Genomic DNA, 288,358 nt, shown 5'->3' with positions numbered 1-288,358 from the left:
GAGTGATAAGATAATATGAAAATAAAGATCACTAACAGTTCAGAGTAAAAAGAAAGAGGCAAAATGCCTCAAGGGTATGTCCATATTTAAGCAGCCAAGGGAAAGGTGACATTGAAGAAGGGAGTAGAACAGAGCTGTTTGGAAACAAGAGAAAAGCCCTGTCAGTGCTGCAAATAGTTCAGGAAGAGCAAGAATAGAGTCAGTGATACTAAACGCGGCACAAAGTAGATCAAACATTGGTGACCTTGGGAAGAAAAGTTTCCGTTGATTGAAAATAGTCCTAGGTAACAAAGGTTTAAGGAGTAAGAGGCAGGGAGTTGGCCAATGTGGGGTAATAATTAACAATTTTGATTTTTGAAAGGAAAGACCTTGAAAGGGCTCTCGTTCAAATTTGGGAAGCTTGTTGGTAATCGGAGAAGAAAAGTCAGTACAAAGAAAGGAACTCTGAAAGAAAGGGAATTGTTCATTGAGAAAAATGCCAAATAAGGTGATAGAGTATTAGGCAAGGAACACAAATAAGTGCAGGTTGGAACCTTGGATAGAAGGTAATACCATTCTAAAAAATACATATCTGTAGTCGGGTAGGGAGCGAAGTTATTCTGTGAGGAATTTTTATTTTAGTTCCAGAAAATATTAAGTAGATATGACATTTATTAAGCATGTATTTTGTTCCAGAAACTATGTTAAGTGCTTTATGCATGAAATCTAATTCTCACAGCAATTTTATGGAATAATGTTGTTAATCGCAATTGACAGATGATAAAACTGAGGTTTAATGTTCAGGAGACTTTAAAGATCACAGAAAAATGAGGGTATGATTTAAAACCCAGGCTTGTATCATTTTGCTTTTAATCAGCATCTTAGTCTTTTTGCTATGTCGACCTCAATCTATAAATTAGATTTCAGTTGCTGACGTTTGGAGTAGGATATATGGCTGACTGGATCTGTGACTGTTTTAATGTGTAGGAATATAAATCTAGAGTAGATTGGAATATGAGAGCTGAAGCTGTTCCTGATTTCTAAATGTCTTATCTTTTACCAGTCCACGTGAAGACAATGATGTGAAGTCTTGCAGCAATGTCCTGCTCATAAAAACCTAGCTTTGCCCTTCTCCAGTAGGGGGCAGCACACACCAGCACACACCAACACACACCAACACCCCCCCCCCCACACACACCCATTCACTGTGCCTCCGACCAACGCAAATAATGCAAAGAAAGATCTTTGAAGAGTCCACTGTATAAAGGTAGTAAAAAAAAAAAAAAAACCTTGAACCTATGATAATAGGGTCTTGCTTTGAGGAAGCATTTTGTGAAATACATAGATTAGTTTTGGTTCTCCCATTATATGGTTTATTCATTAGTTAGAAGAGCTATGTTGTCAACCCTGCTTGAGAGTCATAATGGAGATACTAAGAAATTGAACTGAAAATAATTTGCATCAAATAAATTGAATATAAAAACACAGTTCTTCAAATTCAGAATAAGGAATTTCACAACATCAGGGCTTGGAAATTGTTGCTTTTAAGATCTTCCAGCATTTAAAACTTTGGGGTATAAATAAGAATATAATATTAGTTATTGGCTATATGAAAGACAACACAATAATACTATAAGATGGAATTTCTTTTGTATTTCAAAGGCCACTCAACTATTTTAGGTTTTTGTTAATATGACACATCCTATGTTTGCTATGTTATTAGTTGGGTTCAAATTGCCATTATTTCATCATATACTTTGTTTTAAAAAATAATTTTAGTTTGGTATAATTAATGCATATATATATATATGTATATATATATACATATATATATTAGAAATTTTAGAAATAAAAGGAAAATAGGACCCACCTAGTGATAGCTTTTGTTTAAATGTCAAATTTCAAGGCAACTTTGGATATTTTCCTAAACACAAAATTTAAAAAATACATTAATTCTAGTTCTAGACTGTTCCATTACCCTCAGAAAATAAGCCTAGATTTGCTGAGTGGCCTTAATTGTGTGTTATTTAATGGATAATATTTTATAGCAGAAAAAAAGGGGGGCAGCTTACACAGAATAGGTACTTCACCCAGTGTCCATAGCTGGTGAAGCTAGGATTCCCATGATCTTTCTGAAAAGCATACCACATCATTCCCACGATCCTTATAGAATGCTCTCTCATGAGGTAAGAATCCTAAAGATTGAGGCCAAGATGGCTCAGAATAGCCAGTAACAAAGTAGATGGCCTTCCCAAAGTTTCCCTTCTTACCCCTCTGTCAGGATACTTCAGAAGCCATTCCCTAAGTCTAAAAGCAAGGATGGAGTAGGGAAAGGACTCTCGATACAGACAGTGTCTATCATCCCCAAAAGCAGTGAAGGAGCCATGTCTACAAAGAACAACCTTCTCCTTTGATTCCTATGCCTCTGTTGCTGGAACACTGTCCTACTCAGGAAGTCAGTTTCCTTCCATCTTCTTCTCTTGGATCACTCCCTTTCCTACGCTGTGCTGGGCTCCCTTCTCTGACTTGCAGTCCATTCCAACGTTTTAGACAAACCCCATACCAAAAAAATTCCAGGCTTTGCCACATGGACTAATAACCAATCTGTGAGGTACATTTAATAATGGCTGCACCTTGTAATAAAGCTACTGCATATTTTGTAAATTAACAGGCATAATTGAAATATAGTCAACTGTACAGATTTAAAGTGTGCAATTGAGTTATTTTTGACATTTACATATATCTGTAACACCAACACCTTAATGAGGGTAACACATACTTCCATGACCCAAAGAAAGTTTCCTTGTGCCCCTTTGTGATATTATAAATTATAATTTAAAAAATTGGTTTTTGTACCCATCTCTGATACAGAGCTCCTAAAACCCTTGAAATTTTCAAAGTGATAAGATCAACAAACTCATGTCTTTTGTTAGTCATAACAAGCCCTTTCAACCACCTGAGTTCAGGTCATTGAGGTGACTTTTGGAAAGCCCCTAGATAACGACAGGATAGGGTTTGGTTGCCAAAGGAACCGACAGTGTAATTACAGGGTGGAAACTTTCAGTCCTGTTGCACACTGTGTGGTTGCAGAGAGGCTCTGGAGGTTGAATTAATCCTCTGTAGTCAATTATTTAATCAGTTATGCCTGTGTAACGAAGTCTTCGTGAAAACCCAAAAGGATGAGCTCCTGGGTGGCTCAGTCAGTTAAGCATCTGCCTTTGTTCAGGTCATGATCCCAGAGTCCCAGATTTCAGCCCACAGTGGGCTCCCTGCTCAGCGGGAAACCTGCTTCTCCCTCTTTCTGTGGCTCCTTCCCCACCCTTCCCACCTGTTTGTGAGCTCTGTCTCAAATAAATAGATAAAATCTTAAAAAAAAAAAATTCAGAAGGGTGGGTTGGGAGAACTTTGGGGTGGTGAGCATGAAGTGTTGCCAGAGTGATGTGCTTGGAGAGGTTCTGGAAGCTCTGCGCCCTTTTCCACCTTTGTGGCCGATGCATCTCTTCCGTGCAGCTGTTTCTGAGTTGGATCCTTTAAAATAGGTTGATATTCTTGATCCATTCATCTGTTGATGGACATCTAGGTTCTTTCCATAGTTTGGCTATTGTGGACATTGCTGCTATAAAGAAGATGTGGTATATATACACAATGGAATACTATGCAGCCATCAAAAGAAATGAAATCTTGCCATTTGCGACAATATGGATGGAACTAGAGCGTATCATGCTTAGCGAAATAAGTCAAGCAGAGAAAGACAGCTATCATATGATCTCCCTGATATGAGGAAGTGGTGATGCAACATGGAGGCTTAAGTGGGTAGGAGAAGAATAAATGAAACAAGATGGGATTGGGAGGGAGACAAACCATAAGTGACTCTTAATCTCACAAAACAAACTGAGGGTTGCTGGGGGGAGGGGGTTTGGGAGAAGGGGGTGGGATTATGGACATTGGGGAGGGTATGTGCTTTGGTGAGTGCTGTGAAGTGTGTAAAACTGGTGATTCACAGACCTGTACCCCTGGGGATAAAAATATATGTTTATAAAAAATAAAAAGTTAAAAAAAAATAGGTTGATATTCTAATAAGTAAACAGATTTCCTGAGTTCCGTGAGCCATCCTAGCTAATGATGAAGCTGAAGGAGGGGATGTGGAACTTCTCATTTATAACGGGTTGGTCAGAAGCATGGATGACAACCTAGACTTTTTCTGGTCATCTGAAGTTTGAGGAAGTTCTGTGGGAATGAGCCCTTAACCTGTGGAACCTGATGCTATCTCTGGAGAGAGATTGTCAGAACTGAGCTAAAGGACACTCAGCAGGTGTCTGGAGAATCCGAGAATTGCTTGGTATGGCAAAACAATGAAAATAAGAAAAGAAAAGAAGAGAAGAGAAGAGAAAAAGAAAAGAAAAGAAAAGAAAAACCCGAACTCCTATATCTGGTGTCAAAAGTAAAATGCTGAAAGTATTAATGAAATAGTGAGAAGAAAGAAAACAGGAGTTTTTCTTTGTACCCTTGCAACCCAGATGTCCACAGGCAACTACTGATCTGTTTTTGGTTATCATCGATTTTGAGTTTTACATAAGATCTTGAGTTTATTTGAATAGAATCATGTAATATGGTGTATGAATAGTTAAAAATGAGATACTGATGCATGATTATTTAATTACCTGAAAATACAAAGCTGGACTTTTTCCAGGTGTTGGCCATGATGTAAAGCAATCGAACCTCTCCTATGTACACTTCTATGGGGATGTCAAATGGTACATCCAGCTGAATAAAACAGTTGAAATGGTACCTACTTACTTCCAGGAATTCATCTGAGAGAAAGGAAAGCGTTAAGTCCACACCAAGACTTGTACGTGGGTATTCAAAGCAGCTTCTTTTGTCACAGCCCCAAACTTGAAAAACGAATGTCCATCCACACGTAAATGGATAAACAAATTACGGTGTCTTGATACAAAGGAATATTCCTCAGCAACAATAAGAATTCAACAACATGGTTGAATCTTAAGGGGTTTATATTCTTAAAGCTATTGTCTGCCTTGAAGGGGTTTCTAGTGAGAGGGAGGAGGGAGAAAAGGAGAAGGGAGATCTAGCTCTACTGTAATAATTTAGAGATTTTTACCCAAGTAATACACACAAGATAGCTTCCCTGGTGTGTATCAGTGTAGGGAATGGGACACAGAGATAATCTGAAATGTTAGCCACCCTTTCCATTCTTCTTGTCTCCCTTCCTCCTGGGCAATTTCAAACATGAAAGGAGTATGGAGCCTTCTTAGCATGGCTTGAGTCAAACTGCACAGCCTCAGATCTTCTCAGGCAGAGCTAACTCTAGGCAGTAACAACGTGAAAGTATCATTTTAAAGTCTTTGCCCAAAAAAAGCATAGCTCTGTGAGGAGTGACAGACAGCTAAGGAAACTCAAAAGCATATAGATCTACTTGGGTTCCCAAGACCCAAGAAAAGATCCAGCAACATCCTGAGAGCCAGGCCAGGGTGCATTTTGGGTAATGTTAATTCTGATTTATTCTACTTTGAAGAATCCCATCTTGAGTTGAAGCAAAATCATTCTATTCCTTTAATTAAGAGTCTCTCCCCTGATGTAATTTTTTTCTATAATTTCTCACCTTTTTCATAATGTTCTTTTAATTGGATGACCTCTTGCTATATATTCAGCCATCATCTCTTTTTGTGTTACTCATACTGAATCCAATGATCTTTCTCTTATGAAAAATTCTTGATGCTGCATTTTGATATGGTCTGTTTGTCTGGAGGCTTCCAGGTGTTACATGAGTCCTGTGCCCTTTATTTTTCTCATTAAGAGCAAACCCCACTCTTCTCTAAGGTTTTTAATTAGAGCGATTACAAAAAACAACAGAAGCTTTGCTTTACCCTTTCACGGTTTTCCTGTTAAAATTCATCTTACTTTGTTGCGATAAACAAACCAAATGCTTAGCTCTCAAGCTGGCCGCCCGGCACGTGTGCAGTGACTCCCACATCTCTCTATGTGACCCAAGCCAGGGTCACTTCCCCTTAAGCCTGTCCTCCACATCTGCATGCAGCCTAGATGTTCCTCCATTTTTGTTTTGTCCAGATGTTTTGTAATTGCTCTCATTCTCTGTCCTACAAAAGAAGACCCCATAATATTAATAATAAGCAATCTTCTGCTAGGATCAGCTAGGCCAGCCTATGAGAGGCAACACCTCCTGGACGAGAACAGGACCAGAATCTTCATCCAAGTTCGGAGAAGGCAGATGATTTGGAAAGGCTTGAGCACTTAACACAAACTAAAAGGCATACTTTTTTTTTTTTTTTAAAGATGTATTAATTTATTTGACAGACAGAGATCACAAGTAGGCAGAGAGGCAGACAGAGAGAGAGGAGGAAGCAGGCTCCCTGCTGAGCAGAGAGCCCGATGTGGGGCTCGATCCCAGGACCCTGGGATCATGACCTGAGCTGAAAGCAGAGGCTTTAACCCACTGAGCCACCCAGGCGCCCCAAGGCATACTTTTGATTGTAAAAATTTCAGTAAAAGTAGAGGGAAAATAAACAGCTCCATATATGTTACAGCTAATGAGAAGAGCATTACATTTTCATTCTTTTTAATATGATAGACATTTTAATCCAATTGAGATCATTCACTTCTGTTTATTTATTTGTATTTTTTTTAAACATTTATTTATCTGAGAGCAGCATAAGCAGGGGAGGGGCAGCGGGTAGGAAATAAGCAGACTGCGCACTGAGCAGGAGCCAGACACAGGACTCGATCCCATAACCCTGAGATATGACCTGAGAAGTCAGATGCTTAACTGACTGAGCCACGCAGGTGCCCTGAGACTATTCACTTCTGCTTAAACATGTTATCACAAGGTGTAATTTAAAGCTTAAAAACATAATCATTAGGTTTTTAAATATCTTCAAATATACTAAAAACTGAGAAACGTAAATATGTTTTATATAGATAGGTTTTTTAAAGATTTTACTTTATTTTAGAGTAAGACAAAGAGAGTGAGCATGAGGGGCAGAGGGAGGGAGAATCTTAATAGATCCCCCACTGAGCATGGAGCCCAGTGTGGGGCCCAGTCCCACAACCTTGAGATCATGACTGGAGCTGAAATAAAAAATCAGACGCTTCACTGTTTGAGCCACACAGGCACCCCTCTTTTGCATGTATTTTATCCCAACCTGAGTTTTCCAGAGAGCAAACTTGAAGGGGAAAAAATTCCTTAGGAATCATTTATTTGGGGAATAGAGATAAAGAACACGAGAAGTGAGAATGTGCATGAGAAAAAGCCAAGGTAAGGATGTACTGTGGAGTTGGCTGTTACCCTACCTGGTGCTTCATCCTCAGGGATTTCTAAGGAGCCTAGAAACGGCCTCCTACAACTGACTATCCAGAGAGGATAAAAGAGGAAAGCATTATGGATAAGCTTCTGATATCCTTTGATGATGGCTGGCGCCACTAGTGTTGACCACCCTTACTTCCCACCTGCACGTCTCTGAATGCCCAGCGGGCTCCCGAGGGTGTCCCACCCCCCAGGATTAGAGTTGTCCCCAGTCAGGAAGCATAGGGACGCTGCATGGCCCAGACAAAGCCCACTGTATAGTTTCATGAGAATAAAGCTGGTGAAGCACTGGCTGAAGTAAGAAGAGAGAAGGCCAAGAGGATGTGAGGAGGTTCTGATCCATAGCCACTGATGTATATGTCAATACCGGTGGCAGTAAATAGGAGAGTTTATGAGCCACCTGCCTAAAATGCTAATATTACAAGGTAAAAGTGCATCTCCACCTCTGGGTAGAAATGCAGATCCATAGCGATCTCAGCATTGGGAGTATACATACGTGACAAAATGCAGTGATAACAAAAATAGTGATTACAATATAAACAGGTTTAGAAACACAGTCTGTAGAAAGTTCCTAAGTTTGATTAGTCGAATCCCAGCAAGTGAAAGACCACCAGACTGTCTCTGCCATTTTGTGCTTTCTCAAAATGTGAACCAAATGTCCGATGGTTCAAAAAAATTATTTCCTTAAACATTTTATTTATTATACTGTAATGACATCAGTCAGATGATTCAGAAATTGAACCACAGTAACCTATCTCTTAAATGGTTCTATATATCCTTCTGGCATTTAATCCTATGCTTGCGATGTTGACAAAACTGCAATCAGACTGAGTCTTCACTTTATATTCTGTTATAACATTTTCTTGTTATTCTGCAGTATTTGTTACTATGATTTTTAATCTGAACATTTTATTGTATGAAATTGAACTCTCATTTATCTGGCTATTCTTCTACCATACTTAGTATGCTTCAGAATATAACCCATATTTAGGCCCCAAATATGTTGTAGTAAATACATTTATAGCCATAATCTTTTCCCTCTTTTGCATTACTTCTGTGGATAAATGTCTGCATTTTAGACAAATGCATTTAAAAAGAGGACATATTTATTCTTAAGATATATTGTCTAAAAGACCTGTATAAATTTTTATGTGCACATTCTCATGAGCATTATGAATTATGTTATCATAGTCATTAGCATTAGGAGTTTTTTTTAAATTACTGTCAAAATAATAGTTGATAATAATTCTTGACATAACTTGTGGTATTACAGGTCAGGACCACCCAGTGTATCCCTTTTGATTATCTCAAAATCGACTGATAACCAGCTAATCACAGGAGTGACATCTTATCATATTACTAGTCCTGCCCACACTCAAAGAAGAGGGTATTCTATAAGCTGTGTACACCAGAGGGTGGAAATCTTGGAGCCATCTTAGATTTCTGCCTACTACATTGAGCTAAACTTAAGATTCCATATTGAACAGATAGAAAGTTATATGTTGAGCAGGTCAGGAGATTAAGATGAAATGGAAGACAAACATAATCATATAAGAAATAAGTAAACATTTTAACCTAAGTTACATGATGAGTAAGGATAATTGCCTTATTTTTCATATGGATTTGAAATGTCCTAATGTTAAAAGTTGTCAAAGAACTATCCATTTTCATGTCATGGAAAAACCATATTGACTATAGACTTGTTGGTCCAGGTAATTACTTTAAAATACAATTTAAGTTATAGGTGTAATAACAACATTTTAAAAATTGGAGAGAAATGAGAAAAGAAAAAAAAAAAAAGAATTCCTCATTATGTCAAACGCAGGCCTCTCCACCATATCTCACTGACGTCCCTACTTCTTGTATGGATGGCTTGCTGGTGATGTTCCTCCTTACTGTCTTCCCCTTTTCCTCTGATGTTCTCTGTCATACCCCAGACAGAACATTCACTCGCTTTTTCTCTAATTGTACCACTTTGTCTCCAGCTCATCATCCATATCGATTCCTGCCATCTATTATCATGCTGAATGCGTACAGAGTCCCACCGGACTTCTTCCGATTACCTTGTACCATTTCACAGGGTTTTCAGTATGGCCTTATGTATGCATACGTTTAGGTCATGTCCACTGAGCTTCCATCTTGATAATGAAAAAAAAAAAAAAAAACCTGCATATCACTTTTCCCTTGAGAATTAGCCAAAGCAGACACAGGTCTTGGTAGTCTCTGGTACAACTTGGAGATTTTCTGTTGGTTATCAAGGTCCAGTTTCTATATTGTTATTTCTGTATTTCTTGAAAGGCTGAAATCATAAATGCTGACAGCATTTTTCTGATGTTTAATATGTCTCAAGCACTGTGCAATATGCTTTGTATATGTTACCTCTTGGATCAGCTCAATAAATGAGAAACCCATGATCACCACTGTCATAGATGGAATGATTGTGTCTCCCTAAAATCCATGTGTTAAAATAAAACTCCCAATATGATGGTATTAATTGGTGAGGTATTTGGTAGGTGATGAGGGTATGAGGGTGGAACACTCATGAATGGGCTCGTGCCCCACTCCCTTTTGATAAGTGAGGATGTGGTGAAGAGTGAACCAGGAAGTAAGCTGTCCTCAGACACCGAATCTTCCAGAGTGCTGGCCTCCAGAATTGAGAAGAAAATTTCTGTTGTTTTAAACTACCCAGTCTTGGGTATTCGGCGATAGCAGCTCCAATAGAATAAGACATACACATTAAGGATGAAGAAAGCAAAGCTCAGAGCTGAGGTCACACATTTAGCAAGAGGTAGGGCCGGGGTTTGAACCCAAGGAGACTGCATCCTACCTTGGCGTTCTAGATCTGACATGGCTTGGCAGTGAGCTGAGTTGACTGATCCCAGGGTATCATTTTCTTCAAAGACAGCAGTCTAGGAGAGCTAGGAGGGAGTGGATAATAGGATTTCTCTCACTGAATAGTCTATGATTCCTGGCCAGGGTTCCACGGATGCGTCTCCTCCAGAAAGTTACAATTTATTGTCTAAGTTACAAGCCCATAAATGTTTTCTGTTTGTTTATGTCCTGTTCAGTTAATCAACAATGTATTAAAATCACCTACCTCTATTACTGCTGCCTCAGTTTTTTTTTCCTAGAATGATTGCTCCGATCTTGGAAATTTTCCAACTTTATACTAAAATTTAATGAGAGTATAAGAGACATTCTTTTTATTCTTTTTCACTTTATTAGATCACCTTTTTCTAGTTTAGTTCTGTTGGAGATCTCAAAGATGTATCATTCACACAAAGGAAAATATATACACTTAAAAAAATTAATTTATGATTTTTCCACCATTCTTTGGTAAAATTGCTCTTGATTTTTCTCTTCTGCTGTTCTTTTACTTTTTCATAGATAGGCTTGTTTTTCCTTCCTAATTTGCAAATCCACATGAGTGAGTGGGAATTATGTCTTCGTTTCTCTGAATAGAATACTTTTGTCCATCCTTAATATCAAAAATAAGAGATAAACTCTAAATTTAATTTTTGTCACATCACTGTTTGCAAATGTATTTTTTAAAATTCTCCTTAAGTGAAAAAGATTATAAATCATCAAACTATTTTAAAGTTAACCTCTTAATCTTTCAGTAAATAATGATAGAGATAATGTACATGACTTAAACTAATCTACCCTCAGTTTACTTTTTTGTTTTAAGAATAGTTGGGTTGAATTACTTGAGTCTAGGAAATTGACCTTGCTTCACTTTCTATCCTAAGGATTTACAGTTCTTACAGATTAATGTGATAAGATGGGAGTTGAAAAGACAGAAATAACCTCATTCTCCAATGTTACCATTAAAGTATTCCTTAAAATAGAATTGAGATCTACATAGCAAGCGGATAAAATATTTATTCTCCCCCCAAAAATACTTAGATTGAAATAGCATACTACATATCTATTTTAAAGTAATGTGATTATTATAAAATTTAGAGGAATATTTTGTGATTCAACTTAATTTGAATTACTATTTAAAGGTTAATTTTCTCACCTGCATTTTAGATGATTCCTACTCATTTATACATGTAGTTAGTGGAAACTGAATAAATACATGAATAATTAAATGAATTAATAAACACAAGATTGGAGATAATACTTTTATTATAGAACTCCTCTCGAGATACCTGGCTTATCTCCCTTACTAGAATAGTTGGTTTTGAAAGTAGAACCTAATCTAATCCACTCACATTTCCCTCAGTGGTCTAGGTTGGAACATAGTTTAAGTGCTTTGTTAACATTTTTTTTTTAAATTTTATGTATTTATTTGACACAGAGAGAGAGATCACAAGTAGAGAGGAGGAGGAAGCAGACTCCCCGCTGAGCAGAAAGCCTGATGTGGGGCTCGATCCTAGGACCCTGAGATCATGACCTGAGCCTAAGGCAGAGGCTTAACCCACTGAGCCACCCAGGCACACTTGTTAGCATTTGTTAAGTGCTGTGTTCAGTGACTTAGGAATCAGACAGCATCGAATCTAATAGATGGAAAGCAGCTCCAAGGAGAAGTACAAGATGAAAGACTTCTATGGACAGAAAGGAATAGGAACAAGGAAGTCCCAATGGGAAAAAAAGGAAGTTGGTTATTGTGAAGTTATTTTCCTTTAGGGGATGGCAGGGTCTATCAGGCAGATTACCTAATTAGTGTCAATCAGGTGATTCCTGACTGACTGGTTTAAGATTCCATTTCTTGGAGAGGCCAATACCGTAATTAAGTCTTAAAAATCTGCCTGGTGACATAGAACTTACCATAATCAACTCCATTTGGGAACTATTGTTTCATTTTAACACTGGATAAAAGACATCAGGCATAGATGACTTGAATTCAAATTCAACTGATGATCATTGAAATCTACAGTGATCAAGAAATGTAATGAGCCCTGAGGATTCATTATCTCGTTCAAATTGCATAGAAATCTATGCAATAAGCACAGCTCATAGTTGAGCAAGCTATTCAAGAGATGTTACATAGTGAAAGTTAAGCTGTTAGCTAAATGGTGATACTAGGGTGGAATGTCTACTGAAACAAAGTCACATGCCCATTTGGGTAGAGGGGAAAGAGAGCTCAAGGTTCTAGAGACCATTTTGCACCTATCTCAGGGAGGTATGGGACCACTGAAGTCCTGGTAGAGAGGATGAGTTAAAGCAAGATTATTAGCTTCTGTGACAGAGAGGCTCAAGGTACATTTAATAGAAAAGAAACATGAAAGGAAATTAAGAGGATGAGTAAAACAGTAAAGATGATGTTTTGGGAAATAATGTGTTTGAGATGTTGACTGGCATTTGAGATCAGTACTACCTCTTCTCTCTTCTTTATAGTCAGACTTAAAACAAACAAACAGGGCGCCTGGGTGGCTCAGTGGGTTAAGCCACTGCCTTCGGCTCAGGTCATGATCTCAGGGTCCTGGGATCGAGTCCCGCATCGGGCTCTCTGCTCAGCGGGGAGCCTGCTTCCTCCTCTCTCTCTCTGCCTGCCTCTCTGCCTACTTGTGATCTCTCTCTGTCAAATAAATAAATAAAAATCTTAAAAAAAAAATAAAAATAAAAATAAAAATAAAACAAACAAACAAACAAAACCACTGTCAGGGCTCATCATCACCATTATCCTATTATTATTTCTGGGTTATCTGACTTCCAGTCACAGCACTTTGCCAAAGTGTCATCAGTAACATCAGTATCCCTAAATCCAGTAGATTTTTTTCCAGGCTTCATCTTTGTTGAACTTTTTTAGTGTATAGAACCATTTTTTTAAAGATTTTATTTATTTGTGGGGAAAGGCATGAGTCAGCAGAGGGGCAGAAGGGAGCCCAACACAGGGCTTAATCCCCGGACCCTGGGATCACAATCCGAGCCAAAAGCAGATGCTAAACTGGCTGAGCCACCTAGGCATCCTTCCTGTATAGAACAACTGATAACTCTTCTCTAGTTTTGAAAAATTCTTCCATGTTATCTTGTCCCTGCACTCTCTCTGATCTGAATCCTACCTGTATTTTTCTTGACTTTTGGCTCTCTTCTGCAATCTCCTCCTCTTGGTCACATAACTGTTTACAGTGTCCTGAGCTTTTTTAAATTTCTGCTGTATCCTCAGACAATCTCATTTGCATCCAAAGTTTCTATTACTCTCTATTTCTTGATGTTTCATAAAAATACCTATCTTTGGTCCCGACTGCTCCTCAAATTCATCATGTGCAACACTATTTTCATAACCCCCTTTTTCCTCCCCACACATGGTGCTCTTGACCATTCCCTACCTTGGTAATTTACCACCATCCCTAATATTTTCTCTCCCTAGCTGTCCACTAGCCCTACCATATCTCTTAGCAATGAATTAATCACAAGGTCTATTGCATTGGCCTCCAGAATACATTGTAAGTCTGTCTGCCATTTTACTCTCCATCTCTGTAGTCCTAGGTTAGGTCATTATCTCCTCTTGGAGCATTTTGAATAGCTTCCCACAGATCTGTGCAAATCCAGTTTTCTTTTAGTCATTTTCCACAGCACAGCCAAGGTGAACCTTTCTAATTGTTAATCTTATCACGCCTTCTCATTTCTGAACACTCATCTTAAAAATAAAGACAAAAATCCTTAATGTATATTAAGAAGACTCTGACTAGTCTAATCTTTTCAACCTTACTTCTCTGTCTCCTTTCCTCTCCAGTGACCATGGTAACTTATCTGTCCCATGATTTCTCTGACCACAGGGTATTGGCACAGCATTTCCTTGCCCGAGAATTTTTCCCTTCTTCCCTTCATCTCCTTACTGCATCCTTATCCCTGGGTCAAGTTTATTTACTAAGAAAAAATTTGCTGGCCCCTCAGAGTAGATCACTGTTTGCATGTTATGTGCTCGTAAGATCACATTCACTGTTTTCATAGCATACCTTGCTTTTTATACTTACTATGTTACTAATTTATGTAATGGCTTTCTCCTTCCTAGAGTAGGAATTTGATGAAGAATGAGTCCTTATTTTTGCTATTATAGACCCCTAATTTGACATAATGCCTGTGCTGTAGCAAGTAAGTGATACATATTTACTGAGTAAATAAATGAATAAGGAAATGATTTAATAAATGCAAGATTGGAGATAATACCTTTATTATAAAATTCTTCTTGAGACATCTGACTTATTTCCCTTACTAGAGTAGTTGGTTTTGAAAGCAGACACTAATCTAATCCACTCACATTTCCCTCAGAGATCTTAGTAGGAACACAGTCTAAGTGCTTCATTAACATTTAAACTAAAAGAAAATATATAAGTGGAAACAAAAATTTAAGACAGTGTTTCCTTTTTGATGTTTTAAACAATGTTTCCCCTATACCTGATCATAACAATCACAAATTCATGGATGTTCTTCAACAGAATTGGAGTGGGAACCTCCAAATATACATTTTTAAATGGCCCTCTCTGTTTTTAGCAAGGCGAGTTCAAGAAGTACCAGTTTAATTTATTTATATCTAATTTAATTTATTATATTTAATTTAATGTATTTATAGTTATAATAGATACGGTAATGAGCAAAAAACAATACCATTCACACATGTCTTAAAAAAATACATTCTTCCATCTTTCCTACCTTCTTTTTGTCCATCCATACATTCATACTGATGTATTCCAAAATCAAAATCATGTTTAATTACAATAGACTTGCCAATTGTGTCTTCCTTTTCCTGAATCATAAGTACACTTGGGATTTCCCGTATCGATTTTTTGCTAAAGGCAGAAACATATTTGTCTTCTGCAGTGATAAAGAAATTGTTACTCATGTCTTCAGGTTGGGGACATTGCTACTTAAGATTGGATGCTGATAGTGTGGTTGTACTTAATGTGTAACTTATTGTAATCCACAGTGGTACAATTATGTCTTATACATCTTACTGTATATTCTTTTGGGAAATCTCAACCTAAGTGCTAACATTTTTCTAGGTTCAACTCTGTGGGTTAAATTGTCTGGAAAATAGCTAAGCTGAGAAAGCCATGTTTAGATTATTACAACAGCATTTTAGTGAAAAATCTGAGTGTCAAGGAAGAGTTGCACTCAGATGAATGACCTCATATTGATTTTTTACAAAGGGGCAAGTGGTTTTCTAGGGAAAGAGAGAAAGGATCTTGTCTCTGGCTCAGCATTTTAAAATGGTAATAAATCAGGTCAATGACATTCTAATGGTTTCACTTTTAGAACAATTAAGATTTCTGCTAGAGTTGGATCAGGGTTTCTGAATTAGGATTTCATAACTTACAGATGGCTGTTCAATGTAGTTCAAAGAGTCAGGATGAAAATCAAAGCCCTGGAGAACCCCAAGGGCCTCCTCTTATTCACAGCTTTTTGTCTTCTCTTTTAAAGAAAATTGTGCACAAAATAGTATCTATGATCCATTCTGGCTGGGGGGTTGGGGGTGGGGGAGAAGGTAGTCCTCCCAGTACAAAGGCATTACCTACAATGTGGACACACTATGCCCAGGACATGGCTCCCTGTCTTGCTACTTGGACTTGATCAGTTATCAAAACTGCTTTTTACTGCACATACAAATAGTGCCCTTTTTTCATTGAAATTTAGTTTGTGGCCATGTCACTTTATGCTGACCAAAACTGAAAACCAGGAAGTAAGCAGAAAAGGCCTCTGCCCAAGAAACCTGTCACAAAATCCATGCAATGGTGTTATTGCTGCGAATTTATTATTTTATTACCCAGACTTTATTTCTCAAAACCACCTGCAACAACAGGGGTTCCAAAAAGAAATCTTTACAGTGTGTCTCCTCAAAAATACACAGCATTAAAGAAAGGTTTAACTTTATTTAACCTACTATGTTAAAAATTTATCTGGCAAAGCTTACCCCTCAATCCTTACTTTTACTAATGTTGTCCTATGTGGGAAAATGTTCTATTAATTTGAAAGTATCTTGGTAACAGAGAGCTCATATTAAACATAATGATTTCACAAAATCTTTCAAAGAGCCAATTTGCAGTAGTTCTTTGAAAATTTTAATAAATGATTGGGTTAGTGGATGGATGGATAGATAAAAGGATAAGCAAGTAAATAATAAAACTCTTAAGCCTAATATAATGAATGTAACATTGATATAGTAAAAATGAAATAAAGTTTGCCAAACTCTGATGCTACTGGTAAGATGAACCAATATTTATGGTAAATGTGTTCTATCTATATCTATATCTATATCTATATCTATATCTATATATATCTCGTAAAATCCTTTTTAATTAATGTATTAACCTTTTAGAGGACATTTTCCCCCCAAATCTCCCTTCCTTTCTTTCTTTCTTTCTTTCTTTCTTTCTTTCTTTCTTTCTTTCTTTCTTTCTTCCTCCACTTCCTTCAATTCCTTCCTCCTCTCCCAGCCAGGTTCTCCGTGACACCTAGAACTCTCTTCACATTTCTGTATACATTACAATTGGATGTTAATTTTTCTGCTCCCTCCCTTAATAACCAATAATCTCTAAACAGATCAGTCATTCTTCTAAACACGACACATGTAATACCTCTTTTAATCCCGGACTCTGACCTGTAGCTGTTGTTACTCTAATTTTATGGATGTGGATACTGAAGAGTTAAGGACCTTGCTCCAGGACACGCAGCTAATCCATGAGAGGGAGAGTTGAGTTTCCAGCCCAGATGTCCAACTGAAGGACCTTTACTTGGCCCTGTTCTTTTCTATTTATATTCTCCCCACACTAAAGAGGAGGTTTCTCTTGCTTGTTTGTCTCTACAGCTCAGAGCCCTTTTGCCAATTACTCATATGGGCTCCTCACATGTATGAGTTCTTATGACCATGAATAAAATCAAACCCACATGCCTAAAACGAACCTAAAGGTCATTGTTGCATTATGATGTAGTAGTTATTGTTCATCATAATGATGATGGGACATTAAAGAAAGAATAAACTGTGTTGAATATATTCTATCTCAGAAAACAGAATAGTCTATAATACAGTTGAATAATTCATTATGGTTTAAGATACCAGGGTTTGAAAGGAGCAAATACTCTAGTAGTTTGAAAACACCCTATTTAGTAAGAAATCTCCCAGATAGACAGATGATAATGTCCTTTGAGTTCCAGATGGCACAGTTCTATCATATTCTGCTTATACAACTTGTGTATCAAAACAGAGCTTTTTTTGTTTAAAATTCATACTCAGCTATACTATTCTTGATCTCCTTGTTGGAATAGTAATAAAATATGGCACTAGATGAGTTACTTGATGAAGCAATTTAAAACTGCAGCATGTTTCGGATACAGTGGTAACACTCTTAGTCAGCTGATGGTTGCAGATTAATGTCACAATTAGTGTGTGGGTGTTTGATATGCCAATCTCCTGGGTTTGGAGCACTTGTAAAATGCCCTGGGCTCAGCTGGCCTTTGTGTTGCCATCGCTCACAAAGGTAATCTAAACAGACATCTTCTGGCCCTCTTCCAGACCGGCCTCTCCTGAAGTAAGACTTGATTTGACTTCAAAGAGAAAAAAGACTTCCAGAGTGAAAATATTTTTTTCAGAAGGCAGATATCACAACACCTTTTATAGACAATTATATAAAATTCTGATCATCAGAAAGTCAAATTGTGCACATTCACCATTCACACTGTGGGAGTTTAATAGATTACACAGCTATTGTCGTTTGGTCATTATGCATGAAGGAAAACCTGCCCCTTCCATTGTTTTTAAAAATTGAAATTTATGCTGGCTGTATTTTTAGAATTGAAACACAACTGAGAGAGAGCACAGAGTACATGCACAGTAAATTCACTGAATCTTTCTGAAAAGGTTTTTACTGAATTTTTTTTAGATTCAATTTTTTACTTCTTTAAAATTCAATTTTTTTCTTAAGATTTTTTTATTTATTTGACAGAGATCACAAGTAGGCAGACAGGCAGGCAGAGGTAGGGAGGAAGGGAAGCAGCCTCCCTGCTAAGCGGAGAGCCTGATGTGGGTCTCCATGCCAGGACCCTGGGATCATGACCTAAGCTAAAGGCAGAGGTTTTAAACCATTGAGCCACCCAGGCACCCCTAATTCATTTTTTTTTTTAAAGCCCTGTGAATTGAATAAAAAATTCACAACCCCTAACTGATTGGACTTTAGCTTCTGCTTTAAAGCAAGACTAAGTAACTGGCAGGTTTTATTAGTTTAAAGGACACTTTTTAAACCTTGTTCAGCAAAGGTAGTTTAGGTCTTCTTGAAGCATGAGATGATTTACGCCATTATATTTAGCAACTTGCCTGCATACTTTATATTAAGAAGATAAAATTACGGAAACTTTCTAGATTTGATGAGTTTATAAATTTATAAGAGGGCAATAAAAGAAATCTAAAAATCTCATGATTAAACACCTCCTACACACAAGATTAATGGAAATGATGAAATTCCTAAATCTGTATCAAATCTGTATCAAAGATCATGATCGCTAAACTTCATTGAAAAAAAGTACTGATTTTCAAGTGAAATCTCTCCTGAGCAACGAAATATATCCATGTACATCTTAGTGAAGGAAATATTTTCTACATAAAGATAGGTTAAAATGTGAGAAACTTAAAAGAAGAAATATATTCAGATTATAGAAAATATAGAAATAAGCATTTCACTATTCCTTACTCGTGTGTATAGGCATTGAGTAATTTATTAATTAACTTTACAAATTTTATTGTAAATTTTGAGATGTAGGCATTTTCTAAAGCTCTGTGATAGAACTTTGCACATATGACTTACATTCTTTTAGAATGTTACAGATGGAGTCATTTCTACTACATTTGGTATTAGCTTTAAAAGTGACTAATACTTTGGTAAAGATCTGATTTATAAAGCAGTTGTGTACCTATCCAGTTCAAAGTGTGTCCTGTTCTTAAGGACAGAATTGCTTTTGCAAGGCTTAAAGACAGTTGTTTTTCTTTTCTTTTCTTTTCTTTTTTTTTAAAAGATTTTATTTATTTATTGGAAAGAGAGAGAGATCACAAGCAGGCAGAGAGGCAGGCAGAGAGAGAAGGAAGCAGGAGCCCCACTGAGCAGAGAGTCCAATGTGGGGCTCGATCCCAGCACCCTGGGATCATGACCTGAGCCGAAGGCAGAGACTTAACCCACTGAGCCACAAAGGTGCCCTTGTTTTTCTTTTTTTTAAAGAACATAAATATTAGTAAATCTAAACAGGTTGCCCTCTATTATAAAGACAGCATGCAAAGCTATGAAATAAAATGTCTAAAGATTCTAAGGTTGGTTCCTTTATTCCTGTGTTTTGCTGTACTAAGGACAGTGCTTCATGTGACTATTCTATCTGTGTAAGCTGGGAGCCAAGAGATATGTTCACATTTTAAGGTTTGTTTCTCACGCAGTAGACTAATTGTTAACAGGCTTTTGTGATAGGCTGCTATTCATTATTCACAGCCTCAAAAAACTCTGTTTGACGTACATGTCTGCTTGGGATCAGCTGTCTCATTTCAAGCCTTGTGAGATATCCTAGACAGGCTTCTTTTTACGAAGGCATCAGTGTGGCGGCAAAGGCAAGAGTAGTGTTGCTTTCTTTTCAATTGTCTTTAGGATGATACTATGGTTTTGTAAAATAATGATGGGTTTGCCTTCCTCTCTAGAAGCTTATGTAATTCATATTGAAACTAAGAAGACATGGTAAATAACTGAGAAAATAGAGATGGCTAATGTATTCATGTAGCTCCCTTTGGAATATAAAATAAATAGGTAAAGCATGACTGATTGGAAACTTTACCAAATGCATTCAAGATTTTTTTTTTTTTTTTTTGTCATGATACTTGACTCTTTTAAGATACTTTTATTATCTTTTTTATTATCTTATTAATTTTTTTATTGGTTGCTACTGCACCAAGAACGCTAACAGAGCTGTGGATTTTAAAACACAAGGACATCTCTCACATGCTGTAAACAGAGGGAGGTACAACCCTGTTTATCTTTAAGTGAATTATGTATTCTTCTGGGACTGATAGGGATTTGCTTGACTTCATTATCATGAGAAGGCTTACAAGACACAAGGGGGGTCAGGGAGCACAAAGGACAGACAGATAGCCAAGACCTAGACCGATAAGGAGAGAATGTTTGAAAACAAAGTAAAAACTTAAACATTGAGTTTATTAGTCAACGAATGGGGAGAAGGGGACTATTTTAGGAAGAAGCACACTTGCCAGTGGATTAGATTGAAGAATGGTAAAAGACTGAGCTAGAGGGGTGAAAAGGTATCAAGGCAGAGGGGACATTTAAATATCACGGCAGTTGGATTTGATTATGTAATAGTAGAGAGCCAGAGAAACATTTGAAGCCCTATATGAAGTTGTTTTGCAGTTTAAAACAAGCACCATCATCTTGTCATTTGGATGGAAAATAGACTGGAAGTGGTGATAACAGATGCAGTGTAGACAGTTTAAGGAGCTGTCCCAGAAATCTCCGCAAGAGAGAGACTTTGAATTCAACACAGAATAATGATGATGGAAAACGCAGGCAATTAAAGAAATACTTAGCATTCAGAATCACTAGAACTTGTGAGTAATTTGAGTTGGGTATCAGATGAGAGGGGGAAAATGGCTAAACCTAAAGCTGGCATTGAACAACTGAGAGACATCATAGGAAGAGTGATAGATTCCATGAGTTTAAATTTAATTAAACTCATTAAATCAGGATTCAATTTTGAAAGTGTTGAATTTTATTTCTATATGTCTCAGGGAGCAGTTAATATATACATCTAGAGATCAGAAGATTGATCTTTCCTACAAAAGAATGAAGTCATAAAAGTACTTAAGATTCCCAATAATCTGTAGAGTAGTAAAATATGGTCTAGATACATATTTTTAGTAATACTAATATTTATGGGATGGTAAGAGGAGTTGGAGAAGAAACTAGATGGGAAGAAAATCGGGAAAGTATTGTATCCAAAGGCAAAGAGAATAGAAGCTTTCCAGGAGGAACTGGTAAAAAAAAAAAAAAATTGATTTATCCATAATTCACGAATAATAAATTTCTACTTTGCATCAAGCACAATTGCTCCCAGGAAACTTCCAGAAAGGTGGGAAAATACATGTAAATTAAAAAATTACAGGGGTGCCTGGGTGGCTCAATGGCTTAAGCCTCTGCCTTTGGCTTAGGTCATGATCCCAGGATCCTGGGATCGAGTCCTGCATCAAGCTCTCCACTCAGTGGGGAGAGTGCTCTCTGCTCCCCACTGCCTGCCTCTCTGCCTACTTGTGATCTGTCTGTCAAATAAATAAATAAAATCTTTAAATTAAATAATTATAAACACTACATTATAAATTTCAATTAGTCAAAAAGAGTAAAATTACCATAAAGAACTATAAAAATATAAACCAGTTTATCTTGTGTGAGTTTTGGGAACTCCTGTCTGAAGAGGTAAACTCTGACTGAAGATTTAAGGAAGAAGTAGGTGCTGACAAGGCATAAAGTGGGAACGGACCCTGCAAACATTATGCACTGACTATGTGAAGGGACTTGGCCATGTACCCTGAAGCTCTAGGAGTTAACCTGAAACTTTTAGCATGAGAATGATCTCCTCTTCAAGGAGTTTTTAAAAAAAAATAATTTATTACTTTTAGGCAACCAGCCATGCAGAGAGGATGGTCTTATATTGGCAGGGTTGTTGGAGTTTAGTACATTTCCATTTTAGGCTGAGAGGTAATTAATTATGGGAAATATGAACTTGATAATTTATTAAATATTTATTCTATTACATGTAATGTGTGTGAGGTACTATAGGGAAGAAAGAGTTTATTATGATTTCAGGGACAACTTATATATTCACCCATTTTCAAGTGCACAATTCAAAAATTAGTCATTTTATGAAGTTGTCATATTTTCTTAAAAGAAACTTTTATACCTCAATTGATGTGTTTTCCTCCCTTGGATGGCAAAAGGACTCTACCAGGCTTAACAATGAAATCTTGCTCTTTGAAGCCTTTACTAGGGCCAGTTAGATGCTTGATTCTTCTACCCAGCAATAAAAAACATTTCTAAGCCCTCAACTTAAAACTGAAAAGTAAAGGAAATGACAAATTTTAAACATTAAATCTCACATTTTAAGTGTTAATTAAAAAATAAAAATCCATTTGTCTTCCCATTTCTATTTTCTTTAAATAACTGACTTCAAACAAGAAAGAAAAGAATAGCCACTTTGTAAAATTAGGAACTGTTCAAGTTTCCACAGGGATATAGTTCATTCTAGAACTGATACATGAGTTCAAGTTCTCAAGTACAATGCAGAGTTCCCTTAGAGTTACCATGTTACCTCCTGTTCCGGAGACAAGATCCAGTTCAGTTCAGGAGAACTTTTTACCAGAGATTCATAATGAAACACCTGATGAGTAATTTGCTATTGGAATCTCTGAGTTTAACGGAGCCTTCGAAGCATGGTGGTCCAGAATACAAAGTGCCCAGATGCTTACATTACTGTTTCAGAGCATAACAGTACTTGTTTTTATACTTAGAAAAGGAATAGACATCTGTGTTTGTTTTGGGGTAAGGATAGACATGTAGAGACAGTTCATCACATGAACTGAGGAGTCGGAGGCTCAACTGACTGAGTCACCCAGGTGCTCTGCATTGTATATATATTTTTACTAATAAAAATCTCTGCCTTTTGTTTCAAAAGGAGGGGATGATAATGGTCCACCACTGCAGCTCTCATTGAGAGCACAAAATATATATGTGAATAAAAATGCAAAGTGGTTATTTCTTGAATGTCCTAGAAACCAACTAAAGATTTTTAGACTCACTATGATGAATTAACTTAACTGAAACTACAAGGGAAATAAAATTGTTTCTTTCATTGGAAAACTATCTCACATAATCTGCACTTTTGCAGGCATATCTCAGAGAGATTGCAGGGTTGGTTACAGACCAGCACAATAAAGTGACTATCATAATAAAGGGAGTCCAGTGAACTTTTTGGTTTCCCAGTGCATATGTCTTAGGCTTACACTACTCTGCAGTTTATTAAACATGCAATAGCATTATGTCTAGAAACAATGTATAAACCTTAATTAAAAAATACTTTATTGCTTAAAAATGCTAGCCATCATCTGCGCTTTCAGCAAGTTGTGATCTTTTCATTGGTAGAGGGTCTTGGCTTGATGTTTGTTGATGGCTGCTGACTGATCAGGGTGGTGGTTGCTGAAGGTTGGAGTGGCTGTGGTAATTTCTTAAAATAAGACAACAATAATTTTTTTCTCATCTGTTGATTCTTCCTTTCACAAATAATTTCTCTGTAGCATGCAGTAATGTTTGATAGCATTTGACCCAGGTAGAACTTCTTTCAAATTTGGGTTCAATTCTCTCAAGCCCTGCTGCTGCTTTATCAGCTAAATTCCTGGAATATTCTAACTCCTTTGTGGTCATTTCAACAATCTTCACAGCATCTTCACCAGGATTAATTTTCATCTCGAGAAACCATTTTCTTTGCTCATACAGAAGCAGACTTCTCATTCATTCAAGACTTCTCATGGATTATAGCCATTCAATCCCATCTCTAGGCTCCACCTCTAATTCTAGTTCTTATGCTGTTTCTACCCCATCTGTAGTTACTTTCTCCATTGAATTCTTGAACCCCTCTAACTCCTCCATGAGAATTGCAATTAACTTTTCCAAACTCCTATTCAGGTTGATATTTGACCTCTTCCCTTGAATCACAAATGTTCTTTATGGTATCTAAAATGGTGAAACCTTTCCAGAAGGTTTTCAGTTGATTTTGTTGAACTCCATCAGAGGAATCACTGTCTGTGGCAGCTATAGCCTTACAAAATGTATCTCTTCAACAATAAGGCCTGGACGTAGAAGTTACTCTTTGATCCACGGACTATAGAAAGACTGTTGTGTTAGCAGGCATGGAAACATTAATCTTGCTCTACTTCTCCATCAGAGCTCTTAGATGACCAGATGCATTGTCAATGAGCAATGTTATTTTGAAAGGAACTTCTTTTTTCTCTCTGAGCAGTGGTTCTCAACAGTGAGCTTCAAATAGAGTAAACCGCATTGTAGACAGACGTGCTGTCTGTTGTCCAGGCTTTGTTGTTCCATTGATAGAGCACAAGCAGAGTAGATTTAGCATCTAAGATTTTTCAGAATGGTCATGAGCACAGGCCTCAAATTAAAGTCATCAGTAGCTCCAGCATCTGTTAAGATAATCAACCAGGCATTGACCTCTCCTCTCCAGTTATGAAAGTCCTAGATGGCATCTCCTCCAAAATAAAGCTGTTTTCTCTACATCAAAAATCTGTTGTTTAGGGGCGCCTGGGTGGCTCAGTGGGTTAAAGCCTCTGCCTTCGGCTCAGGTCATGATCCCAGGGTCCTGGGATGGAGCCCCGCATCGGGCTGTCTGCTCCGCGGAGAGCCTGCTTTCTCCTCTCTCACTCTCTGCCTGCCTCTCTGCCTACTTGTGATCTCTGTCTGTCAAATAAATAAATAAAATCTTTAAAAAAAAAATCTGTTGTTTAGTTTAACCACTTTCCTGAATTAGGTCTTCTGGTAAACTTGGTGTAGCTTCTAGAATGTACCTGGTGCTTTGGTTTGTACTTTCCTGTTGAGGAGATAGCTTCTTTCTCTAAATCTTAATAAAGAATCTCTGCTATCTTCAAATTTTTGTTATGCAGCTTCCTTCCCTCCTTCAGCCCACATTAAATTAAAGAGAGTCAGGGTCTTGCTCTGGATTAGGCTTTGATTTAAGAGAATATTGTGGCTGGTTTGACCTCCTATCCAGACCACTATAATTTTCCCAACATGAGCAATAAGGTTGTTTCGCTTTCTTGTCATTCATGTGTTTACTGGAATAGGACCTCTGATTTCCTTCAAGAACTTATCGTTTGCTTTCACAACTTGGCTAACTATTTGGTGCAAAAGGCCCAGCTTTCCTCCTGTCTCCACTTTGGACATGCCTTCCTCACTAAGCTTAATCATTTCTAGCTTTTGATTTAATGTGAGAAGTGTACGACTCTTTAACTTGAACATTTAGAAGTCATCGTGAGGTGGGAAACAAAGGCAGAAGAATAATTATTAAATTTCCTTACAACTTAACAGCCCATTGACGAGTCCTTGAAACAAGCAGAGTGACATTCCCCTAGGGACTCTGCTGCCTGATATTAACACTGTGCCAAGGGCAAAAGGCAATCTCATCCCAACCCTCCAGGCTCCTGTAAGTCTCCTTTAACATATAAAAATTCCTTTGGAAACTTTCTTTATCTCTACTGCCCAAGATACATGTTGGCAATCATCCCCCAAGCATATGACTCACCGATACATATCTGGAGGGTCTCATGACTAAAGTTTTATTTGATGGTAATAAATGATCTTTTCCTAACAATAGCTAGCCCCATCAAGGACCTGGAATCCTTGCTTCCAAAATTCCTTCGAGACTTACCGTATCCCTAACCCCCTCCCAACTTGAAAGTAGATCATCAGCCACTCCTCATGACCCCAGGGAATATTTTTCTGCCCACAGGTCCTGTCCCCATGCTTTAAAAAAAGCAGTTTTTTTTTTTTGGTTTTTTTTTTTTTTTTTTTTTTTTTTTTGCACCAAAGACATCTCATCTTGGCTGTGGGCTTCCAACCCTAAAGTCTTTCCTGCATCTGTGGTAGGGTGGATACCTTGCCTAAGATCAGTATTACTGTGTCTCAGACAATAGGGAGGTCCAAGGAGAAAGAGAGAGCTGGAGGAATGGCTGATGGGCAGAGTCCTGAGAACATATCATTTATTGGTTCATCTTGCTGTGTCATATGGTTCCAATTCATGACACCCAAAATGATTACAATAGTAACATCAAAGATTACAGATCACAGATCATCACAATAAATATAATAATGAGAAAGTTTGAAATGTTGTCAGAATTACCAAAATGTAACAGAGACACAAAGGGGGCAAATGCTGTCAGAAAGGTGGCCTTGACAGACTGGCTCAAGACAGGGTCAAAGCTGGAGACGCCTACTAACTATAAGCAAAATACACTGCAAGCACAGTAAAGCAAAGTGCAATAAAACAAGATATGCCTGCATATACATACACTTCTTCAACAGTATTTTTTTTTTACTATTTTATTTATTTATTTGACAGACAGAGATCACAAGCTGGCAGAGAAGCAGGCAGAGAGAGGAGGAAGCAGGCTCCCGGCTGAGCAGAGAGCCTGACGCAGGGCTCGATCTCAGGAACCTGAGATCATGACCTGAGCCGAAGTCAGAGGCTTTAACCACCGAGACACCCAGGCACCCTTGGGATTATTTTTAAACAGAATAAAACATTCAGATCTTCCTTACAGAGGATAAATAATCTTAGCATAGAATACCTTTGTCTTTGGCATTCCACATGTGGGGCTTTTTATGTCAAACCTTCTTCCACTAACTCTAAGCATAATCACCTATTGTTTTCTCCATTGTAAGGCTTTTAATATGTTAAAGTAGAAAAAGGCACCACTTTTTTGACATCATAATAGCATGTCTTACTTGGCCATTTTTCTTTTTCAAAAAAAGAAAACACCACAATCTACACTGAAAAATATTTTCAATCACATATATGTACTAGCTTCTGTTCCAATCTGATGAATTTAGAAAACATGAATGTCTTTCAAATAATCCCTTGGCTTCTGTGTCTCATATATTATTTGCTTTCTGAAGGGTGTTAAAATTAGAGGGCCATGACCGCCCATCTGAAGTAAATAAGGGCCTTTTTATTTCTTTCTTTCGTATGACTCTATTTTCTTCTTAATGAGAGTGACAAATGTGGTTTAAAGTAAAAATTGTGCCATTACTAATGAAAAATGTGCTGGCAGCCACAGAACTGGGAATTGCAAAATGTCACAGAGCACTTATTTTCCTGTCGATTTGGTGGAGTGGTGGTTAAGGAAAAAGTTGTAATCAACATAATAACGGGATGGTTAATGTTTTGGCAGAGTGGAATTTTACTTTGATTTACTGAAAAGAAACACATCGATCAGCAGCCATTTAATTATTATTCATGAAACATAGTTGTTAAACATCAAATTATTTTTCTCCCATATTTCACTGTAAACTAATGAAGATTTTAGAAACAATGTAGATGAATGGAAAAACACACTGTACAAAATGAATGGTAACTAAGATTTAAATAAGAACTTGGAAATGGCAAAAAAAAAAATTAGAGCATGATTAAATATCTGTATTAACACTGAACAAATTTGGAGCTGTTTCAATAGCTTTGTTATTCACAGATTTGACTAAAGCAGCGCTGACTATGATCGGAAGATTATCGTATGCTTCTGAGCTGGAAGCACAAAATGAGCTGTATTTCTTAATAGGATTTTATTATCTGTCTCATTAAAGCTATTGATAATCTAAATTTATTATGTTTGCAACATTTGGGTAGAAAAACACACGATGTTAGTGTGCCCTCGTGTGGCTATAGACTGGTCAGTGAGAATGTCAGAAAAGACCCACAAAGAAAGGAGGCCATAACTGGTTAGATTATCCATTGAATACTTGCTGCATCTAGGCAGAGGGTAGTGGCTCCTGTTTTTAAAGTTACTCTGAGAGGGTTCACAATTGCTTCTATAGTTCCTATGAATATTTTACTTTTAGTTGTTACTCCTGCTAAACAGCAAATCTGTCTCCGCTTCTGAAGTTGGGATAGGAAAAACACGTTATCTCAACACAGAAGATTTCTTTTCTCTCATGTTTTTATTTTTATTTTTTTAAAGAGATTTTCTTTATTTTCTTTGACAGGGAGAGACAAAGTAAGAGAGGGAACACAAGCAAGGGGAGTGGGAGAGGGAGAAGCAGGCTTCCTGATGAGCAGGGAGCTGGGCTTGATCCCAGAACCCTGGGATCATAACCTGAGCCGAAGGCAGATGCTTAATGACTGAGCCACCCAGGCGCCCCCCATCATGTTTTTAGTGTGATTAAGTCGAGCCTGAATGATTCTGTGCAAGTATTTAGAAGTGCAGTTCATAAGTCAGTAGAATAGTGGATCAAGTAAGAAAACTTGTCTTTGGAGAGGCCCGTGACTGGAAAAAACCTAGTTTGCCAGTTTGTATGATGTGCGTGAAGACTGGTATTTGTTTATAAATTTTGTGAATCAATAGGATATAGGATATCTATGAAGTATGTGGTAGATTTCGCAGAATTTGAAACCCCTTCTGTAGAACTGCATTTTAGAGTCACCAGCTTTAATATTTTGACTCCAGGGTACCAGGTTACCAGTAAATACTCTTCTTCATTTAATTCTCTAGTCACTAGTCCCAAGATGCAAAGACAACTGTGGACAAGTTCATGCTTCTGGAAATACTCGCAAGGACCAGTTGTTAGTGACTCTGTTAGCTATAAAAGGCTGCACCAGATCTTTGAGGTCCTGCAGTGTATCTGGACACATTTTAGAAATGAATGAGTTGGGAGTGTTAAAAATCTGAGGCAAAAGCATTTACAGACATTCTGAGTGAGGAAGAGAAACCTCAAATAACAGAAAAGGGAAGTCACAGTATAATAACACTTGATTTGACAAAGACTAAGACTACTTTGAGATAAATCAAAGCAAGAAGACCAACTGTATGGTTGGAAGGCTGAATTTTCCATTGAAACAGGTGTTTGAATTCTAACCAACTTTAATATTGCTGGTCTCAACACAGGTTTCTTCTGACTCAAGCGTGGTTTTCCAGACTTTCCATCTTGTAACTTTCTTTAGTTCAAAATACTATGCATCTAGACCCACCACTTTTTATTAAAAATTTAAAAAGTGAAATCAGAAATAAACTCAATTTAAGGAGGCAGATCATTAAAGAAATAAAGCAAACATCTATTTTCTCTACCAAAAATTTCTTTTTAATTAAAATGAATTGTTTACCATAACAACTGTTTGTGAAGAATTTTTAAAATTCCAATCATCGAATAGGAATAGGAATAGGTAGGAATAGGTTTGAAGGAATAGGTTTTGTTTCCTTCTGTTTTCCTCTAATCCAAAGTGACCTCTAATTTTTTTTTTAAGATTTTATTTATTTATTTGATGGAAAGATTGAGAGAGAGAGAGAGAACAAGCAGGCAGAGCAGAAGGCAGGGGAGGAGAGGGGAGAAGAAGGCCTCCCTGCTGAGCAGGGAGCCCGACCACGCTGGGCTTGATCCCAGGACCCCGGGATCATGACCAGAGACAAAGGCAGCAGCCCAACCAACTAAGCCACCCAGGTGCCCCAGGTGACCTCTAGGTTTCATTTGATCATTTAACATAGTTTAATTTCTCAGAGAACAGTATTTTGTAAATATTGATACTTGTCAATTTTCTGCACATATTGAAATGAGTTACGTATTTTTAAAAGACAAATCGAACCATTTCTAACCCCACCATTTACACCAAAAAGAGAAACCTTAAGGGTAGGGCAAAGTCAAAATCCAAATAATAATAGTAATACTTCACAAACTATTTTACTTCTTTATGGAAAATTCTCTTCACACTGTTAGAGAAAAGCAGGTTAGAGTAGAATGGGAAAAAATGAAAAGGCAAAGCAAAAGTTGAAATGATAGTGTTTGTGATCTTAATTTAGTATCTCTTAGCATTGAATATCTCCTGCCAAAATGTTGGGGTTTTGTCATATAGATTATTGGTTCTTAGCCAGAAAATTTTATTCAATTCTTGAACTCAGTGTTTTGCCTTTTTTGGTCCTTGCTATCTTAGGCTCCTTAATGATTTATATTCTGCAAAAATTTCCAATTAATTTTTCTTACTATGACATTTTTATTGGATTGTATTTGTTGATAACTCCTTTGTGTTTTTTAAAGTAAAGCCAGAAAAGCTCCAGTCAAGGCTATTTATTGAATCGTGATCATTCCTAAGTGTTTAGAAAGGAAATGTTACACAAACAGAAAGAAGTGTCCCTGAGACAGAACTATTGAAATCCATCTGAGCTACAGATTGGCAAATTGCTTAATTTCTGTTTTCCTAATTTAGTTGGTAAAACACCAATTAGCTCTCTTTTCAGGGTAGTTCTAAGTCTCATGTACTGACCTACTATTCTAATCTATGTACCCCTTCTACCAGGATAGAGAGTGAACAATATTGAGACCTACTTGAAAAGGATAAATTGTTAAGTGGTACATATATTTTAAAAAAGAAAGGTCATCTTTTTTGTTTGCAAATGACATGATTTGGTTTGTAAAACACCAAATTAACTTTTAAAAAGTAGGCTTGCCCATTAGCATGCAGTCAGACATTTAGAATGGACCATACAGTACTAACATAGAAGCTCAATGTTTCTTTCCTACAAAATCTCCTAATTACTCTTAACTTCCTACTTCTTATTCACAAAACCAAAACGTACTAAATGCCAAGAAACTGAGTTATTTTTCTCTCTTGCAGTCTAAAGTAGTTGCCCCTCAACCATCAGTTGTAGTAATGTTCCATGTCACTGTGGAGCAAGATGTGGGACTGTTGTTTGCAGACGGTCCCATTTTTCCACTAGGCTGGTATAAAAAGGTAAATTGTTAAGATCTCCAATTCTAAGGGTAAATTCAGCACGAATGACTTTTTCTCTCAGAAAAATGTAGCAGGTAAAATTGCATGTGTTTCTTTTGCATATGGAATTTCCCATCAACAAGTACATGTTTAGTGAACATTTCATTAGCAACTTACTCATTAGGAGGAATTGACCAATAATGAATAGTCTTTATAGTACAGGCACAGTTACATATCAGTAAAAATGCCTCTCAAAATGTGGCCAATGAAATAATACAGAATACCTTGCATTTGTCATTGTTCTATGATTCGAAATGGATCGCAATACAGAAATTTTCTACCAAGCAAACTCACTGTCATTGATATGTACTGCTACATATTACAATCTGAAAACAATCTGAAAATGTACATTTTCAGATCCAAGGACATGAAAATCAGTGTCCCAGAGAAACTGAAACCTACCCAGATATAGCTAAGAATATGTAATTTTTTTGTATGAAAAGTTTTTGCTTTAGAACACTAAACTGTTAAAACTAAGCACATCACACAGCACCTTTCCTTTTGTATCTTGAAAAGTGTACATGAGTGGAAGAAAGAACAGATTGATTAGAAAAGCCCACAGTCTTTTAGATTCTCTTTGATTATTATATCTGTAACTGCATCAAACACGAACTTGACATTTTGGGTATCTGTAGCACAGGTCATGTGGGAATAAATTTCCTTATCTTCTTTCTTTAAATTCAGGTCTAGAAACTGGTTTTTGATGTAGTTCCCTGCATCTTCAAATGTATTTGGTCCTTATTAAAAAAAGAAAAGAAAGAAATGTTAATTGCATTTTAAAAGCAATAATATTAGAAATGTCATTAAGTTTTAGGATTTTACTTTGTGTGCTGCTGTTTGATATACTCAGTGTTAAAAAAGTCAAGAAAGCAAAGATCAGTTATCCAGGATTTATGCGATATTAAATTTGTGCTGGGAACTATGCTTGTCTCAGTGGGGGCCTTTACTTGATTAAAATACAATAAAAATACTAACATATATACATAAATGAGCAATGAAGTCTATATATATGACAAAGGCCGTGCATGTATCTGTGTACATGGGGGTGTGTGAGTTTTCATATGAACTAAAAGAATAGAAATTGTAGATGAGTGGAGCGAGGTGATGTTTGAGCTGGATCTTGAGGGGTAGCTAAAAGAGAGAAGGAAGTAGTTTGACTGAATGCCAAAAAGTGGGAGTGAGAATGGTCTGAGTCACTAGACTTGAGGGTCAGGTTCAAGATCAAATGTGCACCTTGGAGTGTTGAGTTGGATGGAAAGGACAGATTTTTGCAGAAGAATTACAGCAGATCAAGTAGAATGGATGGTATAGGTCAGATTATGGACTATGTTGCTGATCGAACAGAGGAGTTGAGATGGCATGTGTAGAACTAGAGAGAGCTGCTCCTGACTGATGCTTTAGTAGAGCTAGATGGAGAGTTCTGGGGAAGGGGTGGGGGAGGGGGACAGTTGGGAATGGTTACCATTGTCACCGGAATCACATGGATCAACTGAGAAAGGAAGAAATAAAATACAAATGCTAGAAACACAAGGCAGCTAAAAATGACTTGTGTTGATGGTTTTACAACAGAATATACTTTGAGGGAACCTAACATAGGAGAGGGAAGCAGCATGAAGATTTTCCATGGAGATAAGATTATTGTTCCTCACTTCATTGTAACTAGGAGAAAAATTCCACGAGGGACTGTCTTTAAAACCGTGTAGAGTGGCTAAAATCCAAAACATTAACAGAACACCAAATGCTGCCAAAGATGTGGAGCCACAGGAACTCCAAATGGTATAGCCACTTTGGAAGGCAGTTGGGCAGTTTCTTACAAAGCTAAACAGAGTCTTACCATACACTTTATAGCACAGTGTATACTATATTTATAGCAGCCTTATTCATAATTGTCAAAAATTGGAAGTAACTGAGATGTCTTTCGATAGATGAAAGAGGAAAAAAATGCTTTATGGAATGAAATACTATTCAATAGTAAATAGAAATGGACTATCAACCCATGAAAAGACATGAAGGAAATTTAAATGCATATAGCATTTTATAATGAAAAGAGTCTGTCAGAAAATGCCATATATTGTACGATTACAGCTCTATGACATTCTGGAAAGAGTACAACTATAGATGGAGTAAAATGATCAGAGGTTGCCACAATTTGGAGTGGAGGGGTAAAGCACTGATTTATAGTGGAACACAGTTGATTTTTATGGCAGTGAGGCTATATGTTACTGTAATGATGGGGACATGACATGAATTTGCAAAACACACAGAACTGCATGACACAGAGTGCCCCTAATAAACTATGGACTTTAGTTATAATGTATCAATAACTGTTAGTCAATTGTAACAAATACACCACCTCAATGCAAAATGTTAATGATAAGAGAAATGGGAAGCTGACTAGAGAGGGAATAGAACTCTCATTTTCCATTCATTTGTCCTGAAAACCAAAAACTGCTCTAAGAAATAAGCCTATTAGTTAAAAGAAAACATACAGAGCTTTACTGAGTCTATATGTAGTTTGTATTATTCAAAATGGAATCATGATTATATTTAATCACATGATAAATGTGTTAACATATAATTAATATTTACAAAGCTAGAAGGAAGATAGAAGCACTAGTTTTAGATTAGCATAAATAGCTACTATGACAGACTGCCATGCTTCTAGAAACATCTGGGCTACCCATAAAGCAAAGTAGTAGAATTAGCTTCTATTTGTGTTTTTTAAAATTTATTTTTATTTTTTTAGAAGATTTTATTTATTTGAGAGAGTGAGCATGCACATGAATGGGGGGAGGGGCAGCGGGAGAGGGAGAAGCAGGCTCCCCACTCAGCTGGGAGCTGATGTGGGGCTCCATCCAGGACCCGGAGATCATAACCTGTGCCAAAGGCAGACACTTAACCAAATGAGCCACCCAGGCATCCTATTTGTCATTTAAATCATAAGTATTTCCATCTTACACACAATTTCATTAACAGAGATGTAACTATATACAAAACAACAACAACAACAAACCTATCTCTGAAGAAAAAAAAAAAAAACTACTGACAGAACCTGATATTTATAGTCATTAATAGGATTAGCACTAAAATTCTAGGCCCTAGGAAAACTGGAAAATGAAAGCTGGAAAGAGAAAATGTCACTATTCTCAAAAATCATTGAGACCATCCCTCAGGAAACTTAATTCAGACTTTGAAAAACAACTGCATTTTAAAGTTTCATTAGGAAGTACATAAAAAAATGTCATTTTGGTGGGGGCATCTGGGTGGCACAGTCAGCTGGGTGTCTGACTCTTGGTTTCAGCTCAGGTCATGATCTCAGAGTCTTGAGACGAGGCCTCGCGTCAGGCTCCCCACTCAGTGCAGAGTTTGCTTAAGACTCCACCTCTCCAGCACTTGACTCTTTCTCTCTCTCTCTCTCGAATAAAATAAATCTTAAAAAAAAAATGCCAATTTGAAATATATTATTTATAATGTTTAAGTTAATATAGTTTGCAGTGTTTAATACATAGAGCAGCAGCGCTGGCCCACCTAATCTCCCATTTATTCCTTAGAGCTTTGCTTTAATGCCAACAGTGTTGAGAGGGTTTCCTATTTCACTGTAAGATTTCTTCCAGTTTGGATCATACACATGACTCAAGCAATTATCATAAGCCTCAACTTGATAAATGTTACCTGTCAAGATGAAGATAGGAAAATATAGGTGTATATAAGAATTTATATGGAATTAAAGTATCTTACCAGTGTATTCTGGAAAGCAGACACTAAGATGCACTTTGGTTACTTTTTCTTGAAAGAGATCTTTTTTATTGAGAAACAGGACAATGGAGGTGGTTGCAAAGTACTTGTGATTACAGATACTGTTGAACAGGTGAAGGCTTTCATGCATTCTGTTCTATTAGGTATAAAGGTGAGAATGTGTAGCATTATTATTTGCAAAATATTAACATCGAGCATTAAAAAGCAAGACTTGAGAAGTAACATCTATGTTTGGAAGATCTTCCCCTAGCTGGGGAATATGGTAGTAACATTGAGAAGCACATATGCTTGGGGTTTGTTTGTTTGTTTGTTTGTTTTACCCTGACTGTATTTTCCTTTGAGACTCACCACTTCCCCGTCTTCCACTAGGACCATGTCGTAGGCACTGAGAGCAGCACAAAATATAATACATGTAACGCCTTCAAAGCAGTGAATCCATTTCTTTCTCTCAGATCTCTGTCCTCCTACATCAAACATTCTTTAAAAAAAATGAAAATAGGATAACAAGTCTTAGACATACCCACCAAAAGTCACATTAATGTTAACTTTTAGAACTATAAATGAACACTCTTAAATCTTCAAAAGATAATCTTTTGATTTTTATTGATTATAAAATATTTTCTTTGGCCAATTTACAGCTCAAGGACTACAGAAAAAGAGTTTGTCTTTTTTTTTTTTCTTTTCTTTTTTTTCTTTTTTTGGTATTCATGCAAGTTAGAGAAAATCACATACTGACTTTGAGGGACTGGGCAATTTTTAGCGATTGGTATTTTTAGTAAGAAATTTACTAGACTCAAGAGATTTTTGGCCCAAGTCTATGCATAGTGTGGATGTGTTGTGTCACTATGTTGTACACCTAAAGCTAATAGAACACTGGATATTAACTGTACCAGAACTAAAATTTAAAAAAAGTCTATGCATAGTCTTAAATGAACAGAACCTACAAAAAGATTGGAAGCTAACAGAGTTCTGATACTCTGATTCTTGCTTCTTCTCTTAGTTCTTCCTACATTCATTCATTCATTCATTCAATTACATTTTCATTTTCTGTGTGGGGCACTGTGTTAGGCCTACCAACAGAAAGATGAAAAGATATGGTCACTACCTTCAAAGAGCCTGCTGTCTTGGAGAGAGAAATACAATATGTTATAGGATTATATGATAAATAATCTTTTATCTTAATAGATTATATTTATTTGAGAGAAAGAGAGAAAGTGAGGGGAGGGGCAGAGGGAGAGGGAATCTCAAGCAGACTCCTTGCCAAGCATAGAGCCCAACAGGGGTTTAATCCCATGACCCTGAGTTCATGACCCCAGCTGAAATCATCTGTTGGACACTTCACTGACTGGCCCACCCAGATGTTTGGTACTATATAATAAATAGAGTAATCCACAAGGTAAAATGTGAGCTCAGAGGAAAACCCAAGTCAGCCTGAGTCATCTTAGAACTGAATCAGAAGAGGTGTTTGAAAATGTGTTAGTATTTTGGTAAAAGTGTTAGTATTTTGGTTAAAGTCACCCTCATGGACCTAGGAACTCAGTAAAGAAACTAGGAGTTATTCTTAACACCTTCCTTTCCCTTAACCTCCACATAATACCCATGCAAAATGCAGTTCCCAATTCATGCACTTCTCTCTAAGCCCCTTCTCTTGTACAAGCCACCGACATTTCTCAGCACAGCCATGGCCAGAGTTCTGTGACTTTCCTTGGGCTTGTCAGCCATCAAACCACACACAGGCTGGTCTGATGACCCTTGAGGCTCTGGCAATTTTGGTTCCTGCTTACTTTTCCCACCTTAGTTCATACTACTTTCCTCTTTCATATAATCTGATCATAAGGCTACTCTTCAAGCTCTTAATCCTAACTTTTTGCAGCTTCAGGACTTTGGCACAACCCATCTCCTTCCCAGGTGACACGACTCCTTTATTCATGACGTGACCCTGCCTCATTCTCACCTCACAGGTCTTACAGTCAGCGTCTGTCACAGTGTTCACAAGGAAGGTGCCTTGAACTGATGTGAATTGTGTCTCTCCCCATCTCCATTTACTTTCTCTCACATCACTTTCTTTCTGAGAAAGGATTGCGTTATACGATGGTGTTAATAGGACGGGGTCGGGGTGGGGGGGCTAGTTATCAAGTGCATGTGCCAGTCATCAAGAAATGAAGAACATGGCATGTCTGGGGTAAGCACATAATGTATATTTTTGGGAACGTGAAAACTTAAGTAAAACCATTGCGATAAATGGCTTAATTATTCATTTATTCAAAGAATATTTATTGATCATGCCAAGCATTAGAGATTCAACCTCAAGAAGCTTCTAGTCTACGTGGTGGCAGTGTTGGTGGTGGGGCTTGTTGTGTGGTGTTTGTGAACAGACTTAGGATAGAGACATGCAAGGAGTGTAAGGATAGGTCATAATTTGAACTAAACTAACTGGAAACTGCTAATTAAAAGCTTAAGGTGTTGAGGGACTAAGCCAAGTGAATGTCTAGGAAAACGTTTCAGGGAGAGACAGCAGAAGAAACAGCAAGAGCAAAGGATTTGAGCAGGTGGGAGCAAACCTGGCATATTAGCCCTGAAATAGATTAACTAAGTCTTTTGTATTACACGAGAAGATGACATTTATATAGCCATCAGTGGGGGAATTATGGGAGATTTGGGGGCAGAGAATTAACATTGTTTGTTTGCTTGTTGTTATGTTAGGTCACTTTGATCTGAGTCCAGAAGATAGATTTGATAAGAGACTAGAAGCAGAAAAAGAAATTATGGGGCTTTCATAATAGTTTAACCACAACATGTTAATTACCGAGAAACATCCAGACTGTACAGAGATTTCAAAGGCATTAACTGTACCTGGGATAATAAATTCCAATTAGTTGACTTGGTGAAGATAATCAAAAGTAGAATACATCATAGAGTCCATTCAACTACTTTCCACTTGATGTGTGAACCAGGTAGAGAACAGACATATAGAAGTGAATTCCTCAATTTGTATGTGTATACACACACACACACACACACACAAATGCACCCCGATGCAAAATTGAAAAAGGAGATGCTAACAATACTCAAGATAATGTTGAAGAGTTCAGTAGTTAGGTGCTTTGGAAATTTAAATCCAGTATCAACAAACACTATTATAGGTACTGCTAATGCCAAATCCTTTGCAGTTTCAGACTTGTAATATAAATGGAGAAGAAAACAGAATTTTGAATTTAAGGTTATATTATTATATAAACCATTTAATTTTTGAAAATGAGTTAAGACTCTTATGGAAACAAAGATAATTAATATGCAGTCAGGCCTTTAAATTTTAGTCAAATATTTTGTTGATCTATAAAAGTAATCTTAGTATTTTAGTATTTTTAGTATTTTTTTCAGACTTTGAAAAATCATTTTATCTATAGCTTAGTTGAAATTATAAAATGTAATCCAAATGGAAATAGTTTAGATTATGACTTTTAACTCCATGAGTTCCCACCAATTATAATGTCTTAATCTTAATTTAACACACCGAGTGAGAGTTTATTTGCCAAGCATGTGAGTAAGCTACAACAATTGACTCAAATTTTAAACTATAAACTCATAAGGCAAGACAATTGTGATTTTTATTTTTAATAAAGCCACTTGCCCAAGGTGTATTAATTCAAGTAATAATTGTGGAGGCTGTTATGCACCAAGCGGCATGATAGGTGCTGTGGGTATAATCATGAAGCTTTGTTATGAGCTCATCAAGTGTAACTTCATTTACTTGGGCCAGAGGTCCTCAGTTAATACCTAGTGTCCACAGTTAGCTTGAAAACTCTTAAACTCTCATCAGTGGGCTGGAATTACCTTTGCTGTAGAGTCTGTCCTTCTTCTAGTTCAGACAGTAGTTCTATGTGTTGTCAAACTGGGCAAAAATGTAAAACTCCCCTTCCCAGGTATTTTGTTCCATGATTTTAATGGTGATAGTATAGACTGTCAGAATTCTAGGTGTTGTGTATATTCCCCATTTGGTCATAGACAGATACATGATGGATCATTTGTTGGCAAAGGAATGTGATACTGTGATCAAACAAAGATATATTAACTTGTGGATTTTGGTGTGTTGAAGATTGAATATGCATCCTTAGGTTTAAACTCCTGGTAAGCTTTTGAACTAAAACCACCCATTGTATCTCCACCCACTAGATTTGATCATGTATCTCCTTAATTCTTGTTTCCTCTTTCATCCTAGTCCTCTCTTCAAGGTCTGCTTCCATCGTGGGCATCCCACAATGGAGAACTAACTAATCACAAATGAGGACACAAGTTGCTGGATGAATAGAATGAGTGCTAAGAGAACTCAAAATTCAATTTCCACAGTAGAAATGCTATTGCTATAGGAACCAAACTCCAGAACACCTTGGTTAAGTTTTCTCCACCAGATAGATAGGACTTGGGCTTGTCTAACTAGCTTTTCTTTTTGAGCCTCTTTTCCTCTGCTCTTATGGCTTACTAAGTAAGCTATCTCCATCCATCTGATGATTTCTCTTTTTAATTACTTTTATATTTTCAATTAGATTATATTCAAAATTTATAAATCTGAAGATGTTCTATTAGTAGAATATTCCTTTCTCATATTCCTGGCACAGTGATCAAATATTTTATCTCAAAGAAGATAACCTTATTGTGCTCATGTCAATAGTGTTAAATCAGAAAAAAAAAAATTGCAGGGAGTCCCTTGCAATGAAAACAATAATAATTATCAAGATATGGGTATTACCAATTTATGAACTCTGAGGGGAATTTAAACTCACCAGGAAAAGGGAAGAACAGAAACTTCATGTGGTTTCCATGTTTTTCTTTTCTACAATGTAATCTCAAATGGCTTTCCCAAGAAAGAGAATGTTTGGAAAATCTTTGAGATGAAATTCAGAGCAAGCCTAGCAATCTCGCTGGCTCTCTCCTGGCTTTCTCTGATCATTCAGCTTCTTCACAGCCTACTGTTGACATTAACATCCTTGCGTAAGGGTATCTATTCTCCTCTTCAGGTAAATATATACATTAAGTGAGGGGCATAATGTGTAATATAACCCTTAGCCCACTGTTCTTTTAATTTATCATGCAGCCTTCAGTAAACATGTTTCAATAGGCATAGCTTTCTCCTGAGGAAGGAAAGACAAAGATTTGTTCTCTGAGGGTCTTGTCATATTGATAAAATGGCTTTTCAAAGTCTTAGATAGCATGTTAGTTAGCTTCTCATTTTATGACTCACTTAATAAACAGTGATGTGTATCTATGTGCATGTGCTCAGGTTGAAGTTAGAGACAAAGGGCCAAGGAGCATAGAATATTGCTCTAATGCCATTTGCCATAACAGAATTGAAATGTCCATTAGCAAATCAGACCAACACCTTATTGTGTAAGTTCTGCTCTTATACTCAGTCTACTGGATATTATGTTAGCTCTAAGAAGTTACGTGTTGTTTTGCTGCTATTGTAGTAATTTCTTTTCACACATCCCTCTTCACTTTGACCTCTTCCTCTAAATTTTAATTTTGGGTTTATTTTAGAGGTATAAAGCATTAAAACCTAGAAACATTTTAGAGATTTCCGAAGTAGAAGTCTTTTCTAACATATTTCATTGAATCGATGTTCTCTGATCTAAAAAATATATGTAAGAATGTATATGAATAAACATGAATATGAATACATGTATATTCCATCATGACCAATTTGTGAAAAACAAATGGAGAAATCAGAGAAAAACATGCTTTTTCACTAACTGACATTTGGATTGGTCAGATCTACAGGGACAATTAATCAAGTAAACATATGCGTGATATAGATTGAATACCCTTGATTCCTTGAGTAGTAAAAGTAACCAGAGCATTAATGATATTGAATGAAATGTGCAATTCTCGTTTGGGTGAAGAAGTTTTATTTTACTTATTTGTTTGGTTATACATATTTCCTTATTAAGTCTGATAGTTCAGTTAGAATTGTTTAAAAAAAAAAAACTTTTTAAATGCCCAAGTTGTACTATACAGCTAAAAATCCACAGGCAAGGCTTTCAAGTGACAGCTGAACATTGATTATTTGTTAAACTATCCATGGCATTAATAGAGGGCAAGGTATCAGAGTTTTATGGCTTTATAGTCAGCATTTGAGTTGTGTAGTCTATTTTAAACAATTGGGAAAGTTGTTGAGTTCTATGGTTTTATGTCAAACAGTCTAGCACTTGGGTAGACAATCAGACTTACTCCTAAGCTGACTTATACACCCACAATAAAGGAAACCAATGCACATGATCAATTTAGAATTCAAGAAAATTATAATTCATGTTATATCATAGATCTACTCGAACATTGTTGGAAATAGTTATGTTGAACTTACAAAACCTAAAGCTTCACATTATAATAGTTGCTGACTTCTCTTCTTTGACTTCCTCATAGCTTTATGTCTTTATAATTCTCTTGTGTAATTGTGGAACAATTAGGAAGTGACTTTTCTATAATTGTTTGATAAAGCCTTATAAATCTTTAAGTTCTTTGTCCTAAGGAATTATTTTATGACAAATAAAAGAGCTCACACTTGTATTTTCCATTTACTAGTACTTTAACATGTATGAAGATAATTTCTTTTATGTTTGGCAGTTGGAGTTCTGGTTTGATAAGAACACTAAGGTAATTTCCATTAAATTAGGTGATACAGGAAGATGATATAGTATATTGGCAGAGAGAATTTTTTATTTTGATGTTCCTATTTAAAATTCTAGAGTTCTCTAATTTAATATGCAAATTAAATCTTTAGTTTTAAATAATCATAGGATGATGTATGCTATGTGAATACAAATCAATGCTAATGCAATATATTTTAATATCTTAGGCACTTACTGAAATGAAGTAGGAAGGTATCTTATTTTTGTACTTTCTATTTTGAAATACTACCAAATTTTATACTACAAAATTCTGTGCACTTATAGATAATCCTATTCAGCCCTTCAAAAAAAAAGTGATTTAACTGTAGGAATTTATTAAGGGATTAATATATCTCAGTTGCTGTGACTAAACTTAAAAATGTAAGTAAGTGGTTTTAAATAGTTCCTTAAGAAAGAAGAGTTGCCTTTTTTATATTTTGTAGCAAAATTTAAATATTTTCCAAATTCCATTGTTTAAATATTTGTGTTTAGAGGAAATCTCTGCATTTGAGTGAGTAATTAATATTCTCCATTCCTTATAGAAGATGCCTTTTAAATAACAAATCCTTTTGAGCAGGAGGAAAAACAATACCTATTCAAACAAAAGAGCTAAAAACCTATCTTGGTTTTTTTTTTAAAGATTTTATTCATTTATATGAGAGAGAGAGCACAAGTAGAATATGGGGCAAAGGGAGGGGCAGGTTCCCCACTGAGCAGGGAGCCTGATGTGGGGCTAGATCCTGAGATCCAGGATCATGACCTGAGCCAAAGGCAGATGCTTAACCAACTCAGCCACCCAGGTGCCCCAAGAGTTAAAAACCTGTCTTAAGAATGGCAAAGAGGGGCGCCTGGGTGGCTCAGTGGGTTAGGCCACTGCCTTCGGCTCAGGTCATGATCTCAGGGTCCTGGGATCGAGTCCCGCATCGGCTCTCTGCTCAGCAGAGAGCCTGCTTCCCTCTCTTTCTCTCTGCCTGCCTCTCCATCTACTTGTGATTTCTCTCTGTCAAATAAATAAATAAAATCTTTAAAAAAAAATAAATAAAAGAATGGCAAAGAGGTCACCATTGGGTAGCATAGAAAATGTTATGGCAAAAGAAGTCCTAACTTGACTTTACAATCCAGTTCCCAAACACCTTCTATTTCAGCCTTGATGCTGTCAATAGAGAATTAGAAGACCTTTCCTATTCCTTCGTAAGGGCCAGTGGGATATGAAAGTAGCATAGGCAATCCCCTGCCTATAGGACTCAGTGCCTCACAAACCACAGAAGGACAGAAAAATGATGATGGACCAATGGGGGTTTAGAAGTATAATCTGATGAGATGTATTATGAGGATACATATCTTTAAAATAAGGTTTTATTTTTTTTAAAAAAACTAATGCAAATGCAGTTATGCTCAGAATATAATTTTTTAAATTTTATTAATATTATTTGGTACTGAGAGAAATAGATGTTCCAGAAAATGAACGTGACTATCTGAGGTTTGGGATGCTCACTGGCAGTCATCATGTCCCTTGGTTTCAGAAGCACAGATATCCGAAGGTACCAGAGCCTGCCAACTCCTAGACAGCTACCCAACAGGCTGTTTTATTCCCTGTTCCCTCTTCTCTCTCAAGGGAATTACGAAGGACCAAAAACATTGGAAGGAACACTTATTCTACGGAAGAAAGAATGGTTTCTGCCAGTTTACCTCGTGGCCCACAGAGATACTCAGTGTAAGAAGTGTGGTCTTGGAAGTTAGAAAGATGTGTTCTAACCTACATAGTGCCTCTATGTATGATCTTGGGGAAATCTTTCACCTCATTTGAGCCTCCATTTTGGGGCTCTTTGTCTAACATAGGAGCAGCAATGCTCGGTTCAAAGAATGTGTACAACTAGGGCCCATACAGTGATTGGCCTAGCACGTTTATTCATCTGGCAAAAATCAACTGTAAGCCTACTCTGTGCTAGCCACCATGATAATCACAGGAGATGGTACTGTAGAGACATGGCTCCTACCCTCCGGGAGCTCGGAGCATTTAAGACAGAAACAGAAACAAACAAAGAAGTCAATTTCATACATTAGTAAGGGTTTTGTTTTTGTTTTTGGAGCAAAATAGCATGATATTTCAATCTTGTAAAGGCACTGCCTCACGTTGGTATGGGAAGTGAGAGCTCTTTGTGTTTCTTCCCAGTATTACATTTAGTGACTTCTCATTGCTAGGTTGCAGTTAGCCATTGTTACAGTATTTTTATACCAAGGGGATCTTCAGGGACTGCATGTCAGGCCTTCCTTCTCCCCCTGTCCCAGAAAGCCAACTGATAGGCTTACCAGGACACTATTGTTTAGTAGTGACAAGTATACACAGGGATGGTAGACAGAATGATCAAGGTTCCATGAGGAGATGGCAACTCATTTTGGAACTTAATGATAAGGAGACAGTCTTTGCAGAGATCTAGTATCAGAGAGAGCAATTTAGGCAAAAAGAACAGCAAGTGCAAAGGCCCTAAGGTTTAGAACGTTCAAGGAAGAGATATATACAGCAGGTAATTTATGATAGTGACTATTTCTGAGAAGATACCAAATTGGTGTTGCATAGGCTGACTGGAGTTGTCAACTTCTAGGTATTCAGTACGTGATATTAATTTTCATAACTGGTCCATGATCCTGTTTAAACTCCAGAAAATTCTATTAGTTTGTGTAATGCTTTGACAGGCTTAGGAGGGGCAGAGGAGCTAAGCAATTGGACTTGGATTCCCATAGGAAAACCTTAGAAACTGGATAAAAAACCAGGAGTGTGGAGAAGGTTGTTGCCAAAGAGGAATTGCACTATGGCCATGACAGGACCGAAGACAAACTGCTTACATTTGCCAAGAGTATATGTTGATCCAAATCTTAGCAGTCCCTTTATCCTGGTTTGATCTTTGTCTCATCTGTCAGAAAATTAACTATTTGTGGACTTGAAATTCAGGTGTAAATTTTGAAGAGCTTTCTGTGATATTAACTTGAAAATACCCTGGCTATCTATGTAACATCAAGTCTAAGCAGATAATCTGATTCGGCAATGTTAATAAAAAAAAAAAATTTTTTTTTAAAGCTTTTATCCCACTGAAGTAAGTTTTGCTTCACAAATGGATGCAGATAATCCATGTCACTTTTGTTTCATTTTTCTACTTTAAAAAAAATTCCCCGTTTGCATACATGAATGAGTTTATTGCATTTTTAATTATTTTTTTCATTTTATTAAGTGGTACATCTGGAGCCTGGTTTTAATGTTTAATAGTCCATCTTATCCACAATCCACAGGGAGAGGTACTTAAGTCTCATGACATTTTATAATATTACAGTTTGGATTTCCATTTCTTGGTATAGTAAGTGAGTGGTTTTGCATTTCTAGAAAGGTCTTGGTAATGTGACAGCAATAAAATTAGTGGACTCATTTTCATACCCAAACCATACTTATAAAATAGGTCTTGTTACTTCAGTAAATAGCATCACATTCAAATAGTTCTCTCAGTTATTTGCATTTTTTAAATTAAGGATATGAATAAGAATATTTCAGGCAAATGGGAGATTGGAGGGCAAAGGACATCGTATCTGTGGCACCTGTTACTTAAATTTTATTAAAATATAATTTCTTTCTCTCCTTCTCTCTCTCTCTCTCTCATTTTCAAAGTAGGATATCAGTTTCAAGAGGAAAATGAAATCGAGCTCCCACCTAGTCAAGACAAGGCATTTTTCTTTGAGGAGGATATGGGGCTTAGGATGAGGGATAGGGTGTAAGGGCATAGGAAAGCAGTAAGAGAAAGTGGTACTGAGAGTGAACAAAGCTTGGGAAGAATACCCAAGCATTCTTCCTAAGCCCAAGCTCAGAAACAGGTTAGACCTTTCTCTGTGAAAAAATATTGACTACTTTTGTAGATGGTTAGAAAAGACATAGTGCATACCTGAAATGCAAATCTTTAAAGGAGAATTGAGTTTCAATGATTCCAGTTGTTTTGACTCGCGAATGTAGCACATCTTGCTCATTCGGGACATATTCAGGAGCTGTGATTCTGTCGACGTCATTAAGATAGCTAATAAAACAACAAAAATAGCATATATTTTTTAAATTTATGTTTGAAGAGACCAGGGTTCGGTACCAATAAAATTTTACTTCAGGGTCCATTAAAATTATGAAGCTCCAGGCTGGTGCTTTTAAAATTGTGCTCCTCAGAGCTTGGTGGCCGGATGTGGCAGGGCTAAGAGTGGCGCACAGCTGACCCATGGAGGTCTCTATAATTATAAAGTCTGCTAGACCAGTGCTGCCTTAGCCTGTGTTTTATGATGTATTAGTAACAGAACTGGCGGTGTATGGATATATTTCAGAGAGAAGTTCTATGTTCAGGTTTTGATCATCCTCCCCCAAAATGCTATCTTGTCACGCTAGGCACTAGATTATCTTAAAAATGCTATGGTTTGAATTTAGGTACTTTGAATTTTAAGACAGTAATTGGTTGCAATAGTGTTGTTCTCCACAGATTGTCTAGCTTAGGACTCTGGACTATTTGTTTTAAGTGCCATGATTATATACAGTTAGTGCAATTAAAAAAAAAACACATAAAACAAAATAAAACAAAAACAACTTTGACTTTCTTACTGGTTCACAGTGGAACTAACTCATGACATTGGTGACCCACCCAAGGGACAGAAGGCTGAACTTAGACATTGCATTCACTCCTTCTTCCACCTGTGTGTCAGTGGCCTTACTCTTTCCTAGAGGACATATTTAAAAATTCTGCCATTCCCAAGCCTAATACTGCCCTTCTTTGGGCCACAGAATCTAGGGGCGCTGAAAAGGAGGAACAGGTCTGAGTACACCCTGTGCTCTCTTAGAGTCTGTTAGATGAGAGGGGAGGAATTGCTCTTTGGCTCTGTTTTGAAACTAGATCACGTCTTTAAAAGCATTTAATTGCTTTCAAAACAGTTGACAACCACTATTCTAGACTTTCAATACCAGGGCTTTAGTAGCTTAGCAATATGGCTATTTCTGTGAATATGCTAAATAGAGACAGCCAAAGTCTGGTAAGGTTTTTATGACAAAACTGGCCATTCTATTAAACGAAGTTTACATATGCAGCTTAACAGGAAGGTCATGATGGGCAAACATCCATCCAGACAGAATTCGAGGGGTAGAATCCAGCTAAATATTACTTATTATTCAGAAGTTGAATTTTTCAGGGGCTCAGTTGAAGAGTTGGTATGCATTAGCACCTCACACAATGCCTTAAACAGCACAACATGTTATCATTTTTTAAAAAAGTAAATTCAACAGCAATATGGATAATTTATTCTCTGAGGATCTTTCTGCTTTTGAGCAGAAACAAATGGACTGAATGCCCCAAAGGGGTTTTGGCCAGATGACAAAAAGGCAATCACAGTTCAGAAACATATGTATGTGTGATGTGAAAATTTCTCACCATGCTTTATTCCAAAAAAGCTGAATTTTTCTTAAAAGCAAGAGACATATCAAGATACAGATATATCAGAAGAAAATACTGGAAGATTTTTCCAGTTTATCTCTTTTCTATTTTGTGAAGCCCCATCCTTTGTGAATTCCGTATTGACTAAGTCTGCACGTAAGGTAAAGTCTACTGTTAGTCGGTTCATGAAGGAACAACAACATCAAAAGCAAACATGTCAACATAGCAGTTAAATTCATTTTAATGATAGCTAAATGAATACTTTGGTAAAGACACATTTAATGTACTTTCATTTGCATGTACAAATGATTTCAAGCAAAGCAGAAGCATTAGCAGAGTGACAAATTCGCATTTAAGATGACTTGCTTTTAATAAATAAAAGATTTGAGTGGTCAGGCCTGTGGTCTAGAACTGAAACCGGAAGACCAACATACATATGGCTCAAATCACCTTAAAAAAAAAAATCTTTTTCTAATTATGCAAAAACAGTATTTTTTTTTTCTGGTAAAATCTTTGCTAAATCTTAACGCTGATAGAATTTAAATAGCACACTAGATGGCCTCAATCAGTAAACCATGAAGTATTAATAAGAATCTTTCCCTGTTTGTCACTGTCCTGCCTTCTTCCTTTCAGTTTGCTAGTGCTGATAGGGGCAGGTTGGTGGGGTGTTGTCAAGGACATGGCATTCCCTGCTCTGATTAGGACTCACCTCTTTGTGAGCTTAAACTTGAAGGGAGATAGGTTCTTTGTTTGTTTTAAATATTTATTTAATTGAGAGAGAGAAAGAGAGAGCAAGAGAGCAGTGCAGGCACACACGTGAGGGGGGGTAGGAGTAGGGTAAGGGATGGGGAGGGGCTGGGGGAGGGGGAGAGTCAGAGGGAGAGAGAGTCTTAAGCAGTCTTCTCGTGAGCACAGAGCCTGACGGACCTGGGCTGGTCTCCCCACCCTGAGATCTTGACCTGACTCTGAGATCCCGACCTGAGTCGAGACAGAGAATCAGAAGCTCAACCGACTGCACCACTCAGGCGCCCTGAAGGAGCTCTAGGTTTGAAAAAATAATATCCTATTTTGACTGAAAACAGAAAAAAATGGAAATGGGGGAAAGGGAAAGAGAGGGAAAAGAGAAAGAGAAAGAGAGGAAGGGAGATGGGAAGGAGGCCATTGCCCTGTACAGTACATGCAAAATAGAAATGGGTTTGGTACCTATCTGATAATATATTTACTTGTAAAATGTAAATATAAGGCAGTATTGGGGAAAAAAATGTTAATTTTTGGAAGAAATCAGTGGCCATTCAACTATTTTTCTTTGTGTTTTACATAATCTTTTAAGGACTTCTAAGGGCAGAAAATGTTAATATTTAAATTTGGAGGTTTTTTAATAAAAATTTTCTTAGACGTGGAGGTGGGAGTGAAGGTGGAGGGGTGGATCAGATTTCTTGTTCTACTGCTCTGTACATCAGTCAGGGTATTTAAAACCATTATAATATGGGCAACATTCACAAAGTTGGTACAAATGTGTAATTGTGTTTAACTTAACAGATAATTGCTTTTAATACGATTCTATAATGTGATAGTTTCACAGTAAATTATGCATTTTGTATGTCAGAAAAACTGAAACTAAAGGTTAGAAATACTAGAATATACTAGAAAAGGTCATTTCATCTGCCCATTTTAATAATAAAATGCATAAAGTTTTTGCGGTTAAAGAGCAAAGTGTTTGGTAAGCATAATGATAATATATAATCGCAAACACGTGTCTTAGACTATCTGAATGAAAAAATAATGCTTAATTGCTAATGAATATCCAAAATTAAATTTATTAAGTACAGCTATTGAAGTGGTTCAGGACATCACCCTCTCCCTGCCCCGGTGAACCCCAGAGGGTACCCCTTTGGCATGCAGATTATTTTGAGCTGAAGGTGCCATGAGATCTGCAAGCCTAAGAGAACTTTTGCCCCTCCCTCAACTACATAGAAGAATCTAAATTGAGAGTCTTTGCCCTTGATTTGGCAGAGATACATTTTATCTGAGTGACCCATCAGTATGGCAGGGCAAACATCTGATTCCCGAACATCTGCTCTTATCGCTCTGTGAAACACATTCCTTTCCTCTCAAGTCTCTGACCACTACGCCCTTCTCTTTAGTTCAGAATAACATATATATCTCATTTCGCCTGACTTTGAAATTTCCATGGTCATGTAGATTCCCTGTATGTATGCCTATTACATTTGATTTTCTCCTGTTTATCTGTTTCATGTCAAGATGATTCTTAGGCCAGCTAGAAGGATCTTGGAGGGGACAGGAATTTGTGGTTCCCAACAGGGTCTTGTGCTCACTTTGGCAGCACTTACACCAACACCCTTAATCTCTCCCTTCTTCCCTAGAATTTTGTTATGCAACATTTTAGGAAAATATTCCACCGTTCAGTTTCTTAATTGTGACTGCCCTAATCAATGATTTATATAGAAAAGCCAGGCTCTCTATACTACTGAGAATTCTGTTAGTATTAAAATGTGGCTAGGTACCTGGACATAGAAAACAGTTTTTTGAGTTTATGTAATCATATGATGATAGACATTCTCTCCTCCACCAAAGAGATAAGAGCAGGGCTTTCCTCCAAGGGCTTTGGACTTTATACTACTAACATATTCTATTGGGAGTTCATCAAAAGGACTTTATTTATACCTTTTTAGACATGGTATGCATGGACAGATATATAGAGTAAGTAAATTATATTTGTATATATGTGCACATATGCAGGCATATAGCCACAGCATAGCTTAAAATTTGCTTACTAAAGTAGAAATTTAAAATAATTTTGGTAATGAAATTATACATGTTGTCATAACCTCCAAATTTCCTTGTGGCTCGTAATTGCCAGCTGGGTGATACTAGCTGTGAAAATTGAATAATCTTTCTTGAGACTCAAACAAAATCCCACAGTACACAAATGTGTTGGAAATCATTATTTTCTTCTATAATTCTGTATGCTAATCATCGAACCAAAGGAGCCAAAGAATGTGTCATTAATAAATTTATTTTAGAAGATGATTTCAGTATTAGGACCAGAAAAGAAATGAATAGCCAGAAACCTTAGTATGCATGTCCTCGGACTGTGTTGATGTTGAGCACAGTGCACAGTGATTAATTCTTTCATTTGAGAGAAAATGTTTGCAAAACAGGGGTCTCGGGCAAATAGTTTCAAAATCAGTTATTTTAAACGCTCCTTTGCTTAGATTTTTAAGTCTCATGATGTCACTTTGATCTTTATTTCTCTTCAATTACTCTTTCAGTCTAAAAAATATAAAGCTCTTTGCATTCCTCAATGGTGATTACAAACACAGAGTTTATAATCTTTGACATTGAGAATTCTTAGCATAAAATGTTTCAACTGTAATTGCTGTCAATCCCATTCACTTACTAAGCTGCTGAGTCATTGAGGTGATACTCAGATGCCCTTTCAAAGCAGGCCTGAACTCCGGGGTCCCTCCAGAGTCGCTTTATTACCTCAGCCAGTTCAGGTGTCATGCCGCCATCTTGCAGAGTGTTGGCCATCGCACAGAGTTGTTGCTGGTCTTCCTAGAGCAATGTTTTTGTGACAGTGATAAAAATGTATTATTATTTGGAATCACATACCTTTTTTTTTTTTAAATAGAGCATTTCAGTTTTATTATTTTTATCTTATTCTTTTAGGTAATAATTTTGTTGACCATTTATTGAATGTATCTTAAGGTCAGTTTCCTTCTAATGGCTGGGTGAAAGAGTTGTCCATTGCAGAAACTATGTAACATTATATGGTAAAATGAGGATATTTTGGTATATATCATTAACTTCTGAATATGATGTTAAAGGGATTAATAATACTTCAAATCCATTGAGATCTCAATCAAAATGCAAGGAGAAAATGCAGTGTCTTTTACAAATGAATCCAAAAGTAGGAGGTTAAGTTGTCAAACCAAGAAAGACAATGAGCATCAGAAGAAGAGTCCAGCTCAAACTATTTTGTGCAGTGTCAGGTGGCTCCCAGTGAAGAACGGCCAATGAGAACTTGCTGCTTTTCTGATACAATTCAATTTATTATTTTAAAGAAGTAATAATGGTTATTTCACCATCTTACTAAAAATCTGTTCTTTGCATTAAAAATGGAAAGGTGGTCTCATTGTCAAAGAGAGGCTCTGTTAAGACTACAGATCTTATTACATCTGTCTTCACATTCAGATTTTATTGCTAACCCAAATTGATCAATGACTATTAAGCCAAAAATTATAAATGGCTCAAATCTAAGCATTTTCATATACTGGCACAGTACATTTTTAAGTCCTTCTTCCCGACAAATTGGTTGTGAGAGAGGGCTGCAAATCCAGCAAAGAATGACCCAGCCAGCTTAGCTGGGATTATCCCATTTGCCCCCTCTCACTGTTAGGGTGCCATTTAGGATAAAGGATGCAATGAAACAGCTGCTTGAACTAGGTTGTCCCTGTTAGCATACCTTTACAGACCAGCTAATTTCTAATATACACTTTATATTAAAATTTTTTTTTCCAATTTCAGTTTATACTTTATTTGAATAGATACTATGAAAACATTCTCATCTTGAACATGTGTCGAAGTATTCTTCTACCACCACTTCAGTCCTAGTACTTCCCCGAAAGGGCCAGTCATCCTATCAGCTTGGTTTTTGTCTTTTAGGACCTTTTATTTTTTAGCTTACTACTTGCATAGGTAAAGTCAATGGTGAGGGTTTTCAAAATAGGCTGTGGCTTACAAGCATATGGGGCACTTTTTAAAAAAATATTGACACCAGGACCTCAACCGAAACAAAATGAGGCAGAACCTCTGGGGTTCAGATTCTGCAAAGGTATTTTTGAAAATCTTCCGGTGACTCAAATGTGAAGCCTGAGCTGAGAATCTTGGCAATACAGAGTTTCTTTAACCATAAGTAATATCTTACTGGACATACTGTATGTTAATTCATAAAGTTCTTCTATAGTTATTAAAGGATTGACATGGTAATTTAAAGAATCAAAATTCATGTATTTTAAGAAATTGGGCTCCCCAATCACATTTGAATTTTTAAAGTATATAATACCCAAATTAACCAGTATTACAAAAAGTTGTCTTCTATATAAACAGCCAAATGATAGAAAACTGACTCCTACTGATAATCTTACTCATGTTTTAAAAGCTCCAGTAATTTCCCATCACACTCAAAACCCAAAATCCCATGCCATGGCTCACAAGGTTCTACATGTTTTAACCCATGTATTCCTTTTCAGCTTTCTTTCTCAGTCTCTGTCTCTCAGTCTCTCCCTCTCCATCTCCCCCCCCCCCCCCCAATTTGTCTCTTCTTTCCTCAAGGTGCATTAGACTTCTTGCTGTTCCTTCAAGTCACAAAACCCCCATTTGAGAACATTCGAATGGCTGTTCCTCCATGTCTTCCCTGTGGCCCATTTCCAACATCATTAGGTTTCTCCCAAAATATCACTCACTCAAGAATTCCTTCCAGGGCCACCCTTACTTCCATTTTTTCCTTACTCTCTAGCCCCCTGCCTTCCTTGATTTTTCTTCATGACACTTACTACTACCTATGTAGTGCATATGTCTTTTTTTTGTATCTTTTAAATTCGATTATAAGCACATGAAGGCAGTGATTTTTTTTTCTGTTTATTTTTACATCCTTAAGACTGAGAGCAGAACCTAACACATTGTATGTCTCAGAAATATTGTAGAACAAATGAGTCAACAAAGTGAACACACTGATTAGATCAGACCTCAGTTTCTAAAGAAACTTAAAAGGTTCTCCAGTAACTTCTCACATTTTTCAAATAGCTCCAAAGAAGTTTGAATGGCACTGTGAAGAGATTTTAGTTCCTTGTGATATATTTAGGAAAGCTTGGGAATTATGGTGGCTCTGGAATAGTTCATGCTCTCAAGGTTGTGTAGATCTGGAACAGTGTTGTATAGAAAGCAAAATACATGTTCTCCTACAAGTTACCCAGGCTTTCCTCATCAATATTAGGTGGTGGTGATCCTAGAACCCTGTGGAACTCATTTTAAACCTTTAAGTCATATTTCCAAAAATTGCAGAAACAATACATCAAGGAAGGAAAAGGATATCACAACCTTGTAATCTTGGGAAATATCAGGTTAAGAAATGCGCGGTTTTGTTACTACAGGACTTTCTCAGGGCCTTTGAGCCCTGCAATTTGCCAATTTCCAAGAAGTTGTTATAATATATGCTTTCAAACTTACTTGATCACAGACCTTTTATCCTAGAACATCTTGTGAAATCAGTGTTCATTGGTTCATATTATAGGGTTCACTTTGTAGAACACTGTCTCAAGGATGGTCACAACAACACTCAAATCATGTGATAAAGTGTTAAAACTTTCAACATTTTTTAAAGTTGGTAGTGGATGTTTTAGATGCTCTAAGATAGAATAATATCCAGAGAGGATAAGTCGAAATTTACTAAATGCCTATATTATGTCCGCCTCTAGTTTCTTTAACTTTCCCCTTTACAAGTTTTGTACTTATGAAAGTAGTCTGTCAAGTATTAAACCAAAACAAGAACATGTTCTGTTAGCTTCATTCTTCTTTCAGCTATAAGTTTGCTTTCTCTCTCTCCTACTCCTCAGCTATAGTTGCTAAAAATGTCTTTATACTCTGTTCCCATGTTTTCTTCTCATTTCTCAACATACTTTATTGGATTCTGCATCCACAACTCTTCTAAAACCCATCTCATGATACCCCAGTGATCTCTGTATTATTAAATCCAGTAGACTTTAAATATACTTCTTTCCTGACCTCTTACGACTTTTCATCTTAGATAACTTCCCTCTGGAACCCTTGCATTGAATTCTGTGATTCGATAAAAACTTGGTTTTCCTCTTACTTTCCCATCATCTCCTCCAAACGTCCCTGTTCCTCCCAAATGACCAGAAAATGTTACTTTCTTTTGTGAAGCTTTTATTTATTTATTTGAGAGTGAGCAAGAGAGAAAAGGAGCAGGGGAAGGGGAGAGGGAGAGGCAGGTTCCCCACTGAGCAGAGAGCCTGAAGGGGACTTGATGCCCGTGACTGAGCCACCCAGGTGTCCCGAAAATGTTACTTTTTCAGCACAGGCGCCTAACTTGCCACTCTCCTTCATACCTGTATCTTCTCTTTGTAAATATTTGACCTCCTTGTTCCCATCCATATCCTAATACACATTATACACCATAGTGTAATGCCAATACTACTGAGATTTCGATCTCTTATCAAATTATCTCGTTTGGACTTGAAATGTACATTTTCAACCACTTATACATGTGGACATGTTACAGAGCTTACAGACGCATTTCTTAAATGTACTAGTTGTGCCCCCCCACTCCCCACTGACAGACTTTCTTTTTCAGTAATTCTTTTCATAAATGAGAATTTGGCTCTCCATCCAGCAGTGCTGCACTTTTGAAATAGCTGATGCTTTGTAATTACTTGTTCAGTGACAGATTTCCTTCTCTTGAGGGAAGATACTTCTCCTGTTTCATTCATTGCTGATTCCTCAGTACATCCCATGTCAAGTGTCTGCCATATAAATCATAGTTTAATGAAATACAGTTTTTTCAGGGGCACCTGGTGGCTCAGTGGGTTAAGCATCTGCCTTCAGGTCAGGTCATGATCCTGGAGTCCCAGGATCCAGCGCTGTGTTAAGCTTCTGGTCAGTGGGGAGTCTGCTTCTCCCTCTGCCCCTTACCTCCCTGGTATTCTCCCTCTCTTTATCTCTCTCATTCTGTCTCTCTCTCAAATAAATCAAATCTTAAAAAAATATATAATTTTTTCAAATGATGTTTGATGTGTAGACTTTAATATATAAATTTTAATGAGCTTACACTTAGAGTGATTACTGGAAAATAAATACTCAGTATTTACTAGGATCTTAAAGTATTTTGTTTTTAAGTGGATTTCCTATATTTCTGTTTGCTTCTGTAATAGTCCTTGAACCTCAGTGAAAAAAGCGCTAACGTTTTGTGGATAAAGAGACCCAAATGTAGAGAGATTAAGTAATTCGTCCAAATTTACAGAACCAGTAACCAATAAAGCTTATGGACATTCTCCTTTAGGACTGTAATATAAAGATACATAAATTGTATAAATAGCTAAATTGAAAGCTGTAGAATAGAACTCTGAAAGCCACACACTACACATAGATGTTTAGCAGGGTTATAGTTCAAGCCAGGGTTAAGAGTGTATTAATCTTAAAATCAAATACTAAAGAAGGTCACTGAAACTACTATAGTTTACAACAACTGGAATCAAAATTGGGGGGTATGTAGTACCTGACAGCTGATGTTCGACCCTTGAGGGTATATGTCCTTCTGAGAAGTTGTATCAGTCTTTCAGTGCTGCATAAATTGCTCTGTTTTTCCCATTTAACGTACAGTTTCATAAATTGCATTTACTTAAAGTTTCATTCAGCATAGTGGCAGCAATCTACAGAGTCTGTATTATTACCACTCTGCCTGCGTGCCAGATCATTAAGATGTTAACCAGTGGAGGATTAGCGAACATTTTGGATTGTTAATATTTTTACGAACGTCCTTGCATCAGGAGAAGCACTCTAATGGAAGCCAGAAGAGGTGGGTTTTGCCCAAAACACTCGCTGTGCAGGCTACCTTGCTAATAGTCTTTGGCCTTTATTTTTCACATCTTTAAATACGGGGCTTATACCAGGTTGCTTCTGAAGGGCCAATTTAAAGTCTCAGATCCTTAGGAACAGCCAAAGTCAGAGGGATAACCAAACTATGCTTAAATAAAAAAGGAGATCACCAAGTCTAGGAATGGTAAAGAATACAAGGATATTGGAGTTGGGTTCTGGCAAATTCCCCTCTTACATGTGAGAGGGGAACTGTAACCTAAAGAAGGTGGTGACTTACTGGAGCCAGGTTTGGGGAAAACTAAAAATGGAAGAGAAACCTAACCCAATTCCCGACTGTGCTTTACAAAGCATCTGCCCTAAAGACATACTTAGAATTGCTGTGCTCTTTGTTGGAAAATCACAGAACAAGATGAGGGTTCACCATTAAAAATTTATTTTCATTAACAGCATAGAAAAGGTATTTTTTTTTTCATCCTAATGGCATCCAATGGTAATTTACATAGTCAAACCCTAAACTTCTGGAAGGGTAGGTAGAGTAAAGTACAAAGGTCATATTCTTCTCTATAATTAACATGTTCTTCCTCTCTTTCTTACTGTTAGCGGACAGGGTATCTAAGTTTACACTGGGAGCAGCTCAGTGGATACCATCTGGAAGCAACCAGCTGCTCCAGGACAGAACAAATGGAAATGAGTGTTTTCCTGTTGATCAGGCACTCTTATTCCTTTTTTGCATGTGGTTAACTATTGTTCTTTGGAGAATGCTCTGTGTTTCATTTGTCAACTAAAATAGTTCTGTATATTTGCACATAAACGGTTTGAAACGAAGTGGGTTTTTAATGTATTTTAACATAAAATTATTATTAGAAAATATAAAATAGAATGAAATGAAACTGTTTAGAAGCTACCTTATAAACATGACTCTGACTACTTGAGTGTATCTATTATACAGACATCTTAATCACACAATTTTGAATTCTTTTTAAAAAAATTAGCACTCTAAAATAGTCATTTCCCTGCCCAGCATTGTCTTTATAGTTATTGTTGAACAGTAATAATTATGTTATTACTATTATTATAATGTTATAATGTTCACTCCATGAAATGACTCACAATTAAACTAAGAAAATAAAAATGGAGTTACTGCAGTTTGATTTTATAGAATAAACTCTTTCGTATTTAGTAAATACCATTATTTTTCTTTAATACAGTATATTATTTGATATTATTTGATATTAGGTTTGATTCCTAGGAAAATAGTTAATGCCAAATAAGATTATGGCACACAGAAAGTTTCATTTAAAGAAAAAATCTTACACCAAACAGAATTAAAGTTTCCAAAATTCATATTTTATGTTCTTAAATTTTTGGTGTAGATTAGTACTACAAATTTAGGTCTACTGTTTTATGGCTCAAACTCCATTGTAGGACTACAACTGTCATTATTTGTATACTTACTGCACTTGTGGGATTTACATAATCAATCCCAAGGGTAGTCATGGCTTTCACAATAGCTAGGATGGATTGCAGTGTATTACTGTAAATTACTGCTTTGAACTCCATGCATTCTTCCTCACTGTAACCATTCTTATGGATGATCCTGTAATTTAAACATGAAAAGCTTTTGTGAGTTGAGCAATTGGTTTTTTAATAATATTAAAACACATCAACAGTAATTTGCTTGAATAAAATTACAGTATATATTTGCTACAAAAAATATTACCCATATGTATATGTTAAATCTGAACAATTTTATGGCATTGGATTTTATTATTATCCTTGAGATTTAATACAATATTTTCTTTCTGGGCTCCTTATGCTAAATATAAAGAGGACTTAAAAATTGCCCTAGTAAACCAGTATTTAAAATGAGTAAATCATGAGGAATTTTACTTAGAAAGCTTATTTATTTCAGAAGAAAAATTTCCAGATTCGTAGGACAAAGAAATATACAGAGTTCTGTAACTAGTCTTTGTAACATGATGTTGATGTCTAGAGGAAGCAAAGTAATTTACTAGAACATTCATTTCTTTTCCTATCACTTAAGACACACTGGAAAATAGAAGTGCCTGCTTTCTATTTATAGTATTAACAAAGGCATCTTTCTCTCTCTCTTTTTTTTTTAATGTAGGTAGTTACCTGCTGTTAAATCCCTTGTTACTTTTCCATCTGTGTACGTGCCACTAGTTCTCAAAGTTGAAAGGCTTATGTTACTTGGTTGAACTCTCTTCCTTCCACTCACTCAATCAGAACTCAGCGTTTTAGTTTTAGAATAATAGATTAAAATAGATTTACCTTCAAAAGCTAAAATCTCTGCATATTCTAGTTATTTTATTGTGTCTTTATTGTATAATATGTTCTTGCTCCTTTTTGTTGCTGTTTTTGAAGTGCTATCTGTAGGCATCATTTTGGAAGTCATACTCCTGTGTTTTACAACTATTCACAGAGAGGCTTTAGCATAGGGAAAAGAATACAAATGCCCCCCAAGATATTAAAACTTTTAAATACAAGAATTTTTACAGCCAAAGGAGAGGTAGCCCTTATATCCATTATTGACTGTTTTTGATATTTGCTTGCCAGTAATTGCTGTATTTCTATTTTAAGCATGGCCATGTTTATCTTGTTGGATTAAACAAATAACTTTAATGAGTAAATAAAGCAGACAACTAAAGTTTGTAGAAAAATGCAGTTAAAGTATCTTTGTGGATAGGGGCGCCTGGGTGGCTCAGTGGGTTAAGCCGCTGCCTTCGGCTCAGGTCATGATCTCAGGGTCCTGGGATGGAGCCCCGCATCGGGCTCTCTGCTCAGCGGGGAGGCTGCTTCCTCCCCTCTCTCTCTCTCTCTGCCTACTTGTGATCTCTCTCTGTCAAATAAATAAATAAAACCTTTAAAAATAATCTTTGTGGATAGATCAAGAATAAGTTCATTAAAGAAATCTCAGTTTTTTTTCAAAAACTGAAATTGGGAAGTTATTTTAGTTACTAAATTAAAACGGCAGTTAACAGTAAACTTGGGGCATTTAGGATTTCTTTCTGGAACAAGTTCTGATTCCTATCCTTTCATCGTAGGATAATGAAACATCACAAGGCAAAATGGCAAAAGCATACTTTAAAAAAATCCAGCTGTAGTAGGACTTTAAGCAACCTTGTTTTTCTGGGGACTGCATAAATACATTTTGGTGAGATAGAGCTTTGTACTTGCGGTTGATTCCTAAATCTGTGCCAACTAATGAGCTTTTAATGAGCATTTTCTGCAACATGGGGTATTATGTGCTGAAAAGAATGAATGAGTTTTACTTTCTCTCTTTCCCAAAAACCTATAGGCTAGAGCTCTATTGTCCAATATAGTAGCCACCAGCTGTTATTTAAAATTAAATTCCTCATTCACACCAGCCACATTTCAAATGCTTAATGGCCTCATATGACTCGGAGCTGCCATATTGGAGAGCACAGAAAGAGAATCTCCCTGTCACCATAGAATGTTCTATTGGACAGTAGTAGATTTTGGAAGGGTAGAGCATAAAATCCATTTCTGTGCAATGTGATAGTATTTAGCAACAGTGTCTGCATGTGGTCCAATAAACTAGAAAAGAAAAAGTGATAAACTTTATTGGGAGTAGTTATAAGGGATCACGATAGACTGCCTGAGAGCAGTGATGATCAGTTGAGTTTTCAAGGAGAAGTCATTATTTCCAGATAGTGAAAAGGAAGAACATTCTAGGCAGAACGATCAGTTATGACCAAATAGATGGTTACAGTGATTAAGCTTTCAGTGTATGCCAAGAACTGTGTTAAGTGCTTATATATCTTCTCATTTCTTGCAGTAAGTCCTTTAAAGAAGGTAAAATTATTACCTACATTTTACCGGGAAGAAATGGAGGCACAGATAAATGAAGGAACGACCCCTAACTTATTCAGTATGTGGTACATATTCAGTATGTGGTACATATTCAGTATGTGGTACGCACTCTGATTTGGGAGCCTGTGATTTTAGCCGCTAAGCTGTCCTGTCTTCTGTAGTCAGCAGAAATATGTGAGTTCAGGATTTCTGGGTGTAGAAAGCAGGAAGGGGGAAGTCAGGGGACCTGAGAATGAAGAGAGATAAGAGCTGGATTCTAAAGTGCCTTGTGCTTCCTTCAAGGAGTCTGTTCTTGACAGTTCATGAAGAGTACAGTTCAGGAAAGAGATAAGTTTTCTTTTTAAAGAAATCCGTTGGTGTTGGTGTGGATACTGCAGTGGAAGAAAGAAGAGGGAGGGAAAGAGTGTTTTGCAGGATATTGTATTAATCCAGTTCAGAAATTCGAGGTGGTTTTTTTTTTTTTAAGATTTTATTTATTTATTTGACACAGAGAGATCACAAGTAGGCAGAGAGGCAGGCAGAGAGAGAGAGAGAGGAAGAAGCAGACTCCCTGCTGAGCAGAGAGCCTGATGCGGGACTCGATCTCAGGACCCTGAGATCATGACCTGAGCCGAAGGCAGTGGCTTAACCCACTGAGCCACCCAGGCACCCCAGAAATTCGAGGTTTTTAAGCTAAGGCAGCGACAATAGGGATAAGGGACACTCTCAAAGACGGAAGTTGTTTAGATGTGGCAAAACTGAGAAAGTGAATGTCAGCATATCTACACCCGGATTAATTGCTTTAGAGGCTGCAGCTGCTGTAATTCATTGTAGGGGCATGGAGGCCCGCTGGGGAGATAACTTAGCATTGTTTATTCTGATTTGGACCTATCCATAGAATATGGAGGTAGATGTACCTGCTTCCCTAATTTAGACAGAGTGAATGTGAAAGAAATAATCTGGGAAGTCTGCTTGAAGATGAGAGGGAAAATCATTGTACCTTAGCAGTTTTCATTTGAACCTATAGAGTAAGCGAAGAAGGGGGCCAAGTGCATTAGAGACACCAGCAGTTAGGTGGAATCTGAGAATCAAACAGGCAATTAGGACATAAACTAGGAGTTATTCCAAAAGTCAGGGTGATGTTTTAGAAGAGAAAAGTCCAGTGGAGTCGAATGGAATTAAAATAGGAACTCATGAGCATTTCAGACAAAATGGCAATTGGAGATAATATTAATGCTATTAAGGGCAGTTGATGTGGCAAGCCAAAGGCAGCAGTGATGAGAATGGTTTAAGGGTAAATGGAAGGTGGAAGGAAGAGTGAAGAGAGTTAAGGCAGACTAGTCTTCACAGAGTCAACTGAAGAAAGTTAGGAAGGAGGTAACGAGGAGACTCCCTTAATAACAGAAGCAGTGCTTGCTCCTTGCAGAAAATGGGAAAAGCCCAGCAGTATTCAAGATGAAGGTGCAATGTAACTTTAAATCCAAATATTGAGAAATAACTATCATTGAATATTGGCCTATATTATTCCTTTTAAAAAACTGTATTTTGTCATAGTTGGGGTAAAATGTTCATGCAGTTTTGGGTCTTAGTTTTTCAGCTAGTTTAAGTATTTTTCTATTACAACTTTCTCATGTACATGAAACTTGTAATGGATGCAAAATATTGCAATTGAAAACTGGTCCTACACTTTTGCAAACTGTTTCCTTGTGTTTTATTTTAATTTAGGGTACTTTAATCTCTCTCTTATTTCTCTATTTTAAATAAGACTAATTTAAACCTCTTGGTGTATAAACGTTCATATTTTCATGTTTATGTCATTTTACTTTTGTGCTTTTGAAATTTAGATTATTTTACTAGAATTCTCAGAGACCTATTTATATCAGAAGTTATTATTTTCCTAGGTTTTTAGTTTGATTGAAAAATTATTTCTACAGATTTGCTATAACAAATAATTTTATTAGTAGTAATGAGAAATATTAAGTTCTCAAAACCTCACCCTTATTGGGTAATATTATTTAAAATTGTTTGCTAATATGGTTTCACTTATTTGTGTAGCATAATAAATAACATGGAGGACATAGGGAGATGGAGAGGAGAAGGGAGTTGAGGGAAATTGGAAGGGGAAGTGAACCAAGAGAGACTATGGACTCTGAAAAACAACCTGAGGGTTTTGAAGGGGGGGGGGAGGTTGGGGGAGCCAGGTGGTGGGTATTAAGGAGGACACATATTGTATGGAGCACTGGGTGTGGTGCAAAAACAATGAATTCTGTTACGCCGAGAAGAAATTTTTAAAAAATTAAAATAAAAAAAAATGTTTGCTAATTTACTAAGATGAAGAATAGCTCATTATTGCTTTATTTATTTGTTTATTTGACAGAAAGAGAGAGAGAGAATACAAGTAGGCAGAGAGGCAGGCAGAGAGAGAGGGAGAAGCGGACTCCCCACTGAGCAGAGAGCCTGATGTGGGGCTCGATCCCAGGACCCTGAGATCATGACCAGGGCCTAAGGCAGAATCTTAACCACTGAGCCACCCAGGTGGCCCTCATTATATTGCTTTAAATAGATATTTGAATTTTGTCTTGTGTGAACTGTCTGTTCATAATCTTTTCCCATTTATATGTATTGGGCAGCTTATGTTTCTTAGCAGTCTACATGACTCTTTTTATATTATGACAGTCAGTTAGTTATCATATTTATTATAGTTTTCTTTCCTAGTTCTCTTTTTAAATTTTATTATGGTTTGATATATTTAAAGGGTTTAATTTTTAGATAGTCAAATAACTGTTTATTTTTTGCTTTACTGCATTTAACTTCATAGAGAATGGAGAGGTAAATAGGATAGGAGGAACTCTAGCATGATTAGAACTGAAAGAAAAGAACAGGTGAACACAGTGGGAGTGTGATGGGGGTGTGAGATGATTTGCATGAATGGATGGAGCAGTCTGAACAATGATCAGGAGAGACCAGTGTCCTGTTCTTTAAAGACAGAAGAAAAGGTAAAAAATTTGGTTGCAAGTACATGTGTCAGGAAATTCCAAAAGTGAGACTTAAATAATTGTTGGTATGGAACTTACATGACCTTATTACCTGAAAGGAAAGAAAAAAAAACTAGTGATTTAGATTCTAAATAGACAATCATATCATTGACTGGGATGGAACCCTCGTGTGACATATTCCAAAGGACAAGATCCTCCAACATGGAACGAAAAATAAGCCAAAAAAAGGACTATTTTCTTCTCCTAAGGCAAGAGTTGTTCTTCAAAATTCTCCAGCAGTGATGGAGCCATCACTTAAAAGGCTTTACATCACTTAAAGGGCTTTACATAATCCCTTCCACTTACCAATGTAAATTTTATTCGTTTAGACATTATATTCTTGAATTTTAGAGTTTTTGCGTTTGTTGTCTCATTAAGAAATCCACATCTATTTATTTCATTATACAAAGAAAAAAAAATAGAGAAAAGAAATACAAAGATAAATTGAAATCCATGTTAGTAGTAACTTTAAATAAGCACTTTAGTCCCAGGCAGGCAAAAATGTCAATTTAGGTTTAAAATACCATTTCCTCCTAAATTCAAATGGGTCATTGATGGACGTATTTTGAAATGTTGATGGCTTATACCCACAATACCGAAGTTCTAGATTATGCCCAGATGAATATATTTAAAACATGACTGCTTTGAGTGTGCATCTTGTTGAGAGGCAAAATTTAAAAGAAAAAATGGAAATTGCAATATCACACATCAGTTATGCTCCCTGCGAAAGGATAGGAGAGAGGCTCGCCAGGCAAATGAGACAGCTCTGCCAGTAACTACATGTACAGACCATCTGTCAGAGTTTCCCAAAGTATTTCTTTTCAGACTGGTCAAGTACACAGACAGCCTTCAAATACCAAACATATAAAGTAGTGTATACCTACTTCATTTGTTTAACGATTGTACTTTTTCCAGATTCTCCCGCACCTGAAATGAAAAGAGAGGAGTGTTATCAATTGCTACACTAAATTCATATAGATACTAAAACCTGGGGTTGTCATTTTCTCATGGGTAAATCTGGACCGGATAGCTTTCCTATATAAAGAAGGAAAATAATCTCCGTCAAGTCTTGAAAGCTATTAGCTGCCTACTTTTCAGGACAGCAGAAGAAAATAAAACCCTTCTATATTGATGTTAAATCCAGCTATAGGTCTGGCTTCAAGGTAAAGAGTATCTTCTAAAACAAGAAATGTATATTCTCAGGGAAATAAAATTATTGCATTGAACATAATTTGGAAAGCTCTATCCCCTGGGTTTGCACCCCAAGGACAGTGATCCCAACTTTGCAGTCTCTAGAAAATGTCTCCCAGGATGTCTCCTCATATATCATGTTTGATTAAATAGCAGTAAAGAAAGAACACCAGATGATTGTCTTTTATTTCCAGAACTGTTTGAAGCCTATCTTAATTGAAGAATGGACTCTCGTCTTTATTATTGTGTTTATCTTCAAACATAGGTGTATTCTGCTTAAAGGAAAGTTAATAACACAACACTAAGCAAACCTAAAGAGCCTGCAGATAACAATGATGCAGGAGTATCTGAAAATCCATTACACACTCCATGGGAAGGAACAGGGGTGGCAGTGATAACATAGAGAACCAGTCGCATTTACCTGGAACATTTATTTTAGTTGATGATATACAATATACAACTTTATTTTGGTATGTTTGGCAAACATTGTATAAAGAGATGGCAAAGTCACGTGATTTTTTAACAAGATTTTATTTATTAGCGTATGAGCAGAGGGAAGGGGCAGAGGGGGAAGGAGAAGCAAACTTCCTGCTGAGCAGGGAGCCTGATGCAGGGGTAGATCCCAGGAACCCAGAATCATGACCTGAGCCAAAGGCAGCTGCTTAACCAAATGAACGACCTAGGTACCCCAAAATTCACATGATTTTTAAAATATAAAGGGAAACTTTGATGAAAAAATTTGATTATTTCCAGCTATGTCTCAAGGCCTTTCAAGTATATTTCTGGAATGTCCTTTGCCATTAATATGAGTGTTGACTTGGGAAATGGAACCCAAGAAGTACTGAAATGAAGTGACCTAATCTAAGTTTGAGGGTTTGGCTCTGTCCCCATGTGTGTTTGTGTGTAGCTGCAATATCTTTGGTAAATTCGTTAGGCCCTTAATTCCCTTACCTATAAGCTAAGAAATTTACCTCACAAGATTATTAGAAGACTGTAATGACACAATAAGCATGAACTTATCTGCCAACTACCATGCAAAATAAAACAGAGCAATGTACTTAAGAAACCAAGAATGAAAGAAAATCTGTGGTGTTTTGTAAAGAGAAGAGTGTCAAAATGCCCTACATTTACCAGATGAATCATGCTGGAGCAACTGCATGTCCATGTGGCAAAACAACACTGACTTATATGACAATAGGCCAAAATTAATTGAATTGATTCATAAACATGTATGTGTTTTTGTATATAATGATACTCTTTAAAAGTTCTAGAGCAATATGTAGATGAAAAAAATCTTTTCAAACTTGAAGTAGTCAAAATGTCCTTAGATAAGACATTTAAAAAAAACCCAAAATAGCAAAAATTTGAAAATTGATAAATTGGACTTGATCATTGTTAAAAATATTTGCTCTCCAAAAGACAGTATCAAGAAAATGAGATGACAAACCACTGACTAGGAGGAAACATTCACAGCATGTATGTCAGGTGAAGAACAGGTGTCTAGTTTTATAAAAATTATTGTCAATTCATAATGAAAAGACCTAAAAATCCAATAAAAATTAGGAAAAAACCTGAACCGACATTTCTCAAAAAAAGATATGTGACGAATAATCTTATGAAAAGATGCCCAACATTGCTAGTAATCAAGGAAGTACAAATGGCACCATAAAGAGATGGCATTACATATCCAGTAAATTGGGGTAAAATTTAAAAGATCTACAATATCAAGTACTGACAAGGATGTGGAGCAACTGGAAGGCTCTTAACACTGCTGATAGAAAACCACATAGTATAGCCACTTTGGAATATGGCCGGCAACTCCTAAGATGTTAACACATAAATCTGTCATATGATCCAGTCATTGCACTCAGGCATTTACTCCAAATAAATGAAAATATACATCCTCACAGGGATTTAGACATGAATGTCCATAACAGCTTTGTTTCTTAACCCTAGAGCAGTAATACCCAAATGTCCGTTAACGGGGATGATGAACAAAATGTAGCCCATCTTTAGAATGAAATGCTACAAGCAGTAAAAAGGAACACACTATTGGCTCATGCAACAACATAAATAAACTTAAAATATTTATGCTGAGGGACAGAAGACAAAAAGTTTATTTACCCCATATAGTCCCTAGTATATTTGTTTCACTTACATAAAACTCTAGAAAGTAAAACCAAAGCATAGTGAGAATGCAGACTAGTTCTTCCTGATCATGGGAGAGGAGAAAGGCAAGTTGTAAAGGCATGTGAGGAAAATTTGAGGGTGATGAAAATTTTCGGCATCTTTAATTATGGTAACACTGATGTCATGGGTGTGTATGTCTATAAAAACTCTACAAGTTGTACCCTTTCTGTATTTGTAATTTATTATATGTAGATTTTATCTCAATAATCTTGTTTAAAAAACAAACACCATCACCAACTTAGAACATTAACATTGTAGGTACTTATCCATTTCACCAATTTTTAAGGTCTAATAGTACCATAATATCACTAATATATGTGTGCTTTATAAAGTAGGATATTATGTTTTTATGGCTATATTTTAAACAGTAGGGTGAATGCAGGCAGTGGGACTCAAGACTGTTTATATAAGAGTGTTGATTAAAATGATGACTAATGTGAGGATGGCTGCCATATGAAGAGTCTAAAAATGGATATGACTCCTGAGAGAAAATGATGGGAGAATTTAGTTAAAATTACTGCAATATGTAGGGCATATTGTATGGAGTATAAATGGGATATAAAGACATGCTTTTTAGTGCACTTATGTGATAAATATCTATTTATCTTTAGTGCATTTATCTACGGGATAAATATCTATGTATTTATCTCTCTGTGAAGGAGGAGGTAGGGAAGGAGCAACCACTTGAACTTTGAATGTTCTGATTTTATAGATGGGAGGATTTTATAGATAGGAGAAAACCAGAGTCATCATGAGTTGGCAAAGCCTGATAATACAGATTTGTTCATAAAATTAAGATACAATCACCTATAAATCTGGAAAGTATTGGGGGAAATTCAGTATTTTGTAATTGATATGAAATTGTATTTTTTTAGAATGTATCCTTGGGTTACAACTAACCCTTATCCATGCAAATATGATGTTAAAATATGGTATTGACCAAAGACCTGAACTAAAATACCAAAGAGTCAAATATTTTGGTCTTCTTATCCTAATTGCTGTATCTTTAAGAGAAGCAAGGGGTGTGATAGGTTACTGGCAGCTCCAAAAACTGGGTCATGGGACATCTTCGAAGTCTCAACGTGCCTGTTAACTTTGAACAGATTTCAAAGTAGCACAGCTAAGGCAGTTTTAAAATTTCCCAGGAAAAATCAAAATGCAGGAAAACTAATAAACGTATATCCCTTACCAGCATGGCAGTCAATTGCCTTGTTTTACCTCTGTTTTTATGTAAGCAAAAGTAGTATGACTTTTTGTAACCCTCAATCTCAGAATTTTATTTAAATTTATATCAAGATATGTATTAAATTGGAGGATCCTGACTACCCTGTTTCACTTTTTAACTTCTACTATCACCCACTTTATTCTGTTTTCCCTACTCTGCTTTTTCCTATCACTCACCTTATTCTACAAACTTACAAATTACTCATATGCTGTTTTTAATTTTTCTTATCTGTCTTCCAATGCTGTGAGGTCAACTGCACTAGGGCGGGGGTCTTTGTTTTGTTCCCTGATGGATCTAAAGCACGTAGAAGTGTGCCCAATCGTAGAATTTCAATGGAATAAATGAATTCTGTAAATTCATACTTTGGAAATAAAATTTTGCCCTCTGTCTTGTATATTTTTCACATTGCAACATTTCTGCCTGAGTGGCACTATTTTCTTAAGCTGTAGTGACACCTAAATTTAATTCTACTTCACAGCGAATTTGTATTGTCTCAGCCTATCTAACTGTATCTAGTTTTATCTGAAACAGCTGCTCACCCTATATAGTAAGGGTATCAGTGGCAAAGTTATGGGAAATGAAATTTTACTGCCTGGTGGGGATAAATGAGGACCCCTTGGGTAAGCCTCCAGCATACTTTTCCTTATGGCTTTATATTGGTGTGGTTCACACCACACAGTGTAAAATTTGATAAATGCAAAATCAGCGACATGAATTTGCTAATATTTCTTTGTAGACTTTCTAAGATGTAATCAAACATGAACTGACAGATGGGGCAAAACCATCTCATTTACTAGAAACTGCTATGTCCAAGGGTAGAATTTTTGAGGGGCAAATAAAAATCACATTAAAATATCACCTCTTGGGGGCACCCGGGTGGCTTAGTGGGTTAAAACCTCTGCCTTCAGCTCAGGTCATGATCCCAGGGTCCTGGGATCCAGCCCCACATCGGGCTCTCTGCTTAGCAGGAAGCCTGCTGCCCCTCCCCCCCCCCAACCTGCCTCTCTGCCTACTTGCGATTTCTGTCAAATAAATAAGTAAAATCTTAAAAAAAAAAGTCACCTCTTGGGGGCGCCTGGGTGGTTTAGTAGGTTAAAGCCTCTGCCTTCAGCTCAGGTCATGATCCCAGGGTCCTGGGATCAAGCCCTGCATCCCGCTCTCTGCTTGGTGGGGAGCCTGCTCCCCCACCCCCCACCCTGCCTGCCTCTCTGCCTACTTGTGATCCCTCTCTCTCTGTCACATAAATAAATAAAATCTTTTTTAAAAATTAAAAAATACCACCTCACCTATCTTCAGAAGACAACTGGCTATATTATTTTGCATGGCTGAGCATTGCTTGTTTGCGATAGTGGTAAGAGAAAATCAATGAGCTTTGTACCCTATCTTGGTTTGCCAGCTTTAGAAAATTTGTTATTTTGCTTCAGGCTGTGTATCACTTTGGAAAAATAAAAAAGTTATCTGGCAAGATTATAAAACTGTTCTTGGTAGTTTTGTTTTATGTTCTCTAATGGTAGATGTAGACATAAGAAATTATAGCATCATCCTCTGTAGGTGATGGATTTGGAGAATATCTCTCCATTTTATATGTATAGTTATATTTATATTTATAAATAATTTGCTATATAGTCTTTTTGCTATATGGAAAACTACAGGGTCATAGGGATGTGGGCCGAAAGCCAATGGGCCCAATAGGGACTCTCTTGCTTATTCATGCCATGTGTATTTAGTGTTACATTTTGTTCAATCAGAATGGAAATACTGGGAAAAAAAAAAAAAAACCTTTGGAGAAAATATGAGACTGAGAAAAGGAACTCATTTCTGACTATTATATTTAATTGGTAATCATACAGCACTAAGATCTGGCATGTTTCCAAAATTATTTCTGAGTCTAGAGGGTATCTTATAATAAAATGATCATTGATGACCTTTCTTGGGTAAGCAGAATAATCAGTCATGTTTAAAAAACAGTATGTGGGTTTTTTTTTAATGGACCTATATATGAAATATGAGTATTTTCTTTGGAAGACTTTACAAAGGATATCTAGACTGTTGCTTGCTCCGTGTAGTGACCCTAGTCTTCTATATGAACATCCACTACAGTCAGCTATAGCATTAATGGGAAAATTCCTGAAGAAAAGTCAATCTCTCTAAAATCTCATTTATTATCTGAAACTCTATAAAGTTACCTCTGAAATAAATGATCAAGTCTCATTCTCACAATCGTTCTGGGTCATAGTTCACAATAACCATTCCATTCTTGTACGATGAGATCATGTTACAGAGTCAAATATAGACCTCAAAACAGCATGTTCACATAGGCTGAGGGTGTCCCGAAATAATCTCTGCCTTCCAAACTGGTAATTACTAAAATTATTTTCTGGGTCAAGGGGTACTAAGGGAATTTTATTTCTTGGAAGTGGATGATGTTTCAAATAATTAAATATTTAGGTTTATGCCTCATGCTTTAATACTCATAAATTATTCCTAAGAATTAGAGATTTTATTCCATATTTTTATTGAAAATATTAAAAATAATGTTAAAGCTACATGGTATCTATCCTTGTAACTGAACTTCAGCTGAACATACTCTAGGCTTGATTGTTCATTTGCTAAAAGAGGCAAAATAAGAATAAACACTTCAGCTTGTTATCCTGCATAAGATTTCTTGTAGGTGGTTTTAAAAATCACACAGTTGTGCAGTAGAATAAAACCGTAGAAATCAACCAACTATGCTATCTCTTCATTCTGTGCATGAGAAAAATGGGTCTAGTAGAAATTGTGATTCTCACCCAAAGTCCCAAACCTACCTTAAAACAGAGAAGCTGTATCTTCTGACTCCTATGTTAATGCTATAACGTTGTTGCTTTTTCAAATATGTTCTGGTAATGTCAATATCAATATGATTTGAACACGTAAGGTATTTTAAATTCCTTCATTTTGAATTAATATGAAAGCAGTGTACTTGTCATAGATACTGGGATGCAGTCTATGCTTTTCATCCATTTATAGCCTGCAGGCATGGAAGGTTTTTAGGGTCACCCTTTGGAACCAACTTAATTTTGTTGCACTGACTCTTCCTCTTTCTTACAGAGCAACAACAAAATTATCTGTCTCTTCCACATGACAACCCTTCAAATCGTCTAGACTGAGGGTAGGAAAATGTGATCAGCACTTTGGATTAAATACAGGCTCACAGTTATTTCTGACTTCGGGTATCTTGATCAAATTTAATCGAGGGTCAGTTTTTTCTTTTACAAAATGGGGCTATTAATGTCTACCTCTTAAAATCTGGGCAGGTTAACTTAGAGACAGGAAATACACAGGACATATTTAAACTTACAGTGAGTTCTCAACACTTTCTTTTAATTAAAGCATGCTCTCTCTCTTTCCTAAGAGACTTCCAGTTTAATATGTCCTGTTCCTTTAATCCTCTCTTGTAGAACATATATTTCAACCCCTTCCACTCAAAGCTGGGTGAAAAACAGTGTTTGAAATACTGGTACTGAAAATTGTGCCGTAGATATCAGGAGATTTATCAACAGCACTGAAAACTCTGATGTAGCAGGATAGGAATGCAACCTAGGCTGCCCTTGCCCTTGGTGCTTGTTTTTAAATAGAACACTTAATTCGGACCATGATTCATTTGCCGCCTCTTTTTTTTTTTTTTTCTTCTCTAACTGTATCACATTCTTTACCTATATTAAGTTTGGAGTAAGTTAAGATTTTCCTACTTTTACTCCACACCACCCCTTTCACATACTACACACACATCATCTGTTTTAAACTTCAGTTGGAGATCTCGGTTAAATTCCATTTCTTTTTGGACCAGTCATTTCTGGTAGTTGAATTCTGGTAGTTAGAATTTTGACTTTGTCACTCTATGTCACCAAACTCTGAATCTTATTTGAGTGTGAAATGCTGAAAATCCTCCTTCACCCAAATCCCTGGTAAGAGCATTGAATAGGAAAGGGTGAGGGGCAGGAAACTGCGTCAAGTCCCTGAATCATCATTAGTGTAGCTAACAATACAAGCCTTGTAGTACACAGAGCTGACGGTAGTTACCTGTGGCAACCACTGAAAGTTTTTGTACATATTGCTTGTCTGGTTAAGGGATTGCCTTTATAGCTTATTTGATAAGCGTTTTTATCAGGAATGGATGAAAGAAGTTTATTGTGTTTAGTTCAGCTTCTATCATAACTATAACGATTTTTCTCTTTTAATGTGGTAAGTTAGTGAACGATATTTATGTGCTAATACTATTTTAACCATGCAGTCTTGGGATAACAAACCCCCCATACACATTTTTTTTTTTTTAACACTTTATGCATTGTTAGAGTTAGCTTGCTAGTATTGGCTTTGGTCTTTGTATTTATGTTTCTGAGGAGGAAGATTGGCCTGTAACTGTCGGTTAAATTTTGTTGTTAAGTTGTCAAAGAATGCATTAACAAGTACTCTTTCTTTATGTAATTTTAAGTGATTTGTTCATGAGCTAATTGATAGGAATTACTTACAAAGCCATACTGGATTTTCAGATAAATCTGTACATTTTCTTTTGCCAGATAATAAACAATAGTTCAGTGTACACTTATTTTTCCATTTTATTCTAATAATCTTAAAACCTGCAGAAGTTTGAGAAAACAGTTCATTGAAAACCTCTATTTTATTTTTTAAATTGAAGTATAATTAACATACAATGTTATATTAGTTTCAGGTATACAACATATTGATTCAACAATTCTGTACATTACTCAATTGTATATATTGAGTATATAATAAATGCTCACCAAAATAGGTATAATCATCATCTGTCACCATACAATGTTATTGCAATAGTATTGACTATATTCCCTATGCTGTACTTTTCTTCTCTGTGACTTACTTAGTTTATAACTGGAAGTCTGTAATTCTCTTTATCTCTTTCGCCCATCCACTGGCAACCACCACTTCTTTGTATTTAAGAGTCTGTTTGGTTTTTGTTTGTTCATTTGTTTTGTTTTTTAGATTCCACGTATGAGTGAAATCATACGGTATGCATCTTTCTCTGACTTGTTTCACTTAGCATGATATCTCTAGGTCCACTCATGTTGCAGATGGCAAGATTTCATTCTTTTTCATGGCTAAGAGTGCATTGTATTTACCACATCTTCTTTATCCATTTATCTATTAGACACTTGCGTCTATTAGACACTATATATTGCTTCTTGTAAATGATGTTGCAGTAAATAGACAGAGGCATATGTCTTTTCAAATTACTGTTTTCATTTTCTTTGGATAAATATCCAGCAGTGAAATTACTGGATCATACAACATTGCTACTTTTAATTTTGGGGGAAAACTCTAAGCTGTCTTCCATAGTGGCTACACCAATTTCCATTCTCACCAATACGGCATGAGGGTTCCCTTTTCCACATCCTTGCCAACAATGGTTATTTCTTATCTTTTTTTTTTTTTTTTAAGATTTTGTTTATCCATTTGACAGAGATCAGAAGTAGAGAGGCAGGCAGAGAGAGAGAGAGAGAGGAGGAAATAGGCTCCCTGCTGAGCAGAGAGCCTGATGTAGGGCTCGATCCCAGAACCCTGGGATCATGACCCGAGCCAAAGGCAGAGGCTTTAGCCCACCAAGCCACCCAGGCACCCCTTATCTTTTTTTGATACTAATGTTTCTGACTGGTGTGAGGTGATAGGTTACCATGGTTTTTGGTTTGCATTTCCCTACATCTTATGGTTTTGATTTGCATCGTGAATGATGATTACTGATGTTGAGCATCTTTTAACATGTCTGTTAGCCATCTGTAGGTCTTTGGAAAAATGTTCAGGTTCTCTGTGTATTTTTTAATTGGATGACGATTTGTGTTGTTATATAAGATCTTTATACATTTGGGATATTAATTTTCATATAGGTGTACATTTATTTCTTGGCTGTCTGTCCCGTACCATTGACCTATTTGTTCATTTTTATGCCAGTGCCATACTATTTGAATACTAAAGCTCAATAGCATATCATGAAATCTGTGATTGTGATGCCTCCAGCTTTGTTCTTTCTTAAAATTACTTTCGCTATTCAGGGTCTTTGCGGTTTCATACAAATTTTAGATAATTTATTCTAGTTCTGTGAAAAATACTATTGGTGTTCTTCTAGAAATTCGTTTGACTCTGTAGATTGCTTTGTGCAGTATGGGCGTTTTTAATGGCATTCATTCTTTCAGTGCATTAGCATGGTACAGCTTTCTATAGGTTTGTGTTGTCTTCAAATTTTTCATCAATATTGTATAGTTTTCAGAGTATAGGTCTTTCACCTCCTTGGTAAAATTTATTCCTAGGTATTTTATTCTTTTTGGTGCATTTGTAAATGGTATTTTTTAAAAAAAGTCTCTCTTTCTGCTACTTCATTGTTAGTGTATAAAAATGAAACTGATTATGCATATTAATCTTCTATCCTGCAAATTTACTGAATTCATTTATCAGTTCTGGTAATATTTTTGGTGGAATCTTTGGGGGTTTATACACAGAGTAACATGTCATCTGCAAATAGTGAGTCTTACTTCTTCCTTACCAGTTGAATGCCTTTTATTTCTTTTTCTTGTCTGATTACTGTACCTAGAACTTCTAGTACTGTGTTGAATAAAAGTAGTGAAATGGATATCTTTATCTTGTTCATGATCTTAGAGGAAAAGTTTTTAGTTATTCACCACTGAGTATATTCCCTGTTTGTTGAAAGTTCTTATCATGGATGGATATTATTTTGTCAAAAGCTTTTTCAGATGATCATATTTTTTATCCTTTCTCTTATTAATGTGATGGATCACATTGATTTTGTGAATATTGAACCACCCTTGCATCCCTGAAATAAATTCCACTTGATTGTGGTGAATGACTCTTTTAATGGATTGTTGAATTTAACTTAATATTTTTTTTAGAACTTTTGCTTGTAAAGTTCATTAGAGCTATGGGCCTGTAGTTCTTTTTCTTTTTTCTCTTTCTTCCCCCTCCCCTTTTGTTTTTTGTGTGGTGTCTTTGGTTTTGATATTAGAGTATACTGGTCTCATAGAAGGCGTTTGAAAGTTTTCCTTCCTCTTGTATTTTTTGGACGATGTTGAGAAGAATAAATATTAACTCTAAATGTTTGGTAGAATTTACCTTGAAGGCATCTGGTCCCAGACTTTTGTTGTTTTTTAATTCTCTTTGGTCACCCATATCTTTTGATTGGAACATTTAGTCCATTTATATTTAAAGTAATTATTGTTAGATATGTACTTATTGCCATTTTGTTCATCATTTTCCTGTTGTTTCTATAGTTCTTTTTGGTTCCTTTCTTGTCTTGTCCTCATCCCTCATGATTTAATGGCTTTCTTTAAATGTTATCCCTCAATTCTTTTTTTTTTTTAATTTTCTGTGTATCTGTTACAGGCTTTTGATTTGTGATTTCCTTTAGGCTCATATATAGCATCTTACGTGTAGAGCAGTCTATATTAAGTTAATAATCATTAAGTCCAACCACATTCTAAAAACATGCAATTTTCTCTCCCCCTTTGATGTTTTATGTATATAAAGTCTTACTTAATATCTTTTATTTTCTGTATCCTTTGACTGCCTTTTTTATAGACATAATTGATTTTACTGCTTTTGTGTTTTAACCTTAACACAGGATTTGTAAGTTATTTATCCATTACCTCTCCTCTATGTTTACTTTTACCTGTGAAATCTTTTCCTTTCATAATTTTCATCGAGTTATGACCTTTCATTTCCACTCAAAAATTTCCTTTAGCATTACTTGTAAGGTTGATTTAGTGGCAATGAACTCCTCTGACTTTGTTCTTCTGGGAAGCTCTGTATCTCTCCTCCTATCCCAAATGATAACTTTACTGGGTATAGTGTTGTTGGTTGCAGGTTTTTGCCTTTCAGTACTTTGAGTATATCATACCACTCTCTTCTGGTCTCCAGTGTGTTTGCTGAAAAACAGCAAATAGCCTAATGAGGTTGCCCTTGTATGTAACAGTTTTCTTTTTTTCCTAACTGCTTTTAAAATGCTCTCTTTATCATTATTTTTTGCTATTTTAATTACTAAATGTCTTGTCGTGGACCTCCTTGGGTTAATTGTTAAGGACTTTCTGTGATTCTTGGTCCCAAATGTCTGTTTCCTCTCCCAGAGTTTGTCACTCTTGATGATGTCACTGAGTTCCCTTAACTGATTTCCATTTTTTACTCTTTGCTATTCAGCTTCCTTGCTTTCCATTACTCTTTTCCACATTGCTGATTTGTTCTTCTGCAACTTCCAATCTGCTATTGATTCCCTCTGGAGTATTTTGTTTTTGTTTTTGTTTTTTTCATTTTTGTTACTGAATGGTTCATCTCTGACTGGTTCTTTTTTATATTTTGTATCTTTGTGAAAGACCTCAATGAATTTATCCAGTCATCTGAGTATCTTCATGACAATTACTTTGAATTGTCTACCAGACATATTGTTTATCTTTGTTTCATTTAGCTTTTTTTTTTTTCTGTGATTTTTGTCTTATTCTTTCATTTTGTCTAACTCTGTGTTTGCTTCTATGCAATAGGGTGATCAACAATATTTCCTGGTCTTCAAAAATAGTGGCCTTGTGTGAAAGAGTTCCTCTGGTGCCCTGTATCACAATGTCCCGCTGGTCACCAGAACCAGATGGTCCAGAGGTTTGTGGCTCTTGTGTCGCTGCATGTACCCGACTATTGTCACTCAGTTGCACCTGTTTTCTTCCCAGCCATCTGCAATGCATTGGGTGCAGACACACCAGTGGCAGGGCTTGCTCCCTGTGTAGCCAGCAATGAAGCTTGGATGCAGGAATTGTGGATATGCTGGTGTAGGGGGTTATCTTCCCTTTTCTCCAAGACAGGAATCATTTTGGAATGGTGCCAGTTCCTGCTGGGGCTGCTTGCACTGTGTGGCAGGTAGGCTCTTTAAGGGCAGGGACTCAGTTTCCTATTGTTTTTGGACTCTCCTGGAGTTAAGCCCACTTATTTTTAAAGTAGTCAGGGTTAAACCCCATGAATTGTAAAACCTCTCAAATTTAAGCCCCACTAGTTTTGAAAGCCAGACCTTATGGAAACTTGTCCTCCCAGTGTGAGTCCCCAGTTCCCGGGGTTCCAGGATGGAATTTAATCCTCTTGCTTTGCTGCACTTGTGGTGTTCCTCCTGTTTATGGTAGTCTCACTTGGGGTGGTTGGTTCACAGCTGTGTCTCCACCTTTTCCAGTGTGGACTCCGCTCTACAATTAACTATGGAAGGTCTGTTTGGCCCGTCTGCAGGTGGTTGCCAGAGTTAGTTGCATATGTGTACATGTTATCTCAGTGTGTCCAAGGAAGGAGATAAGCTGAGCATTCTCCTACTCTACCATCTTCCTGTCCTTCCTTAAGAATCTATATTTTACACCATTCACCAGTTTTTGTTTTGTCATGTTTCCTTTCTTTCGTACATCTATGAAATAGTTATGTATATATATATATAATTCTTATGCCTTCTAAAGTGTTTATGGGTAAAGTGTCTACTGTCAGAGGTTCAGCAAAACAAAGTATATTATATATATAATGTTATATATATATATATTGAAGTTATATATATATATATATTGGAACAAACAATATATAATGTTATATATATATATATATTGGAACAAACATATATATTCAACATATATATTGAAGTTATATATATATTGTTATATATATATTGTTTGTTCCAATATATATATATATATAACATTATATATTGTTTGTTCCAATATATATATATATAACATTATATATATATATATATATATATATATATATATATAATATACTTTGTTTTGCTGAACCTCTGACAGTAGACACTTTACCCATAAACACTTTAGAAGGCATAAGAATAAGGTAATTTTTTCCTATAAAATCATGATACAAGATTTCATGCTTGAGAAAATTGATATTAATCCAAAATGTGAGCTAATATATATTCTATATTTAAGTTTGTCTGTTTGTTCCAAAAAATCTTTTTCATGCCTTTTATATTTCTTGGATCCAAAATCCAGTTAATGTTTATATATTCCCTCTGGTTATTATGCTATTTAAATTTGTTTAATTTCAGAATATTTCCATTTTCATATTGTTTTTAATTTGTTTTCATGACATTTGCATTTTTGTAAAGTGTAGGGTAACTTCTTATATAATATCCAGTATTCTGTACTTATCTGGTTAGATTCAACATAAATATTTTAGCATAAATATGATATAATACTGTGTTTTTTTGGTGCATCACATCAGTACGCTTATGGTGTCAGATACATTTCTGTGACTGATAGTATGCTAAGTTCCTATTTCTGTGATAGAATACTATAAACATCACAAATCTGTAAAACACCTTATCAGGCAAACTAAGCATGTTTCATTTGTGAGAAATATTGTGGTTATATACTATCTTTTCTAATGAAATTTAAATACTTTCAATTTTATACTTGTTTTAAAAATATAATATTTAAAAGATTATATGAGCCTTTTTGGATTTTGACAAGTATTTTAAAAAATTTCTTCTTTCTTATCTTATTACTATACATTGTAGGCTGAAAAGGGAAAGTGTTTTCCCCAAAGAGGCCTATTTTAACTGAAACATAGATGATAGATTTGTCTAAGTGTTCATTAATTGTGGAACAGGTACACACACCTTTCTGTATACTAAAGTTTTTTAAAAAAAAAGGCCTTGGTTAATTACATGGTTATTTTATACACATTTGAGAATTGGGTAAGAGAAAAGAGAGGATTGAATATATCAAATCTCTAGTGCTCACTAGCGTTGTCCCTCCTAATTTCCAGACCCAAATATTCATCTGTTTAATAGATATCTCCACTTCATTATGCTATAAACATGACCCATTTGAATGTCCTAAATCATTTCTCCTTTCATATCTCCCCCAACCTAAACTTTGTTTTGCCTTTCATATATCAATGAATAAAATGATCTCCATTTTCAATTCTACCTTTAATCATATGCAGTCAGCTACCAAGTTTTGTTGACCTTGTCTCTGGATGTCCTTCAAATCTTAACTTTGAAACTTGTACTTTCCACTTTAATTTATAATCTTAGCAAGTATTTGTGAAATAGTGACAGTTTCCTAGTTGACCCACCTACCTCAATCATTCTCATAAAATCTTTGTCTCATAGCATAGCAGGGATGGTTTCGGACCTCTCCCCCGCCCCGCCCAAAAAAAAAAAAGAGTATAATCATTTTCACTTACATTCTGAAAACCTATCAATATATCCCAGTTGAATTAAATAAGCTCTTTATGGGATGCCATAATGGCTTTTCTCTAGCTCTCTTTCCACATTCCAAACATATGTCCATGCGTTAGACACTATAAACAGCTTACAGGAATATTTTAGATTCTGATTCTGTCATTCTTCCATACGTACATCATGCATGCATTCTTGTGCTAAGTCATAGGAATAAAATGAAGAACAAAACCTGACATGTTTTCATAGACCCTAGAATGCGAATCAAAATTTGATACTAATAGGGATTTTAAAAAAAGGCTTTGTTTTCTTGTCAACTATGTTGTAATCTTAGAAACTGAATTATCTTAATTTCTTAAGATTCCCCTCTGTAAAATGAAGATAATATCTATTTCGTAGGGGTGTTTTCGTAGATAGAAAACAATAGCAAGTGGTGGAGAAATATGAGATCCATTCTATCAGAGATAGAAGTAAAACTCAACTTTGCCACAAGCTTGCCCTCTGGCAGTGGGCAGAGAATGATCACAAAAGAGATAAGGAAGATTGAAATACAGAGTTAATATAATGGGAAAGAATATAATGGGGAGCCTCATAAAATACAAAGCTTAAGGATAAGTAGGCAGCGAGATAAATCTGAACAATAATTTTGAGGTCTCCTAAGGTACAGTGAGTTCACAGTTCACAGAAATTTGCAAATATGGATCAAGACGTGGGCAAAAGGAAGGATATTAGTGTCATTCTTCCAGAAGAGATTGTTAACTTTGATCTGCAAGAGACAGGACAGATTGCAAAACCAAGATCCAAGGACAAACCTTGATAGGTGAAACCATTTAAGACTGGGGAGAAGAACCAAACTTCAATAAAGGGAGGCATGAGGGGATAAAACACTAGAGGGTATTGCAGCGTTACAGGATGACTAAAGAAGAGAGACACAGTTACTAAGGTCTGAATTTTGTGAATTGGGGGTTATCAGGGCTCTGTGAGAGAGAACATTTTAGTAGAGCGGAAGATACACAGGTGGATTGCAGTTAACTAAAGACAATGTAGAGGATAAGAAAACAGAAGCAGTGAGCAAACACTAGAAGTATTTCAATATAAAAGTGTGTTTAAAAAGGTACCTATGCAAGGTCAATTCAAGGAGATTATGGAGTCAAAGAATGTTTTTTAGGCTCATGGAGAGAAATATATCTATGTTCCAAAAGGAAGGAGCCAGTAGAGAATTCTGAAAATTCACTTAATAAACTTCTATCACTTAGAAAAAAAGAGAGAGAGAGAGAGAGAGAGAGAGAGAAAAGAGAATAATTCATAAAGCAAAATTCTTAAGATATGGAAGAGGGTGAAATTTATAACACAGTGGTTGAAATTAGCTTTAAACTGAAAGTGGAATAGTTCAGTGAGATTTGGAGATGATGACTGATCCCTATCTGGTACACTGTTGTTCATCTTGGGTGAGGCGGAGGGGAGGAGTTCTAGATGAAAATGATATTGGGAATACAGAAACAGTTGCCCCAAAGGGGTAAAATAATTATTGGCCCAGCTAAAGTTAAAAAAAAGTTAGTCAGCCAGGAAACAGAAAATGATGCCATTTTATTCTACAACACCTGGGAATGAAAGAAATTAGGAGAATGCGTGGGGGTCAGGGTTGGATCAGCACTCAGGGCTGAAAAGATGTTGAATAGCATCGCTTTGGTGGAGATTGGTTGGTTTCAGTGTATCAGAACAATGGTGGATGGGGAATTTTGAGGAATTATCTAGGGTGCAGAGTATTAATCTCAATTAAGGCAGCAGATTCAAGGGACAGGATGGTTCAGACCTGTCAGACGAATACAGCTAAAATTAGGCTGATTCCAATTGAAGGGGTCGGGAAGGTATATGAAATCGAAGAACTAACTCACATGTGTCAAAGAGTAAGAGAATATAAAATGCTGGTCAGAGATCGAAGCTTTAAGATACCTTAAAAAAGGAACAGTTCTAAGTAGCACATTTATTCTATTTGAATATAAAATAGCAAGGCAGGAATGACAGCTGTGATTTCTGCTTTAAAGCATCAGGATCTAATCAACAGAATGGTGGTTTTTCCAATCTTGATAGGTCTTAGCCTCAGTTTCACCTTGAATCAATCCTACTTCTATAGGTTCAAGGCTACACTGATGTATTTATACATCAATACTTGGAGAAAACTTAGATAAGCAGATGGATTCTGGGTTTGAGTCTAAAATCTTAACTGGAAGTATATTTGATGTGCAATCTATCATGGAGTCATTATGCTCTCAAATGTTCACTACCCTCCTATCTCTCTAACAGTTTGGAGGAGTGAATAGCTTTTTGTTGGCTGCTCATCATGCTTCTATAAATGTTTTTAAAGGTATGGTATCGCTTGCTCTCGAATCAAGAATTCAGAGTCTGAATGAAAAAAGGGGAATACAGAAAAGTTCTGTAGTATTATTAGAGAGGTTCTGTTATAAGTCAGTGTTAACAAGAGTCTTTTCCAGAGGATTTAATCTCATTAGCAAATATCGTCGTTTGGCTAAATATGGAATACCTTAATACATGGTTTGCATGTTTTATGTGAGAGACTTGAGTCTATTTATAAGATTAACTGCATATTTAAGATAAATTAACTTAAAACAAACAACCAAATATATGCAAAACATTTGTCTAAGCACTTTTTGCATGTTGGAAAAGAAACATTATAGAGAGCTATTTGGTACTGCCATCTGCCATTCTTGGTAAATAAATACAATATTATAAATATTTGGGTTTGCTTTTGGAACTTTCATACTGTTATAATGTAAACAGTTCATTGCATTTTTGATAAAATTTGAAACTCTCCAAGTAGACTTTTCTGCCTGTTTTCTCTCTCCTGAAAATCAATTTTGAACATTTGCATTAAATATATTTGTGCATCCACAAGATCGGCTATCTTTAGAAACATAAAATTATTTTATAATATTTTAAAACAAAAATACATTATTAGAGCAAGGAAAGGGTAGCTTTAATTTGAATAAATAAAACAAAAAAGTTGAAAACATATAGGAATATGTCTTACATGCTGTTCACTTATCACTAGTGATCAGAAAGAAATTGATTGGTTAATCCTGAAGTAATTATTCCAGAGGAATCTCATTGTCTGATCACATCCATTGTCAGGCATTGATTCTTGGTATAATGGAAATTCAAAATAGAATTTCTTACATTTGATGAATTCATAATCTAGCCAGTGACAGAAACACATCCAGTTTCCTGCATACTTTCCCACTCATATTTAAAGATATTTTTTAAAAATAAAAATAAAGACCTACTTTTAAAAAAGAATAAAAGTAAGAACTTTGATTTAACCTGAGTTTCTCTCTTCTATTCTCTTAGATATACATAACAGGAAAACAAAGGAAGAAAAATTGTATATGTTTATTGACATTTAATTTATTTCAGTTTTGCAAATCTATTATACTACAAAATATATCATATTTGTCTGGATTTTTGCAGTTTATAAAATACTTTGACATCCACCATTTCTCTGATTTTATGTGGCTAGCCTGAGGTAACTCAGAGATGTGAAAAAAGCATATCATAATGAAAGCATTAAATCAATTAGTTTTATCTCAAATGGCTTAAAAATACATTGTACTCTACATGTGTTGAATTATAGTCTCTACTCTTCCAGGTGGATAAACCTATTTAGTCAATTCTGCTGTGCAGATTTTGTTTCACCATTTTGTAATAAACTTTTAAACAGTGTCAAAATTATCATAATTCTCCCACTATCATACTGGAAAAATGACATACTTTCCAAAATATCCATTTGTTGAATAATTGGGACCATTTGAAAAAATTGAAAATGTTGATTACCTAAGTAAATACAAACACATTTAAAGTAGATATTCTTTTAAATTTGGATGTTCAAGTTTACATTCCTAAGAGTCAGATGATTGCAATAATATATTTTTTTTAATTTATTTTTATTTTTATTTTTTTAAAGATTTTATTTATTTATTTGACAGAGAAAGATCACGAGTAGGCAGAGAGGCAGGCAGAGAGAGAGAGAGGAGGAAGCAGGCTCCTGATGAGCAGAGAGCCTGATGCGGGACTCGATCCCAGGACCCCGAGATCATGACCCAAGCTGAAGGCAGCGGCTTAACCCACTGAGCCACCCAGGCGCCCTGCAATAATATTTTAAAACAGAGCTTAAATGGCACCATTAAGTTTCGTGGTATTAAATAAAAAAAGAAGGGTTTAGATCTAAAAGAAAATTAATGATAAACAGTACAGGATAGTGCTGGAAATCACTGGCTAAAAGCTAATTATAATATCATAACTGAAAATTATAGAGTAAATGTGACAGTGTTCCAAATATGAAAACGAAGTTAATTTTTCCTTATACTTCCCATTAAGCTTTGAATCTACAAAAGTACAAAAGAAATTAATGTAAAATATGAAGAGAAGGGACATGGAAAGTATGGAAATGATCCACTCTGATTCTGCAATTTAATGACAGGTGTTTCTTTTGGACAGTAAAAAAATTTAATCAAACATTTATAAGTTAAGTCTTCAAGAAATAACTTACTTAAGAATTCTCCAAAAGGAAAAAAAAAAAAAAAGAATTCTCCAAAAGAGAACATGTTATTCATTAGAATTTGTTTTTCTTATTAAAATGTACTCTTTCTGGGTAATCTTTACAGGCTTTTCTTTTTTTTTTTTTTAAGGCACATGGCATTATTATTCTTACAGCAATTTTCAAATGTGCTAGGAATGTCTGAGTCATCTCCAGTGTTTCCTAGAAGCCTGCTTTTTGCAAAGGAGAAAGATTTGGCATCTCTTCTGTAATTTTACTAAATGTCTAAAAGGCATAATAAAGAGGGAACCTGTCTGCAAGGTATTCCTTTATTTGTAAAATAGCAATTAGATAGCTCTTTAATTTCAGTGAAGCCTTATGTCCCATAATAATACAAAATGGTACATCTGCTTTACAGCACATGTTAAATTTGTAACTTGTGTTAATGTGTTTAAGCACCTACAGTTGATTAGATAAGAGGATCAGCATAAAGAATGAATTCTGTCAAAAATATTTTTCAATCTGAATCTTTACAGAAATTGAATTAGAATCAGAATCTGATCACTACCAAGGCCTAACTAGTCTGTCCCACGTGACCTACACACATTAGTAATCACTGTTTCAATGATAGGAGAGGTGAAATAGATTTCATTTGTGAGGGGATTTGAGAGTTGGAGGATGGGAAGGTTTAGGTTAGTTCCATTGAAAGCTTGTATGTCTTTTTTTTTTTAAGATTTTTTTTTTTTAAATTTATTTGTTTGACAGACAGAGATCACAAGTAGGCAGAGAGGCAGACAGAGAGGGAGGAGGAAGCAGGCTCCCCGCTGAGCGGAGAGCCCGATGCGGGGCTCGATCCCAGGACCCCGGGATCATAGACTTGAGCTGAAGGCAGAGGCTTTAACCCACTGAGCCACCCAGGTGCCCCAAAAGCTTGTATGTCTTAATGAGGCCATATTGCATATAAAAAGATACTGTTTAGAGAATTTGAGTTAAAGTAAAAAAAGGAGGATTGAAGCAAAGTTTTTTTTTTTTTTTAAAGATTTTATCTATTTATTTGACAGAGAGAAATCACAAGTAGGCAGAGAGGCAGGCAGAGAGAGAGAGAGGAGGAAGCAGGCTCCCTGCCGAGCAGAGAGCCCGATGCGGGACTCGATCCCAGGACCCTGAGATCATGACCTGAGCCGAAGGCAGCGGCTTAACCCACTGAGCCACCCAGGCGCCCCTGAAGCAAAGTTTTTACAAGACTTTATTGTTTTGAACTTGACAATTGAAAGATCATGCATAGAATAGTCCAGAAGGGAAAACTTAGACAAACTTTTGGAATAACTAGGAGAGGAAGACTTGAGAATTTGATTCACTTGTGTAAATAAGTTCAGTACACATATTTTCAGAATCAAATAAATCCAAGCATATTGTGTGGTATCTTTGGGACTGAATTTATGAAATTGTCTGGGGAAAGTAAAAGATAAAATAATGCAACTAATGATCCTTTTTTTAATATCTGGTACTAGAAGTTACCCTCATTTCTTGATCTAACCCAACCACTTTAATCTAAAAAGAACTGGCATATTGAGAATAGGTCTAGTCTTTTGAAACTTTATTCAAAAATAGGGATTTTAGGGGTGCCTGGTTGGCTCAGTGGGTTAGATAGAGCCTCTGCCTTTGGCTCAGGTCATGATCCCAGGGTCCTGGAATCGAGCCCCGCATCGGGCTCTCTGCTCAGCGGGGAGCCTGCTTCCCCTTCTCTCTCTCTGCCTGCCTCTCTGCCTACTTGTGATCTCTGTCTGTCAAATAAATAAATAAAATCTTAAAAAAATTATAAAAATAGGGACTTTTAAATCTGTTTTACCATTACTCTTATTCCACTGTTCTTAGTACAAGTGGGACACTGAATGCACTTGTAGGAATGTTTGGCTTTCCTTCTCATCTTTTATTTGCTTTTTCTTTGTCCACATTACTTCTATTCTTGATCCAAAAAAGCCTCAGAGAATGCTCTGGAGTGAGAGGGAAAATATTTCCAGTTGCAAGAGATGGCTTCAACATCTTTCTAAGTTACTCACCCCTAGGTGGTTCCTTGCAAGTGCTGTGGGCAGGTGTGAGCCACAGAACTTGTGCATAAAAGGAGAGAACGTTTTCTTTTCTTTGCGGAACAAGTGCTGGGAATCCCACAGTTGATCTCTGAGACACTTTTGCCACTGAGAGCAAACTAGACACAGGAAAGGAGGCACTTAAAAAATGAGGGTATTTTGTGTGAACAATACACAATTCTGAAATAAAATGAAGTCTTTTTGTGGGCTCCTGGGTGGTTCAGTTGATTAAGCCTCTGCCTTTAGCTCAGGTCAAGATCCCAGCGTCCTGGGATCCAGCCGCACATCGGGCTCTCTGCTCAGCAGGGAGCCTGCTTCCCTCTCCCACTCTGCCTGCCTCTCTGCCTACTTGTGATCTCTCTCTCTGTCAAATAAATAAGTAAAATCTTAAAAAAAAAATAAAAGGGTAAAAAGATAGAAGGAACATAATCCTGACCTGAATCAATATATAAATATCCTAAAAAAGTTTCAGTGGACTATTTTATAAGTATACAAACGGTGGCACAGGCAATATTCAAAAGCCTGAACAATGTTATTAATCTAAGGTAACTTATCATTCATTACTCGCTAAATAACTTGATAGTAATTGGTTTTGACAGCACAGTAATTAAATAACATGTTAAATTTGATATCAAACAACTCAACGGTTATTTCTGTTCAAACAAAATAATGTAACTCTATATAACTTGTAATTAAAGGATTGTTTTCACTACTAAATAACTGATGTTCAGAAAAGGATTAGTGTAGGAGAAAATAATAAATGGATATGAGTTTCCCTTTAATTGTAGTAAATTGTATTATTGACAAAGAGGAATTGAATCATCTCATAAATATTTGTCTCTCTGCTTAAGCAAAATAAAATAAAATACTAAATAAGAAAAGTAAACATTTATAGAGGGCATATAAAATCTTTCTAAGTTTCCAAGCACATATTCATAATAAATTCTCCATATGGTAATTTACCTGAAATTAAAATTTGAGAAAAGAAATACATCCTAATTGCAAAGAAAAATGGGGGTTTTGAAAGCAAGAGGGAAAAAAATATTACCTAATAACAGCAACTTGACAGTTCTTGCATCTCGTTCAGCATCTTCCTGAAGCTTTTTCTCCAGTTCTTTGGATCTTTTGGCTGACTCCTTGCTCTCTGAGCTAATTCCACTCCCCATCTCGTGGTGGTAGATACTTGTTTGTTTCTGTGCCTGAGCTTTCTCCAATGTGGAGCACAGCTCTGGCTTGGAGGGAAGATGCAGAAGCAGTGCTCTGTGGAGCTTCCTAACCGCCCATTCCCACACTCTCTGAGACCCTGCTTTGCCTAAGGAGATGCTTTCAGAGCTGTCACCTGATCACAGGGCAAAATCACACAACCCCATGGTTGCATGGCTAGAGGCAAAAGAGGAAATTCATTATGCTTTCAAATTAATGACCATTTATGGCACATCTTCAGAAACTTGCCCATCTTTCCTAAAGAACAGTGTATAATAATGTAGAACGTGGTGTAAATCTATACACTAAAGATAATCTGCAAGGAACAGTTCAATTGGAACATACCATTGTTACTGTGATTTAAAGTTATTACTAATCAACAAGCTTGTATCTTCAGATATTTGAGTCTTCAAATTCTTCATAATCATTCCAGTATCACTATCAGAATATTTATATTGAATCATCCAAATTTATAGTCCTGTATATTCAGATTATCACTCAAAATTATTGGAAATTCTTAGTATTAATTAGAAAACAGGTTTTTTTTAAAAAATGGAAACAAATGAATGCAGTTCTTATATTTATACATATTTTTGTATTGCCACAAACCTAGAATTCAACACACATTGCTTTTTATTTTTTTAAGATTTTATTTATTTATTTGACAGAGATCACAAGTAGACAGAGAGGCAGGTGGAGAGAGATAGGGAAGCAGGCTCCCTGCTGAGCAGAGAGCCCAATAGGGGCTCAATTCCACGAACCTGAGACCATGACCTGAGCCGAAGGCAGAAGCCAAACATACTGAGGTACCCAGACGCCCCCATACTGCTTTTAAATTATTGATTTTAGTCTCCTAGGATCTGTCTCTAAAATTTGAGCTTTTACTGCTTGTGAGAAAACCAGTCTATCAACATTACTTGAGGGCCCACTTGGTGTAGACACTGAACAGTGTTCAATTTAGGCAGTGCATTCACTCTTTGGGGCCATTAAGCAACAGCTGCTGAGCTGGAAGGACTTTCATTGATTTGGTACCAAAGAAATCAAAAACAGTGTTCTTTGAAATGGTCGGTAATTTGGCTCTTCCTGAAAAGTAAGAACAGTAAATATGCCTGAATATGTTCCCTGCCTTTCACCTATCCCAACAGATACCATGCACTTGAAGATCTGCAAGGTTGGGGGCCAAAATTATGTTATACGACTTTTTGTTTATCTGAGGCTTAGAAAAACACTTGTAAGGTAGTTGAGATATATTTATATATTCTATATAATAATTACATAATTGACATATATCTCTCAGTTGAGATATATATAATAATTGAAATATATAATCTTATAGAATTGATATATAATATAATCTTAAGAGATACATATATATTCATATATATTATATATATGAGATATATATAACTACATGACAATTGAAATATGTAGAATTATATATAATTGATACATAATCTCAACTGATATATATCTCAATTATGTAATTAATATATAGGCTGTATATTATATGTAGATATATAATATATAATTTTATAAACAGGGTTGGCTACCTGTGGCAGCAGGCAGATCTTTCAATGAATATTTTGGGATGTGTGAATGTGCCCTAGCCAGGAAATGATAGAATACAGTCAGCCCATCAATGTATCAGTGCTGTTCTTCTTTTGAGAACTTATGTAAAGTTTGAACAGGTGGGGTTTTGCATATTCACAAAAGAAGGAAATTTTAGGCTTCCAAATTAAATACATATTCCTGATTTGTTTACTTTTTCACACACAATATTAGGCTGCAGATATATAAGCATAGTCAAAACTCCTGGATTTCACCTCTCCACAGCCATGTTGTGATAGCACGGAGATGCGGAGAGGTGGGTACACAAGGCTTCGTGCAAATCGTGTGGTATTGTTTTTACAATGCAAAAGCCCTGCCCCAAAGGAACAAGATGTGCACTGCTTCGTTTATTTATCCCCATCCCTGAACACAGAGTTCACTCTGACAGCAATGCAAAATAACAAAAATTAAAATATATTTGTTTTTGTCTACTGTTTCATGTCAAAATCAAATATACCTAGTACCTTGACTATACAAGATTCTTGTTTCATAACAATTATAAACTAAGACACTTCATCTAATTTGCATTCAAGTAAATATGTCCCATAGCTTTTTGGTGGAAACATAACCTGGCCTTTGAAAAAGTATGCATTTTACTCAGCCTTCCTAAGTAGGTTATTAACTTTTTTTTTTCATTTTGTTTTATTTTATTTCTTTTCAGTGTTCCAAAATTCATTGTTTATGCACCTTACCCAGTGCTCCATGCAACACATACTCTCCGTAATACCCACTACCAGGCTCACCCAACATCCCACCCTCCTCCTGTCCAAAACCCTCAGTTGATTCTCAGACCAACCATGAGAGACTGTGGACTCTGAGTAGGTTATTAAACTGACCAACATTTTCAGGGCTATATACAATTTTCTGCATTGTGTAAAACTATAAACTTCTACTTTGCTGTGCAACCCAGAAGGTTTAGTCATCAATTTGGAGTTGATTATGTGATTTTTTTTTCATCAGCGATTAAAATAAGCTTGATATAAAATTCAAGAAGTTTCTATATTTAGAGGAGGCAGGCTGGGGAGAGCCAGGGAGAAGAGAATGGTTCCTTTTTCAGCTGTCTCCCCTGGGTACCTGAGCCACAGCTTTACTAATGAGCTACGGTTGTTAATACAGCTCTTAGCCTTGTGGCTGCACTTAGGATTATAGTTTTCTGGACTTAAGAAAATGATGAAAATTAAATAGTAAACTCCAATAGAGTAGGGACAGTATCTTCCTAGCTTGGATGTGGTCTAACAGTATATGGCAGCGTTAGCCATAGAAAACGTTCAAAAATTATTTCTTGCTAATAAATGAGGTCTAGAGTCCTTTTTATTTCTTCTCCTCTGCCAAGGTGACAGTTTGGCTAGGGTTCCTTTCCAAGGTTCATTGTCATAATGGGTCTATCTCAATAACCTAGAAATTTTAGGGTGTCTCCAAAAATCAATGGAAAAGCCCAGTTTCGGTCTGAAACAATGTCATTATATACAATTACAACTGCTAAGCCAACATTTACCTTTTTTAATCCCCGTCAGCCTTAAAAATAACATTAGCATACTCCCTTTATATGGTTAAACCTCCTTTCATAGTGAGAAAAAATGTTGACAATGGGGAAAGGTAACTAAATTAGATGCTTTTTATTCAGGGGACAAATATGGCCATAAATTTTGTTCTTGAAAATAAACATAAAACTATCCAAGACACTTTAAAATAGAGTTCTATGTCTTACCCAGCTGAAGGGATAGATTGCTCTGTGTATACACACACACACACACACACACACACACACACACACACTTTGAAGGCAAGAGAGATTGTAATGGAGTGTCATGCTCTTTTAGAATAATCACTGAGAATGACTTCTAAGAACCTTGTTGCTTTTTAAATGTTTCTTTGTTTCATAGCTTCAGCCTGACTGAGAATATCTTCTTTTGGCATCAGGTTGTGCAAAAAAAAAAAAAAATTGACTTGAGGGTCCTCAGCTCTAAAGGTCACTGAAATATCGCAAGCTTTGTATGGTGTGAATAATTTTTCCTCTTAGTATTTTTGGTCAGGGTCTCAGTGTAATCTTCAGAAGGGGACATTAGCCTTAAGAAAAAAAAAAAGTCTGAGTAATCACTCTTTTACAATCATAATTCCACATCTAGCTTGAGATGACATGCAATTATTCCCCACCTGCTTTTCATAATGAGATTTCAAACCATATTTTTGTAGATGTCTATTTTGCCAGTATTACCTGGGCTTCAAACTGGATTTCCTCCGAGGATGTGTTATGTGGCTGACTTTAATAAGTGGCTTCAGTGGCTCAGCTCCTTCTGAAAATTGTAAATGCAGGCTACCATCTGTATTATCCTTTATTTTGTTTCCATATTTTATTGGAGGTGTTGACTTCAGACATTGGGTCCCTGGGTGGATTGAGTCCTGGCTGCCTTAGCAATGACCTTTATTCTTATATATTCCCATGAAACTTGAGGCAAACCATCCCTCCTTTGCTAATGGTACTCAAATGTGCACTTCTGGGAGCTCTGTGCATGGTATTTCCACCAGAGAGTTCACATCTTTGGGGACTTCTTGAGAGCAGTCTTTTGATCTGGAGGGAATAGGGCAAAACTTGCTGCTTCAAGTTAGTACATTCATGTGGTGCAATAAATTTACAATACAGGCATTAAGCAGCTCTTATGTCTTAAGAGGTAATACAAATAGGTATCTTTATTCATTGGAATGGATTTCTACATTTACTTATTCTGCATATTCTTTTTAGATTAGAATATGCTTATACAGAATGATTATTTGAAATTAAGAAAATGCTTTAATGCTTAATCGACAAAAGGGAGAATCTTAATTATCTCCCAAGGGGCCACTTTCTGTCCCAAATTCTGATCTTATTTAAGAGGTTTCTTAGCGCATCTCTTCAACACAGTGTTTCTACCACTTACCCCCTTAATCTTATTCCTCAGTCACTTCAGTTCTGTAATTGCAACCACCTCTTACTTAGGTTTACAGATTTAGTCTCTGCTCTGTTGCACTCTAACCTGTCTGATTGTTTCAGGTTAAAATCCCTTAAACCCAAGTTTCATGATTATATTTTCCTTGTTGAAAAATCAAAGAACTCCTTCACCATGACTGCTTCCTGCCGCCATATTCTCAGAATCTAGTTGGCACTCTCCAACTATCCCAATACATTTCCCATTACTTCCCATAACACATTCTGTATCATAGCTGGGTTTTTGTCTTTTTCCTAACTAGATGTCCCAACTTAGCTTTCACATATGCTTTCTTTCCTCAGTAGGAATATCCTGCCTTTCCATAGCTCAGTTTTTCCATAGTACCCATTCTTTAAGAACCTAATATGTATATTCTCCCTTACCCCCACAACTGCTACCATCCGTTGGCTGATCCTTTACTTTCCAAATTCCCAAGAGGAGTCTGTTACTGGCTAGGTTGTTCTTCCTCATTAATGAGGCAGAATACTTTCCAGTGACCATGCCCTCTTCTGCTTCTCTTCTGTTTGCAAGCTCCAAACTAAGAATACATAGAAGAAAACCTTCCTTATTGAAATGATTGGTGAATAGTAAGTAGCTGAAGGAAATATGGCATTTGACACCTCTTTGCTCTGTCTTGAAAATATGTAATTCTCCTTTCTACATGATTGCAAGTATGAAATATTACTTCTAGAATGCCAGGAATTTATTAAACAATTGATATATTTAACAACTGTTATGTACCAAGTATGGCAGATTCAGCAGAAAAGAAATTAAATAACACCTCTTATCGAGCTTATATTCTAGGGTGTGAGTATGAATGGGGGCTCACATTATTATCTAATAAACATTGTCTGAAAAACATAATAAATATTAAAAGGATATAGAATTATAGATGGTGGCAAGTGTTAAAACAGAATTAAAAAAAGAAGAAGAAGAAAAGGGGTACCTGGGTGGCTCAGTCAGTTAAGCATCAGCCTTCAGCTCAGGTCATGATCTCGAGGTCCTGGGATTGAGCCCTATACCAGGCTCTGTACTCAGCAGGGGGTCTGCTTTTCCCTCTCCCTCTCTGGGCTCTCCTCCTCTTTTTTCTCTCTCAAATAAAACAAACAAACAAATAAATAAATAAAAGACAAAAACCCAGAATGAAATAAGAAGTATGAAGGTTGTGGTGAGGATGAGAGATTAGAATTTTATATAACTTGTCCAGGAAGACCTAACTGAAAAAGTAATTATTTTAGATCAAGTTTTCTAAAATCTGACTTTAATGCAAAAAATGCATTCAGACAGGACGTCTGGGTGGCTCAGTTGGTTAAGCAGCTGCCTTCAGCTCAGGTCATGATCCCAGCGTCCTGGGATCGAGTTCCACATCGGGCTCCTTGCTCCGCAGGGAGCCTGCTTCTCCCTCTACCACTCTGTCTGCCTGTGCGCTCTCTCTCTCTCTCTGACAAATAAATAAATAAAATCTTTTAAAAAAATTGAATTCAGAAAATTTACCAGAAAGTGTTTTTTGGAACAATCCACATAAATGAGTAAAGCAAGCAATATTGGCAGGAGGAGGAATTAGATTGCAATGGAGTTGCAACAGAGAACTCAGCCATTCCTATGGGGAGCTCAAAAGCTGAGATGGTCCTTTGGATTTATATTTAAATGAAGCACAAATACTGGACCAGTACACCTCCTTTAAGGACCATAACAGCCAGGACTTGGTGGGGCAGTATTTAAGGCATTCATTTGATATTCACTGTATTAAGTCTTAACCGTATAAACCAAAAAAAGTGATAATGAGGATTTTGCCAGCTACCATGTATATTTATTCCAATTATGCATTTAGGGACTTGAGAAGTGAGTACTGGCCAAGTCTATGAATCCAGTGGATCCACCGTAACCTCGATATGGTCCTGGATTCCATTTATTACCTGCTTCCCATATGTCTCCGTTCTAGCATGAGGGCCATGATGCTATTGCTGGTCTCCAAGTATCAAAGTTAACACAGACTCATAAGGTATCTTTTATAAATCTTTACCCTCTACATACATCATGGTGTTGAAGTTCTGTCATTCATGAGGATCTTTCAGTCATTGGATCGTGGCTTTGAGAAATAGCTCAGGTATAGAAATAGAACAAACGTTCATAACACTTTTTTGAGAGTGACCGTTCTTATCCTCCTAATGATTACCCTTCACTTTTCTGGTTGTTTAAATTAAGCAATACTCATATTGCCTACTCATTTATTTGGGCTTTAAGAACATTCTGTTCTGTGAACTTTTTTCGTAGATCTCTGCATATAAGGGTCTCCTGGCTGCCACTCTGACTTTGACTCTCATTCTAATATTACACTTATTTTGTTCTCATAATTAAATGCTGAAACCTGGTCTTTCTTATTTTAGGATCTTATTCTTATTGATTTGAGAAAGCCTAGGTCTGTAATTGAATTTTTTATTAACCATTGCCTATAAAGAACTATCTCAGTGATGCTGCAATTTTCTTCACTGGTATATTTCTTATTATTTTAATACATAGAAAACTATTTGTTCATTTCCTAAAGTCTTATTGGTTTTCCAGTCTAGGATACCAACTTCTTTAAGCCTCTTGTTGCCCTTCTCTGTTATTTTCCATAGGAAAATGCTATATTCAGTCTTCTAAGAGCCATCCTTTAAAACATGTTAATACCATCTCCCAGGGTGTTAGCACCCTGAATCATAGGGATAAGCTTCTGCAAGTTACCTCTCCTTTATCTAACTTTATGTCCCACCTTCCTTTGATCTAGCAACCTTAGAATTCAGTCATATATGTATATGATATATATGTATATGAATCTATTCTAGCTTCTGTACATGTTAGTTAATTTCTGTAGCTCTTTTGGTATGTGGCTTTTTCTTCTGGTGGCAGGTGCAGAGCTTCCCTGGCCAGGTTATGTCATAAGTAGATTATAGTTATTTACCTGATCTATAAGAGCAGTGGGATTAGATCTTCACCAGGTTAAATGTTATAAGACAAGGGCCTCTGTGTTGTCTTCATGCAAGTGGATGTGTTAGCCTTAAGAAAGGAAGAGTATCCTACTTTTGTGTGTCGAGATGTATTCAAGATGTATTCAATCTAAGTATTCAAGATTTTTTGATGCATCAGACCAGGCACTCCTTTCCAATGAGGACTTTGATTTTGGTGTGGTGGTCTTGTCAAGGTTGAAAATTCAGTTTCTTTGGAACTCTCCTACCCTTAAAGTAACGTTCTACAGCTGATCATCAGTTTTTCCACTCTTACTTCTACTACAAAAGATGAGAGTCTCTTTTTATGCAGCACAAGAGATCTGTTGGCTTTTGTATTTTGCATTTAATTGTTGATTAATCACTTTTGGCCCTTCATTGTCTTTATCTAGTGAATCCATAGTTTATCACTAAAGTCCTTATAATTTCTGTTTTCCTTAACACAAACACTAATATTTTGCTCACCTATGCATTGACTGTCACTGGTATGCCATTTCAGGTGAAAAGCTTTCAAAACGAAACTGCTCCTGAAGACAGGAGCTGTCAGTGATACACCTACCATCCATAAAGGGGGTCTAATTGTTCAGCTGGCTAGAAGTTGAGGGTAAGGGGTGGATAATCTCTTTCCAGTGTCCATTTTAGAGTCTGCTTGTTAGGTACACCCTTGCACCAGCTCTCTCAGATTAGGTTTCCTGAAACAGAATCTGAGACAGATTTACATGACACAGTGGGGTGGGGAATGCCCTTGGCAGACACGCCTTTACAGAATTAGAGTCAAAATATGGCGGGAGCAAAGGCTGGACTACAATGCATTTACAAGGAGTCTTTAGAATGAGTCTTCAAAGTCTGAGAAGGGAGAGGAAGCCTTACACCCCATCCCTCAGGCAGAATTTAAAACCTTGGGAAAGACAGCTCCTTTTGGTCAAGCACAGTTCCTCAAGAGATACTCAGCAGCCAGCACTCCTATCAGCTGAAAGAACAAGAATCACAGTCATGAAAGGAGTTCTGAGTGGTGTGGCAGAATGCTCACTTCAGCAGTATTTAGGCAAGGACATCAAAGAGATGAGGAATAAAATCAAAATTGTCTGGAGAAAGACAAATCTGAGCAAAAGGAATGGTAAGACGAAAGCCGTGAGGCAGACATTTTGCCTACTGTGACTGAAGAATTGTGAGAGAACAAGAGTCGCTGGAGTAGAATGAGTGCAGGGCTGTAGAAGAGTAAAGCAGAGTTAGTAAGTGTGGGAGTGGGTGGTCCAGACTGGTGAGAGACTCTTAGGTTAATGACTTTGACTTTTTCTCTGAGATATTGGAAAACATGGCAGGGTTAGCACAATTCTGAATAGCGTACTGAAAATTCATTAGGAAGATTTCACAATAATGAAAGTGAAAGGCAACATGGTTTAGGCTAGATTATCACCATGTAGCAAATGGCCAGATTTTTGGATGCAGGTTACAGGTAGAACTGACATAGTATGAGAGGTTCAGCATTTCAGAGAAGCCTGAATTATTAAGAGTGAAGTTGCTATGTATTGAGATGGGAAAGACTGTGAGATAAATTTGGTGGAGAAAGATCAGAAGCTCATTTTTGAATATTTTGAATATCATATATTTGGACTAATTATTAGCCAAACTAAGTGTTTAAGCAGGCCGTTTGTACATGAGTTTATGGGTAGAAGAGTGGCTCAGAAAATTCTAGCTAGAATATGATTTGGGAGTGATCAGCAAATGGTGGAATTCAGAGCATTCAAAAGTAGACGATATAATCAAAGGAATATGTAAAGATAGAAACGAAGCTCAGAGTTTAGGTACAAGAATTTAAAGAAGGCTGAGAAGTTGTTGCTAATATGAAAGGAGATGAGTCAGGAAAACATACTGTCCTCCTAGAAGCCAAGGAAAGGGAGAGTTCTTAAGTGAAGGCAATGATTCATTCTGTCAAATGTTACTGATAAGAAAATATGTTGAGAATTAATCATTGATTCTAATCAGATCTACCACTAACATTTTCAAGGAAGAATATCATTCAAAATTCATATACTAAACATCTAAATATTTATTATAAATCAAGCTAACAATTAGGGGGAAAAAAGGTATTCTTTACTCTTAAAAAAAAAAAAGGAACTTCATAGTGCTGTGAAAAGACATTCAAATTTAGCTTACTGAGGGCTTTTCAATACCAAAATATGAAAGAATGAGGATCCTGTCCCTCTTCTCTTCCACCATCAACTCTATGCTCTGCCATGACATAATTCTTGCATAGGCAAGCTCAGGCCAAACTTCTTAACACCATACAAGCAGGTGCTTATTGGCAATTTCTCTGGACTAAGGATGAGTATACAGTTGGTGTGATCAACTTTTGAGGGGTCAGACTCAAGAAAGAGGCCCATGAAGATCCTGAAGTGGACTTAAGTGATTTTAGCAGGAAATTAGGGGGTTGTGGTTTCCTGAAATATTTTCTAGAGGAAGAGCATAGGCTCTAAGTGGTCATGTCCTGGCCTCATGAACTCCTTGCTCTATGAAAAAAGCCCTGAAGGGCCAGAGCAGGGATTTCTAAGTTGTGGGTCTCAGAAAAGGGTCCCCTCTTAACTGAATATAGAGATGGTACAGAATTTAGAAGAATTGACCTTGATAACAGTGGTTTTAAAGAAGTATTAAGAGTGAAAAAATGGGGAGATAAATTAGAGACTGCAAAAACTAAACTCTTATTGGACCTGACATCAAAGGGACAGAAGATTTATCTTCCCAAGGAACGAATGACAGTGTCCCTTATACACATCCGTTGTGTAAATTAAAAACTGTTAGAAGGCCTGAAGAACAGAAACTATTTTTGGGTTTTTTTTTTCTAGTTTTTTAAGTTTTTGGTAATGTAAACAGTAGGATTTGAGAAACCATTATCCTAAAAACTTGAAATGCTCAATAATTTCTGTTTATGGAAATTACATAACATCCACCCCCCACTGCTGACCATATATTCCCAGAAGAATTGTTGAATTACGAGTTCAAATAAAACTCACCCTCTACCCTACACCAAAACGTACCACTAAGACTAAAGAACTGTAAGCCTACTGATGTTATCCATTATAGAAGACCTTCCATTTCCAAATATCTCTGGAAATATTTAACTTTGTGTTTCCATCTTGAAGGAAGACATCATAAAATAAAAGGCCTTGTAAAAACAAAACAAAAACAACTTTTAAGCCTCTACTAGTTGATCTCAATCCACCTTTCTCCTGAATTTTACAATTCTCTCCTACATTTATTCTAAATTCTAGCCAAAATTAATCACTATTTTTCATACCTTTTTTGTTTGTTAGTCTTTCATGCCTTTCTTCATTAACCTTGTGCTATTCTTGTTGCCTCAATGCTCTTTCTCATCTAAAAAATCTTAAATGCCCAGTTTAGTGTCACTGCATCTATTACTCTCAACTCGACCCAAATTTGAGCAGTTCATATATTGTCTGAAAATACAAAATGTTTCTGGGACCACTTTTACAGTAGTTGCTGAACTTACTGCAGCTCATTTAACATATTGATATATTTGGTTTATTATTTCTTGTTGGTTTGCAAGTAGCTTGGGGGCTTTCCAGGTATAATCTGTATAATCTGAAACTGGCCCCCCAGTATAGAGGGCAGAGAAAGACTGAATAAAGAGGTCACTCCACATTGGTAGGTGGCATTTTTAAGAAGGAAAGGAACTTATATACGAGGCTTGTCCTGGGTGATGGTAAGATGAGTAATTTTCTGCACCTGTCCATGAAATCATAAAAGTTTATATAGAGGACTTACTAAGTTCAGTCACATATTCCACGTGGATAGTCTCAATTGCACATCACTATCTCAAGGCTATGCCCTTGGAGCAGCATCTGGGATCAGATAAGGCAAGTGGACCCCAGAATCGAAGGTCAGGGAAGAGGGTAAGAAATCACCAGTTGCTGGGTCCATCTCACGGGCCAATCAGCAGTCTCATCTTCTTGATAACCTTCCCCAACAATTATTCATACTAATTGATGAGCTGTAGGTTTTGGAGACAGAGAAATCTGAAAAGAATACCACATGTTACTTGTACTTTGTAGAAGATTCTGTTGCAGAGTTCTGACTGAAGGTGGGAATATTCTATATTTGCACAGTCCAATATACTAGCCATTAGCTGCCTGTGACTACTGAGCACTTGAAGTGAGTGCAAATAAAAACTAAATTTAAAATTGGATTCAATTTTTTTTTTAAATTTTGGGTTTAAATTTAAATAGGTACAAGTAGCTAAAAGCTTTCAGTTACTATGTACTTGGCCTGCATGTGTACAGTGAGATTTCCTGTGTAACTGTCATCACAATCCATTCATCTCACCACATGCAAACTCTTGAGGTAATGCTGCTCTGATTCATATCTCACCCAGTCATTGCAACACTGCACTGCACATGCCACCTTTGGCCTCCTTTCTATGACTTATGCTAACTAACTCTAATGTGAGGGTTTTGCCCTTTCCCCCACACTACTCAAAACATGTGAAAACCTAAAAACAGTCACAGAGCCATTACTCACCAGACACTAGCCCCTGATCTAGTATTTTCTTTCCTATTCGTTGTGGTTCCTATTTTCTTTGTGCCAAGGGGTCAGAGAGACATTACTGGGTGCTTGCTGGTAGCAGGAAGAAAAGGTCATCTGTTTCAGCAACTACACATATTTCTCTACCTTCGTTGTGCTAGCAAAAGAATGATTTCACGTCTCCATTGAATTATTTTTCCCTAGAAAATCCTCAAATGATTTCTGTATCTTTTTAACAATTTTTATATCTCTACTGAAGTTTTGAACTGTGGTCATACCGCAGAAGGATATTCCTAAAGAATATAAAAAAATGGATCGGTCAATAATAAAATACACAAGAAAAGAGAACTGTGGTACAAGAGTTTTATGCTTAATGTCCCAAGAATTGTAAGGGACACCTTGGTGGTTCAGTCAGTTAAGTGTCTGACTCTTGGTTTCAGCCCAAGTCGTGATCTCAGGTTGTAAGACTGAGTCCTGTGTTGGGCTCCATGCTTAGTGGGGAGTCTGTTCAAGATTATCTTCCTCTCCCTTTGCCCTTTCCCTAGCCCCCTCTGTCTCTTTCTCTCTAAAACAAAACAAAACAAAACAAAACAAAACAAAACCTTAAAAAAAACAACACCTGTACGCACATATATGCATAAAGATTCAAGGAATTCAGAGGAGAGACCTATTACTTTTGTATCGGTTACGTATAAGGAATCCTGTATGAAGTGACGCTTTTAGCTATGCTTTGAATTATAGGTAAAGTTTCAAATAGATAAAGTAAAACGCATGTAGAGCACAGTATAGTCGACCACAAAGACATGGAATTTATAAGCACATGATTCTCTTGGTAGTTGTATCACCCTTTGCAAATTTCTTAGTATTTAAAAACTGATTTTTCTTCCCTTGTAAAGTGAGAGACTTACACCATTCTTTCTGTTATTTGAAGATTAGATAATAATGTCTGCAAAACTCCCCCCATGGTGCTCGGAGGATTGCAGGATTTCAGTACAGAGTAGCATTATGACTTTTCCAGATGTAGGAAGCTGTTTGTCCTGAGAACCAGAGGCAGGAATTCCCACAGACTCAAGAGAGTTTAATAAGAGACACTGTGGTGAGTTACCATGAACAGATCAGTTTGGCTCAAAAATTCTGTGTATTTGGGAGCAATGTGAGACAATTTAGAAAAATAGATTGAAACAAGATTGTGAAAGGCATTTTATTCCAAGTTAAGGAGTTTATCATCTAGATGGGAAACAGCTGATGAATTTTCTTCAGTAACACAGTAGCCAAGTAGAAGAGGTGTTTTGAGAGTAGAAACTTATGTACCATACTTGGAAAAAAGAGAGATAGGAATAAAGCATCAAGTCAGGAGTCCAGTACGTTAGTTGAAACATTAGAAAATATGGATTAGAATTATGATACCAAATGTGGAAAAGTGATATTTGTATCACTTAAAGGTAATACAAATAGAAGAAATCATATCTTCAAAAAGTAAATGATGCTTTATGAAAAGGAGAACATGGAATGAAAACTTGGTGTAATTAAAGGAATTTTTTGGAGTCAAAGAATCTTGGGCTCAAAATCCAGCCTTCACTTTTTGCATGAATTTAATCACATACCCAGCCTCCCGGAGCCTCAGTTATCTCCTCCGTAAGATAAAACTAACATTACCAGTGAGTTTGCTGGGTAACTGTAATATGATGGGATGGTAATGCATTTTGTATTTTGAATTGGAATGGTGGTAGTGTAAATGAACAGGATTTGGGGAAAAAAAAAAACACCAACATATTTGAAATAGGAAATAAGACTAACATTTATTTAATTTGACATAATGGAAGGATCTCCTTGAGGCAACATATAATAGGTAGGCATTTGAAAATTCATGACTTGTACTCAAGAGAGACATCATTATTTTATTTTGAAAATGGAGGTTATTTTGGAAGAATGGGGTAGAAATCTTGGCCTGGAATGTCAGAATTGTGAGGTTCATGAACGTCGCTCCATCCCTGCGCACAGCTCATGATGAAATCTGCTGTAGATAATAGACGTCTTAGCCTGTCACTCTTACCTTTCCCATTCAGTCTCCACACTATGATTAAATATGTTTTTGTAAGCCTCATTTGAAAATCTCCATTGATTTTTGGAGATGTGGCATTCTCTCTCTGCTAAATAGCTCCAGTATCCCCATTTAGTCTCATACTTGACCATTTTTCCGTAAGTTCTTTGCTGTTCAAGGCAAAATCTCCCAGGGCTCTTTAGTCTTCGAAAACAAACTCTTCACTTTCTCTCTGTTCCCTGAGGTTATTTCTATGTGAAATGTCATTATGAATTCCAAACATGTCCATGATACCAGGGTTATGCAACATTCATTTAAGAGTTGAAAATGTGGAGTATGTAAATTAGAAAATCTATTTTAGGGAAGTGCAGATCTAGCAGTCAGGGCAGCAGATTTGTATTGCGTTCTATGTTGATTCAAACAATTTAGGTCAGATGCAAAAAAGTAAGAGTTAGATATTCCTTTCTCTTTCTTAGCTTTAAAAAATTAGGTAAACCCACACATTTTCCACTGAGGGTGATAATGGATCATGGGCAGGATGCAGAAGAGGCTTTATTATCCACCAGATGTTTACCTGGAATGAAGAGTGGACATGACTAAATAATCATTCCCTTAGTTTTATTTGACCCAAGACCAACCCCTTTAAAGAGAGCTACCCTGATAGCAAATGAGTGACATCATTATTTCTACCACCCTACCTTCTTTTGAGAGTTTTTCTTTTCCTATCTCTTGGTACATTCTTCATTAAAAGCTCAGAGAACTACAAAACTTCCATTTTCTAAATGACACACTTTTCAAACCCTCTCACAAAACAGAACCTCTTAATTCAGAACTGCTCTACTCTCTAAAGATCACACTATGAAAGCTGTTTTAATAAGCAGTCTAGGGAAATGGAAAGTCAAGCAGATCTCACCGAGTTTAAGTAATCTCTAAAAATGACAATAAGATCTGTCTATTGTCACAAATGAACTAGCACAGGGGAGAATATTAAAACAATGACTGGGTTATGGCAGTTTTTTTAAAAGAAGTATATTCTTCCTGGTCCTATGCCAAAAAGAGATGTTCTGATAGGACTCACCTAAGTAACCACTGATGATTATATCTCCAACACAATTCTTTGTCCTGTGGGTGGCCTAACGGACATGTTTACTAGGATTTTGCGTAGATATCCTGTTGTGGATCCTGTGCCTAGTCACCCACACCCTTATTCTGGGTTGAAGGTTACTCCCCTTCAAATGCTAGAATGTTGTTGCCTGATGATAGCTGTGGGATTGTTCGTTTTCTCCACAGAAATTTCCCGCAGCCGAAAATATCTACTTCGCCCAAGGTCATACATCCCAAAGGGGGGTAGTCTGCACCCAGTGACTGGGATTTCCAGTCAAGACAAATCTGAAGAACCAGCCCAGTTTCAGAGCTCCCTATGGGCTTTTCGGAAACTTTATTACTGCACGGCACCCTACCTTTTCCTTCAACCTAATTCTTAATACTTTTACTTCCCTCATAGATGCTAATCCTGGGAGCATTCCCTAATAAACTTCTTTTACAAAGGTCTTGTTTCAGAGTTGGCTTCCTGGGGAACCACACCAAACAGCATGCTCCAAGCCAAAACAGGCTGCCACCGATAACAAAAGCACAACTTCTAGTAAACCTGTCATTTACATGGCATTTTGTGTGCTGAACGTTTTAAATCAATCAACCAAGGTATTTTTGCCACTTAATCTCACTTTATTTTCACATCCAAAAAAAAAAAAAAAAAGTCTACTCATTTTTAACAGACTTTATTTTTTTTTTTAACAATCTAAGACTTACAGCAAAATTGAGCAGAAAACACATAGATTCCTTATATATCTCTGTCCCTGTATGTATAGCCTCCCCCATTACTACCATCCCCACCAAAATGGTACATTTGTTACAATTAATGAACCTACATTGACACATCATTATCACCCAGAGTCCATGACTTTAAGTTAGGGTTCACTGTTGGTATTGTACAGTCTTTGTGTTTGGACAAGTAGATAATGGCATATATCGATCATTATAGTATACAGAGTAGCTTCACTGCCCTCAAAACCCTTTGTGTTCTATTTATACATAACCCTTTTTCCATTAATCCTTGACAATTGCTGGGTTTTTTGTTGTTGTTGTTGTTGTTGTTGTTATTGTTTTGGTTTTCTTTTACCATCTGCATAGTTTTGCCTTTTCCAGAATGGCATGTAGTTGGAATCATAAAGTATGTAGCCTTTACAGATTGCTGTCTTTCACTTAGCAATATGTATTTAAGTTTTCTCCATGTCTGTGGCTTGACAGTTCATTTCTTTTTAGCAATGAATAATATTCCATTGTGTGGATGTATCACAGTTTATTTTTTTCATCACTCACTGGGCAATATCTTGGTTGCTTCCAAATTTTGGCTGTTACAAATAAAACTTCTGTACATCCACATATAGATTTTTGTATGGACATAAGTTTTGAACTCTTTTGTATAAATACCAGGAGGCACAATTGCTGGATTAAATGGTAAATTATGTTTACTTTTGTAGGAAACCACCAAAGTGTCTTCCAAAATGGCTGTGTCATTTTTCATTCCTACCATCAATGGATGAGAATTCCTGTTGCTCCACATCATTGTCAGTATTCTGGATTTTGATCATTTTCATAAATGAAAATGGTCACTATCTCTTTTTTAAAATTTTCACCTCTCTGACATACGGTGTGGAACATCTTTTCATATGCTTATTTGCCATCTAAATAGCTATTTCTGTGTCTTTTAAGGAATTGGTCTAGGTTATCAGATTCAATGAAGCTATCAAATTTGTGGGCATACAGCTGTTCCCTCTAACGTAAATGGGTAATGATACCTTTTCTTTCATTTATAACATTAGAGATTTGTCCACTCTCTTTTTTCTGTTAGTCTGTATAGAAGCTTATTGATTTTATTGATCTTTTGAAGAACCAGCTTTTGGTTTTATTTATTTTCCTCTATTGATTTCCCATTTGAAAAGTTCATCAATTTCTGTTATAATTTTTATTATTTATTTTATTCTTTTTTATTCACTTTGCATTTTTTTCTTAGTTTCCTAAGATGGGAACTTAGATGATTAATTTTAGATCCTTAGTCTTTTGTAATATATGCATTTAATGTTATAAATCATCTTCTAAATATGATTTCACTTCACCCCCACAAATTTTGATAAGTTGTACGTTGATTTTCATTTAGTTCAAATATCTTAATATTTCTCTTGAGATTTCTTCTTTGACTCATGTGTTATTTAAGTGTGCTGATTGATTCCAAGTATTTGGTAGAATTTCTACCTTTTAGTAATTGATTTCTAGTTTAATTGCATACTGTGATTCTACCCTTTTAAATTTGGTGAGATGTGCTTCATGATACAGACTGTGATCCATCTTGATGACTATGCCATGCAAGCATGAGGAGATTGTATATTCTGCTGTTGTTGTATAAAGTAGTCTATAGATGCCTGTTGTTTCTGGTTGACTGATGGTATTGCTTTTTCAACTGTATTCTTACTAGTTTTCTGCCTGCTGGATCTGTCCATTTCTGATAAAGGGTGTTGAAGCCTCTAACTGTGCTAGTGGATTCATCTATTTGTCTTTGCAGTTCTATTTTTTATCTTGTTTTGTTGCTATGTACATATACCTTAAGGATCATTCTGGAGAATTGATACCCTTATGTGTCAGTTATGTGACAATTACATGACACATTGATGTGTCAATATGTAACACCTACTTTATTATCATTTCTCCTTCAATTTTGAAGAATGATTTCTTAGAGTACAGAATTTTAGGGTTTTTTTCTCAACACTTTAAAATATTTTCATTCCGCTCTTTTCTTACTTAAATTGTTCTGAGAAGTTGGTTATAATTCTTATCTTTGTTTCTGTATAAGAAAAGTATTTCTTCCCCCCTCCACTGACATTTTCAGTATCTATGTTTAATCTTTGATTTTCTGTAGTTTGGATATAATAAGTCCAGGCATATTTTTGGTTTCTGTTTGTTTATTTGTTTATCATTTGTCCTTCTTGATGTTCCCTGAAATTTCTGCATTTGTGGTTTGGTGTCAGACATTAATTTGGGGAAATTATCAGTCATTTTTTTTTTTAGGTATTTCTGCTGTTCCTTTATTTTTTCTCCTGGTATTCCCATATTTTTTACTTTTTGTATTGTCCCACAGTTCTTGAATATTCTGTTCTGGTTTTATTCATTCTTTTTTCTCTTGCTTTTTAATTTTGGAGTTTTCTACCAAGATATCTTCAAGCTTAGAAATTTTCTCCTCACTCACTTGCTCATTCATTCAGGCTGCCTGCGTGAGAGCTTGCTTGATTTGGTATTCAGTTCAACAAGCAGCAGGTTGTCTACAGTACATAGGGCTCTTCCTGATCCAGCTCTTCCTTCACTCCCCAGTCACATTTCCTTGCCATCACACCACACCCCTATTTTAATCAGATTAAGTTGTTTATAGTCACGATATTCTTTCTTTAAACTCTAGATATTTTGCACAAACTGCTCCTTCTGTCTTGGCTTATCTTGCTAGTATTATTCATTAATAAATAAAGTTGCATAGTTGTTAATTTCTTAAGTTAGGTTCCAAAATAACTAGAGAGGATTCTTGTATTATTTACTATGCTAGTCTTTGATCTTGACATAATGCCTGACATGGTATATACTCAAATTAAAAAAACAAACAAGTGATTTCTGTGTTGAAATGTTGTTGTTGTTGATTGGCTTATTTGATATAATCAAATTGTTTTGAATGTGGCTGGGCATAGTCCTAAGCTATGGACATTTTGGGGGAAATATTTTTTTCTCTTTAATCAGTTGATATAATTTTAGGGCTCTGCATCAATCAGAATAGAACAAGAAGTAATGCATTAACAAATAATGTCAAAATCTCAGGAACGTGAAACAATTATTTTATATAGTCGTTACATAGAGACAACATTGACAACATTGACAACAAAAAAACCAGAATTCTGAGAACAGAGTACTGGGGAATGTTTCACAAGTGAAATAAAGAAGAAACCTTTTCTGTATTCCAGTATAACTACATGAAGATAATTATTTCTGTATTTTCTACTATACATAAAATGCATTTATGTGCACCTATATGAATTATAAACTCATACATATAAAGTTCATAATTGAATGCTGAAGAATATTTAGATATTTAAGCCATTGTTACTAATTACATTTTCAAGAAAGTGAGACATTTGTATTCTGAGTTATAGGCCTATTTTATCTAAAAGAGTGATTATTTAATTTTTTTCCTAATATTCCAGGACAAACATACATGAAGTATATTTTCTTTTTAGGTATATGAATTAGCAAGAATGAAAAATTTTGTCACAGAAGACCTTAGTGATAGTTTGCAAATTGTTTGCAGGTTACCATATTTTTTCCAGGTTTTATGTTTTACATCAATTCTAATCAAATTCCAAGACCTTGTTACTTTTATTTTCTTTAATATTTGGTTATAGCAGTTTATTCCTGTTATTTAGAGAACTGTTTTCTAACTGGTGTGCTAGCATTCTCGAGCTTATTTCCCAGAAGGGGAGAGAATGTCTTATTTCAGGAATTTTCGTTTTTAGGTCTCTTACAACTAAGAATGCAGATTATAACACTTTTGTTAAATGAAAGCATATATTACTTCCAACTCTTGCTCAATTTCTTCTAGCATATTGCTTCTTTCTATAGGCAATATTCTCAAGAAAGAATCTACTCTGCTTATAATAAGTGGATTGATAAGCATACCATATCTTTTGAGTGGTTCCACATTTCTCCACCACCCAGTTCCAGTGTCTTACGTTCCCACATTGGCCAGGCTTTTTAAGAAAAACTATTTTGGCACGTTTATAATGTTAACTCACCCAAATATTTTTTATCTGTTTTCTCTATGTTGTTGCTCTGTTTTCACATTTTATTTCTCAGAATATTAAAAAGCAGTGTTAGGGGCACCTGTGTGGCTCAGTAAGTTAAGCCTCTGCCTTCAGCTCAGGTCATGATCTTAGGGTACTGGGATCTAGCCCCGCATCAGGCTCTCTGCTCAGCAGGGAGCCTGCTTCCTCCTCTCTCTCTCTCTCTGCCTGCCTCTCCGCCTACTTGTGATCTCTCTCTCTGTCAAATAAATAAATAAAACCTTAAAAAGAAAAAGCAGTGTTAAATTGTTGAGTTATTTTATAACCATAAATGCAAAGGAAAGGAAGAGAGAGGCTTTAGTCATAGGCCAGAAACTATTAGCATAGCTCACATCACTCATTCTCTTGTTCCATAAAAATTACTAACCAAGGGAAGATTAGAAAGGGTCAGGGAAAGCTATCCCTCTCTTCCATGCCTTAGGAATACATTTTTTCTTCTGTGAAGGAAGATATGTATTATATATTAATATATATTAATTATCTGAGTTGAAAGGTAAATAATAGTGGAAGGCACACAGTTCCATTATAACTATTTCCAACTCATTTTGCACAGGTAAGATTATGTCTTCTGAATTGGACTGAGAACTTTCTGGGTAGAATGATTTCATTTTTTTTTTCCTTTTCATTTCCATAGTACCTGGCATATCAAGGCCTTCAATAAATCCTACTAGAGTAATGAGTGAATAAATAAATGGATGGATATACCTTAAAATGTTAATTATTAAAGAGCTTTATGGAATAAAAACCTAGAAAGTCTATTCTTCTGAGTAGTTTTGTTTTTTTTTTTTTTTTTAAGATTCTGATTATTTAATTGACTCAGAGAGCTCGCACAAGCAGGGAGGTCAGCAGAGGGAGAGGAAGAAGCAAACTCCCCACAGAGCAGGCTCCCCCACCATGTGGGGCTTGATCCCAGGATCCTGGGATCATGACATAAGCTGAAGGCAGACATTTAACCTATTGAGCCACCCAGATACCCCTCTTCTGAGTAGTTTTAAAGCAGATTTAAAAATTGATTTAAAATTTTAAATTAAATTTAAATTTTAATTTTAAAATTCCCAACAAGTACTTCAGAATACTCAGGTGAAGTTCATAAGATTGTTGTGAAAAATAAAGTAGGTCAGACATCCCTCTGTGAAAGATATAAGGGGCCCAGTGAACGAGTTACTATTTTCAAAAAGTCTTTTTTTAACAAGTGAGCCAGAATATACTAACCAGAGAGGACACATAATCTAGGGACCAACTCGGTCAAGCAAAGCCCATCCATATCTCCCCTAGTAGCAGTGATTGGGGCACCACATATCTCCTTGGGGGAGATTAACTGCAGTGTTTATAGAAAGCTGGTTTGGTAGTGAGTTAATCTGGGGCTTCTTTTTTGAAGGGGCATGATAGGAGCCTCACAATCCCGTGTCCTCTACTCTGAATGCACTCGGATCTGCTGGGTTACTTAATTCATGCCTAGTCCTCTGTCTCTTCTTTCACATGACTGCATCTAGTCTTAGTTGTACTGGGTCCATCAGCTTTGGGGGTCTTAAACATGGATATAATTATCTTTGTGGATATATGCAAAAGATATTTATAAACACGTGCTTTAGCCTTTCTTTGGAATAAAAAAAAAACTTTCAATGCATACTTACATGAAGACTTAAAAACCTTACTGTGTAGACTAGTTACCAGGCCTATCTGAGAGAAATGCAAAGAAATCACGTGAAAGAAAATATGAAATTTGAATTTAGTAAATCAAAGGAATGCAATGCCTTATGCCAATTTACCTTCAATCACTCATGCTCTCATTATTACTCAAGTTGTCACTGACAGATGAGAATTAAAACATTTTTATTTTTGCTATCATTTGTATGCAGTGTTGTTCTGTAACATGTAAGTAGTTTTAAAAGTTTGGTACAGATGGGGTGCCTGGGTGGCTCAGTTGTTGGGCGTCTGCCTTCAGTTCAGGTCATGATCCCAGGATCCCTGGGATCGAACCCCACATTGGGCTTTCTGCTCAGCAAGACGCTTGCTTTCCTCTCCCAGTCCCCCTGCTTGTGTACCTTCTCTCACTGTGTCTCTCTCTGCCAAACAAATAAATGAAATATTTAATTAAAAGAAAAAAGGTTGGTACAGAAATCCAACTATAAAGTAGCTCACTTACTTCCTTTAATGTATACCTTGAGGTAAACTTACTTGTGTTTTATTCTCGTAGAGGCAGTGTGAATGCCGAGGAGGATACTGGGGCGTCACTGGACTAATAAGAGTCTCTGATTATTTTTTCCTTGACTTCATCTGCTATTTGCCTATAGCCTGACTTCTTCAGGGCTTTCTTCCTATTAACTGATCTTGACAACCAGCCAAAAGGAATTTCAAAGCAAACATAGTAAAAGGGCACATTCAGCTTTTTCTTCACTCCTGATCACAAAGCTATTGTTGATTTCTTTTAGTTAAAAATCTCATCTAGAAAAAGTTATGGAGTAGAAAATTTAGGGCTTTCACATTTTAAACTTTTGGAAACTCATTATGTCATCCTGAGGCTCTAATCCTTATTAGAGCCCCTCTCTCTCCCTCACCTCCACCTCCCTGCCCCTCCAGACCTCAGTAGTTTTACTGCTTCACCCTCAATTTCCTGGAGGTTCATTCCCAGCTGTGGAAGTTGGGAGCTGGGAGATCCTACTGAGCAGGGAATATGTTTATGGATCTTTTAAAATTTTGTCTCCCCTAGGGTCCTTGAAGCAGGGAAGACCCTTAACACATTTTCTGACTGCTTCACTACATGTCCACTTAAATGAGAGAATAAGTAAATGAATAATTAACAGTTTTTATTACACTTTCCCTTTTGAAACTAGCGTTGTTTTCTTTTTCTCTATTCTCTCCTTCCCTTTGTACTGCAGAAAAAGAGAAAGTACAGAGAAAGCAAAAGAGAAAGCACAGTTTGTTCTTATCAAAGAGGTATTTATCAGAGGGAATAGAGTCTGCCTTCCTGGGGTTCTTTATCCTTTCCTATAAGGCTTTCTCGAGGTAATGCTCACAACCTGTTAGCCTTACGGGCAGTTGGGCAATGCTTTATTTCACCTGTTGTCTCATATTTGTTCGATAGCTCTATAGGTAATAAGAAATAAAAAGTGAAAACTTACCTGTTGGGGATGCAAATAAAAAGAAAGTGAAAAGGAAGCAATAAACAAAATAGAAGTCTTACTATGAATAGAATGAGCAAAATGCAAATAGAATATTAAGAAGTAAGATATTAATAACTTAATTGACATAAAAATCTCAGAAAAGCTTGCAAGTTTATGAAATCTGGGGAAAACGGAAGCTTGGAATTTTATGGCTAGATAATATGAGAGATTATATAATAAAAAGGTTTTATGTCATGGAATAGAGACCTAGGTTGGGTTTTGTTTCACTTTGTTTGTTTGTTTGTTTGTTTTTGTTTTAATAATTCAGCCAGTTCAGAGCTAAGACAGAAATAGAATCCAGGTTTTCCTATGTTAAGCCTGGTTCTAAGATGACTTTTATTTTTTAATTCTTTTGTAAGATTTTATTTATTTGAGAGAGAGATACAGAGAGCAAGCAAAGTGGGGGGCAGAGTGAGAGGGAGAAGCATACTCCCCATCTAGCAGGAAGCCTGATGTGAGGCTGGATCCCAGGACCCTGGGATCATGACCTGAGTCAAAGGCTGCTGCTCGCTTAGCCAACAGAGCCACTCAGGCAGCCCTCTAGGATGACTTTTATAAGGTTCATAGTATAAGCTCTCTGAGAACAAGGATTTGTGCCTTCTTCACTGTGGTGTCCCTGTGTTTAAAACAATGTTTGACCATATTAGGTACTTAACTATTTTAGAGACACATGAATATGCACTGAATACATTGATTCGTTAAGACTCCATTTCTGAAGGGTTTGTAACAAAGCTCCTATGCAAAATAAGCCATAAAATATTTATTTTCTCTATATACTGAGGAATTTTTAGTAAATATATTAAATTATATGTAACTACTGATAGTTCAACATTTTTGACCTATAAAAATGGCAACATCATGGTTCAATTGAAAAATCACTGACATAAACTCAATAGTGTATAATTGTAAGAATATGAAAAAAATAATAACGCTGTGTAATGTTGGAAAAATATCAGCTCTGCTAGTGGTCTCTGCAAATTGCAAAAAGATTAGTTTTTCTGATCAGGCTGGGTGATTGAACATAAGAATCATCCTGGAAGTGTTTTAAAATATCCATTTCTGAATCTCTACCAGTTGGGATTCTGGACCAGAAAAATCAAATCTAAACTCCCCAGCATTCCAGGGCCTTTGTACCAGGTTGTAGCTTCAGTGTGACAATATCACCATCTCTTCACCAGTCTCATTCTGCCCCTTCGCCCCCAGTCACACACTATAGATCTTAAGTCTCCTTGTCTTTGTTATCTCTATCTTTATCTCAAATGCTACATCACTGTCAAATTAAGTCATTTCTAAGCGGTTTCTTTACAGATTTATCTATTATTCTTTCCCTCTAGTAGGGAGAAAAGTTCCCCAGCGACAAGCCCATTCACCAACATTTTCCAAGTTCCTGGTAAATTTTTCTGGTAAATAGGATAGAATTAACAAATATCTGTGATATCCATAATTGGAATGATATATGCCTACTTTGCTATAGTAAGAAGCATAATGACATAAATATGAAATAGAAATGCAGATTTCATACAATAGGACTGCTGTGGGCGGGTTTATTAACTCTGCTTGGGTAGAGGGTGGCTATTAGGAAAAGCTGCATTGAATTGCTGTCAAGTCAAGGTCTAGCTCATAATCAAAGACTAGGGATTTTCTCTATAGGCAAGGACTGACTGAGATTCTGATTTTGAGTTCTCTCACTCACTCACTCTCTTCTGCTGTCATTCTTTCAAAATGGCACATTTCATAAATATGGACTTTTTAAAATTAATTTCTCAACTGTTATTATCTACCCCTTATTATAGCTTGAGAGCTCAACTTTATCTTAATTGGTAGTTAGTTTATGTGTTTGTTTAATATAACCAGTTTATTACATTTTGAGAATTTTTCTCTTTTAAAGTGAATTCCTGATTGGCTCTCTCTAATTATCTTGGTTTTTGTGCGCAGTGTTAAAAGGAGTTGACTTTTAGAAGCATTCTAGGATCTGTGACCTATGATTTACAACATTTACTTCATGACACAAAAGAAAACAAACAAAAGAACATTTTTTAACATCCCCAGAGACTTTCCCCATTAATGTCTAATTTTAGATTGTGTCAGTTCCTGCTATTGGCAGTCTTTGGAGCTGCCAGTTCCCATAATGCTTTCAAATTTACATGAGAAAGCAGAGAGAACATATGGGACCAAAGTTCTGTTTTTCATATTCTCCATTTTAACCTTTCCCTTTAAAATTTAATCAGCATGAGAGGAAATAAACACTTTTCGCCTCCATTGTACAATGGGAGTGACATCCTCTTCCATTTCCCCAGTGATAGTCAGGTTCCAGATGGCTGCCTTAGACACACATTTTCGATCAGGTTGACTCCTAAGAGTAACTTGGCTAGTATTTTTGCCAAATGGAGTCCAACTGTTTCTTAGATGGTGCCAAAGGGCTAAATACTAGTCCAGAACTATTCACAGGACTTAACAGTTCAAATCTGTAATAAGATAACATGTGTCAAACAACTAGTTTACATTTCATCCGAGATAGAACCCAGAAAGGAAAAATAATTAAGAGGAGACGTTTTAGGACTCATGGAGCATTATGTAGCTGTCAAAAAATTGGGATTCGTACTACAGAATGTCTTTTGAACAATTAACATGTAAAATTTAAAAGGGAAATGAACAGAATTATTAAAACCCCACTGCTTTTTTCTGAGCTATTTCTTCTGCTTCCTTGGTGGGGGGTGGAGGTGATGGGCATCAGAAAGAAATACTGGAAAAATCTATAGATACTAAACATGTTAAAATCTTTGTTTTTTATAAAAAGAAACCCCACATTCATTAAATATTAATTGCTTCATCTTGGGTGTATGTGAAGTGGAATTGCCCAGCTAGATATTTATTCCTTATAGTGTTCATACTTCATAGTACTAGATTTTATTGACATCGGACTCAAAAGTCAAAATTTTCATTCTTAAATTTTAGAGGGGAAACATTTTAAATCTAAGAGAAGTAAGTTTTGCTTTTCAGTAATTATGCCATTTTGATAAATAATTGAGTCTTTTTTTTAAAGAAACACTTGACAAATTTTATCAACTTCTAGTTCTGTAACAATCATCCGATAAATATGATTAGAGTTTCCTTAATTATTTGTTCAGATATTTCCTTTCTAAATACTTTTGTTGTAGGTTCTTTTTCTAAATAGTTTAGCAATTAGATCATTTCATCATTTAAAAAAAACATTTTCTAACATATGAGATACATGAGCAATATTTTAAGTAGCAATGATTCTTGTTAACTGAGCTCCATTTGTATATGAGAGACTGGCAAGATCTTTGCACATACTATCTGTAAAAGATTAGAATTTTCTTCTGTATAAAAGGGCATAATAATAGTATTTACCTCTTAGTGGTGCTGTGCAGAATAAGGAGTAGTTGAATAAAAAAGCACTAAGAACAATGCGGGCCACAGAGGCACCTGGGTGGCTCAGTGGGTTAAGCATTCAACTCTTGCTTTTGGCTCAGGTCATGATTTCAAGGTCATGATCTCAGGGTCATGAGGTGAAGCGCCACATGAGGCTCTGCCTCAGCATAGAGTCCTCCCTCTCCTTCCCTCTCTTCCTCCCTACTCCCACCCCACACAGAAGCAAATGCACGTTCTCACTTGCTCGCTCTAAAATAAATAAATAAATAAAACTTACCAAAAAAAAAAAAAAAAAAAGAAGAAGAAGAGTGCTGACCACATAGTAACCCTGTATGTGTTAGGTATTACATAATATAATACCTGATATATTAATAGAATTGTCCCATGAGGTTAATATTTAAATGTCAGGAAAATTCACACTTAGGAGTTTAAGCCACTGGGCCAATTTCATGAAGTAGAGAAGTCCCAATCTAGACTCCAAAGGCCAGGTTTGTAAATTGCCTCTCCTGTTGCTCTGGTATGCCCCACCCCCATAGCATTCCCCAGTATATACAAGGTAAATATCAGGGAGACTGCACCCAGCACACGTGCTCAGTTATGGAGATGCCTATCTTGCTTCCAGAGAAGCACCTCCCTGAATTGTGCCCTGCAGATAGGATTTTTCTTACCATTTTGTATTTACGAGATGCTACTCTTTCTTCAAGTCCCATTTTTTTTATTTTAATTTTTTGCTTTCTGGCTCTCCTGCTCATTCTCTCTCCTACTCCATCTTTGTCTGCAAGCTAAGAGGAGGAAGATTATTCTATCCAATTTCAGGAAGGTTGTCCTATCCAATCTCTCACAGTGAAAACCAGAAGTTTCTCTCCCACAACATCTCGGTCATCAGTGGGCATGGTGCTACATTTGCCTCAATTACCCAAAAACCTTCCTTAATTTGAGTTTGAAATTTTTAAGGGTGGTTAGGAGTACTTCAGATGACTCTCAAAAGGTTAAGATAGGATCCCTTGAGCGGCCATGTGAATTTATGTTGGAGAAATGAAATACTGATGCATTTTTGGTAAATACCGTCTTCAGGCTCAACCTGTGTGACTGCCGTGCGGAGGAAAGGTTATCCTTCCATGCAATGACAGAAAAGTGTTGTATTTCACGTGCTGTGTCACGTGATCTTTGTAAAAATATAACCAGACAGAAAGAAATAAATGTTTTAGGCCAGAATCCACAAATCAGGGAAAAAATTCAGGGGGGTGGTGACTACTTGGAGAATTAATTTTCATCTTTGATGGTAGATATACCTACTTATCTAGGTGAAGAGACCCTTCTGCCTCTTTAATTAACAACTTGTAAACATGTAATTACTGGGATAAAAATCAAGAGGAAAAGTCATTTTGCTACTTCCTGCCTTTCAATCAGGAATATAGGCAGACCTTCCGTTACTCTTCCTGTTAGCCTTCATTCTAATGACCAAAGATAACCTTTCCTGATAATAAAATTTTCCAGCAAGAATTATAATTTCTCCTACTGAGTTGCTGTGGAAATAGGGGCTATTTATACTGCTGTCTCTAAAGATATTACTCTTAACAATGGTTACATTGAATAATTTCATGCTTTAAATGTGCTAAATAATCTATTGGGACATAGAACTTATAATTTCTAAGAAATCCAGAAATTCACACTGCTCCATAATCTTTTTTTCTTGCTTTGAGCCCCAATTCCTGAGTGAATTGATCAGGTAGCTAACACAGCATATCTAACTTAGGAATTTCTGAAGGAGTCAAAACTATTTGTTGAGAATGGCTAAATATTTAGTGTAAAGTAAGACATTTGTAGAATAAACTCAGGAATATCTTTTTATGCACACTGAAAAACTGTAGAAAGTTTTAACTCACCTTCCAGGTACTCATCTCTCACTGATAACTTATTGATGAGACCAAATATATTCTTATGTATTTAGAAAATTAAGTCATTTTTCAATGCATCTGTGTGTCTTCTTTCTAACCAATTTCTACAACTTTGCTCAACTTAAAAATTTTATTCAATTCTCCTCTTATGACTCAGAATCTTATGATATGCACATGTTTGAATATGTGATATGTATGATCATGGAGTTTGCGGGTAAATTGGTGCTGATTTCACTTGGCAGAAAACTCCAGATTCAAGTCTCAATAGATGCTTTTGAGATGTCAAAAATGATATGGCAGGGAATGGTGCTAATGGCTAGAATTTCTTTGGTCATCTAGAAAGTTGTCAATAATTTGTGGGAAAATTTTTATTTTCTTCTGCATAATTTTCACTGCTTTTTCACTTTGAAAAATATTTTTTATAGTATTTTATTTTTGCTTCTGATGTTGTGTATGTTTTATTTTTCTTCAGTAAGTCTTTATGAAGCTAATTCTACTCACAGACAATGTGTGCTAGATAGGTATCTCTCTTTTTAACTCAATTAGGTATGCCAGATATTAGGTGTTATGAACTGATCGTTGTGTTCTCCCAAAATTCATATATTAGAAACTTAATTTTCAATATGATGGTGTTTGGAGATGAAACCTGGAGGAGGTAATTAGATTCAGATGACGTCACAAGGACACAGAATCTAGGATGGGATTAGTGCACCTAAAAGATGCAGAGGCCGGAGCTTGCTCTCTGGGAGAAGGGAACTGTCTAGAAAAAACCAAGAAGTTGGGCCTTACCAAGAACCTGACCATACTGACATCCTGCTATCAGACAGAACCTCCAGAACTGTGAGAAATCAATGTTTGTTGTTTAACAACCTACCCAGCTCCTAACATTTTTGTTACAGCATTCTTTGAACTGACTCTGATACTGGGATTTACTGTCTGGGTGACCTTTTTTGAGTTGTTTATATTATATACATATATGAGTGAGGCATGCACTAAGCCCCCATGGAGCTTGTAATCTAGTAGCAGAGGTTGCATATATTCACCACTTGACTACAGTAAAGCTGAAAATTAAGAGGTCGTATGAGAGCCACAACCCTTTAGCCATGTTAAAAAAAAAAACAAAAAAAAAAACAGAAAGCATATTTCCATCTTGGATGGTTGTTTCATTCTTCAGGAACACATTGGAATTCTTTAAAAAATTTTTTTAATGTTTATAATCAAAATTTCAAAAATAGAGACACCAGAAAGGACAGTACAGTGAAACCCATGTGCCCAATCCTTCATCTTTAACTGTTGTAAGCATTTTTCCATATTTGCTTTAAAAATTTAGAAATTAATAGTGGAAAAACCAGAGTGTGCATTTTAGTTAAACTTTTTAAGGTAAGGCACTAGGATAAAGTCATTCAGAGGTTGCTTAGAGATAAGACAAGAGGATACGGGACAAGAAGGAAACCAAGTTTATCATAGAGCTGATATTTGGATTATGTGAACACCAAGCTCAAGGACATGTTGATGTAAAGCACGGTGGGGACCGAAGGGATTGAACTTTTTGCATTAGGCATTATGCTGCATGCTTTCATCTATATTGTATCTTTCATACAAGACATCCTTTTTTTTTTTTTTCTATAAGTATCAGAAATCTCTTTAGATTTGTCATTCGGAAATTCTAGCATGTTAAGTTGAATAGCTTTCAGGGAAAAAAGAATGAAATCATGGAGGTTGGTTTAGGAGGCAAGATTTGATAGCCATGTGAGTGCTAATAAAGCTGGGCACATGGCATGGTGAAGGAAAAGAAGTTGCAGACACATTTTTTGGGTGAACTTTTGAGGAAGTGACAACTGGGTTGGTATGAATCATGAAGGGGGAAGGGAAGAGGCAAGATGAAGAGACTGGTAAGCTAGTATTTACTGAATACTCACTCTGTAAAGTATGGTGCTTAGTATTTTAGTAAAATTACTGCATATAATGCTTGCTAATTTCAAGGTCAAAGGTCATGGGTTTTTGTGTTTGTGAAAATAGGAAGTTGAGGCAAAGAGGAGTTAGAACATTTATATTAATAAACAGAACTTCCAAGCAGAAGGCTCTTGCAAGTTCAGTCCTGTTAGATGTTATAATCCCTCATTTGTCTACCTTACCTCCCTAAAAATGCATTTAACAGGAAAAGATTGAGTCTTAGTGAAAGAAAAAAGGATAGTACTACTAATGATGATAAGAGGAAAAACTAGCCATGGGGAATGATAATGACTTTGGTTTGCACACTGTAGCAGAAAACTTGGGTTGTCATATCCATTCTCCTTTTCTTCCATGATAAATTACCTTCCAATTTTTAACTGGTACCCAGCTGTCTAGAATGAAGAATACAATTTCCAGTTTCATTTACAAACAGGTGCTGACATGTGACCAAAGTCTGGCCAGTAGAAAGTAGGTGAAATGTTAAGTTCAGTGTCCGGGTAATGTCATTAAGGAACAAAGTTACGCTCTACCTCTGTACCTTCTCCTTAATAGAGGGCCGGTGGAGGCCACGGCTTCAACAGCAGTTCTGAATGATTTATCTTTTGGGCCATGAGACTAGAAACCACAACAGAGAATAGTAAGAGAAGTGGCTTGGATCCCTTCCACTGTGAAGTGAAAGAAAGAATAAACTTGTTTAAATTATGATTACTCTAGAATTTCTGCCATGGGAAGCATAATCTTATCCTTCCAGAAACTAATATACTGAATTTGATTCCTATTACTTCCTCATTCCTTTTCCTATTATATATAAGTAATAAATACCTTCAATGCATAAATACCTATACTTCTATTTACATGTTATTCATTGTCTTAAATATGTTGAATGATTATTTTTAGTCATATGATTAATATTCTTTCCTCCTGTGAAAAGTATTTTGTGTACTTGAACTTAGATATCAGGTATAATTTGGAATTGAATTCATCTATTTCATATGCTAGCTGTCTGTCCATGGAAAACTCCTCAGTGCCTCTGAAAATCATTTTTCTCACCTCTAAAATAAAGACAAGAGTATCTGCCTGCCTTAAGCATCACTATGTAGAGTAAATGAAAAAATATATAGAAAATACTAAGTAAATTTTAGTTCTCCTCTAGCTCATGACTCGTGCCTGGCACACAAAATGTGGTAATTGTTGCGTGAATTCTAGTTTGACAAGTCAAAGCCCCAAAATAAATGTAGTTCAAGTATTAAACTCAAGACCATATTGTGAAAACTCTGGACATGAGGCTAAAGAATTCTCACAATTTTTTTTTTTTGAGAGTTGGCTGTAATTTAATGCCTTATGTATTTTTTTCAATTTAAATTTTTATGAATGAAAAGACTCCATGGAGACGTATGCTCCTGGGTAAAGAAGGACTTAAATTTGTGTGCAGATACCTCAAAATTTACAGAGTATATACTCTTGGATAGTACAAAAGTAACACAAACCTTCAACTTCCGTAACATATAATATCTCAATTCTGATTCTTAGTTGACTCCCATGGACTACTCACATAAATTTGTAATACTGTATCCCATTTAAAAGGCAGTAAATATTTTGAGCTAAAGATGCCAATACTAGAATTATTTAGGTAATTGTCATCAAATAAATAACATTACTAATAAATGCATAATGATAAGAACAGTTGGGAAATCTTCAAAAGAAAAGAAATGTTTCTGGAACCAGTAATGAGTTGTATAGGAAACATCATCTCTGGCTATCAAATGACCATATTTGATTTCTAGGAAAACTATGGGAACTTTAAGGACATACATGTTTCTTTAGAATGAACATTTAAGCATCTATCTAGTTCTTGTAGGGCTATGGATTGTTTCAAGTTATTTCCCTAAACAATATGTAATGTATAATAAATAAATAACATACAATAAATAATTGAAAAAGGGCTTACAGAGTCTGCGTGTAGGAGACATTTTGGTAGAGGACGAGAAAGAAGTTAAACAAAAAGGGTGATGACTTATTAAGGAAAGTCACGTTAGTGGCAGGAACACAAGCTTCTTTTGTCATCTTGGATGCAGTTAGGATACACATTGCTTTAAGTTACTTTAATTACTGCAGTATGTTCCTTTGAATGTGTTACTGAACACTTGGGGGGCTAGGTCATGCTCAGCATTTTGTTTAGGTTGCATGGTGGTTGTAACATGGAAAGGTTTTTTTTTTTTTAATTTCCTAATAAAAGTGGGTTTTAACTACATGTAAAGAAATACTGAAACTGGGGGACCCTTTGACTCAAATATACATCAGAAACAATATGGAGCATTCATTTCAGGGACATGCATTGATGGTGTATTACATACTGCAACTTTGGAGCTAGGCAGAAAAGAATGATTGAATTTTTGGTAACTAACCTCAAACTGCTACATCTGTATTTTGTATGTGCTCCTTGAATCCTGTAAGAGAGGAAAAGCAAAAGGACTTAAAATAAAATAGGAAAACACACGGGTGATTACAGATAAAGCTATCATTCTTACTCTAAGCTGGCCATGTACTCTCCTGTAGGTAGAAATCAAATCTCATTTATTCTTAGAACTTAGGATATGGATATACTCCACAATTATTTGTCAAATGAATAAAAGTGTAGATGGTGAATTCAAATGACCATCCCACACTATGCTACAATATCTCTTTTTTCAGTTTTATATATATATGAATATAAACCATGAGTGAGAGTTGATATATCTATAAATGACATACATATATATACAAAAACTATGTTTAAATTATGTGTTTATGTGTGCACATATAGGTAAGATAATGAGATTGATAATAGTAATGATATCTGGTTAATATATATTAAACTTCCACTGTATTCTAGATGCAGTACTAGGTGCTACCATTTTCTTCCTTTCTTTCTTTCTTTCTTTTTTTTTTTTTTTTAAAGATTTTATTTGTTTATTTGACAGAGAGAGACACAGAGAGAGGGAACACAAGCACGGGGAGTGGGAAAGGGAGAAGCAGGTTTCCTGCTGAGCACGGAGCCCAATGTGGGGCTCCATCCCAGGACCCTGGGATCATGACCTGAGCTGAAGGCAGCCGTTTGACTGAGCCGCCCAGGTGCCCACAGGTGCTGCCATTTTCTGCTTAATCATCACATGAGTCCATAAATTAAAAATTCCCACAAACATTGTACCATTAGGAAAATGAATGTGAATGCCACATTGTTAGTGGCAGGGCAAAATTTCAATGCAAGTATATTTGCTCAAAGAGACGACACTTTTAACCAGTATGTATATATCTATAAAGATATCCATAAGATCAAATGAACAACCATAGTTCACTTTCTTTTTTCATGAACTTATAACAAAAGGTTTGAAAATGTTTTACTTTTGTATGCAGCCACATATACATGCACAGAATAAAGAAAACGATGTGTCATTCTCACTATCCCAGTTATATCATTTCCTTGCTTTTAAGATGTTGTTCTAAAGGAGGTAGGGGCTACACCAATGAAGCTGGTTCATTGTAATATGTTCAGAGTGAATTATAATGTAACTTGCTTTTTTGAATGAAGCAGGAATATGATTCCTATTGGTGTTCTATTATCAACACCTATATGAAGTATTGCATAGAACATAAATGTATCATTATATGGAATATGAAATCAGAATTATTTTGGCCTCTGTTCCTTTCATTAGTTTAGAGTCATAAGATTTGACCTCCAGTTAAGTCCTTAGTCCATGAAACTCTTAGCAGGTTTCTCAGCTCATAGCCTGGACATCCTCCAGAGTTCTCTCATGTTCTGGACTCTACTCAAAACTGTCAGCCTCCTGAGTCACCTGATAAATGAGCTGAAGCGGTGTTCTCAAATGTCATGTATGCTGCTTCCAAATCCAGATAGGCGAACCAAACTGTGTGCCTCTTTCTTAGACGTACAAAGTGCAAGGCCAGAGGGTCTAAAGGGTCTGTCCTTTACCTTAAGGGGGATATCCTAAAAATCAACATATCACCATACTCCTAAGACCCTCTCTGATGAGCCCATGAATCTCTGTGGGCTTATCTTGGACCCTCTAGGTCCAATGTGTCTAACAAGTCCACACAGAGTACTTGGACTTTATACACCAGTTCCAATTTCCATGAAGTTATAGTCCCTTTCTATGAAATTAGTGACTTTCTGCCGCATACAAAGAAGACCAAGCATCCTGTGTACTCTCTTATGATAGAGACAGCAAACAATTGAACATGGCTCTGGACCATGATTGTAAAACCTTACGGTTGCCCTTCTTGCATAAAGGTAAGACAAAGATATAATTATCTTTATTGATAGGATTGAAAAATATCTGTTTGCCAGATCAACAGATCCATACCAAAGCCAGCTGTTGTGTTGATATATTCAAGTAAGAACAACACATCTACCTTGCCACCGCAATTGGAGCCACTTGGTAAAGTTGATATTCCATTGCCATCTGTATAGTTTTTTCCAAGAGCCGTTCAAAAGAAGTTAATGGAAATATAATGGTAACTACCACACCTATATCCTTAAATCTTTAAGGATGGCACTACACCTTGCAATTATGTCTAGAATATGGTATTGCTTCTGAAGTTTCAAGAGTGAGAAATTTCAGGGGCTTTCATTTGGTCCTTTTTATGCTACTTGAATGGCTCTTACTGACAGGTCAAGGGTCAGTATTAGGGTTTTCCAGCTACAAAATGTATGAATCCTAATGAGGCAGTTGGGGATTAAAGAAATAACCACAGAGTGGGTCTTTGGTTTAGGTCTTAGACTCTTTCTGTTACATGGTCTGTTTTACCCCACAGTTTAACTGAGAAGTCAAGCTTACTTTTATGTCCCTGATTTCAGTGTCAGGTTTTATATGAGTTTATTTCTTGAAGAGAGGAGTATCAAATAATTGGTGGACATATTTTAACCTGGCTATAATGTGTGATGGTAGAAAGTCCATGTTAGCCACATACTTTTATTTTGCTTCAGGAAATACGCCAAAGATACTCTTTAATGTATACTCCATTTATCCTGTTTGGTGTTCTGTTTCTCTTAGAATTGATGGGAACAACAAAAACAAAATGACTTTCTGACCCTGACTATCTTGAACATTTTTTGGCTGGATATTGCATTTTTTTTCTATGTTTAGGATAGATTGTTTCCACTGAATCATCAGATTATTTGAAGTGGAAATAATCTATCCTAAACATAGATAGATTATTAACTAGGTCAGTGTTTTTAAAAGCTGGCTGTGGAAATGTTTGTTGTTGTTGTTGTTTTAATTGTAGTTTTCTATGGGGGAACAGTATCTCTGCTACACATTTAGCCAAGTAAATGGAATTTCTTTTTTAATTTCTTTTTTTATTGTTAGTCACCACACAGTACATCATTAGTGTTTGATGTGGTATTCAGTGATTCATTATTTACATATAACACCCAGTACTCACTACAACATGTGCCCTCCTTTAATACTGATCCCCCCGCTACCCTGTCCTTCCACCCCCACAGATACTTTTCCAAAGAAGACATACAAGTGGCTCACAGACACATGAAAGAATGTTCAGCATCATTACCCATCACCTTACCAGTTAGGAAGGAAATCACAAATATTGGCGAGGATGTGGAGAAAGGGGAGCCCTCCTACGCTGTTGGTGGGAATGCAAGCTGGTGCAGCCATTCTGGACAACAGTATGGAGGTTCCTCAAAAAGTTAAAAAAAATAGAGCTACCGTATGACCCAGCAATTGCACTGCTGGGTAAATGAAATTTCTAAGCAGTAGGTACAATCATCTGCATTTTCAACAAACTCCACAGCTAAATTTTGCTCTATTGGTTTAAAAACTGCTGAAGTCAATTAAGTTTCTCTCTGTCTTAAATCATCACTTTCAAAGTTCTGCTTTGATTTTATTTTCCTGGTTCACTAATGGTCACAAAATACAATTTGAGATAACGGTCTACAGCATCATACTTTACATTTCAATTAATTACTCTTATCATTACGTGATTGTGGTCTCTCTTTCTGGGACTCTGTGGCCTTCACATAGTAGAATCATCAATTCCTGGCATTGATTATTTTATATAATGGACTTCTTTCTGAATTTCTTTCTTAGACTCTAAGTTCCTATGGGAAAAATGTTACTGAGAGTGTGGATTAGGTTCTATAATCTTTAAGTTATGGTTCTTTAGCCCTAGGCTTTCCTTTCTGTGCACACTTTAAAATATTACTGAGAGTGGACACAGAATTATTTGAAGTTCAAAAATGAGTCTCTTGATACATGAAGAATCATTTTATATTTATGTAAAAGTTTTGGGGTTTTTTTGTTTGTTTCATTTTTAATATTAGCATAGAAACTGAAAAACAGAGAAAATGCCTCATGTGTTCTGTTAGGCTAACCTAAATATAGTCACATTACTCGTATCATTCAGTTGATGTCATCCGATACCATTCGGGCCTCTTGTTTTTATCCTTTTTTTTTAATTTGTTGGTTTAATTTTAAGTAATATTTGAAAATGCTTTACAAAGTAGACAATATAGAACCTCTAAAAAGAAAACACATAACCTATGTTCCGTTTCGGCCTACCCCCACTCCCATTTCTCTGAAGTAACCTCTTAATTTTTTTCTAGGTTCAGTCTTGTAGTAGTTCCCGCCCCATGTATGTATGCATAGTTAGCACAATGTAGTGGCTTAAAGTGTGGAACTAAAGTACTGACTTCAAATCTTGACTCACCACTTACGAGCTGGGTCACCTTGGGCTTAAATTTCTATGCCTCCATTTTGTCATCTATAAAATGAAGATGAGAATATCAAGTTTGTAAGTCCTAATACCTTAAAGTATTCTATTTTATTATTTTTTTAAGATTTTATTTATTTATTTGACAGAGAGCACAAGTAGGCAGAGAGTCAGGCAGAGAGAGAGGAGGAAGCAGGCTCCCTGCCAAGCAGAGAGAGCCTAATGCGGGTCTCAGTCCCAGGACCCTGGGATTATGAACTGAGCTGAAGGCAGAGGCTTTAACCCACTGAGCCACCCAGGTGCCCCAACCTTAGAATACTGTTTGGCAAGTAGAACACTAGCTGTTCTTAGTACCTCCAAATCTCTAAATACTAAATAGTTAATAGCTGTATTGCTATTTTTTTAAGTTATCAATTTAAAATATTTTCTACTGATGGGATGAAAATTTAACTTACATAGACCAGGTTATCTGTCTGCTTCACTATAGTCATTTCTGTATCTATTTTAGGCCATGTTACTTATTTTACTTCATATTTCAGTAATTTCTAGTCCCTTTACCCTTTTCCAGAAATGTGTTGGAATCTCCTATATACTGAAAGTTCTCCTCCAACCCATTTTATTAGAGTTATATACTTATTAGGTTTTTACTACTATTTGAGTGGGGTTTGAGAAGAAAGGAGATAAGTAATATGGACGATAAATAATAAGGAGATAAATAATAATAAGATTAGATGACCTCTTGAGTTTAAAAGAGATGAATTTTCATTAAAAATCATAAGTGAGATAAAGAAGGCAAAATGATATGTACTTGTATGTGAACAGGGAAGATAGAGAATTCTTTGAAAATTTCTTTCAGTTATCTAATATTTTTGATACTTAATCTCCCATCTATAAGATAAAGTACAGGAACATATTGACTTCTGAGTTCCTTCCAACTTGAACTTTTTATCATTATATTAGGGTTTTTTTTTTTTTCCTTACAAATCTCTATCCTCCTCCTCACTGAACTCTGCTAGCCTAGTCAGTATCAGCGAAACATCATCTACACATACTGCCCTCTCCCTTTATATCCTCTGTTCACATCTACACACCAAATTTGAAAGATAACACAGAAACATTCTGCCACCTTTCATTAATAATCAACTTCTTTCAAGATTAGTAATTAAAGGGAAATACTCTGTAAGCTTTTATCTTCACTGTTGTTGAAGAATTAAGCTCAGAAATGGCCATTGTAGTTAATGTATTTGGGAAATATTTAGTTACATATTTGGGGGATATATCTATTAATGGCTTCTGCATATTTTGACCTAATAAAGCTGGTAGAATATTACTGTCCTCAGGAAAGCTTACTCATTGATGAAGTTTGAGTTAAAGGGCCCTTCAGAGGCATACATCCAGGATTCATCATGATTTTTCCAGTTTCTTCACATCCATCCAAGGTCAAGTCAGTTCATCAGGAACTATGCTTTACTTCTTATATGTATGTATAAGAAGTTGACCCTTGGGGGTGCCTGGATGGCTCAGTTGGTAAGCAGCTGCTTTGCTCAAGTTATGATCCCAGGGTCCTGGGATTGAGCCCTATGTCGAGCCCTCTGCTCAGTGGGGCTTGCTTGTCCCTCTCCCTCTGCCTGCTGCTCGCCCTGCTTGGCCCCTCTCCCTCTCTTTCTCTGTCAAATGAGTAAATAAAATTAAAAAAAAAAATCAAGTTGACCCTTGGAAACACAGGACTGAGGACACAAAACCCCTGTTCAGTAAAAAATCTGTGTAGACCTTTTGGCTCCTCAAGAATTTACTAAGAGCCTATTATTGATCAGAAGACTTACCAATAACAAAAATAATTAACTTATATTTTGCATGTTACATGTATTATATACTATATTCTTACAATAAAGTAAGCTAAAGAAAAGATGTTATTAAAGAAATCATAAGGAAAACATCCTTACTATTATACTGTACTGTGTTTTTCAAAAAAATCTACATATAGGTGGACCCACTTGTATGTTCAAACCCATATTGTTTAAGGGTCAACTGTTGTATATATGTATGTGTATTACTATGTATATATGTATGTGTATTACTATGTATATATGTATGTGTATTACATGTATTACTATGTGTGCCTTTTCTCAGCATTTTCGCTGATACTACCCTCTGTTGGGTCACCCCTATACATCTCTGGTCTCCTAAACTAATCTCCTAACGAATCCCTTTGATCCCAATCTTTTCTCTACATTTGATTATTTTAAAGATTTTGTTTGTTTGTTTGTGTATTTATTAGACAGAGAGAGAGAGAGAGAGAGACAGTGAGAGAGGGAACACAAGCAGGGGGAAGGGGAGTGGGAGAGGGAGAAGCAGGCTTCACCCTGGGCAGGGAGCCTGATGCGGGCTCTGACCTGACTGCAAGACAGATGTTTAATGACTGAGCACCCCAGAGGTCCCTACATTTCCTTATTTTGAAAGGCTTCACAACACAATCAAAACTCCTACCACGACCTATAAACGTTTCTTAATCTGACCTGACCTCCTCCTACCTTCTCTTTGCTCTGTTCCTACAATAATGGCTTTGTTCTTTCTCTAATACACCCATACCTTTCCATCCTTTGGACTTTAGGCTTGTGGTAGCCCTGCCTAGAATGGTCTCCCAGCTTTTTCTGTGGCTGATGTATTTTATATTCGGTTCTTTGCTTCATTGAATGACCTCAGAGAAGCCTTTTGAAAGAACCATGCTCTTCCCTCATCCCCTCCCAACATAGCATTCTGTTCCCTTTATCTTAACTTATAATCCTCATAGCACTTACCATTTTGTACTGTCACATGGAATTATTTATATTTATGGATATATGTTTGTTTATATTTTACTTCTGCCTCTGTCTCTGTCTTTGTCTCTTTCTCTTTCTCCTTCCCTCACCCAAAGAAGGTGAGGCGGAGGTTTTGCCTGCCCCCTTTTCTGCTGTACTGCTCTTTATAGCACCTAGGATAGTGCCTAAAAAATAATAGGCACTTAAGATATTTTAACATTAAATTCTAATTGCATGTTTAATTACTTATAATTCCGAGTAGTCTGGAAGCAATTGCAGAGCAGGAACCATGTCTGCTTTACCATTTGATTCCTAATTCAAACTAGAGTTCTTTTAATGGTCTTAAAAGAGAGAAGGAATAAAAGTTCTGAATTCAACAGTGAGTCTTATCTAGAAACTACTTTTTGTGACATTGATATGAAATGTTCTAAAAATTTAATTATTGGCTTCATGGCATTTCTAGGCTGAGGGGCACTTTGAATAACTTTTTAAAAATGACAGTCAACTTTTAAAATTGAAAATCCACCCCAATTTTTTTTATGATGATGACTTTGCAAGTATTTGTGGTTTTCTGTCTCTTACATACAGACATCTTCAGTTTATCAATGTCCTCCACTGCAGTTAGACACACTGTATTAGAAATGAGGACATTTTCAATAAGCCTAGGAATTCAGGCAAATCACTGAACCCTAAGGAACCCCATCTGCTTCATTTGTAAGCTGAGAAGAATGGTATAGAGGTTCTCCAAAATGCTGTTTTTCTTGCCATACCACATGTTTTATGTCATAATGTTATCGCTTTCCATAAAAGGGTAGTGAGTCTTTATTAATCATACAGTCAAACGTTAGTACCACTTGGAGATGGGTTTAGTTCTGCATGACTGTTTCAGGAACATTGTTTTAGTGTTTGGGTAGTGGTTAACTAGTGGATTATGCTTTCATGAGCTGAGCACACTAGCATTTGTTCTGCTGTCTGTATGGATTACATAAACAGAGCCTCTTCAGTTCAGTTAGGCAAGGTTGCTGAACCTTGACTTTATTTCTCTATTGGATTATCATGTCTTATTAAGGCAGATGACTTTGAATTAAAAAAAAAAAACTCTAAAAAAATTCTAAAAACCATGTTCAATGCTTTATAGTATTGTTTCACAATGTTTGTGGGTAAAATGAATGTATTCTTTAGATGAACAAATCATATGTTCAGTGATGATTGTCACTCAGATTCTCTTATTTACTATAAACATATTCTTTATTCTAAGCATTTTGTTTACTTCTCTAAATACCACTATTTTGCTAATCATTTTTTTTAGTTCATTCTCTTGAGCTACTCTAAAGTTCTTTAAATTTGATTTAATATAGAACCCAAACTACAAAGGCCAGACAAGGAATATGATTAATAGAGGCCATAAAGGAGTTCCTTTATAAGGTGTTAATTTTCTGATCACTAATGTTTCAATATCATCCTAATTTTTTCAGGAATAGTTAAATCTGTGGGGCACCTGGGTAGATCAGTTGGTTAAGAAAATGCCTTCAGCTCAGGTCATGATCCTCCAGGGTCCTGGGTTGGAGCCCTGCATTGGGCTCTCTGCTCAGCAGGGAGTCTGCTTCTCCCTCTCTCTTTGCCCTTCCCCTTGCTCATACTTCCCCCCTCTCTCTCAAATAAATAAAGAAAATCCTCCTCCTCATCCTCCTCCTTTCTTTTATCTTTCTTTTTCTTTTTCTTTCTTTCCTTCCTTCCTTCTATATGGCCCCTGCAAGGTATCTGGGTATGCTGGGGTGGGGGATGGATGGGGAAGTGTTAGAATCAGCACTTTTAGGAAAAACAGCTTAAGGAGAACTACTTTCTATTGATGATAAAGCCTTAGGCTAACCTTGATATGTGTAGTCTATACCTATGTTCTCAAGAGAGGGTGGCTAGGTTGATGTGGCACATAGGAGGCTCTCAGTTAATTGTTGAATGGGCTATTTTCCTTATATTCCTGTCGTTTCAGTCTCTGCCCTTCCTCCTGACTACTTCCCAACAGCACTTCATGGTGCTTCATCTCTCCATCCCATTTCTGCTCCTCAGACCCATAGGTTCTTCTCCACTACCTTATCTCCCTTTGGCAGCCAAATTTCCTTGTGCTTACTCCTCTTCTCCCAATGTTCATGCCTCTCCAGTCTGTCTTCTACCCACAGAAGTGTGTCTGGTCAAGGTCAGCCATAGCCCGACCTGCTAATTTCACATTGCTCAATTCTTACTGTACTTATTCTCTCCCACTGTTGAGAAATACTCTTCCATCAGCCTGTGTGACCTCAGATTTCCATTTGTTTTTTTTTTTCTTCCTCCCCCGGAGGATGCTCATCTCAGTCTCCTCGGCAGGTCCCTCTTTCTCTGCCGAGACGTTAAAAGTAGTGGCTATTAATATACTGCAGGGCTCTGGCCTTTAACCTCCTCTCTTCATTTTTTCGTGGCTCGTCTCACCTCCTTTGGCTTCAGTTACTAGTTACACTCTGTGGCTTCCCAGTCTACCTGTAACCCAAACACATCTCCTAAACCCAGAGGGATATTTTCTAGTACATATCAGATGTCTGGATATCCCACAGACAACCCAGACTCAAAATCTCCAAAGCCAAACTTGCCATTTCTCCTCAAAACCCACTTTCTCTTTTTCTTTTGTTTTTGTTTTGTTTTGTTTTATTGTGTTTTGTCTTGTTGTTGTTGTTGTTGTTATTGTTTTTTTACCTTTGGACTCTTTTCACCCATTTCTCCCCCTTCTGGCAGCCATCAGTCTTTTCTTCATATCTATGAGCTTTTATCTTTCTTTTTAAGATTCTAATGGTGAGAGATCTAATGGTGTTTGTCTTTCTCTGTCTGATTTCACTTAGCATAATGTCCTTGTTGCAAATAGCAAGATTTCATTCTTTTTTTATGGCTGAATAATATCCCATTGTGTGTGTGTATACTATAATATATACTATATATATATATATTATAATATATACCTATGTATAAACATAATGTATATAAAATGTACTATGATATATCTTTATATAACAATTTATCTGTTCATCAACCAGTGGTCACTGAGGTTTCTTCCATATCTTAGCTATTAGAAATCACTGCAGTGAAATAGCTACAGTGAACATGCAAAAGTATATATCTTTTTTTTTTTTAATTTATTTGACAGACAGAGATCACAAGTAGGCAGAGAGGCAGGCAGAGAGAGAGGAAGGGAAGCAAGCTCCCTGCTGAGCAGAGAGCCCAATGTGGGACTCGATCCCAGGACCCTGGAATCATGACCTGAGCCAAAGGCAGACGTTTAACGCTTAACAACTGAGCCACACAGGGCCCCCAAGATTTTATTTAATTTTCAAAATAATCTTTACACCCAATCTGGGGCTCAAACAACCCTGAGAACAAGAATCACATGCTCCACTAACTGAGCCGGCCAGCTGCCCCCTAACAAGTGTGGTTTTGATTCATTTCTCATTGTGGTTTTGAATTGCATTTCCTTGATGATTAATGATGTTGAGCATCTTTTCACATATCTGTTTACCATGTGTATGTCTTCTTTAGGAAATCGTCTATTCCGATTTTTGAATAGGATTGTTTGGGAATTTTTGCCATTGAGTTCTTTATATATTATGTTCTTTATGAGTTCTTTATATATTATGGATATGAGCTTCTTATCAGATATATGATTTGCAAATGTTTTCTCCTGTTCAGTAGTTTACCTTGTCATTTTGTTGATAGTTTCCTTTGCTGTGCAGAATCTTTGTAGTTTGATATAGTCCCACTTGATTTTTTTTGCTTTTGTTGTTTGTGCCTTTGATATCAGATTCAAGAACTCATTGCCAGGACTGATATCAAGGAACCTATGTTTTCTTCTTAGAGTTTTATGGTTTCAGGTCTTTTGTTCAAATCTTTAGTCCATTTTGGGTTAATGTTTTGTGTATAGGACAAGATAGATGTCAAGTTTCATTCTTTTGCATGTGGCTGTCCATTTTTTTCTAACACAATTTGAGACACTGTCCTTTCCTCATTGTATATTCTTGACTCCTCTATTGTAAATTAATTGACCATGTGTGTATGAGTGTATTTATGGGCTCTTCATTCTGTTTCATTGATCTGTGTGTCTGTTTTAATGCCAGTACTATACTGTTTTAATTACTACAGCTTTATTGTATAGTTTGAAGAGAGAGAGCATGATGCCTCCAGCTTTGGTCTTCTTTCTTAATATTGCCTTTGTTGTTTGGAGATTTTTATTATTGATTTTATTCAACTTTTAAGATTATTTGTTGTGTGTCTTTGAAAAATGCCACTGGATTTTGACAGGGATTGCATTGATGCAAAACTATAGATTGCTTTGAGTAGTATGGGCATATTAACAATATTGACTCTTCTAATCCATAAGCACACAATATCTCTCTATTCATTTGTGTCTTTTTCAATTTCTTTCATAATTGTCTTTTCAATATGCAAGCCTTGACCTCCATGGTAAAATCTATTCCCAGGTATTTTCTTCTTTTTGATGCAATTATAAATGGGATTGTTTTCTTAATATTACCCTTCCAGTATTTTGTTGTTAGTCTCTGAAACAGATTTTTGCATGTTGATTGCATATCCTGCAACTTTACTGGATTTGTTTATTCGAACAGATTTGTGATGGAGTTTTTAGGGTTTTCTTTGTGTAATATCCTGTCATCTGAAAATAGTGACAGTTTTACTTCTTCACCCCCTCCCTACTCATACACTCGAACTTCAAAAAGTTTACAGATTTTGGGTCTGGGAGGCCTCAGCTTCAGACATTAGGTAACTCAAGAAAACCTGACTGCAGACTGGGTATATAGTGACATTTTATCTTCTGCATGCCTGTTTCACTTCTCAGGGCTATAACCTCAGCTCTGTAGATCTTTCTGCTGACATATCTTAGTTCCCTTCATCTCCTCACACAGCCCTTCCTAACCACTTTCCTTTGCCATCAATACCTGAGCTGAGGTTATATTCTGTCAGTCCCTTACCTTGTTTTGAATTAAGCAGCACAGTGATAAAACATGGGTCTATCTATGAAATAAAAAGAGCCCATTCTGCAATTAAAACCAAGCCTTAAAACACTTATGTCCTTAAAGCACATGAATAATATTTGCTTATTTTAAATATTAAGCAGCATAAGTGTAAGTTTTCATAATATTATTTTTTTAAAGATTTGTTTATTTATTTCAGAGAGCATGAGTTAGAGGGGTGAGGGGAAAGAGACTCTTAAGCAGACTCCATGCTGATCGCAGAGCCCAGGGTGGGGTTCCATCTCATGAGCCTGAGATCAGGACCCAAGCTGAAACCAAGAGTTGGACACTCAACTGACTGGAACCCCTAAATGTAAGGTTTCAAAAGAGGGTACCAATGGAAATGGCACAACAGCTTTGATGGGAGAAGAGAGAAGCCAAATCGAGAATAATTTCACAAGAATGGGAAGCCAAGGAATCAAACTAAAACTTTGACTTCAAATTTTTGCCTAAAATGAGCCTTCAGAGTCTCTCTTACAAAGGTTTCCATCTAGGTGTACACAGCTCGCCTGAGTTCCTGCTGGTCACCAGACTTCGTTTTGGACCACTGGATCATTCTGCAGCAAACGAGAAAACTACAGATGAGCAAGGCAGTATTATTATTTCCATAACAGACAATAAGACTGAGGCCCAGAGAACTTACATAAGTAACTTTCCTGAGCTTAAGGACTGCATCAAGAATCTGGGTCTCCTCCTTGCTCTTAGGAGACCATATCCACAAATCACACTTCAAAGATATGATTCTAGGAAAGCCTATCATGTTTGCTTACATCCTGTCCCCATTTGTTCTTCACTTATTAGACTATTATTCTGCATTCTTTTCTGTCTTTTTCTCTGTTTCCCAAGCGCCTTTATTATGTGTGTTGCTCCATTATCTTAAATAGACCCAGCCAAAGATTCACATGATAACCTCTGCCATAAGCATGTTGGTCAAGGTACTAGGGAGGCAGGAGGTGTGCCAGCACATTGCATAAGTGCCTTGATCAAGTAATCAGATACTGTGACACAGGACAAAGTGACCAAAGGAAGCAAGGAAATAGGGTAGAGTAAAAGTGAAAAGGAGAAAACCACAGAACTGCTAACACAATGTACTGGAGGCAGAATAGGCTGAAATTCTTCTGCAGTCGTACTGTTAGAGACTTTACTGACAGAAGGAGGTTTAAATCAAATCCAGAATCTAATTACATGGAAACTTATTGGGCCACTTGATCCTTGATCAAAGACAAGAAATAGACATTCCCTTTGCAGCCCTGAGTATGTGATCTCCCCCAGCGGAGCTGGGATATACAAAGCTATAGAGGAACCTCACTAATACTATTTGTACTTTTTTCTCTGAAATTTGTTGCAGGTTCTGCTCCAGAAGATCATAGAACTGGGAAAAGTCTTAGATGGCCCTTTTATGCAATCTCTGAAATGTCATTTGTTTTGTAAAATTTTTAAAAGGAAGGTATTTCATCTCATATTCTTTTATTTTAACTACCATTTTCTGCTCATCTTCAAATGATTGTTTTATAATGTCTTTGCATGTTTAGCAAGAAATGCATAATTAGTGTACTCTAATTTTATACACAGCCAAGGTTAGAAATGGCAGTGGGAAGAGATGCTTGGGGAAGGTCCTAACATCTCTACCTGTCCCTTGTAGAACAGCCTCATGATGGTAGTTTTCCAGTGCATCTTGTTCATCCCCTACTTTCACTGACCTTAATGTCACCACTTATCAGTACCCAAGATTTTCTAAATAGTTCTTATGCTCTAAAAAGAAACATTCTGGGAGTGGGTGTATTAGACATGTCTGGATGTCAGAGAATTTAGGATATGAGCTCATTCTGTTTATTTAGAGCTTGATTTCTCTTGGGAGGAAATGTACTCCCTTTTCACTTACAGGATCTCCCCGGTGGAAGACAGTTGTGTTTAAGTCATTCTGTTGCCTCTTTCAGTCAAAGTTCTTGGGCTTGAGACTCATTTTTCTTCAAGGCTGTATAAACCTTGGAATAGGCAGGATGATTTTGGAGGAGGTACAAGATGGCAAAAAGAGACAGACTAGAAGGCAATAATTTGACATAATATTTCTTATAATTCCTTGAGAAAGCTTCAACTGTGTGGTCAATTCCTCCCAACTGAATGAATACTTATTTTTTTTTTAATTTTTTTTTTAAGATTTTTTTTATTTATTTGACAGAGAGAGATCACAAGCAGACAGAGAGGCAGGCAGAGAGAGAGGAGGAAGCAGGCTCCCTGCTGAACAGAGCGCCCGATGCGGGGCTCGATCCCAGGACCCTGAGATCATGACCTGAGCCGAAGGCAGCGGCTTAACCCACTGAGCCACCCAGGTGCCCCATGAATACTTATTTTAAATTGCATTAATATCACAAAGGAGTTGTAGAAAAAATGGAAAATATATTGTTTATAAGGCAATGCTTGTTCTGTTTCTTATTCTACCATAAGTAAATAAATATATTTTATGGGACGCCTGGGTGGCTCAGTTGGTTAAGCAGCTGCTTTCGGCTCAGGTCATGATCCCAGCGTCCTGGGATCGAGTCCCACATCGGGCTCCTTGCTCTGCAGGGAGCCTGCTTCTCCCTCTGACTCTTCCTTCCACTCTGTCTGCCTGTGCTCGCTCTCACTCACTCTCTCTCTGACAAATAAATAAATAAAATCTTTAAAAAAAAATAAAATAAAAAAAATATAAATATATTTTATTTCCTATACTCTTCCATTAAAAATGTAATTATAACTGATGGGTTGCATAAAATACTTCCTTGGAAAAATATTCAAACCATAGCTTTCAGATTGTCTTCCTTGATACAGTCTTTAATTTTCTGGTTGATTTATTCTGCATAAAGATGAACATGTTCTTTAAATGTATATAGGGAAATACTTGAAAATGAAAAAAATTTCACTAAGTAAGGTGACCTTTAAAGGTTTCATGTATTTTCTTCTAGTGAAAAGGCTATTTCTTATCACTTAAGAGTGGTTGAAGATAAACAATTGTATAGTATTAAAAAACTAAGAAATTATTAATTTAGGATTTTTTTTAATATTTTATTTATTTTATTTATTTGTCAGAGAGCGAGCACAGGCAGACAGAGTGGCAGGCAGGGTCAGAGGGAGAAGCAGGCTCCCTGCCAAGCAAGGAGCCCGATGTGGGACTCGATCCCAGGATGCTGGGATCATGACCTGAGCCGAAGGCAGCGGCTTAACCAACTGAGCCACCCAGACGTCCCTTAATTTAGGATTTGAAAGGAATGATTAGAACTAAAAATGGTCAGGGTATCTGGGTGGTTCAGTGGGTTAAGCCTCTGCCTTTGGCTTGGGTCATGATCTCAGGGTCCTGGTATCAAGCCCCACATCAGGTACTCTGTTTGGTGGGGAGCCTGCTTTCCCCTCTCTCTCTCTTCCTGCCTCTCTGCCTACTTGTGATTTCTGTCTGTCAAATAAATAAATAAAATCTTTAAAAAAAGAAAAAGAACTAAAAATGGAATGGTCATACTGAATTCATCATGACAACTTAGGTACTTGGGTCTCATTCATTTAGGCTTTGCTTCTATTCTTTTATTTATTTATTTATTTATTTATTTTTGGTTGGAGTATTTTTCTAGTGTCCTAAATACTTATTGCTATTTTTTTAGTACCTCTTGTTATAATTGATTTTGACCATTATTTCTAGATGTTATGACAACAAACTTCTACAGCACATAGTAAAACACAAACAACTTTGATTCTGATTTCAGGCCCTTTGTGCATTTCAATTTCAAATTTTTATAGGACAATTTTATAATACATATAACCCAAACTCTAACTTTCGAGAGCCCAGGATTCTGATACCTGTTGTTCAGACCTGAGACCTGAGAACCCAGGATTCCTGTTTTTCAGACCTAAGAAAAGGTTTTATTAAGCCCTAAAAGGGTTAGTTGAGGCATGTGAGTATTGGGAAATCATCCAGGTGTTTGGAAAATAGAGAGTTATGGATAATCCATTAGACATTCATTTCCTATTAAGAACTCTAGTTGTAAGAGTAAAAACATAACAACTGGCTACCAGAATAAGGAAGGATATTCTAACCAACTACATTTTGACACTTGATTAGTAGCTATTCTAACAGCAAGAATAAATAATAATGCCTGGCTGATAAATAGGACAGCTTCTTCATGAAGTAGTTTATCTGCTCAATAAAAGTGTTGTTAACCCAAGACACTGAATGAGGCTTAACTGAGATGTAACTGTAAGATGGAGTGTCATGGCGGGAGTAATGAAAGTACAGGTATAAACTAGACATCAAAGGAGCATAAGCCCTGACTTATACCTTGGAGACATAAATTCAGTGTAGTGTAAGGACCAGGAGTTGGCAGTGGAGTCACTCACTAATAACAATGCGACCAGAGGACGGCATTTAACTTTTCTCATCGGCCATATGTGTCGCCTGAGTTGACTGGTAATTTGCATTCACTTTGAATACATTGCTTAATGTATATGTGTCAACCAGTTTGGTTTTTATAATCACAAGTCATCTGAGTGGTTCACAAAAATCAGTCTTGGTCTAGAGAGTGCAAACATTAAGAAATCATTAAGAATGGCCTGACATTGAGGAGAATTCTGTGACCCAAGGGGAAAGATAGCTTATGTTGATTGTGCAATAGGAAATCCTTGTGCATGATGGAGACTCGTTATTCGTGATTCTGATAGTATGGACAATCAAAATTCAGTCAAACTCGTGATAATTATTACATTAAAAATTTTGTGAACTCATGCATTAAAAATACTGGGTGGCTGCTGTGTTCTAGACAATAGGATGACTGCCAGTCACTTCCCTCCAGGAGCTTCCATTTCAGTGGATGATGATAATTAACAACACAAGGGAACATTTGTTAATTTTCAAATGAGTATCACTGAGAGTAAATTCTCCAGGAATTCTTAAGAAGAAACAATCTTCCTAAACAGAGAGGCTCATGCTCCCTGACAGGAATTTGTCCAGCTTTCACGTGAAACCAAACACTCAACTAAATGTACATTCTTCCCCAAGGAGACTCAGCTGCTGTTTGTATTGAATTCCTTTTGGCTTGATTATTGCCATACAAACTTATTATTATGTAATTATTATTATTAACTTACTAGCATTTGTCCAATTTCCATAGAAAGCTGTCAGTGGGACGGGCCCTGAGCTTAAATGAGAAGAAACTCACTACTCCTGAGTTGTGATTGGCTAGTAACAGAGCCAAACCTCCAAAGGACTTTGTATGATAATATGAAAAAGGTCAAAGGTCGTGGAGTCGAGTTCTCCTGTTGAGTTTTCATCAAGAAAAGTAGAAGTGACATTTTTAGACTCAATGATTTATATCATCTCTTTGTTCCTCTGGATTATTCTCTTTGTTCCTACAACCAACGTATTATAGCAAAATGAACCCGATCAGTTTCTTCTGGCTTGTGCACAAAACAAACATAACATTTCATGACTGCTTTTATCTAGTGACTCCCAGCCTTGGTCTTTGCAGTTCTAACCGAATCTCTGATTTAGCTTTCAACTTTCAATTTTTACATTGCATTTTTCATGTGTCCTACATGCTTCCCTTCCTATTATTCATCAAAGGCCTTCTGGACTCAGTATATAAAAATGATTTCCTCTCCAAATAGCAAAATATTGATAAACACTGAAGCTGGGAAATGGTCATATAGGTCATTACACCTTTATTTCCATGCTTAGAGAGTCCAAAACACAAAGTCAAAAGTGTTTTCTGTATCAGTTTTGTGTGCAGTTAAGTCATTGTACGAAAGACTGTCAGTCTGTTTTTTTTTTTTTTTTAAAGATTTTATTTATTTATTTGACAGAGATCACAAGTAGGCAGAGAGGCAGGCAGAGAAAGAGGAGGAAGTAGGCAGGGAGCCTGATGTGGGGCTCGATCCCAGGACTCTGGGATCATGACCTGAGCCAAAGGCAGAGGCTTTAACCCATTGAGCCACCCAGGCACCATACTCTCCTATGGTTTCTAAGTCTCCTCAATAAGGTGATATCATGTAAATTGTGATCAAGAGTGAGGCCTTAGAATCCTAACCGCTAATTTCACCATTTCTATGTGGTGGACATTGTTGTTAAATATAAAATTCCACAAGTCGGTGATTCTTTTTTTAACACATTACTATTGTCAGGGACCAGATGTTTCCTTTAGATCATGTTAAGGCTTCTGAGTTGCTTCCCTTTTTGCTCTTATAATACATTACTTGCAATATCTTCCATGTAGTTGTTTAAGGAACATTACACTATAGAGTCCTTGAGCTGGAATCTTGAAATAGTGTCTCAGTGACAAGAAAGGAAGCTCTAAGTGAAAAATGTGGAAAGAAAATAATAATAATAATAAAAGAAACAAATACAGTATATGGATATACCAGATGAGGCAAAGAAAAAAAAAAAAAAAAGGCAACATTCTCCAGTTGTTTAACTATGATCTTAATGCAGAAGGAAAAATAAAACAAAACAAAAGAAACAACCTAATGGGGAAATGTTCCAATTCACATTGTTAGTTTAATACTCAGAAAAACTTTTAGTAACTGTCTTTTAGAACATGACAGTATCTCCATGACTTAATAGTCTCACTGTATTGGGGCACGTGGGTGGCTTAGTCACTCAAGCGACTGACTTGTTTTTTGGCTCAGGTCATGATTGCAGGGTCATGAGCCAGCCCCTTGGTCGGGTTCCTCCATAGGCAGTGAGCATGCTTAAAATTTTTTTCGGCCCTTCCCCTACCTCTCTCTCTAATACATATATATGGTTTTTTTTCCTCATTGTATCATTAAATTTTCTATTATATGTCATTTAATGGGAAAACAGATATTTAGATTATTCATTATTTTTCTTTTGATGTAACTTTTTTTCCATATGATCAAATAGAAAATATGCATCAACAAAAGGTATTCAGGATTGTAATGGCTATTATAAAAATCAAGTTACTCAGGTTTTATTAGTTTATCATCTTGCTGCTGTGTTTTACAAATGATAAAATCAAGATTTACAGAAGTTAAGTGGCCTATAATCACATATATTATAAGTGGGAGAGTCACCATCCCAGATCTCCTGATTCAGTGCTTAATTTTCAAGGGCTCCCATTATGTAAAAAGCTCTTTTTTTTTTCCTTTGAATAAAAAAGAAAAATAGCATTTAAAAATATATTCTTTTTTTTTAAGCTTCTCAAAAGTTTTTTCCTCCAGATTTAAATGTGTCTCAACTAAGTTGTCTAACATATTTAAACGGTGAATCCTGTATCTCATTTAAATCTCATTGCAAGTGGTTATGTATTTTTCCCTAACAAACATTATTTCTCAAGATCTCATTATATTTAGAAACAGGATACTTCCAAAGGAAAGAAATGACAAGGCTGTATCTTTTCTTGTTCTTTTTTAAACTAGTGCTATATTTTAGGGATAAGGCCAGCTTCTTCGAAGTCTTATCAGAAATTATGGTGAAGTCTCATTTTTCACTAGGAAAAAACAGTAACTAAATTTTGTTTTTACATGCTTGACAATTCAGAGCCCAGAAGAAATTGATTGGATTTATTTTGCTATCTACTAATTTTATCTATAAACACATACACAGAATATAAGTAAATTCTTAAAATACCTTTAATTATTCAAATGTCTGTTCTAAAATATATTTTAATAGGTGATAGATGAATTCAAGAGGTCTAAATAGACTTCATTTTATTTTATTTATTTTTTTTTAAGATTTTATTTATTTATTTGACAGACAGAGATCACAAGTAGGCAGAGAGGCAGGCAGAGAGAGAGAGAGAGAGGGAAGCAGGCTTCCTGTGGAGCAGAGAGCCCGATGCGGGGCTCGATCCCAGGACCCTGAGATCATGACCCAAGCCGAAGGCAGCAGCCCAAACCACTGAGCCACCCAGGCGCCCCAAAATAGACTTCATTTTAAATTCCAAACTGTTAAACACAGGCTGGTCACTTGGGACACCATATCAGTGTCAAGGAAGAAGATTGAGTTCTTCAAGGACCGAGACCTCATTGAAAATAGCCCACTCAAAAAACTAAGACACCCTCATTGCAGATAGAACGAGCCTAAGCAACGTGAGTGAGATAAAGCTGAGATCCATCTTTCAGGCAAAGAAGGTAGGAACACCAAGGTCATGATGAGGCTTGAAGTTAAAATCAGAGAGAAGTTTCAGAGCTAGATGAGGTAGTTAGCAATGTAATGAACACAGACTGGAAATGAACAAGTAGGTCTGAATTTCATGGGTTGTCTGAGCTGAGCAGCAGAGTTCAGATGCCAGCAAGGCCCACCGATTTCTTACAGATTCTGGATGGAAACGTATGTCAGTAATTAGATAAAATGACTTGAGAAATTTTTCTTACCTTCCTGCTGGGCTTTTCTTGATCAGGAATTATAGCCTGTGCTCTCAGTGAGAGCCTCCCCCCACACACCACACATACACTCACCATGCCACTTAAACTGGAAATAAAAGGAAAGAAGTTACATGATTACATGTTCAACAATTTATTGACATCTGCCTGCTGGCAAATTTGTGACACATACACCAGGCACATCACTTAACATTTATAATTTCGACAGTCTTCCTTCACTGAAAAATGCATGGCAGGCCCCCATTGAGTGCATTGTCATTCCCTGTGGCAGCTCTTGAAATACCTGGGGGGGGCATTAAAGAAAAAAATATCCTCTATCATGATGAGCACTGAGTAATGAATAGAGTTGTTGAATCACTATACTGTATGCCTGAAACTAATCAAAGTAGGATCAGGAAACACATAGGTTTTCTTCATCATCTGGTAACAGAGACTGTTGTGATGTGTTATGCAATTATAAAATAATTCAAACTTTCTCTCACAATTATTTGAACTTTCTCTCCTACAAAAACATAAAAACATCTTGTTACATAATATTAAGTCTTTAGGCTTCCTGCCAAAAGTGTTTCAACTTTGATAGATAGGAAATCTCTTTTCCTTGTACCCTTATTGTTATGACTGATTTCTGGCTGCATGTTGAGACACCAGCTGAATCATGGACATGACCAGTAATTATGACCTGAACTCAGTAAAGAGATACTTGTGGGTTTGGTTCCAAACCACCACAATAAAGCAAATAGCATGATACAGTTGGTCAAATGAATTTTTTCATTTCCAAATGTTTATGACTCATGTTCACATATACTATAGTTTATTAAAGGGTACAATAGCATTACATCTAAAAAGTATACATACTTTTTTTTTGCTTTATTGCTAAAAAATGCTAACCATCAGCTGCACTTTCAGTAAGTTTTACCCTTTTCACTGGTGGAGGGTTTTGTCTCAATGTCAGCAGATGCTCACTGATCAGGGTAGTGGTGGTTGCTGAGTGTTGGGGTGACTATGGCGATTTTGTCAAATAAGACAATGAAGTTGGTCGCATTGTTTGAGTCTTCCTTTCATAAATGATTTGTCATTTATCACATGTAACGTGTGACGCTGTGTGTTAGCATTTGACTCACAGCAGGATTTCTTTCAAAATTGGAATGGATCCTCTCAATCCCACTACATTTCTGTAATATTCTAACTCCTTTGTGGTCATTTCAACAATCTTCACAACATCTTTACAAGCACAGATTACACCTCAAGAAACCACTTTCTTTCCTCATACATAAGAAGCAACTCCTTATATGTTCAACTTCTACCACAAGTTTTCATTCATTCAGTCTCATCTCTAGGCTCCACTTCTAATTCTAGTTCTCTTGCTGACTCCACCCCATCTGCAGTTAAATTCTCCACTGAAGTCTTTACCCTTCAAAGTCATCCATGATGGTTAGAATCAACTTCTTCCAAATTTGTGCTCAGGTTGCTTTTTTCACCTCTTCCCATGAGTCATGAATGTTCTTTATGGCATCTAGAGTGCTGAATTCTTTCTTGAAGCTTTTCAAGTTAACTTTCCCAGGTCCATCAAAGAAATCACTATCTGTGGCAGTTACAGCCTCATAAAGTGTATTTCTTCAATAATAAGACTTGGAGATTTTGGAGTGCCTGGATGGCTCAGTGAGTTGGGCCTCTGCCTTCGGCTCAGGTCATGATCTCAGGATCCTGGGGTCAAGCCCCACATCAGGTTCTCTGCTCAGTGGGGAGCCTGATTCCCCCTCTCTCTCTTCCTGCCTCTCTGCCTACTTGTGATCTCTCTCTGTGTCAAATAAATAAATAAAATCTTAAAGAAAAAAAAAAACACAGAAGACTTGGAGGTCAAAATTACTCCTCAGTCTATGGGCTGTGGAATGGATATTATGTTTGCAGGCATGAAAAAAACATTAATCTCATTGTCCACCTTCATCAAAGCTCTTGTCAATGAGCAGTAATATTTTGAAAGGAATCTTTTTTTTTTCCCCCCTGTGTAGTAGGTCTCAAGAGTGGGCTTCAGATATCCAGTGAACCATGTTATAAACAGCTGTTCTCTCATCCAGGCTTTGTTGTTTCACTGATAGAGCAAAGGCAGAGTAGATTTAGCATAATTCTTGAGGGCCTTAGGATTTTCAGAGTGGTGGATAAGCCTTGGCTTCAACTTAAAGCCACCAGCTGCATTAATCCCTAACAAGAGAGTCAGCCTCTGTCCTTTGAAGTTTTGAAGCCAGGCATTGACTTCTCTCTAGTTATGAAAGTTCTACCTCGCAACTTCTTCTAATATAAGGTGGTTTTATCCACTTTAAAAATTTGTGGTTTAGTGTGGCCGCCTTCATTTGTTTAGCTAGATCTTCTAGGTAGCTTGCTGCAGGTTTTACATGATGACTTGCTGCTTTACCTAGTACTTTTATTATGTGGCGACAGCTTCTTTCCTTAAACCTCATAAACCAACTTCTGCTAGCTTCAAACTCTCTTCTGAAGCTTCCTCAACTTTCAGAAAAATTAATGAGAGTTAGAACATTGCTCTGGATTATGCTTTAGCTTGGGAAATTGTTGTAGCTGATTTGATCTTCTACTCAGACCTCTAAAACTTTGTATCAACAGTAAGGCTGTTTAACTTTTTTTTTTTTTTTTTTTTTTTTTTTTTTTAATCCTTTATGTCTTCATGGAATAGAACTTCTAATTTCCTTCAAAAAAAAATTTTTTTTTTCATTCACAACTTGGGTAATTGGTATAAGAGGCCTGGCTTTTGGCCTATCTCAGCTGTTTCCCTGACTTCCTCTCTAAGCCTGATCATTTCTACCTTTTGACTTAACATACATGTGACTCTCCTTTCACATGAACTCTTAGATGCCATTGTAGGGTGATTGATTGATTGAAATAATTGACATACAATGTTATATTAGTTTCAGGTGTACAAGATAGTGATTTAACAGTTCAATACATTATGCTTAACCTGATAAGTATTGTCACCATAAAATGCTATTACAATATTATCGACTATACTTTCGATGCTGTACTTTTCATCTCTATGACTATTTTATTTTATAACTGGAAGCTTGTCCCTCTTAAACCCCCTCATCCCTTTTACCCATCCCCTACCCTCCTCCTCTTTGCCAACCACTAATCTGTCTTCTGTATTTGAGAGGCTGTTTGGTATTTGTTCATTTGTTTTTTAAGATTCTACATATCAGTGAAATCATATGACATTTGTGTTTCTCTGACTTGTTTCACTTAGCATAATATCTTCCAGGTCCATCCATGTTTGCACAGATGGCAAGATCTTATTCTTCTTTACTGCTAATATCTCATTGTATATGTATACTACACTTCTTTATCCATTCATGTATAGAAGGACAATTGAGTTACTTTCATATCTAAGTTATTTTAAATAATGCTGCAGTAAACATAGGGGTGCATATATCTTTTTGAATTAGTGTTTTTATTTTCTTTGGGTAAATATCCAGTAGTAGAATTACTGAATCATATGGCATTTCTATTTTTTTATTTTTTGAGGAACATCCATTCTATTTGCACCATTGTGGCACCAATTTTAATTTCCACCAACAGTGCACAGGGGTTACCTTTTCTCCACATCCTTTCAACAGTCATTATTTCTCATCTTTTAGATACTAGCCATTCTAACAGGTATGAGCTGATATCCCGTTGTGTTTTTTTATTTGCATTTCCCTGATGTTTAGTATGTTGAGCATTTTTAATGTGTCTGGTGGTCATTGGTCTGTCTTCTTTGAAAAAAAAAACTGTCTATTCAAGTGTTCTCAATTTTTAATAAGATATGTGGAGTTTTGGTATTGTATAACTTATTTACACATTTTACATGTTAACCTCTTATTAGATATATTATTTGCAAATAACTTGTCCCATTCACTATGTTGCCTTTTGTTGTTGTTGTTGTTGTTGATAGTTTCCTTTGTTGTGCAAAGGCTTTTTATTTTGAAATAATCCCAATTGTTTATTTTTGCTTTTGTGTTTCCCTTGCCTGAGGAAACATATATGTAAATCTATTGTTGACATTCTTGCCCAAGAGAGTACTGCCTGTTTTTCTTTAAGGAGTTTTGTGGTTTCAGGTCTCAACATTTAGGTCTTTTTTTTTTTTTTTAAAGATTTTATTTATTTGTCAGAAAGAGAGCGAGCGAGAACGAGCACAGGCAGACAGAGTGGAAGGCAGAGTCAGAGGGAGAAGCAGGCTCCCTGCGGAGCAAGGAGCCCGATGTGGGACTCGATCCCAGGACGCTGGGATCATGACCTGAACCGAAGGCAGCTGCTTAACCAACTGAGCCACCCAGGCATCCCAACATTTAGGTCTTTAATTCATTTTGAATTTATTTTTGGTTATGGTATAAAAAAGTGATCCAGTTTCATTTTTTTGCATGTAGCTATCCAGTTTTCTCAACATGACATATTGAAAAGACTATCTTTTCTCCATGATATATTCTTCCTTATTTTGTTGTAGATTAATTGGCCTTATAAATGTGGGTCTATTTCTGGGCTCTTTATCCTGTGCCAATGATCTATGTCTATTTTTGTACCAGTACCATACTGTTTCAATTATGATAGCTTTGTAGTATACCTTGAAATCTGTGACTATGAGTAGGGTTATTAATTGGTCTACTTTCAATATTGTTGTCTCTCAGGGAATAGGGAAGCCCCTGAAAGGGAAAGAGACCAATAACAGCTGACCAGTGCAATAGTCAGAACACACACAAGATTTATCAAGTTTGGTGTTGTATATAGCACAGTTTGTGACACCCCAAAACAATTACAATAATAACACCAAAGATCACTGATCACACATCACCACAACAAATATAATAATAATGAGGTAAACAGTGATTTCTCTATCAGCCTTCTGAATGTGAATAGTAACAACTTTTGTTGGACTTGATTTGGAATAATAGCATATTAGATATAGTTGACAGAATTCCATAATGGTCCCCAATATTCCTGGTCCTGATATGCACACATATGATTTCCTGCCCTTGAGAATAAGTGGGATGTCTATGTTACATTTTTCACTCCAGTGATGACAGTGTATTTTATTGCAAAATTAAAGGGAGTCGATGCTGGGGAGGTCTTAAAAGGGATCAGAGATTTCAAGTGTGAGAGATTGTCTTGCTGGCTTTCAAGAAGTAAGCTACTATGTTGCGAGAAGTCCACATACAGCTAGGGCCTGAGGGCTCCCCTAGTAGCTGAGGACAACCCCTGGCCAACAGCAAGCAAGGAAACATGAACTTCAGTCCTACAACCATAAGGAACTCATTTTGTCCAACAAACACATGAGTGTAAAAGATGACCTCAAGGCCTAACTGAGAATGTAGCTCAACAAAACCTTGATTCAGCCATTTGAGACTCTCAAAAGAGAATTTAGCCACCCCATGCCCAGACTTTAGAAATCTTTAGAACTATGAGATATTAAATGGATGCTGCTTTAAGTCACTAAGTTTGTGGTAATGTGTTATGAAGCAGTAGAGAACTAACTCATTAAGGGTTTTTTGTTTTGTTTTGTTCTGTTGCTATTAATTCTCATCATTTCCGGGGGTGGGGCGGGATGGGGAAGAAACTGGAAACTATTCTTGACCTATAAATATTCTATCCCCCATAAAAATTCTTTCATGGACTTAAGTTTCAATGTTAAATCTCAAACATTTTGGTTGTGAGTTAATGTAATAAATACATGACAGATAGTTTACTTAACTTGTTAATAAATATTTTCAGTATGCCTTCTTTCTGTGTACTGGGTAGTCCAAGGAGTATGGAATATGGCAGTGAACAAGATAGTGAAAATTCCCTGGCCTCAAGGAACTTACATTTTTATATGGTAGATTTTAAGAACTTAAAGAATACCAAACATATATTTGATAAAATCAAGTAGCATAATAAATGGAATAAAGTAGACTAAGAAGATATTGATGAGAAATTGTTCTTTAAATACATAGATCCCAAGAGAGGTAACATGTGAGCAGAGAAGCTGAATGAAGAGAGGAAGCAGCACCAGCACACCAACATACAGGAGAAGAGGTTTTTAAGTAGAGGCAACAGCCATGGAAGGTCCAGATGTAGTCTGGCCTGTTTCAGAAAGACCAGTATGGTTTGAGCAGAGTCCCTGAAGTAGAGCATAGTAAGAGATAAACATGGAGAAGTGGTTAACATCAAAACGATATGAGGTCTTATTTATTTATTTTTTAAAGTAGGCTCTACAATCAATGTGGGGCTCAAACTCATGACCTCAAGATCAAGAGTCACATGCTCTACCAACTGAGCCTCCCAGGTTCCCCCATAAGAGGCTTTAAGATTCTGAATCTTTTTATTTTATTTTATTTATTTATTTGACAGACAGATCACAAGTAGGCAGAAAGGCAGGCAGAGAGAGAGGAGGAAGCAGACTCCCTACTGAGCAGAGAGCCTGATGCAGGGCTTGATCCCAGGACCCCAGGATCATGACGTGAGCCAAAGGCAGAGGCTTTAACCCACTGAGCTACCCAGGTACCCCAAGATTCTGAATCTTTTAAGATCTTTTCTATTTCTGAACCTTTTGTTAGAATTCTTTGGAGACACAGTGCCTTTTAATGTCTATCTCATAAAGATCTACTTAATTGAGTTAACTTAGAGTACAAGAAGTTTGATGTCTTCTGAAGGACTGCTGTTTTCTCTTATGATGAGAGCTTTGACATACATTAGAGCTCCCTTTTGGGCCTGCGTGCCAGGGGACACCAATCTTGGCTTTGAGTGAACAAACATTTCTCAGGCAGGGTTTTGGAATAAATCCATTTCTCCTCCTTCATGATTATCTTTGTTATTTATTTCATGCCTCCATGGATTTTATGTTGTTTATTGTCTTAAATAACTCTTAGAAACAGGTACAATAAAAAAAGAGAGGGACAATGAAAATACATGTTAGATGTATTGTCAGAGATCTTTCTTTCTAAAACTCTGATTCATAGTAAAGCCCTTTATTAAATAATTGGTTAGTATCATGGGACTGTGGATTAAATTAAATAAAAACCCTCAGTGTCATCAAAGAGATTAAATATGTATGCTAAGTATGATAAAATATGAGATTATGGGGAAATAAGAATCAAATGTAAATACTATGGGAGGTCAGTACAGGAAAAGCTTACACTGAAGAGACTTCACAAAGACAAGACAGAGAGGAGACGTTCTCATTGAATTTTCAAGCATGATTACCATAGGCTGCTAAATTTGTAAAATGAACAATACTAAAGGGTGTCATTAGTACTGTATATGTGATAAATTATATAAATTATAAAAGATAATAGTATAAATATACATATGGCAATTTTCTTATAGAGTATAGAAGAGTGTCTTGAATAAGTGATTCCTTTAATTTACAAAAAGTAACCCTATGGGCTAATAGGAGCACTAAGAGTAATTTTTTAAACATGGAAGTATCATTAATTCTAATTTAATTTGTTTGGGATGGAGATTGAGCATAGTATGTTTTTTAAAGCTTCCAGTGTACACATCATGTTAAAGGATCATTGAATTTCAAGAGTGACATTTAGGTAGAGCTTTCATAATTCTATGCAGAGGAAATATTTGAAGCAGTGGGAAATGCTAGGTGAAAATACAGGGACAATTTCACTGAAGAAGAAACTTCACACATAAATGACATCTGAGACCCTTCAACAGTGGTCTAAGTAGTTTAAAGTCCATTCTCTGGGCAATGGGTACAGTTAATGTTTTTTTAAATAAATAAGTCATAAAATCTAATTTGTTTTTGGAAGATTAATCTGCAAGCTGTGGAAAAGATAAATGAGAAGGGAGAAATTCTGCATGCAGGAAAATTAAGAGACCATGGCAGTGAACAAGGTTCATTGGAATCAGAACCCAACTTAAGTAGAGGCAGTGAAAATAAAATACAGGAGACAAATAGAAGGTTCCTAGTGAAGTTAGAATTATTAAGAATTGGAAGATGATTGGGTGTATGGGAAAGAGTTTAAGGCTGGGTGACAGAAAACGTGGTGATGTAACACTGCAGAGATCAGGAACACAGTCTCAGAGATAGTGAAGTGGAGATGTGTGTTTATGGCAGCAGAGTAGACAAGTCCACAGCAGTGGGAGATCACAGTGAGTCCATCTCAGCAGCACCTCCCAGCTCAAGAGCTGGATCCATGGAGAACCAGACCCAAATCTGGCTACCTGGAGCCTTCTAACCATGAAGCAAGTAACTTAACTTCACTAAACCTTATTTGAATTTGTTAAATGTTAAATATTAATTTAAGCCCAAAGTTCATTATTTTTTTAAAATCACATGAGATAATATAGACCCTTGACTAGTGTATAGAGAATTCTCAAAAATGCTAACTAAATTTATTAGTAGGCAGAAGTTAAAAGTAAAAATAGATTTGCAAGTTAACTTCAGAGGTGCCAAATTAAGCCCATGGAGTAGGATATGTTGCTAAGGAAGAGAAGATATAGGAGGAAAAGATGGGCTAGATCTAGATCTTTGTAAATGCCTACATTGAGAATGCACACAGCAAGGAAAACCCAAACATGGATGGGAAAAGGACAGTCAAGAAAATGGGTGTCTAATCTTTACATGAAAAAAATATATATTCAGAAAAAAAGGAATCATTGCAAAATATGATCTAAGACTAGAGATCTTAAATCTAGAGCTTTGTTAGAACCTTCTAATGGACCTCAGGATTGTACTCCTAATCTTCCCATTTCTGGTAAAGAAAAGAAGAGAGAGCTACAGTGCACTAGACACTGCTTTGTACAATCACCCACTAAGAAAGTACTAAGAATTGCCTGATAATTAGCTGATATTATGTGAGAACATCAAAACAAAATATTGTACACAGTAAGTGCTACAACATGGAAGTAATAATTATAACAAACCAAGGCTCTGTGTCTGGTTTTAAAAACCAGTGGGACATCTGCTTGGCTGCTACCATAATTGGCTACCAGCCTGTTGTTTTGTTGTGCTGGAAGGAGGACTTTATGTTCTGTGGATATTATTTGCTTTTGGTCCAGAGGGACCCAAGTTTCCATTAGATTACAAGCTCTATAGACATAGCCACATGCGTGCAAGACACTTGCACAACTTCTCTAAGTTACTTTAAATTTCTTTCTTTTGAGCACTGGGTTCTTTCAAGCTTTCTTGATACTTTTGTACGAATTGACTGTCCTCATGACCTTCTGGTCTCTGAGGTGTCACTTGATGTGTTATATGACTCCACTTGGCGGTTGCTTTGAGAAAATTGCCTGTGATAACCTAAACAAAGATATATAATGTCACAACAGAACTGTTTACTCCTGTTCTCAGTGTACTTAATTCCACTCACTCACGTGTTCATTTGTGCAGTCTCTCATTCAGGAAATGTTTCAGCATTAGCTCTGTGCTGATCACTGACCTAGATGTATTCTCTCCTGTTATCTGAAGAGTCGTGTTTTGTTAGGGTCTAGAATGATTTCTGGAATACCTTCGATTTAAAGATTTCCTCAATTAATTATTTTTCTTCCCCTTTGCTCATATACAACAACCACAACCACCACCAAAATCTCTTGATTTTATCTCCTAAGTATATTTTTGCAAATCCATGTGTTTTTCTTTTTTTCCCCTCCATTTTTCCTGTATCCATTTTAGGTCAAGCTACCATTCAAGTTAGTGAGAGTTGCCTTACTGGCTTTCCCACATCCATTCTCCCATTCTCACCTCTCTTCAATCCCAGCAGCCGTGCTGCTCTCAGAGTTTGTTTTTCCAATCTGTAATTCAGACTTGAGCATGTATCTCTCTGGATTAAAATTCCTCAAAGGCTCCCCATTGTTCTTGGGATAAATCTCTGCCAATATCTAAGATGTCTGGCTCTTTCCTAACTCTCCTGCATCATCTCCTGTTACTTTTCCCTATCCTCTCATCCAGCCATGTTGGCCTCCCGCTCTCGTCCTTCAGTGACTTGAGTCTTCTGGCTCCTTCCCTTCCATGGCAGGCTGCTTACAGTTGTTGCCTTCTTAACCCTTGAAAGCTTTCCAAATTCTTTGCCATTTAAAACCTACTCACCCTTAGATATTAGTATGTGTCTGTAAATCAGTGTAAATAAAAATGGTAAATAAAAAGTCAAAGTTTGTGCTCCCAAGTATCTTACTGTTTTGTGAAGAGAGCCAGGCATTATTTAAGAAATCATAATAGATGGTCATAAACTGAGATAAACGAAGGTAAACTGGAGCAAAGTGTAAAGGGATGTTACTCTGTAATAAGCTAAGCTGAAAGGTCACAGAGGCTTCCCTACACACACACACACACACACACAGAGAGTCTATGTGTGTACACTTTAAACAAGTTGATTACAATCCAAGGGCGTTTTCCAAATAAGTTTTTCCTAAAAACAAGGTAGCAAGGTTAATGTGTTGAAGTATCTTGGTGAATATTCTCATTGTTTTCAAGTGTGTACAGGGGTTTATGCCAAAATTTCCCAACAAGGCCACAAACTATTCCTTCCCTGATACGTTACAGAGCCAACGATTCAAAAACACTTTAGTGTTAACTCTTACACAATGGACAGAAATATAAAGTGAGGGACAAATCTGAGATTTAAAATTTGAATTTCTCTGAAGGGAACTTTTTAAGGCATACGTTAATTTAAAAGTCCTAAACGCATTCATCATGGCGTACTTAAGGAGGAAGCCGGTTCTGTTACTAATATTTGACAAAGGCTACAGGATTATGCTGGCTGACTGAAGAAGAAAGATACCAGGAAGAAGAATGGCATCAAAGCCACAGGACTGGAAGGGGTTGGGAGGACAGAAGACAGGAGTACTGTTAATGCCCCGTATGAATGATGTTGTGTGTATGTAGAGATGAACTGCTTGTTTCGAGAAAAGCTTTTCACAGCGAAATGGGAAATTCCATAATAGCATCTTGTGAGGGCCAGGCTATCGACAGCTGGCGACAGCTGCTATTAGCAGCAGGATTATTGGTTCAACTTTAATGCCCTAAAAATCTGCCATTCGGTGTGCAACAAAAAAACAGATGTTTTGGTTTTCTCTGGTTCAAAAATTTAGACTCATCAATCCTTGAAAGAGGAACGGTTAGGGGGCATGAAAAGTCCTGGGTTTAACTGACATTCTGTGGTGAAGTGTTTAATTTTGAAGATAGTTGGTGAAGAAAGTTTCTGATGATTCTCTGGATAAGGGGTTAGAGGTCTTGTCCTAGATCATTATCCCAGAGCCATAGTTTTATTTTTTTTTAATTTTTATTTTAAGTAGGCTCTATACCCAACGTGATGCTTGAACTCATGACCCTGAGATTAAGAGTAGCATCTTCTACCAACTGAGTCAGCCAAGTGCCCCTGTAGTCTTTTTTTGTTTTTTTTTTAAACTGGGTCTACCACTAGTATTTCCTTTCTCTCAACACCCCCTGTTCATAGATTGGTGCCTAGCAGGGAGTGAACAATTTAATGACAATGAATAGGTAATTCATGGAAAGGAAATTCAAGATTTCCTATTCTTATTTATAGGACATAACCCTTATCCAAAAATAATGGTGCTTAGAGTGTTGGAGACATTCTATGATATTCATTGTATTCATTGAAAATATGTGTGATCCTGAGTCCACTGGATTTTTTGTCTTCTCAATTCTTGGATGAAACGTTTTATAAATAAATTCAAGTAATAGACATTTTACACACATGAAAATTGTGGAAAATCTTTTTTTTTTTTTTTTTTTTTTTTTTTTTGAATGAACAGGCTCACATTCACATTCTATGATAGTTGAAAATACCTCACCACCCCCCACCAGTCCCAACCCTCTTCTCATTTAAAATCTCCCCTGGTACTGGTTGGTTAACCTCACTGGCTGACTCTCTGCCCTGTGGATAGCCCTCCTTTATGCTGGTCATCCAACCTCCACTTGCCAGATGTGCCATTATGGCTGAGAAGTGGCCATCAGACCTGGCCCTCCAGGGTCTGCCAGGTCGAACTCTGTTTATAGAAAATGATGAGGGCAAGTTGAAAAACATAAATGTAAGAGATGAGAAAGATCTCTGGCTAGAATTGTGCCTTACAGAACCATCTTTCCCCTTGTGCTGGAGACATAATGCTTCTGGGGATTTCCTGGTGCCATAGCAATACTCCACAGGGACTATTTCCATTCTTTCCCTAACTTGGTTTTAAAATAAAAAAAAAATTTTTTTTAAAGCCTTGGAATCTCAACTAGGATGGCTAATCTAATACAGATAAAGCATGGATGAAACTCATTTTTAACCTGCAATTCTACTGTATGATGGGAAAGAAACATACTTTCAGGTCAAAATCGTGTAAGTTAGATTCTCATATGAGCCACTTACTAGCCATATGTCCACTGTCAGTATTTACCCTTTTAAGTTCTGCAAAATGGGACCTAAAAATATTAACTGGATTTGAAAGGATATTTTTGGATTAGGAGAAGAGAATGGGATTGTATGATATCTACTTCTCAAAGTGCCAAGAGCACAATGCTCCATACATTGGACTTACTAAAACACAAAAATACTGGTTTTAGTCATTGGAAAAAAGAATCATTCTCCTTTGTGGGATGATAGGTACTACTAGGTACAGGTCAGCATCACTTAGAAAGTGGTAACCCAAAGTCCATTATTTTTCTCTAATGTCATTCTGTAAGACATACTATTAAAATATTTAGTACCTCAAAATATTTAGTACCACAAAATATTTAGTACCTCAAAATATTTGTTGCCTCAAAAATCTCAGGGGAGCCGTGTGACTTTTCTAGTTCCTCTGTTCACTTCTAATATAGAATTAGATTCTTAAATTATGAATCCTAGAAAGTGATTGATCAGAAAGTTTGCCATCATATCTTCAGAGTCATAACTTTAATCATAGTTTTGCAGGCCAAAGGTAATCTTATTTATATATTTACAAATAGTACTAAACAAAATTCAATTGAAATCAGCTACATTACACAACTATATGGAAAGATTAACTTAAACCAAAGCACCTGGCAACCCATAACACTTTCTGCCTCACTGAGTCAACCAATAAAGGACCAAATTACTCCCCCACCATATAAGAGAAAAGATACTAGAGAGTTTACCAAATAGATATTCACATTTAAGGACTCGCCTGCAAAAGAAACTCAAAAAAAAGTTAAGTTATTCTTAATATTCACTATTCTGTTTCTTTTATACTTAACCAGAAAAGGAGATTTTGAGCGTGTCTCTATGCTATCACAACAAATGGTAATTATGGAGAGAAGCAAATTGATTACTAATGATTATTCGATTTCTCATGTTTCATAAGCACAGAAACTATTTTTTATGGGACATAAAAGGTTTTAATAGGAAAAGGATTATAGGTTTTATTTTCCTCAACTGAGGCACAAAATGAATGAGATTTTTCAAGTTAACTTTCATTCCATCTGGCTCAGGTGTCAGGGATCTATATTTATCTCGAGTTAGGCATGCGCCTGAAGAGCTGGAAGGCTCAGGATGTCAATGGCTTTCAGATGTCAGGATAACCTTAAAGACAGATGAATGGTCAAGACCCCGTGCCTCATTTCTGAGTTCTCAGCTGCTGTGCTGTGGAAATCATGTGTTTATTTTCTGCGTCTCCTCCTACAACACTGTCTCTGAAGCCACACTTCAGATCCTACTTCTAGGCAAGCAAGCTACTCCAGAAGTTGGTGAGCAAAATATTTTTACTTAGGGGTGAGGTTATAAATGTCTTTGTTGTGGAAGGGCTATCATCTAGTAAATATTAATAATGATTATTTTTAACTCTTTAAGAAGATCATACTGTCTGTTCTAATACTTTAGGATTTAAACATTTGTAAGCTTTCAACTAAATAGATGAATAGCCTTTTGACACTTAAACAATTCTACTAGTCTCCAAATTTATCTTTTGATATTTCCGTTTGCCCCCTTCATGGCTTTGACTTGGAAAGTATAAGAAAAACATAAATTTTTTATTTCAAAAGTGTAATTTTACTGGAAATCTTATTCCTTCAGATTCTCTTAAGTTGATATGGCTTGTCCCAACCTAGTCTGCGTTATTTTAATTTCTGTTTACCTTCTTCTAAGCTTTAAAAATACTATCCTTTTGAAAAGGACACTAAAAATCAGACCAATTAAATTTTTCTCTTCCAAATTGGAAAAACTTTTATTTATTTATTTTTTTAAGTGAGACGAGAGGTTGAATGACCTTTGTTCTTGGGACTCTGAAAATGTTTTTTGGCACACCATTAAGACTAACAAGTATATTTAAGAAATAATTTAAAAGATCAAATCCTCTTAAGCTGACTCATAGAAGGAAAAAAAAGTAAAAATCTTGATATATACTTACTGATCACTGGTGATAATACAAATTGTGCTGATGGTGGGAACCAGATAACTTACTTTGGAGGGAGGGGGTTTTGTCACATAGCAGAACTTTGCTACCTGGGGTGTTTCATAGTAAGGCTGTGTGAGATCAGAGAACACTGCAGAGAATGACAGAGGAGTGACTTACACAGAAAGGAAACTTAAGGACATACTTAGCTTACAGACAAAACCAGATGCTGATTTAAAAACAGTCCCCTCTGACACCCCACGCTATTTTTAAAAGTTTCAAAAAGAATCGGGTAGAATTCTTTACCTTTAAGAGATCATTTCCTTTTGTTCTTTGGAGAAGTGGTTGTTTGGAGCTGTGCTGAATTCTGGGGCGAACATTCTGAACTGATGCTTACAAAAGTGTTAACCTCTCGTCCACTCCCTGCGTGAGAACTCACAGCTCAGGTGGGAAGTGGATCAGATGAAGAGAAACAGGCAACCTGTCTTGTTCTCAGGTACACCTGACTAAAGAATGAAAGCGGGATTTGCAGGGCAATACACGAGACTCCTGTAATCCTGACAAGGAAAGAAGAAATGTTTTCAGATGATGTACAACGCAAACACCAATTATTTGGAATCTGATCCTTTTGTAAAGGACAATGACAACTTTGCAGCTAACTGTTTTGAGAGTTTAAGAAAGCAAACACCTGAGGATAATAAAACAATTTTCACCTGGGAAAAGTTAAGCTTTTGAACTCAGAAGAATCGTTGTCAGGCAAAAGCAGGGGGAAGGAAAAAGGTGGGGGGGACTATAATGTGGCTAACAAATCAGTAGTAAAGACTATTTAAGACTGCAAAGCAGGCCAGTTAAATGGAAGAATATGTTTTTCTTGGAGTGAAGAAATACATAGTAACCTACTGATGTTAATGTGACTGTGGTTAATTTTGCTTTTGGCACAAATGGCTAATTAGGATTATTCATTAAGGAATTTAATATTCTTAGTATTTACAAACTAAACTTCATAGGATTCTGAAATTCAAAAGAAATGCTTAAAATGAATGACAGGGGAAAATGTCTTTTACTGGTCTGTTGTTCATGTTTTTCATCGTTCTTTGGATGAAAACCGCTACGTGCATTACTACTTTCCTGCAGCCTGTAGGAAGTATTCTGAAGTGAGGAACGGGGAGGTGCCCGCAGGTGAAGTGACCTTGTGTTTTCTTCGGGTTCCTGGAATCCTAAATTCTGCTGGGTTAAGTGTGATTCTCTCCATCATAAACAATGAACTGTTGTCAGGAAAAAGGAAATAGTCTAACTTAAGTGCAGGGAGAATAAAAAATGAAATACAGTTTTATAAATAATTAGTGTTACCGTTTGTTGTATTGTAGCAAAGTGCAGAAATTGACTAAGCCACTAAAAACTTTTGTCTTTTACTAAAGACAGTCTATGCCCCTGGTTTCCCCATGAACTTTCTAGCCACTTCTTTATGAAGGCGAGTAAGGTGGATTCTGTTTTGTGTCTTCTGAGGAATTTAGCTGTGTGGAAATTGAGTAACACTTTAAAGAAGGTGCTTGGTGGTACATTGTTAAATTGTTTAAAATGTTTTGAAATATACCCAGAGACCTTTGTCACACAAACACTATCATCTGAAAGAGGAAATGACAGAAAATTGGCAAGCATCATTGAGGGGCATAGCAAACAGCTTGGCTACATTCGTCAAGGAGTCCAGAGTGTCCCCAGATAGAAAAGCATTGTTCAGTGCTTGTGGAGTTTAAAAGCAGAATAAGAACAGTGCTTTAAAAAAAAAAAAAAAATAGTTTCATCTCTTAATGTTGTTTTTCTCATTAAGTCTTCCAAATATAAATGTTACATTTTTTCCCACTTTAATTTTTAGGAAATCAAAAAATATTAGTAGTCATGTCATAGTTTTAAAAATTAGGAACACAGTCTAAACAAAATTCATGTGGAGGCCCATTTTGTCCTATTCTGGAATCTCATTATTATTCCATTTGAAATGTAACAGATTGTAACATTGTAAAGTGTCCTTCCTGTATCTCCATCTAGGAAGATTTAGAAACGAAGTAATAAGAGTTAATTTATTCAGGACACTGGCTCCATAGCATGGACCCTAAACACAGTATCTTTATAGAACAAGCATAAATTTGCAATAAGTGAGTGGGATCTTTTCAACAAGTGTTGTTACTTTAAGAGTTAACCCTAAAACAGCGAACCTGATGGAATCAACTGTCAGTCACTTATTTGTTGTTGCATTCATTAAAATATACATATGAGTATTTATTCTGTGTCAGACACTGTTGTAGGCTCTAGAGAACATGATTAACGATATTGTGCTGGATATTTATAAGGATCCAGGATCTTTCTTCAGGTGCTTGTTCTCCCCCCCCCCCGACCCCCTCACCCACCAGGTTCTAAATTTTGTTTATATGGAATGAAACTTGTTTTTTAAAAGATTTTATTTATTTATTTATTTGACAGAGAGAGAGATCACAAGTAGGCAGAGAGGCAGGCAGAGAGAGAGAGAGAAGCAGGCTCCCCCTTGAGCAGAGAGCCTGACACGGGCTCAATCCCAGGACCCTGGGATCATGACCTGAGCCAAAGGCAGAGGCTTAACCCACTGAGCCACCTAGGCACCCTAGAATGAAACGGTTTGATGGAAGTTTCAAAAAACCTGTTAACTTAGTAAATGATAAAGATGTGGGATGATTTTTGTGGACACTTTCCACACCACTACACACAGACCCCATAATGAATCATCTCTCCTGAAGAAGACGGGCTGGACAGGTGACTACTAACTTTACAGAACTGGAAGGAAGAGACTGGGCAGAGTTACTTCCTTTGCTCCCTCCTAACTTCTTGTCACTGCCCCTACAGATGAGCAATGCATTCTTAAAAAGCTAAGGAACTAACAGAATGTAGAAAACCCTTCTGGAATACGATCACATAACTGTATGTGTACTCTCAGCTTTGGGTTTGATAGCTCCTTAGGCTTACTTTGTGATGAACTATTTCATCTGAATGGGGGAACCAACACTCCTCTAAACCTTAGATCTGTCTCTTGGAGGGAAAAGGAAAGACATCGAGTTTCTCTGGAAACTTCTAGTTTCTGGGAGCTGTCTCCTTTTCAGAGCTGCTTGGTCAAAAGTTAAATCTAAGCTGACACATGGAGGGGCAGTTACAGAGCAGGACACAAGCTGTGATAACTATAATGAACAGTGATTAAACCTTCACTGTGTCCTCTGAGTTGGCCCTTTGGCGAGGCTGTAAACTCCAAGGAGGCAGGGGTCATTTGTAACTGAGCATCAGCGCTGCCCTGTGCCTGACACAGATTAAGCCCTTGATAGTTAGATTTTACTCCTTTATTCAATACTAAAAGTTTTACATCTAAATCTTTCCTAACCCAAAATGTTCACCTTCCACTAAGCGCTCTGACTAAAATTTTCAGAAGTTTTAATCATTTAAATGCATCTCTTATGCTTGGTGCTTTAAAAAAAAAAAAAAAAACAACAAAAAACAACAAAAAACACAACCAAATGAGTACAAATCTCTACCGCAAAGTGATAGATCTGTGCAGTGTTTTGTGTGTGAAATCCTTAGGTAGGCACTTTCAGAGAACGTTACCACGACGAGCACCACTCCTCCCTTCTCAGCATGACTGGGGTTTTGTTATTCTGTCATACAGGGTAGAATATCTGTTAAAAATTGAATTATGAAATGTAAAACCCAAGTATTCTGTAATTCACATAACACAATAATCTCCCAATGGGTCAAGTCTGTGAAGTTCATTTATTTCCCAAAATGCCACTGATTTCTTAATCTTCCTCCCACCTCCCCCTGTGTGCAAAACTCAGATATGCTTGTTTTGACATTCAGTCTGCAGTCTTTACTCTGTGTACCAAGTTTTGGAGAATAAGAGAAAATCTCTCTTACTTCTATCCGTTCCATTCTCCGCAGGGTCCAGTAGACATCTTCTAGATTTGCTAACCCGGCCCCAAGTACAGATTATGATTCCTTCACGTCTCACACACTTAATGGGAAACCACAGCAAAGAGAGAATCTGTTGTTCGCAAGCCTAGTCACACAGAACCCCAGAATCCTCCCTTGGGGTGGAAGGAATGGCTAGCTGGAGGAGAGGCATAATCATCCTCTGTTGTCTTCCTCTTGGTCAGGGGACTTCCTTCGGTTTTCCAAACCTCTGTATTGCATCCTTATCCTGCCCAACTCTTATAATCATTCAGTGACATTTTATGTTTTACCCAATGAAGTCAGGAAAAAAAAGATTAAGCGGGGAAAATGGTAAATCCTGGTACTCAGAGGCACACTGTAGGAAGCTCACTGGGATGATGCCCATTATCTTCTCCACCCCATTAGTATTCCTCTTAAGTAACAGAGGTGCCATTTTGTTTTTCTCTCTCAAATCTCCCACACAGAACTTCTGTACATAGTAACCGCAGGAACATTTCTGAAGCTGAAATCCTGTAGAATAAATAAAAGCAGTTGAAACTCACTGAATGGTCTTTTGTGAAAAGAAAACGACTTACTAATTATCTCCCATGGCAAAGCAACAGCTAAGAAGCTTGGCTTTTTTTCTGAGGTTTAAAGCTGGAAGTCGACTTTCGGCAGCCCTCCCAATGTTCACAGTTGCTCACAGCAGAAGCTGCAAACCTTAGAAGTGGGAAGAGTTCTTAGCATACTCTTAAACCAAGATCCACTGATTTTATAAATGAGGACTCCCAAGGCCCAGAGATGTTAAATGAGCTGTTTATGCCATTGCCTTTGAAGTGCAATGGCATAAACAAAGCACAGGCTTTGAAGTGACAGTCCCCTGTTTCCTGGTCTTCGGTTTTTTAGGGCCCCATTCCCCATCAACACCTACTAAGTGACCTTATCAGTTTTTATAGTTTTGCCAATAATCTACACATTCAAGAGAACGCAAGTCTGTATCTCGCGGCCCCAGTGCCTGCTGATCAAGGTCTCCAGGTGGACACTTTGTATCCTGTGTTGAAAGTATCTGACCCCTTTAAACTTCTAGTTTTGTCTTCTGTTTCATGATGTGCATTTTACGTTCAAGATTCAACTGGAAGCAACCCCAGGATAGGTATGTCACTTACTATGCTTGGATCGATCCTCTTGCTGAGTAAAATAAATGTACATACATAGACTCTGCAAACACTTCTTAAACAAATGAATAGGTTGAATCGGTAATTATATCCTGCCAGTGAAACCAGAAATTATAACCACTCTGATCGCAATGATGTAAAATAATTAGTATTTAATGAGAGGCATTATAAACTGTTGGTGGAAACACTGTCTCTGTAGTCCGATGGAAGAGGTGTGAAATTTGGATCTGCCATTTCCCTCAGCCATGACCCTGGCAAAGTTGGTAAACCTCTCTGAGCTTCTACTTCCTCATCCGTAAAATGGGGATGATGAAAGTACCTACCTCATAAGTCAGTTGCTCAAAGTCAGCGAGTTACTGCATGCAAGGTATTTACGCAAGTGCCTTGTATGTGATAAGTGCTTAGAGGGATTAACTATTGTTATTTCGCATATTAATTTAGACATGGGTAGTGTTAGCCTCATTTTAAGCATGAGTAAACAGAGATTAGGAAACGGGCCCGGGATCTTGCAGCTAGTTCAGTGAAAATGGCATAAACCTAACCTCATCCCACACCCACATCTATTCCTAGTATTTCCTCTTCATTCTTTGCTTTCTTCTCGTTACTAGAGCCTGAAACGTAGGACCCCTTCTTGATTTTTTTTTTTTTTAACTTTTACCTAGCTAATGATTCCGCAAGGCTGAGCTATTCCTGCTACTTTCTAAATATCTCTCCATCTCTACTAAATATTTCTGAAATCTTTCCCAACTACTTCCTTCCAGCCACTACTTTAATTCAGACCATATAATTTTCTGCCTGGGTTATTTTCAAAAGATTCCTCTGGGTTTCTGTCCAATCTGTTCTCCACATCGTGCCAAAGCCATCTTCCTAAACCTAGAATTCATTATGTATGCCTTCCCTAAAATTCTTGAGTCGCTCTAGATTGTTTTCAAGAGAAATTCCCAAGAGAATGAATTCCTGGTTCTTCAGGCACACAACTCAGTCTGGTGTGGGTTGTGGTAGGACTTCGCGTTGTCATCTGTCCCTGTCTCTCAAATATCCCGTCTTGTCTTTCCAAAACCCATATCTGGTAACCAAAGCTTTCTCAAATAGCTATATTTACTCAGTATGGTTTTTGTTTGTTTGTTTGTTTTTTGGTTTTTGTTTTTTTAAGATTTATGTGTTATTTTATAGAGCTCAAGGTGAAGGGGCAGAAAGAGAAGGAGAATCTCAAGCAGATTCTGCTGAGCAGGGAGCCCAATGGGAGATGACAGATGGGGCAGGTGCTTGATCACATGACCCTGATATCATGACCTGAGCTGAAATCAAGAATCAGAGGCTTAACAGATAGAGCCATCCAGCCACCCTGTCAGTGTGTATTTTCTTATGGAGATTATATATATTCACATATATACATATATAATATATTTATATTATTTATATATAAATAAATTTATATGTACTTTATATATTTATAAATGCATAAATATACTTTATGCATTTATAAATATATAAAGTATATTTATATATAAATAAATAATTGATATAAATAATATAAATATTTATATAAATAAATAAATACCTTTTATCCATTTTACCCTTTCCCACTTGCTTTACCTGGACCTGTATTATATACCTCTCAAGTAAGCTAACAATTTTTTCACCAAAATGTCCTTCATCACCCTTCCCCAATCCACTATTCTTCTCCCAACCTCGGTGTACGTGTCACAGTGTAAAATAATTTACAATTATTTATAAAATTGTACAAATACAATTATTTGTAAAGAGACAAATGTATCTTCCTAGCCATGCCTTGAGCTCCTGGAGGGGAAATAGCAGCTTTTTGTTTTGTTTGTTCTCCCATTTTTCCCAGTCAGAAGTCCAGACTTAGACTACCTCAGACTACCTTTACTCTTGCAAAGGCTACAGAAACATTTGCCAGTGTCACTGGAGAAATGAAAGTCGAAGTAAGTGAGAAGCAAAGTTAATGATTCAGACGATGATAGGGAAGTGGCTTCAGAAGTATTCTGGAGCTTTCAAGAATGAGGAAGAGTTTGATAGGGGAAGTGATCCAGTATTAGAACCTGCAAAAGTGGGTGCCTGGGTGGCTCAGTTGATTAAGGGACTGCCTTTGGCTCAGGTCATGATCCTGGGGTCCTGGGTTGGAGTCCAGAGTTGGGCTCCCTGCTCTGCAGGGTGTCTGCATCTCCCTCTGACCCTCCCCCCTCTCATGCTCTCTCTCAAATAAATAAAGTCTTTAAAAAAGAAAGAAAGAAAGAAAGAAAGAACTTGATAAAGTGATTGCAAAAAAGCCTGAAGCAAGAATTTGTGTATCTCCTGGGCTGTGATGTGGTGAAGGGAGCGGAACCAGAGCTGGGTTCAGGTTGCAAGCATGACCACTCAGCAGGTGCTTGCTATGTGGGCAAAGGGTGAAGGGCAAGATAAGATTAGGGAAGGACAACACTGTGATGGCTGGGCCAAACTCAGAGTCCGCTGGACAAGCAAGGGAATGTTGGAAACTAGAGAGTGAGAAGTATTATGTCCCACCACTCCGCTCAGTTTTGACAGCTGCCTCAATCGGACTTGATTTAGCACAGTAGGTCTCAAAAAAATTGGTGTATATGTGAATAACCAAAAATGTTTAACTCGGTTCTCATAATGCCTGCTTTTAAAAGATCTGTTGTTATGTGGCGTAATTAGCCTCGTCATCACCATCGGCATGAGGTGATGACCATGACCGCTGTTTCTTTTATCTCCTTTCACATCCTATACTTCCCACCTTACTGATTACCATTAAAATTTGATCCCTTAATATACAAACTTTATCTTAATCCCTTTAAGAGGTTGTTTAAAATCAACCTACTATTATCTTGATAGCCCTTTATTGGGAGAGTCATTGGTTCTCTAATTATATGGTGCTGTTTCTAGGCTTTGTGGCAATCAGAATTGCATAGTATCTTCAGTGTAGTGGCTGAGACACCTCTCCCTTAGTGGGATTTCAACATACTTGGGACGCCTGGGTGGCTCAGTCATTAAGCATCTGCCTTCCGCTCAGGTCATGATCCCAGGATCCTGGGATAGAGCCCCACATTGGGCTCCCTGCTCAGTGGGAAGCCTGCTTCTCCCTCTCTCCCACTCCCCCTGCTTCTGTTTCCTCTCTTGCTGTGTCTTTGTCAAATAAATAAAATCTTAAAAAAAAAAAAAAAAAGACTCAACATACTCTTCTAGCTTCTCTTGAAGCAGAACTATGAAGCTCTTCATTACTTCAATGTCCTTCAGCTCCTGATGGGTTTCTCCTCCCCTGCCCTGGCTTATGTGTCTCATCTTGACCTATTCTTTTATTCTCCATTTGATACAGTTGCTCTAACCTCCAAATCATTGTTTAATGCCACTTTGCAAAACTATTAATCATCTCTCTTGTTCCTCATCACCATAGTATCTTCTAATTTTTCTTCAAGTTCCATTTAGTCTTCTACAACACTCTGGGGAACCGTGGTACTAAATCTGTCAGAGCCTCCTGATACCAGGGGCACGAGAGCCAGGCTTTTGAGATAGTTCATAGTCATTGTGTTTTTCAGCCAAAGACAAGCAGGAACACACCTGCAGTTGAACAAGTTGAGTTGATTACTCATTGCAGAGGGCAGAGTGTACCACAGGGAACCAAGGGTGACTCAGATAGGTGTTTGAAAGATTCTTACAGAATTTGGATTTCGATTGAGTGATTGGGTGGCAGAGGGCAGGGAGAGAGGGCAGTGGCAAGGAAACAGCTTTGCCCTGAATAGAATATTGTTGGGAAGCAGGGTAGTTTTACAACTGGGTGTCTAATACAGCTAATCTAGGAAGAGGCAAGATGAGACTGGCAGAGGCTGTAGTTGGCACAGAAACAGCGATAACCTTTATTAGCTGGGAAAGGGGTTGCGTCTTATCTTAGTGTTCATAACTGGTCTATGTTTATTTATTTTTAAAAGATTATATTTATTGGAGAGAGAGAGAGAGAGAGAGGACACAAGCAGGAAGGAGGGGCAGCGGGGGAGGGAAAAGCAGACTTCCCGCTGAGCTGGGAGCCCCATGCAGGGATTGGATCCCAGGACCCTGGGATCGTGACCTGAGCAGAAGGCAGACACTTAACCAACTCAGCCACCCAGTGGCCCCGATGATTGGTCTATATTTAGACACAATTACAGAGTGTTTTGTTTTTGTCATGACCCACCGTGATCATAGAGTGGCCATGTCTAAAGCTGATATTTGTGAAATTGTTCCTGTTTGACAAGCAGATACTAAAGCCTGGCTCTTGAGTACCAGGCCAGTGTCCAGAGACAGCAAGACCTACCTGTCACATAGCAGTGGGTGAGGTCCTGACATCGGGGGCGGTTTTCTCTTTCTCGTGTATTCTTTGTTATTTCACTGATGAAACCTACTTCTATGAAGTCCACTTTCCGCTACATTGGTGATAAGATTCTAATAGAGCTTCTTTGTAATTTTCTTCCTAAGCCCTAAGGTATGGTCAATGCACTGAGATTTTTAATACAAAATTTTATTTATTTTATGCTAGCTTATTTTTTTATAATTTTATTTATGATTTGACAGAGAGAGACAGCAAGAGAGGGAACACAAGCAGGGGCAGAGGGAAAAGCAGGCTCCCTGCTGAGGCTCCCTGCAGAGCCTGATGCGGGGCTGGATCCCAGGACTGTGGGATCATGACCTGAGCCACCCAGGCACCCCATGCTAGCATTTTGATAGTTAGTAAGAACCACAAGGGATCAATCTGTGTAACTATAATGCGTACCAGTTTCGGGAATTGATTCATTTCTTTGCACTTGTACCATGAAAATGAATTTGTTATGTAAATGAAAAAATATATCATTGACCGATGTGAAATAAATGGAATAAAATCTTAATTTCACTTAGTGAAAGTTACTTGTGAAGAAATTAGAGGGTCTTTCCATTTAGTGCATAGGGGAAGAGCTTAATTAATCAGATTGCAGAATCTTGGAGTTGAGAATTACTATAAATCAAAGTATTTCTGGAAATAGATCTAAGTTGAACTTAAATAAATGTGGTTAAAAATAAATATGCCAAACTTCTACTTAGATATTCTAGATGCCTCCTGAAATAAACGGCATAATCTTACTTTTTCTTTTACATAATAGACTATCATTGTAAGTTTTGCTTGAAAGAATATCTAGGAAGTGATTCAAGTTCATGATTGAATAATTTTCAATATTTTAGTAATGTGTGGATTTAAGATAATTAGAGACATTGATAAATACCCCATGCTTATAATTTGCTTTAGAACTTGTTAGGCTTCTGTAGAGGAGGTGTGGGTTGGGATGGGATAGGTTGTGGGGGCGGTGGGGAAAAGAAGAGATAAAATACAAATTAAGCTTGATTCCATAGGTCACATATGGAAAAAATACTTTTTACAATGTAATATTTAAGACACTTGGAATATTGTTAAATATACCACTTGTTTTATATGTACTTACTTTTTAAACATGAGACGCATCATAAATCCAAGATTTCAGTCCCATATGTAAGATTAAATTTCTCCATCTTTGGGTGTTTTTCCGATTAGTCTTAAAATAGAATAAAGGCAGTACAAAATAGAGATTTGTTTTTCACCTCTGCTTTTTTTTTTATCGTATTATCTTCTTAACAAATAGAAGTTATTTTCATTGAACTTTATAGAATTTGCCCTTTAGTTGCCCTGAAGATAGGATCTAAACAAAGAAAGATGTGCATTTTTTATTTTCCCAGTAAGATTTACCCTTTCGCATGATCCTATTTCATCTTTCCTGTTTTCAAGTGAAACATGTAGCTTTGTTTTATGGAAGCCAGGAATAATAATTTACCTAATGGGAAACTGTAATTGAGAAGTTAAAGCTCCAGTTAAACATTTCAACTGTTAATTAAGCAATAAGGCTTAAGTCTTTTTAAATATTACAGATATCTGTTAGGAGCCTAGGTGATGTGGGTTTATTCAAGTCTTGTACAACCACTGGAAGCACTTTGGATCCTGAAATCCTGATAGTTCAGTAGTTATAGCAAGATCCTGATAACTGACTTGATTCCTTATTTATAGTAATAAAAGAGAAATAATACCAATAAATATAAAAATATCCATTTGTTACTTGGGAAGTTAGTATTCTTGGACAGTGTTCTTCATTTTATGCAGGGTCAAATTTGCATAAATGTACTTGTGGATATGCATTTTCTTTAATACTGCTGGAAGTTTGCTACAGATAAACATTAATTACTGCTTTTTGTAATGGTCAAAGTATTTTTGTGTGCTCAGTTTAGCAAGAGATACCTATTTTAAATGGAAATAAAAGAGGATTAGGGCCACTTTCCTTACCTGAAACATTCCTGCACTTGGTGTATTTCCGCAAACTGCTCACACATCACAGGTACTATTAAAACAGTTGTTATGACTTAGGTCAGAATAAAATGGCAACTTTCTCCTCCTGCCTATATCTAATCCTTGTTTCTCCAGAGCATATCAGGCTTAGGGGCAAACAGAGGTGATTGTTTTTAATTGCAAAAACTAACCAGATTATTTCTTGGAAAGTCTTTGTGTTTTCCACCGGCTTAAATTCTCTTCCGTTCTTTATCCTGTACCTCTTTAAACTGTCCTAATGCATTTATGTTTTGTGCACCACTGGCCAAACAAGACACTGTGCATATGTACACCAAAAAGCAGGTTCATACAATCTTTTTACTTATTGCTTAACAACATAAGTTGTTAAGGTCCTTCTCAAAGATATGCAGACTAGACTGACCAGTGTGTCCTACTCATTGGTCCATGGCCTTCATAATAGAGCCCTCTGTCTCTTGACCATTGTTCTCCAACCTTAGCCCCTGCGTCTCTCCCTGACCCCCCACGATGCTGCAGGGCTCCCCCAATTCTGCTCGACCTTGTGAGCCATACTGCAGCCTGGGAAAAGTGAGAAATCAGGAGTTTAAATGCTTCTTAATAGCGGCTGAAGGCCGTGGGTGCCCTGGTTATCTGCTTTGCTATTTCTTCGCATTATATTATAGTTGGCACTTCAGCCGGTGTAAGAGAAATGCTCCATCCTAGGTTCCTTGGGGTGTTAGTGTTTTTGTCTCTGCCTTTACTGGGGCTATTGGTTCAGCTCTTACTCCGTTTTCTATACTTCTCCTCTTCCTAGCCCTGCTGTTCTGCTCCAGAGCCCGGTCAAACAGGCTTTCCAGGATTATTCCTCCCAGTTAGGAGGAGGACTCCAGGGGCTGGCTTCTCAGTTTGATGACCCTCTTGCCGCGGCTGTCGCCATAACTGCAAATATTCCCACGACGCCCTGTTCTGTCTAGAATGACTCTGTCTCCTCCTCGTTAGACCGGATACAGAGCCTCGTGTTGTTCATTAGTCTTCTGTGGACTTCCCTCCCAATCTACTGCTTTTAGTACAACCCTTTATAAGGGAAAACTCTTATCTTGTCATTTCCTCTACTTACAGTTGCTTAATGAGTCTCTTCAGCTTACAGAATAAAATTCGAGTTTCTTAGAAATATGCAGGGGGCCTCAAAATCTTGTTTCCACCCATTTTCTTTACTTTTTGCTGCTTCCTTAAAAGTGATTTTGTGGTCATTCCCTTCTGACTTCGAATTTATTCATACTGTTCACTTTGCTTGTCCTGCCTTTTCTTCCTCTCGCATGATTGGAAAATATCTACTTATCCATTGAAGCCCTTCCTTTAATGTATAGTGTATCTCCTCTCAACAAAACCATAATCTATTAAACACCCTGTTTTTACTCCTCTTGTATCCCAGTGCCAACCTCAGTGTCTGGATAAAATCAGTGGCCAGTAAGTGTTAAAATGAACATATGAGTAAATAAGTTTCCTAACACGTTTCCTCCCTTTTAATCCAAAGCTTGGAACTTTCTTTACTTCTATTTTTTATAATTTATCCCAGAAAAGCTTAGGAGAAAAGCTTTATGAAAACTCTTGGAGTTTCTCCCAATAGCAATTCCTAAGTGTAAAATTTATATGGCATTAAGTAGATCTGAATTCAAGTCTTAGTTACAGTTTCATTCCCTTGGACAAATTGGTCAGCTCTCAGTGTCTCAGTTTCCATCTGTAAAATGGGTGCAAAATTATTATACGGTTATGATTTTAAAATCCAAACTATACTAAAAAAGTTGGAACTCTAAATGTTTTTTTAATATCCCTCTCAGGTTCAGAATTAGAAGACATGAACTTCGTTTCCTGTTCTCTTACTGTCTGTGATAAAAATAAATTTTAAGTTCCCCTCTCTGCTTTTTAGCTAAAATAAGGCAGCTATACCAGATGATCTATAAAGAATCACCCAATCTAAGTTTACTTGATCATCTGTCATCTGAATCTATTTCCTTTCTTATGTATATATGATTATACTATAGTTTCCCAAGTATGTTTTTTTAGTTTTTTTGTTTTAATTAATTTTTTTTTTTTTTTTTTTTTTAGTTTTCCCAAGTGTGTTTTTAAAATTATTGACAAATGAAGATAATTTCAGCAGGGGAAAGTATTCTAAATTTACAGGATAGGTGTCTGGGAGCTGGTATGCAACAGGCTACAATATCCTGGTCAAATTCCAAACACAGAAGTAAATTTTGGTGTGTTGATTTTCTGATCTACAGGCTTGTGTAGCAACTATTTATAAAGACTCCCAATAAAATTTTTAGACTAAATCGGCATGATGTCAGCAAGAGAGCAGTTTTAGAAATTTCTAGCACCCATTCTGTCCCAGACACATCAATCTGAACAACTACCTACACATGAAAATACCTTCACGAGAGCTAAGAATTCCAGGTGAGGAATTATTGTACCAGCGTGAAGCAGGTATCCTGTTTTTATAAAGATGTTGAGACTGTATTAGATGACCTCAATATTTTCAGTGAAGTAAAAAATAAAGCAGTTTTCTGAGAAGATAAATTTCCTGGGAAACTCTTGGGAAGATCAAGACACAGAAAAAACGAGACAGTGATGGTAAGAAACCCAAGGTTAGGAAGAAAAATTAAAGGATTGAAAGTCCTTACTGTGGACAGCTCAGTTCAGATACAGTATTGTTTCAAAATGTATTTGATTGGGGCACCTGGATGGCTCAGTTGGTTAAGTGTCTGCCTTCAGCTTAAGTCATGACCCTAGCATCCTGGGATCCGGCCCCGAGGTTCAGCGACAGGAGATCCAGCTCCTGTTCATTGAGGAGCCTGCTTCTCTCTCTCTGCCCTTCACCCCACTATTGCTCACTCATTTGCTGACTTTCTCTCAAATACATAAAATCTTGAATAAATAAATAAATGTATTTGATTACCAAATGAATGTGATTGAACAAAAGTCAAATAGTATTTTAGCACCTAAAGAAGAACAATTCAGGGATGCCTGGGTGGCTCAGTTGGTTTAGTGGCTGCCTTCAGCTCAGGTCATGATCCTAGTGTCCTGGGATTGAGTCCCACATAGGGCTCCTTTCTTGACAGGGAGCCTGCTTCTGCCTCTGCCTGCCTGTGCTCTCTCTCTCTCTCTCTGACAAATAAATAAAATATTAAATAAAAAATCAATTGCCCTGGTTTCCCTGTCTTCTCCCATTCCTCATGTCTCCTCCCAGGAGAAGAATACCTTGGACTTTTTCTAGATAACATATCTATAGTGTTAATGCTTGATTTTTTTTTTTTTAATTGCTGTCTTTTACACATTAGCCTTTGATTTGCTCCTGTGGAAAAGGAGGACCTCCCTTTTATTTTATATACACACAGACCCCTCCCCCCAGTCACCCACAACTTCCACATGTATACCTTTTCCAATCCAATCAGGGTTCCTTCCTGATACTACTGACTGCATTCATATGTACATTTTCTGAAAAGCAGAGCCACAAGTTGAGAATGAGTGCTTTCTTTCTGGTCAAATTTACCTTTTCCAGGTGATGCTAATTGCCTCCTTCAATCTTCTTTCATCCTCCTGATCCAATATTACCTTTCTACTCCCCCAAGCCTCTGACATAATTCTTACCCTGAAACTGCCTTTAAATTTCCTCATGGAAATTCCCTTTTTGTCTCTCAGTTGTCAGACCAGCTATTTCTTCAATCATCTGTCTTCTGGTTTCTTGGTTTAACTTCCTTGCTTTGGTGGAGTTTCTGTTCTGGGAGTTCCTTGAGCTCCTTAGGAAAGGGTAAAAGAACAAATTTGGGAACTTGCAGACATTAAAATGACTTTACCCTCATTCTTGAAAACCTGTTTGCATATAGAATGACAGAGATCATTTTCCCTCAGATGGTTGAAGAGATTGCTCATGTGACTTCTAAATTCTCAGTGTTGCTATTGAACGTTGTTGTCTTTCAGACTTGGGTGTGACATTACTCCCAAGCCCACCAGAGGCTTTTAAGACTTTTGTTTATTCTTGGTAGTCTCAAGGCTCATGAGTACAGACAGCTAGGACACCGCAGGGGCCCTGTGAATCCACTGTGCTATGGCTGGGTGACTTCTTGCGCTCCAGACATTTCTGTCCCTCAATTCTGGAAAATACTCATGAATGCTACCCTTATTCCTTCATTTTCTTTCTGGTTTTATTTTGCTTTCCCTGGAAATGGCTTCATATGGATGTTGCCTCTGCTCTGCTCCAGTGATGATGCTCTCATGACTTCTCTGCGCAGCCAACACTCTGACTCAGACACTTGAACGGCTCTGCTGACTCTGCCATTTCTGTGAGCATCACTTACATTTTCCAGATTGCTCCCTTTTTTCCCTCTCTGTGATTTTATGATTTTCTATTTCACTATTCAGTCTAAAGACATTAATCACAAAAATATTTAGTGTTTTCTTTATCCCCTTTCGTTTTATTTATCCTTATTGTTTGCTTGTCTGTTTTAAATTTTGTCTTGCATGTCAGGTGTTCCTCAAATGTCTGATGATGGTCCATTTATATTTAAAATGTTGGCAGATAAATAAAAATCTCATTCATATGGGTTTTCTCTTACCAATAGGGTAGCCACTAGCCATAGGTTGTTCTTGAGAATTCACTTAGTCCAAAATGAGATGTGCTGTTTTTTAAAATTTTATTTTATTTTATTTACGTTCAGTTAATTATAGCATATCATCAGTTTCAGAGGTAGAGATTAGTGACTCATCAGTTGTATATAACACCCAGTGCTCATAACCTCATGTGCCCTCTTTAATGTCCATCACCCAGTTACACTATCTCCCACCCAGCAACCCTCAGTTTGTTTCCTGTGGTTAATGAGATGTGCTCTAATAGTAAAATAAACTTGGACTTCTAAGACTTTGTATAAAAAAGGCAAAATATCTCATTAATAAAAAATACTATAATTTTTATTTTGGTTATTAAAAAATAATGCACTGTAACACTATAATACAATACATATGATATTATTTATACATACAGATGATTATAATTGATTAAAATGATAGTACTTGTGATGTTGGGCTAATTTATATATTAATATGAAAATTAATGTCACCCATTTATGCTTTTAATGGGCACCTGGACATTTCAAAAGTATAACATGAGGCTCATGGTATACTTCTATTGGTCAGTATCACTCTAGAGGAATCAGGTAAAGTCCCAGCCATGTCGTTGTCCTCCTCCACGGCCCATCTCCACCACTAGGACGTCCTAGCAACACATTTTCTCTTACACCAGTCAGCTTCCCCAGAAAGAATCCTGTCGCTTCTGGCTTGCTAGAGTTCTGTCACTTCTGGCAATCGATAAGGAATCAGTATGTAGAATTTCACTTAAACTTATCACAGCGTGGATCTCCCTTGTGCCCATACCTGGGCCTCCTGCTCTTAAGCCCAGAATTCTCTGGCTCAGTACCGCCAAAGAGAAAAGACTCCACCTCTCAGCAGGGTGAGGAGGGAGAGAGAGCGGGCTGATTGGAGTGTGTGGAGAGAGGATCTAGGGTATAGGACTTACAAAGATACTCAACCAAATTATTCCCTGCTTCCCATGGCACCCCATGCTGCTAATCCATGGCCCCATCTCTGGGACTCTAGAACAGATTCCTTTTGCTTCTCACTGGCCTCGTGTTCTAGGCATAGGTGCTGAGAATCTGATGCTCTAGGGTCTGCTGAGCAATTACCATTGGTCCATTTGCTTTCTTATTATTGAGTTGTCTCTCGCCTCTCTCATCTAAATACTTGGGCTGAACACATGCATTCATGTTTTTGTAAGCTCTGTTACTTGCATTTTAATGAAATTTCAAGTGCAAGTGAAAAAGCATACGATCTGCCACGCTGAACCAAAAGTCTTAGAAGCACTTCCTCTTTGCCATCTTCATTCTTTTCCATCAGGTTGTTCTCAGGCATTTAAGTCTCCTATAACCCGGTCTAAATATACTTACCTCTACCTGTAGATATATCAAACCAGGCATAGTTTGTTCATACTCCTTTTTTCAATCATGCCAGTTACAGTGCTAAATGCTTTGTGTAATGACCTAGTTTTATTTTCTGAGAATCCTACTTCCTTCTACTTGGATCTCAGAGTTCTGCAAATATATTCTTAGAATTCCATGTGATTGTTTCCTACAACTTACAGTTTTTTTAATAGGATATAATGTTGTTGGGACATATTAATCCAGCTAGTTTTGTCCCTCCCATGCTCATCATTTGAACTGCAAAATAGGAAGCTGCAAATCGGGGAAGGGCCTTAAGTGGAGGCAAGAAATGGACTTTATGTGACTCTTCAGTTTTTGTTTTTGTTTTTTGAAGATGTATGTATATGACAGAGAGAACATACAAGCAGGGGGAGTGGGGAAGGGAGAAGCAAGCTCCCTGTTGAGCAGGGAGCCTGATGTGGGGGCTGGATCCCTGGACCCTGGGATCATGTCCTGAGTCAAAGGCAGAAACTCAACCAACTGAGCCGCCTAGGCTCCTGTTTCTTTTTTTAATTCGAGAGAGAGAGAGAGAGAGAGAGAGGGAAAGAGCATGAGCGAGGAGGAGACGGGCCAAGGGAGGAGGAGACGGGCCGAGGGAGGAGGAGACGGGCCGAGGGAGGAGGAGACGGGCCGAGGGAGGAGGAGACGGGCCGAGGGAGGAGGAGACGGGCCGAGGGAGGAGGAGACGGGCCGAGGGAGGAGGAGACGGGCCGAGGGAGGAGGAGAGGGAGAATCTGAAGTGGACTCCACACTGAGCATGGAGCCCCAAGGAGCCCCACATGGTGCTTGATCTCATGACCCTGAGATGATGAGCTGAGCCAAAACCAAGAGTCAGATGCTTAAGGGACTGAGCCACCTGGTCACCCCAACTCTTCAGTTTTAATAAAGATCTGGAAAGCAGTCATGATCAGCCTGAAACATTTTTCATCCTCAACATTATCCTAAGGCAGATAAAAGATCATTAAGCTTGGACCGGAGTGGGAAAACAGCAGCTTAGATGTGAAGGAATCCCAGAAAGTTACTGTGGTCTCCCTTACGGTAGACCCATTGACTAAGGCAAGCTTTCTCCCCTTTCTCCCCTCAGGTGAGTATGACACTCTTAGAGCTGAGGTGTGGCTCAGAGACTACAGCCTTGGAAAACACTGTGTCCTTCATGGCGCCAGAGCCGTGGTATATCCGTGGTGTATCCGTGGTATATCCTGGTCTCTCTGTGACATATAGGCATCTGTGTTTAGAAGCACATTCATGAAGACCCTGGGACCCTGACAGTGTGCTCAGGGTTCTAGAAGGTTGTGTAACTAAGCAGAAGAACAACCATCATCTGCCAAGTGCTCATGGCCGGGGAAAGCCATAGCCACCATTCAGAGCGGGTTCTGTGTTCTCATCTCTTCCTCTGAATCTAACCCCTACTGAGAAACCTATTGTTGAGAGTTTAAACCTGAAATGACTGAGATTGTTCAAAAAAAGGCCAGGGAGGAGTTTCTTGAAAGTGCCAATATGAAATATGCTGGAGCAGATCGAACGAAGACTTGAAATAAAAAATAAAATGTAGAAAAGAAGAATTTCATTTCTGCACACCTGAGTCAGTGATTCTGAAGCTCATTTCCATTTCAGTAATAAACAGCTATTCCCAGAGTCACCAACTGTGAGAGCTCACTCTTGCCAAAACAAATGGAAAAGTCTTTGAAGTTTACCAGGCCTGCTTCCCTTTGTTGTGTAGAAGTGAATTTTCTATTCCACATTCCTTTTGTCAGGATAGACTGTTCTCTTTCCTGGAGGGATGGAAACTTCGACTGGATTTTTATTTTATTTTATTTTTTAATTTTTTAAAGATTTTATTTATTTATTTGACAGAGATCACAAGTAGGCAGAGAGAGAGGAGGAAGCAGGCTCCCCACCGAGCAGAGAGCCCGATGCGGGGCTCGATCCCAGGACCCTGGGATCATGACCTGATCTGAAGGCAGAGGCTTTAACCCACTGAGCCACCCAGGCGCCCTGTATTTTTATTTTAAACTTTGATTTTATTTTGAAACCTTAACATGGAACATTTTCTCCCTTTAGAGTAATACACACCCTTCTAGGTGACCGGTGATCCTGTGGCATTTCTGTGGTCTCTGGTTCAAGTTGATGGCACGCACACACACATACATAAGCAATTTGATCACATAACTGGTTTCAAGATGGTAAAATAGCACAGTGTTCTAGTGGCTGCTTCCGAGAAAAGGTAGCATTTCGGAAGCTGATCGTTATTTCCTAATAAGTATTATTTGACAAGTGCGTCGGTGTTCCTCCATACTTGGCCGACTTTTCTTGGAGCAGTCTGCTGCTTGTAGATGAAAGCACCCCCATCGGTGCCGCCTGGACTCAGCCCTCTTAGACCTTGAGCCAGAGACTTAATCTGTGTCCGTCCTTTTGTCCCTCCGTACTTGGGTACTTTGGCCATTTCTAATACTGGGAAAACAATAATCCTTCAGATGGTTGTGAGATGTAATAAGACCCCTATCAAGTTTGTGGAATGGTGTGTGGTCTGTAATGAACACCCTCAAGGTTAACACAACACAGTTTGGGTTTTTCAGAAAGAAAATGTGCTTTTGATAAGATGACCCTTTCACAAATGAAATACAATGTGATTCTACAAGAAATAAAAATGATGATGTGATTAGTTAAAAAGTCAGCTGACACACGATATCAGCCCGGCCTGCAATCAGATTCTGGAGATAACTGCAGTGACTTTTGAAATTACTCATGAGGCAAAACTTTGGTTTTACTTAATCTTAAGGCTGAAGGGGCAGGAGGTTCCATTGAGGCAACTAGACTAAAATAATTATTTGCCCGATTGTCTCATTCTAGAAGCTTGCCCATATATCCGAACATTTATCCATGAGTTTAAACTTAGAAGCTCAGTGATGTTTGGAGAGAAGAGGAATCCAGTCCCTGCCTCTGGGGACTTTGGGAGTTACCTCTTTGGTAGAGGACAAAGCAAGACTTGACTTTTTATTACCTAATCCAGTTGAGCAATAAAGAGGGAGAGACTCCAGGATAAACTGCCTGACAGAGGTCACAGGGAGGATTGCGTGCTGAGAGAGTGTTGTATTCTCATTGACTCTTTGTCTTGTTAGGAAAGCCTTGAAGTAAATGATTATGACCAGAGAGCATTTTATTTGGGTGGCACCTGTAGGAGTTTAGATTTTAAAATGAGTGATCTGGAGTTGGGAAAAGACTTTTAAAGTGAGGGAAATAGAGGTGATTAGGGGACAGTCAGCACTTTTAGAAAGCCAACTTTTTGACCTAAGGCTGCAGTGTAGGCTCTCCATATTTTAAGAATGTTTTACAGTGAAAAATAGGGGAACTAATAAATTTTTCTTTAAGAATTTTTCCTCTGTGCTTCCAAATGGAAACAAATTTTACCCCTCACCCCTACATTTAATTTCTTTAAATAAGAATACATTGCTTAAGTTTCTATCTTTTGTGAATTAGTATTTGTACAACCTCAGGTTTCTTGTTTCCTGAGGCATTAGAATGTTTGCTTTCTTTAACGCCTAACATTCACAGTAAGATGATAAGTTTTAGCCATAACAAGAGATATATAAATATATGAAGATCTTCTTAAAACTTACTTAATACAAAAGGAAATTTATAACAGTCATAAGCATGTACATTTTGATATGTTTAGCCTGACTAGTTTTAGATTTAAAAATCATTAAAGTGCTTTGAAAGTTATAGGTACACCTTTACTTTTCATCTTCATTATTTTCAAATTAAATTGGTATGTTTTGGGACGCCTGGGTGGCTCAGTGGGTTAAAGCCTCTGCCTTCGGCTCAGGTTATGATCTCAGGGTCCCAGGCCTCTCTCTGCTCAGCGGGGAGCCTGCTTCCTCCTCTCTCTCTCTCTCTCTCTCTCTCTCTCTGCCTGCCTCTCTGCCTACTTGTGATCTCTATCTGTCAAATAAATAAATAAAATCTTTAAAAAAAAAAAAAGAAAAGAAAAAAATCGTTATGTTTTTATAGCAGTCAACATATTTGTACTCATTTTCTAAATTTAAATGACCTTTCATTATCTGTGAAAGTACCAAACAACCAATGATGTTCAGAAAATGCATCCAGTATTTTCTGTTTTGTTGTTTTTCTTTTCTTTTTTTTTTTTTTCTCAGCACTGAGTAAACTTTTGTGCTTCGAAGTAGAATTTTTAGTTCTTTCCTGGACTGACTTATGCAAAGTTATAACTCACAGCAACTTAATACAAATTGCTTTTGAGTTTTAAGATGAAACCACATTTTAACCTAACAGTGCCTGAACTTAGCAGACACTCGGTTGGAAATTAATTTCCTCTAATCTTGTTCATTTTGATACTGCCATAGCATTTTTTTACATTTTCTTCCTTGAAGTCACTAGCTTTCTGGTAGAAATTGCTATATCTTTCTGAAGATGGAGAAATATCGTCTGTCTTTCACCCTTCTCTGAGTTGGCCAATACATGGTAATTGGTGTGTGAATCATGTGCCTGTGGAAGGAACTGGAAATAGTTCCTCTATGAACCCTGGCATCTCTTTTTCTGAAACCTCCCCCCTCTGCAAGTCACCCACTGCACCATAAACTTTCCATCAGACCACCTGTTGTCCTAGTATAGTAATTTTTCTGTATGCGTGTCTCACTCCATGAACCTAAGGTTTTATTTTATTTATTTTCATAACGTCTGCATCCAGAAAAACCCAGTGCCAAGAGGAATAGATTTTTAAGACCACAAATTTATTATTTTATTTAACTATAATCTCTACATAAAAGTAATGAAAATAATTCTAAAACCTCAAAGTAGCTTAGCAAAATGCATATGCTGAGAGCTTTATTTTGACAAAAGGTAAAGATTTAGATCTTGGCAAGAAATGGTTATATGTAACCATATATACTTGCATTTTTCTACCAATCTTTGATACTACTTGTCATTAGATGCATAAACTCAAGGTCATACATTTCATACTAATACTGAAAATCTTAGCATTTGTCTAATTTTCCTAGTTTTCCCTGAGTTAGTTATCTTCTCTGTAAAAATGTAGCTAATAACACCTAATTATTGAGTTTCTTGTGGACTTGAATAATGACATATGGAAGCATTTAGCATGATGCCTGGCCCATGGTATAGTGTTAACAAATATTTGTCTTCTCCCTTGCCCTTTCCTAGAATTTTCACATTGTCCCATGTGAAAGGGAAGAAGTAGAATATATTAATCAAATAGAAATGTTTTCTTTTCGTATTCAGTAATTTAAGTAACTTTTAAAATGTTTAAAGATTAAAATCAAATTTGAGAGGTCAAAAAAGCAAGAACCAGAATAGTTTTACAAAACTTTAGTAACAGGGGCTAGCATATGGGAATCAAAAAGAGGGTAAATTATTCTAATTATCCAGAAACTGAATATTAAATTAACATTGCTGAAGAAGAACAAAGTATAACAGAATGCACACAAAAGTAAAGCATTGCCTTAGCAAATTATCAAGGTAGAACCTGGAAGAAGATATGTGAAAAAGAGGTAAAAATTGGAGAAAATAGACACGTAAGGAGAAAAAGCAGTATTCTGGTTGAGGTTTTTGTTTTGTTCTATTTCGTTTTGTTTTGGGTTTTTTCTGGTTTTGTATTTGGTTAGGACGATGTAGAACAAGCATTTCCGGCTCTCTGGGTCTTTGTAACCTCTTTTGTTAAATGATCGGGACCAGATGATTCTTAAGGTTCCTTCAATTTCTGCAGTGTAAAGGTCATGAATAGAGAGAAGAAATGTGTCATACGCAGAAGTGGGCGAAAGGTCTTTGAACGAAGAGTCACAGCTATTTATATCTGAATACATGTGGATGTTCTGGGAACCCAGGAAACTCTGTGGTCTTCTACCCTAAAAGATTTATGTAGAATTTCCCTTTGTGTGTGAGCTATATCCTTAGAATGAGAGCTCCTTGCAGGTAGGTGTTGCTCAAGGATCCAAGCCAATTTGAGCATCCACTATTACCAGGTTATTTTAGTAAATAGTGGTAGCCTTCAAAAACTAACAGCAGGGAGAGCTCAGATCTCCTGCCCACAATAGACAAAGGGAAAGCTCTCTCAGATGGACTTCTGACTGAAACAGATGAGTAACAAGCAGGAACTCAACCTGGTGCTCATGCTCCGGGAACCCTTCGCTCTCCGTAGGCCCAGTACGTCTTACATGGATGAGTCGGAGGCATATGCGTAACATGCTCACAATGGAATTCAGCTAACCACCCAGTCCCAGGCAGATAACCAGGAATACCCCCAAATCAAAAGCTAGACAATGGGTCATTTCTCAGCTGAGCCTTACGCAACCAGGCTTGGTGGGTATAAAGAGCCTACAATGTAAGAGGAGGGAGTTAGCCATATGTCTAGCCAACTCATAAATCTTTCACTTCATCACTGAAAACCTTACGATTTTCAGTGGACATTTTTTAGGGACATTTTCTGATTTTAGGAGATAAAGATAACAAAATTATAGACTTTGGTTACATGCTAAATAGCTTGACAATGAGCATTCGTAGCCAGGATAGCAGCCCGTTTTGAGAAGGTAGCTTAAAAATGCTTAGTGCTCGTGGGCTGTTTTCCTATAGAAGTATTTGAAGTACCTATAGAAGTATTTGAAGTACTTTACAGAAAACCTCACAATAGGAGTCCTGCTTTCTTCCTTTTTGGGACAGACTTCTGGGCACCTCGTGGCCACATGATAAATCTTTATGGAGCACGTGTATGGATAAGGACTCATGTCATCAACAGTCGTCCCCAGGGAACTATTGCCTAAATGATGTGGGGAAAATCAGCTTTCATTTTGTCCAGTTTAGCATATACCATATTGGTTTGATTTGGTGTTGGAGTGTCTTTGTTTCAATTTTTTATTCTAATGAGTTGCGTGTATAATAATATGCCCACCAAATACTGCTATCCTGGTTCTCTTCTATGGCCAAAGAATGTCATGATTCTTGTAGACCTGAATTTGCTCATTTTGTGAGGCCCTGCACCAGAAACCTCTTCTCTCCAGCTTTCACAAACTAGAATAGTCATCAATGCTTTGTTTCTTATCCTAAAGACAAGCATGCATGTTGTTGTATGGTTCCTAGGAGGACTGCAGAGTCCTGTAACAAAGACACAGGATGAAAAGAGTCTAGGGAGTTGCCTTGAGAAAGTAAGTAGGGAGATCCCTGGAGAGGGACCTGCTTCTGTGTTCTTTTAAACGTCACAGAGTAATTGTTTCTCTCTCTCTCTCTCTCTCTCTCTTTCTTTTTTTAAGGGAAAGAACCAGAGTGAGGAGCAGCTCACTCTCTTGCTGGGGAGGTTGGTAAACACTGGCGGCAGGGTTTACTGTGGCTTAGGAATCCCACTGCCTAAGTGGAGTGTCACTCAAAATTCCACAGCCATTCTTGGATACTTGGAGGTGGGGCTGACTGATGTACAGCAGGGACTTGACCCTGAACTTGGGCCAGACTCAACCACAGTTATCAGTGTTAATTCCGTTGTCTTCCAACCAGCATCTTGCAAGTGAGTTAATATTGGCGGCCCTGGGTTTTTTCACCGGACTTCGAACTGGTAACTACGCTTATGTAATCACTGTGAAGTTTTCTAGCTTAACAACGTAGGACTCAAGACCAGTGCCTGCAACACTCAGATCTCTATGTTGATCTGATCGTTGCTTTCTTCTTGTCCACTGTAAGCTCTACTTGTATTTTTTCTCTTCTCTCAGTGAGTGAGTGAGACCTGCACCTACAGGCAGCCTAACCAAAGCTTTTAGATAAGAAGTTATAGAAAGTAAAAGAAAATGGAAAGAGTTGGTCAGGTGGAGTAACTTGGCTGTGATCTTGTCAGTGAGAAGTACATTACTAAGTGATAAGAGGTTATTCAAAGGTATTTGAAAGTCTTCAGACGCGCCAATGTACAAGTGCTTATACACACAGAGCAACGGAGGAATATCTTAATAGAGCAATAACCTACTAAAGGGCAAATTCATGCTCTGTTGTCTTTTACTCTTTAAGAATACCTATATTCAGGAAGACTGTTGTAGAGGGTCATTTCTTACGTGAAGAAGCAGTTACAATATCATTATGCAAGTTTTGAACTCACCGGTATTAAGATTGTAAGGCAGAGTGTTCTCTTCCCAGTCTCGGAGGAAGCAGCAGCTCTCTTCCACACTTAGAGTCAGCAGTAATCCCTAGAGGTCACAGGTGGAGTTTGTCCTGCGGACATTTCCTGGTGTGACTCGAGTGGACAGCTGGCTCCTGTGACTAGTTTGAGAGGTAACTTTGCAACTTTGTTTTTTTTATACTCAGGTGAGAGAACTTGGTCATCGTATTGTGATTACCAAATCTTTGATTCAAAGGCTAAGAAGATACAGGAATTAACATTAAAAAATTAGCCATTCCATGAAAAGCAGTTTTCGGGTTGCACATCATTCCTACACTGTTTCTGATGGTAAGAACCAGCCACATGGAATGATGATAGGAGGCATCAAAGATCAGATACTAGAATTTGGTAACAGTTTTGCAGATTTCAGACATAGCCATTTTACTGGTCGCATACAACCATTTCTAGTCATGGCATTTTATTTTGACCTGCATTGTGATACAGTGTTCTGTGGGAACAAATGATATCTGTATCCCTTAACTTAAATGATCTTAAATAGTTGGAAAGTAAACCTTGTGAATTATAAGACAGCTTTCAGTTCACATCTGTGGGTATTGTGTGAAGACCAGGGGACCAAGGAGAGAGAGTGTTTGACAGAGCTAGGGACAGGAAATGCTAATAGAACCTCATTCAAAGAATCATTTGTGACCTTGCTTGTACCTCAGACCTATACAATTCTGTTTGACATCTGCGTGGTTAATATTACTGAAGCATTCTGGACATGCTGTAACTAAACATTTTGGTACCAGATTACAGGCCTTTACATATGTTACCTAAATGTAAGCCATTAGAAAACAAACAAACAAAAAATTGAAATGATGTGCTGTGAGGTAATGCAACTAAACAGATATAGTTTTTCTACTAAAGGGTCAGGATTTTGTAAATGCCAGCATTATGCAGATGACTTTGTCTTTAGACAGTTTGAATATGAATATATATATATATATATATTTATACACACATATATGATCAGAGTGTTAAGTGGATGATACCAGGTACAGAAAATGATCAGTACCAAGTACGGGTTGGGCAAACAAATATTTGTTGAATGAATATTTGTCTGTACCTGATATCACCCACTTAACACTCTGATCATCAATCCCATATACATACATACGTATATGTATTCTATATATATACACATATATATATACACACACACATGTATATATATATATAATCAAATACTATTCTTTAATAAGTTAAATGGGTGTCATTTATAGGAGGTCTACTGGGTCATCAGGGAATCCCGCACTAAATTTGATACCAAGGGTTTTTGTATTTCTCCCTTAAGGATGATGAAAGATCAGTGAATTCCTAAGTATCTGAAGTCTGCGGAGTCTTAGGTTGCTTAGAGACTGAGTGACTATAGGCTTGCTATGGTAACCCAGTTTATCAGTGAATGCAGAGCCAACATAGCTGGCGTGGTGCCACATCTCCGTACTTCGCTGGTAAGACTATTCAGATCAGGTCCTCTGTTGTAACAGTACTTTCTATTATTTATACAGTCAAACTAAAAATAAAATCACAGACTACCAGATTTCAAAATAGCGACCTATAGTTTATAATGGGTAGAAACTACATGAAAATTAAGCTTCCATTTACAGTGTAATTTTTGTTATTTCTAGCATATTAGTTATTAGTGTTAGTTATTAGTCCATTGCCTACCTTGCTTTTATACAAATGATTTTCATTAAATTGAAAGCATGAGAATGCAGGACTAGTAAAGTATTTAATCTATGTGATAATAAAAAGGTTCTGTAAATTTGACTTAGATTAATCGCTCCATGCAAATGATCTGTAAATATATCTATGTATGTTATGTTAAACATTTTCATTTTATATTAACTCTTTATTTGCATACAGTAAATGTGTTTTACACAATTTTTTCTTTTTAAATCTTGTGCTTTAAGTGATATGCCATGTCATCTGACACACAAATGTATTAGATAATTTATTTGGAAAGCACATTTTTGCAATAATGGAAAAGACCTTAGAGACCTACTCTCATCCTCACTTTGAATGTTTGCTCCTCGTAGTACCTTTGCAACTACTTTGTCTTTTCTGCTTTTAGACATGGTTTCAGATTTTAATGACATGTTTTCATCCTTTTTGTATATTCATGCTCTATTTGACTGTAATCTCTGCACCTCTCCATAGGTGGGTGCCGTATCCCTCTCCTCTCCCTGTTGATCCCACCTTCCCTGTGTTTATTCCAGTCCCTAGCAGAGCTGGAGCCTGCAGCCTCTCCTGAGGAAAGAATGCTACCAGGTTCTACCTGCCGTCCTTCTCTCCTGGGTTTTGGCATTTATGCATTTTGTTTTGATATTTAAGAGTTCATTGCATTAAAGGTTCTCCTGAGAGCAAACAAAAAAAATCAGTGTGGCTCAGGTTTTCATGGGACAAGGAAGGATACATTTGGTGATATTTCCAATTTGTTCTTTGTACTTTGTTCATTTCGACAGAATTCTGAAACTGATCAGTGTGTTGGATCCTCCAGCATGTCTTTTTCAGCTGGCTGATGCCCAACTTAATGATAATATGCCTCATCTCATGGATGGAAAGAAGTACAAAGACGGAACTTAAGTCATTTTTCTTGAACCAACTGCTCTCAGAACAGAAAAGCCACTTCCCAGGGGTGCCTGTTTAAGGCTCCAATGACTGCACCATACTAACCCTCTTGCCAAAGGTGCATTTTGAAGTCAGATAAAGGCCCACTGTTTCGTAACAAAATAAGTGAGCAGTCCAGAACAAGTCTTCTAGACAACCCAGAGGAGTCAAACTATTAGCAAAGGATTACCTAAATTAGTTTGTAAAAAGATAGATTGGCATATAAAAAGTTAGATGGTAGAGTATAATATTTGGAAAACTTGGAAAAAATTCTAATAGGCAAAATAATATAACACCCTGGGGCACCTGGGTGGCTCACTGCGTTAAGCCTCTGCCTTTGGCTCAGGTCATGATCCCAGGGACCTGGGATGGAGCTCCGCATCAGGCTCTCTGCTCAGCGGGGAGCCTGCTTCCCCCTTTTTCTCTCTGCTTGCCTCTCTGTCAAATAAATAAATAAAATATTTTTTTAAAAAAACACTTATTATGGTCTACATCAAATATTGAACCATGTTTTTTAACAAATTTGGAAATCAGGGACACCTGCGTGGCTCAGTGGGTTAAAGCCTCTGCCTTTGGCTCAGGTCATGATCCCAGGGTCCTGGGATCCAGCCCCCTGTCAGGCTCTCTGCTCAGCAGGGAGCCTGCTTCCCTTCCTCTCCCTCTGCCTGCCTCTCTGCCTACTTGTGATCTCTGCCTGTCAAATAAATAAATAAATAAATAAATCTTTAAAACAATATTTGGAAATCTTCATTTTTTTTTAAAGATTTATTTTAGAGAGTGCGTATGTGCACACACAGGTGGGTGAGGAACATAGGTGGAGAAAAGGGGGAGAGAAGCAGACTTCCCACTAAGTGCAGAGCTCATCACAGGGCTCAGTCCCTTGACCCCGAGATCATGACCTGAGCCCAATCAAGAGTTGGATACCCAAACAAGTGAAACTCTCAGGCGACTGTAGAGATCTTCATTTTAATAAATAAATGTCTCTTCTTGCTGTGGACCGATAAACATAATTGGTATATTAGATTCATTTAAAACACTTGCAAAGATCTTATTATATAGGACCATGTCCTTCATCCTTGCATTGCAGTTCTCAGTAAATATCTGTGAACTGATAGAAGTAAAGCCCTTCATAAGGACATCGTCTCATGTGGAAGAATCAGACTGTTGGTTCAATATGTGCAGGTTTTTGCTGAAAGCAGATCCCAACTGTACTTTGTTTGATTTCATGCCTGGTGTCTTACTGGGAAAAAAAAAAAAAATATATATATATATATATACACACACACACACATACATACATATACACACACACACCTGGAAAACAAGAAGTCTTTTTTTTTTTTTTTTAATTAACATGTAACGTATTATTTGCTTCCGGGGTACAGGTCTGTGAATCAATAGTCTTGAATCAACAATTCACAGCATTCACCATAGCACATACCCTCCCCAGTGTCCATCACCCAGCCACCCTATCCCTAACCCCCCACCCTCCAGCAACAATGTTTGTTTCCTGAGATTAAGAGTCTCTTATAGTTTGTCTCCCTCCCCAGTCCCATCCTGTTTCATTTTTTCCCTCTTTAACCCCTACAACCACCCCACCCTTCCTCTCAGAGTCTAATCAGAGATATATATGATAATTGTCTTTCTCTGATTGATTTATTTGGCTTTGGCTTAGCATCATACCCTCTAGTTTCATCCATGTCATTGCAAATGGCAAGATTTCAGGGGTTTTTAATGGCTGCATAGTATTCTGTTGTACATATATACCACACCTTTATCCATTCATCTGTTGATGGACATCTAGGTTCTTTTCCATAGTTTGGCTATTTTGGTCATTGCTGCTATAAACATTGGGGTGCACGTACCCCTTCGGATTACTACATTTGTACCTTTAGGGTAAATACCCCATAGTGCAATTGCTGGGTCATAGGGAGCTCTATTTTCAACTTCTGGAGGAACTTCCATACCGTTTTCCAGAGTGGCTGCACCAGCTTGCATTCCCACCAACAGTATGGGAGGGTTCCCCTTTCTCCGCATCCTCGCCAACATCTGTTGTTTCCTCACTGGTTTATTTGAGCCGTTCTGACTGGTGTGAGGTGGTATCTCACTGTGGTTTTGATTCTTATTTCCCTGATGCCAAGTGATATTGAACACTTTTTCATGTGTCTGTTGGCCTTTGTATATCTTCTCTGTAGAAATGTCTGTTCATGTCTTCTGCCCGTTTCTTGGTTGGATTATTTGTTCTTTGAGTGTTGAGTTTGATAAGCTTTTATAGATTTTGTATACTAGCCCTTTATCTGATATGTCATTTGCGAATATCTTCTCCTATTCTGTCAGTTGTCTTTTGGTTGTGTTGACTGTTTCCTTTGCTGTGAAAAAGATAAGCAGTCCTTTTAAACTTGATGTCAGATAACCTGGTAACCCCTCTTCTACCAAAGTATTCAACATACCCATGTCTCTTTTTTATCTATGCTGCGGTACCTCTCCTATAGGCTTTTCAGTATCTATTCAATGCGTATTTGAACACCTATTATGGGGCAGCCACTGTTTTAAAATCTGGGATATAATGATAAACACTACTGACATAGTTCCCAGTAAGTACATTATAGGGAGCTCTATGGTGACGGACTCCCTTGCAAGTCATGAATAAACAAACAAATGATGAATTGAGCTTTTTATAACACCTTTTGTGAGTATAACACTAAGGAGTTCTGGAGATACATAGAAGAAAATATAGTCACATGGTATTTTATATGTGCTTAATATTAATATCTCTGTAGCATGTAGTGTAGAAAACCATATTTCTTACTTTTTTTTTTTTTAAAGGCCTCCTGGTTAAGTCCTATTTCTTGACCACACTTAATGAACCAGAACTTTGGTTAGATATTTTAGTTGCTTGAAATATATGTGACCTGAGGTCCACATTTTACATAGACTGGGTCTTGTAACCCAAAGTTTGGGTGCTTTTAACTCAAGCTAGCTGAATCAACCCAGGGATTTTTGGCTGTCCACATAACTGAAAACTCCAGTTAGTACTCTTTATGCATAGTTGGATCAAACTTGCTAGTTCTTTCTCCTTAACTTTTTCTGTACTTCCCTTTCTTGGGGTGTTGTCTTTGACTTGGACTGACTTTCCTTGAGATTTTGAGATGTTCTCCAGCAGCATGCATATGTGTTTCCTTATTCTTCTACGTTGAGGATGGGGATGGGGGAGAAATAATAGTAGAAAGAGTGATTCCCACCCATGTTGTGCAATGTTGACCAATGTCTTTTTGAGTCCTGAGGGAAAATGTATGTTCTGGTAACACTCTCCATTTAATTAAAGGAAAGTATTAAATGGAACATTTGTATTTTTAGAGGAGAGTCTCTAGAATCAAAACCTTTATAAATAAAAACAGGGAGCAGTTTTTAACTTTTCCTTCTGAACTTAATATTTAAGGGCATCTCTAAAAGCTGAGTCAGCTACTCATGGCTTCCATGTCACAAGCTGCTCCTTCCTACACGGGAGGAACTAAGGATCTGAGGGTGTGAAGCTCCTGAAGAAATGTTACTGTCTGTCTTTCCTCTGGGAAGTTCTCAAGCATAATGAAATATCCCTTACAGATCATGATTTAGTCAGTTAAAATGGCTGAATTTAGTCAGATTTATTCATTATGTTTCATCTTTAAAAATCAAAGCCAGTTTCCCAAAACATGTCTTAACACTTGTGTACTGGACTTAAAAAAAAAATTATTCTCAGTTTTAATTTTATTCCCCTAGGATCAGAGGAAGATTGAAAGAGTGACCTAAACAATGGTAGACTATTCTAGAAAGAAAGTTTCCCAAGTGATAAATTTGCACCAAAAGACTTAAAAAAAGAAAATCAGACAGTATTTTTCCTCTAACCTAGCTGACATGAGCCAGAGAAAGTCTACTAGTAAATAGTATAAGTATAATTTAATCTTCATTTTTTTTAGTTTCATGGTTTGAATAATTTAAATATTTTATACTTCACAGGGCGGTAAATAGGAGGTTAAAAGAACAAGTGACAAAATAAGGCAAAGTTTAGGCAAAAGTATTTTCTGATAACATTTGGTATATTGAATTCCCATTTGGAGGCTGGATGCCTTTCAAAACAGAAATATCTGTTAAGTGGATAATGTGCACCTGTTTGTAAAAAGAGCGAAGGGTCAAATGAATTCATGATTTCCACTGATTTAAGGATAGCCATGCTTCTGTAAATGCAACTGCGCGAAGTAATTTTGGTTGCAACTCCAAATTTATATAACCAAAATCATGGACCCTTTTGACAAAATACTAGAAAAATAAAAACGAAATACCCAATAGGTGCATAGAAACCAACCAGGACAAATACATGTAGGGTGACCAAGGAAAAGAAGGAAAAATTAAAAGAGAAGCTTATGAAAGGTAGAAATCTATGCTGAGACTTATTATAAAAACAATATTTGGGGACATGCCTCTTTATAACGTAGGAAATATTTTCATGGTTTCTATTTTTGAAATGAGTTAGTTCATGAAATGGTATGGTTTCCGTGCTTTCATGGACTCCCTTCAGCTCCCAGTATTACCTGAGGTAGCTGCCTTTCCTCCAGCCTACCATGATGACCCAGTTTTCCCTGAGGAGTTGTAGGAAATGAGAGGAAAAACAGGCTTAGCCTCATTCTTGGATCATATCCAGGAAATGGTTTTTCGCCCTTGGAATACATGGAGGATGCTGCTCCGAGCCTTGTATCTGTGGCTTGGGAAAACAATCATATTCTCAGCATTCACTCGGAACAGGAAAGCACTGTGCTGTTAACAGAAGAGCCTCACAGAGTCCAGTGAAACGCCCTCAGAGAACAGAAGCACTCCAGTTCACAATTGTCTCCTGACCCATGAGCTGGAGGCATGGTGGAGGGGGACAGTTTGCCTGCCTGCATACCACAACAGACAGACCTCAGGCCCCCACGGCCAGGAAAACAGTTGGGTCCCAGCAGTCCCTGAGGAGAGAGGAGGTCATGAAGCAGAACAAAACCAGCAGGACTGAGAGAGTCAGGCGAGGCTGACATTCTGTAGCAATTCATACTCTACAAGCCGCTGCTGTTTACTTGAATCACACCCTCAGAACAAAAGAGAAGAATGACCATCAGGAATCTGAAAGGGATGGTCATGAGAAACATGTTTTGGGTCCTGGGTTGCTTGTTGCAGAGCTAGGACGAGGACAGAGACTTGTGCAGAGAGACGGGGCAGATGTTGCCTAAATCCACCTGAACCTCCCCAGTACAGTTACCTCCAGGTGACTTCCTTGATCAGTTTTACTCTCAATGCCCCAAAGTGCAACGTAAGCTTTTTTTTTCTTTTCTCTTTTTTTTTTTTTTTTTTAAGATTTTATTTGAGAGAGAGAGACAGACAGATAGCGAGAGAGAGCAGGAGTGGGAGGAGAGGGAGAAGGAGCCCAATGCGGGCTCTATCCCAGGCCCCTGGGATCATGAGCCTAGCAGAAGGCAGATGCTTAAGGGACTGAGCCACCCAGGTGCCCCACAGTGCAGGCTTTAATGCTGCTGCTACTGAAAGGTCACAGCCAAAATTCAGTTTCATAGGCAAGTCAAACTTCTTTATGATTCAGAATCAAAGTGTAGAGATTACAGAGGGGAAGGTTTTACTCTACCTCTAATGAGCCATGAGCAGATAATCTTGCGATCACAGAGACACATGGAGGCCAGTTTCAGGGTTTTGATATTTTAGAATTATCCTGAATTCACCTATCTGTCTGTGTCACAGAGTGGTAGTGTATCACTTTTTATTCCATCTAGGTTCTTATGTTTATGGTATCTGGAATATGCCTGTTGAAATATTTAAAAGACGTGAGCTAAATGATTCATAACATTTCCAGGTAAATATTTGCTTCTGGAAACTTTATCATATATATTTATATAAACAGTCTGTGTGTGCATGTGTATATTTTCAGTGTTTTTGTTGTTGTTTTCTTACTACTGTACGAGGCTTTAATCAAACTGAAAACTACCTCTAGTGTAAGATGTTCCCACCTTGAATCCAGTGGATTCTTGGAAATCTTAAGAATATATTTCAAGTTCTCCCAAGGAGCTCATTGGAAACGTAGCACTCTAACCTAAACTTGTGGGTCTCTTTGAAGGCAGGAAACTCAGGCTTGCCCAAGAGCAAACCCTTCCTTTAAGCCCACTAAGAACCAGCCTGAATGACGCTGATAATTTGATTTCACTCTAGGACTGATAGACTGTTTTATGTTCCCTTAAACCTTCTAGGAGAGGCGGCTGTGTCACTCAAATGTAGGCTTTGTGCCAAGTGATTCTTTGTAGTGTAAAACTCTTCCACTTCAGACAAACAGAAAAAGAAAGGCTACAGGAGTGTATTTTTTCCTGTGTGGTGATTTTTAAAAATAAATCGTTGTTGTATAACCTGCATCTTAGAAACTTCTTTTCATCTTTAAAGAGACCTAATTAGGTATGCTTCTATGTCCCTGGAAAAGTGTGCATGCGTGTGTGCATGGTGTGCACATGCATGTGCATTTAACTCTTACAGGAATCTGATGTCCAAGAGTTGTGTATCTTTGAACTTAAGGTAACAGATTGTCCAGTGGCATGGATGTCCATACAATTAAGGTGGTTAGTATGTCTACGAAACGGAACAAAATCACTTTGATTCTCATTATTCAGCTGATTTCTTTGTGTAAATTTTTTTGTTATGCCTTTGCCACACTCTTCAATTTTCCCTGATGGTTTCCCTGATATCTTTAGCATTTGAAAGTACCTCATTTTGATCAAGCCATGAGCTAACACAAACAACTGGATTTTACTAAGCCTTCTTTATTTTATTTCATTTTTAAGACCCCACTTCAGGGGCTATCTGTATAGTCAGATTACATTTATTTTTTTTTAAGATTTTATTTATTTATTTGACAGAGAGATCACAAGTAGGCAGAGAAGCAGGCAGAGAGAGAGAAGGGGAAGCAGGCTCCCCGCTAAGCAGAGAGCCCAATGCGGGACTCGATCCCAGGACCCTGAGATCATGACCTGAGCCGAAGGCAGCGGCTTAACCCACTGAGCCACCCAGGCGCCCCATTTCTTAGGAATCAAATGTGCTTCCTCTTTAGTTCAGTCATTTTTTAAAATATTTATCCTGTGAAATTTCAAAATAATAGGTTATATATATTTTTTTACTCAATCTTTTCTAATTTGGCATTTGTTAACGGCTTGTTTTCCTTATTGATTATTGTGCTTTCTTTCCTACTATTTCACCATGCCGTGTTTTCAGACCTAGTTACCCTTTCACTTGAATATTTTTGTTTTTACCCCTAATAATTTTCCATTTAGTGCATGAGCACAAATTACTCTGACAACTATGCTGATCATACGTTTTCCTTATGTTTCTTAGTATCATTTAAATATTGCCTTATTTTCTTCCCCCTTCCCGAGCTGAGTCAGCTTAGCAAACTGTTGAAGTAAAGACTAGGTCTGTCAACATTATTAGATGGCCTGTGAAATTTACATATTGATTTGGCCCTGCCCACAGAGCACTGGCCACATATACAGAGGTATTCTCTCTTCAATCTCTTTTCCACACAGCTCCTACCATGGCTTCTATTAAATATATGGGTAAGTTTACTTTCTCATTTTAATGTAGTGTCTTCGCTTTAATCCTGTGTTTCCAGTCATTAGATTACATGGTTTAAATCTGAACTTTAATTACCCTGCCATTCTGTGTTTTACCTTTAATGGTGTCCTCGAAATTCTCTTCTAAGGCCATCTTACAAGCCTCTGTTTTAGTTTCTAAAGCTTTGACTGGCATGACATTATACTGTTATGTCTTAATTATGTGCATCTATATTCATTTATTTTTATTCCTGCATGTGAAGTCCTTTCTCACCATAGAAAGCAGGTAAAACATGCCATTGGTTTGATGCTTTCACAAATAAGCAAGGTAGCAATTGAAAATAATAGATGTATTATATCTATTATATATATGTCTATGTGTGTATATACATATGCATAAATATGTATACATATGTGTATATGTTATGATTAGTTATCCCCAAAGATTAAAGTGATAAATTTTACTTATGGTTTGACATTGGTAGCTAATGTTCTGAAATCATTTACAGGCCTTTAGGAGGATTTTATTTAATTTCAAAATAATTCACTTAGTAACCACTTACAGACTACACATTTACTGTTCATTCTCTGTTGTGGTTAGAAATCATTTTCTTCTAAAGGTAACATCAGTTTTTTAAAAATTGTTGTTCAATGTTACAAATGTGTCAGGGTATATGCAAATTTAGGTATTGATTAAGAACTTTTCATTCTTGTTTTCTTTCAGAAAAGAGTATAGGCTCTTCATTCAGTCTATCTGGGTTTTAATCCGGGCTTTGACGCACACCAGCTTTGTGACCTCAGTTATCTAAAGGCACAGGGAGGTGGTATTGCAGGTCCTTGAAGTAACACAGGTGAAAGACTTAGTTCAACAAGCCTCCAGTGTGTCTGAGCTCCCTTATGTCATCATCATAATTAGTAGGTCTTTGCATACCCATGCAACTAAAATTGCATTGTATATTATACTAAGATTCTTCTATCATACTAAGATGATTTTTCATTTCCTGGCCTGTAAAAAAACAAAACAAACAAGCAAAAAAGCCAAACACCTAAAAAATTCCATCTCCTAGTAGAAGCTGCATACAGATTTATATTAGGTTTAAACCTAATACCTGATTTGATCTTTCTGCCTGAGGGTGTAGGTGAATTCTGTATGATTATCCCCTTTGTGATGAATGGAAATCAGAATTACAATGACTGTGTGTTACAGAGTCCACAAATCTTGTTGTTGTTAATAAGCAATGATCAGAACCCAGGCCATGTGACCCCTCTTTTAGAGTCCTCACACTGTGTACATCATCTGCTTCTCAAATATGTTGCAATATTTGTTACTCAATTCCCTTTCTTCTTCCTCTTTTACTTCATAAGCGTTAAATTCCATGAATCAGCTTATCCAAAAATATTGTTACAAATGATTTTATTTAAACCCTACAAATACTAAAAGAATGATTACTTTTAATATTTTTGAAATGAAGAGAGTCTTTCAAAGTATGACACAATATGTTAAAGGAAATTACTGTAAAAGTTAATGGCATAAAAACTTGAAACTTTAGTAGTATAAAATTAGACAAAAAATGAAGTTAAATATTATCAAAATTTTTTAAAAACTGTCAAATGTCAAAAGACTGGCTAGTTCCTTAGTAATTAACAAGGAAAAGACAAACAAATTCATAGAAGAAAGATGGACCAGAATAGAATCACAAATACTTTAGAGATTTATTGGTTTTAGAGACAGCGTGTGTGCACGAGCATAGGAGGGACGGAGAGAGAGGGAGAGAGAGAATCCCAAGCAGACTTGCTCCTGAGCATGGAACCCACGCAGGGCTAGGTCTCACAACCCTGAGACATCAGGACCTGAGCAGACACCAAGAATCAGACACTCAAACTGACTAAGCCACCCAGGCACCCCTCACAAATATTTTAGAATAGAAATGGCTAATATACCTAAGAAAATAGGTTCAACTTCATTCGTTTGAATATTTACCAATAAAAAAGTACTTGTTAAAAACTCAAAATTCAGTATAAACCAGTATGAGTGTGTTTGTAGACAGGTAGTCTCACACGTTGTGGTGTAGATGTATAAACAGAAATCTGGTAAAACTCTACTCCCCACTCCTGCAAAAAAAAGTACATACTTTTGACCTAGAAATTTCACTCACTGCTGTTTACTGGTGTCCTAGAACATGGAAACAAAACTATATATGCATACAATGATATTCTAATAATGTTGTAGGTGACAGGTGAGAGCGACACCTGGAAGCATGGCACAACACAGAGCTGTTGAATCACCATGTTGTACACCTGAAACTAACATTGTGTGTCAGCTGTACTAAAAAAAAATTTTTTTTCATTTTATTTTCTTTTCCGTGTTCCAGAATTCATTTTTTATGCACTCAAAAAATTTTAAAACTGGGGGCGCCTGGGTGGCTCAGTGGGTTAAAGCCTCTGCCTTCGGGTCAGGTCAGGATCCCAGGGTCCTGGGATCGAACCCCGCATCGGGCTCTCTGCTCAGCAGGGAGCCTGCTTCCTCCTCTCTCTCTCTCTCTCTCTTTCTCTCTCTCTCTCTGCCTGCCTGCCTACTTGTGATCTCTGTCTGTCAAATAAATAAATTTAAAAAAATTTTTTAACTGTATATGAATTTTAGCTTTTTTTGGTAATATCATAGAACTGCCAATAAAAGAAAATATCCATGAAAAAAGAGATCAGTTATTTCAAAGACAATACATCCTTCACTATGGGATATTTTTCAATAATGGAAAAAGAGAACAATAACTCTATCCAAAATAGGATATCTCCAAGGCATATAGTTTGAGAAGAGTCAGTTGCAGAAAGTATGATTTGGTATGTGTAGTATTCCATATACATATGTATGTAAATTTAAAATTCATAAAGCTAAGGCAGTTGAGGAGAACATAACTAAATTGGGGATCAAAACTTCTCATTTTATACATTTTTATAATTTTCAATATTTCTTATTTGTCCATATTACTTTAATAAATTCCCCAACATAAACATTTGATTAATAGCCAATGATCACCATAGTTGATTAAACACTCTACGTTAGGCTCTGTTCTAAATCCTTAGTATTATCAACTTCATCTTTACAACAGCTCTGAAAAGGGAGTATTTCTACTGTAACCAAGAGAGGCAAAGTAGTTAGCAATAAGGCACATACTTTAGGAAGTGATGAACTCCAAATTCAAACTCTGGTCCGTTGACTGTCAAAGCAGATGCTCTGCATCTCAAACCATTGAATATTTGTGGTATGAACAGACAGTCTAGTAACTTCTGATTTCTGACCATCCTTGCTATTTCTTTTTAAGGGGGAGGGAGGGAAGGAGAGGGGAGAGAGAATTTGAAGCAGGCTCCAAGCCCAGTATGAAGCCTGATGTGGGGCTCGATGTCATGATCCTGAGATCATGACCTGAGCCCAAATCAATAGTCAGAAACAGCCTACTGAGCCACCCAGGGGCCCCCATTCTGACTCCTTTTAAAATATTATGGTTATGAAAATTACTGTGTATATCCATTTATTTAACTGGTTACCAGCTTTGAGTCTGGTCTTCACTCTGGGGATTGAGCAGTGAACTAACTGGACAAATGTCTCCCTCTTCTTGGAGCCAGTATTCTAGCAATTGCAAAAACAGGACAAAAAAATAAGCCAAATCCATGTAGAATAGTGCTGTATAATCATCAGATAATAGAACAGAAGGGAGAAAAGGGACAGGGGCCCAGTGGAAGGGGTTTGAATTTGAGTGCTAGCGATCAGGCCCCTGTCATGTGTTGCAAAGAAGTCCCTCACTTGGTTCTTACCATTCTCTTACTTAGTTTTGTCCATTTTTTAATTAAAAAATAAGAGTAAGAGGTTCTTTAACTACTAACCTCCACTCGATTCAACCAGTGCCCAGTAACCTCAGGATTCACTTGTCTGTGTGATTTCAAACCCTATGTGGTCACCAAAAAGGGTTCCTAGAGAGCTGTGCCTAAACGGACTTTATTCTGTTGCAAGTTTCATCTTTCATTTTACTAGATCTGTCTAGTGCTCTAGTGGATGTACATATGGCAAGGTGTACTCTCATATAAAATACATCCCTTCAAAATACTGTGGGTACATATTCTTTTCTCAAAATGAAAACCTCAACATTGTTTACTCAGAAATGGGTGCAGTGTTTTTCTGCTAAATCTAAATGTATGGTTACAGATTTTACCTAGCTCTGCTCTTTCTGGGTCTTAGCACACAAGACTCAGAAAGCTACTCAGGAACTGCTGTCTATGGGATTGAACACAGCTGCCCTCTGGGAATGTAAATTTGATTCTTGGACTGCTTGGGAGTGTGTGACATTTCTCTCTCCAGAGATAGTCAGAGGGTTTGGATAGCATTAGCCTACTGATGAGTGTTCCAAGTAAGTTCAGTGTCAAAACATCTATTTTGCTTGTATTTTTTTCTGAAGTATCTTTCTGTGATGGCGTTCATGGTTTCATCGTCATGTAACTATCCTTGCAATATGTTTAAAATTTGCTCTTTATAATAGGAACTCCTGTGTCTATGAGCTATTTTTGAATCATCATGTTGGGGGCGGGGGCAGTGTGTGAGAATTCAAGTTGAGAAGAAAATATATCAAAGCAGTTCAAAAACAGTAAGATAGATACTCTTAAAATAGTTATTGAAATAGCCCTTTATTACCATTTTACTAATACAGCAAAGGTCACAGTCCTTTCAAGGACTCCTCTTATTAAAGTTACCTGAAATCTCTAAGCTCTTTTGTTGAAATGAAAAGCATAAATCACAAGGGGATTGTACAAGTTCATTTCTACTTTATCTTAATGGAGTGGTCTCAAGATTTAGAAAGAAAAAGCCTAATAATACCTAATACCTAATAAGTACTAATATCTAAGCATTCATTTTTAAATATAAGCATCTGTGAAAATACCTGGGAAAAAGAAAGCTTGAGGGAAAAAGGGCAGTTGAGATTCCTGTCCAGTTGCACTTTAGTGCTTACAAACGAAGAGAGTCCCCCATACTCAGAAGGGAGAACACAGGCAATCCAGTGAGAAGGACTACTTTAAATATGATCTAATGAACTAAATATATCCTGCCTGTTATTATCAGCTCGCTTTATTTCAAGGTTGACTGGGAGGCATTTATGCAGCGGCCTGTCTGATAGATGGCAGTTTAACTTTGTAAAGATGTTGACCTTCCTTACATGATTTTGGCAATTTCATTGTATTCTTAGTATTGATGGCTCTCTCCCCCGCAAGACCTTCTGTCTTCATTAGATTTTAAAATCTTGCCTTTCCTTTAAGGTACCTTAAGTATATACCTTTCTACATTAAAAGGTCATCTTAAATGTAATTCTATTTAAGTTGTTGAATAGTTGTCTTTTGGCTGAAGAAACCTAAGGGGAATTTCATTTTTGTCTTCATATGGATATTTTGCTGAGCTCATGACAGTTGTTGGAAAACTAACAGAAAATGATAAACATTAGTTAAGAATTTCCAGTTAGAACAATATGCTGTTCCCTTTTTTAAAGTCCGTTGATCATCCTTGTTGATTGACAGTGTCTCCAACTGTTTTCAAAATCCTTAGTCTTCATGCACTTTAGATCAATGCTGTCTAGAGAAGTGCATTTTCTTTCAGTTTTGTGGAGTTTTGCAAGCTAAATCATGACAAGGAAGTAAGATTACCAGTTCTTCTTAATTTACACTTTCCACCCCCCGGACCCAGTTCATCATCTGGAATAATGATTACGCTGGAAAATAGAATATATTAGAGGCAGATCAGCAGGTCAGTGCCTTTTGTTTCTCTGGCCTCTGACTTACTTGGATGGGAAAATGGCCAAAAAAAAAAAAAAAAAAAAAGTCTGCTGAGTATCTCAGATATAGGTAATGGGTCCTCACCAGACCATAAAAATAGACCCGTAAGAGCCGTACTAGTAGTGTGATGTGGGTGGGTTTCTTTTCCCTTTTTTTTTTTTTTTTTTCCTAATTCCTCTGGCAACAAACCACTCACTGGGATTTGATATCGTACTTTTTTTTTAAAGCATATTTAAACTCACAGGCTTTATGTAATGAGGATTTTAGTGTAGAGTTTTTCTGCAGAGTACCATTTGGTCCTACCAAGAACTGTCTGTTCAAATGTTTGAGCCTTTGATTGAAAAATCTTGCTTAGCCTATTTAAAGGTAAGTCATATGATTTGTTTCTAACAAAAAAGATGACTGTAGTATAATAACACTCTTAAGAAGTAGCACAATAACAACATGAAGCTGTAGCTGTTTTTTCAAAGTCATTAGGCTTTTTTTAAAAATTAGATTTGTGTTGTTTTCCAAGTTACAAGTCTTTCTACATTTTATGTTTAAAAAATATTAAAACCTTGTTCAATGGTCAGTGGCATTTTCTTTTTTGATGTTCAAAATTTTACATCTGTAAACATTTATTAACATTTAAAATGATCTATGATCCAGTTTGATTACAGTGAAACTTTCACTGTACACTTAAGCTATTTATACCTGATTTTTAATTTAGGAATAAAAATTCATGGTAAGATTAATATAATGCATTAATTATTATAAATGACTTGCTATTCTTATGTCCACAACATTTCTAGTTTGCAATTAACTACTTATTACTTGACAGAGTCATTAGTGTGTTTAATTTTCTATCTGAATACTATTAATTGCTGGTGAACTTTATCACTATGGTTAAATGCAATGTGTATTTTGGATATGTTCTTGTTAAACATTTTTTTCCTTAATGAACAAAGAAACTATAATTGCTACTTGGAAAGGTAAATTATATTCCAAATAATGATTCTAGATTTAATTAATTAGTATAAATTATGTAAAACTTGGTAGGTAGGAGAATAAAAAGAAATCAAAATTAATATTTTGGGCTCTGTAGAAAACTTATTACAAATAAATATTAGTATCATAAATAATAAAATAAATAAATAAATTTGCATTATTACAAATACAAATTATTTCCTTGAATGATGACACCAAATTTATTTATTTTTTAAAGATTTTTTTTTAAAGATTTTATTTATTTATTTGACAGAGAGCGAGAGAGGGAACATAAGCAGGGGAATGGAAGAGGGAGAAGCAGACTTCCCACCAAGCAGAGAGCCCTGTAAGGGGCTCGATCCCAGGACTCTGGGATCGTGATCTGAGCTAAAGGCAGACACTTACACTGAGCTGCCCAGGATCCCCTAAATTTAAATTAAGGATAAATCATCCTAGGAAAATTAAAAGTTTCAATTTAATTACAGCAAGTTAAAATTCATACTGGAAATGGCATAAATTCTCTGGAGTAAATTTCACACAGTTTCTGGAATTATTAAGAAACATAGTGAAAGACATTTTTAAAATGTTTGTGTGCATTTTTCAGTCCTCTCCTATGTGGTTTTGAGTTAGTAATGTCTTTTGAACCTAAAAGAAGCATTACTTCCAATATTGGTTCAGAAAAAGACCAAAATGAAATTTTAAAAGGGTTTTGTTATATAGGGTCCAGTGGTCCACTGGATTTTATGAGAGAAAAATATGCAGAAAATCTTTATTTACCAGAATCATTATTATAGCAGAACAATGAATCCATTCCACCATCATCAGATAACAGCTTAGTCCGGGAGGTACACCGACCTTACAATTGGAGAGTACTTGCACAGGATGTACTGGAAAGTTTGGAATTTATAGTTGCCTCCCTTATTTTTTACGAAAATGTTTGGCCCTGTTTACTCAAGCACACTTGAATCTTCTGGGTTTTCTGTTTCTGAAGGAGGAAATTCTGTAACCATCTTTTGATTTAATCGCAAGGTGTTTTCATTCACTGGTCCAAGTTATGGCTAAAAGCTTTAAGCAGCATCTCCTAAATTAGCATCTACCTCCCATTTGAGTGGTAAACTTTAAGTTTATATATAAATATATATATATATGTATAAAAAACCTGATTAAATTTGTGTATATATATATATATATATATACAAATTTAATGAGAGTTTATTGTCATCTAAGTGTTTTGCAAATAATTGTTCCTACTTGAATACACTATATACAATTTTAAGATTAAAAAATTGGCCAGTATGAAATAACATTTTACTGTTTAATTGTATGGTTGTTCAAAATAATATTTCATGATAACATGTCAAAATAACATTTTTTTAAAGATTTTATTTATTTATTTGACAGGCAGAGAGGAAGGGAAGTAGGCTTCCTGCTGAGCAGAGAACCCGATGAGGGGCTCTATCCCAGGACGTGGGGATCACGACCCTAACTGAAACCCAGGCACCCCAAAATAACATTTTTTATGATAGGAAATTTTATACATAATCTAATTTACTTTTGAAATTTAAAACCTTATTTGATTAGTGATACAGCCATTTTAGAGAAAATTTAGCCACAGAGAAACTATCCTATAAAGACCCAAATTAAACTTAAATCACTTGACTTCGAAGTCCAGAATCTGAACCATTGCTAAGCAAATGATATCTTACTGTTTATAGTATAATTTAAGGTGGGAAAAAATAGAATTCCTGTCCAAGGTTCAAAGATTAAGAAAAGCTCTAGACAGTCCTATTTAAACTGATATGATCTTAAGAAAATCATTTCAAACCTATAGTAATTTCTCCAAGTACTCCAAAAAGTAGCCTTGTTTCTAGATAGACTTAGTAATGAAGTCCAGTGTACTTACTGTTTTAAGACTACCACCGAAATAAGTTTTAAATTACAGTATTTGAAAGTATAATTTAGTGATCTGTATTTTTGTTTCATATTATAGATGTTTATAATTTTTTTTGTTGTATATTTTTACCTCCACTTTTTAAAAAAATTAATTTATTTATTTTAGAGGAGGCAGGGACAGAGAGAATCCCAAGGAAACTCCCTGCTGAGTGTGAAGCCCTGGGCTTGATACCAAGGACCCTGAGATCATGACCTGAGCTGAAACCAAGAGTCAGCCACTTAGGTGTCCCTACCCCCACATATTCTAATAGGATAGAAATGCACATGTAAAAAGGACTATGGTAACTTCAGTAAGAAAAGATACTGGATAACTTCTCATCTAGTTATTGAAGTCTTTTTCTGCAGAGCCCTGGGGTTCTGTGAGGATGACTCAGAGCCCAAGCGAAGTAGGACAGGAAGGAGAAAGGGCCACACTTCTTGCCCCCTTTAACCAGAATAGCTTTTCTTTTAGCTATGTTTATACACTGGAATTGCATGTAAAGAATTCTGTCTCTGAATAGAAGATTATAAGGTACGGATCTAATGACTTGTTTCCACATGATGAAATGCAAGCAGATTTAAATTATTGGTTTACACCCATTGCAACTAGCTTGGGTTTTAACCTGCATCATATTTATGTCTAGGAAATCATGGCATGTAAACACACCTAGGTATGGTGTAGGGTTAGAGTGTGAAAAGGAATCTAATTTTGAAAACTAACTTTCATCATCCATATGCAACCTGTTGAATCAATAACACCAAAAATGGGTTTTGTGGGCACCATATTTATTAGGTGAGGAAGGCCTGTGTACCAAAAGAACAGTGTATGTGTGTGTGGTTGAAAACAGAAGAGTATGATCTGGTTTTCTGTTCTAAGGAAACGTGCAAGGAAGGTTTATGGATAGAATAGGAATTCTGAGCTACTCACTCATGAGTAAGAAAATGTCATGAAGGGCCTAACATTCATTTATGGTACAAATACTCTTGTAATCTGAGCTTTTTCAAGTTTTGCAGTTCACATCCCAGGAAATTTTACCTCTAGGCTATGCCTTCTCTGGGAGGAGTTTCACAGTTTCCCTGGGAGGAGGAACACAGCTTTATCCACACATGGAAAGAATTTCTGGGAATTTTCTCTGATTTTCTGATCTATTTATTGCAGAGGCTTCTTAGAGCTCAATCTCTCAGTTTCTACCACCAGGTTTCCAACATAGTGGAAATGCACAATGCTCCTAAATTCATTCTGGAAACACTTTTTTGATTTGACAAGGGAAAAAAAAGAAGAAAGAAAAATTGTATTTTTCTTCCTTCTTTCAAAGATAACCCAAGGGAATAAGATACATTACAAATTCTACAAAAAGAATAGGATTTACAATCTGTAAATTGATAAGAATCAGCTGGTCTCCCCATAGATTCAAGAAAGGTATGTGATAACTGATATTTTTAAATATGCCTTTTTCTTTTCTCTTCTTTAGAAAACATTCAGCCATTAGTTTTCTGTCCTGTACCTGTGATTGTTCTTTGCTTTCCAGATTTAAGTATCTCAAGCAAGAAGTAAATTATTGCAGATATCAATGTCTTGTCTATTCTTATGAGGGAGAAATAACAATAAATGTAATCCAAAATTAGCAAGTGAAATAAATCACTATTTGAATATGTAAGGAACTATGTTTTGAAGAAAATCAAATGTGCAAGACACACATTTTACGTGCCCTAGCTAAATGTGAGAGAAGAATAGGAAGGAACTACACTTTTTTTTTCCCATGAAGATAAACATGGGTGGAAAAACTATTCAATAGAATGTACTGTAACCTGAGCTTTTCTCTTGTGTATGCAGTGTGTGTCTTATGTAATGTTTGGCCCTCCTTTGCCTCAGGTGAATAAAACTGATTTTAATTTTATAATATGAAGCATAAGGTTAAAGTATGAGTTGAATAACAATGCCTAATTACTCCTGGTATCAAGGCACTGAAGGAAAATAAATGAACCCAAGTAATGTCAAATATCTTGCCTATTATTAGGGGAAAATGTCGGAAAGTTACAACAGTGTACCAAAAATGAATCAGTTGAAAATGTGGAGGAAAAAAAAAGACACAAACTCGGTCTTTCTCTCTCAAAAATATTAATACACATGTGAAATAATGTCGGATTACTACTTGTAGCTTTCCTTACATAACATCCAAACCAGTGTTATCCCAGTAACTGTCTAACCATGAGATTCAACAGGATAAATTACTTGATAAATTACTTGATACTTCTGTTTTCTGATGAACTTAAAACTCACAAGCAGTGGGATGGATCCACTATCTCACTTCAGTTTTAAGTTTAAAACAGACAGAGCCTGGGCAGGACCCAGGTTTCCCCATTACTTGACATCTTTGGATCCTTAGTAGTCACAAGAATGGATTTCCTGGTACAGAGAGGAAGGCATTGGACAACATGTACTGTCCCCTGGGTCTTCGGTAGATGTTCCTGGGACTCTTCCCTCTAGTACATGGGCTACTTGAATAAAGGAAAATAATTCTGGAAACAGTGAGATCGATTTATGACTCGATTATGGTACAAAAATCTGGAAAAGGGCAAATATATGCACATGGATCTATTTTAGCAACGGTAGAATTTAATTTTTAAATCATTTTATGTTCCCTCTGTCAGAGTTGCAAATGACATGACTATTAGTGAAGATTTTTAGTGAAGTTTATATGGAACATAAAATGACTTTCCAAAAGGTATGACTTAATATTTGAGGTTTTTTTTTTAAATAGATTCATGATATTTAATAAAGAGAACTGCAATTTAACCATGGGGATTTCCTGTACTAATTTTTAAATGGGTTTGCAAAGCCATTGATTTCTATAGAGATTCTCCTAGAGCTTCCTCCGTTTGGTGGAAAGGAGAGTATCAGGTGGGAGAGGGGGACGAAGCTGGGAATCTAGACCCAGGGTTTCCACCACGGTTGTACGCCATAGTCACTCTGCCCATTTGTCACCCATGTAAGAATCTAAAGAACCAGTTCAGCCCCTTGAAAATTGCAGATCTCGTCGTAGCATCCTACTTTACACATGAGGAAACTGAAGTGTGAGAGATTAAGTGGTCCCCACCCCCCCCCACCACCACCACCCCACCCCACCCCCGTCATCTGGCAAGACAGTTGCAGATCAGTTTTTTGGCTTAATCTCTAGTCAGTGTACTAAGTCTCAACTACACTAGATTAGATCTCTGTATTCGGATTGCTACTTGAGGTAAAACGTGCAAATGGGAGTTGGAGGATGGTCTGTGAAATGAGCATTCAGTAAGATATTAGTTAATAAGCTACCCTGATTCGATTATTTGTTCATAGTGCACAGAACACCAGGTTAGCAATGCATGTTACATGATTTCAGAGAGTAGGGAAAGCTTTTCTTCACACTTCACCCCCAAGCAATTAATAAAAAGCCAAATCCAGACCGCAGGAAACCTAAGTCACTTGTTTAGGCTTATATATTTGCTTTTTACATTGGAAAAAACGTTTGACACTAATAGGATTCAGGCTTCTTAGCCATCAGAACCTCCATATGAAGGAGTTCAGTGCACCCTGATTTACAGTGGAAGTATGCAGGGTGTAAGGCATGGGTAAAGAGATATGACAAAGATAAGAATGAGTAGAGGTAAGTAAATAAAATTGCCCTGGAAAAACCGTACCACTTACCTTTCTCCATTTTGAAGACAAGTCTAATTTTTCTTATTTTCTTATCTATACAAGTAATATTCTTAAAGAAATGGTTCCTCCCACGGAAATAAGTGTTCATGATGTCATAAGAGTGGCACTTCTGTTGCAACAACGCTGTAGAGGGAAAATCTGAGACCATAAGAAAAGTAGAATTTTTTTTTTTTTTATGATTTATTTATTTATTTATTTGACAGAGATCACAAGTAGGCAGAGAGGCAGGCAGAGAGAAAGAGAAGGAAGCAGGCTCCCCGCTGAGCAGAGAGCCCGATGCGGGGCTCGATTCCAGGACCCTGGGATCATGTCCTGAGCTGAAGGCAGAGGCTTCAACCCACAGAGCAACCCAGCCACCCTGAATTTTTATTATTAAATTTAAAGTATTGGGGCGCCTGGGTGGCTCAGTAGGTTAAAGCCTCTGCTTTCGGCTCAGGTCATGATCCCGGGGTCCTGGGATCGAGCCCCGCATCAGGCTCTCTGCTCAGCGGGGAGCCTGCTTCCTCTTCCCTCTCTCTGCCTCCTTGTGATCTCTGTCTGTCAAATAAATAAATTAAAAAAAAAATAATAAAGTATTGGCAAAAAATATTTTGTGTGGGTTTTGTTTTTTTTTTTGTCTGCAGTCTCCATTCGTTTGGCATTTCTGTTTTCCAAGGTCTTGGGCAATGAAGCAGGGAATATTTGTTTCTAAGCTACAAGGCACATTTTAACTGTTCGTCAATGCCAGGTCATCCCCACTTAAAAAAAAAAAAAAATAAGTTGTAACCAAAAATAGGAATGTGCTTTCAAATATTAGAAGGAACAAATTCTTATTTCTTACAATAGAATCCACTCATATCAGAAATAATTTCCTTTCAGTCTTTGTGAAATAACCACATAGTGTATAAAGATACCAAACATAAGATCGGTGCAATACATACAAGCACAAATTAGTTGATTTTAGCACAATTGGTGTGAAGCAATTGCCCATGATGACAAAATAATACTGCAGTTGAATATGCAAAAAAGAAAAACAACAAAAAACAAAAAACAAAAAAAACTGAGGCTCGCAACAAAGCGGTGCCTATCATTAAAACTACATATCCTCTACCTCATGTATTTAAATTCTTCACATCTATGGTCTATCCAAAATTCAGTTATTAACAATAAAATTGAAAGTGAAGTACACTTCTTTCAAATAGTTCAGGTTTTAACATTATTTATAAAACAAAAAATCAGGCATGAGCTCAATATTCATGAAAATGAGATATTTTCTTTTAGTAGTGGTTATAATTTTGGTGCCATGAGAGAGATTCTCTGGTTGTGTTTGTGTTTGTATTAATTCCCAGTTTATTTTCCCAATTTAACCCTGCATTTTTGTTTTAACAGAGAGCTTACGAATGATTAGAAGAATTGATTCTTTCTGAGACTGCTCAGAACATTCCCTCTAAAATCTGTATCTTGCTGGATACTCGTGAATAAGGTATAGTAGAAACTGCGTGTGTTATCATAATTAGCATTTGGCAGAGAAGACTTCAGTCCACATATCTTCATGAGCAGGAGAGCTCCAGGAAGGCTGTGGCTGGGAAGTGAAGCCAGATAAAGAACTAGCTAGCATCCAAGGGTCCCAGGAAAGCAGAGGAGGCCAGAAGTACAGCAGGCATGTTCTCCTGAGATAAGATTTCAGTGCTCATCATCCAACGGTAGAAAATTGAAAAGATGAGAATTTTGAGGAAATACTCTCCGACGAAATCTTTTAGATCTTCCACCAATAGACAGTTAACATCGAGAAGGGGAGGACCGAACCTAGAAAGTCCATCTTTAAAACAAAAAGGAAAAGCATCTGTTTATTTATAACTGGCAAAATGACTTTTCAGTTGCGTTATCTTTGTACTTTGATCTTCTCATTACTGATTATTTAAGCTTCTGTTTTATGATCTGTTTCTAAGGCTAAACCCAGGCCTCTTGAAACCATCTAAGCAAAGCCAGGAGTTTGGAAGAAGCAGGTGCTGAACAGTCCTGTTTCCCCTATAAAGAAAATGGGCTGTGATCGAAACTGTGGGCTCATCGCTGGTGCCGTCATCGGCGCAGTGCTGGCTGTGTTTGGAGGTATTCTGATGCCGGTTGGAGACATGCTTATTGAGAAGACCATTAAGAAGGTACAAGTAGTCTAAAGGGTATTTCTTGTCATTGGGATTCAGTCTGCTATCCCTGTTTTGCTGTGGTACCTGTTTTCTATTTCATGGTCACAGGCAACGTTGTGTCTTTAATAAAAAGGGGGTAATGAACCATTGCAACTTCACCTGGTAGAGAAATGTTAAAAGTATAATGTACATGGAACATGAATGCATCACTATCTTAAGCATAATATTACAATTCTGACAAAAGCTGTGTAGAGGTACGCAGGTTAGTAGAAGTGATTGCTTTTCACTAGGTCTCAGGACTATGTTGATATGCTTTTGAATGAGAAATAAGTGTGCTTTGTGAGAGTACATTTATAAAATTAGTTGTACTTTGGTTCATACTGATAGAAGTTAATATATTTATATGTAGGTAGGTATATACACATACATACATACACATTTAAAATGGATTATATTTCATAATGAAGCAGGAATATTTGGTAAAACTGGTATAAACTTTTTTATTTTTCAAATTGCTCCTTTTTATAATATGTAATGACATATGATTGTCTTATAAACATCTCCTATTTATAAAGGTTTATTCTGCGAAAATTCTTTCAGAAAGTTAGATAGGACATAAGCCAACGTTTATGCATTGAGTTGCCTGTTGTTTTAGCAAAAATTCGACAAACTAGAATTCATCTACTACCGTCATTCTTCCTAATGAGCTTCACATCCACCAAACTTTGACTGAGGGGCGGGGCGGGGAGAGCATGAGAGTAAGAAGCAGGTTGGCTGGAGTCCTAAACCATGGGTGGCAAATTCAAAGGGCTTCAGGGGTTATGAAACAGGGTTTTTAAAAATTAAAAAAAAAAAAAAAATTCCAAGAACAAAATAACATAAGAACAGGAACTGTTGTGAACCCTGAGAGCATGTGTCCTGCCCCAGGGCACGTATACTTCGGTTTTATTTGGCAAGTATTATATGTAAAAAAAAGCTATCTGAGTGCTAGCCTCAGTTTGCAGCCTGTCTAGCTGTCAGTGGCCCAGGCAGAGGGTTAAGGAGCATAGTACACAATGGAGAGCAACAAAAATCCATAAAATGGGCTAGACCTACCAATTTATACTGAAATTTCTGTTACTGCCAAAACCTTTACTTCCCTCATCCATTCATCCCTGTTGACCTCTTGTTCTTACAATGAGTATAAATAATAAATAGTTTTAAAGATTTTTTTTTTATTTATTTGACAGAAATCACAAGTAGGCAGAGAGGCAGGTAGAGAGAGAGGAAGGGAAGCAGGCTCCCCGTTGAGCAGAGAGCCCAACATGGGGCTTGATTCTAGGACCCTGAGATCATGACCCAAGCCGAAGGCAGAGGGTTTAACCCACTGAGCCACCCAGGTGCCCCAAATAATAAATAGTTTTAAAATTAAAAGACAATGTCTCGGGCCATTGGGTGGCTCAGTTAGTTAAGCACCTGCCTTCAGCTCAGGTCATGATCTCTGGGTCCTGGGATGGAGTCCCACATGAGGCTCCTTGCTCAGCGGAGAGCCTGCTTCCCCTTCTGCCTGCTGCTCCCCTTGCTTGTGCCCTCTTTCTCTGTCTATCAAATAAATAAATAATAAATAAATTGTTTCTCACTATAGCTATTGTCTTAGTACACAAGATAGGACAGTAGGCCATTTTTGAGATAATGGCTCCTCTATATGAGTGCTGTATTTTCTCAGTAATAATCTAGGCACTGCTATTACTAACCCATTGCAAAGCTGAAATCCCATGCATTTAACTTCCACTTTAAAAATATATTGTAAAAAAAAAAAATAAAAAGTAAAAATATATTGTAAATGGAATGTTACCCCTCCCTCCTTGGAATTCCCAGTTTTCTTGCTATTATTTATGATCCGCTTCAAGAGAGACAAGCAGATGCTGGTGAGGTGGGGCTCACGTGACCCTGTGAGATGGAATGCCACTGCATAGTCCTCTTCCTACTTTATCAACTGTGTTTCCCTTCTGGAACTTCTGTGGCGAGAGCACAGAATCAGTGTCTCTGCTAATGTAAAGGCTACAATGTATCTTTTGGGAAAGTCTCCAGAACGGAAAGTCACCATAATCTCCCATTGTGCAGCTAAATTTTAGGCTTTTTTTTTTTTCTGACACATAATTGATGTTCAGTAGCTAAATATTGATCATTTATCTTTTTCTTCTTCATTCAACAACAGTAGTACAGATAGCCTCTCCAGTCAACAGTGTGTGAAGTGCTAACATCTATTTTAAGTGTTTAACGTTTATCTCTACATTTGTAACATTGAATGATTAACTAATCATGAGAAAAGTAAGGGTTTTGAGATGCCAAAAATGTGCTTTTATATAGTGACAGAGAGGAAATTTTTTTTTTTTTAACCTCAACAAGTTTAAGATTTAACTGGAGAAGGCATATCATACCAACATACAAAGAACTATGAGCCTCATGTATCCTATGGGAAAATGCTACTTGGAGTTCTTTCTTAGAATAGTAACTTCAGAAATGTGAACATGTTGGATTTTGATCAAGCATAGGATTTTGAAAGTCCAAAGAGGGCTGCAATAAATGCATCAGAGGACCAATTAATATTATGGAAAAAGTTGTGAAAATGCAACTAACAGCTATGAAGAGGTTGGGAAGAATCCAGAAAATGTGCCCAAATACAGGATCAACAAAAGAGATGATTATAAAAACAGCTTGGGGTAAAATTTAGGAAGCTTTGAAGATCAGGCAGAAGAATAATTGACTGAATGGCAGGCAGTAGTAGTTGGTGGCTGTTTTCTTATAGGCGTAAGAGATAACAAAACCTGCACATAGAGATTGGTATCATATGGCCAGCATTTATTCAGAGCTGTGAAGAGCTTCAAATATACCAATTCATTTAATCTTTGCAGATCTCTATGAGAAGCAGGTATTTTATCCATTTTAGTCACACGACCTTAAATTGACTTGCCAACTCATGTGGCCAGAAGAGTCCGTTGCCAAACCCCGACAGTGTGTAGGCAGAGACTAGATCACACACAATCTTGTGCACTGTGATCCTGCCATAGAAAGGGTTGAAGCGTGAGGAGGCCAAAAACAGAACAAGGAAAGCCTATGTAAGACGTAGCCACTTTCAGGGAGAACCTTAAAAGAGTCCTGTTCGGCAAAATCTCTGCACAGTCTGCACGTGATACCACAAAGGTGCTCTGGGCTCACATGGTAGACTACATAGGAAAAACAAAAAAAAGTGATGGAGTGTGGTGCAGTTTGGATATGGAACTAAATTAGGAAAGAGGGTAAAAATACTTCAAGATGTCCCACTGAGCTATTGGGAAAGATGTGCTATAGGAGGGAGAAAAAAAAAAAAAGACTCAGGTTTTATGAGTGTTTTGATGAGAATATCAGTGTATATTTCAAAGGTCAGAACTCGGATTGATCATTGCTATAGAGATTACAGATAAAACTAAACAGTCGTGCTTTCTCAAGAACTTGAGTATAGAGACAAAAAAGCAGATCACAACAAGTTTTATCCATAATTCAGAGGTAAGAAGACAAAAACAAACAATTGTATGTGAAGAAATAAAAACAAAAGAGTGTAATTAATTTGGAAGTTAGTGGGGGGCCAGCATTCAAGAAAAGAGAAAATCAAATGCTCTCAGGCCGATGAAAATTCAGGAAATAATGGTTAGAACATGTCACTAAGGTTACTGAATCTATAAATTCAGTAGGGTAGGATAACAAATTTAGCAGGGAAATGCAGCATAGAGATGGAGGACTTTCTCTTCTTGTTGTTGAAGAGTTGTCTGTGCAACCTTTGACAAGACCAGGTGGGAGAGTACGGATCTAGAACCTAGAAGGAGAAGGAGGCACGAAACAAATTGAGGAGGAATAAGTTTCAAAAAAACTCCTGATAGTTTATATCGTATGCCTGCCACATGTCCGTAGACTAAGATGAACCATTAGAATCCCTTTAGGGGTCAGAATCTCTGACATATTTAAGACTAAGCCTGATTTTCTCCCAGATTTCCATATAGCCACATTGATCTTGTCAGTTTTAGTCCTATAAAGATGCCAGGGCTTTTTCTTTCATTATACTAGGCTGTTTCTTTTTTCTTCAGTTTACAAAAACTGTTCTAAAAATATTGCAGGGACACCTGGGTGGCTCAGTGGTGAAGCCTCTGCCTTCGGCTCCAGTCATGGTCCGGGGGTCCTGGGATTGAGCCCCGCATCAGGGCTCTCTGCTGGGCAGAGAGCCTGCTCTCCCCCACCCCTGCCGGCCTGCCTCTCTGCCTACTTGTGATCTCTGTCTGTCAAATAAGTAAATAAAATCTTAAATAAATAAATAAATAAATAAATAAGATTGCAACATGTATCTGCTTGACTCTGAGTAGGAGTCAAATCTCTGAGTAAACCCATGGAGCCCAGTGCCTTTAAGACCCCCTGCTTCAGGAGCACTTAGGTTAAAGCTATTATTTTGCAAACATATAAATGTTTTAGTTCTGGTTATTGTTTGCTACTGAAACTCACTGAAGATTACTTTCTTCATTTAACTGACAAATAGCAAATTGGGCAAGTTGTTACCTGCATACAAGCACCCTTTAAAAAAAAATGAAGTATTTACTTGAAAAAGGTCAGAAAACCATCCTAAACTGTTATCTCATTTATGAAGTGGAGTTGGAACTATATGCGGTCTTCTGATATCATTTAGATCTAAATGATATCAGAGAAGACTGCACCCAGTCAGCACTTGAAATAGTCTAAAATAGTCCATAAATTTTACTTCTTTTATATATATATGTGTATGCATGTATGTATACACAAAACATTAATTTTACTTACTTTCTAAGGGATGTTTTCTAGGGACATCATGCTTTTTACGGATTATAGCTGAATACTTTCCCAGCAGTACTTCTGACTCTGATTGCTAAAAAAGTTCTGTGGAGTCAGCAGGTTTACGCAGTCTTACATAGCTAGACAAAGTCATTGGCACTAGCTGTCACAAATGTGGAAACTACCACAGCACTTTGGAAAAAGGTCAAAGTTCTGCCACCACTTACGAAAGATAATTGGTTACTTGATGTTGTTTACATCACTTGATAAATATTTGTGTAACATTGGTAATTTTAAATAAATCTTTATTTCCCTATCATAGTAAGTATAGAACACCAAGAAGGAAATTAAAGCTTCCTTTCTTTCCTCCTAAGAGACTGATGTTAAATTATACCATCAGTCAATTACACCCTATTCTTGAAAAGAACAACCCTTTGGTAGCTTATAAGACATGCCTTCAGATAAAATAAATTGAAATGATAATTATTTATTAAAATAGCCCAGATTTGACTTGATAGTTCATATTTTAAATAGTATATTTATATTACTTCTATAATACCATCTTACAGTGTTTCCAGGTATGAAAAAATGATTTGTAGAAATTGTATTATTTTTTTTTTAAGATTTTATTTATTTATTTGACAGAGAGAGATCACAAGTAGATGGAGAGGCAGGCAGAGAGAGAGAGAGGGAAGCAGGCTCCCTGCTGAGCAGAGAGCCCGATGCGGGACTCAATCCCAGGATCCTGAGATCATGACCTGAGCCGAAGGCAGCGGCTTAACCCACTGAGCCACCCAGGCGCCCCGAAATTGTATTATTTAATGACAATATATGAGAACATAAACATGAACATGAAACAGTATAAATTTTAAATTAGAGGTATAAAAATGAATTAAACACTACATACATTTTTTATTTGAACTGCGATAATAAAATTACTTAACATAGTGTTTCAAGAAATAGCAGGTATGTGTATATGATTTTCAGCCTCCCATCCAAGTTGTATCAATGTATCAGCATAATTTGGTACTCACGCTGAATGCACAACCTCTTATATTAAGTTCTCACATCAGTTTTTGGAGGCTAATTTCCTGGGTTTCAACAAGTCTTGTGCTGGGTTTTAATTGATGACTTGAGGCTGAAGCTCTTCTTTGACTGTCGGCACAACTGCCACTAATATCATAATTCAGTGTGGTTGGTGTGCACGTGCACACATGCACACGTGCACACTCACTTGCCTGCATAATGCACACATTTTTTTTGCATGTGAGGAAATGGCTTGTAACTTGTCCTAAACGGAACAAATTGTGGTAGTGAATGGGGAGGGTGAAGACTATTTCCGGTATGTTTCTGCATTTTAAGGAACTTTTAATGTCACTGCGGTGAGAATAAATTTTAAAATGACTAAATAGCAGGAAAGAAGTGCCAGAGAATTCTATGTGAGTTATCGCCACATGACTGGTTGAGACAAAAAATGCTATGAATGAAACAATTCAAGCAGCCTAGAGACGAATGATGTTAGAATTCTCCCTGCAAAGGGTGGATAGGATTTGTATGAGAATAATAGCTAAGATTTACTGAATGTTGCTAGCTATGTGCAAACACTGTTTGAAGTGCTCACATTTATTAATCTCTACAACTAGGAGGCTAAATATTCAATTAAACCATATTCAACTTATGTTGAGTTTGAAAAATGCTAATTTCATGTGGTTCAGCCTAATACTATTTTTTATCCCTATTTTACAGATAAACTGACATGATAAACTTGACAGTATAAAGACATTAAATAACCTGCCTCAGTTTGAGTGGTTTGCCCAGGACCCAACTGGGGATGAACCCCATAGGATCTAGTGTCATTCTTAAATATATCACTCTCTTTTGTTGGAAGAAGCCACTATGCTTGTTCAGGGTGAGGATAAGGGAATCTAAGTCATAGACTAAATTCTGCTACACATAATTCTCTTAGCACTTTATGAGATCCTTGAGAAATGGGACAATATTGGGTACACTGGTACCCTACCTACTCCACGCATAGGAGGATATCAAGGGCATTTTAATAATGACACCAAAGTTGCCCTCAGTGGTAATGAACAGTTTTCCTGCAATAGCGATGATCCAGTGTGTATGTAACTAGGTGGAAGACACCACTGTTCCAAACATCTGCTTTCAAATTAATGTAGCAAAATAGAAGTTCCAACCCAGCTGAAGTTCTTGCCACAGGAGAGACATCAGGTTGGAGTCCAGTCAGGACTGGGGATGGTAGACTGTGTGCTTAAGGTCAGGAACAGATCCTGATAGACATGTCAGCCAAGTGAGAGGACCTTAAATTATATTATTTTTTCATGTACATCATTATCGACGCCATACTTTGAATATAGTGAGAGATTTGCAAAATTGGCTAGATAGCCCAAATCCAACTTAAAAGCCAGGATAAAATTCTTTGTTCCTTTTAAAATTAGAGGAACTTGTGGCCACTTAAAGAGTGGCTGTACTATTTTCTAATACTTACAGTAGTCTTAGGACCGGAAGAAATGCATCCCTAATTTGACAGTTTCTGTATTTTTTCTCATTGTCTCTCATCAAACCATGCATTATGGAAACTACACAAGTTTGGAGTAAGAACTGATTTCTCTGTTACCTGCTACTAAACTGTCACATAACAATGACTCAGAACTCATTTCTAGATGGGGAAATCTAGAAATGAGACTTTCTCCAGAACTCATTTCTCCAGAACTCATTTCTCCAGAACTCATTTCTACCCCTGAAAAAAGCCAGAGATGGGTTAGATGACCCTACTTCTAACAGCTGATAATTCAATGTGTTCATTTCAATTTTTGTGTTTCAACTTGCCCATTTAAGAAAAATACCTCCTGATCAACAAATAAGGCAGAATGATTCCTGGCCTTTAGAAGAAAAGCATGACAGCACTGACAGTCTTTTTGATTTTAAATGCACACACCTTAGGGTTAGGGAGGCTTTCTGTCCTGCCAAGTACTTTCCATCACAGTTCCTTTTCAGTTCTATAAACATTTACTGAGTTTCTTTCATTAAGAACTAAAGTAAAATGTGTGCCTTAGGAGTTATATGATAAATAATTGCTATTGCATTAGTCCTGGAGATTCTTACAGTGCAAGAGTAGTAGTGCCCATGTTCTCGTGTTCTTTCCCTCATACAGGCTTGTGAAATTGGTAAATTATCCTAGGGTCAGTTTCAAAACCCTCATCAAATACCTTTACATTTAGAATAGCCGTAAGACTTCATCTACTTGTAACTCTGTCTTAATATTGAGCTTGTTTGTATTGGAAAGAAGACTTCTGGAGAGCTAATAAAAAGTTTTTCAAGGACCTGTGGTTGCAAAAATAATGGTCTCACATCATTTTAGCAGCTCCAGTGAGCCCAGTGAAAATGCATTGCAACAGCATGGAGTTTTGTAATAGCATTTTAGCTTGGTGCCCTGTTCTTCTCTAAGGAATTTCCTTATTCTCTGCATTAAGCAATAAGTAATCTATCCTGAAGATATGAAACTTAGTTTTACTTCTTCCAACTAAGTGCAGAGGTAACGGGGGGGGGGGGGTGGATAGTAAGAGCATGGTGTAAAAGAGGACTAGTCTAAGAGTCAGAGACCAGGATTTTCATGATGGTTCTGCGGCTCTTAGAGTGCCCGTGGGCCACCCACATAGTTCCTCAGAGCCTCAGAGAGCTCGCCTGGAAAGTGTGATAATGTTCGGTGTCCTTTCCCAATTCATCATTCTATGAATTGATGCTTCCTGGTGAGGGAAATGAACAGGTCACATTGTTCTGTAGTCATGGGTTTCTTTGGGTGCATTTTCTGTGAAATACTTTTCTTCCTCTTCCTCAAGCACAAAGATGGAGTTCCATTCTGGGCATTCTTCCTAAGGTACTTAACCGGAAATATCAAATCACCTTTGTTTGTACTGGTTACCATAGCTTTACAGACTTCCTCAGAGAGTGGAAGGCACGGACAGAAACTGGGAGAGCACCCATTACTCCCTCAATTAATAGGTAATGAAATTGACCCTGAGGGGTCTGGTGACTTTCTACTCAGTCCCACAGCATTTAAAACAAGGGAACAGGTTTCTAATATAGGGTTTTGTGGTTCCATCATTGGTACTTTTTCTACTTGTTTAGCCTCACTACATGGGGCATTGATAATTTGTAAAGAATTCCACAAAAGAATAATAAGACAACTTCCTTATTTCATCCTTTTATTCTAAAAGTGGTAACTTAATAATGTTAGACTATTGCAGCTTTTGGAAACATGTCCTTTTCAGTTACCACAAATATATTGAGTTAGGGATTGAGAAGGATTTTGAGGGAGAAAAAATATGGGAGCAGACATGGGTGGATGAAGAGGGAGAGAGAGAATCTTAAGCAGGCTCCACACCCGGCAAGGAGCCCTGCTCAGGGCTCCCTGACTACTCTGAAATCATGACCTGAACAAGAGTTGGATGCTTAATTGACTAAGCCACCCAGTTGCCCCAGGATTGAAGATTTTGAAGAGAAGTCAGATTTGTGTTTTTCATCGAGAAGCCTTTTTTTCCCCCCTTAATTTAACAAATGTTAAGTGATCATCCTCCGAAGTGTACAACTTCTGAGGAAAAATCAAAGCTTTCAATACTGCCAGATTTTTCTTCACTTTTCTGTTTTGTCTCCTCAGTCTGAGGGCAGAAGAGAAGTTAATGCTCAAGCTGATAGGAACTTTTTGGAAGAGGTTTAATAAAATTTGCTTAATAAATTGTGTTTAACTGTTGCAATATTACCAGAGAGTCACTGTAAACCTTGCCAACTGATGGCCTTAATTCACCAGCCATGTCTGCAGTATCACATACTGATTGCCTTTATAAAAGGTTGACTAAAAGAGGTTGCTATAATAATTTATTGAAAACATTTCTGTTGCAATTGTATGACAGGTTTGCAAGAGTTCTCTTGAATAAGGTCCTTGAGCTTGGTCCTTGCAGTGGCTCACCAAAAGTTCTAAATTCCCAGAAGCGCCCATATTTATTACAAAGAAATAACACAAACTTGTTTCCTTTTTGTAGCAAGTTGTACTGGAAGAAGGTACAATTGCCTATCAAAATTGGGTTAAAACAGGCACAGAAGTTTACAGACAGTTTTGGATCTTTGACGTGCAAAACCCAGAAGAAGTGGTTGCAAACAGCAGCAAAATCAAAGTCAAACAAAGGGGTCCTTACACATACAGGTGAGTCCCCACAAGTTAGTGGCATTCTTTCCTTGACCATTTGTATTTCTGAAAAGACTTTCACTTGCAAAATGACGTTTTCAGATGTACTTATTATTTTTTCCAGTAATATATATTGAAATATTTTATTCCTGCCTGTAGAAAATCTTAATCTAAGAGATTTGACGTTTGTATAACAACGTTAAAGGGATATCTAATTAACTAGGGATCATCCTGTCTTATGATGTCACCAAAATGAAGCCATTAGTGTCTGTTTAGATGCCTTAATAATGGGAAAACAATCAGTTATCTTTCAGAAAAAGTCAATAATTTCAGTCTTCCTAATAGCTAATAGGTTGAAGCGAACTTGCCTCCACATAAATTATACACTGAATGCAGTTGAAACTGGCAAAGAAGTAGGATTTCCCTCCCTCAGAACCACAGGCTCATTTGACTCATGTCTGCTAAAGTGAGTTCAGTGAAACTTTGATTGACAAGGTATAACATGGGTCAAAGCAGAAATTTCCTGGATTGAGATCTTAATTATGTATACTGCAATTTCATCGTCTCTGTGAAGATTCAGTAATTCCCTGAGAATCTCTGATCCAACATTACTACTTTTTTTGTTGTTTTTAAGTTACTTTGCTCTGGCAGAAGGACAAGGAAAGCAATATGCAGCAAAATCTAAGGCACATTTCTCCCTTTGACCTTACTAACTAACACTTTGCAAAACCTATGTACATTCTTATTTTTTTTTTTTTAAGATTTTATTTATTTATCAGAGAGAGGGGGGGGAGAGAGAGAGCCCAGGCAGACAGAATGGCAGGCAGAGGCAGAAGCAGGCTCCCTGCTGAGCAAGGAGCCCGATGTGGGACTCGATCCCAGGACGCTGGGATCATGACCTGAGCCGAAGGCAGCCGCTTAACCAACTGAGCCACCCAAGCGTCCCTACATTCTTATTTTTTAAACAAAGGAAGTGAGCAGTTATGTTCTCTTTCTAAATGTACATTCTAAACACAGGCGTCAGTGTAAAGACTTTTTCTCTTAGTGCCATCTACTGGTGTAATATTGTTAGTACAACTTAAGTAAGCTAGAATCTGGGTCACATAGGTTGCTATTGTTTCAGTTATTACACATATATAAGTCTTCCTAAAAATTAAAGTGCTTCAGTTTTGAATGTTAATAGCAGGTTGTCTAATTTTAAGATATAATTACATAAGAAAAAATAGTAGTTGACTAGTAATAGACTGTCCAGTTTGCCTTTCAGATTTGTATATTCTTGGTATGTCTACAGTACTCAAAGAAGAATAACTAATAAGACTTTGACAAAATTATGTTAAAAATAAATTATCTCTCCATCCCACTGTGAACTCTTTTGAAGAAATGTTATCCCTTAATTAATTTATTCATCCAAAAATTATTTATCCATAACTCACTAGGTGCCAGTCACTGTGCTTGGGGATATAAAACACTCCTAATTTCTACCCTACAGAAATTTACTTTTTTTGTTGTTTTGTTTTAAAGATTCTATTTATTTATTTATTTAGAGAGTAAGAGAGTGCACATGCATGTGCATGAGCAAGGACAGGAAGAGGGTGAGAGGAAGAGAGAATCTTGAGGGGACTTTGTGCTGAGCATGGAGCCCAACCTGGGACTAGATCCCACTACTCTGAGACCACGACACCAGCCGAAATCAAGAGTCCAGTGCCCAACCTACTGAGCCACCCAAGCGCCACCCAGCAATTTACATTTTTATTATACTTGAGTGAAATGTTGTGTCTTTTGGTTTTACATCTTTTTAGTCCCATGTGTTTTTAGTCTTTACCTCAGCTATCTGTTCATCTCCTTTATAGATATTCACATATATGGTAATGCAGTGACTGATGTGTAACTTATTTTGTCTCAGTAAATATCCTGTAGTTGCAAAAGATTTTTTTTTTATGATAATCAGCCTTCACCATGTTCCTAAAAAGTGGTTGGTACTCTTTACAGCCAGGAACTTAGAACTAATGAGTATTTAATATATGGCAGGAGTGGGGAGGAGAACTGGCCTGTAAAATGGAAATTTATTTCATTAGTTATCTTTCATTCTCATTAAAGTACTAGAAAATATAGAAATACCAGTGCTGGCCAGACTGTATACATTCAGCATTCTTTCTAATGTAAGAAAAGGGACTTACTATTCCCCTAAGGGAACCTTTCTGTGGTCTCCTACATACCCTCAGGATAAAGGCTGAATAATAGAGGATAGGATGCAGCCCTTTTATGCTTGAGATCTTACTTATTTTGATGGCTTTATTTCCCACTATTCTTACTCACTCTGCCATCCAACCAAATTCAACAATTTGCATTTCTAACAATATACAATGTGGCTTTTACCCGGTTTCTCCTCACTTAACTTCTGTCAGTCAGACCACTTACATGGAATTGCTACCAAATCATGTCTTAACCCTTACTCCTACGATGACCATCATAAACCTGGATTTGTATCTATTTCCCATGGATTCTGTGAAAACTCTTATAAACACCTATTACCTTTCCCATGTATGCAGATTTTAGGTCCCCTTCTCTATTTGCCCAAGATCGAGCATTGGCTTATTTATCGTTTTAAACAAATTGGTTAGCATAATTTTTGACATATTCTATATACTAAAAAGTTATTTGTTACCTGAATGGATGGCAGTGGAGACCTGCTCACTTGAGACATTTATTCTGAATTTTATTGATTTCTGTTTTGCAGAGTTCGTTATCTAGCCAAAGATAATATAACCCACGACTCCGAGAGCCACACAGTCTCTTTTGTCCAGCCCAAAGGTGCCATCTTCGAACCTTCACTTTCTGTTGGAACAGAGAATGACACTTTGACCGTTCTCAATCTGGCTGTAGCTGTGAGTAGACTAGACAAATAACAAAATTGTTTTGAAATACCCTAGAACCAACTATCATTAGTCTATCATCAGATAATATTCTTGTCATTTTTATAAAAATATATTCCTATGTCATTATTTGAATGGCGTGTAGGACATTTGGAACGAAGACAAAATCAGAACAACTGAATTAGAAGACCACTTAAAGTAGTATACCATTTAAAAAAAAAATAGGGTCTAACTTTAAATGTCTCCTTGTGACTGGCACTGAGGCAGAGAAATGTAATTATCTAGGGATTAGACAAACTACATTTTTTTTGTCCTGGCAAGACTGGGTAATAATTTTAAAGATCCAGTCAGATTTTTTCCCCCATTGAACGTAATTGTAGTATTGGATCCATCTATTTGTTAGGTACTAAATAGGTACTAAAATTGATGTCTCAAGCAGTAATTTCTTTTTTTTTTTTGTAGGCTGCACCCCATCTCTATCCAAATGCATTTGTTCAAGTGGTACTCAATTCACTTATCAAAAAGTCAAAATCTTCTATGTTTCAAAGAAGAACTGTGAGAGAGTTCTTGTGGGGCTATACAGATCCGTTCTTGAGTTTGGTTCCATATCCTATTTCTACGACAGTTGGTGTGTTTTATCCCGTGAGTGCTCAAATATGAATGTTGATTTTTTTATATGTTAATTGGATAAATATGATGGCATTGGTAATCTATAATTTTATAATTTAGTGTGTTTACATGATTTCTGATCTGAGAATAAATATCCTAATTTTTAACATCGCTGTCTCAGATGGCTTCAGCTTTCCTGGTTGGAAAACTTAATTCATCTAAATTTAACAATTAAATTTAAAATGAAGAAGCTGAGATTTAATTAGTTTCCCACTCTTGGAGAAATTCACAATTTGTCTAAAGTAGGTCATAAAATAGAAAATAAGGCTTTGAATTCTATTTTTGGTTTTGATTTCCCTTCTCAAAAAATCAAGTTTAATAATCATATTTTTATTTGTGTTAAATGGATTCATCTTATCATTCCTCCTTCAGACCTCTTACAGATTTGTGTTAATATAAATTTAAGTTTGCACGCAATGAGACGGATGAATCAGCAATGTCCTATTTTAATGTGCTTGTCATGAAATAACAGCAGATTTCAGAAGGAGCGAACCTGGCAATGCACTTACTTATAGCTTAAGGTTTTAAATTATAAACAGGACAAGCTAACTATCGAATTGGAATTTTGACTGTGGCTTATTTGGCACTATACATAGTATTAGGTAAATTCTCCAATTTGTTGTTGTTTAGTTTTAGTGTTCAGGATTGCAAGGCTATAGGTCAATAAATATGAATGTAGAAAGCCTTAAAAGGATCAGAGATTCAGCTAGTATCTTTTCTTTTTTTTAAAACTCAAAAACTCATAACTCTTTCCTTGGCTAATTCTGTTTTAATTTTGTAGGCCTAATTTTTAGTATCCACTTATTAAAGATCATAGCATTTAGAAAGAAAGAAAAGACCATGACATTTGGAATACCTCTAGAAGTCTGTCCTTGTTCTCATAGGTATTTTTTAATATCCCCTCACCTCAGTATAATAGTAGTGGTAAAATTACCTTACTGGCTTAGCTAGGACAAAGAGCACTACAATTTGGATCAGGTCAGCTTCTGCTACAGGTTTTCCTTCCTTTGTCTCAACCTCAAGCACTTATTTCTAGGTGCCTTTTATATGCAATCTTTTTAAAAGGTTTGAGACCAATAATGTTAAACCTTCATTGCATATGTATTTCCAGCCATGTAATCACAAACCACCAGAATCTGGAAAAACGCAAAAGCGAGTTACATATTTTAAAACTTGGAACATATGGCTTGTCCTAGAAGTGATTTCTTCTTGTACCTATCTTTTCAGTACAACAACACTGCAGATGGCGTGTATACGGTTTTCACTGGGAAAGACAACATAAGCCAAGTTGCCATAATTGACACTTACAAAGGTAAAAGGTGAGTAAGTATCCAGCGGAAGTGTATGCACGGGGAGGCAGGTGTGGTATTCGTTCAACAAGGCACAGGCACCAACTGTGGTCCAGACCTGCCTGTATCTCAGCCTTGGAAAGTTTGTTCTGCCTGGTATTAATCCTTTAGTTATGACAGCTGGTCACACCCATGTGTAGCTGCTGAAAATCAGCCCCAGTTGAGAATTTGGTTTACCCTCATGCACAGGTTCTCTTATGTAAAGAAATCCAAAGGGACTATTTCCATCTTTGCCGCAGGATGGGTCTACAGTTTGTGACTGCAAAGGAAGGGATGAAAATCAATACATAAACCAACAACTAGCAGCTAGAAAAACAGTGTGCTGGGTGTGTTGCACTTCTATGAAGCCTATCAAATAAAAATTGCTCATGTCACGGCATGACTGCCTGGGTCTATAAAGATGAAAACTTAATGAATTCATGCAAATGTTTTCATGACTTTTCCCTTCAAAAATTTCTTGAAATAATTTTCTGTATTGGCAAATCAGCATTTTTAAGCCTTTATTAGTGCAAAAACGGAATTAGTATTTCAAATGCAGTTCTAAAATGGGCATATTAAACTTGAAAATAAAGAACGTGCCTCCTTTGAAGGAGTAATAGAATGAGATAAATTCATATAGTCATGATTTGCTTTTTCCCCCCCTAGCTCCTGACTGTTCATCTGGAGTATACATAATTTATCCTATGTGTAAAAAATGGGAAGATTTTCAGTAAGTGTCAGGGAAGAGAGTCCTTTTCTAATCAAGGTTAATAAATTTGCTTTAGCTCAGTTATTTCCTGGTAAAGAATACAGTAGTCAGAATTGAAAGAGATGAAATGTTTTTATTAATATAAGTAACCACTGCCTCACACTGTCTATCTAAAAATTGCATACAGCCATTAAATATTCACTAAGGTAGTACATCTTTCTGTAGAAAAGTCTAGTGGAAGAAAAACACTTCTAAATGCTTATTTTGGGGGAAATAGCATCACTGTATATTGGGGAACATGAGCCTTTCTTGCCATTTCAATATTACAGAGACATTTTGAGGAGAGTTGCTAAGTGCTTCTAATCGGAGTGAGAATTCCACAGCATTTTGAGATTATGACAAGATCAATTTTACTGATCCTGGCAAGACTGAGCATGACTGTCCACTTATTCTGTTTAAAAAAAAAAAAAAAAAGCAACAGCTTTCCTTGACATGTCACTGGATGATACGTTAACAGTGGGAAAAAGGTTTTCCATCACCAAAAAGTGACTGAAGATACAGAGAAACTATTACTACTGTTGTTTGTAGTGCTTCCAGATACATACATACATATATATATATGTATACATACATACATATATATATATATATATGTATGTATGTATATCTTGCGTAGACACCGGGGTAGGAATTAGCTCCGTCCTACTTGAATGCCAGCTTCTGCACGCATTAAAAGGGAGAAAAGTATAAATTGATGATCTGCAGGTTTCCAGTCTCTTCTTTTTCTTCAACATCTGCTTTTCTTTCCTTCTCCTCACACCCCTCTTCTCCCTCAGACTGAGCTTACATCAGTTAACCACTTATTTTTCTCCTATTTATTTTGAACACTTAAAATACTACCAATTTGTCCATTTCTCCCAATGGGGTGAAAAAAAAAATTCTGCCCTAGGTAGAGGTCTAATTTTCAGATGTATTTCTCCATTTTCTTTCTTCAGAAATGTTCTCTAAATTGTTTTGAATTAACATTTGGCAATTTTTAATATATAATCTGGCCACTTAATGGATCCTTCAGACAAAACGTGGGCTCAGTGGTTTAGAACAATTCTTCAACTTGGCTTTTGTCACACATCTAATCTTTATTATTTTAGCAGAAGTACCAAATCATAATAGATAAAGTAATGTGAGAAACGTGCTGTAAAGAGAGAATGTTTGTTGATTTCCTTTCTTTTTATTCCTCAGGAATCTCTCCTATTGGCCAAGTTATTGTGACATGATTAATGGTACAGGTAAGGGCATTTGTTTCGTGGTAATACAATGAACCGCCTCCCTCTATCGCACAAATTCCACCCCTGTACCTACAGTGTTCTGAAAGTTAAGGATCTGCATTTACCTATCTTTAGAACCATGCAATTCAGTCTCTATTGTTACATAGGCTTAGTAAATGTCTGTCTAATGTGATGGGATTTTGGAGGATTATCTCTGAGGACTAGCCTTTCCTGCATGACTAGGGAAGCATTTGCTTTATAAAAGCTCAACTTCATGAGCCACCTTCCTGGCAAAGAAGTAAAGAGTTAAAAAATAATAATAATAAAACTTAGAGCAGAGTTACTATTCACATATTTTATAAGTAATGTACAGATAATTTAAAATTGCCAGAATTTTTAAAATAAAGATAATTACAAAAGGTAAAACATATTTCAAAATGGGATTTCAAGCTGAGTTAGAATCTGTGAAGTCTCAAGACAGCCATCTCTTTTGAATAAAGTGGTTGGTCAGAGTGCGGGGCGGGGGAGAACAAAAACTTAAGGTTAGAGGTGTACTCTCCATGAAAAACATGTGCAAAATGAACATTCTAAGTTAGAAGTGGGGAAAAGTAGTATGAACTTAGATTTTACAGCAGGGTTAGATCTGGCTGCTTACTCTCCTTGAAGAAAAGCGAAGGCAAAGTGCAGGTAGACCTATTAGTTAAAGAATTAAGGTTTTAAAAAGCAAATGGGAATCAAATACCATGAGGTAATTAAAACGTGAGATGAGGAGAGCTCCCAGCAATGCAGAAGCTGAGACAGAAGCATGAGGTTTCCAAAGTTGGTGAGGTTGTGCCTTGTAGGAAAAAATATAAAGATGAAGACAGTTAAATACAAAGTTATGTAAAGGGTACGGAATAAAAAGGAAACACAGGGAATATTTACTCTTCCAAAGGTACTGTTGGGTTTCACCCATCTGTTTAATTTTGTTGCCACTATCTTATAGAAAAAGAACAGCAAAACCTTGTTGAGTTTTCTTTGTACCAAATTTCAGGAAATCCCTAAGTAAAGCATTTCTGCAAATAAGTTGTCAAGTGTTCTAATGCTACTCACTTCCGTAATTACAGAAGCATAATACTTCAGACCTTAGATACAGAGAAATACATTGTACTGCTCCTGTATACTAAAGGATTCTTTATGGGTTTAAAAAAAAACAAGCAATTAAATTCTATCCAAAGGTAAGTTTTAAAAGGAGAGGTAAAGGATTCATTAATCACACACACAAAAATAAATATATGAGCATCAAGCATAAAGTTAAAGGTATCTAAGAAGAAAATAGAAGGAAAACAAACAGGATCAGAGGTAGATTGGACAGGGCAGGGGACTCTGATGTGATCTCTGAGAGAGATTCTTGGTTTATAGCACTGGAGAAAAGAGACTGACAAAACAGAAAAGGTTATGATTATTTAAAAGTGCCTCTTCTGCCTTCTCCAGTAAGTAAGAAGAGATATAAAATGAAAATATTGGTATACATCTGAACTTTAAAAAAAAGTCAGCATCTTGTAAGTTATTTCCCTGGTAATTAAGAAGAGTTGTGGCATAATCTTCAATGATGTTTCAGATGATGAGTCTTGGAGCTTTATACATTATTTTTTATATTAGTCACCATACAGTACATCGTTAGTTTTTGATGGAGTGTTCCATGATTCATTGTTTGCATATGACACCCAGTGCTCCTTGCTATACCAGCCCTCCTTAATACCCATTACCAGGATAACCCATCCCTCCATCCCCAATCTGAAGCCTTCTGTTTCCTGGAGCTTTTCCCTTTTCCTTTAATGGTCACAGTGTTGGGAAGGCAGTCGTAGACAATGTCCATTGAGTGACCTATCTGGAGAGTTCAAGCCATCCTTGAAGATCCAGTTCTCTCAATGCCGGAATCAAGTTCACTGAGATCTTCTATTATATTTCACTTATTACAAGAGTGTAAGTGAAATGTAACAAGATCACAAGGCTGAGGCATTTAACCAGAAAAAGAACCCAGAGTGCATAATTGAAGGAGGGGTCTTCCTGTTTTCAACAAACACATTCAGTGGTATGGCTCATTTTAGTGAAACTAACTGGAGAAGCAAATGCAGGAGTTATCCAGTTATTTCTTCATGTATCATGTGTGTGATAGGTATGTTTTCCAAGCGTGTGGGAGAAATTTTGGTTCGTGAATTTTAATAAATGATTTTAAAAAAAATATGAATCAGCCATTAGGACAGACTTGTGTATCACTCCCTAAAGAACAACATAAATCTAACAGAACTTCTAAGGGAACTTCATAGTAAGAAAAGTGCCACCTACTGATGGGGTGAGGGATTTCAAAAACAAACGCAATCACAATTTTAACATGTGATTTTGCCATTATTTTTGTAAACTTTCATTTTTAAGGAGTGGGAAGATTTAATATGAAATTAAATACCAAAGAGTATATATAGTATATAGACTTATTGAATAGGGTAACTGCTAAGCACATGTTGATATTAAGGAAAGAAATTAAGAAATGGGCTTAATGGAATTATGAATTGAAATGTGCTGTAAATATACACATTGTATTTTGTTAATTTTTGTATCAATTACATACTGAAATGATGGCATTTGAGATATGCTGGGTTAAATCAAATATACCTGTTTCTTTTTACTTGCCAAAAAAAATGTGGCTACTGAAGAATTTAAAAATTACATATACAGGTTGCCTTATATTTCTATTGATCATACTGGCATAGAGATCACAGGATTTTTCTAGAATACACGTTACATCTAATCCCTTTTCACTGGCTTGATTTTTAAACAGATGCAGCCTCATTTCCACCTTTTGTTGAGAAGACACGAGTACTGCGTTTCTTTTCCTCTGACATTTGCAGGTAATACAAAGACAACAATGCAGTTCTGGAAGTCAAAATGTTTTTCCCCAAGTGACAAAACACAGACCTCAAGCTCACACTTAATAATGATATTATCTGGGGGAAAAAAGTACACATAGGGAAATTTTTTCCTGCTTTATTCAGAATAAACAAATATTCATAATGTGCTTAATAACTTTCATAAAAATTGACAGTTCAGATGGATCATATACATTATACAAATTATTTTTTCTCAATTTTTAAGACCTATTTTTCCTTATTTATTTATTGACTACACTAGACTATATTCAATAACAGTCCTATCTAGAAGGTCATGCCCATCTTTCTAATGATGTCCAGAGAAGGGGATGCCATTAATACAGAACAATGGTCACTTGCTCTGCCTCTCCAGCCTCTTAAAATGGGTGGCTCCCAGCAGATATTACCAAAGCACTGGAACCTAGGCCAGCTGAGTCCTAGCCCTGTTCCTAAAGTCTAGATGATGGGAAAACATTTGAAATAGCTCAATATTTTCCTTACCTGTGACATTGAAGAGAGCAGTGTTTCTTTATGTAGGGTTATGTGGGGATTCGAATATGTATTGAGTCCCAGCACATTGTCTTGATGTTGGTGAGTACTCGGTACCTGAAGCAGTCACTTAGGAAATAATGAGATAGGTATATCAAGAACTCACATGCACACGCCGCAGTGTGTACTTGGTCTTCCTCTCCAGGACTGAGTTTTGAAAGAAAAAAATTTTCATTGTATTTCATTTAACCTGGGCACAAACAAAAGATTTGAGGGAAGTCATATGAATATTTAATCTATAGAGGAAATGAACTGTGAGGAAAGTCTTCCATATAAATTCCCATGGTAGTTCACAGCAAAAATTGCTCTTGGAAACTTTTGAGCATAAAGGTAAAAATAGTTCATACTCAGGTAGTATGTGTTGGTGTGCCTTGCAGTTTCCCAAGAATTTTTTTCCTGTGAAATAAGTGAGAATTTAAAATTCTGACAAGAGTATCCAATGCATTTTCTCTAAATTAAAGCAAGAATAGAAATCTAAAAATAAAATAAAAAAAATCTCCAGAATGTAGTTCAGTTTCCTCGAATAAAGCTCTTTCTTATCTGTGTTTAGGTCAATCTATGCTGTATTTGGAGCTGACATTAATCTGAAAGGAATCCCTGTCTATAGATTTGTTCTTCCATCCACGGCCTTTGCATCTCCAGTTCAAAATCCAGATAACCATTGTTTCTGCACAGAAAAAATTATCTCAAAAAATTGTACATCATATGGTGTGCTAGACATTGGCAAATGCAAAGAAGGTGAGTAAATGTTCTCAGTAGCACAGTCCATGATACAATTTGCAGTATTCTTTAAAATGCAACCTTTACTCAAGATCCCTTTCCACCAAAAATTTAAAATCAAAGCAAGAAAGCAATAAGGCCAGGAAGTAAAAGTGGTGGGAGAAAAGTGTTGTTTTGATTTTGTTTTGTTTTTCAGCTCCCAGTTTTATTTTTCAGGTCCCACTTAGTTATTATTAGGTGGCATTATTATTATTTTCTCTGCTGCTTTGGAAAATACCTATTTAGGTCCTTAGCTCCTTTCTTAAAATGGGTTACATGGTGTTTTTTGTGTTTTTTTTTTCTATAAATTCACTGTATATTTTTAAATAATTTTTTATTTTTTATAAACATATTTTTTATCCCCCGGGGTACAGGTATGTGAATCACCAGGTTTACACACTTCACATCATTGTATATTTTTGATATTAAGTACTGATTGGATATTGGTTTGTAACCATTCCTGTGTCTTTTCAGATAGATGATAAGATAAAAATAATTCCTAGACTCCTCTGAGCATCCCAACTTATCTATCTTCATTTTTCTAGCTTTTTCTTCCCAAGAAATTGGTTAATAAAAATATGTTTTCAGTATGTCTTTGAAGCAAGAATTGACTTAAATGCAATTTGGAGTCTTTCTTATTTAGCTTACCTCCTTCGTACTGGGATTAATGTGAATGAAGAAAGAAAACCTCTTAAATTAATTTTCAGTTCACAGATATATCACTGCCCGAAACATGAACATAATGCTTGAAATTTTGTGCTTAGCAGCTAAACTTAACATACTGAAAATTAACACCTAAGGAAAAACAGTAGACATTGGACATTAACTGCCTAGGATGATGAGGAGATTTGTATTTTATTTCTGTACAGTAGTGATCAGGTCATATCATTTCCTCCCCACCTTTATTCCCCAGTCAGTGTTTAAGCCCAGCTATGCCTTATTTTATTCAAAAAGTTTTATTTTTAAGGAAATATTTTCTGAGTGGTATGTGAAATGAGGGAAATGATTTATCCCCAATTATTTTTTAAAATTTGTTTTCAGGAAAGCCTGTATACATTTCACTTCCTCATTTTCTACATGCGAGTCCTGATATTGGAGAACCTATTGAAGGCTTAAGTCCAAATGAAGATGAACATAGCACATACTTAGATGTTGAACCTGTAAGCAAATATATTGTTGATTAAACTGAAAGAAAAAATAAATTCTCTCCTTCTTGTTAATCACATTTATTGAATCACAATCTTGATAAATTAATATTTTCATTTCAGTGAAAATTACATTGATTTCTTTCTATTGTTGCTTATAAAATGCCAAAGTCATTAAACCTTAGTTTTTCAGGGTATGGAACTTTATAGGCCTATTCAGTGGTTCGTAAGTCAGGAATATCAATAAGAAAGTTTCTAATTGGCTTAAAACAGTAAATATTAGATAAGCATAAAACAGCAGTTTATGGGACAACTGGGTGGCTCAGTCAGTTAAGCCTCTTTTTTTTTCTTTAAAGATTTTTATTTATTTATCTGACAGAGAGAGATCACAAGTAAGCAGAGAGAGAGGAAGGGAAGCAGGCTCCCCGCCGAGCAGAGAGCCTGAGGCGGGGCTCGATCCCAGAACCCTAAGATCATGACTTGAGTCAAAAGCAGAGGCTTTAACCCACTGAGCCACCCAGGTGCCCCCCCGACTTGCTTTTGGCTCAGGTTATAATCTCATGGGTCCTGAGATCAAACCTGCCTCGTGCTCAGTGGAGAGTCTGCTTGAAGATTCTCTGCCCCTGTCCCTCTCTACTCATACCCTCTTCTCTCTTTTTCTCTAAAATAAATCTTTAAAAATAAATTTGTAACTGTAAATATTGCTTGCCTGAGGAAATAGCGTGTATTATGAGGAATTAAAAGATTTTTATGGATATATGTGAATTGGGGGCAAGATCTATTATAGTTAGTGTGAAGAAAAATCAATAAAAAAGTTAAATATCAAAATTTTAGTGGCCATGTGTCAGTTTAAATAATGAGAAAGGTAGTACTATAATTAAACTGATGATACATTGATTCTGAGTAAATCTACATTTGATGATGCAGAGTTCAGGAATCTATATGATCAGCTCAGCACTGCAGTATTTTGTTCATTACCCAAAACCATTTTTGGTAGATACCACACATCTAACTAAAACCTTGACATCTGTTTGGGTGAGGAAATTGTGTGTGCTTGGACAGGCATACCCATGCTTACCTGCATGTACACATGTGATTCTCGTAATATGCAGTGTAATATGTAATATACTTAACATGTCAAAATTAATTTCACAAGTTTCAAGTAGTAGAATTTCATCTTAATTTCCATATAACAATAAAAATTGGGGATTTTTTTTTAAGTTAATAACTAGTTTGTTCTCTTTTTAGATAACTGGATTCACTTTACGATTTGCAAAACGGCTGCAAGTCAACATATTGGTCAAGCCAGCAAGAAAAATTGAGTGAGTCTCTTGAACAAGTTTATGGTTACCTGATTTTTAGTATTTTCTTGTAAGAATGTGAGTTAGTCTATTAAAGTAAGTGGAAAGAATACAAATTTTCAACTTCTCTTTGGCTTAAGGTCATTAAATCATTATTAAATGCATATGATGATTTTCATTTGTAATTTAGAATTATATCCAGTGTTTATTGAAATGATAACTATACATATTTTGGAGTGTTTTGAGTGTTTGGTGGTATCTCTCATTTTGTAAGCTGTCCAGATATTTCTATGACCAGTTTTTGGAATTCCTATTTCACTTTCCCATTGAGGAAAGGGAAAATCTGTGCTTAGAAAAAGTCAGTCTAATTAGAAATAGGTATTAGAAAGTTTTTTAAGAGTGAAATCTGTCTGAGAAACAGTCACATTAACATTTAAATGATTTATTATAGGGAAAAAAAAATCAAGGAACTTAACCAAGTTGCAAAAGCAGCTAATTTCTGAACATATATTTACATTAGTACTTATTGAAACTTCTGTCATATATGTGTTTTCATAATTATTTTTTATGTATGTATTACAGAGCATTAAAGAATCTGAAGCGAAACTATATTGTGCCTGTTCTTTGGCTTAATGAGGTTAGTATTTTTTAATCTCTGTCATTAAAAGCAGTAAACTTCCATGTATATAAAAAAAGTTTTTGGTGTCTCAAAACTGAAAATGTATGTATAGTATTTGAAATTGTGTATGTTTTCTTACCCATATAGATGAGTACTATATATATTCTACCTATTTGAAAAAACCCAACCACACAGAAATACCAAGTTTGTGTTAGTTTTCAGTGTTTTTCTTTTAAAAAGTCAAAGCATTTTCTATCATTTTGCTTATTTTCAAAATTTATCTTTTAAGCACTTTTTCTTGTCATAGTGCTTGTTTTAGGAGAAGTCATATGTACATGTAACTCCAAATAACTCAAGACTCTGCGAATATTACAGTGTTAATAAAATCAACCAAGCTTGTAAAGACCCGGTTAGAGTAGGTACAGGCCATCTATCCTATGGCCTGATGAGATATTTGTAGTGTAAACCGTGGAATTTATTAGCCCTAGAATTAGAAAATGCAGAACATAAAACTTGAGAGGGATCAGAACTGTTGACCTTTCCCACTTCATCTGTCAATAGGAAACATCTATTAGAAAATTGTGGAATATGTTAATAAGGCCATTTTGAAGATCAATGAAGCTTAGTATGTTCAATAGCACTATATAACATATTCAAAGGGAAGGGGATTATATTTCACTCTGTAAGTATACTACCTTGGTATTTATTGCTGCCCTTGACATGCAAGGTGAATTCTATTGGCTTGTCTTAAAGATACAGATGACTAACACCTATGCAAGTGTTTGGAGAAAAGAGTAATAAGTAAGTGGAAGGTTTCAAGTATTTTGCTCCACTGATCTACTCCTATAATGCTAATTATTAATCTGATTACAGACTGGTACCATTGGTGATGAGAAGGCAGAAAAGTTCAGAAAACAAGTGACTGGAAAAATAAACCTCCTTGGCCTGGTAGAAATTATCTTACTCAGTGTTGGTGTGGTGATGTTTGTTGCTTTTATGATTTCATACTGTGCATGCAGATCAAAGAGAGTAAAATAAGTAAGTATACCAAGAAATTTATATAGTGCTTCAGTAATATTAGTTTTCATATGTTTTCATTTTACTAAAGAGGAGTTACAAATTAGGCTGTGACCATTTCTAGACTTGTCTAGACTACTATCATTTTTAATATACCCTCCAAGTTTTGGGATGTCTAAATTAGAACAAAAACAAAGACTGGACAAGTAAATGTGGCCTGTAAAAAGCAAGCAGATCACTACATTACATCTTAAATTCTGGGAGGAATGAAATAAAAGATGAAATTATCACCTTTGAAAAGTTAGTATGAATATAGCTTTATTCTGACTCTTCATTTCTTGATTCTCACTAATTATAAAGAAATAAATGGTAATTAATATATCACTGCCTAGAGAAGGTTATGCAAGGGGAAAGGGGGAAAAAACTTAAGCTAGAAATTAGTAAACAAACTAAAAACTCATTACAAAACAATAGAGATAGAAGAAAAATATGCTGTTAAAAGAACACTGAAGTAAAATGAACAAAACTTGTTAATATAAAAACAGAATTCCTGCATATAGACATGCTGGTCTAAAATTAGGGTGTACACCCCAAATGTTTTGTGGAAGCCCCAATATATGATTAAATTGTATGATTTGACTTTGAATGTAACAGTACAAGAGAATATGAAAGGATCATGTTCAACACAACAAAACTAAATTATTCAGTTTAAAGGAAAAATCTCTTAAATGTGGGCAATATTTGAGTTTTAGAAAAATTGTAGAAGTAGTTCAGACCTCTGTGTTTTAGGTATCAGAGCCCATGCCCCTTTGTTCATAAACAGGAATGAAGCCTGATCCTATCTCCCCTAATGGAAGCCTTTAATCATCATGGGTGGCATTGGTATGGCCTCTAAGGGAGAATTTTCCATTTCCCCCTATGTTTCTTCTACTTCCCCAAATGTTTCCACCAGCCTCTCTTCCCAAGCTCTTCAGAACAACAAAATACAACCTCAGTAAAAGCAATATGCTTACTTGGAAAGTCACAACTTCAAATCAGACTGTTGACCCCAAGATGTCTTATATAGAAATTCTGGAGTTGCTACCCATAACTATGGAGCTTTTTACTTTGTACCAAGAATAATCTTGGAAAAAATTTTTTGCTAATTCTTGCTAAACAGTTTTCATGTATTATCACAGTTAATCCCTAATAAAATTTCATGAGTTCCCAATAGTCAGGGACTATTTAGCATTCATTCTATCTTCTGGAGACATTCCAGAACATTATAACAGTGCAGAATTGTTCATCTTTAATATGTGAATCAGTCAAATTGATTGCTAAAAAAAAATTTACAGTGGAATTTTCTGTTCAATATTTTTGTGTGAGATTCACAGCCTGTGTCTAGAAAAGCAGCTGAATCTTGTTCTGATCATTTATTTATTCACTAGGAAGTAGACTAGATAACTTTGCCTACATACATTCACATTAGAATAGAGGACATATTGCATCACCTTAAGACCTATCCTTAACACTGTAAAAAATAAGTTATGATTAGACAAAGATATTCATATGACAATTTATCTAATAAATTACTGCAAAAAACTTGTTCTAGTGGGAAAGCATACTTTTCAAAAGGTTGTAGTTGTAATTTGTTTTCTGTATTCTCTAGCACAATTACATGATAAATTTCATCAGTGTTTAACAAGCCCTGAATGTCAAATTTCTTCAGTCCATACATGCCTAAATGAATAAGTGAAAGCTTTCAGAGTGTCTTTGTCAGCAAGTATGTTAGTTTTGCTTTGACATGATGTTGTTACAAGAAAAAGTTACTGCTTTTTATAAAACTATTTCTTTGTAAGAAAATTTCTTTGCAGATTACTAGTTCTAGAAAAATCATGGAAGATAGAAATTTCCTTTAATGAGCATCAGTTTTGAATATTATAAAAGTTAGGTCTTTGGATAGATTTGTAAACAGTTGCAAAACTAAGATGGACATACAAGAGGGAATAAAGATGGTGGAGTTAACATATGGTTTTACTCAATGGATCACAGATTAAGCCAATAGTTCTTTCAAAAGCAATAGTGTATACACCTCTAAATGAAAGGTGGCCTGAAGGGATGGCAAAAAGTGGTTTAATTAGCTACCACTCTTTATCTGGCTAATTCTTGAAAGTCAGAAAGTAGCCTTCCATGATTGGGAATATATAGTGCCTTATCCATAATGTCCATCTGAGAACTTTTCTTTGTCATTTGAAAAATTAGGCTAAATAATAGAAAGAATATCTTGTATATATAGAACATAAATATTACCTGTTTTATTTTTCTACTGCTTTAAAGAAGTAACATCTCTTCTATTTTTCAGGCAGTAAATGAGTTTTCACCTTTTTGTACCAGCTACATCAGGACCTTTGTTACTGTTGGCCTACAAAACGAAGACTTAAGATGCTTTATTTTTTCAAAACACACCTTATCTTCTAATTAAAGAAATGGTGGCATTTTTTTTTTTCACTAAGCAGCAGCACATTTCTAAAGGATTTTAAGATGTTGGTAAAATCCACCTTGTACACAAAACTGGAACTTTTTAGAATTCATCATGTGCGCAATCAAATTGATTTCAGTTTTTATAGACATGGCTCAAGAATGAACCAACTGTTTTTATTTGGTACTGATTCACTAACTGGTTCCCTGGTGGCAAATTCAACACAGTGGACATTTCTCAACAAATCTTGGACCCAAACTCCTGTCTTCATTATCAAGGGAAAAACATCAGTGTCCCCGTTCATTTGCAATAGACTGACCGTACATCACAGTTCGTGAACACCGACTATTTTGAAAGACATTTAAGAATGGAAAGTAAAGTTATATATTACTCAAGATACTCTCTCTATGGAATCCTCTGTACAGCAACTGCAGGCATTGTAACCATTCTCTTACTGTATAACAATATGGGCTTATATTTTGACACTGATTATGCAAATGGACATTGTTTTCAGCACATTTTGGCTCTTCATGTTTAAGGACTTTGCCATCTTCCACATTCTGCAGCTCTTCTGGCAATATGAATATGTGCTCTTTCTACTCAGTTACATACAATTTACGCTTGGCACCTTCAGAATACTGTGCTAGGTGTTAAGAGATGTAAATGGTAATAAAAGAATTACTGTATGAAAGACTACCAAGCATAGAATGTGCATTAACAGTTATTTTTTGTAATAGTTCTTGCTTTCATAGTCACCTCAGAATGGTCTCAACCATTAAAATACGTTCTTCCTTCCTATACTTTGTGTGGTTCTTCTGTCACAAGACATTTACCCTAGTTTTCTGTAAGAAGTATTCTGTCTGAATCTCCATTTCCTTCTGGCACTATGCTGAGTTCAACCATGACCATTTTGTCCTAGGCTGTTTTTAAGTCCATATGAGGAAAAACAAAAGATATACTCGGTTTCATCCTTGACAGCACTAGGACTTCAATCTAGAGCTTAAGGATTTTTCCTTCTTATTAGGAGACCTACTATTAGGTAAATCTTCTTTCTTTAGCAAGGGTTCACTTAATGCAGAGCACTAGTTCTCCTGAAAAGCTTTCACAGGAAGGGAAAATAGACCACATTCTATCTTGTGTTTTATTCACAGTGGTTTACATGACAAAGTAGTCCTAACTGGTTTGGATACTAAAATAAAAAAATAACTTGTTTTCCTCACATTATCTTCCAGGGCAAATACTGAAAATCCCAAAGACACCTCCAGTTTGGAGGGATCTTAAGAAAATCTCAAAAAGTGTACTGATCTATGTCTTTACATTTAGTTGAGAGGCAGCGGGTGAGGAGAGGTATCCCTGTGAGGTATTGAGATTCTAGACATCTGATACTTAAAAGTTGACATGGTGATCTAAAAGATATGAAGGAAATTTAATTCCTTCAGCTAAGTGGGATGAAGAATTGGAGGAAAAACATATATATCCACCGCACACAAGATCTGTATATCCAAGCAGTGCTTCAGACTTTAAAATCTTCACAAAGAAAATCATCTCACAGCATTTAGGTATCAGGAAAAAGATTTCACTTATGTGTCTTTAGTATTTATCTAATTGCATGTATATTCTAATCTTTATCATTACTCAACATTTTCTTTAAATTGTATAAAATATATACAAGAGGAAAGACAATACATATGCAAAGTAAATTATATTAAAAATACCCTATAGGAAAGACAATACTTTCTTTAAAGAACAGGAGCGAGGGCAGGGTTGAACAATAAGGGTCATCTACAGGAGGAAACTCAAGACTATTTCATTTAAGGCAAAGAAAACCACAGAGAGCCAAGTAAAATGAAGACCACAGAAGAATATGTTCCAAATTTAAAAAAAAATAATAATAATAAAACTTCAGCGAAAAAGCCCTTCACATAGATAGGTAATTTACCTGATAAAGAATTCAAAGAAATTCTCATAAAGATACTCAAAAGACCCAGAATAAGAATGGAGAAACACAGCAAACTTCAATAGAGGGACAGAAGATAGTAGTATCAAACAGCAGTGACAGAGCTAAAGCATAAATAACCACTGAAAGTACATGAGAGGGATTCAGCAGACTAGAAGACAAGATGAAACAGAGGAAAGGGTCAATGAATTCAAGACACAGCAGAGGAACTCCCCCTAAAAAGGAAAAATGTGAAGATAGCTTAAAGGACTTAAGGAAAACATCAAGCAGGCTGACATCTGCATTAAAGGGGGCCCAGAGAAAAGGAGACAGAGAAAGAGATGAAAAGTTATTTAAATAAATAAAGGCTTAAAACTTCCCTAACCTAGGTAAAAAAAAATAGACCTCCAGATCCAGGAAGCCCATAAAATTGCAAATAAGATGAACCCAAGGAGAGCCTCACTGAGACATACAAGTAAATGTTGAAAGTTTAAGACAAGGGAAAAAAAAAAAAAATCAAAGAAAAAGCTACTTGTTACACACAAGGGAACTCCCCATAAGGTTATCAGAATTATCAGCAGAAGTTTGCAGGCTACAGTATAGCGGCACAATATATTCAAAGTGCACAAAGAAGAAAAAAATCCCAACCAAAAATGTTCCACCCAAAAGCAAAGTTATTCAGAAGGGATAGAGTTTTCCAGACAAAAAAGCTAAAGGAGTTCATCATCACTAAACTGGCCTTATAAAAAATTTAAGAGGACCTTTAAGCTGAAAAAAAAAGCAGGCTAATTAATAATAAAACATATAAAATATAAATCACAAATAAATATGTAGTAAATGTTACAGATTAATCACTACTAAAGCTAGTATAAAGGTTAAAAGATAGCAGTGAAAAACTATAATAACTAATTAAGGGTCACACAAGATTCAAAAAAATGTAAAATGTGATGCCAAAAAAATGTGGAGCTTTAAAAATGCATTCAAACTTAAGTTCTTATCAACTTAAACTATTACAAGTTTTCCATATAAGTATCATGATAACCACAAAGCAAAAACCTCTCGTAGATACGCAAAAAAATAGAGTAAGAAATGTAAACATAGCATTCTGAGGGTCATCAACTCACAATGGAAGAAGGCAAGAGAAGGTATAGAGAAGAACTACAACACAGCCAGAAAACAATGAACAAAACGGCAAAAACACATTCCTATCAGTAAATACTTAAAATGTATATGGACTAAATTTTATTATCGTAAGACAGAATGACTCAGTGGACTTAAAAAATGAAAACAAGACCAAGATATAGGCTGCCTACAAGAAATTCACTTCAAGTATAAAGATACACGCAGACAAAAAATGAAAGGGTGGAAAGGGATATTTCATGAAATGGAAACCAGAAGAAAGCTGTAGTAGCTATACTTACAGCAAACAAAATATGCTTTAAGATGAAAACTGTCATAAATGACATAGGACATTATATAATGATAAAGGTATCAATCCAAAAAAAGAATAAAACATTTGTAAATATGCACCCAATATAGAAACATCTAAAAATATAAAGCCAATTTTAACAAACCTAAAGAGGGAAAGAGACACCAATATAATAAAATGGGGGACTTGAATATTCCTTTTGCATCAATGAATAAATCATCCAGACAGAAAATCAGTAAAGAAATAACATGTTAGGCCAGATGGACTTAATTGATAAATACAGTATTCCATCCAAAAGAAAGAAAACACACATCCCTTTCAAGTGCACATGGAACATTCTCTAGGATAGATCATCTGTTAAGCCACAAATATGTCTTAATAAATTTTAGAAGATTGAAATCATATCAATATCTTTTCTGACCACAATGGTATAAAACCAGAAATCAATTGTAAGAAGTAGACTAGAAAAGTTACAAATATATGGAGATGAAACAGCATACTGCTGAACAATGAGACAAAGAAGAAATCAAAAGAGAAATAAAAAAATATCTTGAAACAAATGAAAATGGAAATAAAACATAGCAAAATATGTGGAAAACAAGAGCAGTTCTAAGAGGGAAGTTCATACCAACAAATGTCTACACCAAGAGACAAATATCTCAAGTATATAACCTAACATTACATCTCAGAGAACTAAAAAAGGAACAAATACCAAAGTTAGAAGAAAAAAAAATAAAGATCAGAGTAAAAATAAATGAAAAAAAGAATAAAAAGAAAATATAAAAAGATCAATGATAATAAGGGTTGATACTTTGAAAAGAGAAAAATTAACAAACTTTTAGTTAAGACTAATCAAGAAAATAAAAAGAAAACTCAAAATCTGAATGAGAGAGAGGACAACTGATACCACAGAAATACAAAGAATCATGATAATACTATGAACAAATATGCTAACAAATTGAGCAAAATTAGAAGAAATAGAAAAATTCCTAGGAATATACAGTCAATCAGGACTGAAAAATGATGAAATAGAAAATCTGAACACACTTACTAGAAGATTAAATCAGTAATTAAAAACCTCCCAACAAACAGAAAGCCAGAACAAGACAGCTTCACTGGTAAATTCTACCAAACATTTCAGGAAGAATTATTACCAATCCTTCTCAAACTCTTCCAAAAAAAAAAAAAAAAAAAAAAAAGAAGAAGAAAAAGAAGAAGAAGAAACACTTACAGCTTCATCACAAATCAAGCAATGTGATACGCCACTGAACAACAAAATGAAGAATCATATGATTGTCTCAAAAGATACATGAAAAACATATGACAACATTAACAACCACTAGTGATTAAAAAAAAAATCTTAACAAAGTGAATATAGAGGGAACATACCTCAACAAAGGCCATATGTGACTCCAGCACAGCTAACACTATACTCAACCATAAAAAGCTGAAAGCTTTTACTCTAAGATCAAGAGCAATACGAGACTGTCCACTCTCACTGCTTTTATCCAACATAGTATGGGAAGTCCTGACCACCACAATTAGGCAAAAGAAAGAAGTAAAAAGCATCCAGATTAGAAGAAGTAAAATGGTGACTATTTGCAGATGACATGATACTATACATAGAAATCAGTTATACACCAATAAAAGAGTAATTAGGAAGACAATCTTTTTTACAATTGCATCCAAAAGAGCAAAATAACTAGGAATAAATTTAAGCAAGGAGGTGAAAGGTCTTTAGGACAAAAGCTATAAGACATTAATCAAGGAAATTGAAGGTAACACAAATAAAGGGAAAGATAGTCCATGCTCATGATTTGGGAGAATATTGTTAAAATGTTCATACTTCCCAAAGCAATCTACAGATTCAGTGCAATTCCTATCAAAATTACAATGTCATTTTCCACAGAAACAGAATAAATAATCCTAACATTTGTGTATAACCATAGAATAGCTAAAGAAATCCTGAGAAAGAAAAACAAAGTTGGAAGGATCATGCTTACTGATTTCCAAACAGTATGGTAATGCCATAAAAACAAACATAAAGAATAGAGACCCGGGGCGCCTGGGTGGTTCAGTGGGTTAAAGCCTCTGCCTTCAGCTCGGGTCATGATCCCAGGGTCCTGGGATCGAGCCCCGCATCGGGCTGTCTGCTCCATGGAGAGCCTGCTTCCTCCTCTCTCTCTCTCTCTGCCTGAATAAATAAAAATCTTAAAAAAATTAAAAAAAAAAAGAGACCCAAGAAACAAACCCATGCATACATGGTCAATTGCTTTACAACAAAAGAACCAAAAATACACAACACATAAAGGGCAGTTTCCTTATAAATGGTATTGAGAAAAATGAATGACTACATGAAAAAGAATGAAACTGGACCACTATCTTACAACCTGCACACAAATTAACTCAAAATGGATTACAGATTTGAATGTGAGACCTGAAACCGTTAAACTAGAGGAGACATAGGTGGAAAGCTCCATGACATAAGTCTTGGCAATGACTTTTTGGATCCGACATCACAAGTAAAGCCAACAAAGGGAAAAATGAACAAGTAGAACTACATTGAATAAAAACTTTCTGTACAGCAAAGGAAACTATCAGAAGGCAATCTATGCAAAGGAAGAAGATACTTGTAAATGATATATCTGATAAGCATCTGCCTTCGACTCAGGTCATGATCTCAGGGGTCCTGGGATCAAGTGCTTCGTTGGGTTCCTCGCTCAGTGGGGAGTCTGCTTCTCCCTCTGCCTGCCACTGTCCCTGCTTGTTCTCTCTCTCTGATAGATAGATAGATAAAATCTTTTTTTGAAAAATTTAAAATAGAACTGCTATAGCATTCTGCTATTCCACTTCGGTGTATTTTCTGAAGAAAACAGAAATTCCAACTAGTAAAGATATCTGAATACCGATGTGTATTGCAGCATTACTTACAATAGCCAAGATATGGAAACAACCCAAGTATTTGTCACCCCCCACACACACACACACCATGGACTATTATTCAGTCATAAAAAATGCCCTTTGCAACATGGATGAAATTTGAGGGCATTATGCTAAGTGAACTAAGTTGGTCAGAGAAAGACAAATACTCTATGATCTCATTTATACAAGGAATCCAAATAAATAAATACCTAAAAAGGCCCAGCTTATAGATAAAAAGATTGGTGGTTGCTTGAGGTGGGGTGTGTATATTCGGGGATTAAAATGGTTGAAGGAAGTTGAAGGCGGCAATGTTCCAGTTATAAAATGCCTAAGTCATGGAGACATAATGTACAGCATGGTGACTACAGTTATTGATAACGATATTACAGATTTAAAAGTTACTATGAGAATAAATTTTAAAGTTCTATCATAAGAAAGAAAGTTTCCTAACTACATACAGTGAGAGATGTGACTTGTAGTGGTAATCATTTTATAATTATACAAATATCGAATTGTTATGTTGAAATGCTGAAACTAATACTTTATGTCAATTATACCTCAATTTTAAAAAAGAATATTCAGCTCTGCTAATAAAAGAAATAAAATGGAGAGATGAAACCAAGTGTATAAGGAAGTAGTTTGTGTGACATGTTAGACATAAAGTCAAGCATGTGATGAAAATAGGAAGGTATGAAATTACCAAGTATGTCTGAGTCACTAAATGTGTATAATACGTTTATAAGAGACACAGACATATCTCATTTCTCCCCTGCCAGTAACATACAGAAAAAAGCAAAAACCAAAGCCATGGCTGTCTATCAGGTCACTGGTTCTCCACAGCTGTGGCTAGACATACTTTTTCCTGTGTCTAATTCAACAAGGGTGGGTTTTGACACCAAGCACCCTTGTGTTTTGGACCCCCTTGTTCAAATCCCAACTCCGGTCTTACTCTCCTCACCATCAGCAGGGTAGACTGCCGCAACAGCGTGGGATTCAGGCATAGTGGGGCTTCTTCCACTCTGTCCTAAGTTTGTAAACCTACTCAATCTTTCATAGCTCCTCACTGTGCATTTTAAATTGATAGATCATGGCATTAGATAAGCTAAGTTCTCTGAGATGTTCTGTGCCAAGACCTGTGGGACAGCTCCTGGACGTACTCAGAGGATACTACGAGTCAAGAAGTTTCCTACACAACACTATAGTTCCTCTAGTAGGACTGAAAAAACAATGAACAAGTTTGTTTAGAGTAACTCAGCAATGAAAAATAGGAAAATATTTAACAGTCTTGCTAAATAAACAACAAATTACAAATTGTATATGCAGCATAAGGCCCAGATGGCAAATAAGTTCATTTAGCAGCTGTTTGATGGTAGTTGCATGAAATCGTTTGGTTGAAAAAGAATGAACTGGCTGAAAGAGATAAGTAGACAGGTCCAAGATCTGCATAAACCAACGGCCCTGAATAGTTAGCAAGGTCTATCATGGGAAACACGGAGAGAAAAATCCCTGGTCTCTAGAGGAAGGGGAGGTCCCTCAAGTTAACTATGAAATGGGCAAGTTGATGTGTGGGTTTAAACACTAACACCCTGCGATGGGATAAACATATGATCAATAAGCTTAATTCACTGCCACATTGTAGAAATATTACCATCAAAAAGTGTCCCAAGTTTTATTAATCCTAGGGTTTACTTCTGAACAAAGTTACATGGGACTCAGTTTCACATACAAGCATTAAGGTATTTAACACTGATGAAAATGTGCTTAAGCTACTAAAATAGGAATCAGCCATACTTTTTCTGGAAAGGACCAGATAGAAAATATTTCAGGCTTTCCAGGGCCTAATGGGCTCTGTGGCATTTGCTACTACTTAGCTCTATCATCATAGCAATGAAAGCAACCTCAAACTTGGCTGGATTCCAATAAAACTTTATTTACAAAAACCAGGAATGGACTAAAATTGGCCCCAGGTCATAGTTTATGAATCCCTGTGCTAGGAAGTACTTAAACTTTGTAAATTATGGTATGATGGGTGATTATTTTGAGTGGTTTGGTTAATGGGGACGTTTCCTATACAGTAATATTAAACCAGTCTATCATTGCTATGTAAGACATATGTCATCCAAAATTTGGGCTATAAAGAACAGATATTTAACTGTGTTGCTTTACCACACCAAGAATGGAACTCTTGATTTTTGGGACTAGAAGCCCCTCTCACAGGGGTTGCTCTGTTTGATACTATCTGAATGGTTAAATAAGAATTATCATGTTTGAAACTGGTAGGGCCCTCCCTTCTAGTTCAAAACTCTTTTTCTCTTTTGTCAGATACTCTTTATACTTATTGGATAAGAAAATTTGTATCTGCTTTTATCTTTATGGGAAGATATTTGAAAATTCAGGGTTTTGATAGTTGAGAAAATCTTCAATTAGGTTTTTTATTTTTACTTTGGTTATAATAGTTCTGGTTTCTACTGTGACTAAATCTAAAAATTTATCTCCTTTTTCTTAATTTGGTGGTTAGAAATTTAGTTCTGCTGTCTGGGTTTGAATTTCAGGTCCACCACATACTGTATGGTCTTGGGATAATTATTAACCCCTCTATGTCTTAGTTTCTTCATCTATAAAATGAGGACATTTATGGAGTGGCTCTGAGGGTTAAGTGAGGTAACAAAGTGCTTTCAAGGGGCGCCTTGGTGTCTCATTCAGCTGCCTTCAGCTCAGGTCATGATCCCAGGGTCCTGGGATGGAGCCCTGCTCCTGCTCCCTGCTCAGCAGGAGGCCTGCTTCTCCCTCTTTCTCTGCCAAGATCTCCCTCTGCCTCTGCCCCTCCCTGCTGCTCATACACACACACACACACCACACACTCTCTCTCTCTCTCTCTCTCAAATAAAATCTTTAACAAAAATAAAGTGCTTTACACTGTGAATGAGGCAAAGTAAGCACTCAGATGCTAACTAAGACCATGTAAATTTGGTAGACCCCAGCAACTGTGAGAGGATTGTCTAATAACTCCTATTTCTCCTCTGCCAAATAGAACTCATAACCCTGGAAAAAATTATTCAAATTAATCAACCTTTGGAAGGAGCTGAAAGTTGATTATTATCGTGTTATACTGTTGCCCCCTTTAGGTGAATCTACTCTATTTACAAGCTAATAATTTAGTCTATACTGTTCATAGATATTGACAGCAGACACAGGATACTCCTGGGAAAGAGACAAAAGACTGTTACTGGTACTACACCAAAGCACAAGCAACAGCGTATTTGCTCTCAGCTGCTCTTAACCATAAATCTCACAGAGCCGATGGAGTATGGCCCAGATGGGTGTTGTGGGTGTGTATGCACATAGTGGGTTTGTATCCCAGCTGAGGAACATGGCGTTTCAGGAATTCACCACTTGGAGAGTAAATAGTAAGCAAGGCTGCTTTTTGTTTGGGATGGGAGTGAGACATTTGCTTATCCCTCTCCATCGATCACTACAAATACAAACCTTAGAGAAGGACTGCCTAAGAAGTAGCCAGGACCTTCCTTTCTTGGCACATCCTGCAAGACAAGAAGCCTGATGGTTCCTATCTCTTTCAGGAGCATACATGGCTAAGCAGTTTGTGTTAGGTTCGTTTTTCTTCACTCTTTTTAGCTATATGATAAATAGCTATTTGATAAATGTGGGTAAATACCATTAAACTGATTTCTTCCTGGGATGCTTTCAGACACTTTAAGGTGCTATAAATCTCCAAGAGGAAAAATTACTATTCAATGATCTCAATGTTTTATGACTTTGAATTCCTTTGGCTTGAGAATAATTACTTATGAATGCTAAGTACATTCTTTAAAACACCATTGGCTGTTCCTATTTTGCTTGTTTCTCACAGTTTTTTTTTTTTTTTTTAGTCACTGTAAAATAACTGTACCCTTAATGCACGAATATAAAGTGCCTGGGGGGGAAAAGGCATATATAAAGTGCTCAATATTTAAAACAGTGTCTTGGGCACTGTTTGGCTCAGGTCATGATCTCAGGGTCCTGGGATTGAGCCCCACAGCAGGCTCCCTACTCAGCAGGGAGTCTGCTTCTCCCTCTCCCTCTGCCTGCTGCTTCCCCTGCTTGTGTTCTCTCTCTCTCTCTCTCTCTCTCTCTCTCAAATAAAATCTTTAACAATAAATAAAAATAAAACCATGGTTTTCCCCTACTCTCTGGCTTTCATTGACACACTAACTTTAATCATCTGATCACGGTAGTGACTGCACTGTTGTAGTAACTTTGTGTGCCACATGACACATTCCTGGACTACACAGCCACCCTTTTTCAGCAAATGCCAAATATTCCTTGGTTCCTCGCCAAGACTTTCTGAAATTCTTCTCTCACTAGGACATGACACGTATCTTACTAATGCTTTAATCTTCTCTCACATTCAGTATTTCCTCATTCTGCAGCAGACTCTATTTACCATCTCACAACACATGTAGTAATCTCTCTTGACATTCAGGAGACAGCGAGCTCCTAATGCCATGGAAACTTCACTCATGAAGCAGCACTGTTAGTAACAACAGAGAAGGTGCCGAACATTTTGTCTACTTCCCTGCGTCTCTCAGACCCCGACATTTAGGTCTTGGGCAATAAATTCTGGCCAATTGTCTACAGATAGAAATGTGATGCAATACTTCCTCAGAAACACTGAAAAGCTCTTAGATCATTGTTACTTGTTGCTACACGTGACACCACCACAGAGGAAGCCTGGTTTCCTGAGTGACAGCATCACAGCCACCAGCCCCAACTTGGAAACACGTGACATGGAAAATAAGTTGTTGAGTTATGCTGTGAGGGTCTGTTATAATTAAAAAAAAAAAAAAAAACAATTCTGAATAAAAAAATCACCCCCCTCCAAAAAAAAAGGATTCCTCCAAATGGTTTCTTTTAAGTTGTTTTTGGAGCCACCAACAGCTTATGTACAAACTGTGTTAATAAATTCGGAAACCTGGAAGACCCTTATACTGAGAATGAAGATAGCCTGTAGTAATGTTTACTAAGTGGTGTCTCTTAGCACACTAATTCTTGGATTAGTTCTATAGGGGGAAAAAATTGGTCCTCTGGTGAAATATTTAGGATATTACAAACTAAATAGCCCTCTTAAAGAGTTGTGAGATATATAAGCATGATATATGTTCCAAGATACCATTGAACTCCTTTAATCCAATGTTTTCTAAAGTTAAGCATGGAACACAGTGTTTTCCAATAAGCATTTGTAGTAGTGACTCAAAAAATTTCAATTTGGGAATGCTGATGTGGAAGAATGTTTAAACCTTCTTCCCACTCAGTCTACGGTGTAATAAAGGAATTCTGTATATTTCCTATTGCTCAAGAGCTCCAGGATAATAGGTATGATATAAGTAAGACAAAGAAGATAGACCGTGACTCAAAAAAGGAACCTCTTTGTTCCTATGCAAGTGCTGGGATACAGATAAACACGGACGGCACTGAACTTCAGCAGGCAGCCTTTGAGCTTCAAAAGCAAACAGATTATTTGGTGGGGTGCCTAAAGCACCTGACCCTTAACTTCTCAGTCACACAAAAATCCATGTTTCACGTAAAGTTTTAAAGCAGACAAAAAGGGAGAAATCCAGGGTTTGTGTGTGCACTTATATGCATGCACTTACATGCAGACCGTATACATGTGTGCACGTGTGTGTCTGTAGAACATAAAAATGGCCTTGGTGCATGGAATGTTAAGTTTCTCAAACAAAAATGCACCCTGAATTTTATGAACAATACATTTGGAAAGGCTAGAGGCTTAGATGAAATTGAGAGATCAAATATTTACTGAGCACCTGTTATGCGCCAAACATTCTCCCAGGATCATCAGATACAACAATTTTTTTAAAGAGAGGTATAAATAATTAAATTAAGGTAATGCAATACAGTGCTGAGCAGTTCCTCAATACTAGGGACTCAGGGAAGATCTCTGCAAGGATTTGACATTTGCAGTAAGAAGACTGGCCTTCCAAAGATATCTATGCCCTAATCCCCAAAAGCAGAGACTCTTTTGTTATAAGGCAAACAGACTTCTCAGCTGTAATTCAAGTTATAGACTTCAGTTGGGAGATTATCCTGTATTATCCATGTAGGTCCAAATAAATCACAGGAGCCCTTCAAACTACAGAATTTTTTCTGCCCGGAGGAGAAAGAAATATAGCACAAGGGGACATCAAAGAGCATTCATTCAGGTCCTGGTAAATGGAGGTGAAGAGTTAGACTAATTTCCACACAACAGGACCACATTGTAAGAACGTACCAAGACTTATGAAGAACAGCTATGGGAAAGCAGTATTTCGCAGACTTTTTTTTTTTTTTTTTTTTTTCCAGAGCAACTTGCAGGACTAACTAGTGTTCTGCAGAAAAGGCTCCAGGAAACAGTCATCCAGACAAACTATAATCCATATTTGTGAGGAATAAAATGTTTTGGTTGGAGAGTAATAGACCAGCAGACAGGTGCTCCAAATTTAGTGCTGCCAATAACTGTCTGATTAAATTTCCTTTGTTTCATCTATAAATCAAAAGAATTGAGCTAAACTTTTTTTAACCTCAAAAATTCTAGATTTTTAAAAAAGGCTTATGCTAGTTATCATATGCTTTACAGAAATACACCAACAAGAAAATTGGTATTGTTACTCTAGAATCACCCTGATTAACATTTTCCAAATAAATTGATTGAAATTATTCAAAACATCCTTATATCTTAAGAGATTTGGCTATTTCGAAATTTGGCTATTTCGAAATTTGTCCTCTCACCTAAGACAACATTTTCCCACATTTAAGTCTTTCACTCAGATGAAAAGTGATTTAAATGCTCCTTCAAGGCCACATGGCTACTTTAAATATCTTGGAAAGACATCTTGGTCTATAAATGGTTCATGGGCTATTGGTGATTCTGAAACTTGAATGGGCATCAGATCACCTGGGAATCCTGTGATAACACAGTCTCTAATTGCATAGGTCTGGGCTGGGGTCTGAGATGCTGTATTTCTCACAAGCTCCACGTGAGATCCTAATGCTGCTTCTCTGCACATAGTAACACAGACTTGAATTTTAATGCATTTTCTGTAATTGCCAGCCTGTGTGAGATTGATCCACTAAGTATTTCTGTTCCTGTTTGCTCACTGGCAGACAGTAGTAATAAAACTTGTTCGAAAGGTCTCCCAGGGTTATTGTGAAGATAAAATGAAATTTTAAGTGGTGATTCACAAAATTTAAAAATATTCTATCCATATAGGTTACTTTTATGTAGATTCAATGATTCTCTCATGTGCATTTTTTATCCTTTTTCCCACAACAGAGAAGACTTAATCATCTTTTAAGACCTCATTTATTGATTTTCCACATTTTCTTTTAATAACACTAATACATATGAATAATCTGAGTAATAAGATATGAAAATAGGGGAAGAGTATCAATTTAAAAATGTGATTTTTTTTTACTATGAAGTGAAGATTTAGTATAGTGCCACAGAATTTTATAGCTGAAAGAGATTTTAACCTCATTTCGTGGAAGAGTAAATGAAGACGGGGTCGGGGAGGAGATACCGATATTATTGTCCAAGGTCAAGGAACCAAAAACTAGATTGTACAAAAAATTCAAGATGACAGAATCCCTACTAATATATGAGATAAGAAATAATCTGCACAAGTCCTTTTAAAGTGTCAGGTAAAGTTGAAGACTTGGATTAAATTTCAAAACCAAAAAGACTGGATAACCTACAGGAAGGAAGGAGCCCTTGGTTTTTACATGTGGTTTTTCAACATTCCACTAGATGGCAGACAAAACCCAATGTAAAATACAGTGGGCCTGAGGGGAATGGATAAGCAACTCCCACTCTCTCTTTTTAGCAAATATTTCTTTATTCAAACACCAGGCCTCTGATTTTGATATGTTTATTCAATTCACTAATATAAATCCTATCACAAATACACAGAGATATACTTCCTCTACCTTAGTTTGTTTAACACTGAACTAGTTAATCACCCTACAGAGAAAAGCATTTAGTATTGTGGAAAGAATATTAAAAGAAGGCTTGGGGCCTGGGCATAGTTTTGACACTAAATGAAGTAATTATATGAAGACATCTAACCTCCGAATTTCATAGTCTTACTCAAACTGTGGATAACAACAAAGCACTACCTGATTGGTGGGTGTTGGGTTATATGGGAAGCTGCTTTGTGAACTAACGAGTGGTACTCCAGGGTTCATTGACATTATTTCAGCGTTTTTCCCCTTTTTTGACTGGATGGTAGGAACTGAGAACCTCAAGTCACGGTGGCCCCCCTTAACCAATCCCTACTCCAATCTCCACCCCGCGTGTCCTCAGGCTCCAGGAAGCTCCACTCTTCACCGATTCTGGCTGACTTCTGTGTTTAGCTCCCAGACTCCTTTGGAACTTTTCAAGTGTATCTACTTCAGGTAGAACATTCCACTGGTTTAGTACTGTGGATCACAAGAACTCTTGGTCCTCCCACTTTGAGTTAAAGCCCCGACTTGGCTCTCATGAAAGAAAAACAGGAAACTTCAGAGTCCCTTTGCTCAAGCCACAGAGTTTTCAAACCTACGAGACAGAAGCCAGATGATGACACACTTATCCCCTCACATTCCCCTCTGCCCTTCTGCAGAAGTTTTGTTCCCCTCCTGCTACTGTCCAAATTCCAGTAATTCAGACTCAGCAATAGCCTCACTTCCTCCTTATATCGCCTTAGAATGGCAGATTCGCCCTTGCAAGGCACATCCAAACAATAAAGCTTAATTCAAGATTCAAATTAATTGTTACAGTCTGAGGTTATACTGAATATGATTCAAAACTCTATAGCGGGCACTACTGAAGACATTCTCGCTACTTAATATGTGAGATGAAATAAAGATGACTTGTCAGATCTGTTAGCACAATAGGTTGTGGAATATTCTCCTGCAAAGGTTGTGGAACGAGCCATTTTTGGAGAATGTGACCCAATGGCATTAATCAGAGGGTGAGCTAGCCATTCCATGCAGGAAAGGTGGAAATCTTTGAACAATCTGCAAAACTTCTAAGTAATTAACTAAATTCCAAATAACAAAGCATTCATCTGGCACTTACAGGCTGTTAGAAATGGGTGTTTATCTATCCTTTTTGTTAATAATTTTCCCAATAAAACAAACTTCTCAGTGGTTAGCGTTGTTATCAAGATCTGCTTGTCTTCATTCACCAAGGAGGGGAAACTGATTCACTGTGATTTCTCTCTGGGAACAGGTCATCCCCACTTCCCAGAAATGCCCCTGTGTTTAAGCTTCCCTCTCCCTCCCCTGATTAAGTCCTACCCCCCTGGCTTGCATTTATACAGAATGGTAAACAACCTGATAAAATCTGAATGAATTAAATACTCCTTCCAAAGCTTTCACATTTCAAAGAAATCAGAAGGGGATGAAGCAGAAAGAATGGCTGGGATTTCCACTGGGTTCTAAACCTTGAAAATCCCCCACAAGACTGACACCTCCTAGCATCCTTTATGAGTCCATATAAATAGACTAAATTTCTGTCTTTTGTAACTAGCTAGAGACAAACAGCTGACAGAGTCATAACAAACTGGAAAATTATGCTTGGAATGATTTGACTTGAAATGGGTTCGTCAGTCACCCCAGGAGCACATCTCAAAGACGTAAGTGAGCTGTGTCCAGAGCAGAGGTCACTGGGGTGTAAGGAGACGCCCGTCTAAATTCAAACTGGACAGAGTCCTATACAAATTAGAATATTCTATACGGAGAAAGCACACAGTGCTTTGAATTAAAAGCGCCTAAGTTTAAAGTAGGAAGGACTGATCATCCAAAACACACGTGCTTATGTAATATGTTTTTTTTTTTAAGATTTTTTATTTATTTATTTGACAGAGAGAGATCACAAGGAGGCAGAGAGGCAGGCAGAGAGAGGGGGGGAAGCAGGCTCCCCGCTGAGCAGAGAGCCCGATGTGGGGCTGGATCCCAGGACCCTGAGATCATGACCTGAGCCGAAGGCAGAGGCTTTAACCCACTGAGCCACCCAGGCGCCCCTGTAATATGTTCTTAAATAGCCTTTCACTTGAGCAACTCCGCAGTGAGTGGCAGCTGATTTATTTGCATAGATCAAGCAACATGAAGGGGGAAGGTAGTAGATACATATAAATATATATATTAATAACCTTACTTATCTCTTAAAATGCTAATGCCAAGCTCGTGTCAAAAAATACTTCTGGAATATTAGAGAGTATCTAAGACAGAGTCCAAAGCAGGGTAGAATACTTTCTGTGAAGTTGCCAACCTTGGCATATTCTGATGGCACCCGTTATAGGTGTTGGTGAGACACTGAGGCATAGCTCCCATCCTACCAGGTCTTGCTTAGATAATCCATGATGTCACCTTCTAACTCACGAAGTTCACAGGCCCCTGTGTCAGAGATTCTTAGATTGCTTTTAAGCCACCAGCATGATTATTTTCGTGTACTGCCATCTACATCTCTTCATTTCCATAAAAGAACAGGAGGTTCACTTTTCTTATCTACAGACAGTTCTCCCCTCCGAGCATGCAAGTATGCTAAAATATGTCCTACCTTTAAACGGAAACAAACAAAAATCCCTTTGCTAGTATAATATTGGGCAAGTGCTCGAAGCCACCGTTGTCTTTCCTAACTGGAAGCAAAGCTTCCATCCTTACTACTCTCCCCACGGCTTGCCACCAGCATATTCTCAACCCAGAAGTCAGTGTGACTGTTAAAATCTTGACCCATGTCACTCCCTTGCCTAAAACCCTCCGAATATAAGCCAGAGTTCATGCAATAGCCTTCAAGATCCCAGGTGATCAGTCCACCCTCCACCTTTAACTCTCTGACCTTAGCTTTTTATTACTCTCACCCTACATTCCTCAGTTCTAGACTCACCGGCCAGCTTGTCTATCTTTGCACATGCCAGGCACACTTCCAGAGTGTGGCCTTTGTGTTTGCAGCTCCCTCAACTTGGGGGAATGTCAACATGCCCAAATACTTACAATGTGTCTTCCCTTACCCATCCAACATTTTTCCTTAAAAATCACCTTCCCTGACAAACCATAAGAGACTCTTAATATCACAAAACAAACTGAGGGTGGCTGGGGGAAGGGGGGTAGGGAGAGGGTGGTGGGGTTATGGACATTGGGGAGGGTATGTGCTATGGTGAGTGCTGTGAAGTGTGTAAACCTGGCGATTCACAGACCTGTACCCCTGGGGCTAATAATACAGTATATGTTTATACAAAAATAAAAAAATTAAAAATAAAAATTAAAAAAAAAAAAAGAAAATCACCTTCCCTGGGGCTCCTGGGAGGCTCAGTCAGTTAAGCATCTGACTTTGGCTCAGGTCATGACCCCAGGGTCCTGGGATGGAACTGCACATCCGGCTGCCTGCTCGGCAGGGAGCCCGTCTCTCCCTCTCCCTCTGCCTGGGGCTCCCCCTCCTTGTGCTCTCTCACCCTCTCTCTGACAAATACATACGTACATACAATCCTTTATAAAAAATCACCTTCCCATGAGGTCTTCCCTAATTACCTACTGAAATTTGTATTCCACCTTTAGTCCCTTCATTTCTGCTCAGGAAATACATGTTGAATGAAAGAAATGACCATCCCGGTATGGCCTGTGGAATTGAGCAGTTAGGGTGGAGAGAATGGGTAGATTTGAGCAACATGTAGGAACAGAAATGTCAGGATTGGCGAGTTTGAGAAGAACAACCTGTTACAGGAGACTGAAAAGAGGCAAACAACAACAACAAAAATGCCAGGGCTGTGGAGACACAATGAGAGGCAAAGAATGAACTCTTCCTGGGGGACAGGGGACTAGTCAGGAATAGCAAGATGAGATCAAGCCCCACCTTGTGTTTATCAGCTTAGCAGGAGTCTGCTCGAGTTTCTTTCTCCCTCTTCCCTTCCCTTGTGTGTGCATTCTCTCTCTCTCTCTCTCTCAAATAAATGGATAAATCTTTGGGTGCCTGGGTGGCTCAGTGGGTTAAGCTGCTGCCTTCAGCTCGGGTCATGATCTCAGGGTCCTGGGATCGAGTCCCGCATCGGGCTCTCTGCTCAGCGGGGAGCCTGCTTCCTCCTCTCTCTCTCTGCCTGCCTCTCTGCCTACTTGTGATCTCCCTCTGTCAAATAAATAAATAAAATCTTAAAAAAAAAAAAAAAGAGATAAAAGCGTTCTATTGGGTATGGTGGCAGGACGAACTCTGTGAGAATCATTGGATATCACCTCACAAATGTTCCCTGATCTCTCTTCCGCCGCTTGGCTTCTCACCAGACAAGCCTCCTTTTCCCTCCTTCGGACCGGCCCGCACATGCGCAAACCCACGCAGCGCGCACACAAATGCGTACAGATACCTGTTCATGGCGGTTTTAAGGCAGACACACAAAGTCTTTGGTATTTCGTCAACCAAGAGGTGAAGTCCAATTCCTCTGCCCTTGAATATGGATTGGCTTTAGTGACTTGCTTGTAATCGAGAGAATGTGGCAGAAGCGAGGCTGCGTGACTGGGGACGCGAAGTCATACGGGGTGATGCAGCTGCCATCTGGCCTGGTCTGTCGTCCCTGTGGAGCACTGGGCCCACCTGTAAATAAGGCTGTCTACTCTGGAACTACCAGGCTGACGAGACCAGCTGAAGAAAACACGTGGACATAAGGACATGCCTATGAAGCCCCAACACGTCTAGGCTCCGGCTGCTTGAGTCTGGTCACTCCAATGTGGGAGTGAGGAAGCCTGCACAAGGACTCCAGCATCAAACACCTTCTGACTAAAACAACAATACAGACCTCATTTCAGGCTGCCATAACAAAACACCATAGACTGGGTAGATTAAACAAAAATTTAGAGTGGAGGCCACAAGACGGAGGTGAGGCTGCCAGCACGGTCAGGTTCTGAGGAGAATCACTCACTGTAGTGTGTAGACAGCTACCTTCTCACTGGGTGAGAAGTTTGTAGACAGCTACCTTCTCACTGAGTCCTCACAGGGTGGGGAGAAACAGAAAGCAAGCCCTTGGTGTCTCTCCACCAATCTCACTGTGAAAGCTCCACCCTCATGACCTCATCTAATCCTAATGACCTTACAAAGGCCCCATCTCCAAATACCATCCAGCTCGGAGTTAGGGTTTCCACATATGAATTTTGAGGGGATACGAATATTCAGTCCATTACACATCTGGAATGTCTGCTTGAGGCTGGTCCACACCAGAACCCTATGAAAGAATATTAAATAATTGATGTTCTCTTTTGTCACTAAATTAGGGATAACTTGACATGCAGTGAGTGACAGGAAGCCAACACACTGGGTGACTCCTTTTCAATCTTCCAGGTTTCTCCCAGTGATGTCTGCAAAGAAAAATGGTCTGTACTATTCTTTTTCATTCCTCTCACCCAGACATAAGGAAGCTATACCTCCTATGTGCCCCCTGAAGTTATTTATTTCACTTTAAACTGGCATTTATCACAAGTGAGTATAATTGTCTGTGTTCCCTGTGAGAGTCTCTGGAGGCAAGTGATATAGAAGTTATTTAAAAAAAAAAAAAAAGTAAGGGACGCGTGGGTGGCTCAGTTGGTTGGACGACTGCTTTCGGCTCAGGTCATGATCCTGGAGTCCCCCGATCGAGTCTCACATCGGGCTCCCAGCTCCACGGGGAGTCTGCTTCTCTGACCTTCTCCTTGCTCATGCTCTCCCTCTCTCTCTCTCTCTCAAATAAACAAAATCTTTTTAAAAAATGTTGAAAAGATAAGCATTTAAAATCAATGCTCATACAGTATCTCTGAGGAGTACACTTGTGGGTAGAGAGGAATTAGGAACAGCACAAGATGTGGAAGGAGCAATTACGTAAGACTCCTGAAGAAAATGACATTAGTTTTACCCTTCATCTTCAACCCCTCAATAAGTGTGTGTATGTGTGTGTGTTGAAGCCTGATTGAATTTTAAGAAGGCACAGACCTAGAGAAGAGCATCACCAGAAGTAGCATGCTTGTTTTTGCTATAATTATATATGAATGATTAAAGAGAGCCACAGATGGTGACTAACATTACAAGCATTAAATAGAAGCAAGATACAAATGTACTCAATTTATCAAAGCATATTTATTGAATGTCTGCTATGTGTTTGGAACTATCTTATTTGCTATGGGAGAAATGAGGGAATTATAAGGAAGACATCAAGGGAGTAATTATCTAATTAGTGAGATAATATATAAACACAAAAGAAATTTAATAACAGAGGAGGCAAATGGTTTATTTGAGCATATTAAGATCTAATACAACCCAGCAGGAAATAATCTATGTAAATAAGTGACCAACGCTACATTCAGAAATATTTTTCAAGGTTGGAACAGTTAAAAATTTAGGAAAATGAGCAATACCATGCTGAAATACAAATGGAATTGCTTATATTTATTTATTAATACCAGAATAACAAAAAATGAAGATGTGCCAAGTAAAGAACTCTACACTGAATTTTCTGATCAAGAAAATGGAAGTGCTGCCCTGGGGGATCTAAGAATAAGAACATTTACTTATTGATTTTTCTTTTTCTTTTTTTTTTTAAGATTTTATTTATTTATTTATTTATTTGACAGGCAGAGATCACAAGTAGGCAGAGAGGCAAGCAGAGAGAGAGGAGGAAGCAGGCTCCCTGCTGAGCAGAGAGCCCAATGTAGGGCTTGATCCCAGGACCCTGAGATCATGACCTGAGCTGAAGGCAGAGGCTTTAACCCACTGAGCCACCCAGGCACCCCTGATTTTTTTCTTTTAATTTTGTACTTAAATGATATGTCTAGATTTCTCCCTGATGTTCTTAAGGCCTCAACATTTTCAAAATTTTTTGTATGGGAAAATATATAAAATCTGATTCAGGCCATCAGGTAATTTTTGAACATTTCTTACTATTTTCCCTGAAATTCATAACTTCCATTCCAAACAATTATTATTTATTCTTTTGTAGGCTTTGAGGATCAACTTGATAATTCTTCTCAACAAAGATTATACTGCTTTTAGTTTTATGCATAATAAGAAAATATAAATGCAAAATCAGAAGAAAAGTATACTCACTGGGCACATATTGGAGAGATTTGAGAAAGCAAATAAAAATGTATTAAACCAATTACTAATATTGAGTGGACTAAATTGGCAGTACCTATTGATTCATTTGTGGAATGTAAGAGCATTTTATTTAGATAGTTAAGCAACTTGATGGATGAATGGATGTACCAATCCATGATATAGGCAACGCAAAATTAGACATGCTTTTGATTGGATGAAGTGCTGATTTTTTTCAAATGCATATATAATTAACAAGTGAAACTCACAAGATGGAACTGGAAAGAGCTATACTTAAACCCATGGAAATGAATGGATTCATCTAGAGGAAGTGTAGAAAGTAACAAGATAATCCAGGACAAAATTTTGAGACACACTAACTTTATTAAAGGATCAAGTGGGAGAGGGAGTATTTCCAAAAAAATCTACCAGGAATGCCAAGAATAGTAGGAGGAGAACCACCATGGAAGCCAAGAAAAGAGTGTGCTGTAGAAAAGAAACATTGGTGATTAGCAGCCTCCAACCTTATGCTAGACTTTGGAGGGTGGCAGGGACATTGGAGTCCTGTGAGCAGAAACCAGATTGCCCAAGAGGGAGTGGGGTACTAAGTGTAAAAATGTACACACAACTCTTTCAAAAAGCTTAGGGGAAAAAAGAGGTCTTTAACTAAATCTCATCATACACATTAATCAAAATATTAAAAGAAGGTAGCTGGAATGGTGTAGTGAGCACACTATTTCCTCTGCAAGCACATTATCTTGGGGAGCTTTAAAAGAAGCCTATAAAATCCAACTCCACACTAATGTACAGGGCAAGCTGCGGAAGGTGTCCCTCTCTCCCCTCACAAACCGAAGTTGCAGTTCCTAAACCCTCTGCTTTTCTTCTTCCTCCCATAATCAACCAAAGATTGGAACTTCCACTGATAGTGGGGTGGTGTGGTATGTGAAAGAGGTCACTCAAACTAGGGGTCAGTGACAGTCTTTCCTTTTCTCTCTTGTGGCACATTTTAGAACTGGGACTTCTGATGAGAACTCCACTTTGAGACCTCAGGGACAGAAGAAATAGATCTTAATTTGGCCAGCCTTTTATGGCATTTCAGTACTGTGAAAGCTGGTGTCTAACCGGAGAAGGCATTTTCTTGAAGAGTCTCAAGACTTCTGTCAGTTAAATTGAGTAAACTCTTTTTATTGTCTTGGGACTGTGAAAGCTGCCATCTCTCTGTCAAGAGCCTCCCCAGCTGAGGATCCCACTCACTTCTGGATGGGACGGATGCAAAGCTACTTGTGAATCATAATGGATTCCTAGACTATAATCACTTGGGATAACCAACCACCAAGGTAAGCTTGACAAGCTACTAGTCTGTTTCTGTGAATACATTCAAATTAATTGTTTTTCCTGAAATGAGTGCTTTCAATGACCTTTCAACCAGAGAAGAAAAAGTCACTTCATTCAAAAGGAGCTATCTGCTTGCAGATGGGACAAGGAGGTGGTACTTCAAGGAAATGAAAAATGGATCTATTTTGAGGTTGAGTTACACTATCCTAATTTCTTCAAAAAACCAGCGAAGCTTCCATGAATTTTGGTGGACACTGTATAATTAGATGTCCAGCTATGCTTATATGAATGTCATATCCCAACTTAAATACTTTTCTGATCTGGCATAGGTCACTGAAATAAAGGGATGCACCAGAATTAACAAATATTTCACATCTTTTAAGAAGCAAAAGAACACTGTGATTTAGAGCACAGAGTCTCGAGCCAGAATGCATGGTTCAGATCCTGTCTCCATCTCTTACTAGTTATGTGACATTGGGAAAAACAGTTATTTATTCTGTCCCTCTGTTCCTTCATAGGTAAAATGCAGACACTGATAGACTCTTACACACTGGCTTATTAAGAAGATTAAGTAAAGTAATATTTTTAACAAATTTAGGTTGGTGCATAGTACATAATACCATTCATAGTGCATGCTAAGTGATAAACAAGTATTTGTTAAACAAAGTAGAAATTTCAGAATCTTGATGGGCTTAGGTCACATCCAAATTGAAGTTTACTGGAGAACCTGCTTGGCTCAGTCTGCTAAGCATCTGCCTTTAGCTCAGCGTCCTGGGATCAAGATCCGCCTCAGGCTCCCTACTCACTGGGGAATCTTCTCCCTCTCCCTCTGCCCCTCCCCGCACTCATGCACACACACTCTGTCTCTCTCTAGCTCGCAAATAAATAAAATCTTTAAGAAATGATTATTTTAAATGGAAGCTTACTGAGGATAAACAGCATGAGATCAGAACTATTTCTAAGTTGTTAACTCCCCTGTGTTGTCCAATATGTTTGCTTGCCCATGGTAGTTTCTGAAAAGGGTTTACTGATTTTAATTTGCTTCCTGAGAACAAAAGTAAGTGACTTTGGAGAATTAGAACCAGGAATTTCTCTAACTGCATGCCAAAGAAGACCACAATAAAGGGAGAAGTGTTGCAAGAAGACTACAACTTTATAAACCACACCACATGCAAATAATGGTAATTTCTGGTCAGAGCTGTAATTTCATGCTAATAGAAAACGTTTCCAAATGTTGAAAGTGTGATAAATACTGCTGTCATGTCTGTTATAAATTTATATTTATTATTACCAAACAGCTCTAGCCTACAATTGAATTCTCCTTGTGACCTGTCTTCTTCTCGTACACATAATTGACTCAGCTTGGCTTCTCAGAGTCCCTGGGGGATCTTTTGGCTTTGGGCTCGCACATAGTCTCTCTGTGGTGTATTCAGCATGTTGCACATCTCACTGTCAGGCACACCCACCTGGACTCTCTCCTGATTTACGTGTGCTACTGCCAACCTCTTCATCATCTTCTTGAGTCAGTACTCCCCAGTGGTCTTACATCTGGCCCAGAGAATTGGTGAATCAGGAGTCAGGCCCAGAATTCCTGGATATTTCTTACTCCCAACTGGGATTAACATTTGGGTTAAACTAACCATGCTTTCAGTTTTTATGAACAGAGGAGTGCAGTAGACCTAAGTGTGTCCAGTATGACAGCTGACCAAGTCTTAAGTCCCCAGGCAAAGGTTAAGCCTTCTTCAGCACACAGCCAGGATTTGGACTTCCTAATGTGTAGCCCTCATACTGCTACACTAGGACACTCCCATTTTCTTCTTCATTCTTACTGTTGTGCAATGGGGTTAATAATAATGTAATTTTTAAAAACTTTATCTTGTCAGAAGATTAGAAAGGCAAGGTAAAATAATTTTAAAGCAATATACAAGATTCCAACTTGGCAAGGCCTATTTTACTTTGGCAATGATTAACTTTTAAATGATCAAGAGCACTGTTTTCCAAAACAAGATTTTGGAATACTATTTCCAAACAATGATAATGCTATTTACTGAGAGAAAAAAAAGAGAGAGAGAGGAGCAGGCTGTGAGAATAAGCCTGAGCAAAGCTGGGTGGAGTATACAACATTAGACAGGTTACTTTATTAGAGAATTCTTCAGCTATTAGGAAATAATTGTGCACTATGAATACTTGAGAAGATAGGAATGCAGTATGCAGCATTTCTTGCTGGAGTTTCTTCGGTTTGGGTTAGTGTTCCATGGATCATGGTGAGGGGGGAACCTCCTCTAAAGGCATCACTACTGACAGGCTCAACAGGTCATACATATACATGAGCTATCAAATCACTGATGGTTTTGAATTTGCTTTAGCTCCATGATTAGGAAGGACCATCATCCACATTGCTCCCTGCTGCTCTTGTGGACTCTGGCAGAATAGATTAACTAAGTAGTTGATTGACTGCTTTAGGTCATGAGTATCAAAGGCATCAATCAGCTAATAATGTTGGCATCAATTTCTGCTTACAGTTTCTACTCAGACTGAACGTAGAGCAAAGTTAATCATTTCCTCCGTCCTACCTAGCACTTTATCTAGTTAGCATTATTCCTCATGAATCCTTATAAATAGGGAAATTAAAAGGAAGTCATATCTAAGCAGATATAAGCAGATTTTTATTTTAAAAATAAAATAAAAAGCTAATTTTCACCTAATGACCAGATTTTCTGTATGTATTTCCTGAATCTGTACAACAAAGAATGTTGAAAGCACAAAATAAGATCATATACTATCTCCTTTTGGTAACACAGCTGAGAATACTTCATCTTATGGAGCCATAAGAGATAAAAAGATTCCATTGTCATTCTTGTGGTATGGGGAAAATGGGTTTGAGGAGAGAAGCTGAGGTAAAAATCTGCCCTTTCTGGCTCCCAGTGCTGATTTGTGTCCTGAAACACAATATCAGGTTCTCTTATCTAAGAAGTGAAAAGGTTTTAAATTCTTAGAAAGAAGGGTATCACCTTAGCCTAAGGTTTTAATAGATGATTTTGAGAGGGTCTGTTCCTCTCATGCTTGAGGAGTAGTGTTATCTTGAGATCCGTGGATAGCACCATTTCAAAATCTGGTGTCCTGGTACTAAGGAATTGCTACACTCTAAGTAGTGGTATTATTTAACAGTGTGCCTCAAAAAAGAATCTACTACAAACAAACAAGGGCATCCACAGTTCCTTAAAGCCCAGCAAACAAGAGGTCTAATTTTCTCCTTCCAAATTTAGATGGCAAAATATCAAAGAGATGAGAACTGAAACTCTCAGACTCAATAATCACGAAGAGTGGTTTCACGTCTGGACAATTTATGGAAAGATGAAATGGAGTACTACCAACTATGATACTATACTAAGTATTAACCTATTTTGACAGATTTTGAAATATAATGCACATAATATAAATTAGCATATCTATATTATACATTATATAACATACATAATTTCATATATTTGTTACATAGAATTTTTATAAAAGAAAAGATTAAATTAAAATGTAAACTAAGAGTAATGTCACCAGGATAGTGACATAGGTTGTTCCTGGCTTTGCTCCCCCCATAAGGAAAACAACAAACAATTATTCACGCATAGAACACCATTGAGAAAACCAGAGGACATGCGGTTGAGGCCAAAGCACATTCCCTGCATGATAGAGACCAACACAGACCACATTAGAAGGGTAAAAAGCTATACACTGGCCACATTGCTCCTTCCCCGCCCCTGTGCAGCACCATGCTTGGAAATCTCCTATGAGCCTCTGGTTCTTCCAGTAAAACAAACAAACAAACAAACAAACAAGATAAAAGAAAACAAAGGAAAAACAAAAAGAAACAGAGCCTAGGATGGACATTCAGTTCCCTCAGGGTTATGGGCTGTTTCTTGGGAGTCCCCAACCAGTCTTGCCCCATAGGGACTACAGGGGAATCTCTGGCACTTGACCACTAGGAATTGTGATGGAGAAGAAGAAAAAGGCTTGCAGCAATCAGCACTCAGGTGAAGGCAGACCAAGTGCCTACTTAGAGCAGTCAGCTTGTAATCCCAACAAGCAGGTTTGTTCACTTGCAGAGCCAAGATGGAGGTGCAACTGACCAGGGAACACAACAGGATACAGGCTAACAGGTATCCTCAGCAAAGGTAATTCATCTTTGCTACCCCTGGAGTCTAATCTGCCTCTGCTCATGGCATGGGAGCCAAGTTATAGCCTAAATTGCTGCTAAACTTACCTCCCAGCCCACTCTGACAAGAAAGCCTGACTGGAAACATATGCAAACCCAGCAAAACTTGAGAAAAGAGTCTGGAAGGTAGAACTAATTGCAAAGTAAGCCAGTGCACAGTTCAGCCAGGGAACACAGGGAGTGGGTTGGTTTTAGTCAAAGCACAAAGGGCCTGGCTTAGCTTGAAGTATGTTCTTCTACTCTACCCAGCCAGAAAAACTAATTTTAATTTAATTACTATGTGTTTTGGTGAGGTCCTCCTTGGGATGATAATTTCAGGGATTCTCTGTGTCTCCTGGATCTGGATTTTCTGATTCTTTCCCCAAGTTTAGGAAGATTTCATCTATTATTTCTTCAAATAAAATTTCTGCCCCCTTTTCCCTGTCTTCTGCCTTTGGGATCCCTAAAGGCAAATGTTGTTATGCTTGATGGTGTTGCTGAGTTCCCTAAGTCTGTTTTCATTTTTTATTATTATTTTGTCTTTCTTCGGTTCAGTTTGATTGCTTACTCTGTCCTCCAGGTCATTGATTTGTGCTTCTGCTTCCTCCAGTCTATTTATTCCATCTAGTGTATTTTTATTTTCAGTTACTGAGTTCATCTCAGATTATTTTACGTTTTCTATCTCTTTATTACAGGTCTTGCTGAGGTCATCCACTCATTTCTGAACACCAGTGAATATATTTATGGCCGCTGCCTTCTCTCTGGTATATTTCTTATCTCTAATTCCTTTAGTTCTCTTGATGTAATTTTGTCCTATTCTTTCACTTGGGACACATTCCTCTGTCTCCTCATGTTATCTAACTCTCTGTGTCTGTTTCTACATGTCAGGAGAGTCAGCTGCATCTCATGCTCTTAAAGGTATTGGCCTTACAGGGCACTTGGGTGGCTCAGATGGTTAAGTATTTGCCTTCAGTTCAGGTAACAATTTCTGGGTCCTGGAATCAAGCCCCGCATTGGGCTCCCAGCTCAGCAGGAAGTCTTCTTCTCCCTGTCCTTCTGTCTTTCCCCTCTGTCCATTCTCTCTCTCAAATGAATAAAATCTTAAAAAAAAAAAAAAAAAAAGTAGTGGCCTTATGAAGAAGAAGGTCCTCTAATGCCCTGCAGTCAATGTCCCCTGTTCACCAGAACCTGGTGCTTCAGGGGTGTCCCCTTGCCTGTTATGTGCACCCCACTGCTGTGGCTGAGACACATCTGCCTTCAGTCCAGTCATCTGCAATGGCTCTCTTTGCATGTAGACAGTGTTTGGTCCCGGCATTGTTAGTGAACCAGTCTAAGGATATCTCAGGCTTGGGTTGAGTCAGACAAGGTGTTTGCCAGAGATGCAGTAGCATCAAACTGCAGGGTACTTTCCCTGTGTTGTCCTCTGAAAAACTTTCATTGGTGAACAGGCCCTGTAGTCAGATCAGATGCCTGCCCCCAGTCCACTGCTGGAGCTGAAGTCAGACTAGAATGTGTGTTTATCTTCCTCTTACCCTGGTGCAGAAGTCACTTTGGTGTGGTATTGGCCCATGTTGGGGCTGCTTGCGCACTGCAGGCTTGTGGCATGGCTTTTGATGGGCTCTGGCCAAGAGTGTGTTAGAGTAGGCAGGTCTGCAGCAGAGCAGGAGTAGGGGACACGGTATCAGCAGAGTTTGCACAGGTCTCCTATGGGATGGGACTCAGAACTGCTTTAAGAAATTCCTGTTGAATGGAGAGCCTGCTTCCTCTTCTCTCTCTGCCTGTCTCTCTGCCTACTTGTGATCTCTGTCAAATAAATGAATTAAAAAAAAAAAAAAAGTTCCTGCTGAAGGGCTGGAGGAGGTGGGTGTGCAGAAGTACATGGAGGTGAGGGTACTCTCAGTGCCAAGAGTGTGTTGGCACTAAACTGACACCTGCAGGTGTCTATGTGTCTAGAATGAGGGGTGGGGGAGGAAGAGGTGCCAGCCAGCTCTTTTGTTCACAGAGAAGTGTCTCAATGATCCTGGACCCTCTAGGACAGGCTCTGAGATTAGTTAACAAGTCTCCATCCCATATATCTCAAGCATTTTTCAAACTGCTGTTTCTGTGCTGTATCTTAGTAGTGCTAGTTGTTGTGTTATCCCTTTAAGTGCTGGGACTCAGTTTCCCTTCACCTCCTAGTTTCCCAGAGCCAAGCCTGCTGGTTTTTAAAGTTCTTGGTATTAAGCCTGCTGATTCTAAGAACTCATGAAATTTTGACCCTCTAGTTTCTGAAACTAAATGTTATGGGGATTCATCTTCCCTGTACAGGGTACCTGTGCCTGAGGTGCCTGGTATGAGGTCTGTTTCTCTCCCCCTCTGCCTGTGGTATCTCTCCCTCCTGCAGACAGACCCACAGGATCATGTCTCCACCCTTCCTACGCTGTTTACTTGAGGCCTTTTCTTTACATTTAGCTATGGAGAGTCATTTCCACCAGGCTTTATGTCACTTCCTGGATTATTAACACTGATACAGGTGTTATCTAGTTGTATCTCTGAAACAAGGTGAGCTTACTTTCCTCCTAGCCCACCATCTTCCCCAGAAGTCCTGAATAGAAGAATTACTATTAAGGAGATTGAACCAGGTATCAAAGATCTCCCAATGAGGAAAAGCCCAAGACCAGACAGCTTTACTTTAAACAATAATTTTAAAAAGAATTAATGCCAATTCTTCTAAAGCTCTTCCAAAAAAAAAAAAAAAAAACTGAATAAGGGAACATTCCTAAATTCATTTAATGATACCATCATTACCCTAACACCAAAGTCAGAAAAGAACACTACAAGAAAAAGAAAACAATAAGCCAGTATTCCTGATAAATATAAGTGCAAAACCCTTCAATAAAATGCTAACAAACTGAATTCAGCACCTCACTAAAAGGGTCATTTACCATGATCAAGTAGGATTTATGCCTAGGATGCAAGGATGGTTTCCATACAATGTGATCCATTACATAAACAGAATGAAAAAATCTGATTCCCTCAATAGTAGTAAAAAATATGATGGGAAAATTCAACATCTGTTCAGGCTTGACAAATTACACACAGAAGGAATGTATCTCAATGTAATAGATGCTATATATGACAAGCCCACAGCTAACAATCATACTTTACTGTGAAAAAACTGAGAGTTCTTCCTTTAAGATCAGGAACAAAACAAGGATGCCCACTCTTTCCACTCTTATTCAAAATGCCATTGGAAGTTCTGGCTAGAGTAATTAGGCAAGAAAAAGGCATAGAAGACATCATAATTATAAAGGAAGAAGTAAAATTGTCACTATTTGCAGATGACATAATATTATATGTAGAAAATCCTAGGGGGGCCTGGGTGGCTCATGGCCCAGGTCATGATTTCCAAGTCCTAAGATCAAACCCCATGTCAGACTCCCAGTTCAACAGGGAGTATCTTTCACCTCCCTCTGCCTCTCTCCCTGTTCATGCTCTACCTTTCTGTTTCAAATGAATAAATAAAATCTTTTTAAAAATCCTAAAATTTCCACAAAATAGTGTTAGAATTAATCAACAAATTCAGTAACATTTCAGAATACAAAATCAACATATAAAAATCTGTCACATTTTTATACACTAATAATAAACTAACAGAAATATTAAGAAGATAATCTAATCTATAATTGCATCAAAAAGAATAAAATACCTAGGAATGATTATAACCAAGGAGATGAAAGAACTGTACACTGAAAGCTAAAATCATTGAGTGAAAATGAAGTGGACACAAATAAATTGTAAGATATTCCATGCTTTGGGTTGGAAGAATTAATATTGTTAAAATGGTCATACTAAAGTAATCTACAAATTCATTGCAATCCTTATCAAAATTCCAATGGCATTTTTCAAAGAAAAAGAACCAAAAAAATCTTATAATTTGTGTTGAACTTCAATACACTTTGAATAACCAAAGCAATCTTGACAAAGAACAAAGCTGGAAGCATCACACTCCCTGATTTCAGACTATATTATAAAGCTAAATCAATCAAAAGACTATCATATTGGTATGAGAACAGACATATACATCTATAGAACAGAATAAAGAGCTTAGAAATAATCCCACATATATATGGTCAATTAATTAACAAAGGAACCAATAATCAACAGCTGTGAAAGACAGTCTCTTCAATAAATGCTGTTAGTAAAACTGGAAAACCACATGCAAAAGACTGAAACTGGATCACTATCTTACATCATACAGAAAAGTTCCAAATGGATTAATGACTTAAGTGTGAGACTAGAAACAATAACACTCCTAGAGGAAAACAAGGGTAAAAAATTGACATGGGTCTTGGCAATGATTATTATTATTATTTTCTTTTTGCAATGGTTTTTTAAAATACAACAGCTAAAGCACAAGGAACAAAATAAAAATTAAACAAGTAGGACTGCATCAAACAAAAGAAAAGAGCTTCTGCACAGCAAAAGAGATGATCAACAGAATAAAAAGGGAATCTTCAGAATAGGGAAAAGTATATGCAAATCATGTATATGTTTTGGATCAGTATCCAAAATATAGAAAGAACTCACACAACACAATAGTAAAATCAAACAAGAAAAAATTGAAGAATCTAACTAAAAAAATAAGCAAAAACCCTGAAAAGAAATTTTTCCAAAAAAGATAAATTAATGGTGAACAAATAAGAAGGCACTCAGTATCACTATTCAAAGGAAAAAGCAAATCAAAGTCACAATAAGATATCACTTCACACAAGTCAGAATGGCCATTATAAAAAACACAAAAGATAACAAATGCTGGTGAGGGTATGGAGAATCCTTGCACACAATTGGTTAGATTGTAAATCAGTGTAGCCACTTGGAAAACAGTATGGAAGTTTCTCAAAAACTTAAAAGTAAATGTACAAATGATTCAGCAATTACACTTCTGAGTATTTATCTCATGAAATAGAAAGCACTCACTTGAAAAGATATCTGTACCTGCATGTTCATTGCAGCATTATTTATAACAGACTAGATATGAAATTTACACACACACAAACACAAAATAGAATACTATTCATTTGATAAAAATGCAATCTTGTCCTTTGTGACAACATGGGTGGATCTGGAAGGCATTATGCTAAGTGAAATAAGTCAGAGAAAGACAAATACATTATTGTCTCACTCACATATGGAATAAAAAAAAAAGAATCAACAAAGAGATGAGCTTTGTGGTTACCAGAGATGGTGTTGGGGGAGTAGAAATTAGAGTAACAGTCAAAAAGTATAAATTTCCAGTTGTAAGATAAATAATTATTAGGTATGCAATGTACAATACGACTACTGTAGGTAATACTGCTGTATGGTATATCTTATAGTTAAAAGAGTAATCCTAAGACTTCTAATCAGTCTTAGAAAGACAGTCTTAGAAAGACTTAGAAAAAAGAACATTTTTTTCTTTCTTTTTTTGCATCAGTATGAGATGATGCATGTTAACTAAACTTTTGTGGTGACCATTACACAACATATGAAGTAAATCACTGTGTTATACACATAAAACTTGCACAGTGCTGTATAGTAATTACATATATCTCAGCAAAACTGGAAAAAAAAATTCATGCATGTTTTCCAGTAATCCTCATTTCCCCAAATCAATTTTAATAATTTTACCTTAGGTCTCAATAGGCCAAGGACAACTTTTTGTGTGAATAGCTTTTTTAAAAAAATTGCCATACAGGTTTAGATAGAACACAAATTACTATATTGAAATTATTGCTTATTTAAAGACCTTTTTTTCCATTAATATTTAGAATTAGGGGTATAAGTGCATAAATCTAAGTGTCTTTTGCTTTTCAAATGACTATATATACCTTGTCAGTGAACAGTCCCACATGGGGAGGCAATAGTGATAAAGAAGTCAAACTTTCCATAATGGAATCCTGGACTTATCACCTCCCACTGTGTGACCTGGAGCGTATTACTCAGCCTCTCCCATGCCTCAATAATTTCTCTATAAACTGAGGATAAATTAGTGCCATTCTCCATAGCTGTTGCAAACACGGAGTTATTATATGTGATGTGCACAATGTGCCCAGCACATAAGAAGTACCATGGGAGTTTTAGCTATTATAATGATCATGATAATGATAGTCATGGTGATGATGAATATATATGGAGAACAGAAAAAGAGGGAAACCTTCCTTATCTCTGGCAGAAGGAAAAAGGAGATAGGGAGGGCAGACAAGTATTTCATTGTAATTCGAAAGCCTACTGCAGTGAGCACTGGAGTGGAAATATAAGTAGATTGACCACTTGTCCCAGGACAGTTCCAGCTTATTCCTGTTTTCCCAGCATAAATATTAATTTTGCCTACCGCACCTTTAGAACTGACCGATGGTCACTGTAAATAAAAGCATCCTGCTATGAGAGGCCAGGGGATGAACTTAAGGCCTCATGGAGGAAAGACACTTGAACTGACCCATAAATGGAACAGTTAGAAAAGGAAAGCCATTTCTCTTACTCCTTGCCAGCCTCCTCCTAAAAGGGACCTGAGAAGCAGAAAGCTAAGTTTTCCTTCTGTTTTCACAAGGAGAACAAAATTCCAAAAAATTCGAAACTATACTGTACTGGTTTCCTCTTGCTGCAGAAAATTACCTCAGCTTAGTGGCTCAAAGTAATGCAAATACATTCTCCTACAAACTAGAGGTCAGGAAGAGGTCTTAAATGGGTCCATGGGACTTCATGTCATCTAGAGGCTATAAGGGAGAATTTCTTTCCCTGCCTTTTTCAACTTTGAAGGCTACCTATATTCCTTGCCTCATGGCCCCTTTCTGTCTTCAAAACCTGCCGCTTAATTTTTCCTCTCTGACCTCAGATTCCATCCACTAAATGTTTTCTATAAATGTTCTGACCCTACCTTCTTCTGATAAGGATGCTTATGATTACATTAGGCCCACATGGATCATCCAGAATACTCTCCCCCATTTTCCAGATTCTTAGCATAATCACATCTTCAAATTTCCCTTTACCACATAAAGTAATGCACCCACTGGTTCCAGGGATTAGTCCGTAGACCTCTTTGGGAAGCCATTATCCAGCCTACCACAAAGATTTCTTTTTATGACTCTGGTGTCAAGAGCATAGTACTTGGAAACAAATACCATCCTATTAAAGATGAAAGATTCAATATTTTAACAATCTCAGGCACATGGCTAAGCCAGCTATCTACAATTTCTAAAAGCAGAATCAAGAACTTATCTAATGAGAAAATAGGTCTCCAAACTTCCATGTGACTTTCAGATAGATGTTTAAACCAGGAGAATACCACTCTAGAAAATCTTCATTGGCTGAAAATAACTGACAATTAAAAAGACTTTTTAAGTAAATCCACTTAAAATAGGGAGAACAATCCATATTAAATAATCACAAGCAAGGTTGACTGGATGTTTTCCTCACAGAGGAATTTAAAATTCTACAAATGCATGTATTACGTTTAAAAAGAATTGTTGAACAGAGAATAAAGCCATATGCCATATGATAGTATACCCTTGTGGTATACTATTTAAAAAATATGATAGGGTATGATTGCCTTTGCACTTGGCTTTTATGTAATCATGTTAAATAGTTATTTCTGGGGACACGTGGGTGGCTCAGTAGGTTAAGTGCCTGAATTTGGCTCAGGTCATGATCCCAGGGTCCTGGGATCTAGTCCTACACTTGGCTCCCTGCTCATTGGGGAGTCTGCTTCTCCCTCTGCCTCTCCTCCCTCTAATAAGTAAATAAAATATTTTTTTTTAAAAAGAGGTATTTCTGAAAATGTGTTTGAGGGCTTACCAAATTTCACAATGATTAACCTCTGAAATCTATTTTATCATTCTTTAAAAAATTTTTTGTTAACAACTCTTATTCTGCTAGGAACTAATTTCTTTATGGGATTTTTATTATAATATTTTTTCTAATACCATCTTAATCAATTGTGTTAAATCTGATATTCTCAATAACATTGGTAATTTCATTTCATAATTCATTTGAATCATATTTGCACAGAACTTCAGGTTATAAAAGGCAAATACAATAATTAAAAACCTATATTGGCAAAAAATATTGCTGTCCTGTAATACAGTGGACTCCTATTAATAAAAGAGGAATGTTTGAGCAGGGACTAACTGAATAAAAAGCTCTAAATAAATTTTTCATCAGATAATGACTATTTCTTCCCATGCAGTATTTTTTTCCTATGGGGAATTCAAATAGTGAATACCTTGGTAAACAACTAAGTATTTTACTTGAATAGAGTTGCAATAAATTGGGGGGGTGGGGAATGGAAGTAATAAATAACACTCAAGTTGTCTTAAAATTTTGTTCCTTATACAACTCCATGAAAATAGTAATTATTTCTATATTGTTCACTTTGTGTCCCTAACACTAAGATATTATCCAATATAGAGTAGATACTTATTCATTACTGGGGGAGAAAACATGATATAAATTTATTAAAAGGTGATTACATTGAAAAAGCATTCACTAAACTGTAACATTTACCACAGGTAATTTTATGTTTCCATATCAACAAAGAATCTATTGCAGAAAGTAGAATTCAGAGAAGGGAAGATGGCAGCAGAGTAAGAGAACCCTAGGCGCATCTTGTCATATGAATACAACTAAATAATTATCGAATAGCCCAGAAATCAATCTGAACTCTGGAAGAACAAACTCTACAACTAAAGTAGAGAGGAGATCACATTGAAAAAGGTAAGAAGTGTGGAGTTGCAGTTTGGGAGAGAAATGGATAGTGGCTATCCATTGTAATGGGGTTATTTTAGAGAAAATATTATGTTTTAATAACACACCTTTATGGATGTTAAATTCTAAATTTTATTGTCTTTAAATGTTTGTTTACCTAAGCTAAACAACTTGAGGTAAACTTCAGAGAGAGAAAAATGAAGACAAATACCTTTGGAATACAGCAAAAGCAGTTCTAAGAAGGAAGTTTATGACCTACCTCAAGAGGCAAGAAAATTTTCAAATAAACCACCTAACTTTGTACCTAAAGAAGCCAGGAAAAGAACAATAAACAAAACCTAAAACTAGAGGAAATGAAAGCAATAATAAAGATTAGAGTAGAAGTAAATGATAAACTAAAACAAAACAACAACAACAAAAAACCAAAACCCACCAGTAATACAGATCAGTGAGCTCAGGAGCTGATTGGGGGTGGGGAGAAGCAATAAAATTGGTAAACCTCTGGCCAGATCTATCAAGAAAAAAAAGAAAGGACTCAAAAAATGAGAGAGGATAAATAAGAACTGACACTACAGAAATATAAACAGTTGTAAGAGAATATTATGAAAAATCATATGACCACAAATTGAACAACTTAGAAGATATAAATTCCTAGAAACAGGACTCCTGAAACCGAGTCAAGAAGAAATAGAAAATTTGAACAGACCTATTACCAGAAAAGAAATTGACCCAGTAATGAAAATCTTCTAACAAAGTCCAGGACCAAATGGCTTCACAGGTGAATTCTACCAAACATTTAAAGAAGAGTGAATATCAATTCTTCTCAAACTACTAAAAAAATAGAACAGGAAGGAAAATTTCCAAATTAATTCTGTGAGGCTAACATTATCCTGATAAAGACACCCCCCAAAAAAAGAGAACTACAGGTCAATATCTCTGATGAACATAGATGCAAAAAATATTCAACAAAATACTAGTAAATCAAATCCAAAAATACATTTTAAAAAATCATTCACCACGATCAGTTGGGATTTATTTCTGGGTTGCAAGGGTGACTCAATACTTGCTAATCAACTAACATAATCAACATGATACATCACATCAACAAAAGAAAAAATCCTTACGATCATTTCAATAGATGCAGAATAAGCATTTGACAAAGTACAACATCTGTTCATAGTTTAAAAAAAAAAAAAAAGGAGGGTCAGAGGGAATATACCTCAACATAACAGAGGTCAAATATGAAAAGCCCACAGATAATATCATCCTTAATGGGGAAAAACAGAGAGCTTTTCCCCTAATGTAAGCTCCAAAACAAGAGTGTCCACTCTCACCACTTCTTTTCAACATAGTACTGGAAGTCTTAGCCACAGCAGTTAGATGACAACAAGAAATAAAAGGCATCCAAATCAGTAAGGAAGAAGTAAAACCTCCACTATCTGCAGACAACATGATACTATATACAGAAAACCTGAAAGACTCCACCAAAAAAATTGTTATAACTGATAAATAAAGTTAAAGTATACAAAATCAATGTATAGAAATTTTTTGCATTTCTATACAACAATAATGAATCAGCAGAAAGAGAAATTAAGAAAATTTCATTTGTAATTGCACGCAGATAGTAATAGTAGTATTATTATTACTAGTAATAATAGTAAGATACTAAGGAATAGTAAGTTACTAGGAATAAACCTAATATTCATAATAGTAAATTATTATTTTTTATAGTAAGTGTATACTTACTATATAATAGTGATATATTTATTATAATAAGTTACTAGTATATACCAAAATGGTAAGACACTAGGAATAAACCTAACCAAAGAAGAGAAAGGCCTGTATTCTGGAAATAATAAAACATGGTTGAAAGAAATTGAAGATCACACAAAGAAATGAAAAGATATCATGTTCATGGATTGTAATAAAAATTGTTATTGTTGAAATTTCTATACCACTCAAAGGAATCTACAGATTTAATGCAATATGCAATCTGTATGAAAACACTAACAGCATTTTTCAAAGAACTAGAACAAACAATCCTAAAGTTTGTATGGAACCAGAAAAGATGATGAATAGCAAAAGTAATTTTGAAAAGCAATGCTAGAGGCATCACAATTCTTCTTGACTTTACGTTATATTACATAGCTGTAGTAATCCAAAAAGTATGGTTCTGGCACAAAAGTAGATGTATAGATCAATAGAACAGAGTCAAAAACCCAGAAATAAAACCATAATTATATGGTCAATTAAACTTCACCAAAGCAGGAAAAAAATATGTAATGGGTAAGATAGTTGTTTTAAGAAATGATGTTGGGAAAACTGGACAGCTACCTACAAAAGATTGAAACTGAACCACTTTCTTTCACATACACAAAAATAAATTCAAAATGGATTAAAGACCTAAATGTGAGACCTGAGACCATAAAAGTCTTAGAAGAGAGCACAGGCAGTGACTTCTCTGACATGGGCCATAGCAACTTTTTTCTTGATAGGTTCCCTGAGGCAAGTGAAAGAAAAGAAAAAATAAATTACTGAAAGTATATCAAAGTAAAAAGTTTCTGCACAGCAAAGGAAACAATCAGCAAAACTAAAAGACAATCTACTGAATGGGGAAAATATTCACAAATAACATCCAGTCATGGGTTAGTATCAAAAGTATACAAAGAACTTACACCACTCAACACTACCGCCCCCTAAAAAATCCAATTAAAAAATGGGCAGAAGACATGAACAGACCTTTCTCTAAAGGAGATATATAGGTGGCTAAGAGACACATAAAGAGATGTTCATCATCACTTATTATGGAAAAGCAATCAAAACTACAATGAGTAGTTTCTGTCAGAAAGGCTACAATGAGGAGCACAACAAACAACAGGTATCGGTGAGGATGTGGAGAAAGGGGAACCCTTTTGCACTGTTTGTGGGACTGCAAACTGCTCCAGCTACTGTGGAATACAGTATAGAGTTTCCTCAAAAAGTTAAAAAAGAACTACCCTATGATCCAAGAATTGCACTACTGGATATTTACCTAAAGAATTAAAAAAAAAATACTAGTTCAAAGTGATACATGCACTCCAATATTTATAGCAGCATTATTTATGGCAGCCAAGTTATGGAAGCAGCCCGAGTGTCCATCCATTGATGAATGAAAAAAGAAGAAGTACACGCACATGCACACACACACACACACACACACACACACAATATAAGGGAATATTATTAAGCCATTATAAAGAATGAAATCTTGCCATTTGCAATGACTTGGATGGAGCTAGAAAGTATAATGCTAAGTGAACTAAGTCAAAAACAAATACCATATAATTTCATTCATGTGGCACTTAAGAAGCAAAACAAATGAGCAAAAGGAAAAAATGAGAAAGATAAAACAAGAAGCAGACTCTTAACTGATGATTTATCAGAGGGGATATGGGTGAGGATGGATGAAATAGGTGATGGGGATTAAGGAGTGCAGTTTTTTTAATGGGGTGCACTTGTAATGAACACAGGATGATATATGAAATTGTTGAATCACTACACTGTACACCTGAAACCAATATAACACTGTATGCTAAGTGGAATTAATATAAAAACTTTTAAAAAGGAGAATTCAGTAAAATATTTTATTATCAACGTTTATTATAGAAAAGTGTAATATTTAACTCCTTTTGCTTTTACTATGAGAACATTCTTGGTTGTAATTCAAACTCATTATTTCCCATCATTATTTCACTGAACATAGTATGATTCAAGATAGGCATTTGAAAAAGAGGGAAATATTTTATTAAACAAACTTGGAAATTTACAGCATACTAGCTCCTCCTGCTAGAGTTTTAAAGACTCTGGTAAGTCCTGATACAAAGCAAAAATTTTTTAGAACACTTCTTACTTACTGAAGAAGGGAGGCGTTGTCTCCCCTCGAACACCTACAAAGACACAATGAGTAGATTTAGAACAGGTTTTTTTTTTAGAAGGATCTCATTCTATTTTTATCTCTCCAACCCCTTTTCTCCCCCTATTACTTTGATTTTTAAGAATTTGAAAAGTAGATAATGAAGGTAAAAATCAAATGTGTGGACAAACATAAAAACAGGGAAGTAGGTGAAGGAAGAAGAGAGAAGGAAAGAAGTTGGAAGAGTAGGAAATGTTGAACAAATGCAGACTACCTGGCTACACTGGAGGCTACGCACTTGAGCCATGGTCGCCTGGAGGGGAGAGACCTGGAGGTTAAAGTGCTGGAAAAAGCTGTGAGTGGTCATTGTCCCCAGGAAGGCTTTTGTGTGAGGAGACTCTCCTTATGTCTCATGATCTGGTCACAAGTATCTGTGGTTGTTTGCAGAGAACAACTAGGGAGGAGTTGGTAGTCTGTCTTTCCTCTCTCAGAGAGCCAGTGAGACTTTTAGGCAAAGAGTTCTTCAACCAGAGACCAAGATTTTCTGACTGGATTTGCACTTATATAATTACATAGTCCACTAAAATGACCCTTTAAAAATTTTTTACAATGACGTATCTGTGTTTGTATGAAGATGGATGTGTCACAACACAAAATATGTCTGCTTTAAAGAATAAAACATTTTTGTTTTCTGTATTACATAAAGTTAGTATTTTTGGAGCCCCCTCATATGGCTAACTCTGACCACAGCTCTCTGCATCCTCTTCAGAGCTAACCTAGATTCTGAAGTTTGTGTTTATCATTCCCTTGTGTTTCATTAATTTATGACCCATGTACACAGTCCTTAACAGTATATTGTTAGTTTTTCGTATTTTTGAAACGACAAACGGCTTCAAACTGCCTGTGTTCCTCTAGGACTTGCTTTTGTTACTGTTGCGCAACCCTGTTTGTGAGATTTATCCATGTTGACACATATAGCTCTGGTTCATTTATTTTCACTGCTGAATTTTAATCAATTGTACGACCATGTCATAATTTATGTAGTCATTCTCCGTTGCCAACCATTTCAATCAATTCCTCTTCTTTTGTCAATATAGTCATGAACATCCTCATCTTGAGCTTGTATTTTGGGAGAATTACCATGTATAAGCATAGTCACAACTTGCACTCTGCTAAATGTGAAATTGTTTTTCAAGATGGGTGTAACCATTTGTACTCTTACCAGTATTTTATAAAATTTGCAGTTTATCCACGTTCTCAAGAACACCTGCTACTGTTCATCTTGTAGCCAGTTTATAGCAGGGCAGCAAAATGTATTCCATGATCAGCTGCTGAGAGGCAGAAAGTCTTCTTCTCCTATTTGGTGTTTGAAGCAGAACTACTCTCCTTTATCAATAAGCTCCTTAGTTCTTGGACAGTTCAGTGTAGGGTTGGGGTTAGAATATAGCGGGACATCTTAAAAAGAGAAATAGAAGACCTTATACTATAGAAAGAAACCTGAAAACTCAAACAACAAGCTGGAAAATAAGTGTGATTGTATTTATATTGACACCAAATTAAATAAATGATGCTCAGTTTATATTATTTGGCGATACAAAACCCTCTTCCTACCCACTATTTCATATTAAATTCAATTTAAACTTTCCTGACCCGCTGCACTGTAACCCACCCTTCTAACTAGCCAGACTTATTTCTCACACCCTTCTCTAAAATTTCATTTTGTCTTCTCAGTCCGATGTTCTCTCAAAGCCCTATGAGTCTGCAAATGTTTCATTGCTAATATTTCCCTATCTCTGGAATGACTTCTCCTCATTTCTTTTCCACATAAGAAGTCTGAGTTACACTTAAAACTAAACCTTCAACCACGATTGCTGTAAGCCTCCACCAATCTTGCTTAAAGAAATTACAATATTTGGAAGGATTTCTGTTTTTCTAGAAAGTTCCAACATTTGCAATATGACATATTTGTCATTGGACTTACCCTTCAGACTCTAAGGGAGCAATACCTCAAGTAAGGATCCTAGAGGTCAAACTCCACTTCTAAACCCCTTTCTGCCCTTAGTTGAGTATGGCTCATGTGACAGTGCCAGTGACGTTCTGGCATCAGTGATGGCAGTTCTTCCCTGGTACAACAGGATATAACCCATCACGGCCAACTTTGCAGGAAGCCCTAGCAATTCTTCAAGTCCATGGCTCACCTAAGCATCAAACACCTCTTCTTGAATCCCTAGTGCCATGCTCCTGAAGGTCCTGATGAAAACTCCTGCCGGGGGCCTCATCCATTTCCTGCCTCCTCTTTGTGAGAAGTTCTCTCCATTAGTAAAAGCCTCTCTCTAAAAGATACCAAAAGCACATCCAAGCTAGCTTAAATAAGTAAATAAGTAAGTAAGTATTGATTTATACACATGGATAATGAAATCATGGGGTAGACTTTGAGCACATTTTGATCCAGGGTTTCTAACAAAGCTATCTTAGTTTCTCTGTCTCTGGGCTCTGAGTCCCTCTTTGCGACAACTTCATTCTTATGCCAGCTTTTCCGCATGGTAGGAAAGAGGACTGCTTTCAGCCTCAGCTCATTATTTCAGTTCTTAATGAATTTAAACAAATAAAAAATAGCCTCTCTCTTTCCCAGGGTTTATCTAATCTCATGAAGGACTCAGGTCCTGTTGCAGTTCCATGTCCACCTACTGGAATACCACAGTCATTGATAAGAATATAGGTTACCCTCATGAGCAAGGCCAAAGTGGGGCCCAGTCCTGTATTTAAGAGAGGGAGGGGCCATCTCCTTGACAGCTTCCCTCAGATTCACAATGAAAAGAAGAGGAAAATTTCTTCGGTGGAAATAGAACACATGTGTGCATGTACACACAGCGCGCGCGCGCGCGCACACACACACTCACACACACACACACACACACAGTCTACTAGGCCCCTGTAAAATAACCTCAGTCAGGGATCCTACACTGAAGACTTCCATGTCTCCATGTATAACAGAAGCTTAAACGGTTCTTAGGACATGAACTTGTCAAACTGTTCATCTCTAAATTTTGCCTCAGTGACACATTGGCCATTTAGAGAAGGTCTGGAATTAAGTGCACAATGTGCCTAGGTCACTTCCTCAGATAACTTAGACATTAGTCCTAACTGTTCTTCACTGGTCCAGCTTCCCTTACTGTGGGGAGTTTGAGGGTGTCAAGATTTACTCCGTTCTACTCTAGTCAGCCAGTTAGGCACTTATGCCTTCAAATCTCAGTGTTCGAGGTGTGCCTTTCCTCCTAGGAGCCTACTAAGTATAAATGCATACATAGAGTAGACGTACCCACCAAAGATACCCACTGACACCAAAAGCCTAACTTTGGAAATGAATGGTACCCCATTCCACTGTTCAATATAATCTGAACCCCAAGTTCCAAGACTCAAAAAGGGTCTCATATTATTCTCCCTCAGGGCCCATTTAGGTTCCTCCTGAACTTTTATTTTCCTATCTGTTTCAGCTGGGATTACTATATTTTTCCTCTAACCGTTAAACATTGATAGTTTTTACATTTCAGAAAATTGAGGGGCACCTGGGTGGCTCAGTGGGTTAAGCCTCTGCCTTTGGCTCAGGTCAGGATCTCAGAGTCCTGGGATCGAGCCCCGCATTGGGCTCTCTGCTCTGGCAGGGAGCCTGCTTCCCCCTCTTTCTCTGCCTGCCTCTCTGCCTACTTGTGATTTCTGTCTGTCAAATAAATAAATAAAATGTTTAAAAAAAAAAAAAAGAAAAAAAAAAAAAAAGAAAATTGATGCACCGCAGTGAATTTTATGTTCCACAAGAATGTGTAGTTAAAGATGAATATTTTATGCTCCTCACATCATATATTGTATGAAGTATATTTATATATTTAATGCATACTTTCAAATAACCTTGAAAATGTATAAATTGGTATTTCTTCATATAGATTTTCTTTGTGCAAATTCACAAAATTCCCATAGTTCAGAAAATAATTCTGATCAATTAATTTCCTGAGGGATGGAGGAAATCTCTCTGCCATGCTCCCTTCTCCTTCCCCCACTTCCACCGTCCTCACCTTTCTTAGAGTAAAAAATTTACTGGTTTTCAACTGTTGTTTCTCCAACTATTTCTATCAAGTGACTATCACTTCAGCAAGTTGTCTCTTAAAAAAAATTGAAATAAATGCTTACTATTTTTCTCTTTTGGAGATTAACAAAAGAGGTTAGCACAATAAAAGTCCTGAATATGTTTAGACTAAAGAAAGTTGTTTCATTTAATTTAGTACCTTCCAAACTTGTTTGGCCAGAGAACATTTTTAAATGAAATATCCATTAAAATCTTGTGTATCTCCTGCTTGAGGAACACAGTATGGAAAATGCTGACCAACTGAGAGAAATGCAAATTCCTTTAACAAAGCAATGGCATCTCTGAATTGTTTTTTTAGAAGACAGTTACTTCACGTGAGATGGAAAGGAAAGGATTAAATTGTCAGGCTGGTGGAAGAAAAAAGTCATTTACCTGGTAGCCCAGCCATCTGGACCCCAGGCTCTCACTTCACAGTTAATGCACAAGTTTTACTCCTGACTCTACATTGCCTTTGGTGCATTTCTTCCTTACTTTTAGCTTGCTTTACCTTACTTTTAACTTCAGTTGTATTACCTGTCTTCAGCTTGTTTAGAATTCATTTTTTCATTTACTCAATAAAAGTTTCTTGAAAACATTATGTATTAGCTCTGCATTAGATGTAGGAAATGAGAAATTAAAAAGAAATATATGAATAATGCCTTCTTTAATTCCTTAAGTCCATTGGGAATTCCAGATGAGCAAGCAAGCTATATAACAAAGTGTCATAAGATTTTAACACAGGGAGTGTTATCACAGGCTTCAAGGATGAGTGAAGTTGGAAGAAATCATATCAAAGTCTTGGATGAATGAGTGATGGTGACAGAACCAACTGTCTGTCAGGGAGCAGCATTCCAAGCAGGGAAAACAGCATGTATTCTGTTGAAAAAAAATGTGCTATGTTGAAACTACCAAACTGAACATTTTGTACGGCTGCAGCATAGAAGGAATTCGGGAAGGGAAATAGTGGATAGAGGACATGGGACCCTCCTATGTGTAGCCCTGAAAGCCATTTTTGAGGATATGGATATAATCAGATTTATATTTTAGAAAGAAATATGCTGGCTACAGCACTATGTGGAGAACTAATTGAAAAAGGATAAGACAGAGCAAGAAAAACAATAGTGAAGTGTATTTGATATTCCAAGAGATAATGGGCCAATTTGTGAATTGAATATAAACGTTCCCCAAATAAGAGCAACTCCCATATAAGCTCCTCTGGCAGCTGAGTCAGTTTCAGCTCATGGAGTAGCCAGGAAAAACAGGGAATCGGTCAGCAGAGGAGGGCAACAGGAATAACCACACATTAATCTATGCAGAATATGCTGCAAGAGGTTGACTTAAAGAACAGGCACGCAAAACTAATAATCATGCCTCTCAATCCTGCTGCTCATGAGAACCACCAGAGAAATTTTTTTTTTTCAATAAAAGGTTTTATTTATTTTTGAGAGACAGAGAATGCACACAGAGAGAGGGAGAGGCAGCTTCCCCGCTAAGCAGAGAGCCTGATGGGGGGCTCAATCCCAGGACTCTGAGATCATGATCTGAGCCAAAGACAGACACTCAACCAAACTGAGCCATCAGGCCCCCTGCCACCAGAGAAATTTTAAAGTGCTGATACAAAGACAGAGATTCTGATTCACTTGATGTGGGTCAGGGTCTTGAAAGCATCTCCAGGTGAGATCAGTAGGCAGGACTGAGAGTCAATGAGAACCAATGAGTCCACCCAGCAATTCAGACCTATCTATTTTAGTTTTGTTAACTTAGGTTCCCTGGTCTAAGGTAGTTGTTCTCAAACTGCAGTAGACATTAGAATTACATGGGGAGCTTGTCAGAACTCAGCCTGTTGGGCTCTACTTTAAAAGTTTCTGATTCACTAGGCTTGGGTAGGATTTGAAAATCTGCATTGATAAAGTACAAATAGGTGATGCTTCTGCTGGTCCAGACACCAGATTTTGAGAACCATTAGTCTTAGGCAGTCATTTTGGAAAAGAGATTTTTAAAAAGAATTTATTTTTTTGCTAGAGAAATTAATTTTTTCCTACTTTATTCTTATTAATAATTAGAATTAATTAATTATTAGTTAGTTAATAGTTAATTCTTATTTATTAAAGATTTTATCCATTTTATGCAATTATTTGAGAGAGAACACAGGCACATTCATGCACAAGAGCTGGGTGGGGGTGGGGAGAGGGAGAAGCAGACCCCATGCTGAGCATGGAGCTGGATCCCAGGACCCAGAGATCATGACCAGAAGTCAACCTCTTAACCGACTGAGCTACCTAGGTGCCCCTTATTTTATTCTTCTATTAACTTATATATATAGAATCTTTTTAATTTCATACCTTGTATATTATGGGAACAAAGATTAATAAATTATCATGTACTTGTATTTTATTACAGACATGAGAAGTAAATACAGAGTGAAAAATCTCAAAATATTTTCTATGCTGATTCTTCTGCTTTTTAAAATTTTATTCTAACAAAGGAGGGAAAGCCCTATGTATAGAATGCATCATATATAATAAGAGGATATATAATATTCTGATAGTCCACGACAGTTCCCAAGTCAGAAAAAGCTTGGCCCGTATGATCAAGAGAGCAGTATTTCTGACATAAGTTTCTGCCTGAAGTGAGTCTACAAGTTATAACAAAGTCCAGTGTCTGGCTATCTCCTAACTCAGAATCAAGTACATCTTACTCTGATTATGCTAATTCATTATTCTTTATGTGGCATTATTATTCTTTCAATTCTCTGGGAACTTTGGTTAGTTTACAGAAGGCCCTTTTTCTTTCAAAAGAATATTACTAAAGAAAATTCAATTTTATCAAGTCTGATAGGTTTCTCAAATGCACACAAATCATTTCAAAACTCTTATTCTTATGAAAAGTAAATTGACTTTAACTGTGCATGGTTTAATCACATCAAATATAACTTAGGTCAGGAATTTGATGATTTTTTTAATATAAAATAACCTTCATTCTCTCAAAAAAATGAGTCTCACAATGTCAAAGTTCTTAATATTAGCCTTTCTGCTCAGCATATTAACATTTCTCATACCAAAGGATGAATAAATTCTTATGGATAGCAAGAAATTTCCTTATTCTATCATTTACATGTTCTAAACTCATTATGGTATGTTTTATAACAACAATACATTTTATTGCACCAGTATTTTTCCCCCCCCAGTTGTAAAATGAAGTCTACTTTCAGGCAAAAACACAATAATCACCTTTAATTTCTAAAAATGTACCAATAATAAACATCATAGGAACTATGAATATAAAAGCCAGGCCATCAGATTAAAATGAAATGATGCAATTTTGCAATTAAGGATCTCACTGACTTCTCAGCCAGGAAAAACCTAGCTAAACAGATCCTGAACTGAGCCCTAAAGGTAAATAGACTTGGCTTTATTGGACCATGACGATTACCCATGGCTGTGCCCCTTCCTTGTCATTAGTTCATAACACTTTACCAGACTGGAATATTCCAGAAATAAGGGATTATTAAAATAATCTTTGGGGAGCATCTTAGTAAGTAGAAGCCAGGAAACCAACACTTTTTATTTAATTCCAGATTAAGCCACAACTTGAGAGCTTTTAATCAATTTCAGATTGTTGTTCAATTTTACCTTTACACAAATTTTTCCTGAGTCACCTTTCTTAAGATGGTCCCTGCACACACCAAAATTCCATTACAAAAGAAATAATGTGGTTTCTTTAATCTCACAGTTGTCCCTCCCATCCCCATAAGAACTCTTAATTTATCCAGAGCAATTTCAGGGCAATAGGAAATTACCCTAAGATACATTAAAATTGTAGACAAAGAAACTGAGGCCTGTATAGTCCCACAGAAAGATCTACTAATCATTATACAAATAATGCAAAAGGTGTTTTAAAAAATAATTTTATGTGTCAGAAATATTTTGGGGAGTACTCACTTGCCACTCAAAAAACATTTACCACTAAAAAAAATTACTAAATATTAATTCAAGACAGTGCTGGACACTTCTCAACAGGGGTTTAGTTTCACTATAAGCATGTAGATTATCATTGTTTATGCATAGGCTAAAAAGCTACATTTTTTACTGAAAACAATGATAAAAAGACTGAATAGTTAAACATGTAGTCATTGTTAGCTGTTAATATTACGTATAGACTATATTTTTACAATAAAGAACAGTTATGACTAAAATTAAACATTGAAATAAAATGTGATGATTTGGGGTATTACAGTATTTGTGCTACTTAAGTATTTGATATTTTCATTTAGTAGTAAAATCTAATTCAGTCATAAGACCGTCCCAGATTGTGATCAGCATTTTCGATATTTTGAGTAAAAAAGAAATAACAAATTTGTTAAAAGTAGATGAAAGTATGAACAAAACATTTAAAGCACACCTCTCTGCCTCCTTTCCCTTTATTTTGAACCAAAAGGACAATAAAATGAAAATATTTTCCTCTAGCTAATGCGGTAAATGACAAGATGAAGCAGGAGACCAATGGAAAACTGTATCCTATTATTTATGGTTCTTTGGAGTGACTGTGTGTATAGGTTGATAAGACACAACCTAATCATATCACTTTAGAGAAGTTAGAGACGATCTCTTTCCACACCCTCACTGACCCATGAGGAAATGGAAGCCCAGAGCTAACACCGGGAATCCGTAGATGTCCCTCTGTCAATGTGCCCTTGTAGCATACAGAGCGCTGCTGGTGTTATACTCTGGTGTGGTGTCTGTGTCAACAATGGAAAAACTGCTCGGTGGCTCTCAAACATTTGTGTGCTGCTGTGTTTGCTAAACACACCCCAGGCCCAGAGAGACAATTCACTAGGTCTGAATGGAGCCCAGGTGTCTGCAGTTCCAGCAGGGACAGTGCGATCACTGTGCTGACGCAGGTCAGTCTTGGTTGGTACTGAGAAACGCAGAGAACTATAGAATGGAAAGTTTCAGAAAGGGGTTTTATGCTGAATGAGCACACTTTTCCAAACAAGTCATAGCTTTTTCGTGTAATTGCTTTTTCCTCCCTAGGTGACTAAAAGGAAAAAGGGAATACTGTTTAAACAAGAAACTGGGAGAACCACAGGGCAATACTCCAACAACTTCTGACATTCCACCAACAATCAGAATCACCTGGGGATACCCGGAAACATACACATTCATAGGCCCTTTTTCTGGAGGGCCTTGTTTATGGGGAAGTAGGTGGTGGTCCCCAGGAATCTGCAGATTTTAGAACCACTTCTGGTAATTCTGATAACCAACCCACTTTGCAAACTTGGCCATGATGTTTGTTGTATGAAAAGAGACTTCAGCAGTTCTCAGCTTCGGTATATGGAATCAACTAAGGGGATGCAGCAAAGCACTTACCTCTAGGGCTTATGTAAGTGTAGGCTTGGGAGTAGATCCACGAATCTGCATTGTTGCAAGTTCCCAGATGATGCTGTTTTGAAAGTCACTAGACTAGGTTACGCCATGCAAACGGTGGCAGACGACGTTTAGAAAAATGCCCAGAGGCTCCTGCGGTATCTTTGCCAAAACCTATCCATCTGCCTACCATTGTCTGAAGAGCGGTAACATGGTGTCTGCCCACTGCTTCTCTTGCCTCCAAACTTCATGCAGGTGTTTCTGATTCATGGAACCCAAACTGGAAACTCCTGGTAAAGATTTTTAAAAATGTGGTTCGGGGCGCCTGGGTGGCTCAGTGGGTTAAGCTGCTGCCTTCAGCTCAGGTCATGATCTCAGGGTCCTGGAATCGAGTCCCGCATCGGGCTCTCTGCTCGGCAGGGAGCATGCTTCCCTCTCTCTCTCTCTCTCTCTCTCTGCCTGCCTCTCCAACTACTTGTGATTTCTCTCTGTCAAATAAATAAATAAAATCTTTAAAAAAAAAAAAATGTGGTTCCCCGGCTTCTAGCTGTTACATCACATAGGTTCAGCTAGGCTAGGGTAGGGAGGACCAGGGACGGGGGAAGCCAGAAGAGGGGAAACTATATTACACTGACAACACAAAAGGTATCACAAACGTGCAGGCTAATTTTAGTAGTTTGTCCCAAACTATGGATGTCAGTTAATCCCTGACCATATTCAAAACCTAACACAAAGATGGCCTCCTCTTTCATATAAAGAGAGCAGTAAATGCTATTATGTGCTTACATAATAGCATTATTATGTCCCCTTTCCGGGACTGGCACTTACTTTCTTGCCACTGGGAAGACTGCCGGGAGTGCTGCCTGGTTCACGCCTGATGGGGGAAGGTCACCAAGAAGACATGACCGCCAACTGACCTGTGAGCTGGATGTGGGAAATCAGAGGCTCCGCACTCCCTCCCCTGTCTTTGACCCACGGGTTCTGCTTGCCTTTTCCACTTCCAGAGGCTTCTCCAAAGACAAAGCCTTGAGGCAATGACGTGGTATTAAGAACACCTGTATGGTACCCGTGACTGATTCCAGTTAAGGCCTCTATATAAACTTTAAAGACCTGGCCGGCAGACATGAGGATTGATTTGCCGTACTACCAACACAAGACAAGCCTCCTATGTAAGTTCCCTCTGCTTCTGAAAACTGCCACCTACCAACATGGATGGCCTGCCCCTTCACGGTCTCCCTGCCCTCTGAGGACAGGGACCGTTTCACATCACACCTGGAAGATCCCAAGGATCCCGTGAACGAACACAGCCCTCAGGTTCAGCTGTGTGCAGGAATGGCACCATGTGATGGGAATCCCCTGGCTTAATTAAGGCCATTCCCTTTAGGGACAAACAGCATCCGGTGACAGGTCATCTGGATCCCATGCCACAATTCTGAAGGATCTGGTGAGCTTTAGAGCAACCTGTGGGTGGCTAAGGACTTGACTGTTACTGTGTAACAACACCTTTCTGATGCCTTCAAACTTGTTTTCTTCCCCGTCCCCACAATAGGCATTCCTCCACAAGCACTCCCTCAAATTCCCCACACTCAAATCACCTTATGTACTCCTCCACAGTACAGTAGGTTCCAGCTAAGAAGGCTAACAAAAAATAAATTAGATATAAATTATTCAAAAAAGAAAAATTGGAAAAACCCTAAAGGAAATGAATAAATGCAAAACACCCATAAAAATTCCATAAGGGGATCTATGAGAGATCATTGTAATAAAATCTGTAGCCCTCTCCATCTTAACAAACAAAAATTTGAAAAATGCAAAGATTCTAAAAGCAATGAAAGATTTTTAAAAGTCCTAAAAATAAACCCAAAAAGTAAAGCACATGATATATAAGAAACAAATTTTGGAATTAAAAAAAGCAATGAGAAGAATTAGAAATGTTTTATCCTATCAATTATCAAAATGTTACATAAGAACTAGAGTAATTTTGGGGGCGCCTGGGTGGCTCAGTGGGTTAAGCCGCTGCCTTCGGCTCAGGTCATGATCTCAGGGTCCTGGGATCGAGTCCCGCATCAGGCTCTCTGCTCGGCAGGGAGCCTGCTTCCTCCTCTCTCTCTCTGCCTGCCTCTCTGCCTGCTTGTGATCTCTGTCTGTCAGGTAAATAAATAAAATCTTTAAAAAAAAAAAACTAGAGTAATTTTATTTTAATTTTGGATCAGAAAGAAAGTGGCTATGAAGTGCAAGAGTTTAAAAACAAGCCCATGAATATATGAGGATTTAGTTTGTGATAAAAGTAGCAATCTATGTAAGTGGTAAAAAAGTGAACTAGTTGAGAATAGTGTTGAAATGAGTGACTAACCATTTGCAAAACATCGGGTGATATTTACAAACCATACTGTACACTAAAATAAAGTTCAGTATTTCCTCTTAAACCTCTGATTCCATCCTTCCTTCTTCCTCTGTCACCTCTGTCAAATTCCTTTTCCTGACCTTTTTCTGTATGTTACACCTCTTTCTTTCTTTGCCATCAACAATGAAGATTCAAAGACATGGAAAAATGCTCCATGCTCATGGATTGGAAAAACAAATATTTTTAAAATGTCTATGCTACCTAGCGCAATCCATACATTAAATGCAATCCCTATCAGAATACCATCAACTTTTTTCACAGAGCTTGAACAAACAATTGTATGGAACCAGAAAATACCCTGAATAGTCAAAGGAAAGTTGAAAAAGAAAACCAAAGCTGGTGGCATCACAATTCCAAGCTTCAACCTATGTTAACAAAATTGTAATCATCAAAACAGTATGGTACTAGCACAAAACAGACACATGGAGCAATGGAACAGAATAGAGAACTCAGAAATGGACCTTCAACTCTATGGTCAACTAATCTTCAACAAAACAGGAAAGAATATCCAACAGAAAAAAGATGAATTCTATAAACAACTGGTATTGGGAAAATTGGACAGCCACATGCAGAAGAATGAAACTGGACCGTTTCCATACACTATACACAAAAGTAGACTCAAAATGGACAAAAGACCTAACTGTGAGATAGGAATCCATCAAAATCCTGGAGAAGAATACAGGCAGCAACCTTTCTGACCTCGGCTGCAGCGACTAGTATTCAAAATCTATAAAGAACTTCTCAAACTCAACACCCAAAGAACAAATAATCCAGTCAAGAAATGGGCAGAAGTCATGAACACATTTTCCAAAGAGGACACACAAATGGCCAACAGACACATGAAAAAATGCTCAACATCATTTGGCATCAGGAAAATACAAATCAAAACCACAATGTGATACCACTTCACACCAGTCAGAATGGCTAAAATTAACAAGTCAGGAAAGGACAGATGTTAGCAAGAATGCTGCAAAAGGGAAACCCTTTTACACTGTTGGTGTAAACAAACAAACAAGCACTGGATATAAGATTGATGAATCACTGACCTCTACCTCTGAAACTAATACATTAATTAATTGAATTTAAATTAAATAAACATTAGTCTATTGAATTTATCTAATTAATTAATTGAATTTAAATTAAATAATTAAGCATACTTAAGTCTTTTCTATCTTAAACAACTAACCAACCAATTAAGCAGAAGAAAAACTCTCAGCGCAACCTGCTTCTTTCAGCTACCACGTTTCCTGCCTTCTTAAAAGAGCCCTCTGCTGAAAACACCCTTTGCTTCCCCTCCACTTTTCTTACACGGCACACCATGTCTTACACTGGTCTCTGGAATAGATTCTGCAACCAGAGAATTCTGGACAGAAGGGTTTTCAGGATGTGCTCTCAGGAGATGCAGTAGGAAGGAGGTAAAGAAGGCAGAACTAAGCAGATGGAGAAGGAGACCCACAGTGTAGGTCCTACTGAGTGCTCAGGTGATCCTGGGAGAGGGGGGTTAGAGTTCTTCCAGTCAAAACACGGGGAGCGGGCCTTTCGATCCCATCACAGACAGTCACTGGCCTGGGCTGCCTTGTGCATGGCAGTGTCCTGCCACTGAGGGTAACTGCCCATGGCAAGTGGCGATTCCTCACTGAAGAATGGAGTATTTGGCCTTCCGGAAGTACTGGGTAGAGCAAGATGGTGTCCACTACATTATCCACTACATCAACTCGGTGAGGGGTTTACAACCACTGGCTTCTTAAGTGATTTCTCCCCATCAGGGAAAAGCTTGACCCGGATTCCAGTTACTCCGGTTTCCTGGGGGAAATTAGGTGAGAAGTGTTGGTTGAATGAGCTACAACCCCTATAGCTCCACCTGATCTCAAAACTACAACAGACGTTCATCTTCTCCTCCTCCATCACCCATTTAGGTGCCCCTTCCCTCGTCTGACACCTCTGCCAGCTGAGGCAGTTTGCTGGGTTGGCTGACTCACCACCATTCCTGAAGGATTGGAGCCCCTGCTTGCTGGGCCACTCTCAGGCTGCGGCTGCTCTACTCCTTCCAAGAGGGTCATTGTGAATTATGGCAATCAGAGCCACTCCCACTTAACTCTTTCATTTCCAAGCCCCAAATTCTACTTCTGTGGACACAGCTCCATACAATAGTTTCTGATTTAGACTCCATCTGTCATGCAAGAAGGTGACACCTTTCTCACAGAGTATCTTCCCCAAGATGGCACCTCAGTTACGCCTAGAAGAGATCAATCCATGTCGATTAGGCTGATTGGTTCTGAGTCATGTAGTAATGTGATAGGACCAGCAAATCCCTTGTTCTTGTGCAGGACTGTAACTAGATAAGTCAAGTGAGTGAGAACTTAGGGTGCGACATTTAAGGGAACCACGCAACTGGAGTGCCTAGGTGGCTCAGTCAGTTAAGTGTCTGATGCTTGATTTTGGCTCTGGTTATGACCTCAGGGTTCTGAAATAGGTCAGTGTTGGGCTCTATGCTAGGCATGGAGCCTGCTTAAGATTCTCTCTTTCCCTCTCCCTCTGCCCCACTCTGCATTTTCTCTCTCTCCCTCTCCAAGAAAGAAAGAGAGAAAGAGAGAGAGAGGAAGGAAGGAAGGGAGGGAGGAGAGAAAGGGAACAGCTCAACTTCAGGGGTATGACACTTATCTTGGGCAATGTCTCTTTTTTACAAAATGGCTGACCAGGTCCACCAAAGGGAAGTCTGCCCATTTCTTCTTGCTAATTTCTTCTTGCTAATTTCTTCTTAGGCCAGAACCTGTCACGTGTAGTACAGAAACATCCATTTTCACTGCACCAATCATTCAGCTACCCATCCATTAATCCTGCTCCTTTTTTCTCCTCTCTGGAAACCATAAAGGGCTTTCCCTAAGGCAGTAGGAGTGAGCTGAGAAAGAAGTGCCAGACAACAGTGGCAGATGACTCGGTATCCAAGACATGTGCTCGTGCAGTTTACTTGTGTTTTCTGGCTCTGCTTATGTTTCTTTCCAGATGTACCATTTCCATCTTACAATGGATTTCTGCTGACCTTTCCCCTGCTTATGACTTGGTGATTACAGCTCACGAGGGAAACTCTGGTTACTTAGGCACTTGACAGTCCAGGATCAGATGCTCTCTCTTGGGTTCGTTATAAAATCCATATTGATAAACTTTCTTCATCCGACTTCATGTTAGATTCTCCCTTGATCTAGCACCCTTAGGTTCCAGTCTTTGACAAATATTCCTGCCTCTTGCCAGTACATATTGTTCCCATCTTGTATAGTTCCCCTGCTCTTATAAATAAATTGTAAACCCTGGACCTCGCCTCTTTCTGCTTTCTAGTTGCAGGAGATTAAGACTTTTGTAAGGATGCCAAGGATGCTCTCTGACTCTCACATTTTGCCTCTAATTAATTATTTATCACCTTGAACTCAACTTGCTCTCTCTTCAATGTTGACCAGCAATAGCCATAGCATTTAAGAATGTATTTTCACCTATTCCTCAAAAACGCTAGAGGCATTCCATAGTCAGCAAATGCTTGCCCACTGATATTCCCTCCCAGTTTACCATCAGTAAAATTTTCAGCAATTGTACTATCATAGCATGCCAGGGGCTATTCATACTCCAACCACTCCCAGTGATGGGGTCCCCAGTGCCAGCTGGTCAATGAGAGACCCATCTCCCAAATTCAATTTAGAATCTACTTTGTAGAACCACTTCTGGTACTGGCTGTCTTAGATTGGATTTCCTGAAATGTACTCTGATATGAAGAATTATGAGCAGAACATTTTCTTATCTCAGCCAAGACTGTAAGAGCTCTGGAATTGAGATGGCCCTTTAGAATTATCCTAAATTGAAACAGGAGGTCTTTATTTCCTCACATCAGGAAGTGTTTGGTCATGATCCACCGAGGGGGGGGATGTAATTCTCGGTGAGACAGTTCCCAGTGACTGCAGCAATTCCCACTGTGGGGCACAACTGAGAGCAAATAACCACAGATATTTGGAGTGTTGAGGGGATAGACATAGACATTTACACCCTGGAGCAGGGATCTGGGTGGAGTACTGTATTTCTCCCCACTGCTGCACTGAAACTATGCCTGTTTTGTTGTCCAAATCAATGAATACTTTTTAGATTTTAAATTAACTTGGCTTTATCTCAGAATTAGATTCTGTGGTCATAACCTTCTTCTGAAAACACTCTTTATCTGGCTTCCTGGAGATTATTCTTTTAACACGAGAATCTCCTTGTTTCCCTCTCTGGGCATAGCTCAGTCTCTATTGCAGCTTCTCTTTCTCTGCCTAACCCTTAGAACTTAGTTTTACTCAGAGATCTGTCCAAGACCCTTTTCACCTTCAGTTGGTGTCACAGTGGTGATCTGAAAATCAAGACACTGGGGCTATGGAAGCTCCTATTCTCACTTAAACAGTTTCGTTTTCTTTTCCTGGTAGGTCTCCCTTAGCACACTTCTTCTTTTTTTTTTTTTTTTAAATAAGAAAGCAAAATAATTTAGGCAAATATGTGCCATGCTTAATAAACAATGTTCTAATGTGCCAATTGCAGGGTCGGGCCTGGTTAGTACTTGGATGGGAGGCCAATTGATTCTAATCAGTACACCCAATGTGAGCCTACTTAATACACCATTAGGCAGATAATAGAAGTATCATTAGAAATACAATCTATTAATTTGCTGATTATGGTTAAATACCAACCAGTAGGTAGTAACTAATGGCATCATAAACAGATATTGACTGAACTATATTTAGTAGATACCATGCAGTTCTTTTTCTGTATGCTTTTTCTGTATGCTTGACAGTAATATATCATCTTTGGGTATTCTTGCTATCATTAAGTTTACCAAAATTATTATGATGATGAAACTTACATAATGACATATATGTATATATATTTTTCCCAGATCAAATTTATATCTCAAGTCTTTTCATTTTTGTAATTATAAAGCACTATAAATGATTCATTTCCCCTAATTAATTTAATTAATTCCAATTTAATGAGCATTTGCAAACACAACATGGGCCAAGCACTGTGATAGGGACTGGGAACAGGAGGATCACTGCCCTCATAGAGCCATCACATGACAGAAGAAAATCCATGTAAATGACTAATTGCATGCAGGATATCAGGTGAAGCAAAGTCTACAGCTGAAAAGATGACATAGAAATGGGTCAGAGTCAACTGTGAATGAGAGGTTTAGAGGTCTCTTAGAGAAGTTGTCATCTGAACTGTGTTTTATATATAGTAGATTCAACAGACTCCTTCCAGATGTGTGTTTACATGAGTTGCTGGTGGACTGGAGCATACCGGTGCAAGGGGCATGTGCCCTTTGGCTGAGCATTTCTCTTAATAGAATATATATAAATTC

The 288,358-nt window shown here is 37.0% G+C and overlaps 2 protein-coding genes and 1 long non-coding RNA gene across 7 annotated transcripts; 1 reads left to right on the top strand and 2 right to left on the bottom strand.

Annotated features, from left to right (window-relative positions):
* Positions 1-31,375: 31,375 nt before the first annotated feature.
* GNAT3 (G protein subunit alpha transducin 3) lies at positions 31,376-85,838 on the bottom strand (the record flags this gene model as incomplete). Its single annotated transcript, XM_082692718.1, has 8 exons — positions 31,376-31,566; positions 34,568-34,721; positions 34,934-35,063; positions 45,174-45,302; positions 50,110-50,267; positions 56,781-56,922; positions 63,079-63,121; positions 85,721-85,838. The coding sequence occupies 8 exons, from the start codon at positions 85,836-85,838 to the stop codon at positions 31,376-31,378; spliced, it is 1,065 nt and encodes a 354-aa protein (XP_082548844.1).
* Positions 85,839-131,050: 45,212 nt separating this feature from the next.
* LOC309845161 lies at positions 131,051-154,177 on the bottom strand. The gene is made up of 2 exons (XR_014301079.1): positions 153,907-154,177; positions 131,051-131,477 (listed from the first exon to the last, which is right to left on the bottom strand). It is a non-coding gene; the product is annotated as an uncharacterized lncRNA (long non-coding RNA).
* On the top strand, positions 152,731-232,398 carry CD36 (CD36 molecule (CD36 blood group)). 5 transcript variants are annotated; one of them, XM_082692717.1, is made up of 16 exons: positions 178,536-178,599; positions 179,217-179,351; positions 203,233-203,326; positions 203,793-204,002; positions 213,860-214,020; positions 216,740-216,887; positions 217,338-217,517; positions 218,772-218,863; positions 220,821-220,867; positions 223,665-223,734; positions 224,852-225,039; positions 226,102-226,220; positions 227,454-227,527; positions 228,089-228,143; positions 228,999-229,163; positions 231,484-232,398. In XM_082692717.1, exons 4-15 carry the CDS (start codon positions 203,883-203,885, stop codon positions 229,161-229,163), a joined length of 1,419 nt encoding a protein of 472 aa, XP_082548843.1. In that variant the 5' UTR covers positions 178,536-178,599; positions 179,217-179,351; positions 203,233-203,326; positions 203,793-203,882; the 3' UTR covers positions 231,484-232,398. The 5 variants fall into 5 exon arrangements, with proteins under 5 accessions (XP_082548841.1, XP_082548843.1, XP_082548840.1 ...); XM_082692715.1 differs by lacking the exons at positions 178,536-178,599; positions 179,217-179,351 and adding an exon at positions 152,731-152,956; XM_082692714.1 differs by lacking the exons at positions 178,536-178,599; positions 179,217-179,351 and adding an exon at positions 189,369-189,461.
* The last annotated feature ends 55,960 nt before the right edge of the window (positions 232,399-288,358 follow it).

The sequence above is a fragment of the Mustela nivalis genome (genome assembly GCF_964662115.1).
Source record: "Mustela nivalis genome assembly, chromosome: 12".
Classification (NCBI taxonomy): domain Eukaryota; kingdom Metazoa; phylum Chordata; class Mammalia; order Carnivora; family Mustelidae; genus Mustela; species Mustela nivalis.
The sequence above is the reverse complement of the archived record's forward strand: the minus strand, read 5'-3'. Positions and strand labels throughout refer to the sequence as shown.

Bases quoted from the DNA above. Each gene is read 5' to 3' on its own strand.
- CD36 (XM_082692715.1), top strand. From the start codon at position 203,883: ATGGGCTGTGATCGAAACTGTGGGCTCATCGCTGGTGCCGTCATCGGC. The intron at 217,518-218,771 runs GTGAGTGCTCAA...CTATCTTTTCAG, and splicing joins CAGTTGGTGTGTTTTATCCC to TACAACAACACTGCAGATGG. The intron at 225,040-226,101 runs GTGAGTAAATGT...ATTTGTTTTCAG, and splicing joins CATTGGCAAATGCAAAGAAG to GAAAGCCTGTATACATTTCA.